This window comes from Pholcus phalangioides, unplaced genomic scaffold (assembly GCF_987345545.1).
Source record: "Pholcus phalangioides strain wild (caught in Gottingen) unplaced genomic scaffold, Ppha-v1.0 ptg000012l_1, whole genome shotgun sequence".
NCBI classification, from domain to species: domain Eukaryota; kingdom Metazoa; phylum Arthropoda; class Arachnida; order Araneae; family Pholcidae; genus Pholcus; species Pholcus phalangioides.
This window is the reverse complement of record NW_028301605.1, coordinates 15,462,640-15,683,641: the sequence shown is the minus strand read 5'-3', so window position 1 is coordinate 15,683,641 and position 221,002 is coordinate 15,462,640. Positions and strand designations below refer to the sequence as shown.

General features: G+C 35.9%; 8 protein-coding genes across 11 annotated transcripts; 5 read left to right on the top strand and 3 right to left on the bottom strand.

Annotated features, from left to right (window-relative positions):
• Positions 1-28,836: 28,836 nt before the first annotated feature.
• Positions 28,837-52,033, bottom strand: Rab40 (RAS oncogene family member Rab40). 2 transcript variants are annotated; one of them, XM_089240263.1, is made up of 7 exons: positions 51,779-52,033; positions 40,122-40,386; positions 39,216-39,276; positions 35,793-35,853; positions 34,671-34,748; positions 31,156-31,378; positions 28,837-29,479 (listed from the first exon to the last, which is right to left on the bottom strand). In XM_089240263.1, the coding sequence occupies exons 2-7, from the start codon at positions 40,282-40,284 to the stop codon at positions 29,235-29,237; spliced, it is 831 nt and encodes a 276-aa protein (XP_089096389.1). In that variant the 5' UTR covers positions 40,285-40,386; positions 51,779-52,033; the 3' UTR covers positions 28,837-29,234. The 2 variants fall into 2 exon arrangements, with proteins under 2 accessions (XP_089096389.1, XP_089096390.1); XM_089240264.1 differs by lacking the exon at positions 51,779-52,033 and adding an exon at positions 41,835-41,952.
• A 263-nt stretch (positions 52,034-52,296) lies between these two features.
• Positions 52,297-68,069, top strand: LOC149079654 (ras association domain-containing protein 1-like). Its single transcript, XM_089240262.1, has 9 exons — positions 52,297-52,437; positions 56,466-56,727; positions 58,888-59,098; positions 59,214-59,347; positions 60,653-60,754; positions 61,064-61,254; positions 61,949-62,061; positions 62,749-62,858; positions 64,385-68,069. Exons 2-9 carry the CDS (start codon positions 56,551-56,553, stop codon positions 64,553-64,555), a joined length of 1,209 nt encoding a protein of 402 aa, XP_089096388.1. The 5' UTR covers positions 52,297-52,437; positions 56,466-56,550; the 3' UTR covers positions 64,556-68,069.
• A 4,766-nt stretch (positions 68,070-72,835) lies between these two features.
• On the top strand, positions 72,836-137,217 carry Lis-1 (LisH and WD40 domain-containing Lis-1). Its single transcript, XM_089240261.1, has 13 exons — positions 72,836-72,982; positions 80,274-80,465; positions 118,034-118,112; positions 122,583-122,657; positions 122,817-123,023; positions 123,583-123,679; positions 126,197-126,268; positions 126,773-126,875; positions 128,197-128,293; positions 128,952-129,083; positions 131,535-131,636; positions 131,856-132,012; positions 133,815-137,217. Exons 2-13 carry the CDS (start codon positions 80,428-80,430, stop codon positions 133,886-133,888), a joined length of 1,233 nt encoding a protein of 410 aa, XP_089096387.1. The 5' UTR covers positions 72,836-72,982; positions 80,274-80,427; the 3' UTR covers positions 133,889-137,217.
• A 4,593-nt stretch (positions 137,218-141,810) lies between these two features.
• Tango4 (transport and golgi organization 4) lies at positions 141,811-143,460 on the bottom strand. Its single transcript, XM_089240260.1, has one exon. The coding sequence runs from the start codon at positions 143,349-143,351 to the stop codon at positions 141,915-141,917; it is 1,437 nt and encodes a 478-aa protein (XP_089096386.1). The 5' UTR covers positions 143,352-143,460; the 3' UTR covers positions 141,811-141,914.
• Positions 143,461-144,869: 1,409 nt separating this feature from the next.
• Positions 144,870-160,404, top strand: LOC149079651 (small integral membrane protein 14). The gene is made up of 5 exons (XM_089240259.1): positions 144,870-145,039; positions 152,949-153,066; positions 154,510-154,558; positions 158,415-158,569; positions 159,561-160,404. Exons 2-5 carry the CDS (start codon positions 152,971-152,973, stop codon positions 159,597-159,599), a joined length of 339 nt encoding a protein of 112 aa, XP_089096385.1. The 5' UTR covers positions 144,870-145,039; positions 152,949-152,970; the 3' UTR covers positions 159,600-160,404.
• A 7,753-nt stretch (positions 160,405-168,157) lies between these two features.
• Positions 168,158-187,834, bottom strand: LOC149079650 (uncharacterized). Of its 2 annotated transcripts, none has more exons than XM_089240257.1 (13): positions 187,705-187,834; positions 185,522-185,615; positions 184,929-185,043; positions 184,775-184,833; positions 182,440-182,514; positions 179,368-179,493; positions 178,403-178,468; positions 176,901-177,049; positions 176,650-176,685; positions 174,014-174,084; positions 172,706-172,783; positions 171,353-171,431; positions 168,158-169,167 (listed from the first exon to the last, which is right to left on the bottom strand). In XM_089240257.1, exons 1-13 carry the CDS (start codon positions 187,751-187,753, stop codon positions 168,860-168,862), a joined length of 1,305 nt encoding a protein of 434 aa, XP_089096383.1. In that variant the 5' UTR covers positions 187,754-187,834; the 3' UTR covers positions 168,158-168,859. The 2 variants fall into 2 exon arrangements, with proteins under 2 accessions (XP_089096383.1, XP_089096384.1); XM_089240258.1 differs by having other exon boundaries at positions 185,522-185,606.
• A 227-nt stretch (positions 187,835-188,061) lies between these two features.
• Positions 188,062-203,208, top strand: LOC149079649 (TIP41-like protein). The gene is made up of 8 exons (XM_089240256.1): positions 188,062-188,178; positions 190,869-191,050; positions 194,125-194,304; positions 194,779-194,878; positions 195,185-195,316; positions 197,679-197,774; positions 199,800-199,862; positions 201,308-203,208. The coding sequence occupies exons 2-8, from the start codon at positions 190,875-190,877 to the stop codon at positions 201,398-201,400; spliced, it is 840 nt and encodes a 279-aa protein (XP_089096382.1). The 5' UTR covers positions 188,062-188,178; positions 190,869-190,874; the 3' UTR covers positions 201,401-203,208.
• Positions 203,209-205,566: 2,358 nt separating this feature from the next.
• mbt (serine/threonine-protein kinase PAK mbt) lies at positions 205,567-219,688 on the top strand. 2 transcript variants are annotated; one of them, XM_089240254.1, is made up of 9 exons: positions 205,567-205,859; positions 208,573-208,792; positions 208,943-209,692; positions 210,605-210,700; positions 212,692-212,880; positions 212,995-213,255; positions 214,291-214,416; positions 215,854-215,988; positions 217,220-219,688. In XM_089240254.1, the coding sequence occupies exons 2-9, from the start codon at positions 208,583-208,585 to the stop codon at positions 217,379-217,381; spliced, it is 1,929 nt and encodes a 642-aa protein (XP_089096380.1). In that variant the 5' UTR covers positions 205,567-205,859; positions 208,573-208,582; the 3' UTR covers positions 217,382-219,688. The 2 variants fall into 2 exon arrangements, with proteins under 2 accessions (XP_089096380.1, XP_089096381.1); XM_089240255.1 differs by having other exon boundaries at positions 205,582-205,885; positions 217,220-217,482.
• The last annotated feature ends 1,314 nt before the right edge of the window (positions 219,689-221,002 follow it).

Below are 221,002 nucleotides of genomic sequence, written 5' to 3'. Positions count from 1 at the left end.
GAAGGGAGAAAACTTTGAAGAACGCGCTGTGATATTTCACAAGAAACCGAGCCCCACGAAAACCAATGGAAGGGAGGAAATTTTGAAGAACGCGCTGTGATATTTCACAAGAGACCGAGCCCCACGAAAACCAATGAAAGGGGGAAAATTTTGAAGAATGCTCTGTCAAATTTCACAAGAAACCGAGCCCCACGAAAACCAATGGAATGGAGAAAATTTTGAAAAACGCTCTGTCAAATTTCACAAGAAACGGAGCCCCACGAGAACCAATGGAAGGGAGGAAATTTCGAAGAACGCGCTGTGATATTTCACAAGAGACCGAGCCCCACGAAAACCAATGAAAGGGAGAAAATTTTGAAGAACGCTCTTTCAAATTTCAAAAGAAACCGAGCCCCACGAAAACCAATGGAATGGAGAAAATTTTGAAAAACGCTCTCTCAAATTTCTGAAGAAACCGATCCCCACGAAAACCAATGATAGGGAGAAAATTTTGAAGAACGCGCTCTCAAATTTCACAAGAAACCGAGCCCCACGAAAACCAATGGAATGGAGAAAATTTTGAAGAACGCGCTCTCAAATTTCAAAAGAAACCGAGCCCCACGAAAACCAATGGAAGGGGGAAAATTTTGAAGAACGCTCTGTCAAATTTCACAAGAAACCGAGCCCCACGAAAACCAATGGAATGGAGAAAATTTTGAAAAACGCTCTCTCAAATTTCAAAAGAAACCGAGCCCCACGAAAACCAATGGAAGGGAGAAAATTTTGAAGAACGCGCTCTCAAATTTCAAAAGAAACCGAGCCCCACGAAAACCAATAGAAGGGAGAAAACTTTGAAGAACGCGCTCTGATATTTCACAAGAAACCGAGCCCCACGAAAACCAATGGAAGGGAGAAAACTTTGAAGAACGCGCTCTGATATTTCACAAGAGACCGAGCCCCACGAAAACCAATGAAAGGGAGAAAATTTTTAAGAACGCTCTCTCAAATTTCACAAGAAAGCGAGCCCCACGAAAACCAATGAAAGGGAGAAAATTTTTAAGAACGCTCTCTCAAATTTCACAAGAAACCGAGCCCCACGAAAACCAATGAAAGGGAGAAAATTTTGAAGAACGCTCTTTCAAATTTCAAAAGAAACCGAGCCCCACGAAAACCAATGAAAGGGAGAAAATTTTGAAGAACGCGCTCTCAAATTTCAAAAGAAACCGAGCCCCACGAAAACCAATAGAAGGGAGGAAATTTTGAAGAACGCGCTGTGATATTTCACAAGAGACCGAGCCCCACGGAAACCAATGAAAGGGGGAAAATTTTGAAGAATGCTCTGTCAAATTTCACAAGAAACCGAGCCCCACGAAAACCAATGGAATGGAGAAAATTTTGAAAAACGCTCTGTCAAATTTCACAAGAAACGGAGCCCCACGAGAACCAATGGAAGGGAGGAAATTTCGAAGAACGCGCTGTGATATTTCACAAGAGACCGAGCCCCACGAAAACCAATGAAAGGGAGAAAATTTTGAAGAACGCGCTCTCAAATTTCAAAAGAAACCGAGCCCCACGAAAACCAATGAAAGGGAGAAAATTTTGAAGAACGCTCTTTCAAATTTCAAAAGAAACCGAGCCCCACGAAAACCAATGAAAGGGAGAAAATTTTGAAGAACGCGCTCTCAAATTTCAAAAGAAACCGAGCCCCACGAAAACCAATGGAAGGGAGAAAACTTTGAAGAACGCGCTGTGATATTTCACAAGAAACCGAGCCCCACGAAAACCAATGAAAGGGAGGAAATTTTGAAGAACGCGCTGTGATATTTCACAAGAGATCGAGCTCCACGAAAACCAATGAAAGGGGGAAAATTTTGAAGAACGCTCTGTCAAATTTCACAAGAAACCGAGCCCCACGAAAACCAATGGAATGGAGAAAATTTTTAAGAACGCGCTCTCAAATTTCAAAAGAAACCGAGCCCCACGAAAACCAATGGAAGGGGGAAAATTTTGAAGAACGCTCTGTCAAATTTCACAAGAAACCGAGCCCCACGAAAACCAATGGAATGGAGAAAATTTTGAAAAACGCTCTCTCAAATTTCTGAAGAAACCGATCCCCACGAAAACCAATGATAGGGAGAAAATTTTGAAGAACGCGCTCTCAAATTTCACAAGAAACCGAGCCCCACGAAAACCAATGAAAGGGAGAAAATTTTGAAGAACGCTCTCTCAAATTTCACAAGAAACCGAGCCCCACGAAAACCAATGGAATGGAGAAAATTTTGAAGAACGCGCTCTCAAATTTCAAAAGAAACCGAGCCCCACGAAAACCAATGGAAGGGGGAAAATTTTGAAGAACGCTCTGTCAAATTTCACAAGAAACCGAGCCCCACGAAAACCAATGGAATGGAGAAAATTTTGAAAAACGCTCTCTCAAATTTCAAAAGAAACCGAGCCCCACGAAAACCAATGGAAGGGAGAAAATTTTGAAGAACGCGCTCTCAAATTTCAAAAGAAACCGAGCCCCACGAAAACCAATAGAAGGGAGAAAACTTTGAAGAACGCGCTCTGATATTTCACAAGAAACCGAGCCCCACGAAGACCAATGGAAGGGAGAAAACTTTGAAGAACGCGCTCTGATATTTCACAAGAAACCGAGCCCAACGAAAACCAATGGAAGGGAGGAAATTTTGAAGAACGCGCTGTGATATTTCCCAAGAGACCGAGCCCCACGAAAACCAATGAAAGGGAGAAAATTTTTAAGAACGCTCTCTCAAATTTCACAAGAAACCGAGCCCCACGAAAACCAATGAAAGGGAGAAAATTTTGTAGAACGCTCTTTCAAATTTCAAAAGAAACCGAGCCCCACGAAAACCAATGAAAGGGAGAAAATTTTGAAAAACGCGCTCTCAAATTTCAAAAGAAACCGAGCCCCACGAAAACCAATGGAATGGAGAAAATTTTGAAGAACGCGCTCTCAAATTTCAAAAGAAACCGAGCCCCACGAAAACCAATGGAAGGGAGGAAATTTTGAAGAACGCGCTGTGATATTTCATAAGAGATCGAGCTCCACGAAAACCAATGAAAGGGGGAAAATTTTGAAGAACGCTCTGTCAAATTTTACAAGAAACCGAGCCCCACGAAAACCAATGATAGGGAGAAAATTTTGAAGAACGCTCTCTCAAATTTCACAAGAAACCGAGCCCCACGAAAACCAATGAAAGAGAAAATTTTGAACGCGGTCTCAAATTTCACAAGAAACCGAGCCCTACGAAAACCAATGGAATGGAGAAAATTTTGAACGCGCTCTCAAATTTCACAAGAAACCGAGCCCTACGATAACCAATGGAATGGAGAAAATTTTGAAGAACGCGCTCTCAAATTTCAAAAGAAACCGAGCCCCACGAAAACCAATGAAAGGAAGAAAATTTTGAAGAACGCTCTCTCAAATTTCACAAGAAACCGAGCCCCACGAAAACCAATGATAGGGAGAAAATTTTGAAGAACGCTCTCTCAAATTTCACAAGAAACCGAGCCCCACGAAAACCAATGAAAGGGAGAAAATTTTGAAGAACGCTCTCTCAAATTTCACAAGAAACCGAGCCCCACGAAAACCAATGATAGGGAGAAAATTTTGAAGAACGCTCTCTCAAATTTCACAAGAAACCGAGCCCCACGAAAACCAATGAAAGGGAGAAAATTTTGAAGAACGCGCTGTGATATTTCACAAGAGACCGAGCCCCACGAAAACCAATGAAAGGGGGAAAATTTTGAAGAATGCTCTGTCAAATTTCACAAGAAACCGAGCCCCACGAAAACTAATGGAATGGAGAAAATTTTGAAGAACGCTCTCTCAAATTTCACAAGAAACCGAGCCCCACGAAAACCAATGATAGGGAGAAAATTTTGAAGAACGCTCTCTCAAATTTCACAAGAAACCGAGCCCCACGAAAACCAATGAAAGAGAGAAAATTTTGAACGCGGTCTCAAATTTCACAAGAAACTGAGCCCTACGAAAACCAATGGAATGGAGAAAATTTTGAAGAACGCGCTCTCAAATTTCAAAAGAAACCGAGCCCCACGAAAACCAATGGAAGGGAGAAAACTTTGAAGAACGCGCTCTGATATTTCACAAGAAACCGAGCCCCACGAAAACCAATGAAAGGAAGAAAATTTTGAAGAACGGTCTCTCAAATTTCACAAGTAACCGAGCCCCACGAAAACCAATGATAGGGAGAAAATTTTGAAGATCGCTCTCTCAAATTTCACAAGAAACCGAGCCCCACGAAAACCAATGAAAGGGAGAAAATTTTGAAGAACGCTCTCTCAAATTTCACAAGAAACCGAGCCCCACGAAAACCAATGAAAGAGAGAAAATTTTGAACGCGGTCTCAAATTTCACAAGCAACCGAGCCCTACGAAAACCAATGGAATGGAGAAAATTTTGAAGAACGCGCTCTCAAATTTCAAAAGAAACCGAGCCCCACGAAAACCAATGGAAGGGAGAAAATTTTGAAGAACGCTCTCTCAAATTTCACAAGAAACCGAGCCCCACGAAAACCAATGAAAGAGAAAATTTTGAACGCGGTCTCAAATTTCACAAGAAACGGAGCCCCACGAAAACCAATGGAATGGAGAAAATTTTGAAGAACGCGCTCTCAAATTTCAAAAGAAACCGAGCCCCACGAAAACCAATGAAAGGGAGAAAATTTTGAAGAACGCTCTTTCAAATTTCAAAAGAAACCGAGCCCCACGAAAACCAATGAAAGGGAGAAAATTTTGAAGAACGCGCTCTCAAATTTCAAAAGAAACCGAGCCCCACGAAAACCAATGGAAGGGAGAAAACTTTGAAGAACGCGCTGTGATATTTCACAAGAAACCGAGCCCCACGAAAACCAATGAAAGGGGGAAAATTTTGAAGAACGCTCTGTCAAATTTCACAAGAAACCGAGCCCCACGAAAACCAATGGAATGGAGAAAATTTTTAAGAACGCGCTCTCAAATTTCAAAAGAAACCGAGCCCCACGAAAACCAATGGAAGGGGGAAAATTTTGAAGAACGCTCTGTCAAATTTCACAAGAAACCGAGCCCCACGAAAACCAATGGAATGGAGAAAATTTTGAAAAACGCTCTCTCAAATTTCTGAAGAAACCGATCCCCACGAAAACCAATGATAGGGAGAAAATTTTGAAGAACGCGCTCTCAAATTTCACAAGAAACCGAGCCCCACGAAAACCAATGAAAGGGAGAAAATTTTGAAGAACGCTCTCTCAAATTTCACAAGAAACCGAGCCCCACGAAAACCAATGGAATGTAGAAAATTTTGAAGAACGCGCTCTCAAATTTCAAAAGAAACCGAGCCCCACGAAAACCAATGGAAGGGGGAAAATTTTGAAGAACGCTCTGTCAAATTTCACAAGAAACCGAGCCCCACGAAAACCAATAGAATGGAGAAAATTTTGAAAAACGCTCTCTCAAATTTCAAAAGAAACCGAGCCCCACGAAAACCAATGGAAGGGAGAAAATTTTGAAGAACGCGCTCTCAAATTTCAAAAGAAACCGAGCCCCACGAAAACCAATAGAAGGGAGAAAACTTTGAAGAACGCGCTCTGATATTTCACAAGAAACCGAGCCCCACGAAGACCAATGGAAGGGAGAAAACTTTGAAGAACGCGCTCTGATATTTCACAAGAAACCGAGCCCAACGAAAACCAATGGAAGGGAGGAAATTTTGAAGAACGCGCTGTGATATTTCCCAAGAGACCGAGCCCCACGAAAACCAATGAAAGGGAGAAAATTTTTAAGAACGCTCTCTCAAATTTCACAAGAAACCGAGCCCCACGAAAACCAATGAAAGGGAGAAAATTTTTAAGAACGCTCTCTCAAATTTCACAAGAAACCGAGCCCCACGAAAACCAATGAAAGGGAGAAAATTTTGTAGAACGCTCTTTCAAATTTCAAAAGAAACCGAGCCCCACGAAAACCAATGAAAGGGAGAAAATTTTGAAAAACGCGCTCTCAAATTTCAAAAGAAACCGAGCCCCACGAAAACCAATGGAATGGAGAAAATTTTGAAGAACGCGCTCTCAAATTTCAAAAGAAACCGAGCCCCACGAAAACCAATGGAAGGGAGGAAATTTTGAAGAACGCGCTGTGATATTTCATAAGAGATCGAGCTCCACGAAAACCAATGAAAGGGGGAAAATTTTGAAGAACGCTCTTTCAAATTTTACAAGAAACCGAGCCCCACGAAAACCAATGAAAGGGAGAAAATTTTGAAAAACGCTCTCTCAAATTTCTGAAGAAACCGATCCCCACGAAAACCAATGATAGGGAGAAAATTTTGAAGAACGCTCTCTCAAATTTCACAAGAAACCGAGCCCCACGAAAACCAATGAAAGAGAAAATTTTGAACGCGGTCTCAAATTTCACAAGAAACCGAGCCCTACGAAAACCAATGGAATGGAGAAAATTTTGAACGCGCTCTCAAATTTCACAAGAAACCGAGCCCTACGATAACCAATGGAATGGAGAAAATTTTGAAGAACGCGCTCTCAAATTTCAAAAGAAACCGAGCCCCACGAAAACCAATGAAAGGAAGAAAATTTTGAAGAACGCTCTCTCAAATTTCACAAGAAACCGAGCCCCACGAAAACCAATGATAGGGAGAAAATTTTGAAGAACGCTCTCTCAAATTTCACAAGAAACCGAGCCCCACGAAAACCAATGAAAGGGAGAAAATTTTGAAGAACGCTCTCTCAAATTTCACAAGAAACCGAGCCCCACGAAAACCAATGATAGGGAGAAAATTTTGAAGAACGCTCTCTCAAATTTCACAAGAAACCGAGCCCCACGAAAACCAATGAAAGGGAGAAAATTTTGAAGAACGCGCTGTGATATTTCACAAGAGACCGAGCCCCACGAAAACCAATGAAAGGGGGAAAACTTTGAAGAATGCTCTGTCAAATTTCACAAGAAACCGAGCCCCACGAAAACTAATGGAATGGAGAAAATTTTGAAGAACGCTCTCTCAAATTTCACAAGAAACCGAGCCCCACGAAAACCAATGAAAGAGAGAAAATTTTGAACGCGGTCTCAAATTTCACAAGAAACTGAGCCCTACGAAAACCAATGGAATGGAGAAAATTTTGAAGAACGCGCTCTCAAATTTCAAAAGAAACCGAGCCCCACGAAAACCAATGGAAGGGAGAAAACTTTGAAGAACGCGCTCTGATATTTCACAAGAAACCGAGCCCCACGAAAACCAATGAAAGGAAGAAAATTTTGAAGAACGGTCTCTCAAATTTCACAAGTAACCGAGCCCCACGAAAACCAATGATAGGGAGAAAATTTTGAAGAACGCTCTCTCAAATTTCACAAGAAACCGAGCCCCACGAAAACCAATGAAAGGGAGAAAATTTTGAAGAACGCTCTCTCAAATTTCACAAGAAACCGAGCCCCACGAAAACCAATGAAAGAGAGAAAATTTTGAACGCGGTCTCAAATTTCACAAGAAACCGAGCCCTACGAAAACCAATGGAATGGAGAAAATTTTGAAGAACGCGCTCTCAAATTTCAAAAGAAACCGAGCCCCACGAAAACCAATGGAAGGGAGAAAATTTTGAAGAACGCTCTCTCAAATTTCACAAGAAACCGAGCCCCACGAAAACCAATGATAGGGAGAAAATTTTGAAGAACGCTCTCTCAAATTTCACAAGAAACCGAGCCCCACGAAAACCAATGAAAGGGAGAAAATTTTGAAGAACGCTCTCTCAAATTTCACAAGAAACCGAGCCCCACGAAAACCAATGAAAGAGAAAATTTTGAACGCGCTCTCAAATTTCACAAGAAACCGAGCCCTACGAAAACCAATGGAATGGAGAAAATTTTGAAGAACGCGCTCTCAAATTTCAAAAGAAACCGAGCCCCACGAAAACCAATGGAAGGGAGAAAACTTTGAAGAACGCGCTCTGATATTTCACAAGAAACCGAGCCCCACGAAAACCAATGAAAGGGAGAAAATTTTGAACGCGCTCTCAAATTTCACAGGAAACCGAGCCCTACGAAAACCAATGGAATGGAGAAAATTGTGAAGAACGCGCTCTCAAATTTCAAAAGAAACCGAGCCCCACGAAAACCAATGGAAGGGAGAAAACTTTGAAGAACGCGCTCTGATATTTCACAAGAAACCGAGCCCCACGAAAACCAATGAAAGAGAAAATTTTGAACGCGCTCTCAAATTTCACAAGAAACCGAGCCCTACGAAAACCAATGGAATGGAGAAAATTGTGAAGAACGCGCTCTCAAATTTCAAAAGAAACCGAGCCCCACGAAAACCAATGGAAGGGAGAAAACTTTGAAGAACGCGCTCTGATATTTCACAAGAAACCGAGCCCCACGAAAACCAATGAAAGAGAAAATTTTGAACGCGCTCTCAAATTTCACAAGAAACCGAGCCCCACGAAAACCAATGGAAGGGAGAAAACTTTGAAGAACGCGCTCTGATATTTCACAAGAAACCGAGCCCCACGAAAACCTATCTTACCTGGGACCCCATAGCAAACTCTCGTGGGACTGTACCTCCAGGAAGCCGAACCTTAATAAAACATTGCTTCGGGAACTCGCGCTCTACGTAGTCAGGCTTATTCAAGCTTCCATTCCCGTTTGCATACCTAGACGAAACGTTTCGTTCTCGGGGCTTCATTACCGTTCGTATGCATAGGCGACCACTTTTGCGAGCCAGTGAAAAAATTCGCATTCGTTGCGATTCTTAGAAACGATGAGCTCACACTTCAACTTTGTTAGCGCATGTCGAACACCGGAAATTTCAAACCACCGGAGCCATTTCATGCAGCCTTGCATTCCTTTTTAAACGCATTCTACCTCATTACTACTTTCAAAGTTCGTATTTTCATCCATTCCTATTCTCTGCCTCTCCACCACCATTCCCCCACTTAATAGACGAGGAGCCCATAGGCGGAGATAGACTGGGAAGTCTGGGGGGGGGGCACGATGCTGATGTCAATTCATATATACGTATATACATTAGATCTGTCGACTCCACCTTTGACGCTGGGGGGCAATGCCCCCCACGCCCTCCCCGTATCTGCGCCTATGGAGGAGCCAAATGAGATCGATCTTCTTTTTGATATAGATTTCGAGCTTTCACTAACGTTAAATTTGGTTCCCATCATCCCCATTTCAGCATTTTATAGTACGAAAATTTTGATTTCAGTTTATAATATACGACTGACGTTCGGACGAAAATAACCGTGACAGCGTCCGACGCTGCCTATTCTTTTTTTTTTTGTAACGCCAACTACTTATACTACTTTTCTCCTACTTTAGTGTTCGGAAGTGTGGAGAGGTGGTAGAGGACAGTTAGGGTACCGAAATAGGTGATCATGCGAACTTCAAAGCTATTTACGGGGACGGCGTGTCAATAAAGAGTGAAGGAAGTGAATGAAGTTGCGCTGAGCGACTTGGAGTTGTCGATGCTACTGCAGTAAACGAGTAGCCGCTGCGAGACGCGATAACAATGTGCGTATTGAAGTGCAAGCCCAACACTAGAGAAGAATCGGAGCGGAAGTTGCTGTTTAGGCTCTTCAAACGAAAGTGGCTTTTCAGGACAAGACGTTAGGGTAGAACTCCTTAATACTGTATATGAAGGAGTCTTACGTTAGGGATCAAGAATCGGAATGGAATATTACTCAAAGCGCATGCGCAGAACTTGGATCTCCTCTGTGACGTCCCTTATGACGTTGCGGTGTCAGTCCCAGAATCCTTTGCGTTATATCTAGTCAAGGTTACCACAATAAATAGCTTATCGCATGAACTGTCGTCGCCAAGGGAGAAAGAGGATCTTTTGTTGCCAAAACTTGATTAGCGAAATTAAATAACTATATATATTCTGTATTTTACGGTATAAAATAATCTATCTCCTCATTCCAATCAAAATACGCATTTGGTGGAATTTTGGTGGTCGCTACGATTTTTCACGCCCGAGAAGGAAATGGTTAACGCAGGCTCTGCAGCCCAAGATGAGAGTGGCCAGAAAAGCGATGGCCATTCTCTTCGAAAGTGCTGTTCCTGTTTGTGTGTATCAGTTGAAACTGGAATACGAAGAATGGTAACAAATTATTGGTTGCCGTGGGGCTGCATTTCTTTAAAAATAAATTAAAGGTATAATCGTTTTTCTAGCAAGATTATCTTACGAATCCTTTCCCGAAATCCATTACTCACTCCCTGATCAAAATAAAAATTCTTAATGATTACAGGAAGGATACCATTTCGATCGAAACTAAAAAGCCCGGCCCAATCCCATCTAAAACATTTCATGTGAAATAGGTGACCAAATCTCGAGATTCTTTACCCGTAAAAAGTTAAATCTGATGTAGAGCCAAGTCTAATACTGTGATTAACAGCGACTGATTCACGAATCCCCACAAGGCCGCAAACCTTTAGTTGAAGAACATTTTAGGACTTGTCAGTTACGCTGCACATATTACATTTTACTATTTTATGTAAAATCAAGTCAATGCTATAAATACACGCAGGGCCGGATTAACCAATATGAAGGCCCTAAGCACACAAATGATTTTGGTGCCCCCCCTCCTTTACTTTTAAACTTAACGCATGACCCGGGACCTCATGACAATCAGATCCGTTTACTATTTTTACGAATAAGTGTGTGAATTGGTAAGCAATTATTTTTAAGTGGGAGGAGTATGAGGAGGAGGGGGGATTCAGAAAAATCATTTCCCTCAAGGCTCACGTTTTCACATGATCCCACGGATCGGGAACATCGATTGCCGGGACGCCTCATGACAATTTGATCTGGTTAGTTTTGGAATGAGTAAGTATGCAAATTTTAAGTAAGGTAGGCAGGGGTTATTTATAGCTAAGTGGGGGCCGGGGGCCTCAGAAAAATTTGTTTCACCCGGACGCCTATGATGCTGTTGAGACAGCTCTGGACTTACGGTACTTTATGGAAATACAGCAAAATTTCAATTCAAATACCAAGCATGGACAAGTTCTTGTTTGCAATTAATTTAGTTTCTCTGCTTTTGTGTCACCCTGGGAGTCGTGACTAGAAATTAAAATTTACCCTGTCAGGGGAATCTGTATCCATTTTGGCGTCCCCCTCCCCACAATTTTTAACGAAAAATAGTAAACTCAGTACCCTTTTTGGTCCTGAGCATGCGCACCAGATCTATCCACCCCCCGCCCTCAATTAGTTTCATCCCTGGTCAATCTTTCGATAAAGATATTCAAATCAACAATCAAGTGCTCTTAAAGTTTTAGAATTTTCTACCGGATAGTTGATGCTGGGGGAAAAAGATTTAAATTAAAAAACTACTAGATCATTTTTTATGTGGTGCCCCACTTGATGCCCTAAGCACGTGCTTATTTTGCTTAATAGTTAATCCGGCCCTGAATACACGTATTATTATTCACATTCTATTTTCACATTATTTGATGGCATATTAATGAACGTGTATAATAAAACTTACCCAACGGCCAACACATTCTCGTGCTGCAATCGATCTCCCCGTTGAAAAGTCTCTCCACAGAGAGCAACAGTCGTACAAATATTTAATGATTGCACTTCACTCATAATTCGAAAAATTGAGGGCAGATGGCAACACTATAACAAGCATTACACAGAGACACAGATTCACAACACGGACATGCACATTCCAACATGTACCAATTCGTTAGAAGTTCTGCAGAGGAATATGGACGAGGTGCATGTGTGGTTTAGTAGCAGTGTAGCCTTGGGGTGATTCGCGAATCAAAGTATCGGAGTAAATAACAACGTTATAACCTTAGCTCTAGATAACTTTCATGTCTATCATAACTTTTTACGGGTGAAGAATCTCAAAACTTGGCCACGTATTTTACATGAAATGTTTTTGATGGGGATTTCACTTCTTTTTGTATACATACAGGGTGTCATAACACACAGGTGGTATGGCATTTTACTGACGAACCATTGATCCTAGAGGTATGCTTCCAGTTGGAAAAAGTTTTAAAGTAACGCGTAGAACTCACAGATATGCCATTCATATTTCAAGGGGTTGTATAGTTATTAAAATAAAAAAAATTAACTTTTTATACAGTCCCGGTGTGCCAAAAACTCAACTGAAAAGTTGTTGCCCTGTCTCTCCTGATGCCAACAAAAAAGAATTTCGCGATGTGAAATTCTTTTTTGTTGGCATCAGGAAAGACAGGGCAACAACTTTCTGTGTTTTAGGGCACACGGAGACTGTCTAAAAAGTTAATTTTTTTTTTACTTCAATAACTATACAACCCCTTGTAACATGAATGACATATCTGAGTGCTTCGCATTATATGAAAACTTTTTCTAACTGGGAGTATGGCTGTAGTACCAACGGTTCGCTAGTAAAATGCAACACCCCTGTTTGCTATGCACCCTGTATATAAACTAGCATGTCCTGACTGATTGACTGACCGATTCATCATCGCCGAGCCGAAACCGCTAAAGCTATAAACATAAAATTTTATGAGTAATTTCATTTCATAATGTTAAACTCACTAAGAAGGAAGGGGGTCGTGAGGGGATTTCAAAGATTATATAGAGAAATCATACCGAGTTTAATAATATAATGAAATCAGATCGAGTATCGTTGTAGCGAGTTTTCCACTGTATAAAAACTCAATATATTTCCTGTTTTGAGCAATTCAAACAATAATTGACAATTTCGCAATCATTTGGCTTTTTTTTTTTATGACAATTGATAATATCCGGAAAATTTTCCTGATTTTTAAATTTTTCCTTACTTTTGTATCCTTGACACTACCTTCATATCATTTGATCATCTTTAACGCACCACGGTTATCTTCCTGCACACGAGGGCTAATTAGACCATTACCTACAATTTATTGCTGATTCCGAACTGCAGGCTAGTTTTATATTCATCGAGAGGTTGGTGCGATAACCCCTCAATGGGGGACTCCTCGTGGTAGCAATTTTTCCTGTGGTCATGTCGCCGTTTCTGTTGTACCGCTGTGTCAGGAAAGTTTTCTGACAAGGGCGAACCGGGTATCGAACTACGCGACACCTCTCAACATCCTTTGGTACTTTAGACGAGTATCTTATCGACCTGGGCTACCGCGCCCACCTTCATATCAAATTTCAGGTTTGTAGGGCTGCTAGAGGTGCCTGGGATTTTTGATGATCGGTGAAGGAGTGAATGAGTGAGTAAATCAGTCAGTACCAAAATAACCGAACTTTGAGATCAAATTTTTCATGAACTACAGGTGATAGAAATGTGAAATTCAAGCATTTAATTGAGTTTGTAAAAAGCGTTAGACACACCAAGATTCAGATACCTTAACAACTCCAATGCGGAGATATGGAGTCTCAAATGTACCTCGAGTTTCTTTCAGAAAAGGATGTTATGGCCGTGTTCGTTTTGCTGGACTTGAAGCCACCTCTCAGACATATTTTATGTTGGTAGAAGGATGTGCTCAAAATTCACCTCCACTACAGGGGGCTCTGCGGAGCACTAACCTTAACTGGGGGGAGGGGGGGGGGTTCGCAGCATCAAAAAGGTTGCAATCAGGGCTGGGCTTAGGAATTCCGCAACCCGGTGCAAAAAAAAAATTTTGAGGCCCCTCTAAAAAGATTTTATGCAGAAGCTCCCGAATCAAATACTGGGATTCCCAAAAATAAAAATTCTGAAACACTTCGAACTGTATTTGAAAATGTAGATTCATTTAAAATTGCTACAGCATATTCCGCTCAACGTTCCCACTTAGAAAGTTACAAATACAAATACAACGCCACAACAGGCAAAATGCCCAACGAGGTGGCTGATAAAAAGATGCCCATAAAAATATGGATGTCATATATTTCAAAAATACAGCAACCCAAACCTTAGCTATAATTTATTTGATAGTTGGCAAACACACATTGTCTTATCAGAGAATGAACTACCAAGCAACATAGCCTACATCCCAAATTTTCAGACCTTTGTGATCTTAAATGTTTTTATGTGCATGAACTCTCTGTTCATGAAACAAAATATTCTATTGTCGGTACTGTACTGAATGAGTAATCAGATTGAGGAGAAAAAAAAAATTGAGAAAACGTCTTTTTTTTGGAAGTCAAGTAGTAAAAATTGTCAAAATTTAGAATTTATACATTGTGTATCCATCTTTCGGAATATATGACAATATGATTCAGATGGTGGTTGAAAATTTCGAAGTTCTCAAGCCTCCCTAGCGAAACATCATGACAGTTCAGAGGTTCTCAGGAAGGCATGCAATTAATACGCCGAAGGGCAGTGGAAGTTGCCTCGCTCCGGGGCAGTCATCATCTAGAAGAGGTCCATGCTACAGGCTACTAGCAATAGTAGAAGCACCGGCGGATCACCTTGTGCGCACTATTGGTATCTCCCTCCAGACCAGATGGTAACTTAAACAAAAGGGAAGGTTTTCAAGGGAAAAAAATTACCAGATTTCTTTTGTGATGTCCCTTTTCGTTTGATGCCCTAAGCGTGTTTCTTTTTTTTTGATTTGTAATATATCTTTTTCAGTGGTAAAGAATGTGACCCCACCTGCATACACTCTTTCCCTCTTTGAAATAAGCTAATGCCATACCTAATAACACTAAAAATGATACTATAAGGGCTTTAAACTGAAAGCCTCCTTTCACAATCAACAATAGTTTAATGGGGAAAAAAATAAATTTTAATCAAAAATTTCTGAAACATCTGCTGAGAAAGAAGAGTTTTCCTTTTGGAAGAATTGCGGCCCCTGAAATTTTGCGGCCCTGTCCGACCGCACCCCCTTAAGTCCGGCCTTTCTTGGAATGCACAGATCTATAATTTAAGGCAGTGCTTCTTAACTTTTTTTGTATAGCTTATGAGTTTTGCTAAGAACCCAAATTCACAGGAGACTTCCTGTGATCGTAAGGGGTTGTTGTAAGGTGGCAATGAACTATTAGTTTTTCCTGATGTCGATTCAACCTCGTCACGGAAAAGCAAAAGGTTAATGGGAGAGAGAAAACATCCCAGAGTTATTAAAATTAATGAGAGAAATAATTCCAGAACTAATTAAATTAGACTCAAATTTCCGTTATCCACGTCGAATTTCTGTATCTTCTTCGTCAGTCTTAGATTAAGAACCTATAACAGTCCAGCAGATTAAGAACCTATATAAGACAGAAACGATTAGACAATGGCAAATGCAATGGGACAGGTCAGTGAAAGGAAGACCCGTTTACTCGCTTTACTCCAGAGTATGTACGAAAAGAATCAAAGGGAACTTCTATATTAATCAGATCCTTACGGAACATGGCTCCATCGGTTATTACCAAGAGTAGAGGCATCACAAGGATGGGTCGTGTGTATTTTGTGGAGAACGAGCGGCAAGAAGATATCATTATGTATATGAATGCCCTTATTGGGAACAGCAAAGAAAAATTCTGGCACCAAATTGATACAAATCTTTGGGTTTACTCACATTATTGAGAAACCGGAATATGTACCAATTGATAATTGATGTAATGAAAAAGTCATTAGATGCATACCTAGAATACTGACAATAGCATGGAATTATTCTCTTATTGTGATGTGCAAGTAGAAGGTTTTATTACATTTTATTCTTTTGTTTTTGTATTATTGTGCACTTTGTTTACTGGGCTTGTGTCTAGTATATTATTACATAGATTTTGTGGGGAGCGGAACCTGTGTGCGCAACTTCGTACTGGCTTTTACACTAAATTGTTGACACTTTTGTAGCAACCTGTATACTTCATTTTGATTAGTGGCACATGTGTAGATCGGGTTACCTTGTACTCACAAATGAACCTGAGAATTGAATGTGCAAATTTTCTTGCAAATCTTTCTTCTTTTTTTAATCTTCGAATGAATAAATTGTAATTGTGACCATATAATTTGAGCTTAATAGGATTTAATATTCGTTTGTGTTCCGAAAGATTTGTGTGGAGACTTTTAACTTAGGCCGTAAGATAGGCTCTTTTTTGGGTAAATTTTATAATGGAAAGTACATGTGAATCTCTTATTATTTCTTTGTATCGTCTGGAAAATTCTTGAGTTCTGTGGCAATTCAAACATGTTTGTGTTTTTCATGAGTTGTTTAGAGATTCGGAACCGAGACCTCATAACGGACTCTATACCGAATAAATCTCAACACAACAGATAACATAAGCGAACTTGTAACTTTGCATTTTTGTAAATATTGGAAATTTTCTGAGTTCTAAAAGAACTTAATTTTGATCTTCGTTTGGTTATGTTGAGACTTTAATTAAGGCCTCACACACAAAAGTCTCCATGCCGTACACATTATTTAGATAATATTTGTGATTTTGTAAATTTTGTTTTGGTGAAGTTGTTTGTAGAGCTTTTTGTATGATAGAGAACGGAATCGAAATGTCTAATGTCTAGGAAAACGGAACGAGTGGTTTCGACTCTTTTTTCTTTTTTAATTAGTTTTAATGGAAAAAAATGGTTCCAAAATGTCATGGAACATTATTGCTCCAGGATATTTCATTTTGCATATTTGTTTTGTTTGAACTGTATGGAACCAGCTGTTTCGTACGGTGTAAGGTACTTGCATTGTGAACAGTAGAAATGAAATTGGCCACTTGAATATTATCAACTTATTGTGTCTATTGAACTCAACATTCTCTGTAAATGGATTTTGGTGTCTATGCGTTCTGTTGGACAGCAGGAAACTGATGCTGTTTGATCAGAGCAGCGGCAAAGACGAAATAATGTGAAGAAACACTGGAAAAGTCAAATATGGCTAATTCCGGCATACTGCCGGATAAGATGTACACATACCTGCACTTAAACTGTGACTTTAATAGTTTTGGCCAATGGAGCGCCTTGGCCTCATGTTTTGGTGGCAAATTCGGTAAATGAAACGGTGGAACATAGTGGATCTTTCCGTTTCCCACTGAGAAAGAACAAAATTTGAATGTACGTTTGAAGAAGATAGGAAGCACTGTGTTTATATACTTTGATATTGGATGTAAAATTCATTTGTATGTATGTATATTCCGGATAAATCTAATACACTCACCCCGGCGTTGCCCCGCTTGCTGCTATGAGTGGGCTCGGATCCACGCCATGCCTTTTGACTTAATTGATTAGACAGGTGGGCAATTTGAAGTATTGACCTTAGAAGAGGGACTCGGGTAAAATAAGTGAATATATAAATAAATAAATTGGTAGGGCGAGGCGTGGTGACAAAAGCGCAGGTGGTAGTATATAACAAGTAAATAAATAAACTGACCCCTTTTCAATCGAACTTTTTATACCGTCCCTGTGTGTCCAAAAATCCAATTAAAAAATTGTTGCCCAGTCTCTCCTGGTGCCAACAAAAAAATTCCACATTTACTGAGATATTCGAAAAAAGGAGGAAAGCAGGAAAAAAAACAACTAGTTGCGTGCATTATATAAATGCAGGAAAACCCGTTTTAACCGCATTTATACTTAATAATACCGCATATTACACTCAGAAACGTGGAATTTTTTCAGTTGGCATCAGGAGAGACCAGGCACAACATTCTAGTGTACTAAAATTGAAAAGTCACGGTATAAAAAGTTTTTTTTTAATTTTATTTCAATAACTATACAACCCCTTGCAGCATGAATGACATATCTGAGTACTACACGTTATCTGGATACTTTTTCTAACGGAAACTATGTCTCTAGGATCAACGGTTCATCAGTAAAATGCCATACGCCTTATTATCCATGTACCCCGTATATGTTATTCACGTTGCGAAAGTAATAATTTCTTAATTCCACGTTTATACTTTGCAAAATATTTCGCGGCAGGCTCTCCCCCGCCCAGTTCATTATCGCATCCCACAGTTCGGGAACCACTGGCACAAGGAAATGACGGATGACAACAAGTTTCTTCTAACAATAGTAACAGATCGCGAACTTTCTAACTGTTCTAAAACGTCGCAAACAACAATGACAAAACAGCAACTTTCATCAACAATGACAAAACAGCAACTTTCATCAACAATGACAAAACAGCAACTTTCATCAACAATGACAAAACAGCAACTTTCATCAACAATGACAAAACAGCAACTTTCATCAACAATGACAAAACAGCAACTTTCATCAACAATGACAAAACAGCAACTTTCATCAACAATAAGAAAAACAACTATATAAAAGTAGAAGTCTGGCACTAGTAGAGCCCAAAGAAATGGGGAGCTTAGGGGAAAACTCCTCCCCCCCCCCCTCCGAGACTACAGTAATGGGTTGAAAATCCTGAAATTAAGAACATTAATGAAGTTATCTCAGAAATATAAAAATCAATTGCGCTGCATATTTGTTGCCTTATGTCGACGATCTAACACAAGCTGAGAAGTGTTTTGAGTTGCAGTTCTCGCGTCTTCTCAGTCTGGATTTTCAATGATGAGGATGAGCCAACGATCGATGCCCGGGAATCGGTCCGAGGCTTTGATCCTGAGAGAGCGAGGCCCGACACGGTGAGCGCCGGACAGATTGTAACACTTGCTTGCCTACTGAAGTTCCCAATTAACCTAATTTTAAAATTTTAATCTTGGCATGGATTAATTGGAATCGTTGAATCTGAACTCATTGCGTTAGCACTTTTCCATTGTAACCAGTCGAATAATTACGCAAAAATACGGCAGCTTCACGGCTTCCCAGGTGAACAATCAGGAAAGAGAACATTGGCCCTTTGTGGATGGGACACGAGGTCAACCATAAAAAATAAGTTTTCGAAAATCTTGAATAAAAAAAGTAGTTATATTTGGAAGTAAAATTCATTTTACTACCTAAAACAAAATTGATACGTCTCACTAAGGAGAGAATCCTGTTAAAAGTATAAATTTGAGTGATTTCTAACTAATTATTTCGGTCTGAATTTTGGGGTGGGGGGAGCAAATGGGAGGGAGCAAGGGCCGAATTTCGTCAGTTTTTGTTATAAAAAAGCATAACGTTACAAATGAAAGACAACGAACAAACTGCTGTCGTTTGGCTTAAGGGTTAATATAGACGGACAAGCAGAATTGCCAAGACACTACTTAAATCTAAGAAAGAAACTGGATGAAAGATCGAAGGAAATAATCTTCATTGGATACTCTTCAATGGTACACGGACTCATGGATTTAGAGACGAAACGTATCGTGGTCACCAGAAATGTAAAATTCAATGAAGAAAAGAGAAGGCCGTCATCGTAACAACATAGACGAACGAATCGATGATACAACCGTGAAAGATAATTTACCTTCTCAGGACAGTGATGGCGATCCAACGAAAGACAGTTGCAAAAAGAGTCATGCTACACTAGAACAAAGAAGGAGACCCGAAAGAGAAACGAAACAGCCGTTCCGGTATTCTCAAGCTTATATTGTAATGGTTGCCTGTCAAGAGACGCTTGACTACAGTGATATTCAATCTCTTTCGAAAGAGGAACAGTGACCCTGGAGATGAAATGTATGATCAAATTTTCAAATCTGCAGGAAATTCCTATAGAAAAGCAAGCAATCTCATGCAAGTGGGTCTTGAGAAAGAACTGCTTGGTAAGCGCAAAGCTCGGCTTGTAGTTCATCTCGGCTTCAGGCAGAAAGAAGGACTGGATTACAGCGAGACATATTCACCAGTCATAGATATCTCGGCTTCGCGACTTGTACTGGTGGTGGTACTTCAAGAGAATCTACATGTGTTTGAGTTAGATGTGAAAAGCGTGTTTTGAACGACGACTTACATGAAGTGATCTACATAGATCACACACACACACAGGGCCGGACTTAGGTGGGTGCGAAAGGTGCGGTCGCACCGGGCCAAAAATTCAGGGGCCGCAATTCTTCCTGAAGAAACCCTTTTCTTTCTCAGCAGATGTTTTGGAAATTTTTGATTAAAATTTAATTTTCCCCCTATCAAACTATTATTGATTGTGAAAGGAGGCTTTCAGTTAGAAGCCCTATATCATTTTTAGTGTTAGGTATGGCATTAGGTTATTTCAAACAGGAAAAGAGTGTATGCAAGTGGTCACATTCTTTACCCCTGAAAAAAGTCTGGCCTTTCTTTTTTTCTGCTATTAAAGATATAACAGGGCTGCATCAACCAAGGAAAAAAACATGCTTAGGACATCAAACGAAAGGGACACCACAAAAGAAATCTAGTAATTTTTTCCCAATGACAACCTCCCCTCTCATTGGAGTTACCATCTGGTCTGAAGGTACTAATAGTGCTCACAATGCGTAGTTTCATCCGGTGGTGCTTCCATTAGCTATAGTAGCCTGTGACATGGATATCTCTAGATGACGACTGCCTCAGAATGAGGCAACTTCGACTGTCCTTCGGAGTGTTAATTGCATACCTTCCTGGGAACTGTCATGATGTTTTCCTAGGGAGCAAGGCCGTAGTGTGCCTTTCCGGGGCAGACTTTTCTTTGGAGCCGTTCTTGAAAAGCTTCTATTAATCAAAATAAATGTAAATTTTTTTTGGAGTTCCCCCCCCCCCATTCGGCTCGGGGCTCCTGGGGCAGTGCCCCGGTTGCCCCAGCCTAGTTACTGCCCTGCTTGGGAGGCTTGAAAGCTTCTTCGAAATTTCCTAACGCCACCATCTGAGAATAATTCTCTCATATATCCCGGAAGACGGATACACAATGTACGAATTCTAAATTGTGACAATTTTTAGAACTGAGCTTTCGAAAAAAAAAAAGGTAAGACGTCTCTTCCTCCTTTTTTTTTTCTCAATCTAGTAACTCATTTAGTACAGTACCGACATTAGAGATATTTTGTTTCATGAACAGGGAGTCCATGCATAAAACATCTAAGAGCACAAAGGTCTAAAAATTTAGGATGTAGGTGACGTTGCTTGCAGCCCGATAGTTCATTCTCTGATAAGAAAATGTGTTTGCCAACTATTAAATAAATTATATCTGAGGTTTAAACTGAATGCAGTAGCGTTGCTAATATCGACAACTTATACAAGGGCATCTTTTTGAATTTCAAGTTTGAATATTCAAATATTGAGATTAGAATCTTGGATATTATTTGTGGGAAAAAACTCTTGGTTTTAAACAAGTAATAACATCGGAGTGCTCATATATAATGAATCCCACTTAAAGCGTTCTTCAAAAACTTGTCTTAAAAAAACGTTGTAGGTGGGAAAACGGGAAACTTAAACACTTTAAACGGGAAATTTGGTTAGTAAAAGTTAGAATTACGAAAATAAGTCGTATGCAGCGGGAACTTTCCAAGTGGGAACGTTAAACGGAATACACTTTATTTTTGTGAATCCCAGTACTCGATTCCTGTACTACTATTATTTACATTAGTTGCGCAAAAACAAAAATAAGATTCGAAAAATGACCAAAGTTATCGCATTGTAACATATCTTTGATAAAGATGATGAAACACTTTAAAAATATGTCAGAAATGCATGTCTGTTCAATATGATTCCAGCCACAATGAAGTGTAAGCAGGTGGACCACGCTAATTATTATAAGTCATTTATAAATTTTGTCAAATTAATTAAAACGCAATTTCTTCTCAATATGCAATGTTTGATTACGATCTCAACTATCAACGGGTTCCTGAAATAGTGGAAAAATAAGCGTAATAAAATGAGTTCTTCCTGAACAATTTTTTTGCCCTTCGAGATTTAAAAGGGGAAATTTTATTTTATTTTCGGAAGTCTAAAAAATTACAAGTTGGGGAGCGACTGCATAAATTTTTTTGCACCGGGCCGCGAAATTCCTAAACCCGGCCCTGCACACACAACCTCAGGGGATACAAGCACGACCACCTAGATAACCTAGTTATCTAGGTGGTCGTGATACAAGTCGACAGTGGTCGGAAGTGCAAGCTAAAGAAAAGTCTACGGATTGAAACAGAGCCCACGCGCCAATGGTATCAGAAATTTGCCAACTTTGTGGTCAAAGTAGGTTTCATTCAATGTATTTCTGAACCGTGTATTTTCATACGAAATGTTGACGATATTAAGAAAGTTATCATTGCTGTGAATGTAGATGATTCATTAACTGCCGGCTCAGATGAAAAGAAGCTTAAAATGATTATTGATATGTTGTCTAAAGAGTTTGAAACGTCAAAATAGGAATTAGCATCAGAATTCTTAGGTATCCATATGGACGTATATTCGTAATGGGGGGGAGACTTAAGTACTGCTAGTCTCATATTATGCTTCTACGAACAATCGACCTTCGGTTTATCAACTAACATGTAATTCGCTCATACGCAAAAGGGGGGGGGGGGTTGAAGGTTCTAATTTCCCCCCCCCCCCCCAAGCCGAGTTTATAGTGTTATTTTGCAAGAAAAAACGTAAACCACTCCGCCTTTGAAGGAAAAAAATTTTGAAACACCCCGAAGAAAATTCTGCGCACGCCTATGCTTCTGATTGTTTATATCTTGATCAGAAATCCTATATTTTAAGAGCATCCGACTAACGTTGCCTTTAAGGCCATGAAAAGGGTACCCAGATATTCGAAGGGAACGGTTAACGTGAAAATTAAATATATATATATATATATATATAAAAGAAATTATTCTTCTTTTTCGAAATTATCGGTGTATGTCGATGCAGATTGGGGAGCAAATCCCAACGATCAGAAGCTCCGATATGATGAAAACTTTGGGGTAGGGTGACCAGATGAGGTGCCGGCAAAATCGAGACAAATCCCGGAAATTGTTAAAAACCGGGACATTTTCAAAACTTCCATTTGGCGGACATTGCAGTGTAAAATTGCAAACTAACAATGTATTACGCAAATATTATCGCGCAAAAACGAGTAAAACATCAGGATATAGGAGCCATGGTTTCCAGACGTCCAGTATATACGTGACTGAAGGACGTATGCGATGAAGGGTGATGCGTTACTCATAAATTACTGGGGGGGGGGGGAAGGGGACTCAAGTACCGTTAGTCTCATATTACGATGCCAGAAATATATAACACGATGCAAGAAATATAAAGTATAACATGATGTCAGAAAATATAATGTATAACACGATGCAAGAAATATAATGTAAAATATAAGGTATAGGTATAACACAATTCCAGAAACATAATGTATAACAAAGATGCAAAGAAGTATAACAAGAAGATACTATGATGCAAGAAACATGATGCGTAATGATACCGTGCAAAAAATGACAATTGTGTGAGAGAGAGACAAAAATGATCAAATAAATCTGAAGATTAAATTACTTAAAACTGTGTGGAAACTCTAATCCAGACTGCTTAGGCTCCAGGTTATTTGGGAACAGATTAACAGGGATTGTGGCTAATGTTCTTTTCTAGTCTCTAGTCAGCGTGATTCACTAGCGAAATGAAGACGTGTATAATCATGACTGTTTACGATACAACACTAGGTGTAGCATTGCAGCCAATTGTATGCGTGGTCAAAGCATTTCTTTATTCTTCGTCAAGTGTAGTCTGCATGGCCCCCACATCCTGGAGCAGGGCCCCTAGGCTGGGATCTTCTGCGGGCCCCCCCCCCCGACAAGACTTTCACGGGGGCCCCTTTATGGTGAATTTATAGCGTGAAAAAGCAAAAAAATTGTGTGAAAATTGTCCAGGGCCCCTGGGCTGCAGCCTTGTCAGCCCACCCCTTTTGGGGGGCCATGGTAGCCTATTGTGTTAGTTCCTGTGCTGCAACAGTTACCACCGTGAGGAAGATGGCTGAGAAGAAAAGTAATAGGGAGTTCATTACCCTGGCACTGAAGGAAATCATAGAAAAGAATGAGCGAGACATGCGAGTCGCTGACAACACAAGAAGTCTTCATCCATGATATGCACAATATTAAAGAAGAAAAGAAATAAGAGTGCTGAATACAGCAAAAGGGGTTGTGAGATTATCAAAGCGACAGCCACACATGCTGCAGGATGTAGATAAGTTTCTGTTTGTGTGAATGAAAAGAAACTAGCAGTAAACCAGCCTTACAGCAGGCAGCTGAAGTGTTTTCTGCAGAATTCGAAAGAAACTCATAGTTAGCAAGGGTTACCTGCAGCACCAAGTTTTCAATTGTGATGGGGCAGGGCATTTTCGAAAAAAGATGCAGAAGAGGGCTATATTGATAATTTTTGTTGCACCAGTCATTTTCTGCACACGAGGGCTAATTACACCTGGACCTACAATTCATTGCCAGTTCCGAACGTCAGGCTTGTTTTTTATACTCATCGAGAGGTTGGAGTGATAACCCTCTCAATGGGAGGACTCCCTGCGGAAGCAATTTTTTTCTGCAGTCACGTCTCCATTTTTGTTGTACCCCAGTGTCAGGAAAGTTTTCTGACAAGGACAAACCAGGTATTGAACTAGCGACACAGTGTTGCCATAATGACGAGAAGCACATTTGTGAAAATTTCAAGTGGAAAAAATCAGACACACAAAATCTGTATACCAGGCCCCTCGTTTGGGAGAAGGGGAGCATCGAATGCTCCTGGCTTTTAAAAAATACAATAGAAATGGACAAACAAGGTAAAATACATACACACATACACACAAAGTTTATGTTGTCTGCCCCCTCCTCGAAAAAGTTGAAATGACGGGCCTCCTGTATACAGAAGGGTAACGAGAAATTTGCATAATGAGCAAACATTTTGACTCGGTTAACGAGTGATGATTCACATTACGAACTAAAATTTTGCACTTTAATTATTTTCACGTTATCAGAACTGAGTTGACGGTTTTTGACTTGCTCACACAAGTACTGTGGAATTGTGGGTAATATTTCCCCTTTGGTTTCCGGTCAGCTTGCCTCACTCGAAAAGTGAATGCACATGCAAGTGTGACTATCTACGATGCAAAACTAGATGCAGTACTGTAACCACATGTACATGTACTTGAGCTTTTTTAAAAATTCTGCTGAGAGAAAACTGTGGGCTGTGATTGGATTATTGAACATGACTTTGGGGAGATAGCTCCTGAACCGGAAAAAAAAGTTGTTGAAGAGATTGTGTTCGTTGCATAAGACCATCAAACTAGAGGTCAATGAGGATGAGATTTAAGAATTAGTGGTATAACATTGCCAGGAGTTCACTGTAGATGGATCTCCTTTGTATGCAACAGAAAAAGTTTATGGGCGGTGTCTCGTCTGAGAAAAAGAGAAATTTCTTTTTCATTTTCAAATGAGATTAAAAAGATGGAATGTGTGGAAATCTGTGCAAAATTTTGTGGAAAAGAACCAATCAAATAAAGCTATAGCAAAGCGAGGAATGAATCTGTCTGACGAACAATGCAATTTCCAAGAAATCCTGAAAAGGAAGCAAAAGCAAGTGCCATTAGATAGGTTCAAAGTTACAAGAAAAGAATATGTTTGCACACAATGAAGAGTCTGTAAATTGGCCGCGAAACCAGTGTTTCCTAACATGGGCATTAATCCTTTCCCCCCCCCCACAGGGGGGCGATGGAATGGTCCAGATGGGCTGTAAATCTATGGGTATAACATAGGATCCTATAGATTCGCTTGCGATGGGAGAAATAAATTTCTGAATAAAGGGGCGATGGAACAAAAATGGTTGGGACACTGTCCAAAGCGACAGTCCTCTTCTCTGTTTGCAAATTAGATTACTATAAATAATGAGAGGGAAGAGGACCATCGCTTTGGACAATGTCCCAACCATTTTTGTTCCATTGCCCCTTTATTCAGAAATTTATTTCTCCCATCGCAAGCTAATCTATAGGATCCTATGTTATATGTATGTTTATTTATGGCGTTATTTTATATTATATATATCTTATTGTATTATTATTATGTTGTATTATTGATTCATTTTTATTGTCGTTTTTATGTGAATGAATAGCTGTGGAACAAATCATTTCCTATGTGGAAGTTTGATTCAGATAACAAACACATTGGCGGAATGAATTAAGCTTGTTACCGCAGTTCCACTGTATATAACTTTAAGAAATTCAATAACTTAAAAAACAATGGGATTCAGGAAGAGATTAAAACTAACTCAGGCAAAGAGCTTAGGTGAAATATAGCTTCAGTTAGATTGTCATATTTTTTTGTGCAGAAAAGTAAGAAATATGTGTAGTTATACAGATGAGATATGAAATGATGCAGTTATTATATGGTGTGTAGTAAATATAGGGTGTAGTTTATACTAAAAGAGAAAATGTGTGTGTGTGTGTTGTCCACTTGCAGTGGCAGATAAATGAGGGATATTACATTTACTGTTGATAAACATGGTCTAACTATGACTTTGGGGCAGTGCCAGACTTCCCTATGAGGTAGACAGGCTGCAGCTTAGGGCAGGGCTGGAACTAGGGAATGGGGGTGGGGCAACTCCCCCAGGCAGCAAAATTTGGTGGGTTGCAATTTTAGGTGGGAATAAATAACAGTTTTAAAATTATTGAATTTTAAAGTTGTGAGGGCAGCAAAATAATGTTTGCCCCAGGCAGCAAATGATCATAATTATGGTTTTGGCTTAGGGCCTCCTTAAGGTCTGCAGAGAGCCTCAAAAATCTGAAACTGTTATTTGTTGGAGACGGTATAAGTACTGTAAAGGTACCATTAGCTTCGATAGCCTAGGACCCCATCACACCTAAATATTGCCCTGCTTTGGGGGAGGGGCAGGACCTGGACAAAACAAAACAGGCATTGGTTAGCCTCTATGACTGAGGTCAAAGATGTTTAGTGAGTCAATAAATATATTTCATTCACATTCAGGTTTTGGCTTCCCTTTCGTCACTTTCAAAGAGGATGCCATCTTCAGTTCCGTCCACCTATGCAGCCACAGAATATGCCAACTGAATGGGGGCGATTTTTAGGGCACCATCAAAAGGAGAGGGGTGATTTTTTTATCACCAAAATATTATTTGCTTACACTTGAAAAATGTCCAGAACTGGCCGTCCACTGCGATATCAGGCCAATGTCAGGGTTTCTGTAAGGCAAGGATTTTTGTTTCTTTATGTTTCGAACTCGTCCATTGGGTCCATAAATTCCTTTAGAATTCCTTTGAAAGGCTTGTTGATGCCCACATCTGAATACTAAAATCAGTGTTAGTCCACTGGGTATCAAAGTCATCAATGTTTTAGCTTTAACATAGTTCGGTGGAGGTTTGAACATAGCTACAAAAATGATTCTACTGATTAGTAACACATTTGTAGCTACAAAAATTACTCTACTGATTAGTGATGTTATGTTAAGTATTCCAATAGCATTGCAGATCTTCAAGCTAGCCATGTGGAGGATTTGATAAAATAGGGATGAATATTTTCTCTTCAAAAACTGTCCCGTATATAAGCCAATCCCCCCACAATTCAAATTAAGGAACAAATTTTTCAACAAAAAAACTTGGCATATACATGGATGGATACAATGCCCTAACTAGCCATTCCCTGTGCAAGAATATGCATTTAAGCCCTTTCTGCCCCCTCCAAGTTGGCCCTGTGTGGGTGCACCTGCCTAGTTACAGCACCGCATGAATATACACAGTATGTATACTTATTTTGGGAGAAATTCTAGAGAAGCGCCTCCCCCCCCCCTCCCATCATTCTTAAAATAGCTTTTTATATGCACTGTGATATTTCAAATTTTGATTTAGTCTAACAAGGATTGAGTTGATTCTAGTTTATAGTAAATTTTAGAGTATTTTATATATTGTTGCAATATTACTATATTCAAAATTTGGGCTTTTAAGTTCATTTTTTTTCAGCCAGTGAAAACCTATTTGAAAATTTCTGAGGATAATTAAACTAATATACATACAAGTATGTACCTGTTTTGTTAGGAAATAATTTTTGACTCTCTAGTTAAATTCCATGAGCTTGGTTTACATGATCCCGGAGCTTATTGTACGAAGCAGTTGATTGTCTGCATACTGGACATATTACTTTGTGGGTAGGCATCTCTGCAGTCTTATGAACAGTTCTTACATGTTGATACATAGGCTACGACCTGTCAGAAGGTGCTCTAGCACCTCAGTATATTCAGAAATCAAAATTTCTCATGTAAAGCTTAAGACAAACGCCCATGGGCCTGGAACACTCCAAAATGCCCCGGATTTATTATAATAATGAATGAAACAAAAAGGCAAAATAAAGCATTAAAAGAAATAAATGATGAAAATGCACTTTTTGTATTGGAGCTTCATATTATTTTAATCATACTTCCATAGACATTAATGGGATACATCAAAATTAAAATTGAAGGCACTGAACTAAACCCACGATGAGATTGAAAAATGATCTTCCCCTTTCAAAAATAAATTCAAAATATAATAACCCCTTATATAAGGATAAGGTTTTATCTTTCCCCATTGTTGGATCATGTAGATTACTTGAAGATGCATTAAACAGCCATGGTGCTTAAATTTATTTAGTTATTAAAATATTTTAAAATAATTTGATCTGGCAAAACACGTGTTAAGTATAGGAAAAAGAGGGGTTTTTTTGGGCTTACTTGTCAGCCCATAGGGTTGGCACAACAGCTTCAATTTTCGTTCACCTCTATGTATTATAACCGCCTTGGTTTTGACATGCCCGAGCAGATGTACGTCTGCATCACGTGTCGTGGAACGATCCTCATTATGTTATAATTCGTTGAATATGTTTAATCCAATTTAAAATTAAATTTATCCTTCTGATTATCCCAGAGTCGTTGATTACTTCCTTACAACATAAACCAAAGTCCCGATAACAATAAACAAATTTTTCCCATGTTATAATATTGGTATGCACCATTCTTAGCAAAAGTGATAACAACACCTAAATGATAACATTATCAGTGATTTTAAAAAGCGGCATCGACTGTACCATATCCTGAAAATAACCCTATATAACAATGAATGCGAATATAATTTGCATAATAACAAGTACAAATGCAATCAGTGACAAGCAAGTGAGCAAATAACATTTTATAAATTTTAATATAAAATATTACTATACATTTGGACATGAATTATACAGCAATTCTAGCAATCATAAATCTTGTACATTACACCAACTGCCACTACTCGCTCATTCATCACTTCATATAACAAACAATCTCCTTTACTTCAAATGAGAAAGGGAAGAAAAAAAATCTTTACAATGACTGCATGCTAATTACAAATCACATTCAGCTCGACCCTTCTTCAGTCAAGATATGCCTAAATTGGAGCAAACCTCTACGAGACAAGGGGGGAAAACAATTTGGCAACATGGTAATTGATATTCCCCCCCAACCACATTAAAAAGAAGAATCCATGGGAAATGACATGATGAGCATATGAAAGTCATCAACAGACGATGAATGTGGCTAGGATATTGTACAACTCCGTCGACACTGTGAAGTGAGAGAGTCACACGGATGATGCTGAAGTTGTTTTGTCTTTTTCAGAGACTTGTCTCGTGTTGGTGGGATGTATGGCCGAGACTTGTATGTTGTCATGGAGTACGACTTTAGACATGACTTGAGAGCTACGGGTAAGGGGAGTTGTTCGATGCTATATACCGTGGTCCTGGCCACGATGGCACGGCAGCATAGCTCTTGAAGAGAGAGAACTGTACGAAACAAGAAAAAAACATTAAATTTTTCTCTTAATCCATAATTTGAAATACAATAAAAACTTAACCAGATTTAGTTATAGTCCCCCAAAGTAAAGCATGGCAGAAACTATGAAATGCATAGCAGAACAATCTCAATAAGAATTTTAAAAAAAGAAACTCTTCTGGTAACTATTATGTGAATATTTATGGCTGAATGTTTTCAGGCAGCTGAGGGCTCATTGCAGAAAAATGTACAGCATTCTGCTTTTAAGGGGTTATGGTGACCTCTGTTATGCAAATAAAATATATACGTCATACATATAATAAATATCTTCAACTTATATTGAAAACCTTGCACCTAAATTTTTTTTAATTACTTTTTCACAGTTTTAAATCGAGAACATAATATTTCACCTACTATAACTTTTGAAAAAAAAATTGGCAATAATCTGCTCTGTACAGAGAAAAAAAAAATTAACCCCTTTCTGTGTGTTATTCAGTGGGAAGTCCCACCCTTTTCTGCTCTTCCTGTACAGGTGAGAATTTTTTGAGATATACAAGGTTTTCATTATAAGGTGATGATATGATGCAATATATAACTATAATGACCTCAAACATATGCAGTCAAACCTCAATTTAATGCCAACATCTGTGTTGAAGAATTTAGTTACAATAACAAATTTGGCATTATATCAAATCACAGTCCATCTGGTGCTTCAAGGAGCCTCCTTTTTCATGAATATACAGCAAAATCTGTCTTTAACGGAACCTGTATTACCCCTTTAAGTGGCAATTGGAAATCATGAAACTCCTTTTCGAAATACTATATCTTTTTCAATTTCCTCCCGATTTTCAACCAGTGCAAACTAAGGGGTACAGGGAAAAGTTTTCTATTAAGAAATTATTTCTACAAAATATCTGGACTTTGTCAATGCTAAAAGAAGAGGCTTTTATAAAGATGAGATATCTCGTCATTGCCACTTAAAGGGTTAAGCAGAAACCTGTCTTTAACGTAAAAATAACCCTGGATTAAACGGAGCCTGTCTAAATGTTATCCTACACCTATTCCTTATGGAATCATATTTACCAAAATGTTACGATGAAGCAAATGAAAATAAGTGATTTTTATGTAACTCATCGATAAAGGTAAATATCTAACTCATTTTTTGTTTCCCACATTTTTTTCATTGTCTCTCCCATTCACGGACTTTCAATTTTTACGAACTAATTATCAAATTTTTATGAGTTTGTAAAAACAAACATATTGACTAATTTCCTACTAGTTGAGCGATGCTTTCTCAATATGTTGTCGTGAACTTTTCAAAGCTGAAACATAAGTGAATGCAATATTCAAATCACGCCACAGCCTCTTCCCCTCACACCATGCAATTTCTGGCTGTTTCCCACGTTCAAGAATCTCTGTGGATTGCAGATGAGATCATTGCATATCATTTGAGACAAGATTATTATAAAAAATAATTTTTTTGCTCTACTTTTATTTCTTGATTTTTTATAATTTTACCTTGTACCGTGGATCACGCTGACCTTTTTTCTCAAATCAGAAAAATTTTCATGTTCAGATTAGCGGCAACTTGGATCATAAATATGCGGTAAATATACTGTGCATAAAAATCTGATGATATAAATCATTTATAAACTATAATGAATAAGAAAAATTAATGGAAAAATACCTCGATTGCATCGCCAAAGTCTCTCCATACCATTTCTCAGAAGAGCCATCCGAGACAGTTCAACAAAGGACTCTGTGATATTGTAATTACATAAAGGACTGACTTCAAAGAACACCATGCTGTGCTTCCTTGCATAGGACTCGGCTGTACCCTCGCTTACCTGACGTTTGAACGCCAGGTGAAGTCTGTTGCCAATCAATATTTTTGGGATACCAGGAGCATGCTGGGAAAAAGAATTATAATTCAATTTTCAGTTTTACAAGCCGCTTCACATTACAGATAAAAAACTCCAGCAAGAAAACATAAAAGAATTTGGATTTTTTTTAAAAATCCTATCGATATCAAATAAAATGAAGATGAAAGGGAAATATAATTTGGTGCAGGCTGGGAGGCAACCTGCAGCACTGCATGGTACGAAAATTAGCAAAATAAAAGATCCCACGAAGGTTTGCTACTTAAATGTTTTCATATGAAGAAACATTCGTATACCCTTGCATCACTCTGTAAAAAAAATTGGATGTAAATGAAGACTTATAAGTCGTCTATATTAACAAGTTTTAAAAAGGAAAGCACAATGTTGTTGGGAGATAGAATAACTTGATAAGAGCAAAGGTTAAATGGCAACCATATTTCCTGTATTTCAAGAGAACAGAACCACTAATTTTTTTGCTCCCACGTTTTTTAAGCCCCATTCCACTCTAAATCTATGCCTCGTTTCAAGCCCACATGCAATGAATAAGTGTCATTTTTTTTTTCATGTCTCTAAAAATAGGAGTAGAGAAAAAAGTTTTAAAGAAAATAAATTTCTTTTAAATATTTTAACATGCTTAAATTTCTATCACGCTGAAGATTTTGAATAGAATAAATATATATCCTGTATACAGGATGTCACTTGCTGTCCTGTAAGTCAATATGGCCTTTGTCTTATCACCTATTCATCATAGAGGTATGGTTTCACTTTAAAAAATGTTCAAAATGTGTTCAAAAATCACTGTTCCAGTTCTGAGAATGAAAATGCAATATGTTACAAAATAAAAAATCTAAAGTTTCATGCATCCCCCCCCCCCTCCAACTTCCAATTAGAAAATTGTTACCCTATTTCCTCTGAGGCAAAAAAAAAATCCCCATCTCTAAATGCAATATTTGCTGAGATATTCAAATTCAAAAACCAGAGAAAAGTTGGGAAAGAACAGCTTAAATGAAGGAAAGAAGCATAGTCTTTTAGTTTATATATTCTGTTCTTTCCCAACTCCTCTAAAAATTTTTGAATTTGAATATATCAGCAAATATTGCACTTTGAAACATGAAAGTTTTTTTGTAGATCTCAGAAGATACAGGACAACATCTTTCTCTCTAATTAGTTTTCTTAGGACAAGGTGTCCATATGAAAATTCAAAGTTATTCTGTGACACACTGTATTTCGGCTCTTGAAACTGGTACAGTGTGATTTCTGAACACATTTTGAGATTTTTTTTATAAATTGGAACCATACCTCTACTATAAAAGAGCGATCAAACAAAGGCAGCATCAGGACGTAGAGAACCCTTTTTTATACAGGATATATGACAATCTTGAATGACAGCAATAAGAAATAAGCTACACACACGCACACTAAAATGCTCATGTTCGAGAATGTCAAACATGACTATTTAAATTTTTTGATATCGGTAAAAGCCAGGTAAAGGAAGCTTGCTGCTGATATACATAACAATACTTTTAAGGGGTATAGTATGTGATTTGTATGGAAAGGAACTGAACCGTTGATATGGACCAATGCTCGTTTGTCTGGCTATTAGCACCATGTTCAACAGTTTTTCAAAAGTAATATGGCATCAATTTCGTCATTCGACATTGCTCAATTTTCAGTCATTAGCCCATTTCGATCACAAGCAGAATATTTTGCACATTTTTAATTCATCTCATCGCCAAGCATGGAATAGTCAGGAAAATAGTGACATCCCTTATCTATCCCCGTACAAGTGGAATAGCCTGCTACCCCTTCATGCCAATGGTCACTTTGTGACAAATGTGAAGCAATCTGTGATTGTTTCTTGAGGTGAAGAAAAATACTCAGAGGTTCACTAATGTTTTTTTTTTTAATAAGTGCATTGAAAAAAATAGTAAAGGTAAAAAAACAATGCCTCTGATTGTTTTCCAAAAGACTTCACTTGATGGTGCACCAATTACATTAAGACTCATCCAAACTAAAGCTGCTAAAAAACTTCATGACAGAGGCAGAATTTTCCAAATGTCTATTCTGTCAATGTACATGTACACTTGTATTTGCAACATGTATATTCTACAGTGAAACCTGTAAAAAATGGAGCCAAGAGGCTGAAATTATAATTCCAGTTTCTGACAGGTTTATGTTTTATGAAGGTACACACAAAACTATATGCAGTGATTTATTTGTCATTTTGCAAAACTTAAATTTTGAGAATATCAAGCTAACTACTATAAATCAACGAATATTAAAGAAACAAATATTTATTTTGCATTTTTCATGTTTGCAATTTCCAATTGCAATGCGGTTGAAATTTCATATTTAATGTAATAATAGTTATCTAATAGTTTAACTCCAATACAAAGCGTTTACCTGAATAGTAATGGAATGAACACTTACTTTAGTAAAAAAATTTTAATTGAAATAAAAAATTGATAAATTGTCTACCTTTTTAAAAATAGAGATAATGAGATCAACAAACAATAACGTTTGCAAAAGAAATGTTCTACATCTCTGTAACATTTGAATTTTACTTTTCTCTTGCCTTTATCACCTCCATTTTTGCTGTTTACATCCAAGACATGCTTCTTGCAGATGGTCACCACCTCTATACTGAATAAAAGGCTAAAACACGTATTGTTAATTGTGAACCACAATTCAATCTCATCTTGTCTATCCCTCTCCAGACCTAGTTTAAATGGAAATTATCAACATTTTTCTAAGAAACTGGAGTGTTTTTCCTAACAAAAGCAACCATATCCATTGTAGATAATGTTAAACTGGCTTTTACTAAATTTTGAATAGTAAATCTGCTTTCACCCAAGCGCAACCCCTTATTTCCAGAACCAGTTAAGATAGATATGCATTCATTGTTTTTCTAAGTAAAAAAGTTTCCTAACAAAGGGGGAGGTCAGTGAAACTTAATTTCATCCCATCTAAAGAATAAAAACTTGGCCAAAAATTCTTTCCGTTTCAGCTGATTTTTTTTTAAAATATAAAAATAGATAAAATATGCCTTTTAGTGTTAGACAGTTTCTAACTTGAAGAAGTTTCCCGTAATTAAAAAAAATTTATTATTCCCCAGACTATTTTACTGTTCTGTTCACAATAGATTTCTATCTCGTACAGCGTCCATCTTAGGATTTACTGTATCATAATTATTACAGATGATACCAGACTTTAAAATTGATGCATATTTATGTTATCCAAAAACTCTTTTTTTACTTGGACTCTGTCTTAGTTATGTCAGACACAATCTTGGTTTTAGTTGTATATCAAAAAACAAAATTACCTCTTCTACTTCCGTCAGCCACCTGTCAATTCCATCAAACGACCACTTGTTTGTGATGTCGTAAACCAGTATTATACCCTGATTGAGGAGAAAAAAATTTCAAGCTCTTCAATAGGCAGCAAAATAACAAAAAAATAAAATCTTTGAAATTGGTAATTAGACCATCACCTAATATCTCAAAATCAGTTAAATCTCCATATAACAGCTTTCAGAACACTGGAGAAAATTATCACTATAGTGGGAGATTAATAGTAATACATGAAAATCTTAATAAAATGTACATTTATCACTATGGAAATCCCCTAAGACTAAAGAGTAGTGGTATCAGCATATGTAAGTTTCATTAAACATGCACATAAAATATTGATTAAAAAGCATTAATGAAAGAAAAATCAAATATTTATTTGTAACTATGAATAAACATTTTAAATAAGATTATGCTATCAACACAAAATTAACACAATTAAATTTTAGTTTTGGATTTTATTACAAAACTCAGAGATAACTGAAAACTGAAGTTGTCTCCACCTTCTTCAAAATCACTGGCCCAGAAGCTTTGATTTCATTAAAGGGGATCACCAAAGTCACATAGAGCATGGGTAAGTCTGATGGGAGCAGTGCGTATAAGATGTTTTGTTGGTCCAGATATGCTGGCACCATTAAAACCAACAGCGATTTTGCTTCTTCAATAACAGTTTAAAAAAGGCTGAGGCAATGCAAAAGATGGGTTCCAGTACTTCTTCCAAGAATAGCAGAAACCCTGAGAAAAAAGCCACTGCTAGTCTTTGGGAACGATTGCAAAACAAACCATGGTGAGTTAGACTCCAACTAATGTCGTTTGTGAGTAATAAAATAGTTGTCATTCATTGGTGACTAGCCCAAGCACAATTATTTATGTGGCTATTTACCGTGTTCAGTCAAAATTACTGATAGACATTAATGCAGTTTCAACAGCCACATCTATGAATTAATGTCACATAGTACATGAAGTACTAGCAATAATGAATTACATTTGTTAATGAAAAAAAGCCTCGAATATGATATTTGCTGAAAATATTAACTTCTGTTACGCTAAGAAATTAAGACACCCACAAATACTTTTATGTTTATAAAAAAACACACCTGAGCACCTCTAGAATATGACCGGATGATTGTTGAGAACCTTCCTTGTCCAGAAGACTCCCTAGAAATGAATATGCAAAATATGTATCAAATATATAAAGAGTTTGGTTTTTGCAGCTATTGTCAAATAAAAAAGCAGTTGTACATGCAAAAGACTATCATCAATAGGCCTATAAGTTCATTCTCTCGATGTTTCCTCAGCAGTTGGCATCATCATCCGGTGTCTAAGATATCCAGTAGCATAAGTTAGACACCTCCTGATGATGCAAACACTGGTGTTGAGAAAATGAACTTAAACCAATAATGGGCTTTTGCCTAGAGAATTCCTGTTCCAAATCATGAAGGTTTGGACTAAAGCGGTGGGAAAAAGTTTAAGAACAAGAAAAAACTGTGCCTTTCAAAGAAATGTTTAATTTCAGAGCACAAGACTGATCAAAACACTCTTGATGGAAGTGACTATTAAATGAGAAAAGTTTGGGGAAAAAATGTTTAAATGAGAAAAATTATGATTTTTTTGTTAGGAAACAAAAAAGATCTGTGTGTGTTCTTATACTTTTTTCCAGAATCTGACCTTCACCATAATTTTAACAATTTTTTTTGGAAACAATGTATCACGCGTCAAAATTATTTTCCCTGAAAAATATGTTTAGTTTTGCTTATAATTATATATTGTCCAAAAAACATATGTATTTACATATACAGGTGTTTTAGGTGATGTTTTTCCCCCTCTTGTGTACTCAAACTTTTCCCCACCTCCTTACAAAGAAAACACAAATGTTATCACAGTAAGGTCAATTGTAGATAAAACATGTTTGGACACATAATTAGAATCCTGAGGTAAGCAGCAAAAACATTGTTAAGTGATAATCTGAGAAATTAAAATAATTTGTCAGAATTATTACTTTTGCAATTAAGCATATTTTAAATATATTGCGTATTGGCAAAAAAAAAGCTTGCATAAAGGAAGTACACATTACTTCAAGAACTATTTAGAGAGCCATGGTTCCTTAAATCCTGGAGCAGGGACCCTAGGCTGGTATCTTTTGCATTACTTCCCCCCCCCCCCAGCAGACTTTCACGGGCCCCTCTATAATGAACTTACAGTGTGAAAAAACAAAAAATGGATATAACTGTCCCAAGCCCTGTCAGCCCCACGCTCGTGGGGACAATAGGGAGAGCACGTTGAGAAAACCCCTTTTATATAAATGACTTTTTTTTTTTGGCTTAATAATTCTACAAAGAATACTTCTTGGTGTTTCTGAAAAACTCATATAGTTGTCGCCATTACTAATGTCACAGATAGGGAAGATGTGAAGTGCTTTTTCTTTTATCTTTGAAGAAATTGTATGTTCCAGTTTTTGATATGCTCTTATCTCTATTTTATTCCATCTGAGTAGAATGATCACCTGATAAAAATACACTCAAACATTGATAGTTAAGTAAACAAAGAGTAACAAACAACGCTTTATCACAGTGGGAACATTCTCCAAGTACTAAAGCCAGGTGCGCTGCTACTGAGAGAAGCACCAAGTGTAATGATAGAAAAGGGAAAGAGCCTGTCAGTTTAAAAGAAATGCAACAAAAAAGGTGAGAGAGCGCGTGGTTTCATAAGGGAATTCAAGAGAAAAATTCATCATACGTAAATTATCCTTACCACACAAAGACTACAATTTAATATGAATTAAGAAAAGTTGGTATATCTCAAACAGAACTTACAAAGCTCACTGAGAGAATTACTTTCATAATACAAACCAGGGTAATGGTTAAATTATAGATTCAATAAAGAAAGATGTAGAGTTGTGCACAGAGAAAGTATAGCCCTATCTCGTAATATCACAAGCTCTCAGGCAAAATGATGTTCTGCCCCCCCCCCTCCAGTTGAAAGTTTTTACCTACCAATTCACATACTTACTCTCGGAAATCATACTACCAAACCTCACAATCACGAAGTCCCCTTTATGCACTTGAGATTTTTTAGATGATCAAATTATGACTTTCGGACATTTTGTTACAACACACTGAATAAAATTCAAAACTTCCTCAATGCATAGCTGTCACCTTTGGAGAAAAAATAAAGGAAGTTTTCACACTGATCTAAGTTCTGTGCAAAAATGAATATAAAAGGGATTTTTCATGAATAAAACTAAAATTGTAGGGATATGTCCCCTTTTGAAATAAAGGAAGTTTTCACACTGGTCTAAGTTCTGTGCAAAAATGAATATAAAAGGGATTTTTCATGAATAAAACTAAAATTGTAGGGATATGTCCCCTTTTGTAAAAACGAGATATTGTGCAAGCCATCGTGATTAGCACCAAGCCACCAATCATCACCCCAACCAATAGGTTAAATCAGTATTTCTTACCCTTTTTTTCACCCACGGCCCCCTTTTGGACCATATTTTCTTCTCATAGCCCACCCTCCGCCCTTACACAGGAATAAAAATCGATTTATGATTTTGTCACCCTCCTCCTGCTTTAGTCTAATTTTCTAAACTACCCATTCTCTGAACTTGCCTCCCGGAGCAGTTATAGAACTTACCTTCCCCCCTCCCATAAACACAACTTTGTCCAAAAGTGTGGGACCCTCCCTTCTTAATGAATCAATTTTATGAATAAATACATAGACAACAAAAATTTTATGAATAAATACATAGACAACAAAAATTTTATAAATGAGGACTCTGGATTTCAGTTAGCTTCCCTCCTGTGGAGGTCTATCCAAGACTGTTCCCTCCATAATAATGTTACAGAGCCTTGCACTTAGCTGGATAGAAATAACAGCTTGCATATTTACTTACTTATATACTTACTCTCGAAAATCATGGTGCCACATGCTACAGCTCTAGGTGACCCCTTTAACAACCTGTCATGGCTCATTTCATTTTCACCCATGCCCCCACCCCCAGAATACATACTTACTCTCGAAAATCATGGTGCCACATGCTACAGCTCTAGGTGACCCCTTTAACAACCTGTCATGGCTCATTTCATTTTCACCCGTGCCCCCACCCCCAGAATACATACTTACTCTCGAAAATCATGGTGCCACATGCTACAGCTCTAGGTGACCCTTTTAACAACCTGTCATGGCTCATTTCATTTTCACCCGTGCCCCCACCCCCAGAATATCTGATGACCGCAAGAGGGAGGGCATATGGACCACGGTTGAGAAACACTGGGTGAAATTATCGTCTCTCATTCCCGCCTTGAAGTTGGGAACCGCAGAAAACCCACTTAACCTACAATTTAAAGATTTATTTAAGACTAAATCCTGAATGATTGTTCATTCTGAAAATAAGATTCAAAGGCAATTGGTTTGGTAATTGAACAAATTTCCTTGCTAAACAAATGGCTGCCAAAGGTGTCGTGAAATACACGAGTATCAAAAACTTAAAGCAGACAAAACAAAAACGCTATGCATACCATAACTGTAATTTGATACGTTTGCCATCCAGAAGTATAGTTGTAGTTTTGTACGCAACACCTATAAATGTAATTCAAACATTAGAAAATTTTATGAAATAAATAGAAAAACTTACAGCAAACAGCAACACATAATTTCTACAATCATCTCTATGTCCTCATTGATACACTCACGCAGTGAACCATATAATGAACTTTAACACTAGAAATGATGGTGGTGGTCATTTCAACCGCAAAGTTACTTTGACATGCAATTATACCCAAACGATTCATCTCACGTTTTTTGAAATTCTGTGACTTTTCTCATCTTGTTCTTAAATTCCTAAAAATTAATGTTTTGGGTTCTACCTAAGTTCTACCGAGAATGCAGGTAGAGGTCATTTTGACAACTACTCATATCTAACTAATATGATTAAAAAGCATGCAAAAATTGACTTAATTAACATTAATATTGAGTTTGTTAAGATTAGATCTGTCAAGACAGATGGCTTCTTTATAAGAGAGGATGACAGCCCCCCCCCCCCCACTCCACCTCAATATGAATGTAATTTTCCCTTTGTATTATAAATTTAATATAGAAGGGCTTGCGGAAAATTCTACTGAAGATCTCAGCTTAGGAATCAAGACCCCTTAAAAATGAAATTACTTGCATTCATTGGAAAAGAATCAAACAAAAGAAATATGTTAAGTGCTTTGAGAAGGAATTTTAAAAAATTCCATTACATCGAATTATCCAGAATCGTGAAGTATCGAAACTCTACTGTAATATGAATTGCTCATAAATACAGGATTATGATTGAGGATTACTGAGCATTTACAGAACATTTCACACTGCAGTCTTTGACACAAGGGATAGGAAGGGAGGGGTAACATAAAAAACAAAGCCTGGGAAATATAAATTATTACCGGATGATCCGCAGAATGGAGACTCTTGCGATCCATCCTCCAATCCGCTGAGTATTTCCTGTTTGCCGACATCGCTATCTCCGACCAGCAAAAACTTCAAGAGGTAATCGTAAGACTTCTGTTGGTTTGAAGGCCTGCTGTTTGTTGCACTTGACCTACTCATGAGTTCTGAATAAACACAAAATCTGTACTTCAAGGGTCTCAAGTTACATACAAAAAAATCAACGATTGATTCCAGAGCTCCATCTTCCTATGCACAAGACAACTGTGGGTAGGGGGGGAAAAAAACCACATAAATAAGACAATACCAAAACTTAGAAAAACAACAAATATTTTTGTCCCCCTTAAAAAAAACCATCCGATATTTTGGTTATTATTATCTTAGTCACTACTGACAACACTGAGTGCCAACCCCTGAATAATTGTCATGGAGAAGTATGCACCATATTTTAATGTGTATAACAGGGCTGAACAAATTGCCAAAAAATCGTGGAGTTAGAACAATATTTTTTAGGCACTAAAAAAATTTTTACCCGAAGAAAAAGGTCCGAAATAATGGGGTTTCTTACTTTTTCAGAGCATACTGATCCTATTCTACGTTGGTAGATATACTGCTATAAATTCCAAACACGTTGTGCTGCTCTGAACCCGCAATTTAGTAACACCAATTTTTTAGTTCCCATGGTGACCTGGCACATAGGATTTGTCCAGCCCTGGTGAATAAGGAACCCTTTTTTAAAAAATAGGAGGGTTTTTTATACATTGTATCCTGCAGTAGACTATCGCTAATCCGGTACATATCAAACCAGGATGTGCCAGATTACTAGAAGTTCATTCAAAAACCCCATTTAAATGATATATAAACTTCTGCGCACAGACATATTTTCCTCTAAAATGCCCGAAAAAATGCTGGATAACTGGATGCGGGCTGAACTAGTACACTGCAAAAGAGCCTAGCCTACTGTATTATAGATATAGCTTTTCAATTTTTTTTCCAAATTTTAAGCCCAAACAATCGGTGGGTTCTTTATAAGCTACATGTTAAAATACAGCAGGTCACAGAAAAATTAAGAATTTTTTAATATTTTTTACAGATAAAATAGTATGCCAGTGGCATGGTAAAGCAAGTAAGGATTCCCAATATACAGTGTACTTTTTTGTCGCCATGTTTTCAACCATGCCCAAACAGTGATATGTCGCTAACGCAATCCCCTCTGGAACATTTTAATCACAGTCAACTGCACAATTAATTTCTCCGAGTGTTACCTGCAGTGCCCACTTTTTTTTTTGAAGATGCTTGTGTGACATGACGACCTGGGATCTCTTACAATCCTGTTGTTCAATTAATCTTGTTTAGGCCCCAGGGTTCGTTGGTTACCGGAAACCACCCGAGGCTTCCGCTGACAATCCGGTTCGGGTCAGTTAGTTCGCTTAGTCTGACGGTCCGGAGGTGGGGTCTCCTAGCCGTCGGGCGAGAACGGGGCCAGAGGTCGGGCTACCAACGTCCCATATAAATTCCGCTTTACATCTATGTCAGAGATCCCAATAGCTCGTCTGGTTACCTTCTCTTTCCCTCTGGGGGGTTCCCGTGGTTCGTCGGTGGAGGCCACGTCGAGTCGTCATCGTCAAACTCTATTTTAATTGTGTAATATATTAGTGCAATATAATATAAATGTTCAGCAAAGTGTTATATAAATATGTAATATATTTTACCTCCATGCCGTCGGTGGTTCCTAGGACCATCTCACGGTTTATAATGTCATGAGTTTTTACAATGTGCAATAGGCCTAAAAGTTGTGGATCCTGGCCAGATCTCCAATTTGATATGTTTGGATGCCAGATTTAATATTATAATGCTTACAGTATTTCCTTTTCTCATGAAGTTATGTAAATCAGATACAAGTTAATACCGCACCTTCTATGTTGTGATTGGTTCTTCAGTAAGGCATTGTGGGAATGCTACTATATAAAAGCCAGCTAGAGATGTGCTGACGCCCTCTCTACCTACCTACTTCCTCACCTACGACTAACGACCGACTTAATCAGTAAGGCGTCACGCCCTGTCATGGTGTGAGCCAGATCGTCTCATAAGTAACAATGAAGTTACAATAATAGAAGTGTGCCTTGACGCTTATCCCGTCTCATCGCACGTAAGGTTTCAATGTCGTCGTGATCCAGTGATCGGTTAGTGGTCAGACCGGCCACCGTGGACTTTCATCTCCAGTTCCATGTGCAGTGGCTGAGCTTTCATCTCAAAGTGTGTTTACACCAAAGTCGTCTGAAGCTGGTGACGACGAATCTTTGGCTGTGTGGCAGACACCTGGGAGTATCTACCGGACGATGTGATAAGACGTGAAAACCTGGACAACGGCGGTGAGATCGATTCATATTTTTGTTTCATTGTGACAGTGAGAGAAAAGACTAACTGTGATAATTGTGATAAAACATTAATTAATAGTTTAACATATAAAAGGGCCTGTGATAATTGTGATTACGCTGATTAATGGTTTAACAATATAATTGAATAAATGTTATAGTTCTATCTAAACTTTGTCTATTCCATTGTTGTCATCCACTCAATGTTTACTGGGGGAAAAAATATTGAAGAACCGGGAGGTAACGATCAAGAACGTTACATAAATTCTGGGGGCTCGACCGGGATCAGTTCATTGATTTTGGATGACAGTTTTGGAATCGCAATGTTGAGATCGTATTTTTAATCTCGGGTTTGAGTTTTTGTGATCATTTCGCAAATTCATGTTTTAATGGGCGATCGCATTGCAAATTCGTGTTTAAACGAGCGATCGCGAACATCGCTTGTGTTTTGTTAGTCGATCTAGTCGTGGGTATTATATCTAGTCAAATATTATGATCGTATGATAAATTTGAACTTTTCAAAAATGTTGTGATCGATGATCGAACCCAATTTAATATTTTTTTGTTGCACTTGTGTTTTGATTCTAATATTTTTTACGGGATTTTTTTTTTTTCCGCAAATATTTTTGATAAATTAATGTTTAATTGTAACAATGAATTCTAGTTATTTGAATAGTACGCCTGGATATTCAGGTAGAGATGATTTTTGTATACAAGTTGAATCCGATCATAATGATCTTATTTTCGAGAATGACGATCGGACTCGATCGGGGTTTTCACCCACGATCCCATTAAATTCCGGCAATTCATTTACTGGGCTAGCTTATCCGAGTAATGATCGTTTAACATTTTCCGGACATAATAATGTTCGAGAATTTTTGAGCAAGTGTGATATTTTCTTTTCTCTACAAAATATCCGGGATGAAATCGAAATTGCAGTAAGTGCCTTTGAGGGTAGAGCTCAATTGTGGTGGGCCAATATAGGTAAAGATGAACTTCAAAAAATGGATTATGGTGATCCTTGGGAAAATTTTAGGAAGTTAATGCTACAAACATTTTCACCGCATCATACACGGATTGAGTTGGCTCAGGCCTTATTTTCTCAAAATTATTTGAGTGGCTCCTATTTGGACTTTGTCTTGTATAAACTTGAATTATTTAAATCTTACGATTCATCGATACTGGTATCTGAAAAAATTGAATTGATCATCAAACAATTTCCACCGCGGGTAAGAACCTTTTTGGAAATACGTCAACCAGATACGTTGCAAAAATTATTTGTGTTGTTGGATCAATACAACTCCTTTCAAAATTCAAGTTCTCAAAATTATCGAAATGTACCTTTTCAGAGGTCTAATTTACCAAGAGTGCCCTTTCAGTCTCGTAATGTACAGGGTTTTACTAGACCTCCTATGCTAAAGACCCAGGCACCGAAATATTCTCAATTAACTTGTTTTGGTTGTAATCAACCCGGTCATGTAGTTCGAAATTGCCCTTTACAACAAAACAGTGGACAGGGAAACGGGCCTACAGGTACATAAAGAGGGGTGGTGTTCCTGTGGTTTCTAGTACCTCTCAAATTGATTTTTTATTTCCGATTGTTAAAATTAATGACAGTTATGTAAGAGCTATAATTGATACTGGGGCTGATAAATCAGTGATCAGCCTTGAATTGGCACAGAGGGTGTGCAAAAACAAAAATGAAATTAGACCCTATATAGGAGGTAATTTTCAGTTGGCCTTGGGCGAGTGTTGTCAACCTGTTGGAGTTCTAATGACTCGGGTCGAAGTACGAAATAGTACTATTGACACGGATTTGATAGTTCTCGCCGGAGCGCCTACTGAGGTCTTGTTGGGAATAGATATTTTATCTAAATTGGAGTTAATAATTGATTTCAAGCACAAGGAACTGAATGGAGGACTTCAGCAATATAGGGGGGAAATTGACAAACAAAAAATTACAAATCTAATTGAATCTTCTGAATTTTGTGATAATCAGAAAAAATTATTGTTTGAATTGTTGTCAGAATTTGAAAATCTTTTTCGGGATAAACCAGGTAGAACACATTTAATAGAACATAAAATTGTTACACAGGGTGGCCCTACTTTTAGATCTCCATTTCCCCTACCTAGGTGGAAAAAACAATTGGTTGAAGAACAGGTTAAACAAATGTTGGAAGATGACATTATAGAACCGGCTTCCACCAGTTGGAGTTCACCTTGTTTTCTTATCAAAAAGAAAACGGGAGATTGGAGATTTGTTATTGACTATAAAAAACTTAATAAAATTACCGCTCCAGATAGGTACCCCTTGCCATCGATTGATCAGATACTACAAAGAATTGGCAGCTCAGCCTTTATATCCACTTTTGACTTAGCGTCAGGATATTGGCAGGTGCCAGTAAGGTTTGAGGATCGTGACAAAACTTCTTTTGTCACAGACTCTGGCATGTACCGCCTTAAGGTCATGCCGTTTGGCCTTAATAATGCGCCTGCCACCTTTCAGCGCATGATGACTATGGTACTTGGTCATTTGGTGGGGAGGTGTACAGAGTTTTATCTGGATGATATTGTTGTTTATAGTTCAACTTTTGAACAACATTTACAAAATTTAAGAATTGTTTTTTCTTGTCTTCAAAGGGCGGGGTTAACATTAAAACCAGAAAAATGTTGTCTATTTAAGAATAATTTAGAATTTTTGGGTCTAAATTTGTCCCGTGAAGGATGGCATGTTAAGCCCACACAAACAGAGGCTATTTCTCAATACAAAAGACCATTAAATGTAAAACAACTCCAACGATTTCTTGGACTCTGTAGTTGGTATAGACAATTTGTTTCTCACTTTAGTAATATTGCGTATCCTTTATATCAATTGACAAAAAAGGGATATAAATTTCATTGGACAGAAATCCATCAACAGGCATTTGAGAAATTAAAGAGGGCTTTAATTGATACTCCAGTATTAACAACCAGAAAGGAAGGTTGTAGATTAAAGATTTATACTGATGCTTCGGGTATAGGAATAGGCGCTGTTTTACAGCAAGTTGAACCTGAGGGCGAGAAACCCTTGGCTTTTGCTAGTCGTACACTCAATTCGGCAGAGCAGAATTACTCAGTTTCGGAGCAAGAGGGTTTAGCAGTAGTATGGGCATGCCATAAATTTAGGGGCTTCTTTACAGGAGAGTCTGTAACTGTGGTCACTGACCATAGAGCTGTAGCCTGGTTTTTTGATGCAAAAAATCTAAAGGGAAGACTCAGTAGATGGGCCCAACTTTTGCAAGAATATCCTCTTTGTTTCGAGTACCGTAAAGGTTCAACAATGCAAGTTCCCGATGCCCTATCACGGATGCCCTCTTCATCAAATGATGAAATGGATTTTGAGGAATGTATTGATAACAGATTATTTTTATTTTCTCTTTTGGATGTTTCGGAATTGGTTACCAAACGGAGACTGGAATACACAGACATCATAAAATATTTTCAAGAAAAAAATTTGGGAAATAGAATTGTTGATCATAAATTGGAAAAATATTATCTTTATGAATCAGATAAATTGTATTATTTACATAAACATGCAAAATTATTGGTTATTCCTAATGCATGTAGAAAAAAAATTTCTTATGGAGATGCATAATCATCCCACTTCGGGACATATGGGGGTAGGAAAAACTTATCAAAGATGCTTAAAGCGAGCCTATTGGCCTGGTATACGAAGGGATGTCAAAAATTATGTACTTAGTTGCCCTATTTGTCAAACACGAAAGTTTGACAATAAAAAAAGATGGGGTCCTATGGTGTCCTCGACTGTAAATTTCCCAGGAGAGGTCGTAGGAGTGGATACCATGGGTCCTTTTCCTGTTTCCTCTAGGGGAAATGTGCATCTTTTGGTAGTGGTAGATTACTATTCAAAATGGGTTGAAGTTTTTCCCCTTCGTAGAATAACAGCCTCTGTGGTTGCCAAAAAATTTGTTTTTGAATATTGTACAAGATTTGGTTTTCCAAAAAATCTTGTTTCCGATAATGGTCCCTGTTTTATTTCTAATTTGTTGAAAGAAACTTGTAATGTCCTTAAGATAAAACAGCGATTTATTACCCCATATCATCCACAGTCTAATTTGACAGAAAGAATAAATAAAACATTGAAGCAGATGATTGCCTGTTTTATTTCTGATAATCACCGTACTTGGGACAAAAATTTATCTTTCTTTGGTTTGGCTTTACGGTCTGTTCCGTCTGAAACCACTGGTGTCTCTCCCTCGAAGTTGTTTCTCGGTCGTGAGCTTGCTTTACCCTTTGACTGGGCTCTGGATACCCCAATTTGGGAAAGGGCCAATATACCAGATATTTTGGTTCAACAGGTTAAGGAAAGAGTTAAAAAACAGCAAAGGAGACAGAAGTATTATTATGATAAAAGGAGAATTCAACATGAGTTTAGGGTGGGAGATAGTGTGTTAGTCCGTACTCATTACAGATCCAGCGCCCCTGGAAATGTTATGGGCAAACTGAAACCTAGGTGGGATGGACCATTTTTCATTCAAAAAAAAATGTCACCTGTTGTTTATTTAATTCGCGATCAGGGTTTTGTGATTGTTGGTAAATATAATGCCTGTGATCTTAAGGCCTTTATTGTGGCTAGGGAGAGTGGAGAGATTAATCCTGAAACTAGTCAATCTTTTACTAGTCAAGAGGCCTTCCCTATTCAAGAACAGACATATCGGTCAGAGGATGTTAATTCTAGTCAAAGTGCTATTGCATCTAATGGAGAGTCTAGTCAAAATTTGAATCCTTCGATTGAACATGTATTTAGTGATGAGACAGTGCCAAAGGTTAGAACACGTTCTAGTTTTCATAATCCTCGTAGATTTTCTGATCTGATGGTTCCTTTACAAAGAGGTTGGCAAAGAATGCTAGTTAAGAGAAAGAAAGGACCTCGCGTGGACGTATATTATTATAATCCTGACGGTTTAAAGTTCCGTAGTTCAGTGGAAGTTCTCCGTTATCTCAGTCAACAGGATACTGATCTTCGGGTTGAAAATTTCTGTTTCAATGGTCAAAAATCTTTACAGGGAGATAATTATCGTATTGTGGGCAGACGGTAAATTAAAAAAAAAAAAAAAAAGTTTAATAGATTTGTTCTATTTAGGTTAGGTATTATTTTATGTTGTCTCTGTGTTTCACTCCTTGTTTGAGTGGGCAAATTTTTGAAAATTTTTTTGTCAGGGTAAAAAATTTTCTTTTGCAGAGGGGGAGGAAGTGTGACATGACGACCTGGGATCTCTTACAATCCTGTTGTTCAATTAATCTTGTTTAGGCCCCAGGGTTCGTTGGTTACCGGAAACCACCCGAGGCTTCCGCTGACAATCCGGTTCGGGTCAGTTAGTTCGCTTAGTCTGACGGTCCGGAGGTGGGGTCTCCTAGCCGTCGGGCGAGAACGGGGCCAGAGGTCGGGCTACCAACGTCCCATATAAATTCCGCTTTACATCTATGTCAGAGATCCCAATAGCTCGTCTGGTTACCTTCTCTTTCCCTCTGGGGGGTTCCCGTGGTTCGTCGGTGGAGGCCACGTCGAGTCGTCATCGTCAAACTCTATTTTAATTGTGTAATATATTAGTGCAATATAATATAAATGTTCAGCAAAGTGTTATATAAATATGTAATATATTTTACCTCCATGCCGTCGGTGGTTCCTAGGACCATCTCACGGTTTATAATGTCATGAGTTTTTACAATGTGCAATAGGCCTAAAAGTTGTGGATCCTGGCCAGATCTCCAATTTGATATGTTTGGATGCCAGATTTAATATTATAATGCTTACAGTATTTCCTTTTCTCATGAAGTTATGTAAATCAGATACAAGTTAATACCGCACCTTCTATGTTGTGATTGGTTCTTCAGTAAGGCATTGTGGGAATGCTACTATATAAAAGCCAGCTAGAGATGTGCTGACGCCCTCTCTACCTACCTACTTCCTCACCTACGACTAACGACCGACTTAATCAGTAAGGCGTCACGCCCTGTCATGGTGTGAGCCAGATCGTCTCATAAGTAACAATGAAGTTACAATAATAGAAGTGTGCCTTGACGCTTATCCCGTCTCATCGCACGTAAGGTTTCAATGTCGTCGTGATCCAGTGATCGGTTAGTGGTCAGACCGGCCACCGTGGACTTTCATCTCCAGTTCCATGTGCAGTGGCTGAGCTTTCATCTCAAAGTGTGTTTACACCAAAGTCGTCTGAAGCTGGTGACGACGAATCTTTGGCTGTGTGGCAGACACCTGGGAGTATCTACCGGACGATGTGATAAGACGTGAAAACCTGGACAACGGCGGTGAGATCGATTCATATTTTTGTTTCATTGTGACAGTGAGAGAAAAGACTAACTGTGATAATTGTGATAAAACATTAATTAATAGTTTAACATATAAAAGGGCCTGTGATAATTGTGATTACGCTGATTAATGGTTTAACAATATAATTGAATAAATGTTATAGTTCTATCTAAACTTTGTCTATTCCATTGTTGTCATCCACTCAATGTTTACTGGGGGAAAAAATATTGAAGAACCGGGAGGTAACGATCAAGAACGTTACACTTGCGCTTTTCCCCTTTTTTTGAAAGTTTGAAATATTTTTATAGCATGTTTTTTATAGCTCGAATGTGTCAAGACGTAATATGACACCCCAAAAGTGGGGAAGGGAAGTTATAATGTCCTGTGACTAGAAGAAATGCTGTTGATGAATTTATGTGGAACCATAGTAGTTCAACCTTTGCTAAAAGATATGAGTAATAAAACAAATGCATCTTCACAAGGGAATCGGGGGAAAAAAAGCGATGGGGATACAGCTTTGCAAAACATGACAAAGATAATAGTAATAATAATCTCAGACCTTGAAATATATGATATATATATAATTGATGAAGTAATAAAGTAGAAGGATGGCTGTACAAATGGCAGCACATGTATGACAAGTTATTTCGTCATATCTATGTGAAAAAGACCAAAAAGTCTGCGCGTCGGCAAATGCCGTTGTAGGCCCCGCCATTACGTATGACTGCGACGGCCGTAACCCCTTGACTGGTTAAACGTTATTGGGTGTTCTCATCATTCACCAGTAACTTTATCAAACAGCACCAAATCGGATCTATCAATAAAAAAAAATAGTCGAAGCAGGGATATACCATATATTGGGAATTTATCCCAAGTAAGTTGCTAGAAGATATACTTTAGTTATACTGTAGCTCTCTAAAGATGAGCAAGCAATTTCAGTTAGCAATGAGTGTTTATGGCTTTGCCTTAGTTTTGGATTGTCCTGTAAAATTTTATTTTTGTGACTCGTGTGACTTCTCATGTCAACACTACAACTCATGGGCATAAATTTAATTAATCTCTGCCCCCATACTCTCGAATCCTATATATACAGAATGCACTGTAGATTCGATACAAGACAAAAAAAAAGATAGATTCAATTGATTTAAACACAGCGCTCTTCAACACAAAAGCCTATTATTACTAGCGACCTCTAGGAGTGACTTCACCTTCAGACTATGACATTACAGACCAATGATAAACAACAGTAAAAAAACTGAAAACCTAGAAGCAGAAAAAACAATTACATTATAGCCGACAGAAAAAAATGGCAATGGCTGACCAGGAAGAAAAACACCAACAGGCTAAGGAAATTGTCAAATAAGTGGATCAAACTAAGGGTGCTCAACCTTAAGGAGAGTTTGCAGGCTACTTCATTGGTTTGAAAACATATCACAGCAACAGCAACTTAAGTGATCTAGGAATGTGCGCCAGGTCACTTAAGTCATTTAGAAATTCAAACTGTGGACTGCTTCCATGATCTAGAAGTGCCACATGTCACTTAAGTGATCTGGGTGTAACTTAAGTGGTCTGTTGATGTGGCGCAGGTTACTTATTAATCTGGGAAATGTGCTATGGATCAGTGAAACAGGATTGCAGGTCATCCAAGTTATTTTCAAATGTGACACAGGTCACTTAAGTTATATATAAATATATCAGAAACCATTTGGGTGCTATGTCTCTCAAGTGATCTGTAAATATGTCGCAACTCTATTAAGTGATCTGGAAATGTGCAACGGGATCACTTAAGTAATCTACAAATGTGCCTGCTTGGTTCATTTTTAGGAAATTAGGTTTGGGATCGCAGACCACATCAGGTTATCATTTGATCATTTTTGTACACACAAGGGCTAATTAAGGGCTAGTTGGTTAGCGCACCAATCCCTCGATGAGTATAAAAAACAAGCCTGCCGTTTGGAATAGACAATAAATTGTAAGTACCGGGACTCCCTGCGGTAGCAATCTTTTGCTGCGGTCAAGTCGCAATTTTTTGTTGTACCCATGTAAGAAAAGTTTTCTGACAAGGACGAACCAGGTATTGAACTCGCGACACCTCTAAACATCTTTTGGTATTTTAGGTGAGTATCTTATCGACCAGGCTACCGCGCCCGGCTATGAGTTAAGCATATATGGATTAAAATATACCTGTTCTAATAACAATTCAGTAAGGTGATACATCTACGTGTGGTATAATTTAAAATTGAACACACTGTAAACGCTAGATTGTTTCCTGTCACGAGAAATGCGGTGAAACATGCATGGAAATTCGAGAATGTCATTAACATCACTTATTGTAGGCAGGGTATATATTTTTCATCAAAATATAGACATGGATACTTACTATTGCAGTAAAACCTCTCTTTTGCGTATACCAGAGAGATAAAAAAATCTGTCTATAAAACAGGGGGTGACTGTTAATCAGAGGTTTGAAATTCATACATTTATTATACAAAGGGAACTGAAAATCACCAAAAATCGCCAAGTTGCCCCCTTATACCAAAGCTGTTGCAAAGAGAAATTAATATCCATAAATGAGGGGTGACCCCATCTGAGAGGCGTCCGTTAAGAGGAGTTTTACTGTATTATGGTTTCCTAGTAGAACAACTGAAATCGCATTTGATATTACAAACTATAGCATCAACCTTTCACTGCCTTCAATAAAATATTTCTATCGATAAATCATGCGCAAAAATGCAATAAAAATTCATGTTAAAATCATCGACTCATAAACAATGAACATGTGTGCACTCTACCTTATCCCCACTAAGAGGGCAACTTTTTAATCTGAGCTAAGCCTAGGTACAGATTTTTCTCATGATAAAGGAAATAATTCACGCCTCACTACATCTACACGATAGAAATAAGCGCTCTGATTTCATGTTCAATGCTATTGAAAGATTGTAGGATAACTCACCTTTTCAACTTACACGTATTTACACAAGCAAGAGTTCTACGTTCTTTCAGTAAAGTTAAAATACTATACAGACCCTAGACACGATAAACATCAATCATATCAAGGGAAATTTCCATGTCATGAATGATCTCATTATAAATTAAATAATTTTATCATGAGTTTTTCCGCAAAACCCGTTTTTCTCAACAATAATAGATGAAAATCGCTTCCGTTTTCAATACGACGAATGGCCTGATTTTTTTGTTGATTTGCGTGCAACTGGGGAGATGGGAGTAGTTGTTATCTTCTTTTCCAAATGATCTAATTTATCGATCAGAGATTATTCTAATAAAGATGGCACTTGCGAAAAAAGAAACTTCATTTTCAACAGCACGTAATTTTTTTCAACTTTTATAAACTATCATTAAATTATATTTCATATTTTTTGGGTAAAAAAATTCAAATTAAATCAAAAAAGTTGTCTGGATAATAAAATAATTTTTGTTTCTATCGCTCGCGGCAGCATGACCGCATGAATCATCTACAGTCCAAATTATCCAGCTAATGGCCGCCCGCTAGCCTCTATTGCAAGTAGAGCGTAAACAATTAAGTATTTAAAGCTTGCCTTTTCGACGCAGATCGGTTGCGATGCCTTTTTAAACAACTCTGAGATCTCCGAGGTAATCTAAATTCGATAATCTGATGACATATAAAAAAAAATTCTAAGTAAATTTTTTTTATGAATTAATAAATTTTTGATAGCTGATACACACAGTATTGAATTAGTAAATAGTAACCATATGTATTATATGTAGATTCATTTTAATCGTGCTGTGGGCTTTATGTTTTGCATTAGAGGATAAATAAAATTGAAATGTGTAAAGCTTTATGATGTGGTTATACTCAACTTGGTCCAAGAAAACTTCCTAATACCAGGCTTGGATCCAGGTTGATATGTAGGGAGAGGTGACTTATTGCGCATGTTCGTTGGATCATCCCATATTTTACCAGACAGAAATGTTTTCATATTATTCTACTAAGAGGGCCACAGTTCCTCTTCTCTGGATCCACGCCTAAGCGAAGGCAGACAGGCAGTTGCTAAGGAAGCAGAGGCAGACATTTTAAGCTTAGAATGAAGCGGAGGCAGACATCTCCAGCTGCTAATGAAACCAAAGTTGGAATTTTCTACTGCGAGTGAATGAAGCAGTAGCAAGCATCTTCAGCTTTGAATGAAACAGGTGGGTATCTTCAGCTGGAAATGAATCTGACAGAGGCATTTTCAGCTAAAAATGTAGAAGAGGTAGGCATCTTCAACTGTCAATAAAGCCATGGCATACATTTTCAGCCTTGAATAGAGTAACGGAAGGGGCATCTTTATCTGCAAGTGAAACTGAGACAGACATCTTTAGCTGTGAATGGAGCAGATGAAGGCCTCTTCAGCTAAGAATGGAGCAGAGGTAGGCATCTTCACCTGCTAATGAAGCCAAAGCTTACATCTTCAGGTGCAAAAATAGTGAAGGAGGCACGTATCCCGGGCAATGTGTCAGTAAAACTGACATCTGTGTAGATTCGTTGGATCGCCCTGTATTTTAGGTAGATTAATTATACCCAAAGGAGTGAATGAAAATTGGCATATAACCTAAATTGTTTCACTGGCTGTTTCAAATTGTTTGCACAGCAGATATCTCTAACTGTTGATTTTACAAACATACTTTCAATTACAAAAAGTTTTCAAATGATGTGCAGTTACTGAAAATTTATTTTAAGGGTTATACACATAAGAAAATGAAGGAATGAATTGATGATTGATGAATGCTCATGACTTTTTATACAGTCCCCGTGTGCTCAAAAACGTAATTAGAATTTGTTTGCTTTGTTTGTCCTGATGCCAACAAAAAAAAAATCCACGTTTCTGAGTGCTATATCCGCAGAGATATTCAAATTCAAAACTGGAAAGTTAAGATAAAACGGTATTAAATGCTGGGAAAAAAAGTTTTACCCACATTTAATGCAGTTTTTTCCCAACTTTCCTCTAAATTTTGAATTTGAATATCTCTATGAACATTGTGCTTGATAGCGTGGGTTTTTTTTGGCATACGGAGCGACAGAGCAACAACTTTGTAATTGGGTTCTTGAGTACAGGTTGTCTGTATAAAAAGTTAACATTTTTATTTTAATAACCATACAACCCCTTGCTGCATGAATGACATATCTGAGTACCTCCAACACCATATATAGCAGAAGACCTCCGCGCTAAGCTCGTGACTGAAGGTCATCTCACTTATAGCCATTAGATATGCTAACAAAAAGGTAAAGATTGTGCATGCATCGGCCTGCTGTATCCAATGGCTATAGACCTTTGGTGACGTCGCGAGCTTACTGTTGAGGCCTTCTGCTATAGGTGGTGGTGGCACTGTACGTTATTTTGAAACTTTTTCTAATTGGAAGTATTTCTCTAGGATCAGCGGTTTGCCAGTAAAATGCCATACGTCCTGTTTTCTATGCGCCCTGTATATACACTATTACAGTGAACTACTACTACACATTATTACATAGCCTGCATTTGAAAGTTTGTACTATTTACTCTTCCCGATTCTTTTGAAGGGTGGTTAAGGATAGATGGGTGGGAACCTAATGAAATAATTGTGACACCCCCCCCCCCCCCCCAGAGTTCCTCATGACTTTTTATCAATTCTAGGAATTTGCTAATCGGATGGAAAAATTTGTACCCAAATGAGAGAACCGTAGCCAAATTGACGTGTCATAAAATGTTAATTCTAAAATTGTATCAAGAAGACGAATGGACACTTGTGATTTGGCAAATTTGGTCTTTCATTCATTTGCTAAATTAAATATTTTGTTATGATTTGGCGCAATTGTGATCGACAGCGTGAACCCTGTGACACTCTGTTAACCACAGATACCATAATTTCCTGTGCATAGCCCCGCTGTTGTGTTGCCCCACAGGAGAAAAAATATCCACCAAAATAAAAAAAAAATTGGTGTGCCTATATAACCTGAATGCCAAAACTTTGCTGCCAGACTTATCCTGTTAGGGAGATCTCTTCTAGCCCAGATACGTGGCAGAGTCCTTGGTATATACACTGCCAACATTTGTATGTTTACCATTTCCCCCTCCCCAGCACCATTGAAAACCTAATTAAATGGCAGCAAGGAGTCTTAACAGCATCATAGGTTCTCCCGACAAAGTGATTTTTCTAGGCCTTTTGCCTTTACCTGATTGAGGCTGTAATTAAAACATAAAAGTTTGATAAAAAAACCTTTTATGGAAATTGAAAAAAAGACCAATTAGCCTATTGGTTACATTCGCTCGAATGTAACCGATATGCTTATTGATTGCGTTTTAACTTTTATCAAACTTTTATAGTGTCATACTGCCCTAAAAGTAATTGCCTACCCATTTACCTGCTCTCAAAAATTTTAATTATATTTCACTATCACCAAAGGTCCCTGGGTTATGCCCATTCATTAAGACAGCACTGAATAGCAGTAAGTTATGAGCCATTTCTGGAGCAGGGTCACAGAGGATAAGTATAAATAAACTTTATTTTTGATCTGAAAGTTTCGTTCAATTTTGGAGTACAAACATATTTATGTAATGAAAATATAATGAATAGCAATTGTTATATTACTCATCGAGCATTAAAAGTTTTTCCTTGTGTAATTCCATGGGTTACACACGAGAAATTATATTGTTATTCAATATTTTGGCAGTTTATGTCCAGTTGAACTTGGTTAGCATAAAATACAATTCCCTGTGCAAAGCTTGCAGAAGAGAAATTACTCATTAGGGGACGGGAGAATTATTACCTGCCCTGTTATATAGCTGACATTGGCAGGTTGTACCATTTCTTCCGCTCAATTCTTTCACTTGGAGTTGAGGGTGGCAAATGGCAAACGCAGACTTTCTATCCTCTTGGAACATGTGCATGAGCAATGAAAGGATGTTCAAAGGCAAAAAAAGCTTCTCCACTTTCCTTTTAATTGGTAGTCTATATATCTCTGTATCATCTCTTCATTCATTCGTAACTTTTCTCTACCTAAAATTTCTGAATATAATATCAGCCTACTAGTCACCACTGGAGACAGCTACTGCCATGCGACTTAAGGTGTAATCACATTCATATGTTGTTTTCTATCAACTTGGCAGACAGCAATGTGCTAGTTGACAATAGGAGGGGGGGGGGGGAGATTTTATTTATAAATAGAATTTGTATATCGCACCTTATTCAGAAAAATCTCAGTTGATAAAATTTGCATCTCTTTATGTTATACTGAAAAAACTTTTACATCAAGTAAATTCATCCATGGTTAGAGATTAACCCTTTAACTGCAAAAAAATCCCATCTTTATTTTATTTTTATTTTTTGCTCTCATTTTTTAAATTAAGGAATGAAATAGTTCGAACCATATTTATGGAGGAATCTCTTGGTAAGTTCTACTTGGAAGACCCATTAATTGTTTTATTGAAAATTTAATTCTTACTCTATCGTGTCAATTGCTAAGAGACAAGAAGTTCAAGGGTTGAAGAATTAATTTTTTTAGGCCCTGGAAAGGTTCTACCATTATCTTTTTCAATCACCATAAATATGGAAATGATTTGATTTAGTTCATAATCAAATATCTTGTCTTTCATAGAGTTTTCATTTGACTTCATAAGTAAAAAATTTTGAAATATGTATTACAGATGTTGATCATCCATGAGCGAAAAAAGATATCATCTGATGTCATAGCTTCAGTGTAGAAATATTTCCCATGCACGGTCAGTAAAGATGTTCTCAGAGTACAAGAATGCTCGTAGGGCATACACTCCTCCAGTGACTCCCATCGGCAACAGGAGATCAGTACATGCCGATAATGATGTAAGGCTGAGAGGAAACTTCAACCCAGCTGAAATACTGCAGAATTTAGCTTTGCCGAGGCCGTTTCGTAAAAGAAACAAAACTAAGGTGCATTATTGATTGACTATACACACAATCTTTATTCTGTCTGAATATAATGTACTAAATATTTATTAAACAGTTATATACCCTAACTTATGTCAGTTCCAGAACTAAGACGTAAGTCAAGGTAAATTTCGCCATTGATGTATTCTTCAAATAAAGAGGGAGAACTAAGTATCAAAATCTAATGACCATAATCTATATCCATTGTATTCAATGACAAAATCTTAAATTCTTGCCAAATAAATTGCCAAACATGGGGGGGGGGGAAATTACAAATTATGGCTAAAATTGCCTGAAAAAATATAAAAGAGCTACAGCGAAAAATCTGCAGCGAATTGAAATGTACTTCACAGGGGAAAAAACGTAATATGTGACAAATTCCTGACAGAGTTATCGTATTTATAGGTATACTTATTGTAATGCAGTTTATGAGCTCAAAAAAAACAGTATGATTTCACTTAAGATTAAAATAATAGTAAGCTTAGTTGAAAATATAGAAAATCAGGAATGTCTTTTTTTTTTTAAATATGGGTGACCCTATATATCCCCCTCTCTATTTGTCTCTGATATGACTCACATGGGAGAAGCGTACTCTTTCAAAGCAAAATCTTTTGAACTTTTTCACTTTGATTTTGAAAAAAAAAATTAAGGTGGGGTGACATAAATTAGGGTATTACTTTAACTTTTTAAATGAAATTGAAGTTAACATGTGTCATCAGCTATTGTACCAGGTCTTGAGAAATCAGGGAAGGGGGGAATTGAGTTGGCACTTATAAATTCTGAAACTTTAGCAATTCTGAAACCAATTTAGCAATTGCACATAGAAAGTTTCAGATGCCAATACCAATTTTTTAGTGGCCAATAGGGGAGACTGCTGTACCTATGGACAAAATTCATATTTTAATTTTTCTGAGCCGCTGTGCATTTAATTCATCGCTTTTGCGATTAAATTCATTTTTTTTTAATCTAAAATTTTGAATACTGTATTTTGAAAAATTCAAAATTTGAGGATGTAATTTTTGCTTCTACATACAAAACAACCTGATGTACCTTTGGACACAAGATTTATTTGCGGACATAATGCCACAAAATTTTTAATCGTTTTTTTTCCTATAACAATTACAAGCAGTCTGACCAATTTTGTATCTTAAAAAAAAATAAATTTAAAAATTATTTTGCAGAACCCATAACTTCTTTATAACTTTACAATTATGTTATTATGTGGTTTTTACAGAAAACCAAAAATAAAACACTATTTTGTGGGAAAATTTAGAAACCGAAAATAATTAGCAACTGATAATAAAAATAAATTTAAAAAAAATGGCTGATGTACTTACAGACGCAAATGATTGTGTCCAAAGGTACAACGTAAATCCCCCCCCCCCGCCCCCCACAGGGAGATAGCAACAGGTAGGTTAAGGTTTCAATGACTTTGAAATTAAAAGTAGAAAATAAACCATCAAAACCTCGATAAACTACAACCATGACAAATAATCATAAAAAATTAGAGGGAAAGAAAAATAAATAAACATATGTAATTTTTTTTTACTTTGACCTTCAAAAAAGATTAAAACTATTATACAACTTGTATTTACTTACCATGAGTCTTTCACTAGCTGGCTTTTCATGAACAACTGCCTATCACTAGTTTACATATATTAAGAACTCGTATCCTACATTCCACCTGTATACAAATTTTGAACTGAAATGTCTGTAGGTACAACTGTCCTTAGGTATAGTGGTCTCCTCTATCAATTTTTAGTGGCCATAATGAGTTACTGTTAATATCACTATAGATCCCAGTTACCTGGGATTTGTCAAGCCCTGTGTTTCATTTTTTATGGGCTAGTTGATATTTAAAGTTTCATAGAAACATAATATGTTTTTATACATATGTTTAATCTTGATTGAAAAATAATAAAATAAAAATCTTTGATATTCAAATACAATCAAACCCCTTAGGGATAAAACCTGGGGATATAACAAACAAAATTTTTGGTTCTTCAAAATTTGTTATAATGGTTTAACTGCATAACATTTATACAAAATACATGGATGAAAATAAAATATTTATTTTCTCTTTATCAATCAGTTTATGCCATTCGAAAGTTTTGTAGAATATTACACTTTTGCTCAAAGATTGCCATGCTTATGTAAACTTAGGAAAATAGTCCAGACCATGATACCAATGGCAGCTTGAGACCTAGAGAACTGATTGAACTGGCAAGTTTTGGGATCGTCGAACTCGACCCGGCTGAGCAGGGTATTGGACATGAATTCCAGCCTTCGCATCTGAAGAATCCTACGTGGTGTGATTGCTGTGGTGATTTTATATGGGGACTATGTAATTCATCTGACTGCCTTCGGTGCCTAAGTACGTTTTCTACATCAGCACTTAAGAAGGCTTTTTTTTCTCAAATCTCAATATTTTAAAAAAGATTTTAACTGATAACATTTTTACAGTTTAGTTTTTATGTTTTCTCATTTAGATTGCCAATATACAATCCATCAAAGATGCCAGCATTTGGTAACATTAGACTGCAAAGGAGCTGGAGATACACAAACAACTAACCTGTGTGACATGATTGATTCCAAGACTATCAAGCATGAAAATGGCAGCAGTGTAAGACTTGGTTTCGAATAAATATGGATGGATAAATATGGATCATTCTTTAAAATATGCATGTTAATAATAATATTTGAATTCATATATGCATCAGAGTCACTCGGATGAGGTTTGTTATACAGACCTCTGCTGGTGTGCTGGTTGAATTGTGGTGTCTTGTCAAAGCATTGCTGCTCCAATCAATTTTCGTAATAGTTAAATCTGATTTTTTTTAAAACCTGACATATTTTTTTTTAAGTTATAAAAGTTACATTGCATGTTTTTAATATAATTTTTAATTTTTTTAAATAAATTCAAACTCTCATAGCTTGGCTTGGATAATTTGCATTTTCTCGGCCGTGAAAGTGCCATTTTTCATGGAGGAGAACTAGCATTGGGTTTTTGCCAAAAACATTTTTATTCAGCATAATTTGTTTTTTCATATCTTTTATCACGAGAGAGTCAACCACCATTAACCGTTGCTCATGTTTTTAGTTGTACACATCATCATATCATTTTACAACCGCTTTTGGTCATAGTCATCTTTCACTTCATGACATATTGAATGACCATTGTGATGCTCTCATATTTTGAAATTTATCGAAGCGATTGGTTTTTATGACAAATTATACTTTTTACAAACTACTTTGTTGTGTTACGTTTCACTCATCATTCTTTTTTTTTATCATATATACTTTTACTTTCCTGTCAAGAACAAATTATTTCTTATTTTTAATTGGTAATTTTTTTTTGGCAAAGTTTGACTTAATTGATCCTTGAACCATGAAAACTGAATTCCAAACTATGAATTTTTTTTTCCAAACTTATGTTCACAAATACTCTCTTTGACAAAAAAAAATTAAGCTCCCCAAAAAAATGTGATCTCCAAGATAATGCCAGGCTCATATATCTCTGGACTGCCTCCGTGCTGCTGATAATCTTCCTTGGCCAGCAAGGTCATCAGACTTTTCTCCAATCGAGCATGTATGGGGCATGGTAGGCCACCAGATTCAAGCACCCAAAAATGTCTCCGATCCGGGGCAACAATTAATGAATGCCTAGTAGAATGTATCACAAGATGAGATCAGGAATCGTTATCTCTCCTTACGTCGGCGTATACAAGCATGCAGCACCGCCAGGGAAGGGGGTTCACAAATTACCGATTTGAACATTTAGTGGTCAATCACTAGCCATTGATGGGTCCTAGGACTTCAAATTTTTAATCATTTCATTATCTGTGTATGAACTTTACACATATTTAATTTCAATAAAAGCATACGTTTTTTGCAAAACAGTGTATTTGTTCTTTTTTATTATTTGTAGGAGCGTTTGTCACCATTATTTTTTGAACGCTTGCACAATGATGAGTTGCAGTGGAGGATTGATCAATACAATCAGAAGCATCAGAGTTCTGATATGATTTTGGTAAGTTTAGGAAAACATTGTTAAACAGGACTGAGGTTATATGTTCTTCGACATTTTGTCTTGCAAGTTGTTTTGTAATAACCAATTAACCAATCATAGTTATTATTTTTACATTTGTAAGACCAATATCTTTAGTCTCACTGGTTTATGGACATTATTATTTATGTCAACTTGTAAGAAATGCTTGCTGATGGCATAAGCTTGGTGCTATTGCTTTGGCAATGCTGATTATTGCCGTCCACATGCTAGAAAGTCCCTTTATTTTGAGCTTGATATTTTTTATTCACAAAAACTTTGTATCTTAAACAGGAAGAGAACGGAGAAGTTTTGCATGGCTTTATTCGAGTCCACATGAACCTTACAAGACCAATTAATGTGATAGCTGGGACAAGACCGCCATCGATATATGACATTTTAAAAGAAGAAGAAGATGGTGGGAGAAAGACTCTGACTTCTTTTTATTTACCTCATGACACTGTTAAAGCTTTGCACATCACTAGGTAGAATTTTATTTTTAAATTATTACATACAGAATACTTCTAAAATGATTGGAGTACAGTAATTCCTTGCTATATTTTTCATGTCATGAGATGGAAAAAAGTAAATTACACTGGAAGTTTGTTTTATCTGACAAAATTATCTAAGTTCTAATATTACATTTTTGACTCTGGCTCTAATAAAAAGTGTAAGATATCCAAATGTGTGTGATGTCAAGGAACTACCATATTTTGCGAGACATTTTCATTTGTTTTAAGGATTTTTTCACTATCTTTTAACTATTAAAATAATTCAAATAATGTTTCTTCTGCATTACTATGCTGCAAGTCCACATGTTGATATGCAACCAGATATTATGATTGCAAGTGGAATAGACATCAGAAATGCATGATATACTGATATTTATATATGCAAATGAATTTAACCTAGCTGAAGCATTGATATTATAAAAATAATGGAAGAAACCCCCCCCCCCCCTGCTGATAGTCAATTCTTAATCGCTAATCAGGGTCTCCCACTGGTGATTTCTGTCTGTTGGAAACAAAATCTGTGTCAATGTTCTAACCTCAGAACCATGGCATACCAACCTACCTAGATTGTCAGTGTTTTAAGCCTCTAGTTTCGATGATATATTCCATGAAAGCTATTTAATTTATTCAAAATTTTTATTTGAGCGATATTTTCTTTCTTTTCCAGTGAGTTTACTGCCAGAGAGGTCATCAATGCTCTTCTTAAAAAATTTAAAGTTGCTGACAATCCTCTCAAGTTTGCTTTGTATGAGCGAAGCTATGACAAAGTCACTAATCATGGTGAGTGACATATGCATAATACAATTGAACGACCAACGTAGTTGAACCCAAAATTGCAAAAGAACCGCGGCTATACGTGTTTCGGATTTATATGAAGTTCCCTCATCAGTAGCAAAACAAAGAAAAAAGAAAAATATCGAAAAAACTCCTTATAGCAGGAGTTACTGTTTTGTCTACAACTGCAAGTAACTCCCGCTATAAGGAGTTTTTTTTTACATTTTTCTTTTTCCTTTGTTTTGCTACTGATGAAGGAACTTCATATAGTTCCGAAACACATATAGCTGTGGTTCTTTTGCAATTTTGGGTTCAACTACGTCGGTCGTTCAATTGTATTATCTAACCCAAAAGGTAATTCATTTCTGACATATGCATGTATTTTACTTGAATATGCAAAAGTGTTTGTTTCTTTACACAGTAAAAGTTCTATATAAAGATACTCAAAGGACTGAAAAAAAGTATTGTTATAAAAGATTTATCATTATAAATCAAATTTATTGACACTACGAAAAGTGCATTACAACCAGAGATTATTATCTTTATATAGGCAATTATTGCTATATAGGATTTTCAGACTTCCCTCTTCTAACAAATTTCTGTTTCAACAGCTGTTGTAAAAATACTTGAAAATATCCTGATGATTTTATATCATATCGGTGTTATCATTACCTACTTTTATTTTTTTTTCAGCTGTGTTACGACGTATAGAAGATAATGAGATTCCTTTGGTTCTTGCTCTCATGTGGATAGATGACGAAAAACAGTTTGTTCTTTTGGAGAATGAAATGGATGATATCCCAGTTAGTAATATTTATAGTCTTTAAAAAAAAAGTTCCTCTACTTTGATGTCTTGTGAGTAAAAGCTACAGAGGAGAGAAAAATTGTTCATGTGCTGCTTCTCACAGAATAATCTGAAGCATTATCTAACTACCTATTTTAAAGTTTAGATTAATTATTAAATCAAAATGCTTATGCTTGTTTATAATTAAAAAAATAGAATTTAATTACAATTACATGAATTTCAACATAAACAATAAATCATCCAAAATCAAAGCCTAACTAACAGATGGAATTTTTAACACTCCTCAAAATATGAGCAAATTCTTGATATGCAGCAAGTCTGTTATAACAAAAACTCACACTGTCAGTGTAGAAAATTGTTATAGCAGACTTCTCGTTATAAGGGAATTCAAGTTTTTTGTTCTGTTAAAAAAGCTATGACTTATAGAGAATTCTTTATATCTGCAAGAATTTCTAATAATTATACCATTAGATTTTTATAATTAGTTTTATATAATTAGACAATTATTGTCTTTCAGATCATTTTGTCCCAATATTAGCAAGTAAAAATGAACTTGATTTTCAGTCTCATGACAGTTAATTCTCAGAGGCTGAGATTACACTATAAAAGTTTTATAAAACATCTTTTACAAAAATTGAAAAATGCAACCAATAAGCTCATCTGTTACATTTGAGCAAATGAAACCAATGCACTACTTATTGGTTGTATTTTTCAAGTTTTATAAAAAATTTTATTAAACTTTTATAGTGTAGCACTGTCTAAGACATTTTATCATAAAATTTCATTCTCTCAAAATGATTCAGCCAACCGACTAAACAATTAAATTTCTCACTACAGGCTTCATGAACTTGTTAACATTTTCTGCTAATCGGAAAGTTCTCTTGGCATGATTTGTTCAGCTATTGGGCACCAACTTATGTTCTTGGTTAAATAAGTCCTGGTAGTGACCGCAGTCTCTTTGTCACTGGAGAGAGATAAAAGTTGAAAAAAATTGTTGCATATTCTATGTGTGTTTTAGGAAAGTTTCAAAATATCGGGGTGTAAAAAATGTGACTTCTTTTTTCAAAAAATGTAAGTCCATCCAAACTTTTAGAAGCTTGCCATGAACAAAAACATCATTTCGATAGTTATTGGGAATTACATTGTGATTATGTAAACAATAGAGTAATTACATTGTGATTATGTAAACAATAGAGTAATTACATTACTGCTAAAGTTCTCTTTTCTTTCAATTAAAAAAAAACTTTTGTCTAATTATCAAATAATATTGGGTGGCATCCACCTTCCTTCCCCCCCCCCATAAATAAAGCAGGAACCAAGTGTTGCATCTGCGGCACAGGATTATGAGGTAGCTATATCATGGCTGAAATGGTGAAGATCTACCATCTTTTTTTCAAGTGTCACATAATTTCATAATTGAAGATTTTTTTTTTCATACTCCCTTCTCACTCTGTTTAAAGTATTCTATGGTTTTTATATATATATATATATTTATTTATTTATTTAAATCGTTCTTTTCTTCAGTGGGAGAATTTTGCAGTGGCCGAATTGAATAATTTTTTGAAGATACTTGATTTGGAGGAGGAAGAATACCTGAACCAAGTGAAGCTGAAGTATAGATTGCTTCACGAGAAAATGAGAGAAGCAATGGAAAAATTGAAATCATCTCCTTCCGGGAGATCATTAGCAACATGATGGAACCCTCTGTGTCTTAGAATTTTATTATTTATGTCAATTGCAGATACAAATCAAATATATATATAAATATATATTCCATTTTTTCTATCTGTGATAACAGTTTTGTGGTATTTAGCATCACACAGTTGTATATATACTATAATTTACAGTATCTATACAATTTTGACTTTTTTTTCTGGTGGTTTTTTTTCTTCATGTTATAGATTTTTTTTTATTTCCTGGATCACTCTTTGGAATTCAAAGTGTTTGTTATGATCTTGTTATTGATTCTTTTTTGTTTTGTTACATATATACCCATAAATTAACTAAAAATTATAACTATTGAATAATTTGTTAGCATTTATTTACAATGTTCTTGATAGTATGCAACTCTAGTCTATCACTATAGAGGCAGTTCACTAATGTTTCATCCCATGAGAGGTTTCTGACATTTTAATTTGCACATTGAACTCTTGATGGATATGAAACTGCTCCATGGAACCCAAAGAGACATGAATATTTCTATAATCGCGATATTTTTCTTATACCACTAATGAAAAATTTTATAAGCTCTTGATGCACCAGAATCCGAAGTAAGTTCTCATGAAAAACATTTGAATCTAGAAAAAGAATATTCTTTTCTAAATCCAAATTCTATCTCGGCAGTGCAAGGTTATGATGGTTGAATGGTGAGTACCTCAATATAGAAACCTGAAAAATTACCACTTACATACATGTGTTCGCAGTCACTGTGTCCTTGAGTGTCTGTTTGCCCAGATTTTCAGTTGGTCCTTTTGACTTTATACTCAAGTAAATTTATAGCGCAAAATATATGTAAGAAAAACTAAGATTTCCAGGCTTTCTGGATTATATATTCACTCCTCATCCAAAATTTCTAAAATAAGAAAGACTCCTGTTATAAGTTCATTTTTATAATTTCAGACTTCCTTCCACTGTGGAAATCAATATTGCTCCATAACAACCAGATTGCATTTTTATTCTTGAGATAGTCAAATGTATGTTTCTCTATACTGACTGTTGTAATTCCTAATAATGTTCTGTGAAAACTTTTATTTGCACATAAATGCAGACTTAAGAAGAAAAAAAAATTCTTTTGGTGTTTTCTTGGTTATTCATATAACATCAGTATTTCTGGATAAAACTTCGCAAACCATATGCATTTAACTGATAAGGCTTTTGCGGCCATCATCAGTCAAAAGATTGTTTTTCAAGAGACGACACCGTTTCAGTTCATTTTATTTTAAAGGTTTCCCTAGAAACAATTTCAGACAATTGCATTTCTCCTCAAAATTTATGAAATGTTTGCTCTAAAACTCAAAACTTTTGTTTCCTTCATTTTTAAAGGGCGAATACTTTATAATTTTTTGTTACTCTATTTATAATTGAAAATTCTGGAGTTTTATACTGCACACTCTGAATATTATGGAAATTTCCAAAAACTCTTATAAAGCATAAAATTGTATGTTTGCTCCTTTCTTCTTTTTCTTTTTTTAAGGTGTATATTGACTTTTTTATATCGCTATCCTACTCGCAACATTGTATAAGTGCATGTTTATTTTTATATAGTATTATCTGCTGATCTTGTTTTTGCACATATTGTGTTTGAAATTTATATACAATCGACATTCGTTAGAATGACCACACGTTATAGCTACATTTCCATTATAATAACCAGTAGGATGAGTCCCCAATTCTTCCATACAACGACTATCCTATATTTTCCTTTCTGTATAACAACTACCTAATACAACATTCATTTTCAGCATGATGAGTGTCATTGTAACGAGCGTCGACTGTATATTTTTCTATAACCCATGGTTTAGTACACAATACTTCTGGAAATTTTTAGCATGAAATATCCTAAATGGTTGTAGTTATTCATATTTTATAGTTTTAATCCTTGTATGACAAAACTATGATAACAAAATGTCACCATTCTTTTTTATTTATTTTTTTAAAACTCGTAGGAATTTAGTGAATTGAAAATTGTGCAATATATTTGAATGCATACTATAATACCAAAAATGCTTTAAAGATTTTTTTGTAAGATTAATCAGAGAAATCTGAAGGGAAGAATTTTCCATTATATCCCAATTCAGTATTGTTTACTGTTTTAAAGGTTAAATTATTATGGATCTCTCATTAAACATCATAATCAGTAAATAGAATTTGAGACTAAGTTCTCATTCCATCATGTTCCACTCATAGTTATGATTCATTGGATTGACCCTGTATAATAATGAATATCCTCAAATGTTTTTGCTTTTTGAGATTACTATTATGGAGTAACATTATGCTTCCTGTTTATGCCCTTGGTGGTGTGCATGACTGTGAGTGTGTTGTATTGAGGCATGCATTGTGGTTCATGCCATCTAGTAACCAAACTATTCAAATGGCTGATAAAAATGTAAATAAGGATCCTTTTTTTTTTTTCTTTTTCTTTCTACTCTGCTTTCCTCGCTTCACTAACCTGTATTTCAATGGTAAACACAACCATGTATCACGACCATAGGTGCTGAGACCTGGGGAGGGGGAGATCTCTGGCCACTTGAGAGCCTTCCAAAATTTGTTCCACAAAGCTAGGCTGGAAGAGATCTCTGCAATGGGACAAGTCCAGGAGGAAAGTTCTGACGTTAATTTATTCATTCATTCTGTGAGTTTGGCTATATCCCACCGTGCTAGTTATAATGCGGATCAGTGAAATTCACAGAACTATGGAGAGGGTTAAGGAAAAAAGCAACATGATTAATAAGAAACTTTCAATTTACACTGACATTTTTGAGATGTGTTCTGTCTAAAACAGAGTATTCTGGAATCATGTTTGGAGAAGATAAATATAGACGCATCAGTTTCATGAGTGTTTAGGTTAAAAGGCCCCAGTCAATTATTTATTGCTCATAAGATGTGGAGAGCATTGTGAGAATTCCCCAAGGATCAGATTCAATGCACCTTATGTGCAAACAGTTATAAGATGCAATATTGGTAGAGAAAATGCTCACATCATTCCATTCCTTAAAGGTTTATTTATTAGGGTTATTATTATTTTGAGTGATCCAGCTACACACCTGTGAATTTTGTGTACACAAGTATTTAGAATTTTTAACTTATGTTGTTCACTATTTTTCAATGTTTATTTTCCTTTTGTTATGTGCAATTTGTTTTGATGCTATGTTAGGTTTTTTATCATGGGAAAAAAAATACCCCTGGTGTGGCCTTTCGGGACTGTGAGGAAAAGCATAAGATGTACTTTGAGATTTCAAAACACTTTTTTTATTCTCGATTCTAGCTTAGTTATCTTTTTGATGTGCATGGGGAAATCAGTATTATAGTTTTTCTGTACATACTGAAAACTGATACTTTTCTTTTATATTGAGATTTACAGCTGCTATATCTATAGATTTACAAAAAAAATGTGTTCACTGTAATTTATTTGTAATTTTCCTATTGTCATATCATTTACACGTATGTATGGATATATTTGTATTTGTGTAATACACTTTTGTAGTGGGGTATTTCTCCTGTGATTTCTTTGTATTATATTCAGATATATAGTCTTTTGTAAGAGATTGATTCACCCGAGCAGTTCTTAATACCAGATGATTTTATAGATACTGTTTGGAAATGCCTTGTTTTTTGGCTTTCTGTCAGTTGCAAATATATTGTAGTGTGGGGGTGCATGAACTCTTTTCCCCATGGGCTAAATGCAGCCCGCCAAAGTGTTTGAGTAATATCATCAATCAACAACACGATAGATACACCTGTTTCCAGCCCATGAGTGGTATCCATATTGCCTGTGGAATAAAAAGGTTATGCACCCTTTGTTGTAGTAAATAAGGCAGCTCTAGCCTGCTAGCTGTAGCTCACAAAATTACATTTTTTGTTCACACTGTAGAAGTAAGTGTTGATTTGAATGGCATAAATGAGAGTACTTTGGAGTATTATATAAGAAATATTTCTTGTCTTTATTAGAATACCAGCAGTGTTATACTGATGATGATGCCAATACTGATATAAATAAAGATATGCTCATCATTTTGCTCAAAATATTTAAAAGTGTAAACTGTTTCATCTGCACATTAATATGTAAATGAATTGTTGGGACGAGGTGTAAAATGTTTTTGCATCCCAGCATAATTTCTTCAATGTGATTATAAATTTCATTCGTCATAAATGGAAAAAATAGGTCTTCCAGATCCACCTATATGAGGGTTGGTAAAAAAATAGCAGCAGCACTCTAGATATGTGAAGCAACTAAAATTGCCTCGGAGCAAATAGCTTTGCCCAATGTAGACATCATTTATCAAGTTTAGAGTTTTTATACAAATTGAAGAATTCTAACAAATATAAGTTTAAAAACAAAGTTCATTACAATTGCAGGCCGTATGCTGAATAGGCTACGTAGCTTATGAGGGCTGTATTTGATGCGCGAGCCGCCAGTTTGCAACCTTTGTTCTAGAACCCAATTAGGAATGTATTAACCTTCCTCTCCGAAAAGCGTATGTAGATGTTGTAGAGAGCCATAAAATGACTAAGCCCAGTCATGTCTACCAATCCCATAAATTTTCATATTGCAATATGAAAACTACTGATAAATTTCATGCTGGGTAGTTGGTTGTCATCTAATACGATGCATGGTCCAGGGTCGTAACTAGTAATTTTGTAGAGGTGGAAGTTTATTTTCGCCACCTTTTTGTAAGACATTAGTTCCAAAAAAGCTTTTTCTTTTTGCATCATGGTTTTTCAGAATTTTTTTTTTCACATTCCTCAAATTTGCCACCCCCCCCCCCCCCCAAGTTTACTTCCCTTGACACACTATCGTTCTCATCCCAGACCATTTCTGTTCGAGGTACAGGCAGGACCCAAACTAGATACTTTGTCACCCTGGCGCCCTTTGCCATGTAGAAAATGCAGTTGAAGGTGAATTCGGTGCCCCTTCTGGTCTCCCTAGTTGCGGCCCTCGGTACAGGTGAGCAACATTTTTCTCAAAGTGCCGCAAAAGGAGCATACGGCAGGACCATAACGTAGGTAGGGCTAATAGATCCCAGTAGAAGACGGATCAGCTGCGTCGAACATGAAGGGAGCGCAAATTATCCTTTAATCTTTCCTTCAACGTTACAAGGAGGCGCACCAAAATGCGTGCTTGCCTCGGCCGACCATGCATGATGCCCTGCTGATAGTGATCCATGTTGGACTTTGGGGGTGGGGGGTCATAAAAAGGCCTGGGCCGGAATTAGAGGGGGAGGATAATAGAAAAACAGTCGTAAAAATTATCGAATTTTACAATGGAGGGAGTGGCAAAATCACGTCCCCCCCCCCCCAAAAAAAAAATCCTTCCTATGGGTCCTGCTTTGATCGTAGAATGTAAGGGTCTTGCGCAGGCCCTGCCTTTTGGGCGGGACACATAGGTAGACCATGGGCGGAGATACGGGGGGGGGCATTGCCCCCCAGCGTCACAGGTGGAGTCGACTGATCTAATGTATATATGAGCTGACATCATCATCGTGCCCCCTCCCCCAGACTCCCAAGTCAATCTCCGCCTATGAGGTAGACTAAAGAGTTTTGAGGGGAAAGGGCACAGAGAAAAGTCCTATAATAGAAATTTTTTTACTAACTTTCAAAAAAAACCATTTTAAATTAAAAAACATACACAGATTAAAACAGCATGTAAAGAGTATTTTCTTTTGATATTTTTTCCTACAAAAATATTTTGAATTTTGATCCTTTTTGAGGGGAAGGGGCATGTGTTCTCCCGTGTACGCAACGGAAGACGTGCACTGCTAGCGGGATCGTTACGATGGCCCAGGGCACCGCGGCGCAATTCGGGAACTGGTGAATAGTGAGTTTGAAACACATGTGGAGATGGATTTTGGGAGAGACAACGATGAGGATGATTCTGTCAGCATACATAATACACAGGTTCTGTTTCTCACATGGGCGAATGGGGCACGCGCCCAGGTTTCCGAAATTTGTTGCCTTTTGTAGTATTTCAGGCACGGCCCACATTCCTCCCTCTTTCTGCGTACTCCTCAAAGAACACTATACGTAAGAGGACCCCCAAAAATTTAAATTTTTTCCCCCAGGACCTGTATATACGCAAATATTAGGTCATGCATTAGGCGGTGCGGTTATTTACGGTTTTACCACCCTTCTCCCGTTCTGGCCGCATATCCGCTCTATCCCTCATATTTACCTCCCTAGGCATTAGCCTGCCCCAGTCACTACGCCTCTGTCTCAAATTTTTTCTGTGGTTTTCAAAATTTTCTGTGGCTCCTAACTTTGAGGCGCGAATGTGAGCTTATCTCCCCGTTGAAAAGTCTAACCACAGAGAGCGGCCTACAACGCTACAATAATTCAATCGTAACACCACTCATAGTTGGAAAAATTGTCGAAAGATGACATCACTAAGTATAACAAGCATTACAACGAAACAGACTTCATGTTAGGTTCATTTACAACACATACATGCACAGCTTCCAGCATGGCCCAGGTCGCCCGAGTGACGTGATGGTAAGATGCTCGTCTACCACCTTGAAGGCTGCCATCACGGTACCAGATTAGCATTCACCCGTGGGAGAATATAGATAAAATATTTTCCTTACGAGCTTGAGGCTACTACCTCAGATAGATGGTACCTTCGTTTCCAACCCAACTCATTAATGGCAATAAATTTACAAATATAGCGATATGGAAAGAGTTGGTGTTTGGTGAAGTAGCATGGCCTAGTTCTTGTTTGACCACCAGCTAAAGTCTTTTCATTGAGCATTGAGACAGAACAGCGGGCCATGATCTGGTTAGGAGGAGGAGGGGGATCATTCACATTTTTTTACACATTGTTTTATTCACGCACATGCTTGCATACACTCTACGTTACTATTTGATAGCTCACTGATCCGCTAGTTTCACTTTCGCTGCTCTAGGTCACTCTTCTTGGTCACCTATAGTCCTCGCTCTCTATGCAGAGGCAGACATGGTTTTTGTCACATGTGGGACTCCTTCAAGCTTCCTTTTAACACGTTAAGGGTGGGGTTTCTATCCCGCCAATGAAGAGAAAAGAAAATGTTCTTTTGTGGGCTATGACCCATAGTTTTTTTTTTTTAACAAATCAATCATTATGACTCTGGTCACTGTTGGATGCTCTTTCTTCAAAGTGGTCCACCACACAGGCTTGGAATTTGGAATTTGAATGGCTTGTAAATTTACCTGGGCTATTCGAAATTATGCTACTTCCCCCCTCCCCCCCGTTTAATTTTCTTGACCACTCTTTCCTCAAATCTGCCACCTGTCCGAGCTTGTCACTCTGGGCTATGGTCTCGCTAAGCCCTTCTCCCCACCATTCTGCAGCGGAGCTCCTAGTCTGGAACAAGGCCGTCATAAGAGTATCAGGGGCCTCTGGCAAAGTGTTCTTTTGAGGTCCTACGCGGCAAATTCTCGGAACCAGATCTCATTTTTGTGAGGCTTTTCTTCCCTTGAGGCTCCTGGGCTCATGCGTAAAATATGAGGCCGTGATCCCGGGCCATGCCCAATACTGGTCTTGAATCTATGGTGGGGGCTCCCGGTCAAATTTTTCACGGTCACCTCTATAGTACATTTCGGCGTTCGGCAAGGTTCCGATATCTCTTGGAAGATGGAAGCTGGGTGTGTCTGGTCATTTAATGTTCAATATAGTAAATTTCCAGTGTGAGGAAAACAAAACAAAAAATATACGTATATGGAAATTATTCCTGGGCCCTATGCTAGAGGTTTGTCAGCCTTATCCTTGTGGGGGTCCATGAATCCACGAAGCTCCCCCCCACGGCCTCTAAATCTTTGAGAAGGGCACCCAGGCCAGACTTTTAATGCCCCCCCCCCTCTATATTCAATTTATAACGTGCAGAAACAAAAAAATTATGAGATTCGTCCCAGGGCTGCAGCCCTGTCAGTACCACCCTTGTGGGAGCCATGGGCCCATGGAGCAGAAATACAAAAGTTCTATATTTCTTTCCTATTTCTTCTCTAATCATGATCCCCTCTCCCCTCCTCTGCCACCGTACCTCCACTCATGGTTTGAAAATCGAAACAAAATAATCAACGTGAAAACTCGACCAAGACCGTCGGGACGTCACTCACACCAGAGCACCATAGAGCCGAGAATGTTACGTCAGACGACAAAGCTCACACTTTTTTCGATTGACTACAGCGTCTTCTAACGGCGATTTAGGCAAACAACGTTTGATGATAGTTAGTTTGGTAGGGCTAGCGCTCTACTTCACACCCTCCGTCAAATTAAATCACATTCGTATACGTTTCCCCCCTCCCCCGTCGCCGCATTCTTCGTGTACAAACGGGTGCTTGTTATTTAGTGTGCAAGGGGATTGGTTTTTATTTATTTATTTATTTATATATATTGGATATTATAAAGGCTTCATCGAGGCAATGCATTGATAGGTAAGAATGGCTGTTTTTCGAAAAATAAATGACCTCAGAAATAACAATAATAAAATTGTGATGAGCTTTCATCGTCACACACTTTTCTTTCCCCCCTCCTATATATGCTTTCCTAACGTCATAACACATCTCAATGCATCTGCAACATCGTGTGTGTATGTGCAATGGCGTCACAATATATTTAGTGTCAACAAATAATTGAAATTTCCCTAATTTGGGGAATTAATTAATTATATAAATCCCCGTTTCAAACATATGTACCAGCTTTGTATCAATCGACCGATTTGGGGGTATTCAAAGGTTATATCCGTATCATATCTCGTGGAAATTTACGTATATTAATTCAGTTTGATTGTTTTTCAATTATTGGTATGCGTTTTTTTATGTTAATTGATTGATTTTTTGTGTTTGTATTTCTTCCACGATCTTAATCGCTTATCATTATGAATGGGGCGTGATTGATTTCCATGGACGTGTATCATACTTCTATTTATTCATTGATGGACTTGCTTTGAAATGTTTTGCTATATTTTGAGGTCGTTTCATTATCAATTGTTGACCTTGAGGATAGTTAAGGTTTTTATAATGACATGGGCTCATGTGAGCCATAGATATCTGGGTTAGGTGATTTGGTCAGAATCAGTCCTTGTTGGTGTAAACCGGGGTGCACAACCTTTTCAGTCTGGGCTGGATACAGCTCGTAAACCGAAAACTGATATACTTTTGTGTTGAGTACGTTGGTACGTTCTTGATAACACTTTTCGCGGACTGGATGGAACCCCCTTAACGAACCACATTTGGACCCCAGGCGGGGTGTGGTATCCCAGGTCAATAATATACTCATCTGAAGTACCAAAGGATGTTTAAAGGTGTCGCGAGTTCGATACTCAGTTTGTCCTTGTCAGAAACTCCAGACACAGGGGTACAACAGAGACGGTGATATGACCGCAGAAAAAGATTGCTACCTGAGGGAGTCCCCTTCGTGGGGTTAGCACACCAACCTCTCGATGAGTATAAAAAAACAAGGCTGCCGTTCGGATTCGGCAATAAATTGTAGGTCCCGGTCTAATTAGCCCTCATGTGCAGAAAATGACCGTGGTGTGACAAAAATGATCAAATGGACCCCAGACCAAAGATTGTACACCCGTGATGTATAGTATTTTTCATAAGGTACAGTGGAACCTTGTTTATACGTCACTTTATTGTGCGACTTTCATGTTTGTATGACGTTTGGGTGTGGTCGTAATTGGTCTACACATTTTAATGTTAAACTAATTCGTTTATTTGGCGCGAAACCTCAATTATTCGTCGTTTTTACTTCAACTCTGAATCTTTTGAATGAATGTCATTTATACAAATCAAATGCTCATAATTTTGGTGTGCAGTGAAAATGCGTTGCTTCCAATTGAAGCTGTATCTAAATATGCAAAACAATGCTTTGTGCATATGTAGTCCTGCCAGCTCTGCTTTCATTGAAAATACTCTTTAAAATCTGGATTTATACAACCTCATCTAAAAAATTTTATGCAAAAATAAATGAATTTGATTAGTGTATGTGAGAATTTTCAATATGAAATAAAATTTTGGGCAGATCAGAAAATTTAAAATATCAAAATAGATATTTTATACTCAGTAATTACAATTCACACACACAAAATATTTTAACACTTTATTATAGAACAGTTACAAAATATTATAAAACACTTTAATCTCTACATAAAAGTAAGTTTTTTGTTATTTAACATATCCATTAGGTTAAAAAAAGTATTTGACGTTCTAGATGGCGCCTTCATTTCCGACTTAACTCAATTGATAGTAAATCGTTGTATGCAACATGACCAGAGTTGGTGTACAGTAAAGTAGTCGTGTGTATAAGTTGACCCCCATCCCCAATGACGACTACCAAAACCACAATGTGGACCAAAGTTTTCACTCCCTAAAATCTTACCCGTAAATTATGTATATTACCCAAAACAGAATATGCCAAAAAAAAAAAACCGGACGTACGTTTTAGAATAATCTGGAAGAATTTTAAGAAAAGTAAAAAAGTTTAGAAAATTATTATAGGAATAGATTATTATAATTTTTACCACAGAATATTTCTAGCAGCCGAGGACTCATGCCAGAATGATGCTAAAAATTTTACTTCAAGTTGCATGTAGACCTTCCTCCCTAATTTTGGAATGATTCATGATTGAAAAAAAGCTAGACTTATACATGACTTCATCAGGGCTTGTCAAATTACAAAAAAATTCTAGGTGCCAAAATGGTTTTTAGGCACTAAATTTTTTTTTTCCTCATGCAAAACAGGTTAGAAATGTATTTCTTTTGATTTTTCCATGACATAATGACTGCTTTTGGTATTAACAGATATGCTTATATAAGTTCCAAAAATCTTCTATTGTCTTCAGATTCCAATTTAGTAATCACGTAAAAAATTTGAGGCACCAATACTAATTTCTTAGTAACCCATTATCAATGTTATCAATAGAATTTTGTCTTATAACCAGCCCCATGCTTAGTTTTCTTGGTAAACATACTTAGCCAGATGCTTCAATTTCCTGCCCATGACCAATTCAACCTAAAAGATGTAATACAGTGAAACCTCTCAATGCTGAGACGCAACCCATAGGACCAAACTTTTTGTCAGTCAACAGGAAATCTCCATTAATAAACAGGAAAATACATTCAAGCCTTATTCCACGATATTAAAAAAGGAGTTTCTCATGGGAGATGTTCATACTCCTACATTGTGCCCAAAAAATTGACACCCCCCCCCCCCTTAACTTTTGTCGCACAGTACTGCATACCAGGGTTTTACAAATCCCAGTTGCCAGGTTGCCATTTCAACTAAAAAAATCTGCATTGGTGTCTAAAATTTTCTATGTGTGATGAGCAAATTAGAGTCTAGAGATAATGTTAAATTTTCAGAATTTGCATTCCCACCAGCATGGGAAAATGGTCATCAAGGCCAGAAGAAAAGCATTAAGAAAATTATTTAGGCTCCTAACTTTTTTCAATTTGTCAAGTCCTGCTGCATACTAATTTTTTAATCCCCATGGCGACTAGGCACCTAGCATTTGTCAATTCCTGCAATAATCTATGATAAATGTTCTTTCTGTGTTATATTTTCCTTTTCAAGTTTGTAAAATTGAAACCTCCCATATTTTAACTATAGAATACTAACTAAAAAAAGCTGATAAAAACTGCATGTTAACTGCCTATCCGAAACGTAGAGTTAATATTCTGGGTTGAAATAACTGAAATTATACGTGCACATTCAAAGATATGCTCAAGCTGAGAGGGTGCTGATTTTACATAAAGCAAAGCATATCTTTCATTATGCTGTAGTAAAAAGCTTGGAATGCCATGTGAAATGTTATTGGAGTGGTTTTGCCCTAAATTCCTTCCTAGCTTTAGAATTTTTAAAACCAGAAAAATTAGATAGAAAAGCCATATTAATTATTGACAATCCTCCAAGACTTGAAGACAATGACATCATTGTGGATTACAGTTAGACCTTCATGTAACACTCTGATTTAACTAATTCCTTGTTTTAATGATTTTTTCAGATAAGTCCTTGTATGTACATTTGTATTATCTCATTTCGGATATAACAAATTTTCTCAATTAAATTCAATAAAAATGTTGGTTTTATCTGATTCATTAAATCAGGGTTCAACTGCATTGGCCCAGTTAATGTTGCCATTTAGATTGATATAAAACAAATATTGAACCAAGGCATTTTCCATCTTTAAAGCCCCTTAATTTACACTTTTTATAACTCTATGGTCACTCACATCCAGAGCTTTTCTTATCCCAATTAAGTTCAGTCCTTTTTAAATCAGATATTGTAGGTTCTTGTTCACTTTTCTAGTTTTCTTGTTACAGAATATTATTTCTCTAAAAGAAGTCATTAATTCAGTCGCTAAATAACAGTACTAATTATACATGATGCAAGTGGTTAAAAGATGGTTGGCAGTTTAAATTTGGCTGGTTTTGTTTGGAAGGCTGCATGGAAGAAAATTTAAAATTCCTGTCTAGGAGGAAGAAAACATTTATTGCACTTATAATTGCCGCAACATGAGTTCCCACAAAAAAAATTTTCAAGGGCCTATCTAAAATTTAATTTAAATGTTTTGGACATGACAGATCTCTCTTGGAGATAATGGAAAATCCAATATTCAGGATATGTCAGCCTTAAATTAGGGCAATAAAAAAAAAAAAAGGATTCTCCCAGTGACTAAGAAGACCCATTGGTTGCAAAATTGATCATGCTGTTGATTTCAGTGTACAGCAGAAAGAAGGTTAAAAATCCCTTCTTTGGCTAGAATAAAAAAGGTTTTATGTGAATTATTCTACACAATTGTTATTACTGTGAGGGCGCTGCACCTGTTTTGTGCCTCAAGGCTGCACAAATCTTCAAAAATTTACATTTCCAGTCGAGCATGTAACTTAAAACAGGTGCAGTTTGACAAGAATCAATATTGTACTTCCTTTAGACTTATACTTCCTTCAAAAATTTTTAAAAAGTGATTTATTTGCATAAAAATATCAATACAAAAGTGTTTAAATACAATAATTAAAATTTTGAAAAATACTTAAAAATTGTAAAGTAATGCATCATTAATTAAAAATTTGAGAACAGTCAAACCACTAATTATAATTTTCTGCACTTTTGGCATTGGGGAAAAAGATCCATAAGTTATTGTTCATCTTACTTCTGTAATCATAGCCGATTCATAGAACAGCCTTGAGCAAGTATAAGGGGTGTAGTTTTACCCATAGCTCTCACATAGAATAGAGGGCTGCAATTTTGGGGGGGGGGGGCAGGTGGATCTGGTGTCCCAGAGGCTGAGCTAGAGGGGCACTGAATTCATCCTTTAACTGTTCCTTGTGAATTACATGAGGGCACCAAAATGTGCTTGCCCCAGCTGACAAAGTATGTAGTTGCCACCCTGCTGATCTGGCTTATGCCTGGGAACCTGGACGAATCCTTTTGCTATTTCTTTTTATCTGTATATATTTACTGTAGTGAAAGGAAGCATAAATATGACTAGTCTAGGGGCCTTCCAAGTCTTGGTCTGTTCGACCCACTAGCAGGTTATGAGAGCCGTGACAGCACCAGGCCGCTTAATATTAGGGCCATAAAAATATATTATATATTGAGCAAAATATGTTGATTACACAAGGATGCAAAGTATATGCAAGGAGGGCACAGGGGCCTTTTCTTCCCTCCTCTCAAGATCCTCAAAGTAGTTTTTCATTGTTGTGCAACAAGCCGTCAGCTGACTGGAAATGTTTTGCGATAAAAATTCCTATGATAGCATTTTCAACACTTAAAATTGTTCTGCAACATGCGTCACAGTTTTTGTGCATATTCTGCTTCAGGGTGTAAGATGATCAAAATTAAAAAAAATTTTTTTTTTGAATATCGCAGTAAAATAATTTCAATTTCGAAGGAAACACCTTTATACACTATCTTAATTTCTGTTAGTTTAAAATGCTTTTTGAAGGTTTGTAACTGAAAATTCTCTAAGAAATTCCTTGTGCCCTCTTTGCAAAGGTCAATCCTGCATACACCCTGACTAGTCCGCCCATGACTGGCTAACAGAGCTTTTTGGTGGAATTTCGCGCATGGGGTGTAGAGACACTTGCATCATTGCAGATGAAAAAATTTTTAATTGAGGGCATTTTGGGGAGGGGGGGGGATACATTTGTCCAGCCCTGGTATCTGTCATTTTTACTAGAGCTTTTCTTGAAATTTGTTGGAACTGGCAGATGTTATTATAGGTTTGTAAAAACTCCAGCTGTGTGTGTGTGTGAAAGTATATCATTTTTTTTTTGACATTTGTTTCTTGTGTTTGTATAAACTATATAAGCTGTTCCAGTGATATTTTTGTTTTTAGCACTGTTGCTATTGTACTAGGGCTTGACACGTCAAATAAATGAATAAATTATGTGCCAGCAATGAAAGTACCATATCTCCGTGGAGCTTAAGGCGACCACTGAAAGATGGTGGTTTCATTTCTAACCCAATTCCTCAATGACAGTAAATAGCAGTGTTGTTATATGGTCGACGAGTTGATGTGCGGTGAAGTATTTCAGTTTATATCAGAAGCCTTGAGAATGATTGCCCCAATTTTTTCCCTTAAATTTACTGGGAATTAAGGATTCCTTTCCATATTGGTAGTAAATACAGTAAAAATCATGTGTAACGATGCCCTTTATATCGACACACTACTGTACAGGCGATGATCATTATAGAGGGTATCATGCGTAACAATACCCTCTATAATGATCATCGCCTGTACAGTAGTGTCTTGATAGTTCAAGGTTCCAGATAATCGGAGATGCTAGAATGTTTTCCAAATTCCTTCTGAAACCTAGCTAGAAAAATGAAAGTGTGCATGGGAGAAAGAGTATACTGCCACAACATCATCTTCACTTTGCCAAGAATGCATATTTCTATTTCATTCTGTTTCAGCGAATGTGAGTAATTTCTGTTTTAAGCAGTCTTGATCTCTTGGACTGGGAGTTCTCGGTGGGATCCCATAGGTCAAAAGTTTTCACAGGTTCCTCTATAGTAAATTTTTAGTGTAAAAAAATTATATCAGGTCTCCCGGGCAAACTTTCCCGGTGGAACCCCCCTGTCATGTTTTCTTACAAAGTAGTCATGAGTCTTGGCAGATCTAATTTATCATGAATTAAGAACAAGTCGGGTGAGAGTATGAATACATGGGTCTAAATCCCCCACCTGAAAGTTGATTTCTATATTGTTTTTTTGGTTTTTTTTTGTATAATCTGAGTTTTTAGTAATCGGAGGTGTTCCCCCATTCACCTTGGATTATCGAGACACTTACTGTATAATCACACACAGACATTTCTAGGTGCCGATACCAATTTTTTAATAGCCATGACAACCGGGCACCCGAAATTTTCCAAGCCATGATGTACTTATACAGTGAAACCTGTCTGAGATGTAAATAGGTCTTGAACAAAATGAAAAGATAGTCTCATTGATGATTAGTGCTTTCATGTGCACCTTTCATAAAATGGGAATCTGTCTAATACGGAATAGTATTTTAGTCTCTTGGTAATCTGTTTCATACGTGCTCCACTCTATATGCAGTTCCTGAATGCAGTTATTAAATATAAACGTAAGGTCATCATCTGAAAATTCCCAGGTGTTCCATCCCCTTGAAGGATAGACAAATTGATGATCGATATAGGCATGTAAAATATTTCTTTTATGTATATATGTATACTCATAAATTTTCTCGTTTTTTAGGATCTTTTTCTTAAAAAAAAAATGGAAACCTAATCTTTGTGTCGTCGTCGTCATCTGTTGTGTTGTGCATTCGTTGCCAGTGGATTACATTTGTATAGGAACTTTTGGAATAAATCCTCTTAGAAGTCGACTTATAACATCTTGGTGATAAACTATGAAAATGGTCTTATCTCAGCGACAGAGGGATGAGCTGTAAGTTGCATTTGATTCTTGTATATATATATATGTTTGCGTCAGAAATCAAGTTGATGTGATAATTAAGTTCATTTGATTTTCTAAATCATTGAAGGGAATGAAATTCTAAGAGTTTGAATAAATTCCAAGTCGAATGTGCAAGAAATCACAAACATAGATTAAGGATTGCTTGTCACACAGGCAAATTCACACTATAATACAATTGTTAAATATTTATCCTTGATGAAACAAAAATCATGTATAAGTTTGAAAATATAAGTGTAGCATTGCTAGGATTTTTATATTAATGTGTCTCATTCTATGCAAGATTCCTGGCTACTTGGGAAGTCTGGGAAATAAAAAATGACCAGGGAAAATTTAAAATATTTGGCAAAGGTCACCTACACACACAGGGAAATATGGACATACAGTGAAACCCCTCTTAACCGGAGTTGTAAAAAACCCTGAGTTTTTTTGGGCAAAATGGGAAAAATTGAATTTCCTTTTTCCACAATCTCAAACTATCTAATTTAAACATGTATGTACATCATGTCTGAATATACATTTTTGATGCATATTAAACTATGTATTTGATTTATAAAATTGACCATACAATAAGGGAATAATTGTTCACTTACACCAGTGATTCTCAACGTGGGCAATAGAATGTTCTGGGGGCGGTAGAAGCTACTGGTATAACATAGGATCCTATTGATTAGATTGCGTTGGGGGCAATGGGAGAAAAAAATTTCTGAAGAAGGGGGTGATGGGACAAAAAAAGGTTGGGGAACTATGACTTACAGCCTGGGTGGGTTTTTAGGCAAAATGTGTGTGTGGTAGGAAAATTAAATTCCCTTTTTCCCCACAGCCTCAAAATATCTAATTTAAACATGTATGTACATCCTTTATGTACACATCAGGGTTTAAGCTAGATAAAAAATTCCTTTCGCAAAAAAGCAAAAATGGAGGGAAAAGCTTTAGCAAAATGCTACAATGCTAATGTAATGATTGATGGTTGGATGTCTACTCGTTTCGTACCTCCTGTATGTATTTTTGCAAAAGTGGCTACTACTTCTTTCGCATTCTACGATTTTCTTTCGCATTTTGCAAAAAATGCGACCGTAGCTTAAACCCTGGTACACATCTTATATTATGCCTAAATATACATTTTTAGCGCATGTTAAACTATGTATTTGATCAAGAAAATGACCATACAATAAGGGAATAATTGTTCATACACACAAACACACCCACTTTTTCATAATTTTATGAAAAAGTGGGTGCGTTTGTGGGTATGAATGTATCTGAACCTTGAGCTGTATCTAGAACTGTAGCAAGAAGATTGTTGTGGTAAAATAAATGAATTTGGTTAATGAAAATTCTAAAATCAGGATGGTGCCAGAATTTTATTTCTCCAAATTTTTCAAACCCTGCAGAAAATTTATCAAAAATTGTCATGATTCGTCAAAAATAAAACCTTTAGCTATAACCAGAACCATAGTTTTTTTTTTGTAAATCGAACCCAAACTTTCAAGAGCTAAAGTCACATGCTTCTCTTTTTCTTTAATTTCTCACTGTTAAAGAATATCCCTGCTTCATTAAATTAAATTCCGAAATATTTTAAAAACAGCAGTAATAATTAAAAAAATGATCTGGTTAAGAGGAGATAGCAGTCATTCTGAGGATTCATTACTCTGGAGTTGTTTCCCACTTGTCCTAATTAGCCATTTTTGGGGACTTAAAACTACAGAATAACTTGAATTATCATTAAATACAAATGTCAATAACGTTATTGTATATTAATATCACTTTATACGAGACAACCTATCATGTATAGCAACAGACATATGGAATGCCTTCATCTGGCTGACGATTTTAACAGGTAAATTTTCAGGGTCGGGCTTATATTATGAGCACCTTGAAAAATCAAGCTTAAGGCTTATATTTTCTGGTTAGGTCTTAGTTTTGGAGAAAAACTATACTTTTTGTTCTGTTTCACTTGAAGGTGTTTGTACCAATGTTCAATGCAAGAATCCCATTAAGTTATTTACTTTTCGCCATGAGATAATGTTATTTTTGTATCTTGATATTTCAATTATGAAAGTCTCATGTACTTGTATAAAACTTGTAAAAAAAAGTAATGCGAACATGTAAATATTTTTTGAATGAAAATTCAGTTTACATACATTGGTTCACTTCTTCACAGAGGCTTCAATTTATTTATACAAGGATTTGTGTGTGTGTGAAAAATTATTGTGTGCTATAAATAAGCAATAATTTCTTTGGATATGTTTTTATCACATATTACTTATCAGGTATAATACATATATTACATATCTAAGTTCATGGTTACATTTTCCGTTTGTGGTTTCTTGTAACATTTTAATATGTGAATCTTGTACCTAAATGCTTAGAATTATATAAAAAAAGTGTGTGATTCCAAGAAATTCTTTTGATTAAATCTTTAAAAAATACTTCAAAATATATATTTTCTAAACATTTCACTATGCAGCAATTTTTGGAATACATAAATTAACCTTGAAATAAAATTTAAACCTGAAAGCAACACATTTTCTTTGAAAAACAATCAATTCTCCCCCAAAAACCTGGGTTAAAAAGCCTAAAAACCCAGCCGGGGGGGGGGGGGGGAGGTATCTACCCGGAGGAGCAAATTTGACAATCCTGCGCTTAACAGACCCCCCCCCCCCCCAGATGCAGTTATCCCTCTTTTACGGCCAAATAATAATTTACCCTTGTATTATAAAAGTATGCATTTCAAACCCCTGATTAACAGTGTGCTACAATAATTATTTTTGTCCTGTTGGTGTCCGTGAAAGAGAGGTTTTACTGAGAGTCTTGTGAGATCAACATTGTTAGTAACATTCCTGTGGGGGGAGCTCTGTGAAAATTTTTTTTTTTTTTAAAGTTAAGGTTTTGAATTATAATTCTTTGTATAGAGTCAGGGAAATAAGCAAATTTTGCTGGGAACTCTGCCATGACTTGAGATGCTCATTATAATGCTTTTTTATACGTTTTGGTCATTTTATGTGAGAGGTTGCTATATATTACCATACAAGATGTTTTTTTTTTCATCCACAATGCTAATTTCACTCCTTGAAGTATCTAATTTTCTGATGGATGGATGATGCTTTTTATTCCAGACATGTTTTATGAACCGATTATTGAAAGCTTATCTTCAATTATTTTTCTCCTGATTTTAACAGTAAAGTCATTGCATTTGTATATATAATTCTGGGAGTAGAGATTCATCAGGGTTAGTCTCTGAATAATTTTGTTTTTTAATGGTGGTTATAGAAAGAGCTTACTGCAACTCGAGTAAAATGAGGTCATAACCACAAACATTTAAACAATGATGGCAGTCATGCATGTTATAACTATTTTATAATTGTATGGATAATATGCATGAACAAAAATTTATTTAAATGTTATGAATTTCTTCAATATTGGAATTGCCACTGAAGTTTGAATGACAGATCTGCTGGCACATTTAGGAAGTATGTTGGTGTCTCACAATGTGTGCTGAGTCAAACAAAATCCACTTGATACAGATCTTAACCTGTCAATAATGTCCAGCAATTACAGTACAGTAGCCTATTTCTATAAAATTAATTTTCTGTCTGTGTTCTCTATACAAATCTACAACTCTTGACTGATCGTCGTCAGATTTTGCATATATACCAAACAGTTACTGGATTGAATGATAGGCTACTTTAAAAGTTTGTCAGAGCTGGGCAAATGCCCGAAATTGGGAAAAACCCCATTTACTGCTTTAAGATATAGCATTGTACAGGAGGTTTAGTGATTTCTGTAGTGTTGCGAAAAGGGTTAACGGATCACTCAGCAGAACCTTTTTTCAACATGCCAGGTCAAGTAAAGAATTACATTGCTTAAGGTTTATCTATGTGCCCATCTTTGCTAAAGTTTCATGCCCCCTTTTTTTCATTCAAAGTGGTGTTTATTTATTGTTAACGTTTATATGTGCCCTTGGTTAGGACTTGTTTCAGGAAAAATACTGAAGAAAATCATTCCAGAATGATACCACTGCAAAAAAAAAAAAAAAAGCTCCTGAAACAATGATGATTTATTGGTTATACAAATATGCTACTCTTGGAAATGCCACCAAAAGCAATCGCGGAATTAATTGAATATCAATATATATTGATATATATTCCTTATTCTAATGACCCAGTGGCCAATATATTGCTTTGCGACCTTGAATGAGGAACTAGCTGGGTAGATATTTGTGGTTGTGTTTGGTGCAACAACAATAAAAAATAAAATAATGTTTAGGGGCGTGACTACCGATTTCCGGCCTGATACTTAAACGTAATATATTTTTTTTCCTTCTCTTGTTCATTATTATTATTTTTCCTAGGAAACATCACTTTATTTTGCCTTCCGTTGTTGTGTTGTTCGTGCCTTTTTTTTTCTGTTTGTGAGAATCGATAAATAATTTAGAGAGGGAGAAAAAAATGTTTTTTTAGATGATATATATGGGAAAAAAGAAGGTCCGTGAAACACGTCATTCCATAGCGTGCGTCGGCGTCGCTCTCATCGATTTCCTCTTGATGGTGGGGACAGAGTAGGTGTCCTCTCTTGCCTGTGTATTCAATACATACGTATATCCCAAGAAAATATTTAATATATGCGTTTCATTATGAGTGATGAGTCTTCCTGACCACGTTCACATATTTTTTTTCTCGCTTACCCTCGCTCGCAGTCAAATTCAAATTTCATATCCTTAATTTTGCTCGTATCGGTTGATTTTTTACCTTGAGGCACGAAAGAATATCTTGCACATCGTCGTGAAATGTTGCGTTGTTTCAATCATCCCATCTCATCGTTATACCTGTTTACCGAATAAACTAATGAAATAATTCTGGTAGGAAAATTTTGAAAAGTATAGATATCGTGCTGTTGAATCCCTCGGTAACAGCAGCATTCACTCTTACATTTTATCAAATTGCGAGGTGTGCTTTCGGTGATACCGTCATGGCAACACCAAATCCAAGTTGGAAGGGCGAAAAAAAAACTGTCGACCAAAAAACGTGGTCATGTCATGAGGTGCCAAAAATAGGTCCCGCACGGATAGAGATTTTTCCTTGAGACACCCCTGCGTGCTTTCCACGTTAGGCATCCAATTTTCAGAGAAAGGCGTGAGAACTTTCGAATTTTCAGAACTTCTCAGTGATAAGTTTTCAAGTACTATTTTTGTATAAATTGAGCATTGGGAAGCACCTGCGGATTTATGGAGGTCAGGAGAACCGCTAAAGCTAAAATTTTGAATCCTCCCCGATATATTTGTTTGTGTTTGGGCTAGGCATTGTTTTGAGCCACACAACTCAAATTTAGTTCTGCTGCGCGCCAGGGCTATTCTCCCTCATTTGTTCGCAGTATTTTAGTTCATATAAAATGAAGCTATAATCATTTCAATTCAGCGTTATTATTCGGCCGAATTGTAATTTAACATCACTGATTTTTAATTTTAAATTTCCTTATTTGCATTTACCTTCAAGGAAATTAAGTTTATTAATTTTTGTGGTGGTTCTTGCATCGTTAAACGCATAGAAATGATGGAAGGCAGAGCGGTATGCTTATTGTTATGATGAACAACTGTTCTCTTATTGAGCTGCGTATGTGTATATAGTCTTGCCTTGATCTTAATCATTCCGTAGTTTAATTGTGACCTACTTTCAACCCTTTCTTTTCGACCTTTTTGTTTTTCTTCTTTCAAGCAAGCTCTCATCTCATCGTTATGAATATTTTTCTTTGCTTTTTTCCCCCTTCTACGTGAACTGCTTGGACCCTGAATCAGCTCACCTTCTTGACCTTTACTAGCGATGATTGAGATCATTAGGACTTAGGATTTATGCTAATCGGAAAACGATTTCGTTAAAATGTAATACGTATTTTTTTTTTCCTTAGTTTACCCATGGTGAACGTATTTTGTGCAATTTCATTGCTGCGTCTCCCGGATCTGTGCAATAATTAGTGATTGCATATTATTTTGTCAGAGCAGATGGAAAAATTCGGCAGGTGCACCGCGTTTTCTTCAAATTGACTTATGAGAACCTTGAAAGGCTAAATTTGGTTGGTGATATTCGCGTTGTCGAGGGAGGAAAAAATATCTCCCTTGTGCTTTCATTCAAAATATCAGTGATCAAAAATATTTCCTATGCTTTTCTTTCACAGCGTTAAATACTGTACGTTTGAGCGATTCGAAACTTGATTGGTTTTGTGACATTACCCGCCTTTTTGAAGTGAGAAAACTTTTTATTCGCCTTCCCCCCTCCTACATATCAGCCACCTGCCATTAATTATTTTACTATGTTGATTACAGTGTCACCTGATTGCTCGTAGAGAAGAGTTCATCAGGGGAACGTGTAGGCACGACGTTCGATTCACGGTCATAAGCACACACACCCAACCATTTTGTAGAATCATGGGATGGATGCTCACGCCGTTGAAAGAATTCTATCTATGAGGCGTTAGGACATAGAAAGCGTTGTGTAGCTGAGAGGGAAAAATATGGAACAAAGAGTCGATCAGAGACTGGAATAGTTACAGCTTTTTGACTTCTTGGCAGCGGAAATGCCTTGTTGGTTGGGGGCATCTCCATCGCCCAGAGCTGTCTAATTGCCAGAGTTTATTTTTTCTCATTTATGTAGAGGCCCTTGTCCTGACTTTGTTGGAGCATCACAATTATTTTTTTTGATAAAGGAAGTCCGTTAAACTTCTTTCTCAACAAAATCCCGTTACACAACTGGGGTTTTGCTGTCGTCTAAAGCAGGCATCCTCAACCCGTTGCTCTCTGAAGCACTCAGAGTGCTCGATGCTTGTCTGATTTCGTGCTCACGAGCACTTGATCACTGTTCCAATTAAACACCTTGTACAAATTGCATTCAAGGATTGAAATCATCCTGATTTCACGTATTCTCATGTCAAATTTGCTCTTCTTTTGATGATGGGTACAGTTAGTCCTCGTGACTAGAAAAAGTTTGAAGACCTCTGGTCTAAAGGTACGTCCACACTCAGCAATAAGTTGAGAAACAAACTTTGTATATGAGTGTGGACGTGTTCTGCAACTTTTTGAAAAGTTGAGAAACAAGTCGCAGAACACGTCCACACATATAAAAAGTCCCGCAGCACGTGTTGCGCGATGTGTTGTTCAACTTATTGCTGAGTGTGGACTTATCATTATTTTGTAAATTTTTTAAACTGTTTATTATCCCATAATCCCAGGATTTTTTTATTATTATAGCTGGTCCGATCAATTGATTTATCGTAGTTGAAAATTTTGGTCGAGTTAATCGACTCGGTCAATTCGATTAAAATTCGATCAAAATTTCCATTAAACGTTTGTAAATCAACTTTATTTCACGGAACCGATTAGATATCCTGAATTATGTTCTTATTTTAGAAAAGTGACCAATGTTTACATATTTTTAAAAATATTTAAATCAATATTTTCATGAAATTTTTCGGCATGGGAAAATATAAGTCGATTCAACGAAAACTTTTGATTTCAAATTGAATTTGATTGGGAGTTTCAAAAGACAAGACCAGAATTTATTGTCTCTACTTTGAACATAATTTTTCGTATTCGGGAAGAATTAGCTCTCCCCACACCCCAGTACCATTTGGGAACGCAATCCAATTTTAGATAATTTCCTACGGTTTCTAACAAGCATGATTATGAAAATTCATATTATTGATGTGATCAGTAATAAACTTAAAATAACTGATTTTCTGGGAAAGAACGAAAGATCCCAGATGAAAAAATTCCTGAGTTTGAAAAATATTTTCGGCATGTAGAATTGCTGCAAGCGAGCAGCCATAATTTCTTAACCTATTCTTAAATTCTTATTACATCCAGCGAACAGGTTCGCGAAATGAATAAAATGTGTTTCTACAGTATCAAATATATTATATTACGTAGTTATTAATATACAGTAGGCCCTCTTAAACGGAGTATTCGATTGTGGGGGGGGGGGGGGAACAACTCAATTGCTGTTTAACATCTAATTTTTTTTCAAACTCATGAAGAATCAATATTAATGAAGCTTCTGGAATAAATCAGACATCAAAATTAAATGAAAATTATGTTGAATTACAATGATCACAATAAACTGGTTATTTTTCATTGCGAAAGTTAGCGCTCTCTATGCGTTCAGCAGAGAACAAAAATGAAGTTAATTAAGTGTACAAACTGAAGACAACTTGAATACTTCGAGGCCAGTACCCATTCAAGTCTAGGTTTTTCCAATTCTTAACTTGACAACATATTTGTCATTCATTCTAAATCCAATAAAAATATTGCATGCATAGCGGTGAAGGTGTAATCAGGGTCGCAACTAGGTCCTTGGTCCTTGACTCTTAATGCAGCTTTGGCCGGGACAAGCACACATTTTGGCGCCTTGTAATGTTGGAGGAGGGGTTAAAGGGTAAAATTTGCGCTCCTTCTGGTCCGGTGCCTGGAGCATTAAGTCGGGTTTCCGTAGAAGCAGGTTTTCTATGGTGCACGCAGCGTGAAAACGTTGATTGGTAAAAAAAAACCTGAATTTCAGATTTTTAACCAATCAGCGTTTTCGCGCTGCACCCGGCGCTGAAATTCTACTTCTAGGAAAACCCGGCTTTAGAACCGCCGGCTCCCCTCCTTCCATAGTTGCGGCCCTGTGTGCATTAACAGTTATCGTGTGATATTCGATTAAGCGGGGAACTTCAACATTCTCTATGGAAGAAATAATTCCAGAGGATTTTATCTGTTTAAACGAGATATCCGTTATCCGAAGCCGACTGTACATTTTTTTTACAAATGGTTAGTGTTTGAAAATATTCGATTAATCGATTAAAAACTTTTCATTAGCTAGTTAACAATTTTAATCGATTCCCAGTCCTAGTTTTTATTATTTTATCCAAAATCACAAAATCCATTGGTAAGTTTCTCTTTCTACATTCTCGGGCAATCTAAAATTGTCCTTGAAGTAATACATGCGGTGCCTATTTCGGAATGCTCGAATGATGTCTGTCCTCAAACATGTTTTGAATGAAAACGTGCGAAAAGAGAAGTTACCTAACGACGGCCGGGCACATTCAAATGTTACCCAAATGTACTTTATGGTATTTATCGCTTAAATACGTGTCTCGTGGTTGCCCTCGAATTTTCAGGCCATGCTTTTCTCTCTGAATCCTTTCAGTTTTTATGTGTTGAAAAAGCGCAGTACCTGTCTGCTTGTGGGTTTTTGTTTTATGTCGTGTCATATGTTTGTTCTAACAGGGAGGAAAAAAGGGTCATTATTTACTTCCTATTGTGCTGGAAATTTTTTCCCGCTAAAAGCTTGTGGTTATTGTTAGTTAAGAAATGAACCAGACTCTATATTTAATATAATGGTGGGTGGAAGTGGATAAAAATGGTCACCCACGTGACATGAGGATGGGTGTTGAAAACAGTGAGTTTCAATATGATTAGAATTCCTACAGCGAACGTGTTTTTTTTTCTTAACTTTTAAATAAGATTTTCAAGTTCTGCTGAACATAATTTTTGCTGAATATATTCCAATATGACCGTGAAATGATCTCGAGTGATTTTACTGCACATTTTTCATGGAAATATTGATGAATTTTGCATCAGTCGCATCGCATCGATTGAATTTATATTGAAAAAGCCGGGGATGTGGGTTAGAGACGATTCCTTTCCGTGTCTCCACGTGGCTTCCCAGAATATCCTTGATCTGGATGAATTTATTTTTTTAGTTCCCCCCCCCCCCACCACCTCTTTTTTGTTCTCGAATTTCGGTCGATGTAAGGGGTGATAGTGTCATCTGCCTTTATGATATTCTTTTGATGAACGCAGATTTGTCACGTATTATTCTGTTTTCTGGCTGCTTTCATAAGCTTTCACATCTGGAAGCGAAAAGAGATCTCTGGGAATATGTGACGATTAGCGTGACTCATTAGAGGGTGAGAGACAGAGATGCCACGACTGTGCGTGACTCGACGATTTCTGACTGGTGACTTTTTTTTTCATCTCTTTCACCCCAGTCACCGCTGCTACGTCGTTGTGCAGCATTGTAACGCTGGCACGCATTTCTTTGGATCATTGCTGAAGTTCACGTCATACCGCTCGTTTTCTTCGGATCTTACATCCCATGCATGTGTGCACGAAAAAAGGCTTAGAACACGTTGAATAACTTCGTGTACTTTTTGTTCATCCCCCCCCCCCCCCGAAATTTATTTTATAATTAGGTACATATTTATTCTCTCTCAAAACTAGGTAATCCGAATTTTTTTTTTTTTCGTAGCATCTTGGGACTTCGGATTTCTTCCCAGAGTTATTTTAACAATCCTGTATTTTATTCCAATCTATATGAATGGCAAACTTTGTTATGAGACAAGTTGTTTTCTACCGAGTTGCACTGGTTAGTAGGATTTGACGAATCCCAGGCTCCAAGTCGCCATGGCGAATAAAAAAAATAGGCGTTGGAGCCCTAAACTTTTTTATGTGTGACTAGGGCTCGAATTTTTATGGCCTAAATACAAAACGTTGTTGCTGATAGGTTCAGCAACAGAAATTCAGGTTTTTTAACCTATCAACAACGACGTTTCTTTAGGTCATAAAAATCCGAGCCTTAGTGATGTCTAAATTCGAAATGTAGACAACGCAAAAATTTCAGAATTTATACAAGCGTCTCTACCCACGTGGGAAAAGGTCTCCACAGAACTTAAGTAACAAAAAAATATATATATTTTATGTATAATTTTATTATATATTACAAACGGCCAAAATAATTCATTACATTTACTTTGGCCATTTTTCTCAAGGAAAAAATATGCTTGGCTCGTAAGAAATTCTGCTGGCGCCTAAGTTTTTTTTTTCAATTTATCAAGCCTTGCTGGTTAGTGACTTTACGTCGGGCCGTGCTTCATTGTCAATCATCATACTCGTATGAGTTGTCGTGATTCTCTAGGTAACTAAGTTTCGATGATTGAAACCAGCTTTGTATCACCGAGTGAATTGTAAAACTGAACTTTTTGACAGAGCCACCTAAAAATGAATGCTGTGTTTTTAGAAAATTATAATATGAAAAATCTCTTCATTGCAAAATAAATGAAAAATTCTCTTTTTTTTTTAATTGAAAAAAAGAATGAATATCCTCAGAAGTAGGCGTCTTACTCAGAAGGACACTGGAGGGATAACTACTTTAGCACGTTTCCTTCAAGCTTCTATTATTATTATTATTATTTACTTCCTCGACTAATATTATCTTAGTTTGTGCCGCTTCATTTATAACAAAAGAAACATCATTGCATGTCTATATTGTTTCGTAGAAGTGCTTCCTTATGTGCAGGATTCGGGGGACTTGCAAATTCACACATGTTTTTTCCTGATTAACGAGTTATACGAAAGTATATCGTTTACATACGCAATAGATAACTTTTGACATACGAATGCTAAATTACGCTGTAAATATTAATAAATGTTTGTTTCTGGGAAAAAAAAGATACGCTCACACACGGTTATATGAAGGCCCAATCAACCGAAGAACTGCAAGTCACAAAAGTCGATATGCATACTCGTAGAGCATTTTACATTTGATGGGAAAAGACGAAAGTTAGACGTTATAAGTAAATGCGTCTGGACTAGATAAGCGTAACAGCGGTGTGTCTTTTTTTGGGCCATTAAGGAAGGTTTTTTTTGTATTAAAATACGTCGTCCACGTAACGGGAAAATTCCCAATTTGACTAATTCCTTCCTATGCGGCAAGCAGAAAGGCAGATTTCCATGTTTCCTCGTCGCTGACCTCTTTGTCTGGTTTCGCTTGTTTAACCCTTTCACCTTCCTTCATGTTTTCATTTATTTATTGATACATATTATGAACAATAGTATCATTATTTCTTTAAAAAAAAATTTTTTTTGCTCTGATTTCTGCGTTATTTTATGCTGTGATTTTTCCCACAAATTTTTTGACAAGCGCAAAATTAGTGATAACTCGAAAGTTAAGTGTTGATAATTATGAAACTTGACCAAAGTATGTAATGCATTTTAAGGTGTAAACTGACATTGAAAAAATTTCCAGACAATCAATTATACAGTATTTTCGGAAGTGGCATATGAACTAAATTAGATTTCTTGTCAGAAAGATATAAGAGAAAATATATAATAGGTAAATATATACTTATTTTGAAATGATGAAACTCTGAATTTAAATGTGCGACAGCAGCAATTAAAGGCATTTACAGCGTTGATTCATGTATATCATTAGGAAGTGGAAACCAAAAATTCTTATAAAGCTGCTGTTAGCGTGGCAAGGGTCTCTAAAGCTTAAATAAAAGCTACGAACCCTCTTTGCAGAATAATATTTCAGTATATACAGTCGAATCCCGTTTTAACGAATACCGTTGTAGCGAAAATCTCGTTATAACGATTAATTTTCTAATCCCTCAGATAAGTTCACATAAGGCCCCTTTCACACGGAGCGGATGCGGGTCCGCATACCCTTTCAAACGAGCGCTGAAGATGCGGACGAATCGCCCGCATCTTTCGTTCGAAATTCGTGCATAAAAACTGTTTTTTCGCAATTTTTGTAATTATTTTTCTCCTTCACCCCTGATTCAGTGCCCATAGGCAGCCTAGAGGCATTCTTTGGTGGTTTTTATCATTGAGCCTAAAGATGCCTCCATTCCGATCCTCACAAGTAGTCGATGGGAGAAAATATCTTAAAATATTTTCAAAAAATTTTGAAAAAAAATCTGTCTTTTCGGAAAAATATGAAAGAAAATTCCGAAAACACATCCAATGTTCGAAAAATCCAATCCAAAAACATCCAAAACATTCGATGTTCCAAAAAAAAAAAAAAAAAAAATTCAGCAAATATCAAAGAATTTGCAAGTATGAAAAAAAGGGGGGGGGGGATTGGGACTTTCAAAATGTCTGTGCTTAGAAATATTCACATCACAATTCTGTCTTAGGCCGGGATTACACTATAAAAGTTTTGTAAAAGCTCTTTGATAAAACGTGAAAAATTCAACCATTAAGAGCACCGGTTGCATGCAACCGATGCGCCTATTGGTTGAATTTTTTAACTTTTATAAAAGATCTTTTACAAAACTTTATAGTATAATCCCGGCCTCAAGTACGGATTACACTATAAAAATTTTATAATAATTCTTTTAAAAAAGCAACTAATAAATTTATGGGTTGCACTTGCAATTTATTAGTTGCTTTTTTCAAGTTTTATAAAATAACTTTCATAAACCTTTTAGAGTGAAATCCCATCCTTAGATTAGTCACTTCTGAAATATAAAATTTCATTTTTTTATGTTTATAGACTAATATAAATATTGAGTAAAATACACTTGTAAGGTATCGAGGGAACCACCAAAACTATTCAAGCGCTAGGGTCTTCAAACGTCTTAATCCGGCCCTGAGTGAACACCGTACGTGGATAACGTTGTTTAATAAAAGTATTTTTTTTAAAGTTTAAAAAAATTAACATTAAAAATTTAAAAACATAACAAATATTTAAAATAATATTTCAGGTATTTATATTTTTTAAATAATTTTAAAAATTTAAAAAGAAAAAAATTAAAATTTTTAAATTAAATTTAAAAGTTATTAAAGTATGTAGTCAATTAAATATTCGTAATGAACAGAACGGCTTATAGTTTTGGTCCCGTCAGTGGCCGTTGATGGCAGGTTTTATTATATAAAATTGTGAAATATGGACAAAAGGCAGTTAAAGTTTCTATATCTCAATCTCAGAAGGAAACGAAGGGATACACGTATGTAGGTACATTATATTAATGAGCAGGGACCATCATATGGTGTTTTTAAGGGTATTTATGGCAAATAATTAAAAAAATTCCGTGAAAAATCACCTTCAAAAAGTAGCCAAAGATGCGGACGAATTCGCTCCGCATCCGCATCGTCTGAATAGCTCCGAATAAACCTATTGTCAAAACTTCTATGTGCGGATGCGGAGCCCGCACTTAGGTTTTGACACATGCGGACGACGTCCGGACCCGCATGAACATTTCCTAGGTGCGGAGATTTTTCGGCTCGTCTGAAAGGCGCAGTATATTCCAATTGTTAAAACTTCTTCCGGACCCGCGTCCGCATCCGCTCCGTGTGAAAGGGCCCTAAGAACAATGCAAAAACCTGGAATTCCTTTATAACAAAATTTTGTTATAACGAATGGATTTCAAAAGGCCGTCGGCCTATTACAATAGGTGGTACCAGAAACAGAAAAAATTACATTTTCATCTATAAATACAAAAATACCATAAATATCATCGGGGAAAATCAAATACACATAACAATCCACAAGGTGAAGAAAAAATCCCAAAAATGATCGCACAATAAGCTTCATTCATAAATTTCCAACAAATTCAAAAATAATTGCACATCTAGATAAAAACAAGTTAATTGTTTCCTCATTCAAGCTCTTGAATCCCACGAAACCTCTCTCAATGACCTTCAAGCGCTCCGTAGACCGCTTTGGGTTAAGAACTGAATGAATCTCCTCCAAAATTCATTCGGTTCTTAACACCAAGTTATTTCAATGATTGATTGATGACAGTCAATTAATTGACTTTGATTCAATCAAAAATTAGTTCTGTTCTGCATCATTATTTTGTTAACAAAATCGAAGAATTGTTGATTTATTTTTGAGGAGTTATCGCAGTACATATTTATTATTGTCCTTAATTTATGGAAACCCTAACGGAATCATGTATTCTAATTGTGGAATGACTGTGTACCCTAGTCTAGTTGAATCAGAATTATTCCAATCGAAAATGTTTGCTTGTGTGAATCGAATGTCCAGAGTTTTGTTTTGGAAAGCGACTTATCGTGGACAAGTTCATATCTTCGATTCTTCGAAATATAAGAGTATAATCTCCCCCCACCCGTGTCATTGAATAGTTACCAACAAAACCTTAGGAAGATTTTGAAAATGAAGAAAATCTTAACCTATTTTTTTCCTTTTTCATTGTACACATATTTCTCGGTATTGGCAATGTATTTCAATTATTTTTATATGTTTTAATTTAAGAAGAAAGTAGAATATTATCATTATTTAAATGTTTGTGACTTGGCCAGACTGATTTGCAAAAACCTAGACGCTAGTCCGTTGTGAATGAAAAAAAAAAATTGTATTTGCAATTGACCAGTGGAGAGCCCTCTCTCGTGCGTGGGTTCCTTCTGCATTCATTCATGCAGTGTCTCCTCCTAGTCGAGAAATTTTAAAAGAGCTTTAAGTGGGCGAACCGGATCTTAGTATGAATTTTTGTATGAGTGCGAAAACATCAATAAAAGTATCACCTGAAGGGTTTAACCTTCAGGTGCGACTTGTATTCATTTATTAATGTGAATGCACTTTTTTTATATGCTCTATTTCAAAGCTACGAATGTTACCCACAGCTCCATTCGATTTCACGAATTTGAAGCATACTTTCTGCACCCACGAGTTTCAGCAATTTCCTTTTCTTTTTTGAAATAGATAAAAGTGTTCAATTTTTTCAACTAGTTAATGAAATAGCGTCGGAAACGTGTATTTCTTGTTATTCGTTTTCAAACTATGTCGCATGATAACTAATTACGTTGGCGTTCTGTAAAACCTTCATGGAAAATATCGAGTGTTGTGATTGTGGAAAATTTTATGATTGATTGATAGATATACATTCCTAAATACAGTCAACGCTTGTTATACTGACCCCTTGTTATAGTGACCATTCCATTACAACGATCGGTGGGATAAGTCCCAAATGTTTTCAAAGAACGACTATCGTATATGTGTTACTTTCGATATGACGACTCTCCCAATATAATATCCATTTTCGATGGGACGAAGGGGATCGTTATATCGAAGTAGACTGTGTAATTCAAATGTCACATGTGCAGGTGTAATTAGAGCACTTTTGATTTTTGGAGATGCTGTCAGTGTCATTGTGTGTGCAGTTGCTGTAGCTCATTTATAGATCGAATAAGGACACAGAGTGGAATTCTTTGTTCCCGAGTCACTTCGATATGATACGTATTCAGAAAGTTGTATTGTGTCCCTCTGTCTTTCGCGTGCAAGAATAGTTGTTGCAGGGATGCTTCGTGTCACTGCATTACGACCTCACAATCAGTAAATTGCGAGATAAAGGAGACTAGAGAGGTGAAAAAAAATTCGCTGTTAAAAATAAAACATAATCGAACACGACCCTTTTTTTTTCTTTAATCATTACTTCATGTTCGTGATATATTTTTATCGATCGCCCGTTGCGAAATTATTCTTTCGTTGCTCAGGCAAAGGATAAGATATTTTTTGCAATTTTCGAGAGAATTCTCTGATGCAATTCCTGATGCTTGTATAAATTCAATTCATCATAGAAAAATGAATGGCATCTGCGAGGCATTATAAATGGCGTGCTTTTTTAATTGGCCCTTTTCGGATCACGATAAAAGGGCGCTGTGGTGGAGTAAAGCTGTGCGTGGTAAATATGCCACAGTTTGGTGATAATCATTTCGGTAAATGCTATAAAATGCCTGAAACATCGTGAAGAGGTAGCGTGTATACATTAAAAAAAACGTTGGAATAACATTTTATTGTTATTTATGAATCCTGCTGCTCTTGGCCTTGAAAAATTGCTGGAGAAAGTTTGGAAGAGTAATAAAAATGAAAAAAAAAAAGTTCATGGCTGACTGTTATTTATGAACCGTGGCCCTGAATGAAACTGTTCTGGGCCAGTGGGGATGTGCACACATTTTTATTTTTTCCATTGGGTCTCGGTTTTCTGTGAAATCTCCCTTGTATGTTTTCTTTCGCTGGGAGAGTCTTTGCGTTTTGTGTGCGTTTTTTCTCCCCCGAACTGACTTGATACAGTTTTCCCATCTTTTTTCAACCTCGTGTGTGTTAGTTCAATGCTTGATCGCGTGCTCTCTGGTGACTCACTGCTGCTGACGTCAGTGAACGTGATGGAATCTCTTTTTATGAAGCAATACGAAGTGGAGATAGTATGTGTGCTTCGGTGCTATTACGCTACTGTCGCCTGGCGAATATTACGGCACTGTAACAATCGCCACCCACTACTGTTTTTGTTAATTTTTTTTACCTTATTTCCGATGCGACCTGATTGAAAAAAAAAATACCCGAGGCTTTTTTTTTTGTCTGACATGATTTAGGTCTCATTAAAAATTTCTGATGCACTTCCTACTTTGTGGCAACAAAGAACTATAGTTGCTGTTTCTTTTTCCCCGACACTCTCCAGAATTCATGTTTAGAACTTCTGAATATCATAATTTTTGGGTCCCAGATAGAGTAGCTTCTTAGTAATTTCACTTGGATATTTGTATGTGAATCATGGAGTCATTATTGAAGGAAAGCAAAAGATGCTGCCAGCATTTCTTGGGCAGTTCTTATGTGTTATATTATCTAGGATGTTTGGGCAGCTATCCAGGGTGTTTGCAGCAACATAAATTTGACAACATAATTATGCTATGGCCACGCATGTACACTTGTGCAACACTTTCAGATATCATCATGTACCAATTCATTGGAAGTGCCGTAGAGCAATGTTTAAGAGGTGCATATCTACGGTTAAGTAGTAAGTAGGGGGTTTGGGCAACATGAAGGGGGAATGTTGAATATGGAAGAAATCTCTTGAGACATTTTTATGATAAACACAATATTCCATTGTCGACCAACCGTACTATTGTATACTGAGTGATACACCAATCCTTTAGCATCCATTTGATGTATCAATATTTTTCCGAAATTTTCATGCCATCCTAACCCTTTATGGTTTCATTTTATTTAATCCGTTTTATTTTTTTAATTCAGGCCGAATTTTCTAAATGAACTTACGCGAAAAATCAAGTTCATAATTCACGCATTTTTGACAGATTTACAATAGTAAACCATTATTTTCTCGATATTTGAGTATCGTCGAAATTTCACCATGTCTGGAATATAAAATTACTTTTTATTGTTTAGTTATTCAAGGTCGAGAGTTTTCAGGATTTTTTATAAATTTTCGACAAAAAATAATGCACTTGATTCCAGTGCGATATTATTTTATTGTATAAAGTTCCATTAATATCAATCATTCAGGTGGCTTAAATGTTAAATTTGAATTATGAATATCGGATGGTTTTCAACATTTTAGCATTCACCTAATGAGTTTTTATTTTTTTTATGTTTTCACGTGATCAGGGGACTGTGTCCCAATGAGTGAAATCATATTTCATTTTAGATAAAACAGTAGCGCAAAAATGTCAAAAGATAGACGAGAACAAATTTTTACTGATCTGTTGTCTTTTTGAGAATGTTTTTTTTTAAAGTAAACCATATATTTTCTCATGTAGCAATTATGTTTTTTTTATTATAATTATGATTTCCTCTTAATAAATTTTAGTATGGGGTACTCTCCCACCCCTGTAAATTGGAAAACTGGCCGCGTTACGCTTTTTTAGGGATAGAGTACGATTTTTTTTTCTTCTGATGGCAGGTCTGCATGTAGCAAACACACAAATGAGCTGACCAAATCACAAATGGATGGGGACACGAACTCTATTAGATTGTGTCTACACTCGCTTTAGTAAACTAAAGCTGGTGTTGGTTGTGTACATACTGGAAAATAAAAAGATCTTCGTGTAGAGTAGATTCTCGTTTATTCAATTTTGAAGCTGTTCATTTTAGCCTTATAATCAGTTTTTGACTTCTTGCAGTATTCCTTGGTGTTTTAAAAACTTATCTTCAAATTTTGGGCAGAAGCTGGAATAAATTAAAAGATTTTCCATAGAAACCTATGAGAAAACACGATTCCGGAACGTATCATCTTTGCTAGCCGAGGTATCACTGTAATATTAAAATGCAATATATCATCGTTGAATTTGTCAGTCATTGCCATAAAAATCTTTACCAGTTTTTTAATATTTATTTAAATAATAAATTAAAATTCAGTATCAATCATTCAAACTTACCAATAATTTTATTTTCAATTAAAAAAAAGTTCGGCAATGATGGTTTTCTGAGTAATGTGTAGGAGCAGTGTTTTCTGAAGAAATAATTTTGAAGAGTACTTTTACTCCTCTTAAAAATTTTTAGAGGTATTTCTGTAAGTAGAGGGATATTTTTTTTTATTTATTAGTGAGAAATAACTCCATGAGAGAAATTACCTAAAATTCTAAGCTGCATTTTCACGCAACGAAATTTTGGTGGGGGGCTAAAATTGAATTTTGATGCGTATTGGCGAACACTGTAGGAGTAATTAATATTGATAACCAAACAATGCTATTTTGAACGATACGATCTTCCCTTGCTTAGAAGTAATTTATTTCTTTAACGCTTATATACGAAAATTTGATGCTACTACTGTACTTTCATGCGTAAAGCAATCATCGGAATTTCCTAGAACATGTGTTGTCGCGTTGAGGAAAAAAAATGTTTCAACATGTTGAAATTTGTATAAAGCCTCTTGTGAGACACGTTGCATAACTTCACTATTTCATCTCCGAGTGTTTATTGTATTCTGATTTTTTCTTCCTAGTCAGAATTTTTATATTTTGTTGTACGAACGAAAAATACATTATAGAGGAAAAAACACTCATGTAACATCCATTTTTTTAAAATTTTACATGTAATTTATTTTGTTTCAAAATTTTCTTTATTTTTTTGAATACCACCGAGAACTGTGTACAATGAAATATTAAAATATTAAAATTTTCATTATGAAGTTTCAAATAAAAGAACGAGAGACTCTCATAAAAGATTCGTTTCATCCGCTGGAAATATAAAATTTTAAACAAGGTTGTGAAATGAATATAAATGATTTGCGTTGGAATACAATTTACCTGTCTTGTTTACTCATTCATACGATACAATATACAATAACCGTTGGATTCGGCTGACCTCGTTATGATCGTATTGTCCGCGAACTTTTTTTTTTGCTAATTGGCTCTTAACATTCGTTGAATAGAAATTCGGTGATTTCTCACCCGACTTTTTGATAGAGTAATATATGGCCTCATATGATCAAATTCTAGTTTTGTCTTTAGATGACGTCGCGTCCTTGAGTTCCAATTTTGAAATCTTTTCCTGTTCTTGGACTTTTCCTCGACACTTCTTTTTTTTCTTCTTTTTGCGGTTGAAGAATGAGAAAATAAACCCACGAACACAGTGTTATCTTTTATGCCATCTTCCAGATTTTTCCGTTTGCCCATTGTATTCAAATGAGTCGCAATTACCGAAGAAGAAAAGAGTTAAGATTAAAGAAAAAACATTTGAGCAGTCTCTTCTTCCTAGTTCTGTAACTGTGCTACAAACATGCTTTCGCCGGTGGTCCGTTTCTTGGTGGTGTTCTCCCAATTGTTATTCAATCCATCTGGTGTATTTTGCTGCTAAACAATTGATTTATTAATTTTTTTTCTGTGTGTGTGCGTGCGCGTTCAGGGGATAATCAGTAGGAAAATGAGGTTGAAGACAAAGAACCGATTTGAGAAAGGGATTTCATACGCGTAATATTTAAATATGATATGCTGAAAAATTCAGCAGTCATGAAGTTTTCCGAATAGTCATCCTTGCAGTACTTTTTTTTTCTTTTTCTCTTGAATACGCCATCAAGACCTTCCTACCTGACATAACTGGCTGCAAACTCAAAATAGTATATCTCAGTATATGGAGCAGATGAGAGTTCAGGGTAGTTCTACGGATAGGTCTTGTTAAGGCAATCCCTATTACACCTCCATTGTCGTGGACGCATCTTCGAGGTTGGATATCTTGCAAGCTTTACCCTACCATCACGAAACTACCACACTTTGAGCGCTTATAACGCTTAAGAGATCTGGTTGTTGCAAATTAAAATGTTTTCAAGTTTGGGTGCCAGAGGTTGGTTGCTCTGTAACGTTATGAGAACATTATACGGTGAAGATAGAAATTTTTGTCTATGGGTAAATCCTGCCAAGAGATATGTATCTCATCGATCACCTTAACGAGGTTAAACCAACGTATTCACTATATAACTTTCGCCCCACTAGGAGACAACTCATCTCAATTATTATTTTTTATTTTTCATGACACCAGCCAGCTTTTTCATGAGAATAGGCAAAAAATTCGTTACATGACAGGGATTCTCAAACTTTTGTCATCCGCAGCTCCCTTACCCAATCCATGGTTCATCTGTGGTTTCCCAGAATATTTTAATAGATATTTTACCTTATAGAAGAACCACTTTAAAGCATAAATAGGCACACAAATCAATATCTGCAGCTCGCCGCAAGGCAGGTTGGCGACGTCCCCAGGAGCCACGCCGCACACTTTGAGAAACACTCATATGGGGAGGGATCACATGTGCCTGAAATTCCGTACGTACAACTAGTCAAAACTGGATCCAAAGTTGAGATAACACTTTAGTAGGGAGACGATTTTATAGCGTGTCCATGAATAAATACATTGCACTCCATTGTTATGAATTGATGATTCTTTTAAGTTGCATTTATGCTGAGGTGGGGATCTCGAAATTCGATGGAAGCCGATTATCGTAATTTCAGGATGCCACTCTCTCTCACCTTGTATTACCATTATAACGACTTTTCAACTGCAGCTATTCTATTATGGTATTTTTCTCCGTATCTCTCTCTCTCAATAGGAATGCCATTAAATTTTTGGCTGAGACAAGAGCTCGGGGTTTATCACGTGTCATCAGCTAGCAAATAATGATTAGTTTATATCGGAGTTCCGCCGTTGTCTGACGACGAGCCGTGACGGCATTTCGATGAGCCCGTGATGCTGCCCGTAATTGTTGCTTTCGGACTAACTCCACCCATGTTTTGGTATTTATCTGGTAATTCATCCTAATCGACATTTGGTGTCACGGTGGCCTAGAGAAGCATGTTAAAAAAAATAAAAAAAATCAATCCACTTTTCCTCGGTATCATTTGTTAAAAACTCCCTTTTCACCTCGAGTTGTATATTTTATTTTTAGTGCTTTTGTGAGGGTGGGATAGCTTTTTATATATATCGCTGAAAGAGGGAGTTATACGTGAAAAGTTTCTGCTCTGCAGCTCATAAAAATATGGTTGAACTGTGGAGGTAAAAATTTACTGGCAGCTTTCTGAATACGTGCATTGAATGGTGGGTGTATCGTGTACGTTCTTCCATTTCGGTTATTTTGCTCAAAAAATGTCTAGATAAACCTGTATCACTTTTCTTGTCGGGTTTACTAAAACACTCAGCATATTCCTGAATTTCGACTAAGAGAACTCCAATTCCGTTGACGAGGAAAGTTCAGAGAGTTTATACAAGTCGCTCATCTCTGCTGCACTAAATAAGTGTGCATTGCCTCGCTACGATTGCTCCGAAAATATTACCTAGAAAATTTTGAAGACATCAACACTTTCTGTTGAACAAGTGAGATTCTCTTAGGGGCCTGCTGTGAGTTGTAATATTCAGTCGATGTTTCTCCAACGCAAGCTGCTGCCATCAGCAGGCGATATTAGATGGAATTGACTGAAATGAACAAAACAGAGTCAAAACTATTATTGTCGATTCCCTTAGCCCGAAAGAATCAGTCATTGAACGATTTCCGAGAACAATTAAGATATTTACATTTTGTTGAGTTATTAACCAGTTCTACGATAAGTAAATACTGTAAATGTAAAATTTTGTCTTGATTGGCTTTAAGAACACGTCCAGCGAGTGCTACTAGCATGTAAGGCCGTCTTAAAAGCGTCATGGACTCCGGGCCAAGTGATTTTTCTGAGTCCCTACCTGGCCAATTCTGGAAAAATTCAACTACTCGTTTTTCTGAGGCCCCTCTTCTCGTGAGGGCCGTGCCCGGGTGGGCCCATGCGTTAAGACGGCACTGTTAGCATGCGTTTTCAGACTGAAAGCAGAATGTTTTGCATTGCTCTGCAACGATGGGCTCGTTGCAAAGCCGAGGGAAAATGTTCTAGTATCTGTAATGGTATTTTTTCTACACGGGAAGAGTTCTTTTTCCTTCTTTTCTTAGAATTACTCCCGAGATTGTTCTGCGACGTATGTTGCGATTTTCAGTGTGTTCTGCTTTGTGGGTTTTCAGGTTATGATAGACCACGAGTTCCCAACCTGTGGTACGTGATGGACCATTTGGAAGGAGGGAAAAGCGGAAAAACGAGTGAAAACACTAGTTATTGCACAATACAAAACTTCCTACGCATTTCTAGGAGTACGCATACCTTCCACGCATTTCTACTAGCACGCACGCATTCCTGTGGGTACGAATAAAAGTTAGTGATATGAATATGCGAGCCTCCTACGATTTTCCATAATGTACTCTTACTCTAAGCATGATAGACGACTGCTGGGATAGACGATAGCGAGATAAATGTCTGAATATGGGGAACTGAGAAATGAATAAAGATTAGTAAGTTTAAGGTTAGGCGATACATCGCCATCAAATGAATCGGACCCATTCGTCCAATATTTTTATAGTTTCGCTTGTAAACCTGTTGCATCTCTCTCTGTGGTATATTCGCCAGTGATTGACTGTCATTGACGCGACTTCACGTGACGATCGTTGTGTGGATGTGTTGACCCCGATAGTGAGTCATGCATGGAGATTATATTGGAGTAGAGAAGACAGAGCGAAGGTAGGATCGACCCGACCAGCTTGAGCGTGGTTAATCTGCAAGCCCTCGAAACGATTCGTCCCGAAATTATGCTGGCGCGCGAGCGGGCCTATAGGGAAGTATGTAAATGTCTTACAAATGATAGCGAGAGAGTGACTTGGTTTTTTCTCTTTTATGAGCGAATAATTTATGCAGTCCGAGGCTGAAACTTTCCCTTGTATTTTGATTTCCTTATTTCTTTGTCGGCATTTATCTCGCTGCTGAGGATTGACAAAGTTGTTCGCCGGGTAAAGGAGGAACAGCTTGATAGTGGTAGCATATTTTTTTTTACTCCTAGTTCCTAAGCCATGGGTGGCCAACCTTTTTCAGAGCCGTGCCGCAACCAAAGATTATTTTTGATGCTCTTGCCGTTCTACGAATTTTAACACGCAGACCATGCGTTCCGTTGTACACGAGCACTCTACATTCCTGCAAAATATTGTTCGGCTGTCGTTTTATTTTCATAGAAATGTCCAGTTTGTCATTCTTTTGAGTTGTAAATTTTTTTTGGAACAAAGATAATTTAAATTTTATTTTATTTAATCAAAAGATCTATTTATTTTATTAAGTTTTAATTAAAGATGAAAAACCGAACACACAAACAGAAACGCATCGAACAGAAAGTCATCACATAGTTATTATTTGCCTCTTATACTAAATATAGGTTTGTCAACCTACAAAACCATCATTTATAAGAAAAGGATTTTTAAAATTTGGAGAGAATTTTGATTTAAAAATGGAATAGAATTTCTTTAATTTTGGGAAAGCGTTCGCGTGTCACTTCTGATGCTATGCCGTGCCGCGGATTGGCCACCCCTGCTCTAGTTTATGAAATGTAGCTTGATTGCGAAATTAAAGACAGTTTGCGATGCGAAATTAGTTGAATATACAGCACAGCATTATGTTATGAAGAGAAATTTTTTGCGAGTGTAATACAGCAATAGTATATTTCGGCTGTGAAGTTGGTTTTCCGCAGTTTCCACCTTCGAGGTGCGAATGCAAGCCCGTCTCCACGTTAAAAAGTCTCGCCGCAGAGAGCAACAGGCCTACAACGTTACAATTATTCATTCATTACACTTCACTCACTAATGAGTTGAGAAAAAACTCATAGTTTAAAAAAATTGATTGCAGATGGTAGCACTACACATAACAAGCATTACATAGAAGCAAACGTTATGGAAGGTTCACTATACGTACACGCACATCCCAGCATGTACCAATTCATTAGAAGAATGGAAAAATATTCCTCCGCAGAGGAATATGGACGAGGTGCATGTCTGGTTTAGTAGTAGTAACAATAGCATATCTTGCTGTGACGTGCTAATTTTCAAGACTAAATCAGTTGTAACAAATGTTTTCTATGTTCAGTGTGGTTCTATTAAAATATGAGGAAGCCCAAGATTTAAGGTGGGAAGTTTCTGATCAATCATATTCAGTGATGTGAGGTTTAGCAAGGAAGATAATGGTTTCTGTTTCTCTGTCTCATTGGTAAGAACTTCGTTTCTAGAGACCTGGTCTACCCTGAATCAAAAGTGGAAAAGGGCCTGCAGTAAGTTGGTTATGCCTTATCATGGGTTGTTTTCACCTTTGCTGTTTTTTTTTTCCTCCTCTTTGAAGATGTATGCTCCTAACCCTTGAGGTCTCGGTCTCCTTGTTTTTCATTCTCCCACAGAACATTTGCGCGAGTGTCAAAAAATAGATTTCGCGCTCCACTGCAAAGTCAGTATCTTGAGGGCCTCTTTTGAAGAGGGGGGAAGAAGTTTTTATCGTCGAGTTTTTCGTCGTTGGAGCGGTTTGTCGCGAAATTTATGATTGATTATACCTGAAAGAGGTTTTTTTTTTTTTCATTTTGCTTGGAATTTGGAATTCTATTTTCTCAACTAAAAAGTACTTCCATATTTTTAATAGGCTATCATAGCGATATTCGGCTTCACTTAATATTGCACTGTCCCAGCCATGGTTGAAAATAGTTTGATTGTAAGTAATCCTTCGCTTACTCCAAACATCCATTCATTAGCCGTGTCTATACTCTGTAGTAGTAGAGAGCATCTTTTTTCATTAACTCCATTCAAGTAGAGAAAGTCATGCGCGAGAACGAGGTGGTAACGAAATTGTGTCCCAAGTATGTGCGGTCTAATGTGAATTTCCTGTGGTATGCGAAGGACGTTATGAGCGTTGTAGTCATCGTTCGTCCGTTTGATGTGTGAACAGCAGCTTTCTTCGAGATGGCGTCTATTTGCTCGAGTTCCCGCGCTCGCATAAACAGAAGAATAGTGAATCAGAGGCGTGAGTAGCCCTCTGATGACATCGGAAGGCTTATCGCCGAGAAGTGGGTACGAAGGGGAGAGAAAATAAATATTTTTTCTGAGTAATCGGTAAAAATTTGAAATTCCCATGTTGATAATTATTTTCGCAAAACTTGGTTTTTTCATGTTCAAGTTAGTGATTGGGGATTGATGAGAGACGCGTAGTGATGGAGCTCCTCAAACTGTGACTATATCGCAAAGTGAGAGAGCCTGTTATGAGTTTTTTTTAGAATAATCGGGAAATTATTGTACGTATTTCGCTCCCCGAAAATTTTTTTCTATCAAGAACAGAATTTACTGATGTCATAATCCACTATTGGAAATACTTTATGGACTAGAGGATTATTTAATTGTATGGCAATTAGTAAGTGGTAAAAGGCACGATAGACCAGCACTCCATCACAAATCAGTCAGTTTCTCGCTTCCGATGCGGACAATAAACGGTACCACCACATCCCTGGACATACTTATACGATTCTGACAAAAATCGTACAAAAAAAACAAAACATACGCACACAAACCTAGTATGATTACCTGATACACTAGCGTAAACGCCATCATGTTTCCACCCACAAGTGGAAACATGAGTGGAAACATATAATCAAAGGCCGTATTAATGCATGGGCCTACCTGGGCCTCACAAAATGGGAATCGGTTGAAATTTCTGCGAATTTGCCAGGCAGAGCTCAGAAAAATCACAGCCCGTGGACCCACGATGCTCTCAGAACGGCCCTAATGCTAATTATAAAGACATATATTCCAATTCTAAATTGACGACCATGTTTGTGAATGATTTTAGCTAAAATCATTCCCATACGCTGTATAGCACGAGCAAGGAGACTTTTCAAACATTCAAACATTTTCGAACAAAAAAAAAAAAACTTCCTCCGGACATGCCTGTTGGCTCTGTTGTTACTGGCATAATGTTACAAGTAAATTCGTTTTTGTTTTCAAAACGTTAATTCGAAAGTTATTGTGCTGTGACTTGGACTGTTCACAGTTAGTGCAACAACATCCTAAGTTCCACATTGTCATAAATGAACACAGTTACTTATCAAGACATATTTTATGGAAAGCTTTTTTGCCAACTGCTTTCTATTCAAGCTTCAGGAGACCTAAATATCTAATAATTTAAATATAAATAAATAATCTAAATATAAATGTATACCATATTTCGTGGTCAGCTAAATTTTGGTTGGAAGCTAACAACGTCAAACTCATTGCATAGTCATGTATTGAATTTTGACTGAAGAAATTTGTAAGAATGGTCAGTGATTCGCTTAGAACAGGTATTTTCAACCTTTCAGACACCACTAGCTAAATTAAAACTTCCCATGAAACCCGCAGGGCACCAAAACTCATGTAATTTAATAACATCTTACTAAAAGAGGCCCCCGAGTTTAACAGGGACAAGAGTTTTATTTATTCTGAAATTAATTTTATCAATTTTGATCTAAAATATTTTTTTCATTTATTCTGAAAGTTTTGATTAATTACGGATAAAATTAATCATAATTAATTTAATCCGTAATTATGATTAATTCTAATTCGAAATCAATAATTCTATACAAGATATACGGAAGACTGGATGTTGTGAAGATATTTAGTATTTGAGATGTTCATTTTTTAAGGAAGGAAAAAACTCATCTCTGCCTCTACCGGGAGTCGAACCCGGGTCCCTCGATTGCCGGACGAGTGCTCTGACCACTAAGCTACAGAGGAGATAGAGATTTTCCTTCGCTAGAGCGTATATATGCCGAACGGAACCGTGCAATGGACGGTGAAACCGATCAGCTAATAGCTCATGGACGACGAGCCACCAGAGGGCTATATATATGACATGAATGTCGCTCTCCACTTGTTAATACAAGATATACGGAAGACTGGATGTTGTGAAGATATTTAGTATTTGAGATGTTCATTTTTTAAGGAAGGAAAAAATCGAGGACAATCGAGGGACCCGGGTTCGACTCCCGGTAGAGGCAGAGATGAGTTTTTTCCTTCCTTAAAAAATGAACATCTCAAATACTAAATATCTTCACAACATCCAGTCTTCCGTATATCTTGTATTAACAAGTGGAGAGCGACATTCATGTCATATATATAGCCCTCTGGTGGCTCGTCGTCCATGAGCTATTAGCTGATCGGTTTCACCGTCCATTGCACGGTTCCGTTCGGCATATATACGCTCTAGCGAAGGAAAATCTCTATCTCCTCTGTAGCTTAGTGGTCAGAGCACTCGTCCGGCAATCGAGGGACCCGGGTTCGACTCCCGGTAGAGGCAGAGATGAGTTTTTTCCTTCCTTAAAAAATGAACATCTCAAATACTAAATATCTTCACAACATCCAGTCTTCCGTATATCTTGTATTAACAAGTGGAGAGCGACATTCATGTCATAATAATTCTATAATTATTTATTGCGGTAATTCTGAATTTGTTTTCTTTTTTAATATATTTTGAAATCATTTCTTTCAACAATTATGCAATTATTCTTTTATTGATTGTGGATTAATATCTATCAGTAATTACGAAATTATATCGCTTATTTGTAAGTTATTTTTCTCACCGATTCTGGAATTATTTGTCGCAAAAATTGTAATTTTCTTTTTTCTGTAATTCTGGAATTATTTCTTTCATCTATACCTGAATTATTTAATTCTGAATTTTCATCTATCTTGGAATCATTTATGGCATTAATTCTGAATTTTTATGAATTTGTTCTGGAATTACTCCTGAAATTAATTCTGCGTTTTCATTAATTTGTTCTAGAATCATTTTCATTTATTCTAGAATTATTTCTTTAATTCAAAAATTATTTCTTTCATTAATACAGAAATTATTTCTTTCATTTATTCCAGAATTACTCTTTTCATCGATTCCGGAATTATTTCTTTCATTAGTTTTAAAATGGATCGTTTTTCAATGTTGTCAACTATTTTCTGAAAATGATTGGCGGACCACGGCATCAAGCTTCGAGGGCCAAATATGGCCCGCGGGATATATATGCGTTGAAGACCCCTGGCGTAAAAGAAAGGGGGGGGGGTATTAATTTTTTTTTAATTGCAAAATAACACACAAATACAAATAATATACAAAATAACAGAACAAAACATACACTCTGCAGCTCTTAGGAAGAAAAATTCCATGAAGAAAATGTTTTCAAAAAATAAAAAAAACCATGGGCATGATGGTTCGTAATTCGAAAACAATCCCCAGATAACTTTATATCCAGATCATTACAATGAAAGGCCCTTCACGATGATCACTAACAGAAAAATGCGCATAGGCTTTGTGATTATTTCCAGCTTTCACTCTATGCGGTCCTGCATTAATCTAGCGTTTTTTTCTTTCTCTCAGTTTTTATGGCCAACGCGTTGATGAAGCAATCAAAATACGTACGACTACAAAATTCTTTAATGCCATATATGTTTATTTTTTATTTATTTATTTATTTTTTCTTTTGCATCAATAATAAGGTCGTTTTCGTGGTCTTCTATCTTTACTATACTTTTGTCCCTAGAACCTTCCTCACTTGTTTCTTTATAGACCTTTGATATGTGCTGTCTTCCGCCGGTGACAAGGCCTGCTTTTACATTAGAGAGGAAAGAAAACAAGGCCGTCCTGCGAATTTATCAAAGCATACATAGTAATAACTTTCGAAGTGCCTTTCAGCTGTTTCTTGATCAGAGGCTTGTTTTTTTTTTCTGGTCAATTTTCCCTGTTGTATAAGAGCGTTATTAAAGTGGCCAATATATGTATGTTCAAGTTTAAACACATGAATGTATAAGCTTTATATGTACTTGCGTGCAAACACATACAGTACAATCGTACGAAACACGTACTTTGCAAGGACGTTCTTTCCCTGCTACAGTAACATGTACAGATTTCGTATTTTTAACAGGTGCGTGTGGGTCAATAACTCCAGTTATACACGGCACAAACCGTACAAATTGTATTGTCTGTTCATTATCACATTTCTATCCGTAACTCATTTCAGTATTTTATCATTGTTATCCGAAAAAAAAAATTTATTAAGGAAACATTTTCTGCATATTATGCAGAAGTGAACTCGGAAAGAAAAGTCATCCGGCCTTCGCCGGAACTCGAACTCCGGCTCTCTTACGATGGTAGCATGCTTGCTTGGTTTGTATCAGCTCGTATTTTGCAAGAGGCCCTGAGTTCGGTTCCCGGCGGAGACTAGATGATTTTTCTTTCCGAGTTCACTTCGGCATAATATCTAAAAAATATGTTTCCTTGAAATCTTGGACCGAGAAAAAGAGCCATCCATCTCTCTCAAAGAAATTTATTGTTTGTGATGAACATAGGTATTGATGTATGTATTGAATTTATTTTTTGCGACATATTATGGGGCCGTTCAAGTAATACGTCAGAAAATTTCTAGACATTTTTGACCCCCCCCTCCCAGCAAAATTTCGTCATCAGCTCTGCCCCTCTGAATCATAACTCATATTGGTGGGATCAGAGACGTACACCGGGGGGGGGGGACACGAGCCACCTATGCCCCTCCCCCCTCAACAATCAAAAATTTCTTTTTTTAATGCTAAAAAATATTTTTTCTTAAATTGAAATTTCGGAAGAAAATACCTTTATATATTATTATAAAATCAATTTCTGTTAATTTCAATGCTATTTGAGGGCTATGAACTTGAAATTTATCTTTAATAAATTCCTTCTGACCCATCCTCTAAGCCATATATGGTAAATCGCATAAGGCCCTTCGCCCGCGGACCAAATATGGTCCTGAGGATTATCTGATGCGGCCTGCCCTCCTCAAACCTAATTTTGTAAAAATGAACTAAGCGACACATTTACAGATCGCCTAAGTGACCCGTGGTACAATTTCAGATCACTTAAATGACCCGGAACACAGTTCTAAAATATTAAGCGATCCGTGACACATGCAGAGATCCCTTGAGTGACATGTGGCATAGTTTTAGAGCACTTAAGCGGTCCTCAGTACGGTTCTACATCACTCAGGTTACCCGCGGCACATTCTCAGATTATTTAAGTAATCCGCGCATATAATTATGGATCACTTAAGTGATGCGTGGCACAATTCCAGAGCTCTTAAGCGGTCCGGACACATTTCCAGATTACTTGAAGGATCTGTGGGACATTTGTAGATTACTAAATTGGCTGTTTATACGGCACTTATCAATAGGGGAGAATGTTACTTCAAGTGCCCACAAACTACCGAAAGGTCTATCTCGTTTTTGGCGCACCGAGTAAGATGAAATTAAGAATATTTCATTTTCATAAAGGGTGGTTGATGACGTAAGCAAGCATTACCCAAACCCCCTTCCCCTTGTCATCAAGTCAGCAAATCGGGAACCCCCCCATCGATGCTGACGTAATACTTGAATGACCGCTATATACAGTTATTAATGTGTACGATCATTCATAGCTACCGTAGGGAAATATTTGTCAAGTAGTATTTGGTCTTATTTCTCAAAGTGGGTAGGGGCGTTTGAAGTTGGAGCTGAATAGCTTAGGGGATACATCGATCTAAAAAAAGTGATTAAAGGGGGCAATAGTACAAATAAGTTTAGGAGTCTTTTGGTCAAAACTAATTTAGGAGTGTCTAACCGCTTTCCAAGCCGTGACGCAATTAACACCATTTTCGATTGTGTGTGTGTGTGTGTGTGTGCTACTCCCCTAATTTTAACATGCAGACCTACCGCTCCGCTTTTGCTAGATATATTCATTTCCTCTCAATTTCGCAATATAATTCGACTGCTGTCTTATTTTCGTAAAAACGCTCATTTCATCACTTTTTCAATGAGTTTTTTAAAAAAATTTTGAATCGTTATTTTTGCTGTGGTAATCTAAAATAGATTGTATGTGTATCGAAAAAAGTTACGCTCACTATGATATATAGCCTAGAAATTTTATTTTATAGCCCAGGTTTTGGTATAAGCACCGAAACCTGGGGACTCGCAGTGCTTGGACCATCAATGAACTTTGAAAAATGCTTAGCTCCCCTCCCTTCCCATGCAAACGGCCTTGAATCCCGTATATACGGGACGTCCAGCACCCTAAGTATTTTCTTCGCTTCAGCGTCTTTGGTTGGGTGTTTTTAAGATGAGAAATGAAACAAAAAACGCATTACCTATAAAGTTAACACAATTATCGCCAAAAAAGCCTTGCAGAGTATTCCTTCGATTGTTGAAAATCTATACATAGAATTTCATTGTATATATTATTTATTATAATATATATTTTATGTAGTATAATGTGTTTGTGTAATTGTGCTTTGCCCCCCAACCTCTTTCTATTTCGATTTTTGTTTTTCCCCCCATAATTTTTTGTTTTCACTCTCAAAAATTACTAAATAGAGCTAATTCTTTCAATGACGTCGAACAGTTTTGGATAATTGATTTTTTTTTTTTTTGGTTCCTCTGCAGAGAATGCCAAAAGTGACATTTTTTGGAGTCTATTGTTTAAATATTTAGTGTGGTTTAGACCAGTGATGAGCAAACCTTTTTAGGAGCGGGCCAAAAAACAAAGTAAAGAAATTTTTGGGGTCGACCGGACGTATTCGGACAGATTCATACTTGAAATTTTTATGTTTAGAAATGAAGTGGCGGGATGTGTTCGTATATTTTGAAGATTGCCGTGGTTTTATTGCGAGTGAAAGACAATGGTTTATCTTTTACAACTGCGAAAAAATAAATAAGTATATTTTGATAAATTTATGCATATTTATTACATATGTATTCCATTTTTTTGCATATGCAAGTTTTTTTGATCAATTTCTATTATAATTCTCACAACTATATTTTCCATATACAAAAAAAAGAAACAACCCCACAAATGTTTTTTTTTTTTTTAAACACTGACATTGAGAATTTTTATTTATTATTTTGATATCTGCGGCGGGCCGGATGGAACCTCTAAGCGGGCCGCAGTTTGCCCATCACTGGTTTAGACCAGTGTTTCTCAACCGCCGGGCCGTGGCCCAGTACCAGACTCTAACACTAGTCACACCGGGCTGTGAGTGATTCGCAGTTTTATTTTTCCCATTAATTTAGTGTTATTGTGTGTATGACCGGTCTTTTCACTTACACAAAAGAGATTTGCCCGGCCGCAGGCTTCCGAAGGTTGAGAACCACTGGTTTAGACGATATGATGCGGGTGGGTGTTACCCGATAGTAAGAGTTGAGACCACCGTGGCTGAGTGCAAAGAAAATATTTTTTGTAGATTTATTTTGCTTGTCCTGCTTCCATGCGGTATAAATACACACAGTGAATTACTTTTTGAGTTTCTTTCTACGTGTTTAGTCTTTCGGAATTGTCTTTGAATTATAGGATCTATATTTGATTTGTTATCCTATAAAGATTTTTTTTTAAATGATTACGATATGCTGTGGCTCATCAATATTTTATTGGTTTTCTATTCTTGCGGGTGTGTATTCCTACCTCACGCGTCATCAGCGAAACACCCTGTCTGAGATTACAAAAAAAATGGACGAATTGAAACACCTGCCTCGGCTACCCGCTTATTAAACCAGGCGGAGGATGTGTCGGCCTTGGCACTAGTTCCAGTATCAAACATGGGATACGATGTCTATGCATAACTGAGACAGAGAGGTTATTCTCTGCCTTATATTCGTTCTGTCGTTTCCTTCACACCTTAAGCCGAAAAGTGGGAGTGGTCCGACCTCTCTCTCTACGTACACCAATTTTATCGATTTACTCTTCTCTGTCAGAGAGCAGCAGATGGATTATTCCACTGCTTCCACGTGTTTCTCGGTAGCCATCGTGTTAAGTGAAAATGAACATTTCTTTTTTTTTTTTCTTCCATTTGCCATGGGAAACGATTTTCTGCTCCAGCATAAAACAAAAATTTAAAATCTCAGCCAAAACGAAATCCAGTATCGCCAATCATACAAAGCTTGTCGCTCATGTACAGGGTGTTTCAAAAAGAATCGCCTGATTTGAAACGCGTATATTACGAAAAATATTGAACATAGACACTTAAGATTAATTTTATATTACATGGCTAATCAAAGTTTTCTTTACAAACCAAATTAAAGGTGCTCAATATGTCCACTTTGGGATGCACGGCATATGTCTATACGGTAGTCAAATTCTTCGGTAATCAAACTTTTGCGAGCATGTTTGCATCCACTGCGAATGATTTCTGTGGGCTATGTGCGAAACTGTAGGATGCGCTCAACATTTTCGCCTGACATGCGGGGACGGCCAGGGGATTTTCCTTTACACAGACAACCCGGGTCTCGGATTGTTTATACCATAGTTTCCCAACCTTCTTTGTCCCATCGCCCCCTTCAGAAATTTTTTTCTCCCATCGCCCCCAACGCAATCTAACCTATATGATCCTATGTTATATCCGCAGCTTCTACCGTCCCCCTGAAACATTCCATGGGAATCACTGGTTTATACCATCGCCTAATGCTCTGAGCGGTAGGAAGTTCAACACCAAGCTATTGTCGACGAAAAGCACGATGAACGACAGGACTCACACTTCGCGAAGCTTAGAACACAAAACGATTTTTATTGTGCAGTCCCTGTCTTGATAAACACTGAAGTGGCGGCCGAAGGAAGAGCGTTAGCGCTACCTGTCGGCAACTGCAATGAAACTCAAGATTTCCCTCTTTCTACCTATATTATTATACATTATTCATACATGCCAACTGTTGCGATTTTATCGTATTTAGTACGATTTTAGCCAATAAAATACGATTCTACGGTTTTACTTCTAAAAATATGATTTTTTACAAAATCGCTATTATTGTTTTCCTGCCTATGACGCAAACTGGTTAACGTTAGAAATCATTGATGGTCCGTTGGTAGACATCACTTCACTTAACTAGTAGCCGAAAATTTCCGCACTCCCCACGGTGAGAAAGAGTAGAACCCTGCTGAGAATTTTCGCGGTGATTTTCTTGGTGCGGTTTATGCGCCAAAACAATGTATCCAGCTGCCTCTGACTGTATTATGAGGCATACGGTACTGAGTGGCGCATCAATCCTGTAGCATCTATTTGATGAATCAATATTTTTCCAAAATTTGTATGCCATCCTAACCCTTTGTTTTCATGAATTATATAGCATTTTATTTTTTTTAATTCGGACCGAATTTTCTAAATGAACTTGTGCCAAAAATGAAGTTCATAATTCACGCATTTCTGATAGATTTACAATAATAGACCTTAATCCCGATATTTGAGTATCGTCAAAATTTTACCATGCCTGAAATATAACATAAGGTTATTCAGGGTCGGGAATTATCAATATTTGCGGAAATGTTCGACAAAAAATAATATTGCACCTGATTCTAGTGCAGTATTAGTCTATTATATACAAGGTGGGCAAAACGTCCGTAAAAACTTCAAAAATTCATAAAAACCGGAAAATAATAGAAATGAAAAACCGTTTGTATGGTTATCGCTATGTCACTGGAATTTTTGAGAAAACTCAAAAATTCCCGTTTTGAGGAAAAAAAACTCAAAAACTGCCGATAGGTGGTGCTGACGTACACAAGTCAAAGAAAAGATACGCAAATAACGAACAGAATGCCTCCAAATCATTTATTACAGCAGTATGTGGTCCACATGACCACCACCACAGGGGGATTACACATTGCAGGCGAGTCACAAATGCAGCAACATTTTGTTTCTGTGAAAGAGATGCGCTTTCTACCGCCACGTTTATGCAAGATGGAGCAACTAGTCACACTGCTACTCTGGTCAAGGCATTCCTGATACAGTTGTTCGGGGAAGACAAAATCATTAGCAAGTGTTGCAAGTTCCCATGACCTCCTCGGTCTCCAGATCCTTTGACACTGGCAGACTTCTGGTTATGGGGATATTTTTGAAATCCCCCGGTTTATTGATCTAGTCCATCCAATCTGTCGGAATTGAAAGATGCGATCCGCCGAGAGGTGTCATGTATGTACATCCGGACCTGCTGCACTCTGGCGTTGCTGGATTTGTGACTCATCTGCAATGTGTTATCCCGTGTGGTAGTGGTCATGTGGAACACATACTGCTGTAATAAGTGATGTGGAGGCATTCTGTTTGTTATTTTCTTATCTTTTCTTTGACTTGTGTATGTCAGCGCCACCTATTGGCTGTTTTTTAAACTTTTTCATGTCCTAAAAAAATTCCTGTGACCTAGCGATGTTAACCCTACAAACCGTTTTTTATTTCAGTTGTTTTTTCCGGTTTTTATGAATTTTTAAAGTGTTAACCCTTTTTATGAATAGAGTAGGATTTTTTTCTTCTGTAGTTGGCAGGTCTGATTATTCGATCAAAACGGATGAAAAGCTGAATAGTTATGATTTTTTTAAATCTGATGATTCTTTTTGAAACAGCCTGTATTTTAATCAGTTATCGTAGTTTCCATTATATATGCCACTTATATTATATGTATGAGACACACACCTAGAAAAATTATTGGAGTAAAGAAAAAAGTTTCAGAAGAAACGCTGTATCTTCGTACAGGCTGCACCTAATTTTGTGGGGGAGGGAAGATGGGTATTTTGATGAACTCCTAACATGGACTTCTTTTCACTTGCTACTCAATACAGAGAAACACCTTTATATCGCAGGTGTCGTGGTCAGATATAGACTCGTGGTTCTCAACTGAAGGCCATATGGCCCGCTCCCCTTTGTGGTCTTGGTATATTCTTAGAGAGCCACTGGTGAAAACCAAGTGGAATGGAACCATGATAGTTGGCTAACCCTTACAGCGAAAATCTCAAAATATCTTGGATTCTTAAAACCATCTCTTTTCACATTGACGAGCCCAGATACTTTTGTAAAGTTTTCTTCTCGTGATAACATGTTTTCCTTCCACCTCTCTCGTCCTGTGAATCGAAAGCCATTGTGGAGAGTCAGCTTTTGTTCAAAATCTGATAGTAAAAGGTGAGAGGAAGGATGTTTTTCCTTTCCCTGTGTAGTATACTATAATATTAAGCATACAGCATAAATAACAGAAAACGATAGTCTTTTTTTTTTCTTTGTCTTCCTTTGATTTTTTATTATTATTTTGTGTTCGGGGAGGGGGAAGCAGTTATCGCATGCAATTAGGAAAAAAAATATTCTTGAAAAAGGGGGCAGTTTCTGGAAGGTTTAGTGATTTGGTGGGTTTTTTTCTTTGAAAACTAATTATTACAACATGAAAAAGATATTTGGTTGGCAATAGATTCACGAAATATTCAAGATACTTGTCTGGAAGTACAATGGAAATAATACAATGAAAATGTTCTGCAGTAAAAGTTCACATTATACAGTGTTTCCAAAATTTTCTTTGAATTCTTTCTGATATTGTCTCCATCAGCACTGATTGTTCTGACATATGTCACAGTTTTTGGCCTATTCTGCGTTAGGACAGTAGATCTCATTACTGAATTCAGTTGTATAGTTTTTCACTTTTGCTCTTCACCAAATGCTTGGTGAATGTTGCATGGTAGATCTCATGATTTGAAAATTCATCCAGCTATGCTTAGCAAATTAAAGTTTGCATATATTTTGGAAACTGAAGTGACTATTTTTCATTCTCCTTTAAATGTATTAGTTTTATATAGAATCCTGCGTCTGATGTTTTATTATATGACACTTTTATTTTTCGATACTTTTTAGGAATAAAGCCATAGCCGATTATTTGGCTTCTAGTGGTTACATGGATGCCCTGGAAGCATTCAAAAAGGAATCAGATATGGTATGTAAATTTAATGTGAACTCTTTTTTTTTTTTTTTTATGCCTTATCCCACACCATGTGCATTCATTATTTTGATTTCTCTATGTGTTTTAATACAATTGATATTTATTTACCATTTCATGTAGGCTGTTGTAGGCTTTTCTTTCATCATGAAAATTTAAGTACTGGGTCATTCCATTTCAAATCACCCGGCAAAATGCCAAAATGACACCCATAGTCTCAGATTTCAATGATTTTTTTTTATTTGTTGCATTTACCATCCTTATTAACTATGTGAAATATTATTTGCATATCTCTAAAACTTTTTGAGAAAAAAAATGTTGAAATTTAACAAAAACTGATGCAGATGACTTTTCCGAGGCTCAATTTTTAAGCGGCATTGTTTGAGAAAATAAATCATGACTTTTTCAATTTTCAATATATTCAAGTGAAATTTTTACTAAAGTGTTCACAAAAACATACAGAATATGAATAAAAATAATTCATACACTTACATTTGAAATTTACATGCAAAAAAATTATGTAAACTTTGTTTTTGTGGAATTTTTCGTTAGAAAAAATAGTTTTTCAAACGTATTTTTAGACCAGAGGCACAGCAGTTACCAAAACAACTTTTATTTTAAATTTCTCCTAAATATATGAAGTAAAATACTGGAGAAAAAAAATAATGGTTTTTTGACCGTTAATATGTTTATTCTGGCTCGCAATACAAAATTCATCAAAATAAGACTGGATCGTTCCGATTTCAAATCATTCAACTAGATACTGAAATGCAACCCATCATCCCAGATTCCAATTATTATTTTTTATTTATTGCTTCTACCATGCGAAGTTTCATGTACATATCTCAAAAAATTTTTGAGAAAAAAAAATGTTTTCTAACCTCACGAATGACGTCTCTTAGGCTAACCCATTCAAGCAATATTATTTGTGAAAATATATCATAACTTTGCAGATTTTAAATATATTCAAATGAAATTTCCACTAAAATGCTCACAAAAAAATGTAGATTATGATAATTTAAATCTTTGCATTAAAAAATTAGATTGCAAAAAAATTGATGAAATTTAATTTTTGATTCTTTTTACAATAAAAACACAATGGCTCACCTTTGCTTTTTCATTTACAAAAGCTCTCATGCTTTACGCACAGCATATTCAGTGACATTGAACTCTTTAGATTTTTTTCCTTGTTCCCCTTTCCTAAAGCAGGGGCCAGAGTTAAAATTTGCAGTTTTCCCCTTGTCGTGATGGTTAAATTGAGTCTTATTTCTAATTAACTTTATCAAAATAATCATACTTGCTTTCTGTTTAATATCTTCATTAAGTGTGCTTTGAGATTCATTTTCTGGTAATTCTTCAAAAACTTCACAAACATTTGGTTTGAAAGTGTTACAAGCAGATTCAACTTTTCTTTTGGCATTGTTTGACTTACACTGTGGAGCTACCCTATGAAGTTTAATTGGTGACTCTTCTATGTTCTGTAGACATGAATTTATTTCTTCAAGTGCTTCTTGGTTAATAATTTACATTTTTCCAAGTTACTTCTCTACATTACTATCACTGTTCATCTCTTCACAGTATTCAGTTTCTTCACCTAACTTGTTGTTTATATTCACTGTCCCTACAGGCATGCCATATTTTTTGCCCTGGAATTGATTTTGTACAACCATTTATTTCATTTATACATGAAAAATACAAGTTTACTATCCTTAAACCTTTTGTTATTTTTTCTTCTTCTGACATTTTAAAGGATTAAAGCATGCTTTCGGATGTATTTCATACTTTGAGAAAAAAGCTCTATGATGCTTAAACATACAGTAGATAAATGTTCAGAACTTGCTCCACTCCTCAATATTGATGTCCGATGGGTCCAATGATGTAATGGGTAACAGATTTTACACTTTTGCGTAACACTTTTTATCACAGTCAGATCCAGTTTTTTTTCCAACACTATAAATTTCAAGTGTCTTTCCTGACATTTTACTTCGAATTCCAAAATGATATAAAATATTTAGCTCAAATGGAAATTGTGTTATCATAAGAAAAATTTGCTAACCCTGAGTTGGCTACTCTATGGAGCACATTCTGTCTTCAGCAAGATCATAATTAAGACTTGCATCATTTTATGGGGAGCAGTTTAGTTCTAACACTTTTGTTTTAGTTTCCTCAATGAAGCAGCAGCAGTGACTTTATCATCACCTGCTGGGATGATAAAGCCTTATAATTAAATAAAACACCAGCTGCCCTCTGAAGGACAAAGACCAGTGTGCCATAGTTTATATCTTCACAGAAGCTATTATTATTTTTTACAATCATCATCACAACAAGAAACATTACATCTTATATATCACCACCAGGCAATATATACATTAGGTTTTCAATTCTACTCTCTTCCATCTGCCTCAGCTACAACAATTAGGTTGTAGCTGATAATTTCATTCTTTGTTATTTAATGCCTCATATTCTGGCTTTTTATCAGCAATTTTAAATTATTTCTTGGGAAAAATATATAGAGGCTTGTGTTAAATATTATAATGTAGATTTTTTTTCACACAAGTATAACCATTTCATATTTATCATATACATTAAATATATGTTTATTAAAATATATGCTGTAAAAATCAAAGTAATTAAAAAAAATTTAACACTGTTGTGGTAAAATAACTTTATAATTAAGCATGTTAAAAAACTTCAAAAGTTAATCTATATATATATGATTAATATTATCTGGATTTATCAAATACAAAATAATTCTTTATGCAAAAATATATCAGATTGCAAAAGTTTGTCTTTGTTGCATCATAAGAAATATTTATAGATCAATTAAAAGTGAAATTAATTATTTGGAATTTGAACACTTCTAAGAATCTGAACATGAAGGTTAAATTTGAAAAATTATTTTGTTAACCTAAAACCTTTTTTTTTTCACCAACTCCCATTTGAGATATTACATTAACATTTCTAATTATTTCATAAATTCATTTAATCCTAGAATTTTAAAATTTATTAATTGTTTTGAATTATTGCATTAACTACTCCTGAAACTTAATTTAGTGAATACTGTAATAAATGTATAAGCGTACATGAAAAATAAAATATAAATTTGGCTTTAGTAAGCATGAATCATTATATTAAGTCAAAATGTACAAATATAATTAATGTAGTCATATAATTACAATTGTGTTTTGTTACTCAAATGTATTAACTGTCAAAATAATGTTTACTTTTCTACAGTCTTCTTAATATATTAATAGGATTAAATTTAAAAAAAATTGGAAATTCCTGCTGTGCATCCAAAAAAAAGTGTTTAAAAAATTGTGTTAAAAATAAAAAAATAATAATAAAAAAATTAAATTTAAATGACTTTTTTCCTCTAAGGTTTAAATTTTCTTTCCTAGTCATAATCTACATTTTTTTGTGAGCATTTTAGTGGAAATTTCATTTGAATATATTTAAAATCTGCAAAGTTATGATATATTTTCACAAATAATATTGCTTGAATGGGTTAGCCTAAGAGACGTCATTCGTGAGGTTAGAAAACATTTTTTTTCTCAAAATTTTTTTGAGATATGTACATGAAACTTCGCATGATCAACAAGCATGGTAGAAGCAATAAATAAAAAATAATAATTGGAATCCGGGATGATGGGTTGCATTTCAGTATCTAGTTGAATGATTTGAAATCGGAACGATCCAGTCTTATTTTGATGAATTTTGTGTTGCGAGCCAGAATAAACATATTAACGGTCAAAAAACCATTATTTTTTTTCTCCAGTATTTTACTTCATATATTTAGGAGAAATTTAAAATAAAAGTTGTTTTGGTAACTGCTGTGCCTCTGGTCTAAAAATACGTTTGAAAAACTATTTTTTCTAACGAAAAATTCCACAAAAACAAAGTTTACATAATTTTTTTGCATGTAAATTTCAAATGTAAGTGTATGAATTATTTTTATTCATATTCTGTATGTTTTTGTGAACACTTTAGTGAAAATGTCACTTGAATATATTGAAAATTGAAAAAGTTATGATTTATTTTCTCAAACAATGCCGCTTAAAAATTGAGCCTCGGAAAAGTCATCTGCATCAGTTTTTGTTAAATTTCAACATTTTTTTTCTCAAAAAGTTTTAGAGATATGCAAATAATATTTCACACAGTTAATAAGGATGGTAAATGCAACAAATAGAAAAAAAATCAATGAAATCTGAGACTATGGGTGTCATGGCTGGGTGATTTGACATGGAATGACCCTACTGTAAATCCTTGATTTAATGGACTAAAAGGGAGCAGTTTCTGTAAAAATTGAGATTAAAAAAAACTTTAAGTATGAAAAATGCTACACTGCAACTAATTATTAGCATTGTAATAAAAAAAAATAATATTTACACTATTTTCCAATGAATTAAGTTGTGCTAAATTTCTGTGTTCATAAATTTATGCAATAATTCACCTTATTTTCTTACACAGCGTGGTGAGATGGATAAAAAGTATTCTGGTATATTAGAAAAGAAATGGACATCAGTTATAAGGCTTCAAAAAAAGGTAACATTTTCTTTCTTCTAAGATTGTGATTATCCTGTGAAAGTAAGGCAAATGAAACTTTCAATAAAAGAAATAATTTGCCTTTCAAATATGTCTTTTTTCCCTTCCAGACTATTTCCTTAGACAGATGTATAAAGTTTTATGATTTTTTTCTTTTAGGTAATAGATCTTGAAGCTAAACTAGCAGAAGCGGAAAGAGAATTCATTGCCGGTGCGCCAACCCGGGATAAAAGGTCACCATCTGAATGGATTCCTCGACCACCTGAAAGATACAGTCTATCTGGCCATAGGGCACCTGTCACAAGGATTATATTCCACCCCGTTTACAGCATTCTAGTTTCGTCTAGTGAAGATGCCACAATAAAAGTTAGTTTTTTGGCAATTATTTTTATCTTTGTTTTAAGAATTTTCTTTCATTGAAAATATGTTTCCTTATTCTTATCTTCAACTACTAGGGAGGGGATGTTATTATGCTGTGTCTGCAAATAGGTGGAAGAATACAAGAACTCATTTGATATGTGTTCGAAATGATACTATTAGTATGTGATGTTTCCCAGTAAAATTTACTTTAGTGGGCTTCAATCATAATACAGTCAATGCTTGTTTTTATGAATTTATAGACTTGAACAGTGCATTTGTAAAATTGAAAGTTTGCTAATGAGAAACACACACATTCAATATAATGATATATCTTATCAGACTAGAGGGCTAGTTTGTTTTTCTCATAAAATCAAGTGGCCATTGAATTCACATATGATACAGTTCGATTGATAATTCATATGAAAATAACATCTGATATTTCCATTTTGGGACCATGACACAACATCCTGAAAGAAACGTGTAATGGTCATGATGAAGGTGTGAAAAAACACATCTGCTGTGTTGTTATTACTATTATCAGATTTTAAAATAATTGTATTTATAGGTATGGGATTATGAAACTGGGGAATATGAAAAAACAATGAAAGGCCATACAGATTCAGTTCAGGATATATCCTTTGATCATTCTGGGAAGTGGCTAGGTAAGTGTTCATTTTGATCAATTTCAGTGGATGTTATTGTAGACTATCAACAATTAGCACCATCTCTGCATTTACTTAATTAAAATAATGTTTTTTTAATAGTACAAATACAGTACTTCAAATTAGGAGTTTAAATATTTGAGTTCCTGAAAGTTTATGGACAATGTGAAAAACTTTTATATTTTGACGTATATTTTCCCATTCAATTGAAGCCATCTTTCTAACAATCACAATTAAAAAATAATGTGAAACCTGTATAAAACGGAACCTCAAAAAAGTGAAACAATATTTCATTTTAGATTTCTGTTTTATAAAGGTGCAAATCAAAGCTTTAATCACTGAACACAGACTATATTTTGAATCCGTTTAAGACAGGTTTCTGCCTCATACAGTGTCACTCTTACACAGGTTTTACTAATATTTTAATGCAAATTCTGCATAAATAAAAATGCAGGTGTTTTTTTTCAGCATCCTGCTAAGTCAGGTAAATGAAAAAGTCAGGAAAAATGTAAAATATTTGACAAAAGTCATTTTTTTTCAAATAAGCAAATATTTGATAAAAGTCTGTGGGAAATTCTGTAAAGGAAAAAAACAAAGTTGAAAAACAACAATTCAAACTTTGAAGGGTTAAGATTCTAAATTGTATTTCTTTCTTCAGGAGTATTGGTCAGGGAGATTTTTTAGGTTTGCTAAGGAAAATAATCAAGCAGATCTTGCTGGGAACCCTGAAAATGTCTTTTTTTTTTTATGAATATGGTAATTTGACAAAATTGTTATGTTTAGTCCATATTCCAGCTCGTAATCTAACATGCCAGAAAAATTGAATACCAGTTTTTCAATTTGGAGAAGTGGGTAATTTCCAGTATGCTAGATGAAATGAGGTTTGATATTATTTAATTTATTAAATTCATATTTAATTTAATTCACCTTATTAATCACCTTTGCATATCAACTAAACGTATATTTTGTTTCCATTTCTTGAAGTTATTTAATTTCTTTATAATAGTGGCAATTTTGGGCAAAACTACTTTTTTTTAAATTTTTGTCCACCTAAATTTCAATTAACGTGATACTTAAAAACTTTTCCACTGACCTATGCATTTGAAGAATTTATGTCACCATTAGCCACATGAAATTTAATATTTACTCCACTTACTAAAAAAAAACTTTTTTAATTTGTCAAAAAGTAGATAAATTCAGCTAATTATTTTACCAATTCTACAAAAAACTTAAATTTTCAACTAATGTTTTGTGAAATTTGGAAGATTAAACAAAATTAAGTATTAAATTGTGTGTCTAATTAGGCATCTACCTAACTTGACAAAGCTGGATTAGAACCCCCACAGTTTTGTTTCAGAGATGAAGAAACCATATGTCCACATCATATGAAACCACCACTGTTGCTGCCTGGTCAGCCATCCATAAACTTCCCAATGCACCCAGTTACTGTGCTTAGTATTATTACTTGGCAAAAACTAAACTAGTTCAGATTTTTTTTATTGTAATTAGAGTGTGTTTTATTTTTTTATTGTTTTGAGCCAAAGTAGCCCTTGTTTACAGTAGTTTTACTTTCACAATCTCATGCATTTACAAACCTGTCAAACCAGACAAGACTCAGGCCGTGTCCCTTTTTGAATATAAGCCCTTTACCTGTGTGAGGTTGGTTCATGCTGGGGAGGGCATTTACAAACCTCCCATCAGAACCATACATTTCACAAATTTGGCAATGGATCTCTGTTGTCAATATATTTTTTGTGGTCTGGAAGCTAATAACAGAACTAGTTTCATACATGACGGAATGCTCGGTCTTCCTGTTTTGACAAATCTTGAACACTTAGTTCAAGTACTCACGAACACTAACTCAAGTACTTAGATGTTCCGCTAATACTTCCATTAAACAAAATTCTGAACAAACATTCAATGTGAACTCTTATAACATACTTATCACTTTCTGTCATAGCTAGAAATCAAATGGTGGTGTGAGATCCACAAATTGACTACTATTTCTGATCACCTTAAAATAAATGCCTTTAAATTGTTGAGGGTTCCAATGGGAAACTGAATATTTTCATAATGAACCCATCATTGCATTCTTTTTGCCAGTGTTATTCCAGGAAACCCCTTCGAGGTCAAGTTGTATTGAAAAGGCATCTGCATTAAGAAGCACTGAATTTTAAGTTATAGAATGGAGAGGATTATTAAATAAAAAATGTTTCTTAATTATTATTATTAATATTAATGATTATTAAATAAAAAACGTTCTTAAAAAATGATTCTGCATTTTTCTGGCATGCCTCAAAATGCGGTGGAATATGATAGTCAAATTTATTAAATAAATCAAGTTCATTTTTCCAGCTTTTAGGGAAAAATTTGAATTGAATTGAGTCAATTAACTTGACTAAAATGTTTAATTGTGATTAAAAAATTTTATATTAATCAGACCAGCCCTAATGATTATCAACCTTCTTGCATATGAAAGTTAAGTTATAATTGATGACATATATATATTTTTTTCAGTTTCTTGTTCAGCAGATATGACAGTAAAACTTTGGGATTTCAGCGCCTATGAATGTGTTAGAACTATGAGAGGTACGTGCACATTTATTTAATTTCAATGCAAAGTAACTGGAAAGAATCATAAGTTGAGTTTTGATTGACATTTTTTCCCTATAATCTTCATTATTTTCTACAATAAAAGAGAATAATTTTCAAAGATTTGAATTTTCCATATGTTCAGTTTGATTGCATCTGTTTCTAGCATTGTTTTTATCTTTGTTTTGCCATTCATTTGTTATGAGCATTTTTTCTCAGCCACCTCATTCGGCATTTTGTCTGGCATGTTTTTGTTGTGGCCTTGTATTTGTACTTGAATAATTCTGTTGAGTGCAGTTTCCCCAAAAACTTTCTGCATTTGCTTGCACTATTATTAAAATCCTAATGTCAAACTTGTTTGTACTATTTTTGATGCAAATCTTTTACTTGCCTGGAAAAATAAAACCATAGTCAAAAAATTAAACCAATTAGTGTGTACTGTATTCAGATATGATTTTTTATTTTGCCAACAGTTTATTAAAACTTTTTCTCCTTGTCTAGGACATGATCACAATGTGTCATCTGTATCTTTTATGCCAAGCGGCGATCATATTGTGTCGTCTTCCAGAGACAAGACTATAAAAATGTGGGAAGTAGCAACTGGGTAGGTGCTTTTTTTTTAATTGAATGAGTCTTGTGATTTATTGTGTATTGGTTAGTAGAATGCAAATTCATGTAAAAGAGAGATGTAACAGTATAAATTGGTGGGGGATTAAACTTTTAATTAACCTTTTCTCAAAATTTTTTCCTTCAAATTGGAATCGTGTATAGTTTCGATCGAAGTGGCTCAACCTCTATTTGTTTTGCCAATAGTCTCCTTTGGGTCATATTTCATTTTTTTGCCTGCTGCTTCCCACCCCATTCTAAGTTTGAAATCCTTCTTATTGAACAAATTTCTGATTAAATTTATAATGTACAAAAAAATTTTAAAATAAGGTCAGCAGGCTAGCCCCTGGACAGGGCCATCTTCAGGGCTCTCTTCAGCATGGCACTGGAGCCACTGATGACCTTGCATAGTAATTTGACACAAATATCTCTTGACTTGTATTGGTTCCCCCAAACTCCTAGTTGGCGATGGTAACACCGTACAGCAAAATTTCCCTTTTGAGTAAATTTTTCCCACTCATTCTGAAAAATGTGCTGCATCTACTGGGGAAAATATGTTATCAAATATTTTACACTAGAAAAGTATTACACTGTATTTATATCGTCTTTTTTTCCAAAAAAATTCTTTTGTTTGATGAACTCTGAAAATTTTCCACAAACGCTAAGAAATTTCCCACGAGTTACCATCACTGCTGCAAGTTTATTATTTACCTCAGGAGCTCACAATGGTGTTAAGATGACCCTGTATCCAGACCCCAAGCTATAGTCCTATCGGCCTGAGAAGGGGGATGTCAAAAAATACAGAATATGTGGTTATTGTATGGCTTTCATGTTTTCACACCCATTAAGTCTCTCTGCTCACCTTCCCAAATGAACATCACTCTTTCACACATGGCTGAGCGTGAACATTTCTGGGGAAAGAGTTTCACTTTTTCTGCATAATTTCTTCACTGTGTTTGTATTTTGTATCAATGTGTTTCTTCATAAGTTTGGGGTTTACATTTCATTAAATATAACATGAAAATAATAACATACCTAATTATATATAGTTTTATTGATGATAAATAAATTATCATGATTTTTTTCTTTCGCATGCATGTAGTTACATGTGATTGATGTAATTGCATTTCACATTTAGTAACAGTTCTGTTTAATATCATTTTTGTGTATTAATTTGAACCAGCTGTTATCAGTGCCATTGAAAATAGTTTCCAAAACAAATTAATATAACTTCTTTTGTTGACATTTGTATTTCTGTCATCAAGAAAGCATGTTTTTTTTAAAATAATAATAATTTAATTTGATATTTCTATTTATAGTTACTGTGTTAAAACATTCACTGGGCATAGAGAATGGGTCAGAATGGTTCGAGTTAATCCAGATGGATCATTGCTGGCCAGTTGCTCTAATGATCAGGTGAACTTATTTTTTGCATCGTGTCAAATTTATCATAGGTAGAATAATTCCTTTTCTGTATTGATTATTTTTGTTACTTCTAGATGTTTTTAATGCAACAAAAGCTTCATTATATACTCCCTTTTTATCACTTATATCTCAACTGCATATGTATACAGTCTGGCTAAAATGTTTTAGGACTAATTCGATGGAAACTTTGTAGGGGGTTGTTGGCACATGCTTATAAAAAATGGAAGTATGTAGTACAAATCCTTCTGATTGCTGATACTACTACAGCACTGCTAGCTCCAACTTGTTTACATCACCAAAGCTCTCTTGCATTGAATGTCTTTCATCTTGTATGTTTCTATGATTCTAAGTTGAATATTTTCTTGCAAGTTATCACGTCATTAGCAAAACATTTTTGCTTATTGTTTGGATTATGAGTAAGAGGAGACACTCGTATATCGAGGCACCTCTGTACAGGTAAATCTAAACATTGATCTATTGAAGAAATGTTATAAATGGTAGATAGAAAATTTTGCAGTTTGATTTGGATTCAGCATTTTTAAAAAAATTCATACATGTTGATGTTGATTTTCATTCTCTCCTCCTTTTTCATGATAAGATCAAAGCTATGGTACAATATGTTAATTTATGTTGTTTTTTTGTCCCTCAGACTGTCCGTGTATGGGTAGTTGGCACAAAAGAGTGTAAATTGGAGCTGCGAGAACATGACCATGTGGTGGAGTGTGTAGCTTGGGCTCCAGATTCAGCTGCTGCTGCCATCAATGAAGCTGTAGGAGTTGATGTAAGTAAATTTAGTTTAAAATTCAATTTGCAAAAATCTTCAGGCACCCACCAACTTAAAATTGAATGAGATGTCATTATAAGTGAGGCAGAACAGTTGAAAAAAAACAGCGTCCAGAGGTCGGGCCATATCCTCTTTTCTAATTGCTTAATCAGAAGTGTCCCCCCCCCCCCATGAACATTTGGTGTATCTACATTGGCGTATGCAAAGGGAGTTTGGGGCGGGCCGTCATTTCAACTTTTTCCGGGGGGGGGGGGGGCCAAGACATGTACTCAGTGTGTGTGTGTGTGTGTGTGTGTATATATATCAATTACTCCAATTAACAACATATTGAACTGAAAAATTGTATCTAGATCTCGCTATCATGAGTTGGTGCTCAGGTGAACCAAGAATCAAGACGGCATTGCTAGGAGAGATCTTAAAGATCTAGCATGTCTATCTCACACATAGGGATATGCAGAATTTTCTCTAAAGGGGTAGGGGTTTCAGTTTTTTTCCTGCAAAATGACACTATAATCTATGTTTAGGAGGGGGGGGGGAATTAGAACCCCAAACCAGGCCTGTCATTTGGGGGGTCGGGGGCCTGGCTTTTGAAAATATAATAAAAATTATATCTCTAATAAAATGATATAAAATGAAAATACAATAAAAATGATACATATATATATCATTTTTATTGTATTTTCAAAAGCCAGTCCGCCGACCCCCCCAAATGACAGGCCTGGTTTGGGGTTCTAATCCCCTCCCCCCCTAAACCGAGATTATAGTGTCACTAGCTATAATATCCGGCGCTGCCCGGGTTTTATTAAATGAGGCTTTTTGTACCACGTGATATCTCCCTCTTTCTTTGTGTCTAAGTTAACCACAATACGGCGACTCATGAAATAAACAAATCTAGATTTAAAAGAAACTTAGAAATGAATATTTTATTTTTATTTTTTAAGGGGCGCTAAGTATTTCGCTCAAACCCCCCCCCCCCCCCCCCTCCTCCGAACTTCAAGTTTCATCAACCTATTTCAGCTTTCAAAAATGCTTAATTAAAACTGTGGAATTTTTTCGATGTACTTTTTACGGGCCCATATAATTAATTTTAAAATATCCTAACCCACATGAATTTATGCAGTTGAATATTGAAAGACAATATGGAGGCATTCATTTTCATGTTTGAGAAGATGTAAATAAAAAGTTGAAATCAATGTTATTGCATGAATATCCAACTCAAAAGTAGGTCCGGCTAATTACTTCATATTGAATCTCCTGGGCTTCGTATATCTCTAAGCGAACTCAATATTTCAAAAATCGAGTATTGAATACAATTTTTAAAATTATTGATGTGACAGAAAACCCCACCAAATTTCCACATTTCTACATTAAAATCGGCAATTTTAGTACTGATTTCTATGAGGATCATCATTTTCCTGACCCTCAAAGCGATGCTGATGATGATTATGACGTTATTCAAAAACCTCATTACTGGGAGTATTGAAAATGTGGCAAACCATTATAAAGGCATAAATATTATATATGTACTGACAGCGTTGAAGAAATGACAAACCATTGTAAAGGCATATACACGTCTTAAACGCATTGCTAGGGAACCACGGTAACCAAAGTAAACGTTCGGAAAGCGATTGTTGAGGCCCAAAAACCATTGTTGTCCTACGGTTTTTTGCCCATTTGGGGCATTTGCCCTGCTCTGACAAAATTTTAAAGTAGCCTATCATTCAAGTTGGGTCCCATTTGGTATATATGCAAAATTTGTTGACGATCGATCTAAAATTGTAGATTTGTATAGAGAACACACACACACAGAAAATCATTTTAAATATATATAGATTTTGCAGGAAAAAATGTACCCCCCCCCCCCCCGAGAAGGAACTCGGAAAATCATCACTTAGCCTGGAGCAGAGGGAAGGGATGAGCTATGGCCCTGTTCCCTAGTGTTAAAATGAGGAAATTATCAAGAAGGAAATAAAGAAAGAAAGAAAAAAAAATTGAGTTGTAGAGAATTTTCAAATTGAAAGAAGCAAGGGTTGTGTCACCTACCATTGAAAAGCTATGGATCCTGGGCATGTTTCCAGAAAGAAATTTTGAAGAGGAAAATCTGGTTGGTTTTCATTTTAGGTGGGATTTCCACTTCATATTATATGAGAATTTCTGGTTTACATGCTTGTATTTAATGAGGATATAATTTTCTGATATCTCCAATTTGACAAATATTTCCTTTGTATTTAGTGATAATTTGTATAAAATGATTTCCTCTTAATGAAGTTCGACTGAAAACATTTTTTCTTATAAATGAGTGCCAGATTTCCCCCCATTAAGAATTTACAAGTTTTTATTCTGATAGATTTATTTTGACTTATTTGAATAATAACGGAAAAGGACTATTTTGTTCTATTCATCTCTCGTTACATAATTTCATTTCTGGTTTGATGTCTTGATTTTCAGAATAAACGAGGAGCGCGGACTGGACCATTCCTTATATCAGGATCACGTGATAAAACCATAAAGCTTTGGGACATCAGCACGGGTCTCAGCCTTTTCACTTTGGTAAGTTTGTTTGAAAGCTTATTTTCCAAGATCCTATTGCATTGTTTGTGATAATTGAAAAAAGTTAGTTTAAAATATTATTGTGAAATTTTTTAAGTTTAGCGGTATGAGAGAAACTATTATTACTATGTTTTAGAGAGTGAGTTACGGGCATGCACACACAGAGTTGAATGTTTCTCCTTCACCATAAGTGCATATATTTTTGTAAATTCTTCTCAGGTTGGACATGATAACTGGGTCCGAGGCTTGAAGTTCCACCCTGGTGGGAAGTATATAGTGAGTGCTTCTGATGACAAGACACTTCGTGTTTGGGACATCAAGAACAAAAGATGCAGCAAAACCATTGAAGCGCATCAACATTTCTGCACTTCTGTTGGTAAGCTATATACATTGTTTGCTTCAGACACTTTCTAGCTATGTAATAGTTGTTCTTTTGTATTTTGTATCCTGAAATTCGATGATTAATTTGTGGAAAATCACAATCAAATTCAATACCATATGCATAAATAATGCGCAGTAAATGTTATTTTTGAGCTGAAATTGATTTTTGATTACAATCAAAAGTTGGTGGATGTTCAAGGAGTTTCTCAACAGTGATTTTTAAAATGTTTCATCTCATAGCACATACATTCATTGGCACACCCAGAAATGGAATTTTCAAAATTTCTTATGCATTGCATGTACGAGTCGGAAACTGCAGTTTTGTACATAAAAACAAGACATCAAAGCATGCTATACAGTCTGTAAGAAAAATTTCTAGACTTGAGCTGCAAAAAAAAAATATATTTGAAGAATGTTATCACACTATTAGTCTTCGATATATGATGTAAGTAAATGTCACAATAACAGAAAAACTTAAACTGTCTTACCCACAGATTTTCTTTTTCACATTCACAGTGCTATTTGAAATCACACACACAGATAAGAATTTTCAATATCTTGTAGCGCCTTTGCTGGATCTCAGGGGCATCCATAAATGCTGAGAGTCATATCCCTATCACTATGTTCAATACAGCCTTGCCCCCCAAAATATCTTGTGGCACCCGCAATCTAATCTCAGAGTATCACTGTTCCTTGGGGACACCATATGTGTATTGTAGGTCTAAAGTTCATCACCACTTTCATTAACAATATCAAATCTCAAAACCGTTAAGAATACTTTCATGTTCTGCATCTTGCAACAACTTTGTCAGTGGGCTGAGCCTCCACCCCCGCCATGAGGAAAAAGTTTTTGCTTTCATTGTCTTCTTGGTTTGGAAAAATTGAAAGAGCCAGGAGTATTAGCTCATATTTCACAATATCACAATATTTTTCATCTTCTGAATCATTTTTGTGTTCCAATACAATAACTGGAACTATTTATATGAGATCATTGAACCACTATCATGATGGCATCAACACTGGATCTGCTAACATTTTGAAGATAATAATTAGAGTACAATGTATAAATGTAATGAAATATTAATGCATGAAATTCAGTGCTGGTAGAATCAGCGTCCATTAAATCCGTGATTTACCACAATGTTTCTCAAACTTTTGGTGCTAGTGGCTTCTTTGCCCTAGCAGAGATTTACTTGCTGCTCCCTTACTTCGATTGCCATTTACTCTTTGCTCCTTTTTCCTAGCCATCATTTATCAGCTGCTTTACTTAGCTATTGTTTACTAGTAGCTTTAGTCAGAAATTGTTTCCCAATTGCCTTACTTAGCCATCATTTGTCAGTAGCTTTATTTAGCCATTGCTTGTCAATGCTAACTCAACCATTTTTAACCAATGACTTTAGCCAGGAATGTTTTACCGTCTTGTGTTTACAGGCTGTCATCATTTACAAGCTGCTATACTTAGCCGTTTTTTGCGAGTGGCTTCTGTGCCTTACTTAGCTCAATCCCTCTAATGATCTTTTACCAAAAACTCCCTTCCCCCTAACAGCCATATACTCACAATGCTGTCATGACCATTGAGAAAATGGTCAGGTAAAGTCTGATTCCTACTAATGATTATGTTGGTACGCATCAATATCATTAACTTGGTACAACACCCTCGATGAAATTTGGCGACACATGCTTTGAGATCCACTTTACTGCATAGCCACCTGTTGATTGATTGCATGATTTTTTTCTCATATATTTTCATCTAAAAAAAATGTTCTTATTCAATTTTGTTTCCTTTTCTCTTGACAGATTTCCATCACAACGCTCCTTATGTGATCACCGGAAGTGTTGATCAAACTGTTAAAGTTTGGGAGTGTCGTTGAATATACAGTGTACGGCGCAAAGAAGTCCTTATAATTTTTTTCCCCCTATTTTTGTTTTTTCTCGCCGGATAGCCAAACGAGTCATAATGTCATTGCTGCAGCTGTTTGAGTGGTGAAGAAGAAAAATCGAAGGATAAAAAAAATGTAGTTAATTTATTACTTACTGTGTTTATTTGTTTATCACAGTTTTTTTTCGCTCTTTTGTAAATTAGTAAAAGTTCCGGTTGCTGCTTGTGGTGATTTTATTGTTCCCCCCCCCCCTTTTTTCAAGTTTTTAGACCGTTCCTTATCGACAATGTGAATACAATACATGCAACACAAACTATCGTTTTTCTCTTCCTTCATGTTGTATGTGTAATTTTTTTCCCTCTCTCTCTGCGAGTTTTGTATCTTGTAATCCGTAATCATTTCCTTATTCCCAGATATGTCAATATAGTTATGTGCATTACAGTAAAGCTAAATAATTCTCGAACCTCTTAGAACCTGTCAAATCACTATTAAAGAAATTTTGAAAACTGATTTAAAGAGAGTTACAACAATTTTTTTTTCTTGTAAATGCTGGGTTATAAATTGATATTCAGAATTATTCGCATAACGTGTATCAATTTTTGCATCATCCTATTGATTTTTGTTATTTTCGGTACAGTGCCATCGGTGAATTTTTTAATTATAGTTTATGTGACACCGGTTTTTTATTCCTGCTGTAGCAAATTAACATTTTTGGTTTATCTTCCGAGCCTCATTAGGCTCAGACGTTCCTTTTTCCTGATAGTCCTCACCATCTTAGATGAATTCTAACATGGAATTGATTACAAAGTAATGAGGAATCAATAAAAAACTTTTGTGTATAGCCAGACTTTTCCGGCTTCTATCCTAAATTTTCAACCTCCAATCATGGATCATTAATATTCATCTATATTACATGGAGTCGGTGATTTATTTTTATGCTGCTTTTTTTAATATCGGAACAGTTCTTTTTTCATATATCTGGGGAAGCCATGTTTTTATGGATATACTTTCCAGCCCACTCATTCACTCCAGTCACTATCAAGGCAGTTCAATACAGTCATGTGGCTTGTATCAGATACAAGTTTTTTACTTTTAATTTGTTCCTCCGTTAGTATAAGTATAGATAAGTGTTTCAACAGTGGGGGAAGAATCGCTTCTGGTCGACCTGTATCGTTTCCCAAACTCTGATCGTTTAACTTCACCGTGTGAAATTCTTATTCAAGCTTTTAAATTAATTCTTGTTTTTACTCTTATAATTATCTAATTAATTGATATTGATATGTATTCTGTCAGTATAATTCTTCTCAGTATAATTAATATACTGAGTACATGTTACGAGAGATTGAGAACTATCATTTCCTAATTTTTTTTTAAATTTATTTTATTGCAATTAAAATGATAAAAAATAATTATATTGATCGATCATAAAATGACCCGTAAATTTCCACATTAAAAAAAAGAAGAAATAGCTTATATAGAGCTATCGAATCAGGCTTTTGGCACAACTCATTTATGAGTGATGTATCATTAATGTACTTACACAAGATTTTTAATAGTCATTAATTAGTTTGGATTTTTTTTTTACGATATAAATTTTTTTTGTGTGTGTGTGCCGATTCTTGCATGTTTTTTGAATGTGTTTGTTGAATGCAGTGTAAATTTTTTTTTTGGTTTGTAAAATAAAACTATTGAGATAAGGTTTTTTTTGGATTTTATGTGCTGTGCATGTAGTCCGAAGTGTCGTTATCAGTTTATCCAGTCTTTTTTTTTGTGTGAACAGGTATTTATGTGGTTCCCATCTAATCAGGTCTTTATTGAAATTTTTCTGTTCTATTCAAGCTCTTTATTTTGTTTACTATCAAAATCAAGTCTTTATTTCCCCATCTGAATCAGATCTTTATGGAGGTTTTTTAATCTAAATCAGGTCATCATTTGGTTTTTCCTCTATCCGGATCAGATTTTAAATTATTCCTCCATCTAAATCAAATCGTTATTGGGTCTTCCCCAGCTCGATCAGATTTATTGGGGGTTTTTCCATCTAAATGAGGTCTTTATATTGTTCGCGAGCCGAATCTGGTCTTTGCTGCGTTTTCTACCTAGATCAGATTCTCATTGGGGTTTTCCTCATCTGTATCAGATATTTATTGGGGTTTTCTGTCTGAATCAGTCTTTACAATGTTAACCATTTTATCAGATATTTATTGGGGATTTCCCCGATCGAAATCGGGTTCATTTTGTTTCCTGTCTAGATCAGATCTTTATTGGGTTTTATCATCCTGGATCAGATCTTTATTTTCCCCCATCTAAAGCATTTCTGTATTTTGTTTTGCTATTTAGATCATATATCCTCATTCCCATCAGGGTCAGATCTTTATTTTCCCCTAATTGAAAAACTGTTTATTATTTTTTTTCTGATCAGATTTGTTATAGAGTTTTCCCCCATCTCTGGATCAGATCTTTTCTATGAATCCCATCTTTATTGCCCCCTCCCCCAAAATCTGAATAGATCTACATTTTTTTTCCACAATCTTTATTGGAATTGTTTGGGGATATTGGGTGTTTATTGGATGCTCCGTTTTGAATAGGTTGTGATTGGAAAAAAAATGAGTGCATTGACTAAACTGTATTTATAAGGACTTGGACGTTCGCTTATGGCTCTATATTTTCTAAATTTAGTGTATGCTGTACTTAAAAAATAGGAAAAATGTGAAATTACGGCTGCACTGTATGTATTTCATTTTGGAAAAAAAGGAAAAACAGGATGATATTGTCCTCTTAGATATATATATATATTGCCTGTGTGGTATTTGTAACGATTCAGGCTTTAAAAATTAAAGGACTGTCACACATTTTCTACTAAATGTTTGGAAAACAAATCCCGTAGACAGTTTATATAGGCTGTAAATTAAGGAAAAAAAAAAGATTAGTATTAATCCAGCTGATGTGATCATGTATAATCCATTTGAAGAAAAAAAAAATTGAAAACGCTATTTAAGTAAAAAATGTATCACACTTTTTATTTAGTGTAGGTGCTTGTTGTCGAATGATGAATACGAATAACGACATGCGATAAGCGCATGTTTGTTTTCTTTTTCTATAATGATTATTATTAATCTGGCAAAATGGAGTAATGTCAGAAATGATGAAAAAAATTAAAAAGTTCCAGAGAAATTGTGAATTTCCCGATTTTTTTGTTACAGGGAATGTAAATAATTTTTTTTTTCCGCTTTTTCACATGCAGCACAGTCTTAATGTAATCTATAATGATTATTATGTGCAAATTTCTGTGTCCAATTAGCTTAATAAAAATGTGTTGTCGAGATTATGTTGTTGCTCTCAGTTGTGTTATAATGGATAATGATGCTGAAGAAAGTTGTGTGTTCTCGCCATGACAACAAAGTGTGCTTGATAATTTATTTTTTTTATTTTGCACGAGATATACACACGTCCAAAAGTTGAGCATAATTTGCAAAATCCCAAAAAAATTGAAATAAATATGGATGCAGTGATTCTCTCTCTCTCAAAATACTTGTGAAGAATCGTGGGATGTAGGTAAAACTGTATAAGGAAAACAGTTGAGTCGATATGTGCAAAGCACTGGTGTATGTTAAAACGAGTATAAAATAGCCTCAATCAGCATAGCTAGTTTTGACAGATATTTCTCAGTTGCTGTGGTACGAAGCATTGTTAACAATAACTAAGGACAGGGAAAATGTCACAAAGACACCAACTGAAAATGTAAAGGGACAAATTATTGTAATCCGACGATTCCAAACTGAAGCTTCTTGAATTCTGAATGGGTCTCATCGAGAGATCTCCAGACTGTGGCAGAAGTTTCAAAACACTGGAGATGTTACCCTGCAACCAGTACTAGTTTGCCAAGAACGATATTTTTGGCTATAATTGTAATATTAGAACTGTTCTATCAGACAACTGCGTTCAACCCCGAGACTCAGTTTCGAGACAAACTGTTTACAGGAGGCTCAGACACATTGGTCTCTATGGCAGATGACCAGTGGTTTGCATCCTGACACGACCTATTTACAGTGGGGGCAATGTCATGTTCACTGACGAGTCCAGATTTGATCTACACAATGATTCTTGTTGTACCATGATCTGGAGGGAATGTGTAACCTGTTTTCAACTAGGAAACATCACAGGAAGACAGTTTTCCTAAAGTAAGTCTTGTTTAAAGCATCATGTTGAACAGTATCGCACAGCTTTGACACAATCTGTTACCAGTCAAAGATGCAGACGAAGTTCTCCTGAGCTTACAGCATGCCCGTTTCGAGGTTCTGTTAGTCATGGTTGCATATTCATGGATAATAACGTGCCTGATCACCCATGCCTTCCTTCAAAGTGAAGATATTCAGTGCATGCGGAGGCCTGCCAACTATCGTGATCTGAATCCTATATAGTAGGTGTGGGATATGCTTCATAGAAATTTTGCAGCCCTCCACCAAATTCTGTTCCAGAATTACTCTTCGTGAGGCTTGGAATTCTTTGACCACACAACTTAGTCTCTTCCATAGTAGGAGAAATTGTTGAACTGTATACATGGCTATATGATAGATGATCCCACACACGGCATTAAACTTCAGCATCACATTAATTTAATTATTCTGTTTCATTATATAAAGTCTCGGCCCTTGTACTATAAACCTTTTTCTTTGGTTAATAAAAGTCATTATATTAGCCTTGTTTAGCATTTTATTGTTTTTTCTATAATCCTATTCCACCAACATAACCATGTTTCCTTCCTTTCTGATGTACATTTCCTGGAAATATTCACATAAATGGCAATTACGCTTACCTTTTGGACATGAGTATAGGTTGACGTAATAATTGAAAACCCCATCTAAGTAGCATGGCACTGTGCGGCTAAGATTCCATAAAAAAGTTTGCACCAAATTGGTGATTTCTGATTTCGCCGAGGTTTTTGGCTCTCTTGATGACAAAGAATTCTTTGCTCACCAAGTATTTTCGACATTGTAAAAATTCAAGATGGCCACAAAAGGTTATTACATCACAAAGACTAATTCTGGAATCATCAAAGAAAGTGTTGGCCATGAAATTCACTAAACCATTACATTTGGATTGGTAGTACTGCGTTGTTGCATAAGTTCTGAGCAACCACTGAATTGATGCCGAAAAAATTTCTTATGTAAAGATCAGGACAAGTTCATATCACCTTCAAGTTCCGAACACTTCCAATGCCGTTGAGTACATTTTCCGGCAGGTTTTGCTTGCTCTGACCATGTAATGACTATGAGTGAGTGGGTGGACCACCCTGGATTACAGAAAACCCTGGGCCAGTTGAGACCCTAATGCATGAGTCTTCAACCTTGTCTTGCGAGCACCCTGGAGCTTCAACCCCCCTACCTGTTAGGAACACATTTTTATTTCAGAAATTTTAAATTAGAGATCAATTTTTTTTTTAATTTTCCCTAACAGTTAATTTTCTTTAGACACAAATGTAATGAGTTCTATAGGATCTCGAGTGGATTTAGTAGGTTTGGAATTTGTCTCTCTTCCAACTAATTTTTCACAGTTTCAGGTGAAAGTGATTTTTTATCGTCATTCTAAAGCATGCCATTGTTTTCAGATTAGAAAATATATAGTCAAACCTCATTAGTGCGTCACCCGGTTAGCACGTCACTCCACTTAATGATGGGTCACATTTTGGAAGTCCCAATTGTCCTCGGGCAGGAATTGGCACAGCTATGGCTTACTTGTTTAACGAGTCACTCCACTTACTAAGTCATATTTTTGCTCTTCCAAAAGTGACACATTAACGAGGTTTGACTGTATTGATGAATAAATATGGTCATTAAGTATGATAAAATGTTCAGTAGACGACATTTTATTGCTGATCCTATGTCAGAGCCACAGAAAAAAGGGCTCTGATCATCTTTCTAAAGCTTTCACAGTATAGGTGCAATGAAATGTACTTTTTTTTTCTAGGCACTGAACATGCGAAATTAAACCTTTACCAGAACAACACGCTACAAGGAATAATACTGTACATATATATAAATTTGCTCATTTTCTTCAATGGAGAAATGGATTTTGAAATGGTACTTTTTGACACTACGTACAATTTAACACTTTGTTTTTCTTTCGTTTTCAGCACCTCTATAACAAATTTAGAAATTGAGATCCACATGCAACTTTAGCTGGACATCCACAAGTCTAAAAAACTTCCGGTTTTGGTGCTCGTGAACACCAAATCAGGCACAATGGTGCTCGTAAGTAACAGGTTGAAGATGCCTGCCCTAATGTCTATTTCAGGGCTTGACAAATCGCAAAAAAAAAAAAAAAATTCCCAAAGAAAAAGGTTTTACTATTTCAGAGTATAGTGAACCTGTCATGGTGGCAGATGTGCTGCTATCAGCCTGCAATTTTGTAACTACATGAAGGAAATTTAAGACACCAATATATATACCAATTTTTTAGTCGCCAGCACAACCTGGGATTTGTCTAGCCCTAGTCTAATTACAGTAAAGTCTCAATCTAAGGTGAATCGGACAGAGACCACCTTGTAGAGATTACTGAAAACTGGAGTTGGTCTCTGCCCCATTTGTCTCAGTAATCTGAGGTGAATGCAACAGGGACCACCAAGTTTTTAGTAATCCGAGGTGGTCTATGTTCCGTTCACCTCAGATTATCAAGACGCTAGTGTAACTGGACGTCAAAGAATATTTATGGGGGGGGGGGGCATTAATTTTGTGGGAAGCAAAATAACCTAACTTATCACAAAAGAAATTAAAATTATTAAATGCCAAAATTTATTGTTTCGTTCATTTGTATGAAGGGTCCATTTTTCAGGTCCGGAAAACAGACCCAAATTTAGGCAGATCAGACCCCCCCTGTTATGGCCAAAGTTATTGTTTGTTTATAGGGGATGTTTCAAAATTAAGTTCTTTATGTAGAAAGATGAAAGGGGGGAATGAGCATATAGGCCAAAAATGAATTGTATAAATTTTTAAACTGTCTCTGCAATATGATAAAAGTGTGCGACATATCCATAGCTTTTTAAGAGCATGGCAACACATAGGAGTTAGACTTAAAATGCTGAGGAAGAAAGTACAATAATGTCAACTCATATACATGGAGATATCGGCACAACTGCGATGTTCAGTCTTTATATGTATATACATGAATATAAATTAAATCATGATTTCTCAATCACCAGGCCGTACGTGGTTCACTGTTTCAGTTTTACCCAAGGGCGTAGCGAGGGGGGGGGGACTTGGGGGTCTGGTCCCCCCCCCTCCCCCCGAAATGTGAGAAAATGACCGAAAAAAGGGAAAAAGATGGCCAAATCCATTGTTCTGTCACTTTGGTCCCCCCCCCCGAACGAAATTTCTGGCTACGCCCCTGGTTTTACTATTCATATCAGATTAGTTGGCCGGGCCTTCCACTCACAAAAAAGAAATCAACTGGGCCGTGGGATTCCAAAGGTTGATTACTGAAATAGATCAATCGGCTCTGCCATTAATGATGGGGAGGTCCATTGTTCTGCCCACAGGGCCACAATGTCATAACTCATCAAAAGGCCAGTAGGCAATTCCCTAATGTAAAAAGAAGATTTACATTCCTACTGCCGAATTTTTAACGGTTAAACATCGATATGTCACCATAACCACCCTCCCTATTGCATTTTCAAATGGATAAGGTGTTCCATTTCTCTTGCTGGTAACTTAAGCAAACAGTGTTAATTGGGTCTGGAGGTAAAAAAAAAATATATATAATTGTCAAAACAATTTCCATTTTGAATTTAATATGATAGTAAAAACATTGCATTGCGTTCTGATGATGTATGTCATGCACATCAAACACATTTTTTAATTTGAAAACACTCACTTTCCCAAAAAAAATTCCCATAATTCCAGAGAATGACAAATTCTTGGTTGTTGATAAAATTTTCAATTTAATGTTCGGCAGAAATCGATTACACAAAGGGTTATTTATATATGAAAGACAAATATATAAAATATTCAGCACCAAAATATGTTTAAAAGCGTTTCCGCTTTATGATCTCGGGTTTCCAATTGATCGGATGAGTCTCTTCCGTGGCGCTTTCATCCTCTTTAAATATCTTGACAGTTTTATCCGCTTCGGCCGTAATCAACCGACAGCTACTCTGGTCAAACGTGCAAGCAAAGATACCGCCCTCACTATCTATAGATCCAGGCTGCACTGGTGCCTGAAGCCGCTGGAAATTATACCCGGTCCTCCAGTCCCAGAAATAGAGAGTCCCGTTATCGCCACCGGATACCAAAACATTGTCAGAATTTATCCCGAGGCAATTCACAATGGCGCTGTGGCCGCTAAGATTCTGTATGAACTGTCCATCCGGACACTTCCACTGCTTGATATTGTCTGGGGCACCAGAAGCAAACATGTTCACCTTGGGGTGTATGAGAAGTGCCCGAACACTCTTCTTATGGTGAGTGAGTGTCGCCCTGGTCTTCCCAGCGACTATATCCCAGAGCCGGATAGTACAGTCGTGGCTGCCGGTGATAATCTGTGGTTCCGTAGCCTGGCACTGCACGCTCGCGACCGTATTAGTATGGCCAGCGAGGGTGTGGATGTTTGCTTTTGTCCGCATGTCCCAGATCCGAGCGGACGAATCTCTTCCTCCGGTTACCAAGATGTCGATCGTCGGGTGGAGAGCGAGCGCGTAGACCCCGCTCAGATGGCCGTGGTAGTGCCGGATAACCTTGTTGTACTCCAAGTCCCAACATTTAACTTGCTTGTCCTCGCCACAGGAGAACAGATAAGGCTGCCGAGAGCTTATCGCCAAACCTCTGACGGCGCTGATGTGTCCCGTCAGTGACAGCTTCAGCGTGCCGCTCCCCAGGTCCCATATCTTGATGATCCTATCGTTGGAACCCGTCGCGAACCACTCATTGCCCGGTTCGACGGCAACGCACCTGACCCATCCTAGATGTCCACTGACAACCCGCATCAATTTCCAAGGCGGATGCCATTTGGGTCTGAGGGTAGCGGTTTGACGGCGCACGGCTAAGCTTTGCTGCTGCTGGGAGCTGGCCAACACCAGGGCTTGCGACGCCGTCGGTGCCGGCGTTGCTGCCGGTGGGAATATGTCATCGATGCCTGGAGGTGGCGCGTCCATCTCGTATGGCTGCCGGCCATCGAAGTCGTTCATTGACGATCCATATTCCATCATCATCCTGTCCGACTTAGCTAAAGCATGCGATTCGGGAACATGGTCGTCATGATCATCCATTCGCTTGTCACTTATCTTGTTCTTGACGAGATGCATGATTGGCCCGTACTCATCCCTTGCCTTGATTTTGCGTTTCAATTCTTCGCTCTTCTCGTCCGGCGGCGGGGGGTTCGCTTGGTCCGACAGGAACATGTCGTGCGTCCGTTTTAGGGACCGGAACACCAACGTGTGCACGGAATGTTTTTGGACGTCCGTCATTTTTTCGTAAACAACAGATTTCAAACAGGGATAAACAATAAACAACGCTGGTTTCACTCACGATAGCATGCGGTGGGTCACTTGAGAAAAGTCTACCGAGTTCCCAAAGCTATCCATTAATATGATTGTTGATTTGTTTATGAAATGAAACAGACCAGCAGACGTCCGTAGGTTTATGATTCCTTTGACCATATGTTTTGTTTCAAACAGGACTGTTCCGTTACTTGGCTATTTTTCAGCACCGCTTTAAGTTTTAATATAGTTCGATAACAGTTGAAAGAAGTTCAAAATTTTTTTTATTTCACAAAAAATATTTAAAAAAGTACAATGAAAATCAAATAAATTTAATTTTTGAGGGAGAATGAGAAATACCCAGTCAGTATTGCAGTGCCATCTGTTGAGTATAGACTCAATCAAAGTTTTACAGATCATTGAGAGGATGCGAGAATTTTAAAACTGGATGGTGCTGTCATTTATACTTGAAGTTTGAAACCCTCCAAAGAGCGCGTCTTTTTTTTTCAATTACAGGAACCTAACCGATGATTTTGAAACTGCATTTAATTTTTAAAACAAAATTTGCACCACAATAATTCTGGATGATTTTTTCTTCACCATATTTCCTAAAAATAAAAATTTGAATCAGTACTTTCCGAAGCGAGTGATGACTAGGCTGACCATATTTCCTCGAGAGAAATACGGGACATTGCGTTTCCAAATACGGGAAAATACGGGACATCGCCAATTTTCACCAAAAACAACGCCAAATTCAAACAAAATTGCCAAATATTGTTGAAATTACGGTTGCAATTGCAGTGAATTACAATGTATTCCACGAAAGACAAACGTTCAAGGCAAATGTGGGAGATTAATATTCTCATATATAGTTGTAATTATCGTAAAATAATTTATGAGTTGAAAAATAATGTCAATCTTTGACTTCAATAAAGAATAAAAATTCAAGTTGGCTTCGTGTAAAATACGGGAAAAACCGGGACACTTTTGCCAAAAAGTCGGGACGGCCAAAAAAAACAGAAAATACCGGGACTGTCTCGGGAAATACGGGACGTATGGTCACCCTAGTGATGACCATCCCTAGCAAAATGGGACAAGTGGGAAACATTTTCTAAGAATATGGTCAGCAAATAAATTTTTTTAAAAATTCCAAAAATCGTTTTTGTGGAAGTGCTTGAATACAATTCAAATAATATCTTATGAATTTTTCAAATTAATTTAACATTAAATCAAATACGTATTTAAATTTTTTTTCGAAAACACTTTAAAATAAATAAAATATAGAAAACGATAAGCATCCGAGCTTGATCAAAAGCCTTGAACTAACAGTAAACACGTCCTCGATCGCTATTGGTTAAAAGGGATCATATGATCAAATTAGATCAATCAACAGGCAGGATTCGGGTATGGGGAAATTATACATACGGATCCCGCCAAACCGTATCGTTCACGTCACGCAAATGTACATGTGTAGGAAGTTTGTTTTGATTCACTAATGTCAAAGTCGACCAGCTGCCATCTATACTGTTAAATGTACTTCTGCTGATATTCTTACGTGTCATTCATGAGCGGGGCAGTTGTTTAACGCGGTGCACGAAAATTTCGGGAGCATTTAACGAAATCTTATCCGGGGTCCGAGCTATTCAATAGCATTGATTCAAGTTTTGGATAGAAAAGTGAGTTGAACCGTAAATATATTTCGCAATCCTCTCATACGTTTGATTGATGCTTTTAAATGGACTGTTTGTTTATGTACTTGCATTGTTTTTCCATGTGTTCGAATTCAGTTTAGCTTTTTCTTGCCCATATGATCTTTGAAATGGTATTTATTTTGTAATCACAGAAATCGAGTTTTGTTAAAATACCTTATCAGGGCCTCTATATTATTGCACGAGGAAATTGGTTCGAAAATAATTGTGGGGGGGGGGGGGGCAGGCGCGGATCCGGAAAAGAGGTGATCAATTTTCCTAAAAGCCAAAGATATGTGTCACAATCGTGAAACACAGGACGAACCAATACAGCAAGTCACCTCTTCCGACACATCGCCCGGGTTTGCTGACTCCACTCCATTTAAAGCTGAAGATGTTTGCCTCCGCTTCATTCACAACTGAAGATGTCAGCTACATCTTCATTGACAACTGAAGATATCAGTTTTATCTTCATTGACAACTGAAGATATCAGTTTTATCTTCATTGACAGCTGAAGATATCAGCTTTGGCTCTATTGACAACTGAAGATGTCATCTGTGGCTCCATTGACAACTGAAGATGTCAGCTCTATCTCTATGGACAACAGAAGATGTCGGCTTTGGCTTCATTCGCGGCTGAAAATGTCTGCCTCTGCTTCATTTGCAGCATAATATGTCTGCCTCTGTTTCATTTGCAGCATAATATGTCTGCCTCTGTTTTATTTGCAGCATAAGATGTCTGCTTGTTTCATTTGCAGCATAAGATGTCTGCTTGCTTCATTTGCAGCATAGGATGTCTGCTTGCTTCATTTGCAGCATAAGATGTCTGCTTGCTTCATTTGCAGCATAAGATTTCTGCATCCCTTCCATTTGCAGCATAAGATTTCTGCATCCCTTCCATTTGCAGCATAAAATTTCTGCATCCCTTCCATTCACAACTTACAATGTCTGCCATTGCCTAATCAGCAGATGAAAATATCTGCCTCTACTTCATTTACAACTGAAGATGTCTAACTCGCTCCCATTCGCTGCTGAAGATGTCTTCACTCAGGATCCAGAGGAAGGGCACTATTGCCCATCCAAAGAGTATGATAATATGGGGAAATTTGTCTGCCCCATGAAATACGGGACACTCTTACAAACCTATGCAGTAAGTCATCCTATCAGACTCGGTGTCTTGGATTCTCACCTGTGTGGGAAGCCTCTCTATATCTTGTATAATGTCCAAGTATAATTTTCTTAATTTTTTACTTCTGTAAGCGCAGGGTCCAGTATAGCAACATATCTTACACCCCAACGCAGGTGACTCTGCAAATGGTGCTCAGCTAAGAGCGTTAAATATGGAATAAGGTTAGTAGAGGTTTGTCTTGTACATCATTTGATGCAAGTCCATGTATAGCGTTACTTTGGTTCGTGAGTCTAATTCACTCTATGTTAAAGTTTCCTTAATTGAAATCCTATACCTAAGCGAGAGAAATCTGTCATAAAAAGTGGGTGAAATGAGATAATTTGTTTCAGAAGTTTCTCCCTTATTATAGCCACAGCACGGTTAATTCCCAAATACAGGTATTTACCTTTTTGTTGCCTATTTTTCAGAAAACAGTGATATGTCTCGAATATCATTTTCCCTGCTGCTGAAACATGGTTTGGGGTGTTACTATTGTCATGCCTGTAATCCTAGCAAATAGCACTGAATCGGGTCTGCCAATTAAAGAAAATAGTCTCTAAACAGTGGTATATTATATATTGAGAATTCACCCACAGTTCTTTTCAAAGACTAAGTATAAATAGAAAATGTTTTCATTTTATATTTGTTGTATACTTTTAATTGTATTTTCAGAGTGCTGTGAAAGATCGGGGGGAGGGGGTAGGGGACTTCAATTTGAAATTCTGGCTCACATTAACTCGCCATGAGGGATCGTCTTTCACAGTCTTTTGCAGGCGCCGCTGTGGTGATCGAGTGGTCATAGTGACGGACTCGCATCGCGAGGATCCGGGTTCGAACCCCACCGGTGCCTCAATGGTGGTCAGCTGAAGTTGGTTTTCTGTGGTTTCAAACTTGAAGGCGTGAATGCGAGCCGATCTCCCCGTTGAAAAGTCTCGCCACAGAGAGCAACAGGCCTACAACGTAACAAATATTCAATCATTACATTTCACTCACAATTTGAAGTATAGATGGCAGCACTGAAATATCAAGCACAACACTAGCTACACACTCGGACTGTTAGGTGCACTCACTTTGTTCCAGACTCTGCCACGAAGCTGGGCTGGAAGAGATTTCGGCAACGGGATAAGTCCGGTGGCAGAGCCCCTGGCGTTCATTCATTCATTGTCTTTTGCAGGCCATAGTCAGATATTTAGTTTGGAGAAGGCGGGGGGGGGGGTGTTGTTATTCCATAAAAGTCAGCCATTTTTCCAACATTCCCCCATCGCTTTCTATGGGCGTGAGCTTATGTAATTGAAGAAAATCATTCCAATGAGAATAGAATTTTAACATTTATACAAGGTATTTATAAATCATAGATATAGCAAAGGATGCTGCCCTCTAAGACAAATCTTGACTGTTTCATTAAAAAAATGTATGAGCCTGTCATGCCAAGAATTTCAGGAGAGTAGCCCCACACTGACAAGAACAGTCCATTCATCATCTGATTGAAGACACTCCAAAATACAGTGGAATTTCAGTACCTCAACAACTAAAACATATCAGTGGTTCCCATCATTTTTTTAGGCCATATTCTGTCAAAGCCTCTCGAAATCCTGATGTCCCCCTGTCAGGGCCGTAACCAAAACGTTTGTCAGAAGGGATAATCCCCCCCCCCCCCACCAACAAAAAAAGTTTTTTTTATGTGAAGACATTTTTGCTTTACATCCTTAAATTTCTCAATATAGGGGTCCCCATCCCAAGTTCCCTCTTCCCCCCTGTAATTCTTGTTATTCAAAAAAATAATCCTATCTATTCACATTGAGGGAGCGAAAAAGTTTTTTACTCAGTTAAACTCAATTAACTCATTGTTTTTACATTGCTACATGCAGAATATTATTTTGTAAAGGGGTCCATAGTTTGCATATTTCTTCATTTTATTGACACAGTGGGGTCCGTGGGCTTCATCTCGTTGGCACAAATTGTCCGTAGAATACAGAATGTCAAGAAGTCATCAAAAGAAATTGTATATAATTTTAAAAAAGTTACATATATTTAAAAAGTATAAATTTTTTGAACTGATATAAAAGATGGGGGGGGGGGGGGTTCTGCAAAGTTCCAAGTCTTAATGGGAAAAACCCTCATTCTCATATTGGCCCCCTCCCCAAAAATGTTGGTAATCACCAGTATAGATGAACATATAGATGTGAATGGCTGTCAAATTAGTGAGGTTTCATTTGATCTCACAAAATTTCATAAACATTTATGTCATGTACATGTTCTTATATTGAAAAATTCCCCTCCATCATCTACAAATTAACAAAAACAAATTATCTGTAATTTTCTACGAAAAGTTTCCAAATTATCTTGAATTATGGTGGAAAAAAAACAAATTTATCCAAGTATAGTCCACACTGTTTAATGTGATCACATCAGAACTCCGGAGTTTCTGATAACAATAACAGAATAACTATATCAAAGAACCGTTTGCAAGTATGGTGACTATACATCTCATTTGATAGAACTGGACGTTTGGTAAATGGGTATTGGTAAAACAGACAACTCTATTTTTTCCCCCCACAATAATTTGTTGCGAACTGTTCACTAATTTTTCCCCTTTCAGCTAAAACCATTCATTTGTTATTCTGCCATTGTAAAGCGTTAAAATGGGACTGTATAATGTATGTCTCAAATTACAATATTTTATTCATATACAACTTTTTTTCCCTGAGGAAAGTCTCGTGGATAAAAAAATTTGAATCTAGTCAACTGGAAGAAACTGATCAAGAACTGAATGGGGAAGGCTTTTTTTAGTCATACATTTGCCTTCTCTATAGCAAGCCAAAATAGCAATTGCAAAAGCAGCTCCTGCCACATAGATCTGTGCCTGCCACATGCACATGGTTCACAGCAAATACTATGGATCAATTACGACATTAAGTCATTAAGTATGGAAATGTTTGTTGACAAGGAGGAAGAGAGCACTTTCTAGCCTTCTGCATAGTCTTGCAGTCTGATAATGAAAACTTAGAGAGAAAAAAATAAGTTTGATTTTAATCATAGCTTCAGAATACGCAAAAAAAAAAAACTTTCGACAAAAGAAAGGTTGTGACATTATCCTAGTCCTGATAACCATGAACAAATTTTTTCTCACAATATGATATTGGTCTGTTCTGTTGATTGCAAAAGTGATAACAATACCTGAATGATAACATTATCCATTATTCTAATAAGTTGTGTGACCTGTATCTGTTATTTGTGAATGAGCAGTGCAGTTGCCAAGGCTGAGGAAAACGTTCAATTTTTAACTTCTGAAATTTAAATTTTATTTTTACCTTATTGAACCATCTCCAGCTCAAAAATTTCTGACGTCATCCGCTCTTATCTGTGGCTTCGGTAGTCCACGGGTTGAGTTTCCAGTCTCCAAAAAAAGGGAATTACCCTTCAATCCATGAGGAAATATTTTCGACGAAAAAATGACCAAAAAAAAAAGGAAGCAAAGTTGTTGAAATATATGAGAGAAATGTTGTGAAAATTTGTTAGCTGGCCCAAAATGGGCAATTTTGAAAAATTAAATGTGATAGTAAATGCAAATCATAGTCAACTTAAGCCAATTTAGTTATCTTGTGTCGACTTAAAGAGGTTTCTCCCTATTGAACTTAATATTATGCAAACCATGAGAATAATAAATTGCGATTTATCAAGGACCTACTGCATGAGTATGTTATATCAGCTATAAAATAGTGTTGAGCTCATTCATCCAAAGAAGATTTATCAATTTTTTTTATTACTCTATTTATTTATGAGCTTGAAGAATTCATTGAATTTAATTCATTTTTGTTGCACTGAAAAAATCTCCCACCCACTCGAATTGCTGTCTTACCCATGTTAAATTCAACTCGCTTCATGCAATTGTTTTGTAGAACCAATCAATCTTGCAAAGCAAGGGATGTCTGTATTTGAAAACTTGAATCTGGGATACTTTTTAATGATGCTTGAAATAAAATTCATAGTGCAAGGAAAAAGTGGCCGAATGTAAAAATAAATAAATTTACAACTTCATAGAAAACAGTCTTTACAGGAAAATGACAAAAACCTCCCAGCTGTGTAAGAAATTTCTGGAATTCCCTGCGGAGATAAAAAAAACTATTCAAACCACTGCCAGTAGCTAAGGAAAAGTATTACTTAAATAAAAGTCACCGGGGAACTGGAGAAAATAGTAGAATGTGATTAAATGCAGACACATCAACATTGCTATGAAGCCTTTCAGTAAAGCTCAGTCTTCCCCTCTCCCTCCAATATAACGTAATCGTAGTCCAATAAAAGAAACACTAAAAAATGTATTTTTAATAATTGTAAATAAATTTTTTTTTAAATTTCAAATGAATGTCTAAAATATAAAGGATGTTTAGAGGTGTCGTGAGTTCAATACCTGGTTCATCCTTATCAGAAACATTACTGACACGGGGGTAGAACAGATACAACGACATGATCACAAAAAAAGATTGTTACCGCAGGGAGTCCCCCACTCTGAGGGGTTAGCGCACCAACCTATTGATGAGTATAAAAAAGGCTGCCATTCAGAATTGGCAATAAATTGTAAGTCCTGGGGTCAAATTAGCCCTCGTGTTTGTTTTTTTTTTTGGAAAAAAAGAAAGACAATGTACAGTTTAAAGAAAAACAGCATCTGTGGAAAGTACGACAATATGTTAGCAGTTGGAAACTCTGTTAAATATGTGTTCTGAAAACGTCTCATAATGGAATTGAATGCTTATGGAAAATCAGCTTCAAATTACTTGTTACGAAAATGAAAGTTGTTAATATTAACTCTGCATTTCTATTAGGACTTCATTTTCAAATGAAATGTAAGTTGAACCATAAGAAAAAAGATAAGATTATTGATTTTAACCAAAAGATTCAACGACTACGAAATTTTAGTCTCTGTTGATATAGCGTTTAACCTGAGTGTGAAATTTTGGAAATGCTGTCAACAGTCATTAACTCCCATTTATGAAATATTATCCAATTTAGGCTTATTGGTATATAATTTAAAATTAACCATGTTTTCCTGTATGTGGTGATTTACGGGTTTCTAATTGACATCATCTCACCAATCAAAATGAGAAAATATTGAAAAATAACATTTTTGATTTCTTTTGGAAGTATAAGGGCTGTTTGCATTTCAGCCATTTGGCTGTACAAAAATAATTAAGAAATCGATCAAATCATACAAAGTGAGTTACATTCTAAATATTATAACTGCAATTGTATTCGCACATCACAATTTTTACACTTTTCAATAACTTTGTTGCATTATAAACACGTTTTCTGCCATGATTTTTTTACACGTTAGAAATTTATAGCTTGTTTTATTATTGCATAGCGGGGCCTGACATTTCTGTCTTCTTCCTGGTACAGTTGCATTTGTTGGCAAAATTCTGATTCCTGAACAAATAAGGTACTCTAACCTTGTTAACTGATTTCAACAAGGAGAAAGCCAACTTTCCCAGTTTTATTATTATTTTTTTCTTTACAAATCAACCAAGCACTTCTTTAGGCTACATCAAATGTTATGGAAAACGCACACTGGCAGATGAATGGTATTCGTACAGAATGCTTTTGAGCCATCTGATCAACACGATAGTTTGTTCCATTGTAAAACTCGTCTGCTTCAGAAATTTTTTCTCATTTTGATATATTTCAATACATTGAACATGATAGAAGAATATTTTCCTTTTTCTTACCCAGAAAACACAAGATGTAAAGTCTTCAAGTGTAAACACTTCAAACAAAAATATTTAAAGGGGGTCCCTGATGAATTTCCTGTGAAATTTCTTTTTGATCTTCTATTACTATACCTACCAAAACAGTATTATTCTGCTTCAGTATTTCAGCAAGTACTCATGAAGAAAAACAATCATTTTATTCTCAAATTTCTCTACTAGCTTTCAGATAAAATTCAATCATTTGCATCACTACATTTTTGGCCATATATTGGTATTTTTGTTTTATAATTAGTCTATCATTAAGGATGCTTTCAATAAGCCGAAGTGAGCATATCCATATTAGTAGAAATTTGATACGCATGGATATATGAAAGTGCCTATAACATTACCGGTCAAGCTCAACAGTGATGGTCCTTCTAGGTATAACTAAAAATACCCCTGTAATTTTTTCCTCATTTATGGTAGTTGGACAGCGTAATATTTAAGCATTTTTGATAAAATCTGTAACATTTCAAGATTCTAAACAATTAAAATCTAGAGAGGAGATCGAAAACAATCAAAATGATCGATGTGCCTTTCTAGTGTTAAGGCTCCTGATTTAGCCCTTCATTCAGCTTCTGCAAAGTTTTTCAAAGCATTCCTAAACAGACAATTCTAGACTTGAGAAATCCCAGGGGCACGAGATCTCCACCACAACTAAATAATTGGTATCAACTCCTAGTTTTCCACATATGATTATTGAAATGGAGTCTGAGGTTGATAATAAAGTTTCAGAATTTATGTCATAGACTTAGAAAGATTACGCCAAGTCCTTAAAAATTTCAGATTTTTTTTTAAAGAAAAGAAATATGCTCTTGGCTTCTAAAAAAAATCTCTCTGATTCCAAATCTTTTTAGATTTGTCAAGCTCTGCTCTAAAACTTTTGTCAGAATTAGTTTGAAAACTTTTTTAACCCCATCAGTTTATTTATTTTAGTTTATCAATTATTAATTCTTACTCATACATCATATACTTTTTTTTGCCACAGGTTGCATTGATTATAGCTAATCATGGCTGATGGTGGTGGAGGAAATGGCGGGGGTGGTTTTGATCCCTGCGAATGCATGTGGTCTCATCAGGATGCTATGAGGCGCTTGATTTCATTGGTGAGTGGCTGATAACATTAAATGTTGAACCGTTAAGTGCAGGCATGAGAAAATTTAATTTTGAAATTATAAATTTTTTCATTAAAATTTTTTTTTCAATTTTTATTCAGACAAAATGTCCTTTTCTATCTATTTAAATGCAATTAATTTTATTTTGGAATGAATGAATGATTATTTTTTAATCGAAATTGTAATTAACTTCATAACATTTTCATAAAGGTTATATAATGATAAAGATGATGATCACTGTCTGCAGAATCTGATAGAAAGTATTTTCATATACATCACCATTTGTTTAGAAGAATTTTTGTACTACAGTTGACACTCGTGATAATGACCATGCATTATAGTGACCATTCTATTGTAATAACTGATATGATAAGTCCCAGTTTGTCAAATGTTTTTATATGATGGATATCATGTTATCGTTTTGACGTATAATGACCGCCTGATATGTTTATTTTCGACCGAATGTTAGGGGTCACTAGGTTGTTATAACTAGCATCCACTGCATTATGATTTTGGCGGTACATCTCTAATCACTGTTGCAATTCTTATATGAATGATACATTCATTGAAAATATCTCGTACCAAATCAGACAAGGGGTGTTATATTTGAGTTTGAGAGTGCAATTTAGAGTTTGTTATACAAGAGGGATAGTTGGACCATATTTGGCAGTGAGTTGTAAATACAAGGCCTCACAACAAAAATATTCCAATACAGACAGTACTAAATGGACTGCAGTTTCATGAAAGGATAGGGAACCAGGCCCATAGCCAGAAATTTTGTTCGGCGGGACTAAAGTGATAGAACAATAGATTTGACCACCTTTTTCCCTTTTTTGTCATTTTTTTCGCATTTCGGGCTAAGGGGGGGGGGCAGACCCAAAGCCCCCCCCCCCTTCCCGATGCAGCTTTGTAGGGAACAGTGGCAATACTGTTTCCTATGTATTTCATTTGAAAATTTGTAACTTTTCAATATGTACCAGAGTGAAATGATAGCTCAAAGAACATACATTCAGGACCTCTATAAAAATCTTGGACAGTGGCTATGGGGATCCCAGCATCAAATCAAAAAGTCTTCGAATGACAAATATAAAAAAGTCTTCGAATCAGTGTCAGCAATGCTAGGACCTGTGTATTCAGTTCCAAAGAATGCTTTATTTTGAAGGCGATTTGTAATGATACACACACAGTGAAAATTTGATTCGAAGTATTTGAGTAGCGTCTGCTTGGAGAATTTTTTTTTTGGTAATGAAAGTTAAGGTACTAGTACAGTGAAACCGGTCTAAGACACTGTATAAGATGGGAAACCTGTTTAAAACGGAATCAAAATATTTTGTTCTTGTATGCATTGCTTTAAAACCATAATGACAATCTTTTTCGTGTAAGAATTTTTTCAATTTTCTTCATGATGTTTATACAAATTATTTATGTTTATAGCTGCGCAGTTCCCAAGGATATTGCACCTCTGACGAATGCTTTCAAGACTGTAAGTCTATACTTATTATACATTTCTTAAACAGAGTTGGTGATATTTTCAAGTTATGCCTAACCCATTAGAGCTTACAAACAAATTTTTTTTCTCTCTCTCTCTCTCTCTTGCAATATACAGAACTTATAATATCTCTGAAGTATACAGTTGTGGAAAAAATGATAATACCAGGTGAAATGTGATTTCAAAAAAAAAAAAAAAAAAAATTAAAGCTCAGAATTTTTCAGAGATGAGAAAAGATATGTGTGAAAAAATAATTTGAAACTCTCAATACTTTTCTTTAAATAATTTTTCTCTTGATTATCATTACAATGTAGTGTGGAAAAAAAAAAATGTTAAGTTCACTTTTCCTTTTTTGAGGCCACCTCGTTTACAGACTAGGCGTCATATTTCTGAGCTTTTCAAAGTATTTGATGCAGTTCTTTTCCACCAAGTTCAATTTGTAAAGATTTTAGACAAGGCAAAATGCTATCTTAAATAGAGCAAGATAAAGCAAAAGTCTTTGCTTTGAAAAGTGTGAATTAACTTCTTGTGAAATTGGGAAAATATTTATTAGGTCTAAACCAGTGATTCCCAATCTTTTTTTAGACCATGCCCCACCAAAGCATCTCTGAAATGCTCATGCAATCCCCCACCACATCAAGGCCATAATTAGAACTTTTCTCAGAAGGGGTCTCCCCCCCTCCCCCCGTCTGTCCGTGAAACTTCATGGTCCCACAATTTTTTTTGTGAGTGAATCTTTTTTTTTTTTTTGCTTTTCATCCTTAAATTTTGCAACCGGGGGGGGGGGGGGGTTGTCCTTCCCTCACCTTAGCTCTGTCTCGAAAACCCTTGGTCAAAACCCTGCCAAAGGAAAACACTGAAAAAGAAAAAGAAAGTAATCAAAAGAAACTGCTTAAAAAGTATAAATTTGAATTGATTTTGAAAATTAAAGTTGCAAAGTTCCAAGTCTTTAAGGGAAAAACTGATTCTGAAATTGCTACCCTTATTTAATCAAATTGCCCTACTTTGTTAACCAACATTTAGAATGGTGATTCCCAGTTTCTTGAAAAACTCAGAATGTTATGTGGAGTGTGTGAAGGTACAGATGGACTGTCTTCTTTAACAGATTGGTGGAAGAGAATTGAGATAAACTGAGATATGTGAACAAAAAACGTTATCAGAAAATACTGTGAATGATTTGCAACTCTCTTGTACCAGTATAAATGTCCGTAATGTAATATTTAGAAGTCTGTGCATGCAATGTATTCAAAATTGAAGGTTTCCCTGACCGCCCCTTACAAACACACACACACAATAATAAGTGCTTTTAAAAAATACTTAATGCTAGGGGATAAACATTAGCCATTTTATGTAGTTGTTGGGATGAGTTATATAAAAGCTGAAGGAAAATTATTATTATATTACTCAGGCTGTGTCACCCATCTCTCTATTGCAATTCGCTGATGACGTGAAGTTATTCTCTTCAGTGGAAAACACTAGGGGCCTAAGAATTGCATGCCAACAACTTTTCCAGTGGAGTTGTCGGTATAAACTACCTATTTCATCATCAAAAAGTGGATCAATGCATTTAGGTAGACGCACCGATCCTGAATATTACCAACTAGGTAATGAAACGTTACAGCAATTGGATACATGCATGGATTTAGGTATTGCAATGAGCCACATTCTGGATTTCACTGATCATTGTCATGGCATAGTCTGCAAAGCTAATAGAATTTCATATATGTTACGTACGACATACCGTAAGTGTGATGCGCATACATTGCCACATGCTTTCTGTGTGTACGTTCGCCCGATTCTGGAGTTCTGTTTGCAAGTATGAAGCCCTTACAAAATCAAGGACATACAGCTCCTCGAAAAGCCACAGAGGTCGTTTACTAAACGAATACCTGGCATGAGCGGTCTATCTTATTGCCAGAGACTTCAATTTCTGGGTTTACACTCACTGGAATGGCGTAGAATCACTGCAGATCTGAAGATGTGCTACAAACTAGTCCACCAAATTGTTTATCTACCATCGAGAGAGCCTTTCTTTGAGATCATAGACAGGCGAGTTAACCTACGTAGGCATCGCTTCCAAATAAGAATACCAACGGCTAGAAGAGATTGCTTTTTCCATGGATATAGATGCAGTGTGGCAAGAATATGGAACAGTCTTCCATCAGAACTTGTATGTGCCTCCTACACAAGATTTGCTTCCACTATTGGGGATTTCGACCTGACTCCGTATGCGAAGTGCTTCCCGTACTGACTATTTTTTTTTTTTTTCTTCCAGTATAAGTGCATTTCATGCCTTCTGGGGTTATTGTAAATAAATAAATAACATCGAAACAGACTTTATTTTCAACCATACACAAGCCGTCACTCTTGCAAACTGCTGCTGCACACATACCTTTTTGGCCACACTGTTTAAAGTTGCTCTGGGGGTGAGACCACACGTGTGGCAATGTAGTGCAGTAAAACCTCGTTACAATGATGCTCTGTGGACCAAGAAAAATATAGCTGTAGAGGCAGCAGTTTTGCATTAGAATATAGACATTTCCAAACAAGACTTGAAAAAATATCATTGTTGAGGGATCTTCTGTTATATTGAGCATTGTTGTAGCAAGGTTTCACTGTATTGCCACAAATCTTTTTATGTGTTAAATTCTGAAAAGGTGATATTTTGCCTTGTATCACCTAGTGTACTCCAAGTTAATTCACTCTTTTTAAAAGCAAGGATTTTTTTACCTTGATCTATTTGAGATGGGCTTTTGCCTTCTGTCTTAACAAATCAAGCTTCTTATAGAAAACAACCACATTAAATGATCTGAGATGCACCTAAATATGACACATATCCATAAAGATATGAAGATAAGTTGTGTATGTGATGCAAAAAAAAGGAGCTACCTTAATATCCCCCCCCCCCCAACATTCTTACGATAATCAGAAAAAAAATTACTAAAAAAATATTAGGAATTTATAAATGATTTTATTCATTATTTCCCATCAAATTTATCTTCAAAAAATTATTGAAAAATTTTGAGCTTTGCTTTTTTAATCACCATTTTGGCCTTACCCCTGTAGTGCAGTTATGAATTCATCTTATTTTAGTTACATTGTTGCTAGATTTTTGGTTTCCTTAACTCCCAATCAAGAGTAATTGTTCCTCGTTTACAAAAGATGGTCATGTTACAGTTATAAAAGAAAATTTTTTTTTGCGGAATTCTGCTATGATTTTCACCTTTTTTTGTGGAAGTTAGCTGAGCAGCATTTGAATTCTTAAATTTATTTGTATACTGGCAAGTATAGAAATTCATTTAATTCATTTAATCATAAATTTGATACTTGTAGACATGTTAGGAAGAACCACCATGTTATCTCATTGAAGGTGTTAGTAGGATTTGAACATTTATCATTTCATCCATGTGTGATAAAAAATGTTCTAACATTTTGGTTTTATGTAACTGTCAATTTTAACAAGTTGAAGTTGCTGTATTGTTTCAGGAAAAAACACAGCAGCTTGTGCTGTGTTTGGAGAAACTTTCCTAATAAAATCTAAAACTAGTAAGAAATGTAGAGAAACGATGAACTTCTCCACTAATTTTATGAAGTACTAATGACACACACACTGGATGTTTGTCCTCTGTAGTTTAATCGGTAGAACATGCACCCGGAAAGTTGCGAGGTTGGTGGTTCAATTCCCCACAGAGGAATGTGACTTCTTTCCAATTATCTTTGCTTGGCATCCAGCCATTTGTACTTCATACTTGGTAAGAAATGTGTTGCTGTAACTGAAACTATATTATGTCACCACCGACAAAAAAAAAAAATTCAGGTCATTCAATGCCATAACTTTTTTTAATGACAGTACCTGGACCAGTGAACCCATCCAATACTGGTGGTGAAGATACTTTCTTCATGTTCATGGTGATTTGGATTGTAGTGGCCATGCTGCTCTACTTCCTGCGACCTGCTTCACTTTTTGGGCGAAACAGTGGTGATGATAAGCCTTCCAACAACCAGGTACAGTTCATTTATTTACGTTTGTTCTTAAATGAGATTTCAGATTTAGTTTTCTTAAGTCATTACAGTTGTTATCTATTTTGTACTGCAAGTGCAAAAGAAGGTTAAAGAAAGTCTTGTTAATGATATCTATGATCACACACATTGGCCTTGAAGTTTAATTTGAAAAATTAAGAGTAGATGTCTATTTTCCTCCTATAAATTCACAAATTATACATTGAAATAACATTAAAAATTCTTAGTGCGGATTATGTGCTTTTTGCACGTCAAATGTAGTTTTTTTTACCTCAGGGGTTGAAATAGAAATGAATACTTTAAAAAAAAAAAAATTCTAAGATTTATAGGTGGGTAAAGATGGGAGTAAAAAATTGACATTTTTTTTTCTGCAAAAAAAATTGATCAACTCCTTCCAGGCTTTAAGCTTTCATTATTAATGAATAAAATTTGCATCAAGCTTTTGTGGACTATATGATATGTTTTCTCAAAGTAGCAGAAGTTGCATCTGTGGATTACACACAGGGAAATACTGTAACTAATGAATGTGTCTTATAGGTACCAGAAGTTATCATTGCTTGATAGTAGGAACATTAAAAGAAATTGGTTTTTGATGGTTGTGAATGATGTTCTGATGGGTCAAAATATTAAGAAACTATCAAAACATTAGAAGGATTTTGGTATCTCTACTGGCAAAAATCCAGTGATAGTTTGGGTTTGACTTTTGTTTAAAAAAAATGTGTAAAAAAAAGTTAATTGTGATTAAAATCTTGTTTTTCCTCTTTTGCCCTACCTTTATGTGAATGCAAATCACACAACTTTGTTTCTGCTACAAACACATGACATATGATGCATTAGAACAGATTCTCATAAATCAGTATCATTTTTCAAGAGCCTTCAATGAATAAAGTAATAAACAGCAGATGTACATGTGCTAATTCTCTACATTTTATACATTTATGAGTTCAAATAATGAATGGATTTTTTTTTGTTCCAGGGTCCACAGCAGCCTCCTCCAGACAACTTGGCACAGTGAACATGTCTGCATCCTTTGCACAGCAAATCTTGTTGTACATGAGTATATATATGAATAAATGTGGGAAGTGCATATAAAAAGTTATAGTCCTGGGAAACACTGATTTATTAATCAGAATTTGTTTTTTTCTTTTCCTACATATTTATTTGTTATTTTTCCCCTTGCATATACATATTTATTGAGAGTGTCTGTAAAATACAAATGGCTATTTTATCAAATCTTACATAAGATGGTCTGAAACAATTTTTTTTTTGTAACTATTATGTTTATGTCATGGTATATACATATATATATTAATAATATTATTTCTTTAAAGATTAAGGACAGGAAACTGATTCATTAATTTGTATCCAGTCCCTTTTCCTGCACAAGGTATCCAAGCTGGTGCTGTATTAAGGATTGCGATCTGCTGAGGTCTGAGGTCAGTTATGGATATAGATGCTGATGATCACAAATGCTTGTGATAAAGTTGAGTCATTCCATGCTCTGCACAAGTTTATGTGAATGTCTTTAATAACTTTGTTCTTCTGTATTAAATGAGCACAACTAGTTAAATCTATGCAACACATATTAGTCTAAATCTTCAATGATTAAAACAAGCTTGGAGCCGAATAGTTATCTGTCCTACTTTGGATGTTTTCAAAGATACCCTCTCTCTGCTAGAAAGAGGGTCATCCCAGGTGAACTTGACTGAAATATCAGTTTCCCCCCTAAAAATCATATTGCAATTAAACCTTCAGTGACCACAATAATATATGAATTTATATCACTCAAAACTTTTCTTTGCCTGTCTTATAATTTTTATTCTATGAGAATTCTATTCCACACCAACAAAGTAGAAGATCCGAATATGGGTTACATGTTTCATTTTGAGGTTTGGCCATCTAGGTTATCAAAACATAGCTCATCATGTTATCGAATACATTGTAGCAAAAGAAAATGTAATAATAATTAAAATGTACGGAGAATGAAATTAATTAGACCTGATAAAGTTTTGAGGTACAAAGCTATGTGATTTCATGAAAAAATGTTGTTTGCTTCACATGTGGAGTAACAGCAATAATTCAAATGTTAAAAATTGTCTTCCTTTACCCTTGCGCGATACTTTCATGCCTTCCTCACTAAATGGCAAAGTCTTCTACTTGCTCATTTGACAGCTAGCTTGTATTTGGACCTTCTGTATGAAAAATGTTCTTTGCACTAGTTGCTTTACCAACAGGAAAAACAGTTACCTGTATTTATTTATAATTTTACATTATCTCATTGTGATGTAATTTAACTCTAGTCATTTTTTTTCTCTTCATAACTTCCGTAAATGATATGACCCTTTTAAATTTGAACAATTTTAATGTAATCAAATGGTAGCAAAGTGTTATTATATACAGTCAAACTTCTATAAGTGGTTATATATACTGTTGTGCCCAAAATCGTAATACGTGAGAGAGCAGTTTGTGCCCCCCCCCCCACCCCAATTCAGTCTTGCTGAATTCATAGTGAAATGACTGCATTAAATTTAACTATGCAATCTGTAACAAAAATTATGCAAATGCACGAATTTCTTTTTCAAATGTACTTTTTTTACTGCTTTTGGTGCGCAAGAACTGAAAATAATCATTCAGTTGTAGTTTCATCCGCTAAAAACAGTATCATATGTGTGTATATATATATATATATATATATCTGACTCATATTAATGTATGGAGATGGGACCAGAGAAAATAATCCACTTAACCAATTTATAGCAAAGAGATCCAAATGTTGAGGACAGATGTTAAAAGCAGTATTTTACTATGTATTTCTTTTATTATTAAAGTCAATGCTCATTATAACAACCCCCAATGTTTCGGCAAAAACCAATGGTATATTATGTGGTCATTACATTGAAAGGGGGGGGGGACATATAGGATATTAGTTGTATGAAAACATTTGAGACTCATTCCATCAGTCGTTATAATGGAATGATCACTATATCATGGGGGTCATTATAATGAGTGTCGACTATATTTTGTTGTGTGCCTGCATGTCTTTTTTGATGAATTCTGATAAAGTAAATAACCTGCATACTTTTAGGGGTTTTGCTCTGAAAAAAAAAATTTTTTCTGTCTTTTTATGACCAGTTTAGGATAAGACCAACTTATATTGGTGCAAACCTATATGCTTATTATTATTGAACTATAGAACAGTTTTTAAAATATGTATTTGATCTTTTTTTGCTCTCGAGAATTAACCTTACATCTCTCTATAACCCTTCAACACTAAACTCAGCTGCATTCGGCGGAACATACAAGCAGTTATAGTCAGTGCTGTTATGGCAGGGGCGCATAACTTTTCGAGTGGGCTGGATATGTGAGAGAGCTATAGACTGCTACCAACTACCTTTTTTTAAGAGATTTGAACTGGAAACCCTCAGTGTCCTACTCTTTTGTTGTCAAGCTGTACTATTAAATTATTCACATAGACTTATGAACAGGTTTCATTCCAAGCATTGTACGTGAGTTGAAATGGTGCCAGTTTTGTGAGAATTCACTTAAACCTGAAGAGCCAAATACATTCAAGTTCCCATCACTTATGCAATTTTAAATCTTTTGAAAGGACATTGTTGTTACGGATATTCTGAATACTGTACTTTCTTTGAAAATAGTTTTCATGCAATGGAGACCCACCAAGCATCGTTGGTCTAAAAACTCTTCACTTCATCCCTTCCAAATGCCGTGCCAAGAATGGCGTATGAAAACTCAAACACATTACAACAAAGGACAAGGCATCATCATCTGCAACATGTCTGTCTTACTGCATGGCCTTATCCAAGTTTCCAATCAATTAATATGTAATTATGGCCCAAGAGACATCAGGTGCAGAGGAAGGGAGGTCAAGATAATGAGAACTGGTACTATGGTCTTTTAGAGAATAAGTATGATTGAATGCTGATACTTCCAGCCAGGAAGTACCTGGAATATCACTTTGCCCAAGGCCCATGCTACTTTCAGGACAGCCCTAAATCGTCTCCCTTTTGACCATGTGCCATTTCTGTTGTGTCCTTGTCCAAGTAGCGAGTCTCTCTTTACAAATTAAACATTACTTTCTCATAGCTTTTCCTTCATTTCGTTTTTATCCCTATCCCACTTTGAATAGTTTAGGGCTCCATGTTGAAAACCATTTGTTTTATGGGTATTCAAGTAAACTTGGTAAAATACATATTATGCTAATGTAATTATGGAACAAAGTTAGGGAGAACAGAAATGGGGGGGGGGGGGCAATGTATTTTTTCATGAAGATCTTTTGTGGGCCCAATCGAACCCTTTTGCAGGCTGCATTTGGCCTGCAGGTTGTGCACCCCTGTGTTGGGCTATATGGTATATAAATGAGGTTTCTATAGCCATCACAAGGGTGAATCTTTTTCGCTAAAAAAAAATAAAATCGGGATTTCTGTAAACCTCACAAAATTCAGTGTCGAAATTTAACTCAAAGCAGATTCCAAATGATATTTCAATACACTTTTGTTAATTGAACACTATGCTATTGAAAGAAATTCACTGATCTATCAACTACATCCATTGAATTTGCACTTTCAGATGACATTGGATTTTCTTGTACATATATATATATATATTTTATATTAATATGTTATGTATAAATTGGGTAGTGTTCAGTGCTTATTGAGCTGTGATAAATTTAGAAGTTCAAAAATCAGCCTCTTGCGCGAAATGTGTTCATAAGTAATACCTGTGCTCCTTTTTTCTCTGATGAAGATGAGAACCAATGCATTAGGTCTTTATTTATGAGAAGTGGTTAAATTGTATTCAATATTGGCTCTTGCACATTTTCAGAATATAAAAGCACATGATATAACTAGAGCTCAGAAGTTTAGGCATTAAAAATGGCCAAAATAAGGCATTAAAAATGCCTAAAATATGCACTAAAAAAGGCATTTACAATTTATGAGAGGAAGGAAAAATAACTAAAGATTATATATATATATATATATATATATAAGGTGTTAAGGGTCCAAAAACTAGTTGAAAAATTGGTTGCACTTAATCTGTCTGCCATTTTAATTACTGTTTATAATAATGCACTATATTATAAGAGTAACATTGATTTCAATCCTAAAATAGTGTTGGTAGACCCTCAGGATTCGGTCAATTCCTGGGTCACCATTACTAAACGTGGAGCTCATAGAGAAAATGACCTGTGGGGGCTCCTTCGAGTTGTGAATAATTCTCGCTTATGTGTTGTATTATTTGGAATAATCATTGTCATTTCTACAGTTGAAACATAGCTACCTTGTTCTATTGTTGTAAAAACTTTTTTTAATATTACCACATATGCAGGACTACAAGCATGGGTCCTGTGTGGCCGCATCTGTCACACATTTCTGAGGGGCAACTTTGGTCAATATAATTGAATACTAAATATGTAGGTAAAATAAACAGTCGTATTTGTTTTCAGTGCATTTATGGTGTAAAAAAACATATAGTCCCAGTCTGCCCTTACCCCATCTTGTGTGAGGCATGATGTCAACTAATGACCTCTTGGGACAGTCATCCGTCAGCTATACATTATACAATGTCTGAGCGATATATGTGAAGTATGTAGAGAAACAAATTTCTAATTTTCCTCTGCTTTTTTAACATGGAGTACCTTCATTTGAAACAAAATCATTCACGCCTAACACCATCCATTCAATGCAAAGTTAATGCATGGCAACACCAAGTTCCCTATTTCTCAGAAAACTTATTCCTGTTTAAATGGGGGGGGGGGGGAATTCTGATGGTAATCAGTACTAAGAGTTGGAAATTAGCAATATATTTTGAGCAATGCTTAAAATATATTGCGAATGGGTATTGGACGATTTATATGGATATATATTTTTGAATATTATATATATCCAAATATCTTAGATATTTGAGCAATGCTCAAAATATCGCAAAAAAATTTCAGATTATGGCCTCTGAAATTCACTAATAAACTTAAGACAGTTAAAATAGGCATTTATGGCAGGAACGTCTCAAAAAAGTATTTTCACCAAAAAGTTTGAAAATATGCAAAAAAAGAAGACATTTATGGCATTTTGCCTGAACCTCCGGGCTCTAGATATAACTTTCATGGTCAAAACACAAATTACATTGTACTTGCGATCTGAAGAGATCTTCCAATCTCTCTCCTTTTTTCCCGTATTTGCATCATCGATAATTACAACCGGAAGGGATTATAGGCATATTATGGTTTGGATGTGTATATTACCTTACTGTCTGATTTAATTATTTTTCTTTACTTTGGAGAACTTTATGAATGAATTAAAGTAACTTTGTAGTAAATGTTCTTGAAAATCTCTGCCATTTCGCTGTCTGACAAGGAAGAAAATTTTGAAACCTATTGCTTATGTTTCTCATTATGAGGAAACAAAGAACAAACACTGTTTTCTGAAAACAAAAACTAATGATGGTTTCGAGACTTCTTCCTGTTGGACGAGCATGCAATACTTCTATAGCCATGACATAAAACACGTTTCTGAAGTGAAGAGGGAATTTTTATTATCGCAATACATAGCCTTTAGATAAATTATCTTTTTTTGTTTTTGAAACTGCGATGAATTTGGATATATACAAGTGTTACAGCAAGTGATTGTTATGAAACTGATGCTTCCTGTTGTTATAGCCACCTATGGCTTATTATGAACTTGTATGTAAAATATAGTTATATAATATGTATGTATATGTGGTTACATCTTTGTTTTTTTGGTATCGGATTATGGAAAAAAATGTATGTTTTCAGACACGATTTCAATAAATGCTTACATTAACAGTATTTTTCAATTCATCATAGGATTCAGAAATTATAATGCATTTCTTAAATGTTTTTATACAGCACACCACTGAATGTGGATCATGCGTGGGATAACAATAACCAATAGATAACCAACTATACCTGAAAAAAATCCCAAGTGTATGTCTGACCCATTCGCTTGAAAGGGAATGGAAACAGGATAACCGTTTTTCCTTCACATAACTGGTTTCAAAATGTTGAATAGTGCTTTTTTTTCAAGTGTTCTACAACAGGATTTTTTCCTTAAGCTAAAAAAAATTTTTTTTTGTTCAGACATTATGAAGAGTAGAGTTGGAAGGGAACCATGGTGTTGCTTTTATCAGATGCAAGGCCTGGTGGGAAAATAATTTTGAGGATCCTTAGCACTGATTTTATACATTTTGTGGGGGGAGGGATTCATGGATTATTCATGCTAGAAAATAATATAATATATAAATATAATGCTAGAAAATATTTACTTTGAAATAGACATAATATATTAAATGTAAACTGAAGAGCCAAAAAAACTGGTACAGGCATGCGTATGCAAATAAAGAGATATGGAACCAATTAGAGTATGGCGCTGCGGTCGGCAACGCCTATATAACACAAGTGTCTGGCATGGTTGTTAGATCGGTTACTGCTGTTACAATGGCAGGTCGTCGAGATTTAAGTGAGTTTGAACGTGGTGTTATAGTCGGCGCACGAGAGATGGGACATAGCATCTCCGAGGTAGCGATGAAATTTGGATTTTCACGTACGACCATTTCACGAGTGTACCGGTAAAAAATTAAATCTACGACATCGCTGCAGCCGGAAAAAGATCATGCAAGAACGGCACCAACGACGACTGACGACAATCATTAAACGTGACAGACGTGCAACCCTTCCGCAAATTGATGCAGATTTCAATGCTGGGCCATCAACAAGTGTCAGCGTGTGAACCATTCAACGAAACATCATCGATATGGGCTTTCGGAGCCGAAGGCCCACTCGTGTACCCTTGATGACTGCACGACACAAAGCATTACGCCTCTCCTGGGCCCGACAACACAGACATTGGACTGTTGAGGACTGGAAACACGTCTGGTCTGACGAGTCTCGGTTCCAATTGCTTCGAGCTGATGGACGTGTACGGGTATGGAGACAACCTCATGAATCCATGGACCCTACATGTCAACAGGGGACTGTTCAAGCTGGTGGAGGCTCTGTGATGGTATGGGGCTTGTGCAGTTGGCGTGATATGGGACCCCTGATACATCTAGATACGACTCTGACAGGTACGTAAGCATCCTGCCTGATCACCTGCACCCATTTATGTCCATTGTGCATTCCGACGGACTTGGACAATTTCAGCAGGACAATGCGACACCCCACACGTCCAGAATTGCTACAAAGTGGCTCCAGGAACACTCTTCTGACTTTAGACACTTCCGCTGGCCCTAAATCCCCAGACATGAGCATTATTGAACATATCTGGGATGCCTTGCAACGTGCTGTTCAGAAGAGATCTACACCCCCCTCTTACTCCTACGGATTTATGGACAGCCCTGCAGGATTCGTGGTGTCAATTACCTCCAGCACTACTTCAGACAATAGTCGAGTCCATGCCACGTCGTGTTGCTGCACTTCTGCTGGCTCGCGGGGCCCCCACACGATATTAGGCAGGTGACCAGTTTTTTTGGCTCTTCAGTGTAAATTAACACAAAATTTTGAACCGATGAAAATTCAGAACTGAAAAAAATTTTAAATTTGAACCATATCATCTCAAAACTAGCAAAACTTAGAAATTTTTTATCTGACATGTAATGGAAATTTAGAATTGATGATTTAAAAATAAAAAATAATTGATTTATATTGTTCCAGCACCAATAAAAATTTATGAAAGAAATAATTCCGGAACTGTTGAAAATTTCAGAATCAAATCAGTTGAAACTTAAGACACCTTGATATATTAGTATATATATATTACAAAAATATATTTGATACAGGATGTCCTTGCAAGTTCTAATGTGGCCTTTATCTTGTTAACTGTTCATCATAGAGGCATAGTTCCAATTTTAACACATAGGTTTACCAGGTGTGTCATTTTGACAAACTTCATGAGTGAAATTATAGAAACCGTTTAGATTTTTTTTCTGCCACTTGTACACTTTTATTCAGTCAATGAGATGAGTACAGATCGAAATTTATCTTAAAAGCCTAATTTTGAAGTTCTCTATGTGATATATACCTATCTCTACCGATAGGGGTGAATTTGCATTAGTAAAGTAAGCATTAACTCCAGGAAATTGGCTCTTTATGTGCTACGTATGTGTTGGAAGACCCCGATGCAGAAAAGAGAAGCATCGGAAAGTCAATCAGCGAATTGCTGTCTTAGGGTGTGTCATAGAATAAAATCTAAATTTTTACATGGTTCCGCCCTCTAACTTCCAATTAAAAAGTTGTTGACTTGTCTTTCCTGTGTGTGTGAGACCAAAAACAAAAATTGTTTACAAGTGAAATATTTGCCGAGATATTTGAATTAAAAATTCAGAGAAAGGTTGGGGGAAAAAAACAGCATAAACTAATGGACAACCCTCCTTTCCCACATTTATAAAACATATACTGGCCCAGCAGAACCCATTACCATGAAAACCCACACTAAAAACTCATAGATTACATTAACAATTTGAGGAATATGGTTAAACAATAATGCTGATGAGCTTTAAATGAATTTTGAAAAATTCTGCAGTTGAAATGACTAAGAAATACTGTAAAGACGAAAAAAATATAAAGTTTATTGATAACCAGAATGAATATAAATGACAGATATATACATCCCAAAAAAAGTAATATATTGACGCAAATACATTCTTTAACACTTGCATTCAGTATAATCTTATAACAGATTCACACATGATAGATCTTAGTAAAACTAAAAACATTTCGCAAAGATTTTATCTGAATCTCTATAACAAGTGTATGCAATAATCAAAACCCCAGAGACTATCCAATAATTTAAAAAAAATTGGTGAATTTTGTAACAATGTAATACATTTACTGATGTACAGTCATTGATATTAAATACTTTTACATCAGTATTAACATCTTGGGTGGTAATCACTTTTGATCGAATATTTCATGGAGAGTTTGGTATTAAGTAAGCGATCCACTTGTAATGATCCCATTTTCATGAATTAATATGAACTGATCGCAAATCATATGATTAAGTAACATTAATTTTGTATGGTTCATGTAGTACCGATTAACTGCGAGAAATAAAAGCAACCCTTTTTGAACATGGAACAATAAAATTAACATGTTAGACAGTACAGTAAAATAAATGCAGTGAAACTTCTCTTTTGTGGACACAGACAGGACGAAAAAAAATTTGTCTGTAAAAGAGAGATGACCGCATCCGAGGGGGTCCGTTGAGAGGGACCTTACTGTACCACACTCAGATGCTTTGAGGTTCATTTGTTTGGAGACTTTTCTAGCAGCCTATTCATATCGAGCCTAACCTGGTCCAACACACCACGCATTTTCCTGTCATAAGCCCCAACTGCATCCGGCAAGTTCTCATATGGAAGATGCTCTGTGATGTCTGCGGAAAATTTGCTACAGTCCGGCAATCTCTTGTAGGGATTTCCTGTGTCGATCAGGGGTGATCCCGCAACAACGGATGAAGGTCTTTCATCCACATTGTCCACCTTTTCACTATCTATGTCTGATTGCATTAGTGATTCTTCAGTTTTTTTCTTTTCCCCTGCATCATCTATTCCTGAAATACATTAAAAACAACATTATCACTATTGGAAAAGCACAGAACTTAAATATACATGTAATGAGGAAATGTGTAGAAATATTTGCACTTTCGTTTCTTCAAATTTAATTACATAAATGTAAAGATGGACCAAGAACATTATTTTTCTACAACAGAACAATAATCAGTAACAAAGAAACCATCTGGAAGAAGTACAAAAGAGTGATAAAAGTGAGGGAACCTACTCGTCCTGATATTGATGAATAAGTTCAATAATACAGTCAGACCAACATCTGTAATTCATTCCAAGACTAACCTTATAAGTCGGAAAAGACATAAGTCTAGGTAAATTTTACCATCATTTAAAATAAGGCAACTATGTTTCATCGAAATCTAATGACCATAATCTGTTGTATTGAATGGTACCATTAATTCTTTGCCAAAGAATACAGATTATGGTTGACTTAAAAAGTTCCTTTGGACAAGAAATAAAAGGCTACTGCAAATCTGCAGTGAATTAAAATGCATTCACTGGGAAAAAAGTTAAATGACAAATATGTGACACGAATAAGGTAAATTGAGGCAAGTGGAACCACACGATTTTTAAAATTCAATTAGCATCTGGGAACAATCTCTTGTAGAATTTTTCTCTCTTTCATACTAACTCTATTTTTCAGTACAAATATAATTGGTATGATAGCTGCTCATACAAGGTTACAAGGAGCTTTCATATGGAGAAGTTATAGGTTCGTGGTCAAGGCACTACGTGTTGTGCCCTGTACATTTATTACTCTATTTCTGAAAGTACAAGTTAGCCAAACATCAATATTTAGGTGCCAATTTCTTTCCAATTACTTTATCTGTCATTTCAATATAATTATGGTATCTCTTTAGGTAAAGTACAAATTAAGAAGTTAACATTTTCCCCATGTTTTCACTGTGATGAGACAAGTGGAAACCAATGCATTTACCCTAACTCTATACTCCCACATTTTTTTGAAAAAGTTTCTCATTTGACTCACATAATACCAGATAATATTTATTGGGTGGGGAATATCTTTAAATTGTGAGTTTTCTATATTCCAAAGTTATTACAGTAGAACCTCTCTTTTGCGGTCACCGGCATGAGAAAAAAATTTGTTTGTAAAAGAGGGGTGACTATTAATCAAGAGTTTGAAATGCACACTTTTATTATAAAAAAAGAAATTATTATTTGGTCGTAAAAGGTGATCGCATCTGAGAGGTGTCCGTTCAGAGGGGTTTTACTGTAATTAACATTGTGAGTTTTCTGCATACTAAAGTTGTAAATTAACTTTTTATATAAAAATAATAAAATGTTTGAGCTTTATATGGTTTAAATCAGTGATTCCCAATGTGGGTGTTCATGCCCCCTGGGGGCGGTAGAAGCTACAGATATAACATAGGATCCTATGGGTTAGATTGCATTGGGGTGATGGGAGAAAAAAATTTCTGAAGGTTGGGAAACTATAGTTTAAATGAATTTTTCCCTATGTTTAAACCTCTTCCATTTATGAATCATCAGTTTATGAATGATTTTAAAGCATAATCTGCATCAGGTTCCATATTTCTCCTTGGAGGGAGGGGCAAGTGGAACCAACACTCCACTAAAAAATAAAATTTGAAAATGGGACATTGTGTGTGAACAAAACGTGGTTGAAGCACTAGCCCTAAAAAAACAATGAGTCAAAGAACCCGCTGTCATACTTTCAAGAGGTTTTGTCGACTTCTCCAACATAGGTGCTATCAATGAAAAAAGCGGTTCCACTTACCTCACCTGTATTTTTTAGTAAATGCAGTTTCATGTAAATCTGAGTATTGCCATGATGGTTTATGGAATGCAGAGGGTGAAAAAAGAAATTGAGTCAGTGAAACCATGATATTGGAAGCCGAAGACCACAGAAGAGATTTTGATCATGCAGTAAAATATACTATTTTTATTTTTTCAATCAAAATTATTGGCCCACACTTCTTATTTTTTTCATTTACATAACATAAAACTCTCTACTCGAAATATTTTTCTCTTTCATCAATTAAGACAGATATACATTCTACTGTATATCAGAAAAACTTGAGCATGGATTAGCTGTTAAAATTTTTTTTACATAGGATTTGATAGCTTTGGTAACCTCAAAATTTAATTATTAATCAAATTTCACCAGCACTTATTTAACTATGTTTTTACCTTTCTTTCTTTTAATGCTGTCATCAGAATCAGACGTCTGAGATTGAGTATTTTTCCTTTTCTTGTAGTTTGGGGAATTCTGAAAGAAAAAAAAGACATCACTATATATATCATCCCACTCATGCTAGAAGCACAAATGTGAAAATTTTCACTTTTTTTTTCCTATCAGCTCGCTGGATACTTTATTTCAAGTTTTGCCTAAAACACGAACGTGAATCCCTATTTAAACAAGTTACAAAACATTTTAGGAAAATAACTTCAACAGAGCAACACAGGTAGAGTAAATATTCAAAAGTCATTTCCCACGCTCACTGGGCAAAGTAATATATAGAGCTGTAACCATTGCTAGCCGGTCCCAATCAATGTTAACTGCAACGAACGATTCCACATAGTTTTTCCTCTACGTTGCTAGAGAACCTGGGCAATGCTTAAGTGAGTATACAGGGTGATTCAAAACTCCACTTTTGGGGGAGGTAGAAAACACAGAAACAAAACAGAATCACATAGGAATATATGACTGGAAACCCCAACCTGATCAGCTGGAGGATAAACGAAGATGCAGAAATGACAAGCCAATAATAAATGGGTGGGGAAAAACTGTTTAGTTAGTGATACTTTACATGAGGATAGTACGTGTACATGTTAAGTTTCACAAAAAGTTGTCAAAGAGTTCTTACCATCCACAGTTATGCATGCTTCACAACGGCAATGCATTGATTGTTGAACCATTTCAAAAATACCCAGCATTTTGCAGAAGTTTGCTGATTCATGCAAAGTGGATGGTAAGAACTTTGAGCACTTGTTGTGAAACTTAACGTGTACACATACTGTTCTCGTGTGTAAGGTATAGATAAATAAAGTTTTTCCACTCATTATTGGCTTGTCATTTCTGCATTTTTATTTATCCTCCAGCTGATCAAATAGGGGTTTCCGATCATACATTCCTATGTGATTCTGTTTTGTTTTTGTGTTTCTACTTCCTCTAAAAGTTTGTACTTTGAGTTTTGAATCACCCTGTATGGAGTAAGAAATTAAGATCACCATTCTGTCTTTCAAGTATTTTAAATATCATTCTACATTTGAAGAGCATGGTTCTAAAGCAGAAGAGCACATCCTCCAGCCAATCATATAAAATATGCATTCCATACAATTCCTATCTCAACAGAATCAGACATCATCATTTAACTCTGTTCTCACGACAGTTATTCAAATCAATAAAAAGCAGGTTTTTAACCTCACATTTCACTTTTTTTTTTCAAACTCATGATTCACATACAAAATTTATCAAGGTAACAGATGTTACAACACATTATTTTAATTTTTCACGATTGATTGTGGAAACAAAATGCTAACCATGACACACGAATGTTTCAGAGCCTCACTCAATTGCTGATGAGACTGCATAGGCATCATGCGTAGCTGCTTCCATTCCTGAAATTAAATACATGGGTACACATATATTATTAAGAGAAGTAAAGTTCAACCCCCTCCAAATATATTGTGATTCAGAAAAACAATGGCAAAATGAAAGAGCAATTCAGGCATACGATCACAATCCAAAATCACATAGGGGAGCAAACGTTATCCAGAGCCACTACAGAGAGTTGTTGCATCACACACTTTCAAAGCAATCCTGAACTCAGCAAAGCATGTGAAGTCGAAATTTGGGCAACATAAATACATTAGGGACCACATATACACCCAGAACACACATTTAGACATGTATCTATTCATTAGCGATTCCACATGGACTGCATGCTTGCTACTACCACTATTTAACCGTACATGCACCTTGTACATTCCTCTGCGGAATTTCTGACGAATCAGTACATGCCATAATGCATGTTCTGAGTATATGTGTGGCCCCCAATGTATTTATTGTAATAAATAATAATTATTATTATACCCCAATGTATTATTAGTTGTCAAAATTATGACTATGCTTGCTGCATTTTAAAAGTGTGTGCCGCAACTCCCTGTAGCGGCTCCCGATGGCGTTTGAGCACCTATGTTCCTGTGTAATTTTGATAGTTATTGTATGCCTGAATTGCCAATTCAGTTTGGCAATGCTTTTTTGAATCACCCTGCATATAGTATAAGTCACAACAAATAGTACAACAGTTTTTGTTTCAATGGACAAGAAAGAAAAATTACTTCAATATATCACACTGCCATAACTGATCACCGGAGAGAAAAAAAATAGGGAGATTTTCCCATGGATACAAATTCCGTATAAAGAACCCTCACAGAGAAAAATATCAAAGGAATTTTTGTGAAGTATGGATTTTTTTTCATAAATTAAAGTAAAATAAGGATTTTCCCCCACTATCTCAAGGGAATATAATAACTTAATTGCATCAAAAGATACATCGAAAAACTAGAACAAAATTTGAAAATTTTTTATTTATTTAAGTCCCATTTGATGCACAAAATTTGAAAATTTCGTGCAACAAGTGGGGGGGGGGGGAGCAATGGAGTTAAATAGACCAAAATTGTTAGTAATTGGCCAAAAAAAAATGGAGCATTATGCTAGCCATCGACAATTCTCACTCAAGGGGGGTGTGATAGCTATCGTATTCATTTATTATCTATTACAACTGCACTAAAATAAAAATCAACTGAAATAAAAAAAATCCATATATATATAATATATATACTTACATCATGATAACCTTCAGGTAAAGGAGTGTTAAAACCAGGAAATTCAATGAAATTTACACCGTTGAACCGTTCTATATTTCACAAAAGAAAAGGAAAGATTGAAATCTTAAATATCGCCTATTTTTATAATACAGCGAAATCTCAATATAACGATACTCTGCAGACCAAGAAAAAATACCATTGGAAGGATTAGCACTACATCAAGAGGCATCAGTTTAACATCAGAGTATAGACATTTCCAAATAAGACTTGAAAAATATCATTGTAGAGGTATTCATTATTATATTGAGTATTGTTGTAACGAGGTTTCACTGCAACTCAATTTATCGTACAATGATGACACTAAGATTTACATGATTTCATAATGTAGAGTTAAGATGACTGCATCTATATCAGCAGTTCTTCCCCTTTATCTTTATACAGGGTGGGCAAAAAGGGCGTAAAAACTTTAAAAATTCATAAAAACCGGAAAAATAACCGAAATAAACTGTTTCCAGGGTTAGCATCGTTAAGTCACAGGAATTTTTTTAAGACAGGAAGAAAAAACTAAAAAGCTGCCAATAGGTGGCACTGATGTACACAAGTTAAAGAAAAGATATGCAAATAATGAACAGAATGCCTCCAAATCATTTATTACAGCAGCATGTGTTCCACATGATCACCACCACAAGGAATAATACATTGTAGGTGAGTAACAAATCCAGCAACTGCAGAGTGCAGCAGGTCCACGTATACGGTTCCCAACAGTGAAGGAGCACAAGTTCTTATAACCGTCTCATTTGCCGAATTCGCTCGTACCAGCGCCACCTATCGGCTGTTTTTGTTAGTTATTTTTTTCCTGTCTTAAAAAAATTCTGTGACCTAGCAATGCTAACCCCGAAAACCGCTTTTTATTTCGGTTATCTTTCCAGTTTTATGAATTTTTAAAGTTTATACAGACTTTTTGCCCATTCTGTATAAATGCTCTAATACATTAATACATGCGCAGGAAAGATGTGGAAGTTGCAATTACTCCATAGCATTATGAATGCTGTAAGTCCAGGTAGATAAGATATTTTTTCTATCATAGTAAAGGATGTTCAAAGTTCAACAAGTTTGAAACCTGCTCTTTCTTGATATGAAACTTTCCTGGCAAGGAGGTACAGAGTCAATGTGTGAAAGATGGGTTCTCTCAAGATTAAAACCATGGAACTTCTGTTTATGAGCATAATTAGTTTCATGAATGTACTTGTAATTCAAAACACTTGTATATATATTGAATCAAACTTCCCCATAAGAAACAGTAGAAACTCAAACGTTTCTTCCCACAGCTGTTCTCAAGCCCGCTACAATTCTTTTCAAAGATATAATCTTACTTATTTAATATTGAAGGCTTGAGTATTTATAGGAATGAACTTATCGGAATGATATAGAAGAGCAAGGAGTTTCACTTTGGAATCTTTACTTGTAATAACCCCCAACCAGAGGCAGCTTTAATAGCAGGCACACCGTGCCCAGCTTCTGAAGGGTCCCAAAAAACCCCCATTTAAATTTTTTTCTAATTTATATATATATATATATATAAGGGGCCCAATATTTTCACATACACAGGGCATTTCATATATCCCGGGGCCTCAACCGACCTTAATCTGCTTCTGGCCAGAGGATGAAAGTTTTTCATGATCTTGTGATGTAAATGTCTTTCCTTTAGTCAGTAGCATCTTCACAAATGGACCCAAATCAAATAACAGCCCTTTAAATTATAATATACCCCTTTAGAAGGGTTTCACTAATTCATGTAAGTGTTATGGTAAATGTGTTAAAAATGCATAATAGCATAACAACCAGTTATTATGCATACTTATCTATCGTCTTGATAAGTTTGATAAAAAAATTATCACTTCTACCTGTGAATGTAGCATAATACCCAAGTGCTATTGGTAAATTTGATAAATACTTAAAATTTATTGCCTTTATCTCTGATTATACATAATACTCTAATGTAATTGGTGAATTTGATAAATATTAAAAAAAAATTAAAAATGAGTCCAGTATGTGGGATGAATGTAGTGGGAACCCGATATAATAACAAATTTTAGGATCGTACCCACATATATAATGATACAATACATGTATGAATTACCATGTATAGTATATTATATGGTATGATTTATCATGTTTTACCAATGACGTGACACTTGGATTGGATATTATGCATAATCGCCAGTAAAATTGATAAATTTGAGGAAATGTATCAAACTTACTAAAGTGCTTGACAATTATGCACAATAACTGGTTATGTATAATAACAGGATTTATCACTTTTACCGTAACATGTATATATTTTTTTTAATTTCGTCTTTCATTAAAATAAAAAACAATAGCCCCAAAAAATGCTTGAGCCTGGCCCCTTAACTCATTAAGACAGACTTTTGGCTTTGGTTGTGGTGTTCACGTGATGCTCAACAGACAAATGTGAATATGGAAAATTACAGTGCTCATCCAGGACTCTTTTGTATTACGTGGTATGCTATATATCATTTATTGTCAAAATCTGTTAAAAAATTCTAAAATTGATGCTCATTTTAATAATAAATTATAATAATCTGTGAATTACATGCAAGAAAACTATGGTAAAAATAAAACTAAGGACTTACTTGAATTGTCTTTGCTGTCGGTTTCATCCTCAACAGCTGCACATAGACATCATACACAACACAGCATCAAAGATGAAAGAGAAATTAATATTATATGAATAAATTGAGTTTATACAGCAAATTTTTGTACTAAAAATTTTTTACAATAATTAAATGAAATGATGGAATGGGGGGGGGGGGAATACATTTAAACTTCATCAATTACTTTCTTGAAGAAAAAAAAATTGATATGAAAGTATATATTAATTCACCTTTTCCATTACTGTCATATACGCTGAGTCCGGAATGCTCAACTTCTGCTTCTTTCATCCAGCCAGGAGGATATCCTAGGATTCTCATATGGTAAATGTATAGCGGAAGCTGGTTGGGTTTCAAATCAAGAGCGTTTCTAAGGTTCAGACTGAGAGGGAAAAAAATATACTGAAGTTTTTTTCAATTAGCTGAAGTCAGCCAATTTTTATAGTAAAATTATGAAAAAAATTTTGTTTAGCATATCAGCATATTCACAGGAGGAGGCAGATTTAAAGGGCTACAAAAACAGACTTAAATGGGTGGGGAGAAGGTTATTAATATTAGATAATACACATGATTAATAATATAAGTTCTATATAGGCAACACTTGTTAAAACACACCCTACCATTCCTCCGAAAATGAAAACTCAGCTATTGGGTCGTCATTGCATCAAACAGAAAACGTATCGGATAGCTGCTAGCCCCAAAGCAGAATGTTTTGCGATGTTCTGCAACGAGCCCTCAGCTGACTGAAAATGTTCTGCGGTAAAAATTTGCATATACATAATAGAATTTTTCTACACTATTTCTTAAAATTCTTCCAGATTGTTCTGCAATAGCACAGATTGTTCTGTGACGTACGTCACACATTTTGGCATATTCTGCTTTGGGGCTGCTACATGAAAAAAATTTAGGACTTATTGTGTCAATCGTTGTTATGTGAAAGTCACTATAATGTGGAGTCCTTATAATGTGTTCCAACTGTACAACATATATTAAATCAGTTAGTCAACATCATTGATGCTCTCTTCAAGAACCCCTGTATCTCCACCCTCGCAGTGCATGAAAAATTTGCCCTGACATTAAAAAACTAAGACAGACTTAGAGAGAAAATAATTTTTTTTAATTAAATAGTTTTTAGAATGATAGGTGACAGCGTTTTAAATACTTTTTGTGTGTTTCTTTTAGAACTAACAGTGAAGGAATTAGCTATTGGACAACATTGAGAGTAAAATATCCTTGTATAAGCTGCTACATTCAAAAATGCTTTGTTTTCTTTGAGTGAGACCCTTTTAAATTGATCACAGGCTGCTTTTGTTCACGTTATGAGTAAAAGTTTAAGGTCAAAACTGTGAAATCCAAACAGAATTTTAAATAAATTAAAGCTATCATGGCATAAAACTCTCAAAACTGAATACACGACTTTATGTGGGATTATAGGTTTCAACATAAAAAAGAAGTTAAAAATAGATAAATAAATGTTAATTATAATTTTTTGACTGCATAAAATTTTTAAGCATTTCAAGTTATATTGTCATTTTAATTTAAATTAGATTTTTGTTTCAAAATTGCTAAAAAACTAATGAGAAACTAGATTTTTTTACCTAGATGGTATTTATCATTTATGGTTACACTTAATCATGACATTTTTCTTTTAATTTTTAATCACCATCAAATTATGCAGATTTGTGTGTATGCATATAAATGCATATAAAACTGGTACAACAGCACACGTACTCACCTAATGCGTCCAGGACATATACTGCCATTCTTTTCAAGTGGTTGAGCATCATCAGTATGATATCGTCTGTTTCCACAGTGAAAATAGTCGTAATTAGTTTAGGCAAAATATTAACATACTAATTGTTTATTTTCATTACTATCTCACCTCTAAATATTAATTAAACCACCCCATTTGATCATTTTTGTTCTTTTAGCCATTTTGTGGACTTGAGGACTAATTATTTGGACCCCTCCTTTCCTGAGTGCAGAATCCCTTCCCCATTGCAATTGAGACAATTCATTATCATCGCTAATTAGACCAGAACCTACAGAGCTTAATAACCATGCCTTCCTACCAATTCATTTCACTGGCAATCATGACCACAAAAACACCTGTTAAAATCTATTCTGAACATTTTTTCATCTATGTTTTCAATTATCTACAGCAGTGTAATATTATCTACAGCAATTAACTACAGTGTGCAATTATCTACAGCCCCCCAGGGGCAATATCATCCCCTGGGGATGATGGAAGGGTCCGGGGGGATGGTTAAAGCTTTGGGTTTAGTATAGGATCCTATGGGTTTCTTCTTGAGTTGGTGGGGGGGGGGGGGGGGCAATGAGAAGAAATATTTTTCAATGAGAAGAAGGGGTGATGAGACAGAAAGTTTAGGAAACTGACCGAGAGTGATAATTGCACATGATCATTCGTAATCTCCTTGACAACAGTTCAAATCATCTGCAGAGTGTCTCAGAAAAGTGCTTGGTTTTACATAAATTGTGAAGCTTGCACTGAATACATTTTCATCTGTTTTTAAAAATTTCTAGTAATTCATTTTTAAAATTGATAGCTTCTGCATACGTGTAACCAGTAATTAATTTCATGAAACATTTTCCAGTGTTCATCCCTAAGATTATTTTCTTTCACTCCTGAATAAGAATTAGTCATGGAAAATAAATACTACAGCTACTGTAGAAACTAACATTGTTGCCTGAGAATTTTCCATAACAGCTCGCTTATTGATGGCAATTCGACTACCCACATGATCTTCAGGACAGTCATTCAAGTGATGATCCCCAAGGCAATTGAAGCATGTCATTTTTTGGGACCTAAAATTTCACAAAATAATATGTTAAACATAAAATAAAAATAGAAAACATATGATTCCAATCATCTCAAACAGATGCAGTATAAAACATAAAGAAATAAAACACCTAATTGCTACGTGAAGAAATTAAGAACATACAATGATTGAAACTGACTAACCCGACTTTATACATCTATCTCATTAACGTAAAATTTACTACTATTGCATGTGAATATTTTGTTGGAGCGCGGCTAATTAATTAGTGTTTGTGTCTGTTTGAGTGCGTAATTAGGATCCAGCTTCTGTTTTGCTGCTTCGTCTCTACTAAATGGAAATATGATATAATAGAACCTCTCTAATCCTGACTCTTTGGGACCTGGGTGATTCCGAATCAGGGAATTTTCTGGATTACAGACTAAATTTTGTTTATTTCCCCAATTTTTCATACATAAAGTAGTAATACGCATATTTGAGAATTTTTATTCATATTTTATTTTGAAAGAAAATTAATAAATTATCTGTTATTTATACAGTATATGTATATTGTATATGTACATGTATATTGATTTAATTTTAAACCATAATTTAAAATTTAAATACCATTGAATTTAACAAAATTACAATTTTACACAAGTTACATTTTTATACATTACTAGTAAAAAGAGATCATTTTACTTATTCTTTAAACATACTGTATTTTGTAAGCATTGTCATTGTTGAGATCCAAAAAATGGGGAAATTGTTTTTAATTCTGAAGATCATAAACGGTAGATTTTCTGATTCTGCATTGTTTACAGAATATTCGTAATGGTGTTTCGTGTTCTAGCTTTTTTTCTCTCCCCCAAAAAAGAAATAAGCAAAATTTATAAGAAAAATTTAATGTTTTTGTTTGCCGCTGCTACATCACTTGACCTAAAAAATTTTAGTCTTTCTGCACTATTAAAAATAGAAATGTTCCTTTAAATATGAAATTTAATAATAATTTTTTGTCTACTACTTCTGACATTGCAAATTGCATTTGAGAATTTTTTTAACTCTAGTTACATCACCAGTACGTCGACAAATGATAATACCTATTTCTCCAATATGGCTTTTCCTAATACTTCTAATGTTATTACCATTGATAATGTTTCTGTAGATGATATTATTCATGGAATAAAGAAACTTAAAGGCTATTCTTCTCTCGGCATGGATGGTGTTCCTTCTTATATGGTTAAAGCTTGTGCGCTATAAAATTTGTTTTCCCGTTACTAATTATTTTCAATTTATCAACTAATACCAAAATTTTTCCTGCCGAGTGGAAGAGAGCAAAAGCTGTTCCCATCTTCAAAGAAGGTGACAACTCTGATATTGAGAACTATGAACTATTGAGAATAGACCTGTTGTTATTTTATCTCTGTTCGCTAAAATCGTTGAATCAATATTACACAAAAAAAATTTCAATCAGATCAAGTCCTGTATTTCCACGAATCAACATGGTTTTGTCAATGGTAGGTCTACTGTCACTAATCTCCTGAGTCTTAATGCCCATATTTGCTGATGATCTGAAGATTTTTAAAAGTATTGTGTGATTGTATTGATGTATGTTATTGCCTACAAAATGAGTTGTACTTATTTCACGAATGGCGTTTAATTAATAGACTTAATCTCAATATCGATAAATGTTTTGTTCTTTCATTTACTCACAAAAAGAATCCAATCTTTTTTACGTAAAGTATTAATAATGGCCAATTGCTTAGAAGAACCTATGAGTTATTTATAGTACCAATTTTAACTTTGCTGATCACATTAGAAATCTTTGTTCTGTGTCATATAAAAAAATTTGGATTGCTTAAAAGAATGTCGAGAGATTTCAGCGATTTAATTTAATATCCCCTTTTTAATACGCTCATAAGATCTAAACTGGAATATAATATGCTTCAATTATCTGGAACCCATTTCACGCTTGCCATATTATAAGTCTTGAAATTATTCAAAACAATTTTTCCAAGGTATTTATATTTCAAAAAACATGGTCCTTATAACAATATTTTATCTGCCACTCATCTACGAAACAGTTTCAATGCCATTAGTTGGCAGAAACACAGAGATTAGTTGCTCGTTATAAGTGAATATAGTGATAATATAAAAGCTAGAACTACTGAAAATTTCAAATTCTATCATTTCTCTCCTTAACTACTTCCTTTTATAGCAAAGAAAAAAAGCAAACCTTTTCATCAGTCAAAATACAGAAAAATAAACAGTTTCTATTCTGGAAATTCAAGATTTACTGAATAATTACCCTATTAACACATGGGTTAAACATATACACATAGGAAGCTGTGTATATGTTTTTTTTGCTGGTGGTGCTCATCATAAAATGCTATTAGAACATGTTATGACGAGAACCAGCTTCCCTCCCAAAAAATGCACAGACTACGTAAGATATGTGACTAGCTTTGGTTTTCATTGGGCCCAAATTAATTTATTAAACAGATATTATCACATAAAAACATTCTCTTACTAAAAATCTAAGGCCAGGATTACACTGAAAGTTTGATAAAAGATCTTTTACAAAACTTGAAAATGCAATAAGCCTATTGCATTGATTATATTCGCTAGAATGCAACCGATGCAATACGCTTAGTGGTTGGTTTTTGTTTTTTTACCACGTTCTGTGAAAGATCTTTTTGATCTGTAAAGAAAACTTTTGTCATTTAAACCCTCAGCATGAAGAATATGGTTAAAAAATTACTGACTATAATGTTTTTCACCAGTAAAGAAAAAAATAAAATACAGTCTAATCCCATCATAATGAACTCCAAGGGATTGGAGAAATAGATTCGTTATATAGGAATTCTAGGATTTTTCATTGCTTCTATGTAATCTTATCTAGGGATTAGAACATTTTTTGTCAAAACGAGATTTTTCATCATAACGGTATTCGTTAAAATATGAATCAATTGTATAAAATGGTGAACTGACTTACTCTGCTTCAGGATAATCATCTGCCTCTTTGCTTATTTCCGAATACTCCAGGGTATCATCAAAGGTGGTATCATAACTTTATCGGTCAAAGATAATGAATTGAAATAATTAATTGATTAATGTATAAAACACAAGAGCACAAAGCAGTTTGGGTTTCCATAGATAATATTCACTGATCCCGCTTATAACGTTCCCACTTAGAACATTTTCTTGCTTAGTACGACTTATATATCTTCATGTTCCCAACTTCAATGAATTCTCATTGAGGATTCTTGTCTAAAGCATTTTACTGCTTACAAGGGGTTTTTCATGATGGTTTTTGAAAAATATTATAAGCGGGATTGAGTGTACAATAGGAAAAAAAGAATAATATACACAAAATCAAAGTAAAAAGAAAAAGATTAAAATTACTTTTTTAAGGAAGTCAATAGGGAAACATTTAGATTTGATTCATGTGTTTCAAAGCCTGGGTGCACACAAAAACTTTTCTGCCCATGAACCAATATGGCTCTCTAAAGAATTCCTCTAAGGCCCACCAAACAACTCAGAATTAAAATATGATACAGGACAGAGATAAATGTGATATATATACAAATTATTGATAATTATGCTGAAAACGTTTCTGCACCAATCAAAACCAGTATAATTACAAAAGTTTGTGCACCAATGCTTTGAAGAGATTAGAATGCCTTAGAATTACAAAAATATTTCTTCCTTATGTAAAAATCATTTTTAATTGCTCCTTAATTTACTTTATTTGGCCAGCATATAAGATATATATTTAGCCTTAGAAAATCAGTCTCAAAGAGAACAATATAGATCTACAAACACAAGACGAAACTTGAATTTGTCATGCCATATCACATTATGTCAAATAATTCTACTCTTTGAGAAATTGAATTTTCTGGATGTTATGCCGATGTTTCAGACTGAAAAAAATACCAATTCTACTCTTTTTTAAAAAAGAGAAGCCAAATGCAAAAGATCATTTGATGATGAGCGATTCTCTATGTGCAATCCCTTTACCTAAAAGAATAGAATCATTCAACATAATGTGATATTGCCCAGTCTCATCTTGTGCTTGGAGGACTATACCATTGGCGTGCAAACCATGGGTCTAGAACCCTGGGTGAGAACGAGTGGGGGTCGCACAAGAGATTCTCCAAAATAAAATCTTCCAAATAAGAAATTCATTTTCATTTAAAAATATGCCAAAGCTAAAGCTTTTATTCAGCTGAGCTAATTATCATGTATCACACAATGTAGTTTTATAAAATTCTACTTGTTCAATAATCAATATATCGGCTCTTTCATGCCAGAATCATGAATACGCAATGTCCTTGCAAAAAAAAAGAACTTGGGAAACGAAGTTTGAATGTTTACTCTACCCATGGAAGTTATTTTCCTAAAATATTTTCTAATGTGTGTTTCAATAAGGAGGATACACATTCACGTTTCAGGTACAACTTAGATAGCAAAACAAGGTATCCAAACAGTTGATAAAAAAGGAAAATTTGTACATTCATGCTTCTGGCGCATGTGGTGGACGATATCAAGTTGGTACTTTTACAGGGTGACTTGGAGAGAATCACCCGATATTTCAAAATTGTATATTTCTCAAAAATTAAAAACACAGAATATAGAATGATAAGTAATATTTGAATACACGGGGAAAATGTGTCTACATTTTATGAACAATTTTTGTTTATGGTCAATGTGAAGTGTAGAATCATTTTGAAATCGAATGATTCTTTCTTAATCACTTTGTATATGAAAATCAAGGACCATACACCTCGCTACACTTCCATCTTGCATAAGGGACATTAAGTAAATAGTTACATGATATTAAAAAAAATTTGAATACCTTTGGAAGTAAATATCGCATAATCAAAATCGAAACAAGCATTCCAAAAAGGGCTTTCAGGACATTATATTTACTGGCAAAAAATTGGAATATTCCGGAAATCTGGGACATATGGTCAACCTATGTAGGGTCGGAAATAAATTTTTTGGTCAAAAGGGGTCACGCTTTAAAAAGTTTGTGCACCACTAGACTATACCTTATTAGAGAAATTTGCAACAAGCTTGCATGCGTGGAATGAGATCCATACACACCCTGAATTAATAGATAATTTTTGAAATTATACAAGGCATTCATTCAAGTAACACATTAAGAAGGTAGCAGGTCTGAAATATTGTACTCTAATGAAAAATTGCTCCACTGAAAATTAGAATTAGGTTTGTTTGATTTTGGAAGAAAAGATCAAAATTGAATTTCTTTTTCTAAAATAAAAAAAAAGACCATAAAAGCAATAAATATGCATAATAAAGGATACAGTGGCATCTGTGGACTTCGATTGCCATTCACACTGTTTTGCTTCCACTCTTCCATCTCCTGCAATCACAATGAAAATAAACCTTAAGAGAATAAAAAAAGAAATAGGTTTAAAATTTGAATATAAAACAAAAGGGAAGGCAGTAGTTATTTACCAAACGTTTCTTCTTTTTTGCATCACATTTCTCATCTTGTACAGTGCTACAACAGAAATCATCACCATCAATGAGAACACGGTTTAAGAACTCTTCGATTTGTTTTTGATATTTCCTGCAAGTAAAAAAAAACCATTAGTATATTAGTTTTCTTTCACCTTCTATACTTTGGTGTACCCTTCATCTCATATGATCAATAGTTTTAAATGGTTTTCAATAATCATTTTTTCAAATTAAAACTGAAATACACATATGTATACATAACTCGAATGGTCCTTGTGAAGATATCGATCCCAAATAATCAATTTTTTTTTCAAAGGTCATTTTGACATACGATAAACACAAATCAATCAAAAAAACATTTTTTTTAATAGTCAGATTTGGCTCAGGTATAAAAAGGATAGCAAGTAAAATATTTGGGGAAAATTGATTCAGCAAAAACTAATTTCCTGCCACCTATATTCTTACAATAAAAATGAATAGCAACTGAATTGAAAACAATGGAAATAAGTCTTTTTTTTCATAACTCTTGTCAGTTTTCCCACAACAAATAGACGATTGATCAGTGAAATGACTAAAGGCATAATACTCACTCAGCTTTATCTGCATTACCAAACACTACAGAAACCGCAGTTTTCTTCAAACGTGAAGTTTTTGTTTCAAGTTTCTCACCAGAAACTTTTGGGGCTGCATGTCAAGTTAATAAAATCATATACAAATAACAGATGCAAAATCAATTACAATGATCTCTCACTTATGCATTGGTGCAAGGGAACAAGAAAAACAAAGATGCATAAGTGAGAGAGGCGTGGAAGTAAATAGCATTATTTACCTATATTTTTGACAGAAGAGTGCAGAAAATTACCTAATAACTGAGAGAAACGTAAAAGTGAGAGGGTGTATAAGTGAGAGATCACTGTCTACATATATTTTAAAAAAATATAGCATAGGGCTTTACCACAAATTAAACACACAAGACAAAACCAAATTTAACACATAACTGTTTTTATATATTTTATCATAGATACAAAAGGGAAGGGGGAGGGGGATTATAAGTGGTTCTGCTATTTCATAATATTTTGTGCCGTCCTTGGACACAAATTTAGTAATTTTAGGTGCCAAAGCAATTTTTTAGTTCCCACAGTTTGAATTCATATCTAGTGTTGTTCATGATGGTGCTGCCATATATTTTTCAAACTATGAGTGAAGTGCAATGATTAAAGGTCTGCCTGCTATCTGTGGAGAGACTTTTTGAAATTGGAAATTAGCTCACATTCGTGACTCAAGATGGAAAACCACATGACACCAACTTCAAGGAAATAACTGCCAGATATTAATATTGCAAAATCACAGCTGGCAACACACATCGAGATACATCACCAAAACCCATCAGATTTTGAGTCCCAGTTATTTATATCCGAGAGAATATTTATTTAATGGGGGGCGGGGACCATAGTATTATTTACAAAAGAGTTCTGATTTTTATTAATAACCCAGAATTTTCATTGCGGAATCATGTTTTTATTTATAACCTTTTATTCCTTTTATAATATGTTGCTTCATTTTCAATATGGATCCGGTATCGGGTGTAAGATGTTATATTTTTAATCTTGTTCCCTTGTTTAGTCTAAGAATGCTGTTTTGATTGTCATTGTTTCCACCAGCGTTAGTTTTTATGGTAATTTTTCATTTTAACAGCCGATATATATGGGAAATTTTTTTCTTTGGAAAGAAGAACTTTTAAAAGCATGTATCTTTTTCACTCTTGGTGATTTCTCATCATGCTTTTGGATGTTTCACTCACCACAAAGGGATTATACATTAGCAGTTCCCATCGATTTATCACCCAGGGCCATCTCAATAACACCACGGGCTCCACGGCAAAGTGACATCATGGGGACCCTTCTCACTTGGCTTTCTTTCTTCCAATCCGAGCACAACTCAGGTCTATCACCATCTATGAGCAATTTACTACCTAGTGAGCTGTGCTGGAAGTGTAACTCGCTGTGTGTGTGTGTACCTAACAGTCTGAGTGCGTATGTAGTGTTGTGCCTGATTTTTCAGTGCTGCCATCTATATTTCAGAAGTGAAGTTTAATGATTGAATTACATTTGTACCTGTTTGTAGGTCCATAGCTCTCTGTGACGAGACTTTTTATAGGGGATCAGCCTTGAAGTTCGGAACTACAGAAAATGTAGTTTCCAACTTCATCTGACCACCACTGTGGCGAAAGTGGGGTTCGAACCCAGGACTTCATGATGCGAGTCTGTCACTATATGTTCACTCGACCACCACTGACTGCCCAGAGACCCAATCTTGGGATGGTTTGCGCTCTTTCCCAAAGGGATGGACGGTCTGAGAGAGAGCATTCTCGACCACCACAGTGGCTTCTCACCTGCCTAACAATTTGCATACTTTTATAAAATTGCATTATTGGATCTCATTAACAAGGAGCCCCCCCCCCCATCCTCCCTTCCCTATTCATCCGAGATGGCCCTTGCGTTAGGACGGCCCTGATATCACCAAATCACAACTGATACCGCTATCCTGCGAGTGTTCTGTGCATTTTGAAAAACACAATGGAATGGAAAAATGTTTTGATTTTTGTTTTCATCGCATAATTTACAAGCAGCTTTATGAATACTCAGCGACCGGTAGGTTTGAATGATTCAATTGAAAACATCCTCATAATAGCATAATTACTCGGTTAGCCTATTGATCATATAAATTTTTATTTGATCTAATAATTACACAGAATTGAAAAAAAAAAGGATACACATTTCGCTAGAATCTAGTTGATCATTTGAGAAACTCATTATTTCCATGAACTCAAATGGCACGTCCTTCCCCTCGAGATTAACACATCGCTTATGTTGATGTTGACTTACGAAATAGGGTAAAAAGAAGGTAAGTATGAACGGCTTTGACTCTGAAAATTGTGGAAGAAACTTCTTAAAAACACGGATTGGATACAAAATAAACAAAAAGTAATAAAAAAAATCGTAAGAAGGAATTTAAAAGCGATATTTATTACCTTAACTATCTTTATTATCTTAACTTTTATTAATTTTGTTTCATTAATAATTAATTTGAAAAAAAATAATTTTAAAATTATCATGAGGGGGTGGTATGTCCCTTATCTCCTGATCTACCTGTTTGAACTGGTTGTATATGATCTCGAATCGAAAGTTTATGAAAGTTCAACAAAAAGTGATTTTAGAGATATACAGATTTTTAAAACACAATTACGGTATTGCTTTTATTCAATATAACATTTAATTGACTAATATGATTGTATTTTGAATGGATATTTATAGCCGTTAAAAAAAAAGTCAAGTTTTTAAACAAGGGTTTTTCTTTTTTTTGTGTTGTTTAACCCCAGTTATGAAAAAGTGTATCATAGTTTCCCCTCAAAACCTTCGATTCGAGAGGTCTGAGCTCGAATCCCGGCTTGGGCATAGAAGCCCTTGAGTACATTCGTGATTGGTTAGAAAATCTGTCTAATTATAGCCATTGCGTTCATGAAATGATCAGCTGCAGAACAGCTTCGGTATAAGGGGCAGCTTGGCGATTTTCGGCGACTTTTTTTTTTTACGGCGCCAAACATGTCCAACGACCCCATCAAAAGTCGCCAAGGCCGTTAGACACATTACGGGCGCCGAAAAAAAAACTCGCCAGCATAGACAACAATCATGGGCGGAGATACGGAGGGGGGGGGGGCATTGCCCCCCCAGAGTCAAACGTGGAGTCGACTGATCTACTGTATATATGTATAGATGAATTGACATCATCGCGCCCCCCCAGCAATAATGACCTTTCCCCCCCAGACTTCCAAGTCAATCTCCGCCTATGACAACAATGTGAAAGATATCATGAAACACAAGTGAAATGGAAACATAAATAAGATCTGGGTTATAAATATGATTTCTGAGTCCGTTAATATGATATGAGGCTGTGGGATGCTCAAGCAAGCATAAAAATGCCAAAACCAATAAGCATAATTATAATAAAAATATCACTATCTAAGACTAAACATCAAAACAACAGAAGGTATCCACTCTTAAATAAACAACGGTCCTGCATGTTGTATAAATAAATATATTCTATGTATTATAAATTAAAACCCGGACTCTCTTTCTGGGAATCCAGATTCTTTTAAATAAAATAGCCTAAATAAGAAAAATAAATAAAAAGGATACAGGGGCATCCTGTATGTAGAAAAAGGGAATAAATATTGGAAAATATTAAAGGTACAACCTGAGAGATATCCAATAATTAATTCGAGCCACACACTTCATTAGATCATTTTCTCTTCCTTCTGTATACATAATCTCCCAACGGTTTTTCAAATCATTCAAAACGCCACGGCTATAAGGTGACGTCATTTAGAAGAAAAAATAGAGAGAGAAAGAATGGAAAAGGAGGAGACCCATGTGAAAATTTCAAAAGACTCGCTAGGAACAGGAAAAAACAACAACCAGCGCCACCTTTTTTAACAGAAAGAACATTCTAGAATAACGACAACCCAGCAGAACAAAGGCAACGCAGAATACAGTGCGTCAGCGCTGGCGACTTGTCGTCGGAAAAAAGTCACAAAGTTGGCGTGTCCCTTATACCGAAGCTGTTCCTGAGCTGCATTTTGCAAGTCACAAATAGAAACTGCTATGTCACTTGGCATCTGGTTATATCGGCGGGTGCTCGACGTAGTGGAGAGAATGGACCACTCTGTGATTTAGTAGCCTGTCGCAGGCCATCCTAGTTATTTGGTAATATGTCACAGGCCATGTGAGCGATTTGTTAACATGCCACACAGGCCATGAGTGATTTGAAACCTGTTGCAGACCTAGAGTGATTTGGAAATCTGTTTTGGGTATTCGAGTGATTAAGTAGTCTGTCTTAAGCAAGTGCAGATCTAAAGGAGTGTGATCGCCCCTCCCAAGAGCTGAATAATATGAGAGAAATTTGTCTGCCTCATAAAATACGGGATGATTCAATGCACAGTTGTTTCTCTGACACATCAGCCTGGATTCGCTTGCCTCTGCTTCATTTGCTGGAAATGTCTGTCTCCACTCCATTCACAGCTTTATGTCTGCCATATGGGTAGGGCTCACAGAGCTTGGGACTATTATCGGTTTTTTCTTTTTCACATGATAAACACAATTTGCCCCTCCTGACACATTATTTTGGATCTGAGCCTAGTCATGGGGGGGGGGGGGTCATAATAATAATTTGGAAACCTATTGATGACTACTAGGGTGAATTTGCAACCTGCTGTGGGCCACTCGAGTAAATTAGCAATCTGTTGCGAGCCATTCGAGTGGTTTGATAATTTTTTGTATGCCATTTGAGTGATCTGATAATTTTTTGATTTCTGATTTCTTTCAGTAAACTGGATTTTCTCTAAAAAACTAGCTGATCCTCCTTTCCAGTTAGGCAATGGATTTTTATGGAGGTTTTACTGTGATACAGTTGATTCTGCTTTTTTTTTTTGAAAAAAACCGGCATGAAAAAATGTAAGTGGGGAAATTGCTTTAAACTGGAAAAAGAATTATAGAAGAGTTGAGACAACGAAAATAAGTCACATTAAGAGGAAATATTATATGGGATCCACTGAACCATTAACATATAATAAAGCCATTAGCCATATAACATAAGTTTGATGTATGACGTCGCCTCCCCCCTCCTTAAATGTCAATTTCCAAAACTTGGGAACTGACTTATGAATGGTTTTTTACTCTGTGGATATCATTTTCTTAAAATCAGTTTTAATAAATTTTTCAGGAGGAGGGTGGGGTACATATTCACGTTTCTGCACAAACTTAGATAGCGAAATTAGTGATCTGATAAACTTAGAAAATGAAAATTTACACATTCATGTTTCTGGCATAAGCGAAGGTGGACAGTATTCTTTATATAAACTGTTTTTTTCTCTCCTTTCAGCACAAAATGTCAAATTTGGGTATAGATTATTCAGCTAAGCAGTCGTATCAGTTTAAGAAATGGAAGATTGTTGCTATGAAGAATCATATAATGCAGTCCCGTTGTAGTACTCCGTCAGTATGTGAAAGTATCAAAGATCAATCATCTGGAGATATAACAGAAGGTCTGTGTGATTTGTGCAGGTGGGTCTCTTATCTTTTTTTTTTTTCAAATCTTTTAATTAAGAAAGAAAATTCTCTTGTGGCCTGGAATTATTTCTGACATTTTTGAAATTTTCTCAAACACCACGAACACACAATTTGAAGCATTGCACTAATATGTATTACTGAAATACTGAACACAGTGATAAAGGTGATTCGTTCCATAATCATGTTTACGGAAGCTGAAACAAGATTTCCTATAGGTTTCTATGAAAAATTGTTTGATTTGTCCAAGGGTAAGTTTCTTTTAAAACACTGAGGAACGCTGTAAAAGATACAAAAACTGACTGACTGAAGGCTGAAATAAACAGCTTCAAAATTGTGTGAATGAGAATATACAGGAAAATGGGAGATATTGAAGATCTTTTTATTTTATGTTAATTTATGCACACACACAACCAAGTCGAGTTCATAGGTGCCCCCATCCATTTGTCATTTGGACATCTCATTTCGGTGTCTGATACGTGCAGATAGAAAAGATAAGCTCCCCCCAGAATGTCCAGACTGTTCAGTTTGCGCTGGAGTGGCATGGTGGTAAGATTCTTGTGTACCACCGTGAAGGTTGCTGTCACAGTCCTGGGTTTGAATCCGAGAAAAGATATGGTTAAGATGTTTTCCTTAACGAGCTTGAGGCAATCACTGATAGACAGCACCTTCATTTCCAACCCATCTTATTAATGGCAGTAAATTGCAATATAGCAATATGGCCAGAGTTGGTGTTTGGTGAAGTAGTAGACTGTTCAGTTTGATGCTCCGAGGCTTGCACTGAAAAAATGTGCTCTGAAAACATAAGCTCCCTTCTTTTAATGCATTTTCTATTAGCTGAATCTTTCATGTTGCATGAAATGGTTCAAAAAAATATAGAAAGACAAGTATAGGTACATCTGGGAAAACATTGTGTGGTTAATCAGACTCAAGACAGAGTAATTCTGATAATGATTGGCTCGAAAAATTCGGCTCACGCTGTGACTTTTTTTTTTGCACGTGTAATCCATATCAAAAATGTTTGAGGCAGAAAAATCGTGAAAAATTTTTGTTAACCAGGAAATTTTTTAGTTGAGGTATCACTGTTACATAATATAACTAATTATATTATTATATAATGTAACATAATTTTTTTTAACCATCTGTAATCATGTCAAAATTGTAATTGTTTTTATTATTGTATTGTCATGAATACCAATGCTTCCGATTTAGTGAAAGCCTTCAGATTTTATAGCCTTTTGAAGAAGCTCTACTGCAAATTAATAAACAGTGGGTTAAAATTTCTATGGGGAAAAAACGTTTGACATGACTAATATACGAGATAAAAAATATTCATAGTTACAGTCAGGCCCCTAGCCAGAAATTTTGTTTGGAAGGAGGAACCAAAGTAATAGAACAATAGATTTGGCCATCTTTTTCCCTTTTTTGGTCATTTTCTCATATTTCCCCTAAGTTCCCCCCTCCTTGCTGAGACCTTGGTCACATTTATAATTATCATATAACATAATTTATAAAGTTACTGAAAAATATGACAATGTCCTGGAAAGAAAGGTCATGTGACTTAGTTACTCTGAAATCCCCCAAAATAATTCTTATTTTTTCCTTTTTATGTGTATGACACGTTTTCTTCAGCAGCAAAATATTTTATCATGTGAGGAACCTCAAGTTTTTACAAGTCTTACAATTGGCACCCATGTAATATAGTTAAATCTTGTTAAAATGATACTGAAGATTCCAAAGAATCTATTTCGTGCAACTGAATTTCATGTCTTTTTGCTCGCGAGCGCTTGATCAATTTTTCAATTAAACACCTTGTGTAATTTATATTCAAGGATTAAAATCATCCTGATTCCATTTCTCCCATCTACTTCTTATTTGTCATAGGTCCTCGGCTGTACTTCTACTGCGATTTCAGGGCTCGAAATAAGTGGTTTCTAAACCCCCAAAAGAAGAAAATCACACTTTATTTCATTTATTATCCAACATCCCCAACCAAACCGTCATGTCTCTTCCATATAAACTTTCATTCGTATGTCAACTTGCCGTAAAGGTACTCTTCTTTTGGTGATGGGTAAAAAGGCAGTGTTCGTGTCTGCAAAATATGAATATATTTATGAGACCAAACACGTTTTGTGTAAAGCTGTATTTTTTTTGTTATGCAAGTCTGATTTATTTTTATATTTGTGGTCAAGTGTTGTGGGCTGTTGAAAATACCAATAATTAATCCTAGAGTAGAGAAAACTTACCTTTTGGGTGAGACTATACCAGGGAAACCAACTTCAGTACACCCAAAATAATAAGAGAACTACAGCTAGATGGGTTTCACAACCAACGAAGAAGATAAGTAACCAACCAAGACTTTAACTGCTTATCTATACATAGCCCAACATTGCTGGTTCTTTTACCATAAATTTGACTTTTCATCAGCCAAAATTATTCAAAAATGCTCTCTCACTGCTTGACCTGGACTTTTATGAATCGTTCCACATCTACAAAAACTTAAACCAACTGGTCAACGACTTAACTAGCACACCACTCTTCTCGAAAAATCCGGCAACAGTTTCTACAATTTTTTCCCCCCATCCCCATTACTATCACGGTCTTGTCTGTGATTATCTCCACCATTTTTCTTTCCTCCTCCTTTTCTCTTGTTGCTGATCATTCCATTTCGACCGTTTGTCATGAACAGTGAGTAACTCCCGCTATATGGAGTATTTTCTTTTTTGTTCCGAAATGCATTTAGCTGTAGTTCTTTTGGGGTCATTCAAGTATTACGTCAGCATCGGGGGGGGGGGGTTGGATTTGCTGACTTTTGATGACAGGGGGGGGGGGGGGGTTGAAGGTTGCTTACGTCATCAACCACCCTTTTTGAAGATATGAAATATTCTAAGCTGCTGACGAAATTTTGCTGATGTGGGGGGGGGGGTAAAAAATGGCTACAAATCTGCTTACGTAATACTTGAATGGCCCCTTTCTTATTTTGGGTCTACCGAAGTTGGCTTCCCTGGTATAAGTGAGATAGAGTGCTTGTACTGCAATACTTGTTACTGTAAATACTTTTTTCCCCATAGCTATCAACGGCAGCTGAGTCTTCCTCAGTTTCCAGACATGACATTCGCTAACAACTCTCTGAGAATCGAACATGCAGATGGTTTTGGTATTGATTTCAATTGTTTGGATGCTTTAAGATTGGTAGATAGCAAGAAGGATAACATGAAAGTGGCCATTGCCGAAGCATGGCAGGATGCAAGGTTGGCAATAATTTTTGTTGTTGTTTAATAACAATTTTACATTTCATCATGAGGAAAAATTTTCGAGGTTGTAAAACCAGGAAGCAAATCACATTTTAGAAAAAATAGGGACAAAATATTTGCAAACTTTTCTGATTTGGTTAATCTCGTATCTGCATGAGATTTTATTTTCTTTGTGGTTGATTTGCTGCAATTAACTCGAAGAATGAACCATTATTTCAAGAGAAAAATGGTATTTCAAGTAGATGAAAATTCTGATTCTGTTTCTAAATATTTACGAGGTGCATATATGGTTTAATAGTAGAGGAAAGTAGATGAAAATGCTCTGTATGTGATATCCTGCAATAACTTTACTAGAGCTAATACTGTATTTATATTGCCGAGCTTTGTTGCGTTCCTGTCATTGTGAATTATCAAACTGATTATGTAGTGGAATGGATATGTATATAATGTTGTATTCATGTACCACTGCAGGGCAAAGGATTCTCACTTGAAAAATATCACAAAACCTTTCGATTGGACTTTCACAACCGATTACAAAGGAACACTTATTGAGTGTGAGAAGTCGATCAAAGTAAGTGCCAGCAATATAGCTATTGTAAAAAACAAAACTTGCTGGAGAGAAACTTGTTTGTTCAGGGTTCTGCATTTAAATATGAATTTTGATTCCATTCCATTTCAGGCCAAATGATTTGTTCATGAATGGAATTCTGAAATTAGATTTCTGACGAGCAGATGTATTGAAAATTTTCTTGTTCGTGTCTCAATTTTCAAGTTATCATCTAATTCCCAATGAACAACTTGTGCAATCAGTTCTTCTTTCATGTGTTTTCTTTTGATGTTTCATTTTGATTATTACTTGTAATTTATTGTTTTGTAGGTTTCTGACACAAAAGAAAGAATTGATGTTGATAGATTAAAAGCCAAACCAGAGATCCTGTTTTATGAAGAAGTAATTCTCTTTGAAGACGAGCTGGCTGATAATGGTGTTGCACAGTGTTCAGTGAAAATAGTATGATTTCAGATTTTTTTCTCCCCATTTCCCCCCCCCCCCCCACTAGCACTGTTTACTGAAACTGATGGTATATTTTATGCACACATGTGCAGGGTGCGCCAATTTAAATCACTTGATTTTTTTTTTTAAAAAATCATTGATTTAAATCAAAAAATTTAAATTTTGTTTTTTCTCTACATAACTTCAATGATATTGAAGTAACCTGATTTGGTATGCATGTTACTGATATGTGGTAAAGTTTGTGATTAAAATAAATATAGAAGATCTTTGGGGTAAATATGGACTTGAACTTTATCCCTAGATACAGTGCAGAGAGAAAGAAAGCTGCTCTTCTAGATTTTGTGCATGGAAAAAATTGCAGAAAAATAAAGCTAGTTAAACTTAGCACTTAGCTAAACTGCACTAAATATTTTCAATGCATTACAACGTGGCACTACGGTTCCCTTGATTAAAAAAAAAAAAGATGAATTCTTTTTGCATAAAGCCTAGAATTCTATGCACTAATTTCTGATTCAAAATAATAATAGATGTTGTACCAACATAAATACCATTGGGCTTTTGACTTTTCGTATTAAGATTTTGTTTCTTGTTTTTTCTAATCAAACCTCACTAAATCTGTGAAAGCATAAAAATGTGTGAACATTACTCGTTATGACAAGTTCATTAACAAGTTGAAAACATATCCATTAATTGTGCAAGAAACAATCTTGTCAATAAAATTTGTTTTATTCATTGATGCCCTTTGGTTGTACATAGAGTGAATTGAGATACTTTCACCATATGTGTGATACTGAGTTGTCACCCCCCATTCACTTTAATATGTGGGGGGGGGGGCCTCATGTATAAAAACACTTTTCTCTATAAGAAAAATGTTAATCCATGAAGTTAATTTGGGCTCAATGAAATGACCTTTCATGTTACATAAACACAGATTTTTGGTGTTAGTATTTTTTGCTTGCAGTTTGTAGTTTATTCATTAACACTTACTTAAATTGAATTGATTAGAAGAAAAAAAGCAGTTAGGTGATATGAAAATGTCCATTCTTAATGATTAACAACATTTGTTTTAATTAGTAAACAGTCAGTTAATAACAGGGGTGGGAACTCTGTGCCAGTTGTGCTGCACTGCGCCAAAATTAAAATCTTGCGCCATCCTGCTCCGATAGGGTATTTTCGTATTTTTCTGCACCAAATAGCGAATTTTGCTTCAGTATGCCCGGAATTTCGGAAAGGACGTCAAAAATTTTTTGTTCCTGCTTGCCGCGAAACGATTCTTTCCGAAAAGAGCGTGTTTTATTCCACTGTACTTCAGCTATCCCCGTATTTAAACTATCGGACCATCATCGGCTTTCCATCGCGAAACCCCAATAATATCCATGATCGTGCAACTGAAAATGGTTTGCCCACGACTGCTCAAAGTCTTTCAGCTTTAAAGCGCAAATGGGAGTCAGTTTCCGTTTTCAAAAAAAAAATTTGCCACTGGAAGCAGCAGAAATTACTGTAGTCGATCGTCATTGCGTGAAATCTCGATGTTTCGTGAAAAAAAAAATTCCGCAAGTGAAAAGAGCATGTGCGCCGAATTATGATTGCTAATTTAGAAACTTTGCCAAATAACGAGCGTTAAATCGCCATTGTTGCCGAACAATGAGTGTTAAATCACAAAATAACGAATAAGATCGCCAATATCGCCAAATAACGAGTGAGATCGCCAATATTGCCAAATAACGAGTAAGATCGCCAATATTGCCAAATAACGAGTGCTGAATCGCCAACCACCGTGTTGATTCTTCCGAAATTCTCTCCCATTTTGCAACAATTTCTTTCTGAGTGTAAAAAAATTGAAAACTTGATATAGAAAATTTATATCTATAAAGACTAGAAAATCTTTAGCCCATTTGAAGGGCTGCTGTTCCAGACAGCAAATAGTGCTCTGAGTAAGCAAAAATCATCTTAAATAGACTGGTGCGAAAAATTTTATGACAGCTGCTCTTTTAAACAAGGTGTCAAAAGCCTGAAACACCAAAAACAAAAAACAAGTTGATGAAAAGATGTTTGATAACAAAAGACAGTGCAGTTGTTCTATTTTGCAAACGGGTGAGGGTTAACGAAAATATTGTTGTTAATTTCGCTGTTCCGAATCCTCAATTTGCTGCTCCAAAACTGCTCAGAATCCTGAATTTTGCTGCTCCAAAGCTGCTCCGAAATTGACTTTGTCACTCCCCACCCCTATAATAATCAAAAAATCAGATTTTTTCATACCATGCACATGTGGCTACATATTAGTTTATTATTAGATGGCTCAAGAGAGATGAACTCCTGAACAATGCCACCTACTTAATGTTTTTTTCTTTATTCATAGAGAGTGATGCCAGATCTATTTTTTGTCTTACTTCGATATTTTCTTCGTGTGGATAATTTGTATGTTAGGATTTGTGATACTCGTCTTTTCCACGAAGTAAGTTAAAATATTATAGTATGTTTTTATATAAAATTCTAGCATATGTGCATTATACAGAAAGATGTGTGCCACCTTAGATGTAGTGTATCAACACTTCCCTCCCCCATACATTTTTTAACCATGTAGCTATGTTTTGCATATATATATAACAGATGGAAATTTAATCATGATCAAGTTGGCGTCAGTTATGTAAAGAAACATGTTTTTATCGCTTTAGTTATTGATAGAAAAAGCGGATGATTAGTTGATATGCCAAGCTCAAATTTTCTTTAGGCACTATAAAAGGGAAAGAGTGTTGCAAAATGTGATGTTATATCCCAGGTCTTTGACTGACTTTATAACCAAGGCTTTTTCCAGTATTAGTTTTCTAGTTAATCTGTTAGAATACAATTACTTATTAAGGTAACCAAGGTGTCTTGTTATAATCATATACATGTATTTTTATAACCATATAGTGCAACCGTGGACAGACCTACAATAATGTGACAGTGTTATAGTATTGCTGTTATAAAGATTGATTTGTCCACTCAAAATACAATTTGAGGGTTAGCTGTGTAGGAAGTGTTCTAAAATTTCAAAATTTCACTCACCCAAGCCTCAAAGCAGTATATGACAAAAGTTTCGATGCGTCACAGAACAATGGGTGCTGCGGCTTAAAAATCTCAATAAGAATATTAAAATAACTCTTTTGTATATAAAACACTATTATAAGAATGAATTTTCACCATAGAAAATTTTCAGTTAGCTGATGGCTCATTGCAGAAAATGCAAAACAAGCTGCTTTGGGGCCCTTTTTTTGATTTTTTTTGAATCCTCTATTTTATAAGTAAATTAGTCTCATGAGTGTGTGTGTGTGTGTGTGATGCCTTTTTCTCATTGAAGACTTGAAGGGGAACTTTTGGCAATTTTGAAATTGAGGCCTAAATTTATAAATATATACAGGGTACATAACAAACAGGGAGTATACCATTTTACTTGTGAACCATTGATCGTAGAGGTATACCTCCAATAAGAGAAAGTTTACAAATAAGGTGTTTTCCAAGGGGGTTTTATAGTTATAAAAATAAAAAAATTAACTTTTTATATAGCCCTGTGTGGCCCAAAACCCAGTTAGAAAGTTGTTGCTCCAGTTCTTTGAATGCCAACAAAAACAATTCATGTTTCCAACAGCTATATTCACTGAGAGATTCAGATTCAAACAACTGAGGGAATTTGAGACAGAGCGGTGTTAAATGCGGAAAAACCATTTACTTGTATTTAACGCCATTCTCAGGGCCGCAACTAGATTCTTATTCAGCCGGGGCAGGAACGCATTTTGGCTTCCCCGCGCAATGTAGAAGAAGCAGTTAAAGGGTGCATTCAGCGTCCCCTTCCATCCAGTGCCCGGACACAATACCCATCTTCTCCTCCCTAGTTGTGGCCCTGGCTGTTCTGTCCCAAATCTCCTCCGTTTTTCAAATTTGAATATCTTTGTGAATATTGCACTTAGAAACATGGAATTTTTTTTGTTAGCACCAGGAGAGACAAGGCAACAACTTTCTATTTGGAAGTTAGAGCACGGGGGACCTTATAAAAATTTAGATTTTCTTATTTTTTTACGCACTGTATTTTCACCTTCAAAACTGGCACAGGGTAATTTTTGAATGCCTGTTGAGCATTTTTTAAACTGCGATCATACCTCTACTACAGACGGTTGATGAGATTATGGCCGTGCTAGCACTTACAGGACACTCTGTGTATATATAGCTCTTGTATATTACTCTATGCATTTATCTTTGACGTAAAGGGAATGAAATTTTTTGCCGCATAGTTAAACAACATGATATAGTAATATATCAGGATTCCAGATTTTGTCACCTGATTTTGTATTTGCTTCAGAGGATTCGCTTACCTACTTAACAGATTTTGGATCTTGACTTACATTTCAATTTTAATTACATAGTACAATGCTCAGTATTGCTGGAATCTGTAGAATTTTCTAACCTTTCCCCCCCCCCCCACAACTTTTTTTTTTTCGTATAGGTCGGAAAAAATTATATTCTCAGGGAGTATGCGAGAAGAGAAAGCAAAGTTTGGGATGTGAAAGTATGAAATTTTTTGTTCCTATGAAATGTATCAATATTTTTAATTACCATATATGCTATGCAATTGCTATAATTGGCATTTTTAAAATGTTGGTAGGCATTTCTGTGCCTCAGACCCATACTATCGTATGTCCAGTAGTTCTCGTAGTTCTCATTCCTGTAGTATTGTATTTTAGCTAAAATAATTTTTAAATGAAGTAGCCAAAATCAGACTGGTGTGCCCCAATGTACTTTTTGAGGAATTAACACAATAATGAGATAAATTATTTTCTTTTCAAGCTATAAAATCACTGAAATGGGCATACGTTAATATGGTTGAACCTTGAGTATCATATACTATAGAAATAATAAGATATAATATGCAAGGTAGTAAAGAAAGCCCAGTGGCAGTATTTTACTGTCGAATTGTTGATCTTAGAGCAGGACTATGAAGTTTTTGGCAGTTTAAACATGTTCCAATTTTAGTATATGTACTGCCGAAGCGAGTACAAATACGCAGAGGAATGTGGACGAGGTGCATGCGTGGTTCAGTAGTACTACTGAACCACTCATGCACCTCGTCTACATTACTACTCGTCTACATTACTACTACTCGTCTACATTACTACTACTCGTCTACATTACTACTCGTCTACACTACTACTCGCTTGAACTACTACTCGTCTACACTACACCTCGTTTAAACTACTACTTAGTATTTTAAACATGTGTATTCGAAAGTGTCTGTGGTAACGAGGTAACCTTGACCAGGTCTCGTATCATCATTCACTAATTCTGATCCCTTGCAAAAATGCTTGCCCCAGTCCTCACACAAGTCACTGACAGTGCATGTTTCCCTACACTGTCTTCATTTGCTGATACATTTCACGAATTTAAACTTCTGCCATTTAAAATGAATAACATCATGTTACTCTTTACTCGCAAACATTTCGCAGATGTAGATAAAAAAAACAACCAATTTCCTGTGCGGACAATACTGTGAGCTGACCAACAGCACATATCACGTGCTTCCGAGTAACTACCTAGGGCAACTCCATTTCCTATGATCATATATTATCCCTATAATAGGGTTACCTTCACTCTACACATAAATGTCACCTCACTCATACCAAAAAAAGTGGTTAAAACTATAACCAATGTTGTTTAATTTTTATTTGATTTACCCTTATACAAACGATTTATCATAGTGATATTATTTGGATAGCTGCTAAACAAAAGATTACAAATAATTACAAACAAGATTTGTAAAAATATCGTTAGAGAGAGATTTCATTATTTTTTAACGAGTAAGAGATGTGAATCATTTTAAGTTTCATTTTATTGAAATCGTTTGCTTCACATTGAGCAAAATTTTCTGTCGTGTGATTTTTTTTTTTCAGTGTCTTTTGCTTTTTGTTTTTTTTTTCTTTTTGCTTGAAATATTATGATTTTTGAAATTTTTCATAGGTTCCGGCACCCATGTTTTGCAATCCATCTGAACTATGGAATCATTTGCCAACTGCTGAGATTTCTTACCAGAAGTTGGAATTTCCAGATTAATACTTATCTCATATGCTTTTAATTTGTACATGTTCCTAATACATGTTGAGCGTGTATATAAGTGTTCTTTTTTCCCCCCTTTTTACCTACTGTTTGTTAATCCCTGACATCTTTGTAAAAAATCACTGTATCTATCAAATGTGTGGCTATCAGTAAAAACTTTCAAGACTTTTACAAAATTATATTTATTTAGTAACATCTCTGTGTTTTCACAGCTGAGTATAAATTTTAATCGAAAGCATTTCAGGTGTAATGATGTACATATCAGGTGATATTTCGGTCACTATACACACACACACACACACAGACGTTTTCATACATTTATCATCAAAGAAAAGAATGGTTTCTCTTTTTTCTTTTGTCCGTCTTTGTGTTTTTTTTTTGCTGTTTCTATTAATCATATTCTAGTATAGTTGATCTCTGGTTTCATGGTGCAAGGGTCCATGGACTCATCCATCGCTAGATCCGAGTTTGTAAAACATAATTTTATAAATATCCATCCTATGAAGTTATATTTTGAATGTGCTGATTTTTTTTTGATTTAAATCAATTGGATTTTAATTTGTCTATTCAGTTTGTAAAAGTCTATCGGTGATTAGAAGAAAAAAACTAATTATATTGTTATGCGCTCTCTCTTATTCAAAAGTTGGTTTCACTTTGATTCGCTCATCTGTCATTTTCTATGTAAACAATTTGGCAGTCTACACTAAATCACTTATGCCCATTACCTATGTGACATATTACAATTGTTTCTGCCACATTCTTTAGAAAACTCATGTTTTTTTTGTCACATTATTGTCATAAGCGCTTACTTATCAATGGAATTTTTTAACACGTTTCTTAACTTTATTTTTTTTGCTGAAATTTAATAACTGCTTACCATTGATTAAATTAAATTTTATGTACATGTTATGGTAAATGTGATAAATCTGGTGATCATGCATAATTGCTGGCTATTATGCATAATCACTGACTGTTCAGTTAAGTTTGATAAATTTATCATTACCATTATGTATGAATCCTCCAGCTCACATAGGTACATATGATAAATTGTCAATGAATTATTCAAACTTACTGGACGTCTTGTTCAAACTTCAGTCTAGGATGATGGATGTTGATTACATTTAAAAATATTGATAAGTGTGAAGATACCTAATATTACAAGACTGATAATAATTTATAAGTTTTCATCCTTGTAATGTGTATTTTCATTTAATGTATTTATTGTGGCAAAATATGTATAGTGTACTCCCATCATGGATATTAAGTGACGTTTCTACATGATTTCTTCGATATTTATCATACTTACCATGTTTGGAAATTAGGTATAATCGCCTGCAAAAGTGAAGAATGTAGGAAAATGTATAAAACTTACCGGAACGATTGGTAATTATGAATAATCACAGAATTATCACCTAGCACCTTACAGTAAAATAACATTCATATAAATACCAAGGTAAATACAAATTACTTTTGATAATATAAAAAGCTTGTACACAATGCAGTCCATATTTACTACAAACAGCCGGAGCTACATTACTGTACAGCCAAAATGTAAGTGTTGTAAAGTAATAAACTTTTTATTATATTATTAGAAAGTGATAAACCTGTTATTCAATATTTTGTTTCGAATGGCTGCAATTTTTATTTAGTTAAACCTTAATCGATAATTTTATAATGAATTAACAATTATTAACTTTTCATTTCATTAATAAAAATTAATTATCAATGGTTGACAAAATAATGAATGCCGTTGTTAATATTTCATAAAAACAAACTAATTTGGTTAAAATAAAAATTTACTAATGAATAACAAACGTTCCTAGCACTTATTTATGCAGTTAATATTAATTTATAAACCAATTTCATCAATTATGGGGCGCGGTAGCCCGGTCGATAAGATACTCGCCTAAAGTACCAGAGGATGTTTAGAGGTATCACGAGTTCGATACCCGGTTCGTCCTTGTCAGAAAACTTTCCTGACGCAGGGGTACAACAAAAAAAAAAAAAAAAAAAAAACCGGCGACATGACCGCAGCAAAAAATTGCTACCGCAGGGAGTCCCCCATCGAGGGGTTAGCGCACCAACCTCTCGATGAGTATAAAAAACAAGCTTGCCGTTCGGAATCGGCAATAAATTGTAGGTCCCGGTCTAATTAGCCCTCGTGTGCAGAAAATGACCGTGGTGCGACAAAAATGATCAAATGATCAAATTCATCAATTATTACTTTAAACCAGTGTTTCCCAAAGTGGGAAATATCGCCCCCTGGTGGGCGATGGAATGGTCCAGGGGGGCGATAGATGCTACGGATATAGCATAGGATCCTATGGGTTTGCTTGAGTTGGGGGGCGATGAGAGAAAAAAGTTTCCGAAGAAGGGGGCGATGGAACAAAAAGGTTTGGGAAACTGCTTTTAACCAGTGTTTCCCAAAGTGGGCAATATCGCCCCCTGGTGGGCGATGGAACAAAAAGGTTTGGGAAACTATGCTTTAAACCAGTGTTTCCCAAAGTGGGCAATATCGCCCCCTGGTGGGCGATGGAATGATCCAAGGGGGCGATAGAACCTACTGATTTAACATTTGATCCTATGTGTTTACTTGAGTTGAGGGGCGATGAGAGGAAAAAATTTCTGATGAAGGGGGCGATGGAACAAAAAGTTTGGAAGACTATGCTTTAAACCATCAAATGCTAGTTCGCCGATGCTGCTATCTAGTGATGAAAATTTGAACTCAATGGCTGTAAGCCAGTTTGATTTGATTTGGAGATTTGACGCCCGTACAGCCATCTACCGATGAAATAGTGAACTTCACGAGTTTCTGAATATAAAAGTGAATAGATGGCGGCATGCATTTTAGTTATAACCACTGAGCTATAAGTATAAACTTATAGCTCAGTGGTTATAACATGAAATCAAACATGGAAGTCCTCATTTTACCTGTCGTCTGCTTTATTCCAGGTTCTTTGTCTTTTGACGTCCCCTTATGCTCCAAAGAAAGAACTGAACTTGCTGCTCAGTTCAGTTTGTGGGCTTTGATTGTAAGGAACTGTCCCAAATAAAAATCTCCGCTTTTTGAAATGAGCTTCATCATCACTACATGAGCCTTCTAAAAATTTGAGTGTAGATGGCAACACAAGCAGTAAAAAAAAAAAAAAATCAAACAGTGAAATTTCTCATTCCATCTGTCGTGTGGTTCTTGTTTTGGATATTTCCGTACACAACCGACAGTTTGTGCACGGAAAGTGCAGTTTGTGTATTTAACTAGTGAGGAACTGCACTGAATGAAAAATTGCGCTTCTTGACTGGAACTCCGCTGGGCGAATCCCGTTGCGCGCGGCACAGGAAACCTGCTCCTAGGAAAACCCGGTTTTGACTCATTGTTTGTGCACTCTTAAAATTATAGATGACTCATGTGGTGTTGATGGCGAGACACGCCGTCCACTCACCAATAAGAAAATCAGCATGACTGTTTTCCTACAGAGCGTAATACGGCTCACGACGGCGCTTTACGTTGGGCGTGATTGGCCGACTGCTTCTGGAGGAGTCAAATGCATCGTGCGCCACCGGTTTTGCCGATATTCTCTTCACTCTTGTGTGTTTTCTGTTCCTTCCCTTCAAACCGGAGCATGCAGACGACAGTGTAGCTGATGCCAAAGCCATATACTTTATATAGCCGCCCTGATCTGATGCGCCATGCTAGGAAAACACAAACGCGTAGCGTGATTATGTAACACGATTCTGTCGGCGCGAAATAGTCTAATTCGGTTCACGCTGCGCAACAAACCTATTCCTAGGAAAACCCGGCTTTTGGCTGACTGTCTTGTTCAGTTTTTGGGCTCTGCTGGTAGGGATCTGAATGAAAATTTCTCTTCCTTGACTGGAATTCCACGATAACCATATTAGTTTTTCATTATTTCGCCAACAGATGATAGCATCAATACTATGGATCGAGCAGTGGAAAAAATATGGTCAGTTAATCATAAGTATAAACCTAAGTTTCAAATCAACAAAAACATGCACTAAAAACGACGAAAAAAAAATTATTTTGTATTTTAGATTTTGTTTTTTGATCAAATTCCAAAAAGAAAAAACTTTAAAATTTTTTATTCAATTGTGATGTCGTTGTGCATACTAATGAACGGTTAGTCGCCCGTGGACAGAGCAGCCACATCGACAATTAATTTGGCCAACCCCCAGCCACAACAAACCTGAAATTCTTGATTTTTGACACTGGCGTGCCTGTCATTCCTCATATATGCAGAAAAAATAAGAAGAAACGAGACTGCGGCCGCGAAATAAATATGGAGGATCGACTTTTCTTTTCACGGTTACGAATCATCGGAGCGACTATTTGAACAAAAAAAAAAAGAAGTCATCAGTGCGGACGTTGCCCAACACCCTAAAAATATTCATTAGTTCATCAATTGACTATCGACGCCCTAATTGACAACTATCATTGAAGGTCCTCATTTATTTATTTATATCTATGTATGTATTTTGTTTTGTTTATGTCAACGTATATATTTTGTTTAGTGATAAATTATTCTTTTAGGGGGGTGGGGGCGCCCGCTCTAGCCCTGGGTGGCGAATTGTAGGAATATGAGCGGTGAAGAAAATTAGTGGAGTGGGAGAAGGGAAGCATAATTTGTATAGCCTACAGGGCAGTAAGATAATAAATTTCTTCCTTTCCCCTCCCCTGAATAGAGGGTGAGAGTTTGAGTTAGTGGGTGACCCAAGCAGTTTGCAAGCAGTGGTGACAGAAAAGGTGACTTGGAGATCAAGATGCCAAGTCCGTGAGCGACCGAAACAGTGACCTAAACAGTTTGCAAACATGTGGGAATGAAAGAGAATGGCGAGATTAGTGAGCTACCAAAAAGAGTGTGCTAATGCGTGTGCAAGTATTTGAATGATCAAAAGAGTGACCCAGGCTGTGTGTAAGCATTTCAATGATGTAAAGCAGGGGTTCTCAAACTGTTTGCTATGGTGCGCCTCTAACCTTTGACAGAGGCACCACAAAGCGGTGACCCTGACAAAGGTTTTTGCAAAAATATTCTTTGTTAAATAGATCTGGAGCCGGCGGAGCTCACAGATAAGCAATGAATAAGGGTGCCTTGGGTGGAAAAAGTTTGAGAACCTCTGATCTAAAGAGTTTGCAAGCATGTGAGTGACAAAACAAATGATCTAGGGAGCAAGTTACAGGTCAGTGAGCAAGCAAAAGAGTGACCATATCAATAAACGATCAAAACAGTGGCTAGATCAATGAACTACCAAAAGAGTGATCAGATCAATGAATGACCAAACAAGTGATCAAAAGAGTGACCAGACCAGTGACTGACCGAAAGAGTGATCTAGATTGAGGGACCAGACCGGTGAATGACCAAATGAGTGATCAAAAGTATGACCAGACCAGTGACTGACTGAAAGAGTGATCTAGATTGAGGGACCAGACCGGTAAATGATCAAAAGAGTGACCTAGTGCATGTGCAAGCATTTGAATGATCTAATAAGTCTGCAAGCATGTGAGTAACCAAAAGATGACCTTGAGAGTAAGTTACCAGGTCAGTGAGTGATCAAAATAGTGACAAGATTGGTGAATGACCAAATTAGTGATCTAGTTTGAGGGACCAGGTCAGTGAACAATCATAAGAGTGGCTTAGGACATATGCAAGCATTTAAATGATTAAAAGAGTGACCTTTAAATATGATGGACCAGATCAATGAGTTAAGTACTGGAGTGGTTCGGTGGTAAGATGCATGTCTTTCACCGTGAAGGTTACCATCAAAGTCCGCAGGTTCGAATCGGAGGGAAGAATGTCAAAAACAAGTTTTTTACCTTCTGAACCTGGGAATAGATGGAACACTCATAGATGACCCTTCATTTCCCACCCAACTCCACTGGTTAGAAATTGCTGTAGGGCGATATAACCAGAGTTGGTGTGTGGTAAAGTAGATCAATGAGGGGCCAAAGGAGTCACCTAGAGAGCGAGGGACCAGGTCAGTGAGCAACAGAAAGAGTGATCTGGAACATGTGTAATAATGTGTGTGATCAAACAGTGGACAGGCATGTAAATGACCAAAAGAGTGACCTAGTGAGTGAGGCATTATGTCAACAAGCAACCAAGAAAGTGTGTAAACATGTGAGTGACTAAAACAGTAATTTACAGAGCAAGTTACCAGGTTAGTGAGTGATAAACAGGTGAACGACTAAGTCAGTTAGTGAGTGAGTTGATGGAGCAACTTCAATATAGATGTATAAAATTTAAGACTCGAACTATTATAAAAATCATAATTTTATAGAAAGTAATTAAAAATGATTACATGCTCGCTCACTTGATCAATTGCTCACTAACTCTTACTTGCTGTCTGACTGCCACTAAATTGCTCAATGAGTTGGTCATTCACTTGCTCACATATTCACTGGATCAATCGCTCACCATCTTGCGCATTCACTTGATCTTTCATTCGATAATGGTTGCTGGCAAATTTTCCATTCAATCAATTTTCCTTTCTGTGAATTGCATGGGGTGAATTTTCCAGACATGCATTGATTAATTTTTGGGAGAAAAATTCTACCTGCCTCTGAGGAGATTTGAACCTCCATCTCAAAAGTGTGCAAGATCACTATTCAGTGCCCGAGTGGTGCTCGTCTTCCACTATGAAGGTTAGCATCAAGGTCAACGGGTTTGAATACGGGCGTCGAACATCAAAAACAAGCTCTTTACCTACCAGGCCTGGTTCGACCATCGATAGATGGAGCCTTCATTTCCCACCAAACTCCACTGGTTGGAAATTGCCAGATGACGATGTGGTCGAAGTGGCTGTGCAGTATAGTAGTAGTAGACTACTATTCAAGAATCACTGATATTTTTCTCCCATAGAGCATACATGTACGCTTTTAAACGGGGTTGTGCAATGAGCATTATAATTAATCTTGGCATTGTATTTTGTATCCATAATGGGGAATGACATCTTGCTCTATGTTGCCATATGTAGGGCTCAAGTTGTTGTTAGCTCTTATTGGCTGATTTAGGAGATTTTTTTTTTTAAATTATTTTTCCGAACAAATTTAACTTTTTTCAAATATCGTTGATTAAGACTTTTTTTTTGGACATCACAAGTGTTTACATCTGTGTTACCTTTTCGTTGAAGTTAATTTTTCTTTCCTCTCTCTTCAGGTATTGAAATATGTTCAAAAAGAAGAAGAAGAAGCCGATCATTTCAGCCCCATCCCACTTTGAGCACAGAGTTCATACTGGTTACGACCGAAAAGAGAAAAAGATTGTTGGGTTGCCACCGCAATGGGCAAGTTTAATACAACCAGAAAACAGCAGGCCGAAGCCCATCGTAGACCCATCACATATTACTCCTATGGAAATGATGGATATAAAATTGCATGTAAGTATCATTGATATTTCTCCCTCCCCATACTAAAAGCACAGGTTTCTGTCTCATGCAGTGTTCGTCTTAGGCAGGTTTCACTGTATTTATTCTTAACTTTAGTATTTTGCATTTGTATGAGATAATCAGATATTTTTATACTTTTAGACGATTGTACGGGGAAGTTTTGGTGCTGCAGTTGGTCATAGAAATGGTCCCATGTCCATAACACGTTCAAACTCTCTCCGAAAAGACAGTCCACCACAGATTCGCAGAGATTATCTAAGTCGGCTTCCTCCACCTGTGCCCGAAGATGAGGGAGTCTCTCATGTTGGACCGCCTCCGGGTGGCCCACCAGTTTATCAAAGCCATTATGGCCACCATCATGTGCACCAGCACGGCAATCATCCTCACATCGCTAACAGGGGACATTTCCACAATGTCGGCTACAGAAATGACTTGCATAACTCTGTTTCTGATTATGTGACGAAAGGTGGTCCGCCCGCTTGGGATCCTGTCGATGCGAGTGGAAACATTGTCGCACATTATGAGAAAGATGCTGTTTGGGATCAGGAGCAGGGCTATCACCGCACCGCTCCATCAAAACTGCCTCCACCCCCTCCGACTCACGACATTCACCCACATTCTTCTTCGTCAAATATAAGTGCAACTCTTCCAAAAGAAGCCATGTCCAGCGAAGATTTGGGTGCTTCTAAAAGTTTTCCAGAACAATACCCTTCAAATAGTCAGAGCCATCAAAACCTCTCCATCCAAAATAACAACAATGTCCACAGCCAGAGAAGTGCTACACCCGTTGGCTCGAAACCTCAATATCCACCACCTCAAGTGCCGCAGCCTCATTATAACAAAGAGCCTCCTCAAGTCCCACCTCTTGATAATCATAAAGAACCAAACAAAGTAAGTATACATTGATAGAGGAGATTCTTTTATAATATTCTAACATTGTCTTTGAATGTAATATAACTTTTGTAGGTGATAAGTAGATTAGTTCGTTAAAGGTTTACATTTACTTTGAAAAGCAAACATAACCTTGACATATCTGGGTCAAAAATCATCAAAGAGTGATTTTTGTCATATTATTTGGATCAGAATGACTATAATAACTATGATTTTTTAAACTTTGCAACTAGGAGCTCATTTCAAATAAGACTATATATAAAATTGATTTTCTGTCTGTTTGTGTCATCCATAAATCTAAAATTTTAGATTGATCATCGTCAAATTTTGCATATCAAACGACCCAACTTGAACTATAGGCGACTTTAAAAATTTCTCAGAACAGGGCGAATCCCTGAAATGGGCGAAAAACTGTCGGGCAACAATGATTCCTGGGTCTCAACAATCACTTTCGTAATACTTACTTTGGTTACCGTGGTTACCTAGCGATGCGTTTCAGACGTGCATATGCCTTTACCATGGTTTGTCATTTCTTTAATACTGCCAGTATTATGTACAATAGCTCATTCCTTTATAATGGTTCGTCACTTTTTCAATCCTACCAGCAATTGAAGAAAACCAGTACCGGGTATTATAGCTAGTTTTTCTTATAATATTAGCGCCCAGGTATGTCTGAAAGTGTTTCAAACCCATTTATGAGAGCTTGAGTTATATTCAAAATTTATGTGAAGGATTTTGAATTCTGAATAAATTGTGATGTTCGAGCACCCACAGTTCCCCCTTTCCCGATCTGATGCCATGAATATAAAAGCTGGAACTATATATTGTGATGCAACAAACTGAGAAATAGTTTTGTTAAATCATTACCCAGTTTATGCGTGTCCTGAATTATGTTTTTCTTTTATGTTCCAGGAGCAACAACGTAAAGACAGAGAAGTCAATACACCCGGCAACAAACCAATTCCCGCTCATAGTCATATTGAACATCAAAGGTTATCTCACGAACAGGTACCTTCTGCCTTGTATTTGAAAAAGCTTAAACTTTTCCTTTTGCATATTATAGATTTACTTAGTCTACACATATCTACTTTTAAAAAAAAATTAAAATATATATAGGGTATTGTCTTGAAGTGGCGATGAACTCGGAGGGGTGATATTAGGCATCAAGAGGAACAAAAGTTACCATAGAACATGGTATCTCAAATCAGTTTAATTGATGAAAATCGCAAAAACATTCATGAAGGGTGTGACCCAAAGTGGGATGAAAAAGCCAATAATAAAACAAAAACCACTTACTTGGCTGGGTTGTAATCATACTGTCAAATAATTTTTTTTCTATTTATTATTGGTCTTTTTGTCCCACTCGACGTCGTATCCTTTATGATTTTCACACAGACTAATAGGTTTGCAATGCCATGTTCTACGGCAATTTTTGTTCTTAAAGCCTAATATCACCCCCTGAGTTTGAGGCAACACCCTGTATAAAATTGAGGAATCCTTTGATTGGTACAAAAACATGAATATTCAGAACTGGCTTTAAAATAACATGGTTGTACCAGCTTCTCGTCCTTAACAAGAATCCAATCTTTAAGACCTTTTTTAATTTTTAGTTAAAGGAAAATGATAAATTTCAATTGCTTCCCTTATCAGTCTAAAGTTTGAACCAGGCTCTCTATAACGATGAGGAAGAACACCACTCCCAGGCCTAATTGGCTCTTGTTCAAAATGTTATGGCCAAAGCTCAATATAGGCCAGTTTACATATTGGCCAATTTCTAATCTTTTTCGTAATTTCTGGCTTCAGCCAGCTACTTAGCAAAATCACATGGAGTGATTGGTCAAAGTGGGAAGAAAAAAAAAGTACAATGTTAACTTTATTTATTAAAAGCAGCAGACAAACAGAATATTATCACAATATGGTATCTGTTTTGATACTACGTGCATGCCATCATCCAATCAGAAGCAATATATGTGCCGCATACCAGACCATCTTACATCAGCACATTGAATTTTGGCCAGGAATCTTCAGGCACTTTGTGAAATGGCTGGCCAAAGTAGAAAAAATACTAGTCATTTTCTCCAATAATTGGATTCTGGTCACACCTCTTGGTCAATATGTGAAATGGCCAGCCAATTCGCAAACCGGCCGGGCTTTGACCAATTCATATACAACGACAGCTGAGTAAGAATTAATGTGATCATGTTAACACGTGTGTGTACGTTCTCTCATGTTAAATGATGTATGTCCAGTCTGTATTTTGGGAATGTTATATAACAACACCCTAATGATAACATTATCCGTGATTCAAAAAGCGCTGTCTACCGTACATATTTTTTTAACTCTGTAGTTAACAAAAATTAATCTTGCCATAATTTTTCTGCTTAAAATCAGCAGGACAGAAAACAATAGCTTTAAATTAAAAAAAAGAAAATAGTCCACACAGTTATATAGCCTGTATTTTTGCAGAACAAGTGTTTTAAGCGAAATATGAAATATGATAAGGTGAAATATTGGTAAGACCTCTCTCCTTTCTCTCTCACCCTTGTACTCAAAGTAAGGTTGCAAATAATGAGTGAAAATTCAATTACATTTTTGGATTGAAACATTGTTCCTCTCATCGTTATATTGCCCCATAGAGTGCTTAAACTAATTTTTTCTGAATAGCCTATGGGTCATACTCAAGAAATTACAGTAATTAGCACAAAGATATAGTGTTTACTGCAACTCAAATAACATATCAAATACTGCACGCCTTGTTACCTAAAGATTTGTTTTCTGGGTATATAATATGTAAACCAAAATTGTTTACTTTACGGCTATGAATCATGGTTTTTTATTGTTGTATACCTGATGTAGTTCACCAATATATTTTAGCTTCATCGAAGTTATTTTGTATATTTATTTCGCTTGTAGTGCATGACATTTTCTTACATTTATTAAATTTACTTCATTAGTTTGTGTAGGTCCATAACTAATAAAAATGCTTTGTTATTTTTCAGTTTCGCGCAGCTCTACAAATGGTTGTTAGTCCTGGTGATCCCAGAGACAATTTAGATAACTTCATAAAAATCGGTGAAGGATCTACTGGTATTGTCTGTATCGCAACGGAAAAGAATACTGGTCGTCAGGTAGCAGTAAAGAAAATGGATCTCCATAAACAACAGAGGCGAGAATTACTATTCAACGAGGTATATGATAATGATCTTATGACGTTGTGTTGTTATTGATTTTATATTACTGTATTATCAGATTGGCTGCATGCTTAACGTATGTAATGAGTATGCTTTCCACGTTCTTTTCAGGTGGTTATAATGCGTGACTATCATCACCCAAATATTGTGGAGATGTTTGACAGCTTTTTGGTTGGACAAGAACTGTGGGTTGTCATGGAATTCTTAGAGGGTGGTGCATTGACCGACATAGTGACTCACGCTAGGATGGACGAGGAACAAATTGCCACCGTCTGCAAGCAGTGCCTCAATGCGCTTGCATTTCTTCATTCTCAGGGCGTCATTCATAGAGATATCAAAAGTGATTCAATACTTTTAGCAAGTGATGGGAGGGTATGTATTTGAAAGTATTTTGGGAAATTTAAAAAAAAAATCCCAGTTTCGGTTTTTTTAAAGCATGGTAACTGTAACAGATCAGCAATATAGGCATTAATGCAAGTTTATGTAAAATCAAGTTTGTTAAGCTTCACATAACTTTAGTGATTACTGATTAGAAAATATTCTTATCGCACTGAGGAACACCATTCTATTCACTGGGCAATAACCCCATTTTGTAGAAAAGGAACATCCTCTGGTGACAGTATTTCCTAATGCAGGGTCCCTGACTCACTAGTTGTGAACTAGCAGTAGGATCCTTCTGATGGCAGCACTTCTTGAACATACATAACCATATATTACTTAGAAATACTTTACATTAGGTACAAAACGTATACACACGCATTCTGGCATGTATCAATTCGTTAGAAAATCCATAGGAATCATGGGCGCTATAACCTAGGGGCTGAGGTAATTCGAGCTCCGCCCTCCCCCCAATAATTCAGAAATTATTGGGGGAGGGCAGAGCTCAAATGACCCTACTAATACCTAACCATATACATGAGCCTTGTACACATTTCTGTCAGAGGTGCTGACATGCAGAAAACATTGGGCAACCAGCAACTTTTAGCTCCCCCCCCCCCCCAATGTTTTCTGCATGTCAGCACCTCTGACAGAAATGTGTACAAGGCGCATGTATATGGTGAAGTAGTAGTAGTAGGGTCCTTCTCAGCATGAACTAATTGGAAAATACATTACAATATAGTTGCATACACAATTTGTAAGCGATGTGTTTCTGATTTGTGTGATGTTAAGTTTTAGTATTTTTATTATTTCATGGCTGTAATGCGTAATTGTTGATTCAAGCAAAAGCTGGACTTTCTGGTATTAAATTAGACTGTATTTATTCATGATCCTATTATGATATCTAAATTTCATACATGCTTCTGTGTGATTTGTTTGCTCTTAAATTAATTGAATTTTTGCTCTCCCTCTCCTTTAATAAACTGAAATACATTTCACTGGACTAAATTCATGAATATTATCTTGTAGGTGAAGCTTTCTGATTTTGGGTTCTGTGCTCAAGTATCACCAGACCTACCGAAACGAAAATCTCTCGTCGGAACTCCTTATTGGATGGCACCTGAAGTGATATCTAGGTTATTATATGGTCAAGAGGTTTGTAAATTGCTCATTTCATCTTTGCTGGTAGAAAAGTTTTTTTATTTTTTGTTTATCGAGTGAGTTACTTATTGTCTTTGACATGTACCGTTTTCTGAAGCATGATAAATATAGTGATTTCTCAAGAGAATACGAAAGTTATATGAGGTGGGCTGATTCTATGGCCTCTGAGGTCACCAGATATCACCCTGCAAGACTTTTTCTTGTGGGGGGTGACGGCTTTTTCACGGCATGGGTGAAAATCAGATGAAAGGAGAGCCACGAAAAGGGGGGAAGCACAACAAGCTGTGAAGAAATAAAGCTTTTGAGATATGTGTGGAGGGTGAAAATTGGACTATTTTCAGAATCCAGCAGAGCTGTCCATAGACTCAAGGCCATCTTGGCCCATGGCGCAGTCTCTTATATCTATGGGGGGGGGGGGTCTACAAGATGAGATCTGTTGCTATGATTTATGAATGTAAGTATGTAAATTGTAAGTTGTTCTAGCCTTAGAACATCACTTTGGTCTGGAACCTCTGATGTTAAGACTGCCATACATAAACATCCCCTCCCCCACAGAAGAAAGCTCACTGAACTCTAGCCCAGGGTGATGTGTTGGGAGGGGAAATTTATTATATATAGGCTCATTAAAACTTCCTGTATTTTACACGTTTTTTCCATATATTTAGCTCTTGGGAAGAATGATCACTCACTCTCTGGATCCATGCCTGGCCCAGGGTTTTAGAGATTGATACTTATAAAATTTTTGTGCATTATAAATTCAATTTAATAAGTAGAAATGGTCTCGCTCTTGGATGAGGGTAGGGGCACTAAATAAGATGATGGGGGAGTCCAGGAGAATAAATTACAGTCCAAAAAGGGCTATGGGCTGAAAAAAGTTGAGAAACACTGGTCTGCAAGACCACCTCTGTGCCCTCACTTGATGAACTGAAGCACGAAATTGCGATCCACAAAAAACTGTTGCAATGGGAAACTGCTCAAAAAATCCTGGAAGGAAATTGAATTCTCTTTTTCAAATTTTTTAAGTGATACTTTAGAATTCTGTAATATATATGTATGTATATATACACACAGTCAAATCCTGTTTTAACGAATACCTTTTTTGCAAATAAAATCTCATTTTAACAAACATATTACTAATCCCACAGATAAGTTTACATAGGAACATTGCAAAAACTTGGAATTCCTTTATAACAAAATATAACGATGTGATTTTTCCGGTCTCTTGAAGTTCATTATATACGGGATTCGACTATATATATTTGAGATGTTTTTTTTTAATCAAAAGTTATGAGTTTATGAAACCTGTTAATAGTTTATGTACACCCTATATTTTCATGGAATCTTGGATCTTTTTTCTACATTTCAATAGGAATTTTTTTTTTCAAATCGAAAAAATTTAAATTGTTATCTGAGTACCTTATTTTACAACAGGTTGACATTTGGTCTCTTGGCATCATGGTTATTGAAATGGTTGATGGAGAACCGCCTTTCTTCAATGAACTTCCTCTGCAGGCTATGAGAAGAATCAGAGATATGCCACCACCAAAACTGAAAAATACTCACAAGGTAAGTTGTTGCTGTTCTTATAACGTTTTATTTATCCTAATGTTAGCAATGACAGCATTAACATTAGGATAAATAAAATATTGAACATTATTTGAATATTATGTGTACATTGCCGTATTTCATTGATATGGTATGTACATATGAAAAATTTTAGTGAAATTTTTAGCTTTTGTCATCATTATGTGATTTGTGTGAGGTATTTTTTTATTATAATTAAACCCCCCCCCCCCTCAAAAAAACAACAACTGAACTTACCCCAGTGACATGTCTCAGTAACTCAAACTTTTTGTTTTTCATATAAAAGCTCTCTAGTCTGAGAAATTTTTTTTCATTGGGCTTGGTATTTTAAAAGCATCAAATAATTCTTTTAAATATACAAAATCTTCAAAATTATTGGCAGCTTTTTCTCAGTGCAATATGTTAAGGAAACATATATTTTTGATATTATGCAGATAAAGTCGAAAAGAAAGGTCATCTCTGATTTCTGCCGGGACCAAGTGACTTTTGTTTTCGTTCAACTCAGCATAATATCCAGAAAATATGTTTCCTTAATATATTGGGCTGAGAAAAAAATGTCTGTCGTTCTACTGTCTCATCTAGGGGTCATTTGTTGAAGTTGAGAGAGGCTACTAATGCCTCTACTTCAGCACCTATTATGCCACAGTGCGTGAAATAAGGAGACACAACACTGCCTTTCTTATTTCACGCACTGTGGCGTAAGAGGTGCTGAAGTAGACGCATTAGTAGCCTCTCTCAACTTCAACAAATGACCCCTAGATGGAACAGTAGAGCAACATTTTTTTTCTAAGCTCAATATATTAAATAAACATATTTTCTGGATATTATGCTGATATTATACTAACCCAGGCATAGAATGTCAGAAGTAAATTCTTTACCTACTGAGCCTGGGGCGACTACCAATGGATGGAGCCTTCATTTCCCACCCAGCTCCACTGGTTGGAAATTGCTATACAGCAATATATGACTGGAGTTAATGTGCAGTAAAGTAGTAGTGTAGATGGTAGAATGCTTGTGCGGTTTGCAAGAGTTGCGGAGTGGGTCAATTTGACCCACTCCGCGGTTCTAGTGTTAAAGGTGTGATTGTGTCATTCAAGTGTGTGATTGTCATTGATGATTTCAGGTTTGAAAAAAAAGTTAAAAATAGTAGATAATATTGCTATGATCCTTTAGAAATTTTGCTAATTTTCTTTTCAAATTTTTCACTCTGAAGGTGTCATCAAGACTGCAAGGGTTTTTAGAAAAGATGTTGGTTCGGGATCCATCACAACGGGCTACTGCCTGTGAATTGCTACAGCATCCATTCTTATTACAGGCAGGATCACCAGGACTTTTAGTGCCTTTGATGAGAAGTTTCCGTCACAGTCCTTGTTGATTGTGCATGTAAATCTCAGTTCTTGAAAATATTTCATGTTCAAAAATGGAAAAAATACACTTTTTTTTAATGTTAACTCAATGCAAGGTTGAAAACATTATTTTTTTATAACATTATTAAAAAAATATATATATTTTACAGTGTGGAAAGTGCCAATTGTGCCTTTCTGGATCTGCAAATGTGAAAGATTGACGATTCATGTTGAATAACATTTTACTGACATTGGTTTTGATCATTTTTCATCATAATGTTATAAATGATAAACATGTCTTTTGTAATGAAAAAAAAAAGCTATTTTAATACATTGCATTTGACATATTGATAGTCACTTAAGGCATGCATCCATGCTTTATAAATGGGAGCTAACAAGTAATCATCCCGATTACGCTTTGATTATATTTTTTTCTGCAAGGTAGTCAATATTGAACTTAAAAGATTAATTTTTTTATCAATATTTGTTTTAATTTCACAAGAGCCATTTTTTCTGTTAATTATTTAATAGTAGTAATCAAAAATTTGTCAGTGTCTAAGGCCGGCATTACACTATGAAAGTTGTAGGAAAAAATTCTTTTATAAAACTTAAAAACTGCAGCAATAAGTGTATTAAGTTACATTGGAGCGAATGTAATTAGTAGGCTTATTGGTTGTTTTTTTTTTTTCAAGTATTGTAAAAGATTTTTTATCAAACTTTTATTGTATTTCAACCTAATACAAAAGGGACAGTGTAAAATGCTGAAAAGTTTTCTTTATCCAATAAAATATTTTGTTTTGTATAAAATAAATATTTTCTTTATCGATAAAATTTGACAAAAATTTTAGATTTTATTTCCTAGATAAAATTTGACAAAAATTTTATCTAGGATTACAGCATTATCTTATGTATCATTTCCATACCTTGTACATTATTTTGAAAAGTACAAAATTTAAGGGATGCTTTTTTTAATTTGGTCGTCCAGAAAACAGTACTTGTTCTGATATAGAAATTATGGAAGTTACTGGTTATACAGAACACACTTTTTTCAGTAATGCAAGCTTGCTCTTAAATACTTTATTTCCCTCACTTGATTGGTTTTTATGAGTGTTGTCAGAATCGCTTTAAATGAACTCAAGTTATGTTTTATTTGCTGATTTAATGAATTGAGATGCAGTTATGAGTTTGTCAAATCTTGTGATATACGCATGTGTGTGCATGAGAATTGAATGGATTTGTAAAGTGAAAGCAAAAAATCTTATTTTATGCAGCTTAAAAATTGTACTGGAGGTTAATCTTGATATGTGTTTTTTCTGGTATTTAAAAAATATGTATCATATTCTCTCTTCCCCCCCCCCCCCCATTGTCCGGCCAAACGACCAATATCAATTCATATAAAGCACTGAATGAATGAGCGAATCAGAATAAAATAATGCTTTTTCACTGTAGCAAACATATTTTGTCTAGGAAAATAATAAATTCTCTACTTTTCTACTCTGCTTATTTCAATTTTAAAAACTCAAACCTGGAATACAAATTATATATCAATTTCACTCATCTAATTTATGCAAAAGAATATGCTTAGCATCCAACATTTCTAATGAAAATCAAGATTTTTTTCAGCAAAAGCCAAGTATAAAGCTCTATCTCACTCAACATAGTTCATAGAACAGAATGGAATCCTAAAATAGAGGGAAAAGTTTGTTCAAATTGGCTAATTCAATAGATTCTAAGAATGCAGATATTTATAGAATTATCCAGAATTTGTGACTCAAATCTCCTGGCATGGTGGCTAATGCGGGTGAATACAGCATATATTCTTCTCTAGAACTCAGTTAAGTGTTTGTTGATGTGTATCATGTAATGTAAAATGTAACTTTGAAAAGTTTGTTTCTTTGAATCATTTGAAATGCAGAAAAATTCTGAATGCTGGTAAAAAGTCAGCAAAATTTGTCTACAGGTTTCATACAAAGCTGATATCAATCAAAATATTTCATGTAGCAGAACAGAGTTAACTAACAAAAATGTGTTGTATATTTTATATCTCCATCCTTTATTTGTAAGATTACAACTGTGCAAACAATTCTGTCGTTATTTTTTCAGTTATAAGAAATTTGTTTAAAACATATTTATTAGGAATTGTTCTCTCTGCACAAATTGTAGTACACAATTTTTTAAAAAAGTTCCATCATTTGTTTTATTTAAAATTTCATTTTTACAATATCTCATCAATCAATTACTTATAGATGATTGAGCAGTTTAAAGGTTAATATTAAATCAAACATTAAGACTTGGTCACTTTTAACTAGAACTTTATTTCATAAACAAATGCAAACTAAAAAAGAAAAACTAAAAAAAAAGAAGACAGCCTCTTTTTTCATAGAACATCATGTAGAAACTTAAAGAAAGAGTGTCACTATATACACACAGATGACAGCTTTGTTGTGTTACATAAATTTTTTTTATCAAATTGCTAGCTTTATTTTAGAAATTTTTACTGTAATTAAATGAATCTTTTTCAACATTCGAAATGGATTAATATGTACTATAAAATTGTGGAGACCATTAATTGCTAATGTAATAATGTTGATTTTTTTCTTAATTTATGTTTAAAAAAAAGAGTAAATTAGTATGTTCTTATTTGTGTATATTCCATCGATTTTTAAATTGGGAAACAAATTCCATTTAATAATTTAGCAATTATTTTTAGTTGTCAATTTTCAATGTAATTATTTCATTCATTTATTATATTGTGTACATGTACATAAATTGCACTCTGAAATTCATGCTTGAAAAACCAAAATATAATTTATTTAATTTTTAGTTATTAATTTTTTATGCATTGTGTTATTACTCAGAAATATATATACAGTAGAACCTACATATAGATTATCGATCCTCATTTATCCAAAATGCTGGCCTGGCATGTTCCCACAGCAATAAATTTTTGCCTTCAGTAATTCATAGATGTCAGAAATCCTCCTGCTGATGAAAATGAAGGCCCTGAAAAGACTTCGTTGATGCAAATAAAAGCAACAAAAGTACTTATGTTTCTTTATAAGGAAAATATATTTTGATCTTCCAATGTCAGAGTGTAGCCCATTTATGGGTGATAATCAAGGTTCTACTGTATTGTGAACTTTTTATTTTCGCACATGCCTGAATACTATTTAGAAAATCTGTACTTTTTTTTGTAGCAGTAATATTGCTTGTTAGTAATGTACCCATTGAGGTAATTTTTATTAGCGTTTTTTTTACACGTTTCATTCAAAAATGCACTATTACGATGTAGATATCTTGTGAGGAGGGATGTAGTTGGTGTACTAGATATATATTTTTAGGTTGAAATACTTGTTTTTGAAAACAATTTGGACTGTATGTTCTATATATTCCGTCCCAGGGCGTTTTGGTGTTCATGCGCATGTTATTGTGAGCATATTGTTGATAGGTTATGTACTTTTGTGGTTGATATCTCTACACAAAGCCATAATTTAGTACTTAGAGTGATATTGTAATATTAAGTGTTTTGTTTGTCTTTTGTAAAGAAAAAAAATCTAAATTAATAGATGATATAGCTGATCAACTATGTGTTACACATTACCCTTATCGGGTAATTCATAAATGCATGAACCCAGGATGCCTTATGTATT

What these genes read in the sequence shown, in the direction of transcription:
- Tango4 (XM_089240260.1), bottom strand. Translation starts at nt 143,351, where the DNA reads ATGACGGACGTCCAAAAACATTCCGTGCACACGTTGGTGTTCCGGTCC.
- LOC149079650 (XM_089240257.1), bottom strand. Translation starts at nt 187,753, where the DNA reads ATGGAAATAATGAGTTTCTCAAATGATCAACTAGATTCTAGCGAAATG. An exon ending in ATATGACAGTAATGGAAAAG is followed by an intron (nt 176,686 to 176,900) that starts GTGAATTAATAT and finishes GTCTATGTGCAG; the next exon opens with CTGTTGAGGATGAAACCGAC. An exon ending in CAGCATTAAAAGAAAGAAAG is followed by an intron (nt 169,168 to 171,352) that starts GTAAAAACATAG and finishes AATGTATTTCAG; the next exon opens with GAATAGATGATGCAGGGGAA.
- LOC149079654 (XM_089240262.1), top strand. Translation starts at nt 56,551, where the DNA reads ATGTTCTCAGAGTACAAGAATGCTCGTAGGGCATACACTCCTCCAGTG. An exon ending in TGACTGCCTTCGGTGCCTAA is followed by an intron (nt 59,099 to 59,213) that starts GTACGTTTTCTA and finishes TTTCTCATTTAG; the next exon opens with ATTGCCAATATACAATCCAT. An exon ending in AGAGTTCTGATATGATTTTG is followed by an intron (nt 60,755 to 61,063) that starts GTAAGTTTAGGA and finishes TATCTTAAACAG; the next exon opens with GAAGAGAACGGAGAAGTTTT.
- LOC149079651 (XM_089240259.1), top strand. Translation starts at nt 152,971, where the DNA reads ATGGCTGATGGTGGTGGAGGAAATGGCGGGGGTGGTTTTGATCCCTGC. An exon ending in TGAGGCGCTTGATTTCATTG is followed by an intron (nt 153,067 to 154,509) that starts GTGAGTGGCTGA and finishes TTATGTTTATAG; the next exon opens with CTGCGCAGTTCCCAAGGATA. An exon ending in ATAAGCCTTCCAACAACCAG is followed by an intron (nt 158,570 to 159,560) that starts GTACAGTTCATT and finishes TTTTTGTTCCAG; the next exon opens with GGTCCACAGCAGCCTCCTCC.
- Lis-1 (XM_089240261.1), top strand. Translation starts at nt 80,428, where the DNA reads ATGAAAATGGTCTTATCTCAGCGACAGAGGGATGAGCT. An exon ending in GTGAAGATGCCACAATAAAA is followed by an intron (nt 123,024 to 123,582) that starts GTTAGTTTTTTG and finishes TTGTATTTATAG; the next exon opens with GTATGGGATTATGAAACTGG. An exon ending in CCAGTTGCTCTAATGATCAG is followed by an intron (nt 128,294 to 128,951) that starts GTGAACTTATTT and finishes TTTGTCCCTCAG; the next exon opens with ACTGTCCGTGTATGGGTAGT.
- Rab40 (XM_089240263.1), bottom strand. Translation starts at nt 40,284, where the DNA reads ATGAGTAGGTCAAGTGCAACAAACAGCAGGCCTTCAAACCAACAGAAG. An exon ending in TCCATTCTGCGGATCATCCG is followed by an intron (nt 39,277 to 40,121) that starts GTAATAATTTAT and finishes TTACATTTATAG; the next exon opens with GTGTTGCGTACAAAACTACA. An exon ending in GGCTGACGGAAGTAGAAGAG is followed by an intron (nt 31,379 to 34,670) that starts GTAATTTTGTTT and finishes TCTTTTTCCCAG; the next exon opens with CATGCTCCTGGTATCCCAAA.
- LOC149079649 (XM_089240256.1), top strand. Translation starts at nt 190,875, where the DNA reads ATGTCAAATTTGGGTATAGATTATTCAGCTAAGCAGTCGTATCAGTTT. An exon ending in AGTGTGAGAAGTCGATCAAA is followed by an intron (nt 194,879 to 195,184) that starts GTAAGTGCCAGC and finishes ATTGTTTTGTAG; the next exon opens with GTTTCTGACACAAAAGAAAG. An exon ending in ATACTCGTCTTTTCCACGAA is followed by an intron (nt 197,775 to 199,799) that starts GTAAGTTAAAAT and finishes TTTTTCGTATAG; the next exon opens with GTCGGAAAAAATTATATTCT.
- mbt (XM_089240254.1), top strand. Translation starts at nt 208,583, where the DNA reads ATGTTCAAAAAGAAGAAGAAGAAGCCGATCATTTCAGCCCCATCCCAC. An exon ending in ATCATAAAGAACCAAACAAA is followed by an intron (nt 209,693 to 210,604) that starts GTAAGTATACAT and finishes TTTATGTTCCAG; the next exon opens with GAGCAACAACGTAAAGACAG. An exon ending in GGTTATTATATGGTCAAGAG is followed by an intron (nt 214,417 to 215,853) that starts GTTTGTAAATTG and finishes ATTTTACAACAG; the next exon opens with GTTGACATTTGGTCTCTTGG.